This window comes from Typopeltis vanoorti, chromosome 11 (genome assembly GCF_054136105.1).
Source record: "Typopeltis vanoorti isolate ZY-2024b chromosome 11, IOZ_Tvanoo_1.0, whole genome shotgun sequence".
Taxonomy (NCBI): Eukaryota; Metazoa; Arthropoda; class Arachnida; order Uropygi; family Thelyphonidae; genus Typopeltis; species Typopeltis vanoorti.
In genome coordinates this window covers 63,685,128-63,973,485 of record NC_143559.1, presented here as the reverse complement: position 1 = coordinate 63,973,485, position 288,358 = coordinate 63,685,128, and the positions used below count along the sequence as shown (strand labels likewise).

General features: G+C 35.5%; 1 long non-coding RNA gene and 1 pseudogene across 1 annotated transcript; one reads left to right on the top strand and one right to left on the bottom strand.

Moving 5' to 3' along the window:
- Positions 1-149,989: 149,989 nt before the first annotated feature.
- Positions 149,990-276,480, bottom strand: LOC150101670 (uncharacterized). Its single transcript, XR_016549033.1, has 3 exons — positions 276,083-276,480; positions 216,614-216,822; positions 149,990-152,316 (listed from the first exon to the last, which is right to left on the bottom strand). It is a non-coding gene; the product is annotated as an uncharacterized LOC150101670 (long non-coding RNA).
- LOC150101671 (GTP-binding nuclear protein Ran pseudogene) lies at positions 192,452-193,362 on the top strand (annotated as a pseudogene).
- Positions 276,481-288,358: the final 11,878 nt, after the last annotated feature.

Below are 288,358 nucleotides of genomic sequence, written 5' to 3'. Positions count from 1 at the left end.
ATGGTAATATGAGGGTGCTATTCTCAGGAAACTGAGAATCCCTACAAAGCTAACAACAAAAGACCAAAAAGTGATAGGGAAATGTCGACAGTCTCGTATAATCAACCAAGAATTTAAAGGGTTCTGAATAGTCGTAGGATACAAAATGAAGAGTTACACAGTTGAATATTTTATGGAGAAAGATTCTCCCAAGCTTAACATCAATCATGGCAATTAATTAGCAGCAACATGGAGCAATGGATCATCCTTCACACTTCTCTCAATAGATGGAAGAATGCTTGGCCGCCATATGCTTAAGATAATGGACATGTAATAATCTGGAACTTTTCTTCCTGGTAAGGACTTAAGCCTTTGATCGTAATATGGGGAAGGATGCAAGCTGACGGATATGCAACATTTTTGAAGAGTGCAATGCTTCCAATATGGTTTTCGTTTAACACATTGTCATGTCTCGTTAGACATGACAGTGCACCACGTCATATCGAATATACTATTGCAAAACGGTTTGAGGAAAATGTAGTAAAAACTTAGCTAGCCTGTACAAATTCCGGATCTCGTCCAACGGAACACCTCTGAAAGAATTGGAACGTCAGTTGCGAGCCAGACCAGTATGCCTAACAACGGTACATAGATTGGGTGATCATCACATAGGAGTACTTGTTAAAATATGTCTGGTGGGTTGGATAATGCAATTAGAACAAAAGTAAAGCCCATAAGCCCTTGAGACTCGCGCGCGCTCGCGTGTGTGCGTGCAGTTTAGATTTTCCTGAAATAAGGAGCTGTCCAAACATTTATTTCCACATAGCTTATATGGATGGAAGAAGATTCAGATAATTAAAAATGTCCATGATATTTTGTTTAAATTTCTCATCTCTTATGTCTCGGCACCTCTTTTTTACTTATATCTATAAAAAGACAAAAATGGGGGGCACGATTTTTATTAAGCAGATAAGAATTATGCTTTATATCTTTCTTTCCAGGCCGTCCAACTAAACATACTCCTTATTATATTATTAACACACTACCAGCCAGCTAGACAGGTCTGTCCCACTTGTTGTTGGGCACAGTCTAGCTTAGTGTTTTTCTCAACCTTTTTAACTCGCGCTTCCCATCGGACTAGAGTCTTCTCGGAAAACTTTATTTTCAATCTCAAACTGAATGAATATTTAATGGGATGACGAAAATAAAATAAAACCAGAAGTAAAGAAAAACACAATATTTTTCTTAGTAGAGCTCAATGCTGTGATTATATGAGGAAGTGAATAAGCAATTTTCTTCTACAGTAAGGAAATAACGTATATAATTGTTTATTTTTTAAATTTTTCCCTAATAAATATTATAACAGTGAATATGTTTTAAAACTATACCAACTCTTTTCACCAAGATCCTAACAGCCCCCTACTGATCGAGAAACACTAGTCTAGTCGCATTAATGAATGAGTACTTAAAGTTTCTACTTTGCTATCAAATGCTATGAGTTCTGGGGTCACAAATTCCTATAGTCATAAATATCACAAAGGTATCACCTTTGTGACTGTAGAAATTGAAGTGACACGAAAGAAAAAAAAAATGTTCTTTAGCACAAAATTTTCGGTTTATTTAACTTCTGACAAATCGCTGCGGACGCCTTAGTGTACACACACACATTAGAAATAAGTTAGGCATATACCAGTGAACTAACGCTAATGTTGAGAATTTAAACTTATTCATAGAAAGTAACCGTACGAAACATATAAAAGTTATAAAAAAAAGTTGGGATTTGCAAAGTGCACTATTTCTGAGATTTTTAATCAAGTTTTTTTTTTATCGTTTTGTTAACCTAGACTATCAACATAAGTAATTAATCAATATCAGTAAATGCTAGAAACTAGTAACAAAAATTCAGTACAATGAAGTGATTAGCCAAAATAAATATTAGAAAAGTGGTAATTTTTGGTGTGGACGTATTCTCTATCCTATGTAAGTGACAGAGTTCAGATTCTGTATGTATGTATGTATATATATACAGACTATATATCGAGAATGAAAAAGAATAAGGTTTAACGTAAGATACTACTAGTTTCGTTGAATAAATCGACTTCTTCGGGTATCACATGCAAAGAATTATATAAAATAACAGAGACATGATAAAATTACACCAATAGATCTAGTATAAAAGACAATAGTACATTTTAAAACAGGAATGCGTGCTGGAGTTCCCATTGAAGTTGACTACATGCGTGAGCTGTCACGAGTGCGCCAATACTGGACAGTGGCAATGTGTGCGTCAGAAAGATTGTAGCTAAGGCTGTTGTTAATATGGGATGAATAGAGGGATATTTCTCTAGATCTGATAATCTTTCTTTCGAGTTCATCATAACACATGGATATTAGAAGTTTGCGGCCAGTCTACGAGGTGTTCGCGGCCTTCATCCGAGTTAATAGAGAAGAGAACGTGGCTAGAGAGAGCGCTGGCCCTGGTCCTATTGTAGGATATGTCTCTTTGGTGTTCTTCCAAAGATATATATATATATATATATATAGTATGTTGCAAAAATTATATAGGCATCCCGAGATCCTCCATTTTTTTCGAATACAGTATTACGCTCCATTGACAAACCGCTTGGCACAACAAAAGGCAAATAAACGTCGTAATGTACAACACTAAACGGATTACATTTTGCTGACAAAGGTATTACTATTAAGTAGTCATATAGAACAAGTGATGAGAGCAAATAACATCAATTGCGGCTGACATTAGCAAAAGATGGAAAACATAAAGGTGAAGGAAAAAAAAAGCCCCATGAAAATCACACTGACGAACAGAAAGGAATAGGAGAGTACTGAAAACGGTTGTGAGTTCCTCTCATCCTGTATCAGTAGATTATCTCAGTCAGAAATCCACGAAGTTGTAGAGATTTGTGCCATAATCTTTATGTACCGGATTCCATAAGTTCAGTTTCCAGAGAAGGACAGCTGTGCCCAAACCAAACGATACTCAGACGATACTCTGATTCAACATGTGGCATGGAGTGATCAGCGTATGTTCTATACGGAAACTTCCATTTCCGTATAGGACCGGCTAACTCATCTTCAGCTGAAAATCCTTTATACAGGTTTCTTCAGTGCTAGCGGGATTCGAACCCAAGTCTTTCCAACCAGGAGCGAATGTTGGTCTTGAAATTCACGCTTACTCTTGTTATCATTCAGGGAGTGAGAGGTGTGATTGAAGTCTGATTAGCGAAATAATGAATTACTGACCATTTAAAACTATATACAGTATTTAGAAATTTATATACATTTTATCATACAAATACAACATTTATTTTACAAATGATATTTTATCTTTTTCGATTTAGCTACTTGAATACAAATTCTACCCTACGGTTCTTTATGAACTGGTCAATAATATTGTCATAAAAAGTTGGTTGTAACTTAATTTTCCCAAGCAACACGCACACTTATAAAGACTGGCTGAAACTCACTGGCTAGAGCTACTTTCACTGCGTATGGCCTGTGTTTAAGACGACGTGAAGGGAGCGGAAATGGCTATGCGCGCGCATGAAATCACAGTGCTGTAGCGAGGACCTGAAAGCTCACACAACCGAGCAAGCCAAGGTAGCTTTGACTAGACGAACAAGCATCGGCCTTCGATACACAACGCAAAGCTACAAAAATAAAAGCCTAAATGAAATGCTTATAAATGCATGCATTTCATTAACAAATAAATATTACTTCTTTCTCAAGTATGAGCTTGCGCAGCAAGCATAGCAAGCATGGAGAATTGGTTTTCTCTGTTTTCCAACCAAAAAGCACAGCTATTACCCAAGCTAAGGAGGAGAAAGAGGAAGATCCACTAGTAAGGTTTGGTGTGGGGATGCTTCTCCGAATTCTGGCTAAGATTCCCTCGTCCCTTGTCTTAACATAATCGCATCCTGGATGCGTAACATAATCGCCACCCAGTTAATTATCAACATGATAATGGAGACAGTTATCTGGGTTGAGAAGATAACGTACCCGACCTTGCTATGAAGACTGGAGTGAAACCATTATATTTGCCAACCTAGACTATCAACATCTGATTCTTACAAGACATCGTCGGAAAAAATTTAGAATATCCGTTGAGAATGAAAACATATAGTGATATACGTTACAAGATCACTCGTTTTTTTAACTACTATTAAGATATGAGAGATTAATGATGATGCGTGCATTTTTAAATGGAATTCAATTGAAACTCTTCAAATTCATTTGCGTTCCAATTTTTTATGCTCATTGTGATCGATATATCATCATCGTATTCATCTGTCTATTCCTGGGTAAAGGTCTCCTCAAATTCTTTGCACAGCACTCGTATTTTCCCCATCCAATGTTCCCCAGAAGACTTCTTCACCAGCCCAGGAATTTTTTCTTTTATATATATATATATATATATATATATATATATATATATATATATATATATATATATATATATATATATATATATATATATATATATATATATGCACATGTCCAGCCAAGTTCCATTTTAATCTTTTTAAATGTTGAATATTATAGCCTATCTTCGTTTTGTTCCTAATCTAATTATTCGTCTTTCGATCTAGTCTGGTATTAAGTATTATTTTTCATAGCTTCTTTGAGCGAAATGTAGCTTGTTTGACATATCTTTAGTTCAAGCTTCTCCATAAGTAGAGAATGAGATAGAGGCATTAACCAAACAAGTTCTTTCTAAAGCATCGATAAAGTCTACTTTCATCATTTAATTAAGTCTTCGTAAAATGGTGCATCAAGATTTTATTCTTTTGATTGAGATTCTTTGTTAAAAATCCGTTGTTTACTAATCTTGGAGATTTTATTTGATTCTACTCTTTATACAGTCTCACATATGAGGGTGTTGCAAAACCAATAGAATATCAATTTTGTATGCAGACTAATTTTGGTTCTATTGCAGTTGATTTATCTCCCCCTTTCATCTTAGTTATTTGACTGTCCTCTTTCTCGTAGAAGGTTATTCATAAGTTAAGTTTTATGTATATCGTTTGATTTAGGTGAGTAGTTATTCTCATTCTTTGCATTGCACTCTTATTTTCTCCATCCAATGTTTCACAGAAGACTTCTTCACCAGCCCAGGTTTTTTCCTTTTTTTTATATTTCCCGTCCTCCTGTCTAACCACAGATCCAGCCAAGTTCCATTTTAATGTTTTTAAATGTTGAATATTATGGACTATTAACATGCTTCACAAAAACAAAAATAATAAAAATATTAGCATTTGGATTTAAAAGTGTGCAGTTCCTTTTGTGAAGCAATACTTCTAAATAACTGATATAAATGAGTTTAATTATAAGTTTAATATAATGAGTTTAATTAAACTAATTAAATATAATGAGTTTAATTTTTAAGCGACCACTCGGCTCCAAGAGGAATATGCATTTCGGTTACCCTCTCTCTCTCTCTCTCTCTCTCTCTCTCTATATATATATATATATATATATATATATATATATATAGAGAGAGAGAGAGAGAGAGAGAGATTATATCTATATATATAGAGAGAATTAATCCTATATATATATATATATATATATATATATATATAACACTTGTATCGAACTAACCGCGCACTTATCGAAGACTTAAAGAAATAATAGCGCTAAGAGAATGAAACAAACTACAAAAATTGACCATATTCAGCTTTTTCTCTGCCTTTCTTCATGAACTCCATTATTACGATGAAATAAAAACAGTAACAGTACGCGAAAACGAGATGAAATTATATTACGTCTTTGTACATAACGAAAGCATATACTGTAGAACATCTAAAGATGTCATCTTTCGGAGACTAAGAAAGGAGATGTTACAGAGAAGTTGCTACAAATAATGAGGGCAATGTAAGAAAGCGCAATGAAAGCGGTAACGAACAAGGATGAAATTACAAGGGTGGTTTAGCATCGCAGTGGTAAAATATATAGAGATAAAGATAAAATGAAGATGAAGAAAATGAAGTGGTCTATTCAACAAACAGCATTAGATACAATTTTTATTCCTTTATGATAACTGATGCACACACACACACACACACACACACACACGTGTGTGTGTGTGTGTGTGTGTGTGTGTGTGTGTGTGTGTGCGTGTGTTGAAAAGAATGAAGTAAACACTTAGAGAATGTCTATGAATTAGAAAAAGAACTAAATCAAAGAGAGAAGAATAAAGAACAAAGAAGTAAATAAAGTAACTTCTGGACGGAAGCATAATTGCTGATATAATCTTTTTTTTTTTTTTTTTTACATATTAAGATTACATACTGAGATCAAAAGAAAACAGAAAGTCATATTCATCATCACCTCATCTCCAAATAAAACTCTTGATATTAATATGGGGATGGAAAATGATTATGTTAGAAAGTCCATATTCAAGATTACGGAAGACAGAAAATTAATTCGTAAAAGAAAATTATGTTGGTTACGTTGAAAAAATGGAAGAAACAGAAACTAGTAATCATGTGAAAGTGGAGACTATCATAAATAAAATAAAATTTGAATAAGACAATTGGAGATACTAGGTAACAGGAAAAGAAGCAATCAATCACAAATAGTATCGAAATTAAAAGGAAAGACAAATGAAAGAAATACCACACAGGATGTAATGCGAAATAAATAGATGACACATATTTGAGAGGATGGGGTTACTGGATAATACGCCAAGAGCAGAAACCTGCGTTCACGTATATTTCGAATTGATCACCATCATCAATGATGAAAATGAAGATAATTTGTGCCGGTCTTAAACAGAGGGGGGGGGGGGGTTCCTCCAAACAAACCAAACTTAGAGCAGTCTTCAAGATTTGCAGCCAAGAGATGGATCCACATATTTTACGAGCTTTTGTTTAGAATGCTGCAGTGTCTCAAGTTCAGTTGACAAATAAGTTTTTTCAGGTGTGCCACACGTCCTTCACAACAGAGATGACATCGCGACCGTTAGCGTAATGAGCATCAACAAATTTCTTGTTATTACTATTTCCCCTCCTCCCCCAAGTTATGAACAGGTGATAATAATACAACACCGTAATAACTAAAGAACAAAATGGGTATTTAGTTAGTTCGAAGTCGTTCATGCGTTGCGCATATGGCTAACACAGAACTGCGAAGTGTGTGTGTGTGTGTGTGGTTGTTGTAAGGGTAGAAATGCCTAGGAAAGTTCTGGAAAAAAAAATTTTATTTTGGAGAATAAGAAGTATTCACGAACATAAATAAAAACAGTATTTAAGGCAGTATTATTCGATGTGAATGGAAACAATTTTATGTTATAGTCTATGTGAATATTCACATCTTTCACGTTAATTCTTAAAGGATTAAAATACTTTGTCATCCAGAGTATTTCTTCTTCTTCTTCTTCTTCTTCTTCCCCACCTCCCTCTTCGAGAGATATCAAGGTATACACTTGCAGTACAATAAAGTATATTTACTTATAAAAAGGACTTGAAAAAAAAAACTGGCAATTAAACAAACTGTTAATGCTGATCAAAAGGTGGAATGATTTTGGACCGTTTCTAAATATAAATATTTTTGAATTTTCATTTATGAAATTAGCACTCGGGCAGCATACTAGACGTTAATGAATTAGTAAGAGGCTTGGAGGACTCGGCTACCAAACAGTAAACTATACTGCAAAAAAGATTATCAGAGGTTTGCATTTTTCAATTGACTCTTCAGTTCCCCTGGATTTGGAGGCTGTTTTTTTTTTCTTCCTCGTATGACTGATAACCGTGTGTGTGTGTGTCCTGATTTTACTCGTGTTCTTAATATAAAGTGTTATAAACAATTGATAAGGATGCAAAAAACCGAACCTGAGAGGGAAAAAAAATGTTGTAGCATAGTTCATCCTCGCTTCAGCTAGCAAGTTTCAAACAATCTCTTTTATACGCCACATACAGCTGATGTTTAGCAGTATTTCTGGTTACTTTTTTCTGTTCATTATTATTATTATGGAAATAGCAAACTTCGATCATAAGATTTTGTACCATATTAAGCTATTTTAAGGTTTCTTTATAAAAAATCAGAATAAAGGAAATGTTTATTTTCAAAATATTTTCGCATGTAAACACTATATTCAGGACTCTGCACTTTCAATGAATGTTGTTTGCAATAAATTCTATTCGATAATCACTTTTCTTTTAAATTCAATAGTTAAACAGCATCTATTAGAACAGAATTTGAATTATTTCTGAATTCATTTAAATTCAGAAATAATTCACATTTTTTCGGAATTCAAATCGGAAAAACAAAATGAGCATGACCCATTGCTAAATATTAGAACAATTTCTGTACAAGGTTCGAGAACTTCGTTGCAAGAGTTTCTTTCTTTTTTTTTTATTATTATAAACACCATTCACCGTTTACTAGCCCGACTGGATTTCTCTCAACATGTCCTTTTCTAATATCTCAAAACAATACAAAGTAGCCAGCCTTGTGAAATTGCACAGTTCGTTGATAGCAACTTGAGGTTAGGCGAGCGGAGCTACATCCAAATACTTGTTCTAGCCTCGTAGAGACGAAAGGGATCCAGGTAGCTTGTCATTATTATTTTTCTAGTTATCAAGCTATCATTTATATGAGAACGAAGCCTGTAGTCTGGCTACAGTGAATGACTGCCAAGACTACGTAGCTCCACAAAAGAATATAAAAATAAAATATTTGTTATGAAATATACTCTGATAAACGATATGGAAAAAACAATGTCTGGAATAGGAAAGGACAGGGCCATATCGAGACTAATTTCATAAATTTGAACTATCTGTCAGTAACATTCAGGATATTCCGAAGGTCTTCTCAAGTTCTTTTGTAGTGCTTTTGCCTGAGGTACATATACCCATATGGAAACTACTAAATTAACATAAAAATAATCCACTGATTTTTTGAAGCATTATTCGTGGTCAATAAAATTAGGCCAAAAATTGTATTGCTGTACCATTCGTCTGTTCATTCAACTCAAAGAATCTTTCACACTTTGTTATCAATGAATTCACAAAATAATGCTTTAAAAAAAATCAGTCGTTAAGCAAACGAGGATGCCTTTATTGTGTGCACGTATGCAAAGGAGTGTAGACTTTTTCAATATCGAAATTTTGTTGAATGTAACACATTACCAATATACTTTCAGCGTTTCCGTTCATTGTAAAGATGAGACTCTACAGAATTATCGAGAATTCTGAACCAACTAACGACATCATATCTATTTGTTGTTTTAAGGATACTTGCGACATAAGACTGAATGATTATATTACGTGATTATATCATTCAGACATCATATCTAATAATGACTTTCTGGTAGGTCACAGTTTTCAAAAGTGTTGCTTAAAGACATTATTTTGGCTAATGCACTCTACAACTGAAGCATTATAAACATCGCATCGTTATCATGCGAAATACGATGCAAATATTTCTAAGACCAAAGCATTACTGACAGGTATGAGCACTTATAAAACTGCTGTATTGTGCTATCTTTTTTGATTTGCCTTTTTTTTGTGTGTGTGCATATTGCAAAGTATACAAGATATCTATTTATTATAAGTCTCCGGAAGAAACACCATGATGTGTTTTGGTGTAGTCGAAAAATGTTTTCCATTTAAGGAATATTTCTTTTAATTACTTCTTCCGTAAACATCTCCTGGAGTAATAACGTCAAGATCCATTGTTTTAATACTATTTTTTTTTCATACTAAAAACTCCGTCGAGTATCGTATTAAAAGGACTCTTCAGGAAAATGCTGTCAGAATTTTAAATACCAGTTTTCCAAATAAAGATGCAAATCCGTAGTTTGCCTTTCTTTTTTATAAGGTAATGCAAAGAAAATTATGACATACATATATACTTCGGAAAAGTTGAAACTTATGGTACATTTAGTACAATACATGATCTAACAGGTTTTTGAGGTTATGGAGAGCCAGCATTCAAAACTATGATTGGCGATGCAGTACGAGTACTATAGATTATTCTGAAATACTAAGTTTTAGCAGCGATTTTAGTAATTTATAATATTAACGGTATCATTAATATTATTCTTGATAATCAAACAACATACAGAATAGAGGATTTAAAGACAGGAAGAGCTATGATTTTATTTCAATAAGGACATTGGACACGAAAAGCAACAAAAATAGTCCCCTGCTTCTTGAAACCTAACAATATTTTAAACGAATAGAGAGTTAGGTTTAATTTATTAAATATTCCACTGACACTACCTTGTACTTTTAAATATTTCAAAGAGCTCATCAGTAGCTTGATGTTTAAAAACTTGGCTCAAGTTTTTCCTAAACCTTCCAAGCTGAATTAAGAGTGTGGAAACCTCACTAATGCTCGTTGAGTTGAAGTTAGAGTTTCACATAATGAAGGAATTGAATGATATCGGATATTCACTGTTTTAGAAAGAGTCCAAACAACAACGAGATGATAGTCTCACTGTTCACAGATCGTCGATGAGTGACTGAAGAACTGTTTCCCTTTTAACCAATAGTCTTCATATGTGTTGATTTCTTAGCTATATCTATAGCTAAGGTAGATACCAGTAAAATTAGGCGATAAAAAAGAGAAGTCTTGAGGGCTGCATAATCAGAAGACGTTCTAATATCCAGACTGGTTGCATCTCTCGATTCACTGGGATAACGCTTAAGTGGCCTATCTCTTGACAAGCGCTGAGCAGAGAAGCGAAAAATAAAAAAAAAACAGTTTCTGGCCAAGTAGTCAGTTTCTTTGATGGATGCCGACTTCCTATCGAGGTGAACAAATCTTTATTTCAGATTTATTGAATAACAAGCCTCTACTTCAGTAAGCGCCCCCCCCCCACTGTCCGTTTTCCTTCAGTACATTTAATGATTGTCTCATTGATTTTATCATGGTTTTTTGATGATTTCAATTTTTTTTTTTTTTTTATTATCATCCGACAAACCTTGGCGCATAAAGGTTAAAGTCGCAAAATCATTTATCACCAATTACTTAAATGCTGATCCAAATATCATCATTTCCTGAGACAGGAGAAAAAAGAAGTAATCCTCAATTTCAATACATTCAAAACTCAGTTCTTACCCCATGAACGTTTGGCTTTCCAGTCTAAGCTAGGAGCTAGTTCTCCTCTTAACAATTGCCTAGTGTGGCATTTCGAGAAGTTCACTAGTTGAATACGGTAATAGATATACAATATTTCGCCTGCAGGTGACTCTTTAAATACCTATCCTTAATTCTTTTATACGAGACTCGCATTTAAAGGGTATTTTAACACGAGGAGTATAAAAATTGCTAGAGAGAGAGAGAGAGAGAGAGAGAGAGAGAGAGAGAGAGAAACAAACAGATCTTCTATAGGAATAGAGAAACCAAAATTTATATTAAATGCCCCCTTGTACGATAGAAAAATATGCACATTTATCAGAACTGATTTTCTAGCGGGCAAAGAGACGAAACATTCAAATGAACCTGGCTCGTATGGGACTCCAAAAAGCATGAAGCTGTATTTTATTAAATGATATTTATAATTCAAATTTATTATATCAAGACACCTTTTTTTAAAATTCCGATGACTTAACCTCAGATATTTTGGCTAATTTCGTTCACTACCTGGTACGTTCAATACCTCATCATATTAAACCCTCAAATTGAAGTTCACAGCGGTTTTTTTTTTTTTTTTTTTATAAATGATTCATAACAGTGATTTTTTCTATGTTCGAGGAAACACTTTTTTATTTCTATTAAAAAACATTTTCCTTAACATATGATTCGGGCATTTTTATTTATTTATTTCAGATTACGTTAAGTGATGAATGACATATATGTCCCAAAAGGGTTTCTTATTTACACACACACATATATGGCGAATGTGCTAAATAAGAAACAGTATAATAACCTCAGAGTAGAAAACAACATCGGAATCTCTATTTATGGTGCTAGATATTACGCTTATGAATTTGGTATACATCAATCTCCTCATAAACATTCCATATGCAATAAAAGTGAACTTAAGCATTAGAGAAGCAAGTGGTTGGCTGCAATTTAAAAGAGAATAGCTGGCATTATTTGTATTAATGTTTTTATTAGAGTATTTTTTGTTGTAAATGTTATTATGAGGCTAAAATTTCAGGGGGGAATTTACATTCTCAACACTTCAAAAAAAAAAAGCTTCTAAATTACAGTGGACCTTCCTGTTTTCTCAGAACATGGTTCACTTTTTATACTTATGATGTTTCAGGAGATATTACTTTTTTTTTTACTAAGAAAACTCGAAGAATGCTAGCTGAAATCAGTTTAGAAGAACCTGTAGTATTTTAATTTTTATTCCTTCTATAACTTCTTCAATTTTAGTCCAGTTCTGCTGAATAAGTAAGAAATGACTCAATTCCATATTTGATGGACATAAGCTGAAAGATACGATCAAGTGGAAATGTCTGTGGAATACTATCCCCCCCCCCCGCTTTACAGCGTCCCTCCAGTCAAATTTACAATCACGGGGGACGGGGTACTAAGCAATGCAAGAAAAGGAAATATTTCATATTTGGTTGACATCGGATGAACGATAAAACCAGTTATGATATCTGCATAGGTGAAAGGAGAGAGAGAGAGAGAGGGGTTGGTGATATCTTCAAGTACGGCAAAACATCGAAGGTTATGAGGCTAGTATTACGTCTGGCAATTGCGCGAAAAACTCCGATGTAAAATCGAAGATTCCGTGAAGGAAATTGTTGTTACTCCCATGCAAAGCTAGCTAAAGGAAAAGCATATGAAAAACGCGGCTTTTGTGGATGGGTGGGAGGTATTTTAAAGTTTTCTGGTTTTATCCATTAATTACAGATTTATAGTAAGAATATAGACATTTAGCAAACTGTATCCTGTTGAATATACCTACTGAATAAATGCAGCAGGTAATGCAGCAGTAGCGTCCTGTTTCAGAACGAATAAATACATTTGTTCTGGAACAGAAGTTGCATCATATCAAATTTGGATTCCAAATATATTCTTATGGTAATGAAGCTACTCGCTATATTATGTGATTATTTTATTAAATTATCAAGAGTTAACATACTGATTTGAGTGTTAATCAAAAGTCATGGAAGTGGCTCATGATTAACAGTTAGATACCGAAACACAAGGTTGAGGAGAAGAGATTCGAAGAACACTAACTATAAGCTCGAATGGTGAATAAAAGGTGATAAATATTTAATCAAATAGCATTTGATTAAATAGCATTTAATCAAATGCTATTTCATTAAATTGCAGAGTCTGCCGATGAGTAATAGTGAAAGCTGAGTTGGTTAAAGGGAATGACTACACGATGATACTGCTGGATTTTGCATTTGATAGGATATCACATGAAACTCTATTAGACCAACTGCAACAAATAATGGATATGAAACTGGTGACATGGATACTCGAGTGGCTGACGGGTGCTGATGTGCTACAAGGTTTCTGATTGGGAAAAATTAGGTAGGCGTAATACAGCAATCCCTCAATTAGTGCGCCTAATGTGTCCCTTGAAACAGGCGCATTCATCGAAAACGCACTAATCGAATATAATAACCTATGGTAAAAAGTATAATTCGTTCCTCAAATTTCTTTTTTGACCCTTAATTTTTTTTATAAAAGAATTAAAGTATGTCTCAGGGCCTAGTTAAAGGAAAACCATGAAGCTAAACAATAAAACATATTCAGAATATAAATTTTATTATTCTATTTCTTAACAAAGAATTGAGCTAACGTGGTTTGGCGGGCATTTTGTTTCTTTTTTTCACACAACCGACGTATGGCCCTATTGCCGCTTCTACTCTTCTGCAAATTTTACTGCTTCTCTCGTCATCAGGGTCAGCCTCTAAGCATTGCTGCTTAAAAACTTCGACTGTACGAAAAATATTTTCAAATTGTTTCTGTGAAATCTCCTTTAGCTGACTATCAGTAGGCAAATTTTCTTCATATTATTCGGGATCTTCCCGCTGTGCACATCTAAATTTAGCAGGTCGGAATCACTCAATTCTTCAGAATGAGATTTAATTAACTCTTCGACGTTATCATTGAAGGGGAGAAAGAAATGAAGGACGTAAGAATTGGTCGCCAACACGGCAAATCACATGCTTTATAGATAAAATTTCCCAACTGTTATACAAGCAAAATAGTTACCACTTTAAAAACTACAACGTTCATAAAAGATAAATTAATTTTCTGACGTGTAATAATAAACAACTCATCCCAGAAGACGGATTGATTACCTTATTATCGGAATGGATTCTCCTTTTTGTGACATGCGCAGAAGTGTCGAAGGGTCTCGAATCTGTGGGCGTACTATAGCAGACGATATAAATTTTGGAACATACTTGGTACATAGTCTACATGAAAGTAGTGTAGTATGCCATTAAAAATAACTTTGTAAAATGTTTTAAATCGGTAACTAAATTATTTCATTCTGGTGAGAGATTTTTTAAAATAGTTAGCCATAAAATGTATAGATATTAAATTTTTAAAATCTGTAACATTTATTTTTAAGATGTATATAGGCGCACTAATCGAATTTCGGTATAAAAAAAATGACGCACTAATCGGGGGCGCATTAATCGAGGGATTACCGTTGTTAATGAAGGTATGTCGAAAGCTTGCAGGATGACTCAAATAGACGATATGGGCAAAAGATAACTTGGAGCCAGTTTAATGTGGAAAAGTGTGCATTTTGAAATGAAAAGATTATAAGCTGTGTACCACATTGATAGAACTATACTTCAAGAAATTGATGAATCTATAAACTTGAGGATGTTGGTAGATAGATAGCTGAAGTTCAGAGGGTGTATTGTTAAGGCGCTCAAGCTCATACGATTACTTGGTTATTCAAATACCTTAACATGCAGAGGTACCATTCTTCTTTATAAGGTATTAATACGTTCACATCTGGAGCACTGTGCTCAGGTCTGGTCACCCGAATTTCTTTTGGATGAGGAAGTGGTGGAGAAGATCCAGAGTCGAGTGACCAAAATGGTGGATGATCTGTGGAATGTTGGTTACTAAAGTTGGCTGATAGGAGGAAAAGACAGGATGTGATAGAAATATTTAACATACTACAAGGATTTTATAGGATTGATGCAAGGGAAATATTTCAGTAATGGGCTAGAGGTGGCAAAACAAGAGGTCATCCTTGGATTAACAATGTAGTTAACAAGGGTATGAGAACTTGACTTTTTGGTTGGAGAGCGACGAATGAGTGGAATGGATTGCCACAATCAGTTGTGAGTGCTTCGCCTGTCACTGAATTCAAGGAGAGATACGGTAGATTGTGTAGATAGCTTGGTTCTCTCACGATGAATCTTCGGACTTCACGAAGGTGCACGTATAACAATAATAATAAAATAATAATAAAATAGTAACATGATTATATTAATATTAACTTTAATATTAATATAATCATGTAATATTAATATATTAATATAATATATTAATAAAATTAATATTAATATTAATTTTAATATTAACATATTAAAACTGGACATGATTATCACTGTAATACTAACATTAATATTATCTCATTCTTAGAGCGAATACACAGGATAGAGCGATATCCAGTAATAATATAAAACTGATAAGCATAACTCTTTCCCGCAAATTTTATTTATTCACTCTTTTTTTTTTCCCTTTTCAATTATGTATGTTATTACTGCAGCATGCAAAAGGATTCTAAAATTCAGGAAAAAAAAGTTGCACTTAATTATGAAGTCATTTTGTTTATGAAATAACACGAACATTTGTCATAATCTGTCGAGTTCATAATCTGAATAATAATACCAGATTTCTAAACTTTGTTTTTAAATTCGCAAGCATAAAACCTTTATGAAATGAATGAATAGGTGTGATATGTCAGTAACTGTGTTAGCTATCAACAGTAATAACTACTAATTTATCCATCTATATATTATTATGCAAGCAGAATTTCCATTAAATGTCGTGTATACTGCAAAGCCAGAGCATATAACTCAGCGTGAGTGCTTTCCTGTTAACCTGAACATTTAACGGTTCTGCCAAAGAAAAATATATATGATCGTTTAGCGCCATTTTGCTTTGGTATTATCGTATGCAATTTGTAGCGGCATTGCTGTGAAGTACAGTTGAACTGGGTGTGTTATTAATAAAAATACAACAAAATTATCCTAATGAAATACTATACCCTACCCTATAGCAGGGGTGTTGAACCCGTCGATCGCGGAGCAATTTTTGGTCGATCTCTTGCGTATTCCTCCTTACAAATGTAATTAAAACTGAAAACATAATATTTTATTTATTATTATTTTGTATTATTTTTAATTCGCTTTAAGTGTATTGCTATTTATTTTTCGTTAAACTCAGTAATTTTCTTATAAGTCCGGGTAAATGAATTAATTTGGATCAGTGGAAGTCAAACAGCGAGCCGAGTGAATACGATTATAAGCAAAGTGTAAAAACTCGATTGTAGCTTAAATATTAAATATTCCAAAGCACATTACATCGATTTTTTACTTAGGTTAAGTCCCATGTGAATACTGTAAAAAATAAACTTTATTTGTCTCGGTATAGTTTGTATTAGATGTTTTTGTAAATAACTCTTTTGAAGCTAATTATAAATACTGCTTTAATATGTTAGGGTGTTAAAAACAAAGGAAAGGTTTTTGTTGCCAAAGCTGTACATGGCGGCTTTATGAAAGATTGTTATTGAAACTTGCATGTATGAGAAAGGCTTGCAGGCTCTAAGTGTAAACATCTCCGAAGTCAGTCAGAAAGAGTTCAAACAACTTTCCGATGGCCGGCAACTTACAATCAAAAGAAAGCGGAGGAGAACAAAAGGCGTGCCGAACTTGAAACTTAAGATGAAAGACTCATACCGATTCTATGGGGGATTGCCAAACTTCATGCGAGGTCTCAGACGAGGCCTAATAAAAAGGGACTGAAACAAGCAGAAGGGATCCCGCTTCCAGAATTGTCGTCAGAGAGGAGGTCGCCCGGTCCAGAGTCGCCGTTAGAGAGACTGCCCGGATCCACGTTGCTTGAGAGAGGAGTTTCCCGCTTCCAGAAAGGAGCTTCTCGGTTCGAGACGTCGCTAGAGAGAGAGAGAGAGAGAGAGACTACTTCTAGGCCGCAGACAAGGTTTCAAATTGCCGAAAGGAAGAGTTCCAATTGCCGGAGAAAAGTTTCCAGGCCAGGTTAATGTTAAACATTCACCAGTGTGTTGCGTTTTCATTACAATTTGATGAATCAAACGATTTCACTGATATTGCTCAGTTAATGGTATTTATTCGCATGGTATTTCAAGATTATTCAAGTAAAGAAGAACTTTTGAAAATTATACCATTATTAGGAAGGACTAGGGGAGAAGACATTTTTTCGGCATTTGATGAATTTGTGAAACAACACAAACTTCCGCTTTTTAAACTTGTGTCTATTACTACTGATAGTGCTCCTGCAATGATAGGTAATAAATCAGGCTTCATTTCATTATGTAAAAACGAGACAAATATCCAGATTTTTTAACGTAGCACTTTATTATTCACCAACAAGTACTGTGTAGTAAAAGATTAAACACAAAAGATGTTTTGGATATTACATTTAAAATTGTAAATTCTGTTCGAGGAAAGGCCCTGCAAAGGCGGTTATTTAAATTACAGGCAAATGATGATAGGGAACTTCTGTTGTACAATAATGTTCGCTGGCTCAGCAGAAGTCAATTTTTAGAAAGATTTCTTGTATTAATTAACGATATAAAATTTTTCTTGATGAAAAAGGAGATATTTATCCACAATTTAGTGATAAAAGATGGTTGTTACATTTATCATTTTTAGTACTTATCATTTTTAGTAGATTTTTGTACGAAATTAAGCAATTTAAATTTAGAGTTACAAGATAGAGATAAAAATTTAATTGACATGTTATGTTCAATAAAAACTTTCCAACAATACTTACTTTTATTAAAGAAAATATAAATGACCGCGAATTTAGACATCTCCCATATTTATTAAAATTTTTTTAACAAAATCAAGAAATGCTTCGCTATGATTTAAAAGAATTTATTCGTGAAATAGAATTAGTTGAGCAAGAAATAAATTCAAGATTTAAAGATTTTAATAAAACTGAAATGATTGTATCTTTTATCAATAATCCATTTCAAGAAAACTTGAACGTCATAGAAATTTCAAATAAAATTAGTGGGCTGTTTGATATAAACCAAGCTGAAGTAGAACTTGAGATAATAAACATTCAGAATAGTTTACATTTAAAATCAATAAACAATGAAGTCATTTGGAAGTATGCAACATGAAAAATTCCCTGTATTAACTGATATTGCACGAAAAATTCTGTCGTGTTTCGGATCGACATACTTGTCAGAATCCGCTTTTTCAATTATGACCGTCATAAAAAAATTAAGAAACCAAATTACAAATGATCATTTGGATGATTGTCTGCGATTGGCCACTTCTTCATATCAACTTGACTATGAAAATATTGCGAGGTCCAAACAATGCCAAATTTCACATTAACTTTTTTTTTTTTTAATCAACCAGCATTTCCTGTAACTTGTGAGTTTGTAATCAATCTGTTGTTTTTTCTAACTTTGGTTTTCCAAAATAGAGAAATAAATATTTTATTCCAATATATATATATATATATATATATATATATATATATATATATATATATATATATATATATATATATACATATATATATATATATATATATATATATATATATATATATATATATATATATATATATACATATATATATATATATATATATATATATATATATATATATTTGTTGTATTAAAATAATTAAAAGTGATAAATAAATTTTTAAATACACAAATAAAGTTTTTAGTTGTGTATTTTTTTTAGCTGTTTATTTGTGCATAATCAGATATTAGGTTGGGGGAACGTGATCTATATATATGAGAGTAGATCGCCGAATAACTTATATATAAGAGAGTAGATCGCCGAATAACTTTTTATAGAAAAGTAGCTAGCGTAGTAAAAAATATTGAACACCACTGCCCTATAGGATTGTTTTTAAGTGAATTAAGCATTTTAGAGAAGCCAGGAAAACTTCAATCTGATACCAGGATGATGACATCAATTGTTATCATTATTTCTGATTCAGAAGACATTGTCCCGTCATCAGTATATTCAAGAAGATATTACAGTAAATGAGAACCGGTGGTAAAGTCCTTCATAAAGTAGAAGAAATTCCGATCTGATAAAGGAGAACAGCTCTACGGAAGTCAAATAACTGGTTGTCGCAGTCGAATAATGTTCCAGCAAATGTTTATCATCGTAACTGGTCAAACACTGTTGTATATTTGCAACATTCGTCATAGTAAGAAGATCTTTCCCTCCCACACCTATTACCCTCCTCTCAAAAAATGAAGTCTGAAGTCATACTTCTGGGATTGACGATTTTAATCGGAAAATGAGGCTATTCGAGAGGTCTCAGATAAATATCATCATCATCATCAAATTCCTGCCATGTACCCACAAGGGGTGTACAGGATATGATAGTACTACATGAAAAAATTATATCATTACTAACTTCCTATCTACAATTTTCCTCCAAATCAGTCTGTTACTTGTCAAGACTCCAACATTATCAGATCTTATATTTCTATCGTCTAAGGCACTTTGTATCGTATTGATCCACCTATATCTTGGTCTTCCTCTGGGTCGTTTTGCTGCCAACCTGGCAGAGAACACTTGTTTTGCTAATCTTTCCTCGCCCATTCTGTTTAGGTGACGATACCACCTGAGATTAGCTCTGCTAACACATTCCTGGATGCAGACAATGTCAAGTTCTTTCCTAATATCCTCGTTTTTAATATGATACTGCCATTGATGCCATCTGTTCACGCTTATAATCTTTCTCAGGACTCTCATATCTGCAGTCTCTAGTCTTTGGTCAAGTGTTTTACTTCTGACCCAGCTCTCAGATCCATAAGTTAAAACTGGTTTGAACACTGTCTTGTATACAGCTAATTTAGTGTTCCGACTAATTTCTCTTCTATTCCACATGAATTTATTCAATTGACTTCCTACCATACCAGCTTTGTTGATTCTGTTGTGTATTTCCATATTTAATTTACCATCTTCAGTAAAAATCGTGCCTAAGTAGCTGAAATGTTTTACTTGTTCCACAGGTTCTCTGTTCACAACACAGTTGATATTTTCAATGTTTCTGCCTATTTTCATTATCTTTGTATTGTTATTGCTGACCTTCATGCCATATCTATCACAACAGTTATTCAATTTAGTCAGAGAATCTTGCAGACTTGTAGCGGATTTATTTAGAAGTATAACATCATCTGCATAATGCAAGGAGCTGAGATTAACATCTCCAATTTTGATATCAGGTTTAATACCACTTTCCTACATAATGTAATCCATATAGATAATGAATAACAGAGGTGATAATGTACATCCTTGTCTGACACTAGATTTAACATTCAACCATCTCCCTGTACTTCCTTCAATTCTAACTGCTGACTTACAACTCAAATAAAGACTAAGTATTGCTTGATATAATGCCCCATTAACACCATATAACTGCAGCGTATTGAATAGCTTCTCTCTTGGCACCTTATCATATGCCTTTTCCAAATCGACAAAACTTAAATACAGATCTTTGTTATATTTCCATGCTTTCTCGACTATTTGTCGTAAAGTGAAGATCTGATCCTGACAGCCTCTGTTTGGCCTGAATCCAGCTTGTTCTTCACCAAACTTTTCTTCCACAATTCTTCTCAACCGTTTCTCAAGTATACTTGCATAGATCTTGCCAGGAACACTCAGTAGGGAAATACCTCTGTAATTCTCACATTCAGTTTTATTTCCCTTTTTATATATGGGTACTATGAAAGCTTTACTTCAATCATCGGGAATTCGTCCCTCTGTCCAGGCTTTCTGAACTATGCAGTGTGGCCACTATAAGACTCTTATACCACCATACTTCAGCATTTCTGGTCGAATATCATCTACCCCAGCTGCCTTTCCACATTTCAAGCCTTTGATGGCTTTTTCTACTTCAAGTATGGATATGTATTCCTGACTGCATGCCTGGTCAGTGTTTTTTACCACTGTGCTATCATCACTGCTTGTTTCATTTAGCAGTTTTTCAAAGTAATTACTCCATACTTCAAGGATATCTTTTTCTGCAGTTTTCATGTCACCTTTATCATCTCTAACTCCTTTTACAGCACTCTTTCCTCCATTCCTAAGCTTCTTCAACAACCTCCAGAATATTTTGCCACCTTCTTGATATTTATTTTCTATATTCTTGCCAAAGTCCTCCCATGACTTTTGTTTAGCTAGTTTTACACAGTGTTTAGCATTCTTGCATTTGTCTCTATATTCTCTAAGAGCACAAGCTGACTTATTTGACAGGAACTTTTGATATGCATTCTTCTTTTCCTTCACTGCCTCTTTAACTTCCTGTGTCCACCAGGGAGTTCTGATTTTTTTATCCTTGCACACAACCTCACCACATGACTCTCTGGCAGAATCAATCAATGTTTTCTTCAGAGTTTGCCCACTGAATCTCCAATGTTTGATTCCTGTTCTCAAACTTCACATCTGAGAGCTGCTCAACTTTTATTCGCTTTAAAATTTTCTCACATGTTATTCTTTTCAATATGAAATTCAGTTTTATCCTGCTCAAGACTAAATAGTGATCACTTCCAATTTCAAATCCTCTGTACACTCTGGTGTCCTGCACCATGGAGAAAACATCACTATCAACAATAACATCGTCAATGAGACTTTTCTTATTCCTAGCCTCTTCTCTCCATGTGAATTTGTGCACATTTTTATCTTGGAACATGGTGTTAGTAATAACCAGTCCATGTCCCGAGCAGAAATCCAACAGATAGTTGCCATTATTATTAGCTTTGCTCTTTTCTCCAAATTTTCCCAAAATATTTTTGTATGTCTCACAATCATTTCCTACTCTGCTATTTAGATCCCCAACAAGGACCAACTTTTCATTTTTCATTGTGTCAGTTGCTTTTTCTAAAGCCTCAAAAAATTCCTCCACTTCTACCTTAGTAGAACCTTCTGTGGGACCATAGGCACAAATAAGTCTCATTGTCCAGTTCCCCATTCTCATATTTGCCCACATTACTCTACTTGAGACTGACTGCTATTCAAGAAGATTAGCCTCGTATTTAGTGTTGAATACTATGGCTACTCCTTCTTTTCCTTGATTGTCATTGCCTGAATATAACATTTTGTATTTATTGCTCAGAAAGATCTCACCAGTTTTGGTCTTTTTTGTTTCAGTCACCCCTATTATGTCGATCTGGTACTTATCTAATTCCTCAGCTAGCTCCATTTCTTTGCCATTCAGGCTTCATTTAAATTCATCCAGATAAATATAGGGTACAAAATTGATTTTTAATCTTCTGCATGAACTAAAAAAAAGTTCTTTAAAACGACTAGCACAGAATTATTTATTCGATCGATACATCAGGATCTCCCTGAAGAAATACAGTTAGCCATTAAAGTTTCGGTTTTCTTTAGACCGAGAGTTATTGCAAAGACTTATGCCAAAGCTCTGGAGAAAGTCATTGACTACACTTACTACAAAAATTATTGCGATCCAGATTCAACCAATTATCATTCCAGTTCTAGGCTTGGTATTACAAATCTGCCAAGCTGGAAGAATTTAAAAGCGTCGGATTCAATTAAGGAGAGAACTAGAGCACTCTGAAAATAGCAAAAAGTAAATCATCCGTTTTCTTCTTCTTCTTGAACATACTGTCGGAACTTTGGTTGGAAGGATCTGGGTTTGAATGTCGTTGAGGATATGAGGAAAAACTTTTGCAGGATGACTTTCTGCTAAAAGCGAGTTTGTGGATCTCATAGGAAGTGGAGTTTACTACTCTTTCTTTCGGGAAAATCAGAGTTAAGTTAGATCACGTAGAATGCGGACCAGTTCTTCTTACAATAAGAGTATCCAAGTGAACTTTTTCTACTTCATGACGCTTTCTCCACTATATATATATATATATATATATATATATATATAAAGAGAGAGAGACATTTACCGGTGCATTCTGGCAACCGGTTTATTCCAGTATAATAGTATTGATCAACCATTTACTTTTGATTTCAGGTAATTTTAGCGAGTTTGATTGTCTAGTCCCTTCTTAAAACTTGTCAGACTAGCTACGCACAATAATATTTTCTAGAACAATTTTCTTTCCTTACACGTTCCGAAGTCCCGTATGTGGAACACAGATGTTTACGGAAATTTGAATTTACATCATTTGGCCTATGACATATTGATATTCTATTGTGCAGCTGCACAATTCATGGCGAACTATGAATTTGTTTCTTTTTGTTTCCATTAATATAACCAGTTGGACCAATAATATAAATAACAATCTATGTGTCACCTAGAAAAAAAAAAAAAAAAAAGATGCTCAGCTACCAGCTGTACGAAATAAATTTAAAAATAAATAAAAATAATACATTTTAGTGTTTAGATAAACTATTAATCAGAAGAATCCAATAAATATTTCCTACTCTTGCGCTTCAGGAAATATTTTCTGAAATAATGAAATTTGAATTTCATAATTCCAATACACAAATTTCATTAGATTATTGCCACTTCTACAAATTATACAGTAGCCTAAGGGGGACATATGAAAACGACATTTTGACATATGTGAATATGTTGTCAAATTGAAAACAGCAGTCAGCACTTTGAAATCAAGTTGCATTATATTTGGCTGAATGTTCTGTTGTAATTATTAAAGACAGACGATTATTTTGCAAACTTGCTTGTTGGAATTGTCAAATTTTAGATTTGACAATTCCAACTGGCGATATATGATCAATAAAGGGAAAAAAAAACAGTAAAATACTGGAAGAACATGAGACACCTAAAGAATCTAAGAGGGGAGGGATTAATACTGCATAGCAGAACTGAAAAAGTCTACTGATTTTATTTAATCTCATTGGCAGAGAGCACATTACCAGAAGCACCGCATGAATCTTGCAATAAATTGTTTCTATTACTTACTAAATTTTTAGGTTCACATTTTCACATTCTACGAAAGAAAACAAAAAGTTAGAAAGAAACAAACAAAAATTAACAGAAAGGATAAACGTTTCCTTGTACTTCGGCATCAGCGAGCTATTATATTTCTTTAAGTTGAAATATGTATATTTTTCTTTAATTTTTTGAAAGAATTTTCCAAACTAAAATCTAATTTTGAACGCATCCATATCGTGAACTCAAAGTTAATATTAGAAAATTAACCCATTTTGAAAAAAAAAAAAAAAAATTAAAGTCTAGTTGAAATAATTTTCATTACAAGCAGTTCGACTATATTTGCTGTTGGCTTAATTACATAACACTAATAAATATTATTTGTACATAATATGGAAATGAATTCATAATGTAATGATATCTTCAAAATATTTCTTTATTGAATTAATTTATAATGCAAAAATTAGTCTTTATTACTGCCTACAACTGGAAGAGGCACAACCATATGACAGTGGGGTCTACAATATACTACTAGCAGAGGCCCCTCTTGGCTACGGCTGAGGAAGATCCTTAAGCTACTCATCGTCGACGGGAATCGAACCTAGGAGACTCATTTCCCAGGCATATGGTTTTGAAACGCAAAGCCACTAGTCTAACCGCGGGAAATTTATTTCTTCAAAACTATCCTAATTGCTATTTTGGCTACTTTAATGGCTGTATCACTCTCCTTATTCAGAAAATTAATATTAAATATTTGTTTATTTTTCCCCCTTAAATCTCGAAATTTTTTTACTACTACTACTACATGTAATAATAATAAATCACTATTACTTGATGGATCTCTCATTACCGATATTCATTAATGTGGATGAATATGCTGGTATCGTGAACTCCGATTCCGATCATCAGTACAGAACTCCCATTATCAAAAAAAAAAAAAAATTTTTTTTTTTCATTAATCGGTCTGCTCATCTATACTTGGAGCTCATCATAAGCATCCACAACTCCACTAGTTTTCTGTATTCCTTTGTTTCCGTGTTTATTGCTCGTTGTAGCTTAGGAGATATGTAAAAATATTTTCCGTATTGAACTCTTAATGATATATTTGTATATTATACTGAGCGAAATGATCTCTTTCTATTGAAGAAATTTGCATTTCTGCTGTGCGCTTATTCTACAAAATATCGGTTAATCCAGAGATGAATTCATTGTTTGGAGAAACAATAATTTCAGGATTCTGAAAATTACATTTTCTAGTCATTAACTTCTGTGAAAGTGTCGTCTCCTGAACTGAAAACAAAAATCTTCTATTTCTGCAAGTTTTTCCTCCAGCCTTTAATTATGTTCTCTCTTTAGTACTTTAATTATTACCGGCTAGTTTTAAACTGTTCATCTTCATCATATTCCAAAGCTTTTAATTTATTATTAGCCATAAACAGCTATCCATATTATTATCCATAAACTAACTGCAAAGTTCACAAAACGATGTATAAATGGCTGTCTAAAACAGAAAATCCACTCACTATTCACATTAGCAACAGGGAGGCTCCTTTAATCTGCCTTCAATTTCGGCTGTTCAACGGGAATGCCATGCAGTTAATTTCGAAAATTTATTAACTTACTAACTTAAATTAGCTTAATGTGTACATTCCCAAATAAAGCTAATTAAGCAGACACTGGATAGATAGAGTTCAACGGAATTCTTTGCAAGACGTTGGCTGTATGGATACCGTGCTCCCAGGACATGCGGTAATGTTCACTTCAGTTCGTAAGTCTTTGAATATGATAGCAGAATATCAAGAACGTATCCATCTCAACCAATGCTGTTGAAATTTCTCTCGGTTGAATTCCTACTAGAAGATTAGCAGCTATGAAAAAAAGGCTGTTTAATCTTACGGTATTTTAATTACATATTCTGTTAATATATATAGGAACACTGTTTCTGGATAATAGTAAATAAAAGAAAAGAAAAAAAGAAACAGGAGGACGTATATGTTTTTTTTATTATTATTATTTTTTATACGTCCTTACGAGTGAAAGTCATTACGAAAAGCTTTTCTTGCCTTTGAAATTAATTTTTTAAGCAGTTTTATATAATGCACAGCAATTCTTTGATTTTGGGTTGATTATACAAGAAATGAAGGGGAAAAAACCTGAAAAGTTCATGTTCACACTGTGCGGCTGAATGGCCATGTGCCGGATGTATGCAGTCGCATTTAAGGCAGTGGAACGCGTGGTTAAGCCAAATAATCAATATCTCGGAACGCAGCATCTTAAGATATGATCATGGAATTGGAATCGCGCGTCTCTGGATCAAAATTAACAATAATACGTTGTCGAAAATATGTTGCGAAAGATTTTCGCTAGTATCCAGACGCTACAGATGAGGAGAATCCATTCGTGAGATAACGAGATGCTTGTCCTAGATGATCCACCATCTCCAACAAGCAAGTGCAGCTCAAGTAAAATCACTACTAGATGTGGACAGGCAGTGGACAACGCACCAGTTGATTCTGGATGTCGGATCAACCAATTCTCAGTTACACCATTTAAAGTATCGTCGGTGATGAGCAAAAGTGGCACAGGTACGGCGTTGCAAATCCTAATCTTGAATACTACCACAACAAAGGGCAAGCATCTATACACTGTATTACAGCACTTGATGAAACAAAAATCAACGTAATGGTGCCATCCATGCGCTTCGTAATGTCCGAAGAAGCTCAGCAACATTCAAGTGATGATGATAATGACTGTGGCTTGCGATATCGATGGCGTTATATTCCGCAATGCTTCTCCAGAAGGCTGTTCTCCTGAAATGCTCCGAATACTATGGATCATTTCTGGAGATCTCCTGTATTTCATTATTGGTACTTCACTAGTGCTTCATGATATTTCCGCTGCCATATGCCAAGACCAGTGAAAGATCTTTTTTGGATACAATTTAACAGAGAGAAGTTCTAGAACATCCATTCTATTCTTCAGACGTGAATCCACATGACTTTGATCTGACAGAAGTAATTTAGGTTCTGGTTACAAGCGAACGGTTGTTAAGGAAAAAATCTGTCAGCATAATTCCAAAGGATACCAGATTATACGTTTTTACGAACGACAAAAAACTGTTTATGATAGTTAGCTGAAAACAGCTCTACGTTCAACTGCTGTTATAATGAATGACGTCATCAAAACAACGCTAATGAGAAACGTACCTACAGTTATTTGATCGTTCGTCTCAGATCATTTCTATCGTCGTATTTGATTTATATTTATTTCATTATTCTAGAGAAAAAAAAATGTGTATTGCTTTGCATAATTCATGGGCGAACGTTTGATATATTCATAGTTTACATGATGTGCACTTGGGAATTTTCCATTTTCCGTCTGTTAAATTGAGCGCTTCTCCTCCGTCACTTTTTCAAATCTTTGTAGAAATTTTCATTACTGGTGTTATTTTTGAGTTTCAATATTTATTTTAAAAGAAAAAAATCACATACACTTTTGCATTTAATATTTTCCATATTTTTTTAATATTCTTTCTTTCTTTCAATATTCTGATTTGGTACTGTAATTTCACAACTTTGAAGTTAAAAAATAGTTAGCCTTTATTTATTTATTTTTTTCACTTCTTGCAGCTTCGTCTGAGTTAATGTTCTACTTCTCTGCTCCCATCCCTTTTATTTCATGTATTTTTCTACATCTGTTTTAGGGTTTTGGTTGCAGTATTAAATATTTCTATTTACATTCACGTAGGTTTAAGCATATCTATCGCTCATAAAATGTAGATGAATTTTCTGCTTTTCACTGTAGGTCTTCATTGCAGTCTTAGATAGCTTTTCTTTTCTTTTTCTTTTTTTTTTTTTTAAAGCTTAAATCAAAATGGAAGAAGGGAAAACTAATCCTTTTTCATATACTCTCCTAATGGAATAATGTAATTATTTTAATTTCTATTTTCATAACTGTGATATCGAAATTATCCTGCTCCTAATAAAAATCATATTACTAATAATTTCTAACGAGAATGGACGTTTTTATACCTCATTCCACTCTCAATTTTTCCTTCACCTAAACCTCATTCCCCCCCCCCCCACACACACACCCAATAAATGTATTTAAACTATTTGAATGGGGAAAACGGGCTTGTGTTAAAATGAGCTGCGAGTGATTCGCTCATTGCGGTGAACATGGCCGTATTTTTAAGCCATAGCTAGTATTTTAAAAAAAAAACGAAAAAGCAGGCTAAAGCAAACCCAAGTTCGGACATGATACTAAGTTCGTGAAATACGTTCATACTAAGAGATAATGCAAATCCTCATTCTAAGTGTTTTACTATACTGCTTGAAGGACACGCCTCCCTCTGTTGATTTATAGAATTTAGCATGCAACGATGTCCTGAATTACTGGGTTACCGCATATTATCATCAAGAATCCTGTTTGTTGGCTGACGAGATCTTAAAGGATCGAAACGAATGCCTACGAAGTATCTCAGCCATTTAAAAGTGATTCCTTGCAAGATATCATCCCTTCTTAACATAGAAGCAATGTAAAATTAAGAATTATAAACACGTTAACACAAGAATATTTTAATGTTTGCCAAATATTTCAGTCTGAAACTAACAGACTATCCTCAGTGGCTTGATAGGAACAGTTTTTACAAGATGGAATACAAACAATTGATCATTCAAAAGTAGAACGAGCCGCGTGATGTTACATTGCTAAGCATTAAAGAGAGGTAAATTTCATCAGAGTGATGAATAAATTATAGGTATTAATTCACAATTTCATATAACAATCTTAATTTATAAATTCAATTAAAGATAACATTAGACTAATATAAGAATTAAAGGTCTCAATTAAAAAAAAATTAGTAAGTTATCCGGATTAAACTTTCCCATATTTTTTGACAAGGAAATACAATCATTTCGATTCAAGTTAGCGCGTTGAAGTTAGGCCTCAGCACTCTCTTTAAATAGGCGTTCGAATTTATAGCGACATCTGTGTAGAAGGCGAGTCTTGGACCAGAGAATGTTGTGGCTTGTTTCTATCCCGTGCTGCGGCAATCCAGACTTATCGGATTTGTTGTGAAGAATGTAAGATTGATGTTCTTGTATTCTTTTTTCTATAGAGCGTCCGGTTTGTCCAAAGTACGACAGATTGCAGTTACAAGGAACTTGATATTCACCAGGCAGAGCCATAGTTGAGCGTTTATCTTTAGAAGAGGGGGGAGGATAGGTGGATATTTTGTTAATAGGGATATAAGTGGCTGTTAAATCGTATTTCTTCAGAATTCTTGAAATTGCTTCTGAAATCCGGGAAATATATGGAATTGGAACTCGATGTATTGATTCTTTGTTGTTCTGGATTGGATTGTAGGAATCGAACAGATGTTGTGTAGTTTTTTCGGAGAAGCCATTTAATTCATCCCAGATGAGTCTTTGACTCCATGAGGTCTTGGGTAATAATAATAATAATAATAATAATTTCATGTGATGTTTAATAGTTGAAAGTTCTTTCTGTAATTCGTGGGGAGTTGAGCAATTAGTTCTAGCTCGTCGAATTATACATTTTATGATTCCTGTTTTTTGATAAGGATGATGAGCAGATTGTTTGAATGTAACGTCCAGTAAAAATGGGTTTTCTGTAAACTGTTGCTGTCAGAATACCTGAAAGTGAGCGGATGAAGAGGATGTCTAAAAAAGGATAACTTGTTGTCTTTTTCAATCTCCATGGTAAACTTAATACGAGGCTCGTTCTACTTTTGAATGATCAATTGCTTGTATTCCACCTTGTAAAAACTGTTCCTATCAAACCACTGAGGATAGTCTGTTAGCTTCAGACTGAAATATTTGCAAACATTAAATTATTCTTGTGTTAACGTGTTTCTAATTCTTAATTTAACGTCAAAAGTATCTCTCAAGAATAGACTAAAAGCAATGTTGCAAATGTACCATAAGTTCCCCCATTAAAATCACCATGTTTCTTCGTTATCATAGTATAACATCATTAAAGCAAAGCCAAAACTCATTCTGAAAATCCCAGAAGTAACTCATGTCTATTTAGGAGCATGAGGAAGTAGTTGCAAATATCATTGCAACTTCTGTCCATTCTAATTTCATTTTGTTAGCGTTCAGATAAGTCTACTTCAAATCTCTGAAAGCAGTTAACCTTAAATAATTAAATGAAACTTTTATGTATTAGCAGGTCTTCATTTTATTTCTGCACTAACAATCTTCACAAATCTCTTTTCATAGCAAATGCATCTTAATTTCAACTTGGATAATTCTTTGGTTTTGACGGTATTTCAATGGCTATTCTTAAAATCTTGCTCCATGACACTTTTTTTTTGTATTCTCTTCTATTTCTGTTGTCTAATGCCTTTACCAACTTACCAATACCTGGCCAACTGCTAAAAAAAAGTGAAATAATTCTCTGTAATCTAATTATAGTCTCCATTAATTTCAATTCTTGTTAGGTATCAGGATAAGGATAGGGAATTATGCCTATGACTGACACCTATAGATAACATGAGAAGTTTGGCAAAACTGATACTTATGTCGAGCAGATTTCATATAAACTCCATCTTATCTTTGCCTTTTGCGATACAATAAGATAATTTTCTGTCTGATTATTGAATATGAAGTTAAGATACAAAATCGACTACCGGTACCACATTTAACTTTACTTGGACTCGAATATTGAAGAAACACATTCCAGCAACGAAATATAGCTTAAAAGAATATGTTCCACACCTCTATATGAAGACAGGCAAGCTGTGTTTTCATTTCCGTTGATTTTTAACTGTGAAATTAACTCTACTATGTTGTGTGTCAACTTAAAGTAATAAATAGGTTACGCTCTTTAATGAATACAGGTCAACATTTAGTTTATAATGGAAATGTTTTATCATAATTTAATTATTATAAGATATAATTTAATTATAAAAAAAATAAAGAAGAAGAAACGGGTTGATATTATTACTAAAATTCGAATTAAAATTATAATTAACATTTAGCAAAAATTATAATAAAAATTGATGTTAATAAATGTAACATATCGATAGATTACAATTTCACAATTATAACTATATTAAAATATACTTAAATCTTTTAATTAGTTGCTGTGATTTATATAGGACTTTACATGCCTGAAGACAAATAAACATTTCCTGTCCTATTTAAGAGTAGGTCGGAAATATGATATGACAGTGATGTACCAATAACATTCAATTCCCTGATTACGACATTCACTTTTAAATAGATTTGCATGCGAGAGTTATATCTAAATATATCGAACATGTTGACGATATCTTTCGGAAGACGGTAAAACATAACTACTTTACTAGCATCCCAAGACGCGAGCAGAACTACCTACTATTGCCATGGAAATATGGATGCATTGTTTTAGTCTCACGGAAACTATTTTATTATACAATAGATAAAATGTCGCGTGTTTCGCTTTTTTTTTTCTCTATAGAATATACGAATATAATTGTTATGTAGAAAAATATGGTTAGTCATAAGAAAAAATATACTAGATTGAGAAAAAATTGGAATATACTAAATCCACAAAAATCAGACATGGTATGATACGCATGTCTCGTTGTAGTTTATTTATTTTAGACACCAGTTGAAACTGAGATATGCAATTCAGGACGCAGATAAAAGAATGTGAAACATTGTTCAACAATTTTTAAATTCCGGAAAACGATATGAATTCGAACGATCGAAAACATACTTTCTTCGCGTGGATGCAAAACTATGCACTATCTGCTGCGCAACATTTTTATACATAATCTAGATTCGAAAGTTTCCAGAGAAATGCCAACGGATTCGATAGTACTCGTATATACAAAAATAGATTACAAAACTGGTTATATTAGAAAGCGTCTTTTAATATTGACAATTAGCAAAAACCTTTTTAGGTGGGAACGATAGAAACACCGAAATATTTGAGTGGCCTTAATACAGATTTGAATGCGTCGGGTACCATTTATTTATCACACAATACGGTTATATCAGCGCCAAATAAAAACAAAACAGTCCAAAGAAAACCATACTGTTTCTGAAGTTAATATAACTTTGTGCAAATTTCGCGATATCATGATCCTCCTATCTATCGGAGTAGTGCAAAGGTCGCTATTTGACTACATGAGTACGCTCTACTTTGGTAATTTTTTATTGTTAAATCAGTCCTCCTAGATTTAAGAAATGCTTCATGAAAACTGTCCCCTCTTTTTTTTTTTTTTTTCAATATCACTTATTTTTTTACGGTAACCTTAAGCTAAAATTAGACCATTTATACTGGCAAAACGATTGTCAAAAACAATGACGATAACAATAATAATAATTCTTTCAGCTCAATGGAATGTAAAGATATTTTCTCTTCAGGATCACTTACTGACATTTGTACGGTTGTTTCAAATTTAACCATTTTAATGTGATAATTAGACAAAACAAAATCATAACTACAGTATATATATCTCAAGGGTTTTCTACAAAAGTGCTATTACTATCTTCTATATGAATACTTGCAATAATTTCTTTACTTTTTTTTTTTCATTCATTTCAAACTCCATAGCTCAGAAATATTTGAAACTTGAAACAGCACTCCCCTTCCACTTCCTAATGTGCTCTTTTGAGGAAATGATTAAACGCTTTACATGAGGGATGGAAAAACTAGAAAGAATTTTTTTTTATATAAGCAACCTTTTTTGTCGCAGACACATACAATGACACACTTCCGAGTATTTCTGGATGCAACGCAAACGGTAGACATTTCACTAGAAGATGGAAAGGGGAAAGAAACGAGAAAAATTATAATTTGGATTGCTGTTAAGGTAGGCGATAAATTTTAAAACAAATCATGACAGGAAATCACGGGAAAAGAGACAATAGCAAACAGTAGTAGGAAAATTCGATGTTATTAAAGCAAATTGACCAAAGAAATAAATTAGCATACTGATACATTCCGAAACAAAAATACTAATAAATATATAAATTTTTAAATATTAAAAACTAGATCCTTTTTTGAGGAACGTTTTTTTTTTGGGGGGGGGGAAGAAGAAACAGTAAATAATAGTTTACTCTACAGGATTATCTGATAACAGTTTATGGTATAAGTACCTCCAATGATGATATATAAACTTGACTGGTGACACTTAATGGGATTGTTTTGATTTTTAGGTTACCATCGAAAGGCAATACAAGTAGATGGTTGGGGCCTATTTAAATAAATAAGTGTATAATAATTTTGATTTTAGAAAAGGCAGAAGTTATGCTTCGACCTTTTTTTTTTCCTCACAAACTTCTTATGTTAAACAATCTTGAGACATCCTGACCAAATGTTAACATATCATTATTCAATAATCTCATAGCATGGATCTTACTGAATCAATAGTGAAGCCTCAGTGATAACTTAAAGTTCCATGAGTACTAACTATTCTTGCTAGCACTAACTAGTAATAATGCCTGGTTAACCGAGTGGACAACGTCACAACTAAGCTGTGTATTCGAATCTTATTATGGGCATGTGAATGCATTTATTGGAGACTTCAAATGACCTAAAAAAAAGTTCTGTACTTGGTCTCTAGAGTAAGGTTTTTCCAGATTATCTAATCCTCAGTCTATCCAAGATATTCATACATTAGAACATTATAATTAATGTTTTAATCAGTGGCGGCTGGTGAAAATTTTAAGTGGGGGGGGGGGGTTGCTGCATATACAAAATAAGAAAAATAACTCATTTTTTCATAATCAGTAACCAATTTATTAATAAATACATTTACATATTAAAAAATTGCTTTATTAAAAATATTTCACCTCCTACGAACACACACCAATAATAAAAGTTTCGTACACAGAAACGCGAAAGCATACAATATATCTGTAGCGACACTGCTCAACGAGCAGTGTCGGTTTCGACTTTCCGACACTGAGTTAGATCGAAGTGCATTTGTTTCGTTAATTGAGAAAATATAATTCTTGTCATATTTTCAACAGTGATACTCGTGATAATGCAGCTTTTTATTTATAATAAATAAATAAATAAATGTTATTTTAACAGCATAAACTAAGATTTATCAAAAATATTTCACCCTCACCACGAATAAGAAAAGTTTCGTATCTCACAGAAATAAGGCGCGCAAGCATACAATTTGTCTGTAGCGACACTATTCAACGAGCAGTATCAGATTCACACAGTGACAAGCGCAAACAAATATCTGCGAGTCTAGCAAAATGACCGAACATTATAATTCCGACACTGCATTAGATCGCAGTGTATTTGTTTGCGCGCGTTATTCTGTGTACGAAACTTTTATTATTGATGTGTGTTCGTAGTGAGGTGAAATATTTTTAATAAAGCAATTTTTAATATGTAAATTTATTTATTAATAAATTGGTTACTGATTAGGAAAAACTAAGTTATTTTTCTTATTCTTAATCTAAAGCGTTAATCAAACAATTCCAATTCCAATCGAACAATTTCTATTCAATCAAGGTCGAAACATAAGCTGTAACCTTTAACATGTTGTATTGCATTTATATAATGTTGTAAGCATTGCTATTATTCATAAACACAAACAAAATTTAATTGTTTCGTTTTTTTCTTGGGGGTGCTGCAGTGTCTCAGTGCTTATGTACAAGCCGCCACTGGTTTAAATGTATGAATTTGGGAACAGTATATATATATATATATATAGAATCGAACATATAAATAATCAACAATCCCAAATCCATAGATTAGAACATTAATATATGAATTTGGGATTGTTGATTATTTATAGCCAAATCACACCGATCCATATTTTGATCCATTGAGCCAAATCATCATGATTATTTATAACCAAATCACAACAAGCGACACCAAACCGAACAGAATTGTTCGGACTCTCCTGGGACAGACAGAAGTGGAAAAAGTTCATTCGGCCTGATCATCATCCACATAGATGATGGAAGAGAGAAGAAGAAGAAAAAGAAGATTATTTATAGAGTTGAGTACATGATGTTTGTTAGCTGACAATGTTCCTTGGATTGCACTGCAAGTACCAAAAATACTTTCTATTACTAGTCATCAATTGAAAGGTCTCTCGCAGTATGAGAGGTATATTCTCATAGTAAGGCGGCAGGTATTTCTCCTGGAAACCGGTTTCTTCCGAAGACAGCTGTGTCCTTTCGTTACAGAGACCTAGGTTTGAACCGCATCTAGGTTGGTTGTTAAGATTACGTTAAAACTGCAAACCGGACTAAGAGCACACATAGCTTACAGACATAAATAATGCTCGCTTTAGAGCTTTAACGTAATCTTAACAACCAACCTAGATGCGGTTCAAACCTAGGTCTCTCTAACGAAAGGACACAGCTGTCTTCCAACTATTACGGAAGTACTCTGGTGTAGGATGTATTAATGATCCACCTACACTGGAAGGTTAATTTACTAAAAATCTTCGTTTTTCTACTCTGCCAACACGGACGACTCGGTGTGCAACCGCTGTGATGATGACCGACATCATTCTTGCTAAGCATCATTTAGACCTTGTTCACGGAAGTTAGTATAAGCGAATAGGAGGACGGCTTATGAGCGAGCTTCATCTATTGGCCACTTGTTGGAAGCAAAATTGCTTTAAAATTTATTGGTCAATCAATGGCACTCCTCTCGTATTCTCACTCTTGTATACCAACTCGTGTATGCAGGGGATCATTTATCATCAAATTGCACTTTCAAACATTCACCAAACATATCAGAAGTTTCCTGCAATACTCCAGCGAATAACACACACACACACACACACACACACACAAACACACACACACACACGCACGCACGCACGCACGCACGCACACACACACACACGCTCGTATATATGAATTCAGTCATAAAAAATTTGAAATCTCCAGTGTTTTCTGGAGGGATGGTACGCAATGGTACGACGTATCAGCACCTTAATTAATAGTGAAGCGTGACATGAATGTGGTATCGTTTTTGATTTTTAAAGTTTCCTGCCAGCAAAAAAATACGTACCAGCGCCTACTATATGACAAAAAAAAAAAAAAAAAAAAAAAACGCTGTTTAAATCTATCGTACTTTAGCACCATAGGTGGGCTTACGATTATATAATCCAGAAATCCTGTTCTCGAAACCAAACAGGGAAGTTTTTCAAGTTACTTCAATGTTCCAATAAGCATCGTGGTGATCTCACACCATGCGATTTAATTCATCTAGCACTTAAAAATATCTATGCCCAGCTATCCACTTGGAAAACTAGGCATTTGGAAGGAATGACCTAACGACAAAATCATTTCATAAAAATTAATAAAATGCCAATAAAGAGGTGTTTCAGTTAGAGCTGAACTGCGACTGTATTACAAATGATCTGCTGTGAAATTTTGTCTTTTTTTATAGGTGCTGTTCTGCTGAATTCATATCCATTATTCTTCCCTTTCTACAAAGACCAAGTAACATCTACCATGTCCATTTCCAGTTCGATTGCTAACCCATGGAACTTGCTTTTTCCACTGCGGTTTTTTTTTTCTTCTCCCCCATCTACGTAGCTCAATTCTTTGGAGCAACCTGCCGGTAGTCCTCGGAGAATAAATGCTTCGTGTTATCCCACGGACTAAGGGACTACAACCTCCAGCTGTTCAAAAAAATATTAACAGATTTCTTCTTACTTAACTGCTAACCACACATGGCTGATTTGGTACAGGTTCTGAAGCCTCTCATATGTGGAGTTGGAAAAAAAATAGAAACAAAATCTTGCAAATACGAACACTACCAGTATCATCAATTAGCATAGCAGTTCTTTCGATTCTATGGTTCATTTATGAAAAAAAAAAAAAAAAAAAAAACTCCATTTAGATATTTCTTGCCCATAATATCCATACATAAATTCTCTTTGCGATTTGAGTTTTTTTTTTTTTTTTTTTTTTTTGGCAAAACGTTAATGTAAATTGCGTTGGTAATATCTCGGGGAGATCAAAAATCAAAATAAGCATTCTCTTTTCATGAAATTTATGCTAAAACATACTGCATTTAAGTCACTGATTCTTAACTATAAAAATGTTCTACGATTGAGTCTGAATATAATACAAGAATGTACGTCAGAAAGTGTGGAATTTATAGTTCATCACTAGAAGAATTAAAAAATAATAACAATAATAAATAGCTATAAACGAAAACGCCGATAGCAGTTTTGGTCATTATTATTACTCCTACTCCTACTACTACTGCTATATGGCAGCTTCATAGGGTTTAAGGACTCATTGAGAGGGCCATTCCACAGTGCACTAATTTATCTCGTAAATATATAAATATATTTTTGTCTGTTGTTAGCAACTGAGTTTCTTCTGGCTGGTTTGGCGTGAGAAAAATCCAAGCTTCCGGAAGAGAGAGAGAGAGAGAGAAATACTTCAATTCTCTTATGAGAATGACTAATGCACTTTATAGAAGTTAATACAGGTTATTTAAATATACGCATGAAATTTCTATGAATACTGGAACACCCACCAATCTTTAGTCATTCCTCTAATTTTCTAATAAAATTAAACTTAAAAAAAAAAAAGGAAATATATAGCACAAATGAACTCAAAGTTTAATAACATTTTCACATACAACAAGATAACTTAAATAATCTATAAATATCTGAAGAGTAGTCATTTGTTTCATTTTATTTATTTTGTAAGATTAATATAATAAAAAGCACTTCATTAACAAAAAAGTAAATACGCAGTAGTTTACGAAGTCTCATTCTAAGTTGAATAAATCATCAAAATAATATTGGCTGTTACCATTTTATTTAAAATTCTTGTATACATTATTTTCTCTCCTAATGTTCTAAAATTATTAAATGTTATCAAACATGATAAAATTATTTGTTTGTTTGTTTAAAACTATTTAATTTAAAACTTACCTGCTGCCGTTCTATTGAAATCAGTGCTCGCTTTTCGTGTTTACACATGCTTTGGGTGTTGGTTTTATCAAACGATGATTAATACGTAATACATGAATTCCAAACTGATACTGCGTCGTTGCTTCAGCTAATGCAATTCTGGTATACAGTAACTGTATCGTTGATAAGAGAAAGAGGAGAAATGAGAAGAAAAAAAAATAACGCACTTAATGATCTATGTACAACAAGTCAGATTCAAAATATAAAAAATAATAATTGTTTATTTTTAAAATACCGTTACACAGACAATAATTTTTTAAATGTACGAAACTATAAAAAAGAGGAATAAAAACAAAATGAAATTTTCATTCTTTCAGTTTTGATTTTGGTTTATAATGAAGGTAAGTAAACGTAATATTATAAGACAGTTTCCAGCAACATTAAAAAAAATATATATTTCTACAAATAAGAAATATATATTTCTACAAATAAGAAATATACACCTATCTTATGCAAATTACTGGCAGATTTATGCTGTGAATATGCGACCATAATTAAAAACCTATAAAAGCACGCAAATTTGTAGCAGTCGTAACTAAATATACATTCTTAATTTCAAGTATAGGAATGTAAAATGTTATTCAAAAATACAATAGTGTACTACTAAAAGTTGCTTATCAATGGCGATTATCCTGTCTACAAACTGCGCAACGGGCGCTAAGCCTACACTAGAGGGCGTCCGCATCGGAACTTAAAAATAACAATTGATGAGTTAATTAAAAATAATATTAAAATATATTAAATACAGGAAACAATCAGACAAAAAAATATAGCAGAATTTCTTAATATAATTAGCAGAGTTTCGTTAGGGTTAACAGATTTTTTTGATTCTGAGAAAACGTTACCGCCCTTCGTTTTTTTTTTTTTTCCTGGGTACGCAGGGAATTAGCAACTTGTAGAATGCCTACATTCCTAATTGGGAAAAGTAAAGACGTGAAATCAATTTTGGACAATTACCTCATCAACTTTTGAGAATGCAACGCATTCTTAAGCCGTAAAAAAATACAATTCTTCACTTCTTGCATCCAGTTATAGCATAGAGCTCACCTTTCAATCAGATCGCTTTCGATAAAAGAGAATAAAATACTGTGTTTTGTTAAATCATGCAAGCATTTTAAAACAAGATTAGTATTGAAATTTCTTTACCCACTGGTTATCTGTTCAGTATTGACATCAATACTGAAGCAGTTTTGATGTAATTTTCACGTATTGAGTTCGCATAAAGATCTTAATATTATATTAATCATTAGTTCCACATGGACATCTTTTCCACCTGATTTCCAGTATCCTACCTACATTTTTAGAAAAGTTTGCAATTGATGCTTAATAGCATTGAAATAATAAACAGAATAAATGTCATTGGATGTTAGTAAATCAGAAATCTTTTTAAAATCAGAAATAGAAGTTCATGTATATTGAACTTATGAATTAATAAGCACGCTTATTATAGTAAAACAGTAAGTAAAATGGTTATAGTAAAATATTATAGTAAAAGTCCTTTAGAATCGGTTTTCTAAAGGACTTTAAAATGTGACGGTCATAATATTAGACTTCGTTCAGATATATTAAATTCATTTCAGCAACAGTGAAAATTTATTTGCTGTTTAAGCTACAAATAAGATTTTTTAGACAATTTTTAATCAAATATACGAAATATTAAAAGTATAACACATTAGTATTAGTTGGGCCCATAGGCTAAATATGATAATTTTTAAACCATATCAGAGTGGCGTACTGACATAAAGTGGCTAATAATAGAGTACTAACATCACGTGGCTAATAAAAAAGTGGTTGCGTTACTCAAGGTTATAAAAATGAACTATTACACCACCTAAACAAATTTACAAATACCCGTGCGATTCAGACCCACAACCTGTTGGTAGAAAACCAGAGATATTGTTCACTCGACCACCTAGGATGGCATTGGTGTTTAATTACCAATAAACATGCAACAGTGGAATGATCAAATCAAGAAAACTATTCTCGTCTAATACTTAATAACAGTCAGATAGTGTGTCTAATTAACAATTATAATGCATGTAAAAGTCATTGCGTCATTTACATGCTGCATACGCCCACATATCGCATGATTGATATTGAATCCACAATTCTTTTAGCTTGTGGGTGGAGGCTAGAGGTACTGTTTCGTTTACGACGAACATCGATGCTTCAGATCTCTCTCTCTCTCTCTCTCTCTCTCTTCCTTCCTTCAGTCACTTGCTCTTAGAAGAAGGTCCCCAACAACATTAAGCTTTTCTTGTTGCAGTGGCATACGGCCATCTACAGTATTAATGTCGGAAGCCAGAAGATATTCCTGAGTCACTGTATTGAAATGTATCTCTGACAAACTGATTTATGTCTGTTGCACTCCTACAGTTTTTTAGAAGCAGCGTTTTTCGAAATGCTTAAGCCTATCAGATTCATTTTATACTCCAAGTCTGTGGGTATAAAATTTTCTTCCGTCCTCAGGTATTTTTGTATAAATTTATTTATTTATTTATTTTTAATCTATACTAAAAATTATCAAGTCATGTCTAGGTTTAAAGAAATAACCCATCTACAGTGCGAGTGCTTAAAACGTCAGTGTATTCAATTGCTGTACGACGAATGACATCATAATAATTACAAGAATTTCATTAGGAAACACAGTTTTTATTATTATTTCCGATCATTTCTGTATATATTTGGTGCTGAATCAAAAATTGGCCCCTTTTGCAAACGAAGGGATTAAAAAAATGACATCAAGATATCCCATTTTATGGTCAATATCCAATCTCTTGTTAAATGTTTCTACTGACATCTCTCTCTCTCTCTCTCTCTCTCTCTCTCTCTCTCTCTCTCTCTCTCTCTCTCTCTCTCTCTCTCTCTCTCTCTCTCTCTCTCTCTAAAGGTATGGTATTTAGTTTGACTTTAAATTTGAAATAAATGTCAAAATTAATCATTAACCTGAAAACATGTGTTTCTAAGGTCAGTATATTTTAAATTGACAGATGGACGTCGTCATGTGCTTTATACAACAATGACCCTCTTTGGCTAATCTCAAATGTTATCGCCATTTTATTCACATTTGTTGAGCAGCTCAGATAAAATCGGTAGGAAGAAAGAAAAAAAACACGAATTTCCTCCACGAAAAGATTTTACTTCTAGTAACCATAACCACAAGACAAACCTTCTGAAGAACACGCACGCACACACACACACACACACACACACACACACACACACACACACACACACACACACACACACACACACACACACACAATATAATGGCTTCATGGACTTACTTCAGCGCGCACTTTTAACCAATCTCTGTCAGGATTTTCATCATTTCGTAAACTTTCAGCTAGTCTAAACTTCAAGATTGTTAGCACCCAGCACCTTAACCATATCATTATCCAACGAGGGAAAGACGTCAGTATCAACTTATCTAATACGCATCTGATCATGTCTAGTTTTTTAAAATAATGGTCTCGCTGTATTGATAATACCCATATCTTCTGACAAGGACCCCTTTCTCTCCTCTTCTCGGATTGATATGTACCTCCAGCATTCCTGGCATAAACGATCATATCTATAAGTTTCCCCTGTTGTAGATATTACTTCTTTCCTTACTTTTTCCTTACATATTTTCCTTGCTTTGTCTCAAATTCAGTTTTACTTCAGAATACTGTTTCCATATTTTCAGTGGCTTATCAAAACCTTCCTAATAATCGCTGTTACAATGAGTAATATGAGCGATATTTTTTTTGGATTGCTTCAGTTAGAAGGACGCCATCTCCCCGAATGGAAAGTTACTCTTACCATACGCCCTTTTCATTCGAACGCTCCCGCTTTTGGGTACGAACAATCACTTTGTTTGCACGAGAAAACTTATAATTTTATATTTCCCCCCCCTACATTAACGTTATTGGGACGTAATTGCATATATTCATTTTAAATGAATACATCCAATGACATAGTCACTAGACATAGTTTTGGATGGTTGAAAAATAAAATTAAATAAAACTAAAAATAACGGTACAATGAATTTCCTAAAACTATTATTTTTGTGAATTTTCAGGGACACGAACACTTCACTAGGAATTGATGTATTACTAGGAATTAGTTGATGTCAGTCAGGAGAAATTTGTTGGTTGAGGTCAGAAGAAATCATATTGCTATACCTAGGAAATGGAAAAGTTGCTGATTTTAACATGATTTTATTTACAAAAAAAAACACTTCCGAAACAGTCTCTTACCCACTGTTTACTTATTTGATTCAATTTAATAATTTTGCGAACAGAGAGAGCACTTCAGTTATTTTTCTTCTAATTATTATTGAATTTATCATTTGTTTCTTAGCCTGTGTTTCTGATCTACTCGTCTACATCTTGAAGTCTTTCATAACTCTTTCGTATCATCGCATGAAGAAAAAGAGTGTTTCTGCCCCTTCTTGGCTGTAAAGTAACTATCGTTTGTATTTGTCATGTCTGACAATTTATGAAATAGTTAAAGAGAATACTAAATTTTTAAAATAAATAGATAGATAAAGAAGAATGGAAGTTTTAAAAACCAGGTAATTTATTTTTGCAGAAAGTATAGTTTAGCTTCCGTAGCTCCACTAGAGACGATAAAGTATATTTTCTAGGACATATCCCATCTAGGAAGCGAAGATTCTTCATCAGTGCTTTTCAGTGAAAGTGATTATCTCAAAGAAAGGTGTAAGGAACTTTCTCCAACAAACCGGCAGGCTATTGGATATTTGGCATATTGGCCAAATCAACTATGAATACGTAGCCAACCTGTCAGGAGAATATACACTATTTACACACAAAATATATACAATATCTACCAATAATTGTCCGGACACAACTGTTATTTGAAGTTATGGAACATTCAACGTTTGTAAATAACAAAAACCGGTGTACAGATAGTTGGAAGCAGTATTTTATCATAGCAGTTAAAGACAGGTGGAATGGCAAAACGTGAACTCAGTGACTTTGAGAGCGGTGTCATCGTGGGCTATCATATTGGTGGCATGTCCATACATGCCATTGCCGCTCAACTGGAGCATTCAAATCAGTGATACAAATAGAGACGTTCTGGCATCAATAGTGCTGGAAAACACCCAAGAAAATGACTGACAGGAACAAGAGGTTTTTAAAACGGGTGGCACGCAACAATCGGCTACAATCAACACAGACCATCCGCGATGAGTTCCAAAGCGCCAGACCATGGTGGACACTAATGCTGTACGAAAAGAAATCCATTTACTGTGTTTCCACAGAAAAACAACAGCATATAAGCTGAACATCACAACAACGAACAAGGTGGCTCATCTAGCCTGGTGCAAAAAGCATGTGAACTAAATAATTGACCAGTGGAAAACGATACTCTGAAGCGATGAATCAAGGTTCACCGCCACATCCACACCCTGCCATCAAGTCTGATGGTAGAGTGTGGGTGTGGAGGCAGCCTGGGGAACGATTGTTACCATAGTGTGTTGTACCCACAGTAAAGTTTGGTGGTGGAATAATGGTGGGGTGCATTCAGCTGGTTTGGAGTGCGAACATTGGTCGTTGTCCATGGCTCCATGAAGGCAGCTCAATACCTTAATACTCTGGATAATCAGGTGCTGCCTACACTGTGGAGTTTTTACGGAACGGGCCCGTGTTACCATCAAGACGACAATGCTCCATTCCACAAAGCTGCAACTGTTATGGAATAGTATGGAGAAATGGGTGTTGAACGACTGCCCTGACTTGTGCAGAGTCCTGACGCCATCGAACACCTGTGTGACGAATTGGTGGAAATCATCTTTCAAATGGTGCAGGAGGTGATCAAAACCAAATGTGGACATTCCGATATTAGGATTCGCCTGCTGGTATCAATTGTCAATTGCTAAAGTGTCCAGACAATTATTGGTAGATAGTGTATTTAGGCATAGGACTAACCGTCTTATCTTGAAATTATGGTTGGGAAGCCAATCTGGGTAGGTCGTGAGCATTAAAGGGCAAAGAGTATTGCGGATTATCCACTAGCGCTTTTGTTCCCTTATATGAAATAGATGAGGCCATTTTAGCCATATCTAGCTTTCGGAGACTGAAGGGCAGTTCAATCTCCATCAGTAACCAATCGGCGATAGCTGGCCCTAGACTATCAATAATTTTTAAACGGCATACGGTGAACAGAACAGCAAACACATGTAACACCCGCGTCGTCTATAACCCTAATACAATATGTTGTTGTCTGAAATAGTATGAGTTCTACGGTTCGATTTTCTTGAGTTTACGAGACAAAAAATCCGAGTTTCCGGGAGAAAAGACCCATTGCCAATGTTAGAGATCGACTGACTCGGGAACCGGTTACGGAAAGCCTTTGAAAAAGTTCCTCTAGTCGGCGACTAGAATTTAACTTGTCTTTCTTCGTGTGGCCTAGCGCTGGGTATGTAAACGCCGCTTCCAGTAAGCTATACAGGATTATTATTATTATTATTATTATTATTATTATTATTATTATTATTATTATTATTATTATTATTATTAAAGTATACAGTTATGAAATACATAGTCATTTTGGCTGTCTATATTTAATGCTTCTATCCTCCCCTTTCAAGTTTCGTTAAATTTGTCTTGGAATGTTCAAGAAGATTTTCAAGAAACTTCTCCTGCATCTCTGTTTCCTTAGGGTTTCTATTGTAACACAGATTATTCAACTATTTTTCGTGTGTTAGAATAATATAAAAATTCTATTTTTTATATTATTCTAACATTTTAGGTGTCAGGTGTGGATAATGCTACTTTACACGCATGATAATGTAGTGAATGTTAATTTTAACTCATATTCCATCCAGGTAAAAACTGTGAAAAACACAAAGGTCAACAAAACAGAGAAACTGTTACGTTGCGTATGTTTATTTGAAATTAAATGAACCAATGATTTTAAAAAAATCGTTTCTTTTTTTCTTTCTTTTCTTCTTTTTATTAATTCAGAGAAGTAGTAAAAATAGTTATCTTTTGCCAGAACGTGAAATCTGGTATGGAACTGTCAAATTCAGGGACATCGATTGCTGCTAAAAATTTTTCTGTGAAAATATTTTCAATATAGTAAGTGAATCAGTTCATATTATTATTATTATTATTATTATTATTATTATTATTATTATTATTATTATTATTATTATTATTATTATTATACAATTGATAACTAGTAACGTTCTTTCTTATTAGTCCACATTGGAACAATCCTTCTCAACAGCTCTGCATAACTATATAGATTTATTTTTTATTCTTTTTAAAATATGAATTCCACTAGATATTCTATTTATCTAGCGATTAGTTTTGATAATTAATACGATGCATATTGAAATACATTACGTAATCTTTTCATTTCATTATGCTCTCTCTCAGTCGCATTGCGTTAAACTCGTATAGCATATTGAGCAACAGCTTTTTTGTAAGCGTGCAAAATAATGAACTCAAAAGAAGAGGAAATTACTTTTGTTTTTCTTAAAGAACTTGAAGCTTCTAACCAATGCAAGATGTACGTAGGAGTAAACAAGGAAAAAATACCAGTTAGAACGAGTAAAACTTAACGGTATAAAAACATTCTAGTGGTCATGCAAGTTGGAGAAGGAAAAACATGCTTGGCTAAGACTCTCTCTACGTATATTTTGTAGCACTTTTAATTACATTATAACCAGATCGCACTAATTGAAAGACTACTTTAAAAATCAAACTTAAACTTTGCGGACCTTGAATGATTTCATAAAAAAATGGATGAAAATTAATTAAAAAATACGAATTTTTAGCTAAAGTAAATTTGACTGTTTACTTTGCAATTAAAGTTTAATTAATGGCATTATTTTCCATTCCGAAAATTACAAAGCTTTGCCTAGGCAGAGCAACGATAGCCAAGCAAGTACACGCGGTGACATCTGCACGTCTGTTCCCTTAAGTCGTTTGGTTAAAGAAATTAGGTTTATATCAAAACGCCTAATTAACGAAATGAAATCGGTTTATATTAAATTGCTTGTTTGCTATTAAATCGGGTTAAGTATTTTTTTGGTAAGTTATTATTATTGTTACAAATAATTAGAGATTAGATAAAGAAATTAAATCCGTTTAGTTACCCTTGGTAAGTAATAAATTAGAAATAATGTGTGAAGCTTTCAAAGCTTATTTTAAAATGTGTTTATTAGAATGGTAGTCAAAACAAATATGCAAAATATTCCAAAATATCCAAAATTGTTGTACACTAGCTTTTTAGAATAATGCATAATGATGGTTAGCTTTTGTTATTTGCATTTTTTTTAAATTAGACTTATTTACATATGAAAAATAAATTATCTGTGTGAACAGATTGTTTGTGTGTTTTAAACAGATGAATTCACCAGAGGAGACACACTATAAAAGAGACAAAAATACAATGCGAAGTATATGAATGTTATGTAGCCACATGAGGTAGATAAGTGTAGTATAAAGTGGAGTGGCCTTTCTTGTTATTATTATTATTATTATTATTATTATTTATACACTGTCAGAGACTCATCGAGGGATATCCCAGAAGGTGTAATTCCATTCTACCTATCATATCTCTCCTCAAAAACATTCACTGAAGACGCACTCACAATAATCCCCCCCCCCTTCTCCAAGCACACCGACCACAAGCTGCAAAATTTCCTCTGCATCTATACAGATACACTCCTTACTAATTTGCATATATCATATCTGCTCATCATATTTCTCAAATTTCGACGGCCATACTGTTTCAGTCTACCCTCATAGTCTAGGTTCCACAAACTATACATATGACTGGCGTAATGATTTTTGTGTAGTAATCAGTGATTAACACAGTGAAGCAATTGTTTATTGTACGCTTCTTTTTTACTAAGTGAGTACCTTTTCGGATTGTCGTGCAGTATAATAGCATAAATCAAAGTCTTTGGCAATTTTTTTTTCTTTTAAATTTGACATGTGATAATTTTTTATAAAATTTGTCTACGTAGCCTTCTGAGAAAACTTCCATAATAAAATCATCTATTCTAGTTCTAGTCGCTCACTGGAGAAACTTTTCTGGGCCTTATTATTATTATTATTATTATTATTATTATTATTATTATTATTATTATTATTTGTGTGTGTGTGTGTGTGTAAACTACACAAAAAAATTATTTTATTTTATTTTTTTTCAGTCGGTTCTTGACGAAAGTAAATATTCCCCCCCCCCGAAACTCGGAAAAAATTGTTATACTTAAATTTAACGGAATAGAGAACAGAGAAATAATTAAACAACAGGTTTAATCTTTCCGATATTTCATCTCATGGAAACATCTTGAAGAATACAATATTAAAATTATAATAAAATCAACACAAAACAACAAATGGAATAAATTAAAATATTTTGAGCCTAAATTCCTATGAGGGGGCTCCCTCCAAGGAAAGGGGTTGACTAGCTCTTAGCTGTTGGTCAGGAGGAGGAGGAAGGCTAAGAATTAAAGTCCACTTTTCTTTCCTCATTCAAAATATCCATCGTGTCGTTTATAAGATTTCAAAATCGAAACTCTTAAAAGAAAACAACCGGTTAATGTCCACCCAATAATCATTAACGAAAACCATCATTTTTGAACAGAAAAATACATGGCAGGAAACAGTTATATAGAAAGATGGCCTTGTTCTTGGTCGAATTAGATAAAAACATCGCATAAGTTTTTATTGTTTACATTTTATTATCAGATGAAGCTAAAATTATATGTAAAATAGTATAAATATAGTAAATAGAAATACATAAGTATTAAATATCAAATATTAATTTATTAAAATACGAATTAATCTTTAACATTTTTTAAAGAATGGAATCTTTTGTACATTGAAACGGCTTGTTTATTAAATAGCAGTACGTAACCATTAATCTGTAGGATCACTGCGAGCCTTCAGAACTGTGTCGATAGGCATAAGCATCGTTCTGGAAATGCTCTACAGATATCCCATTCCACCAAATTTGCTGACAGTGGTTCGATATCATGAACATCATTCATTACATCCCAAAGCTTCTCATTGAGACAGATCCTGAGCACAGTCTATTAAGACGACGCATTTTCATGTAACCTGTTCCTGTAACAATTTCTGGTTGACAGGTACCCTTTAACCTGACTCGTTATCTTGAGGAAAGTGTCCATCACATGCAGAGTAAATAATCAACGTGAAGGGAAGTGTACTTCATCGGCAAAAATGTTCACTTTGACCGAACAGTTCTGTCTTTTGCTGTACTCGTAGCAGGAGTGACGATCAAGCATGTCTTAGATCATCTCTCCATAGCCGCCGCCTTAACCTATTGTGACCACGTATCATCAGTCTCTGGCTATGCGTTACCATCAGATCCTGTGTTCTATCTACATAAGTAACTGGAAGCAGGATTCATCATACTTGCGATGTTTTTTCTAGCAGTCCTGTGTGGTTTAGTGCTTGCGCTCCTTCACCCTCCTACCGGCCGAGGAGGATGAAATAGACAGACCACCCCCAGAATTTTTCATGGATCAAACCTTCATCGGCATACTACCTTTCATCAGGTATTTACCCTCCTAGAATGCATTGTACATTCAGATACACCTCCTTAGAGGCTCTGATTGTACCACTCTGTCATATGACCTATGAACCAATAGACGTCGCTTGGACTTTACAACTGTCGATTCTTCGTCTGTCTCATGCATCAATCAGCCTTTACCGGCTATATTTTAGGGGCATTGATATGATGTTTTGTGATAATTACACCATATTTGATATATACGAGCAATTCTGGTTCCATCTTAAGACTGTAGTGGTTTCCGGCCATCGAGCTTCCAATATCAAACCTCTTGAGAATTCTCACCTTCTCGCCTTGCCCATTTTCTCACGTACACTTGAACAGACATACTCCCTTCTGTTTATAGCTGGTGACTGTCATTTGTCATTTGTTTCTGGTAGGTTCCATTTAGAACGGGGTTATCTTGCCGTCGAGTTCGCTATAATTTTATTTTATTACTGAAACAGATATAATATTATACAATTTTAATGCAGTGAATAGATGATACATAACAGTAGCTATGAATGTATCACATTTACTTTTGTGCGAAACGAATATTAATCGTAGGTCACAATGAAAATTGCATGATAAAATCGTAAAGTTGCGTGTCTAGGCAAGAGAGATCTCCGAGCAGTGAGAAACTGAACATCTGGTTTGTGCCTAACCATGGTATAATTATTGTTACATTTACGTGATTGTTATCGGGGTTTATCAATTTTTCATGTGAAATGTAAACTAACACTGGAATTATTGAGAAATATTTATTAATGGAACAAGTTAAACAAAAAGTATATATGCCTCTTATCGGCATGTTTCCTAGCAGAATATTGCGATTTTTATTTGAACTTCTGTGATTTTTGCAGATCAATTTTTGATTGCATCGATTTTTCCCTTAATTTAAAGGCATTTAAGTAAAGAAATCATAGATATGAGAGAACAACGCAGATTTATTGTGACATTTTTAAATCTCCTTTCGCTTGTAATGTTTTCATTATCAGTACTGTTCTAGGGATTGTTATCGCATTCACCAAAATCGATCAGATTAATTTAGAGCGACAAATGGAGATCCCCGTTTTTATCAGTTTACACGATATGTTAAAAGTTATCGTGCATAATAATCAACTTATTTTAAAATATTGCATATTAAATGTATATGCCGAAATCATCCACAGGTGATTGTTTGAAATGATCTTTAAAATTTTTCAATAAAATAGTTCTTCACACACGCACACACACACACAGATATATAAGTTGGTGTTTAGTATAAGCCTTTATGTGAAACAATTATTGTATTGAGATCGCGATGAATACAATCGTTTCTCTCTTCCACTGTTATAACGTGATTGTCACAACATTCGAAGTGATTGTTGCGACGCCTTCCTATCTCCGTAATTCAACCTCAGATTTTACCTATTAGACCCAGAGAAGTTATCGAACACACAGAAATGAAACCTCTAAAATGCAATAGTTTGCGCATATAAATATTCGGGCATAGTCGAAGCCTTAGTACCTGACCAGGAGTCCCTTTGAGTCTGTTGTGTTTTGTTTGGGCATTTATTTGAACTTTTTTTTTGTGGATACCATGGATAAAAAAGGGGGAGGAAACAAGTAGACGCAGTAGTGCTAACATAGCTCATATAAATGACGGCTACCATTTAAAATTAGACGTAATTTAAGCAAGAGATTTTGTACATAATGTAAACTAGCCGAATAGCCACTTTTCTTGAAACAGCTAAAATGTTCTCTCTCCACAATTGATAATTCAGGTCCGCTAAAGAAAGTCGAGTATCTAGGATACTCCTTTGTTAATTTAAAACATTGTTAATTTAATTTTGGATGTTTGAGTGTATTAATTTTTATTATTATTATTATTATTATTAATGGGTCATTTAACGCATTGTCTCCGGACTTTATCAGTGCCCCTCCCTCCTTTTTTTTAATGAAAAGTCTAACGGGCTTCTCCCATTCCTCTTCATAAAATAATGAATGCAAATATTTATTTGTAATACATATTTTATAGATAGTAGCACAAGTAATGTTAAAAATCCAGATATTTAAATGAATTTACTTTTGTTGTACAGATAGTATTTTTCTTGAAAATGTCATCTGAACGCATTTTTTAGATATTTAATTCTTCTTTTTTTTAGTAGATTATTACTATTATTTAAGCCTTGTTTTGCGTCTTCCTAAGATCCGAATCCTCCAAAGGGGGAGGAGGTAGGTAGGTAGGTAGGGAGGGAGGGAGCCCACACATTGGAAACCTACGATTTAACCTAATAAGAAGAATACTCAATAATATTTTTATGAATGATTTGAATATGCATCCTCTTTTTAAAACCTGTGGGAAAATGATCGATTAAATTCGGCTCTATCTTTACAAAAGCCGACTTCCAGATATTTCTATAATATCCCTCGATCGATTTAGAATATTCTATCAATAATAGGTAATTTAATTTGTGCCCAAGCTTTTGCTGCTAAATTGGATAAAATCAAAACCATTTTTTTACATGAAAGATAAAAGTAATCAGTCTGAAAATGAAACGTAAAGACAAAATAAACGAAAGGACTCTTATCTACTGCGAAAATCTCCTCCGAACTTCTAAGGTTTGAATAACAGAAGAGACAATTATTGCTGTTGTTCTTAGGCTGGTGTAACTAAGAACTGATTGGTGTATGGGATGAAGTAAAGTTAAATGAGCAAACACATAATATTAAAAATGACTGAGCGAAGACCTTTTCTTTTCTTGAAAAAATGCACAAAAATGTGCATGTTTTCAAATTATTTTGAAATCAAGTCCATTAAGGGAAGAGAGAGGAGTGGGAGGAGCAGTGGAGATTCAGGAACCCTTTTTTTTTTTTTAATTTTATAGCCTGATAGGGGTATGCTTTGTATGCGTGGAGAAACTGAACAAATTTTGCCTTATTATTATTATTATTATTATTATTATACAGGCGCCTCAATAATAATACAGGCTTATCGCGGGAGATTCACTTCAAAAACATTAATCAGCAATTATCAATACCTGTACAATATTTGTCATAATTTTCCTTAAAATCATTCACCGACAAAGCACACAACTTACTCTGTCAATCTATTTCACTCGTTCACCACTCTCCAAGCAAAAAAATATAGTCCTCATTCCCTTACACTCTTACTCAATTTCCATGGATGACCTGACATTATTCCTCACATTATTTACGTAGTGAAGTGTTTTTGTCCACATTAATCCTATAATCCCTCCTAAACAACTTATGTGTCTTTCATATCCTTATCCGCCTATCAACCAGCTTCTATAACTCACAAACTTCAATCTCTCCTCATATTGATCATCACGCAGTCCTGTAATCATCTTAGTTACTCTCCTCTGACTCCGCTCCTCCTCATCTACATCTCCACGAAACCCAGACAAACAGATCTGTACGTAATAATCCAGTGAGGCCTTACCATAAATCTTATAAGAATAATAACTTTCTTACCTGTGCACATCAGGGTGTTCTTCAATAACCAGGTAACCCTATGAGCTATTTTAGCCACTTTTGCAATATGCTCTCTGAATTACAACTCCCTATCCACCAACACTCCCCAATCCCTCACTTCATCAAGTTCATGGAGTACAGTCCCGAAAGTGCATCAATATGGTACACTGCTAATATTTTCACTTCAAAATGCGTAACCTTACACTCTGCCACATTAAATCGCCATTCATTTTTCTTTGTCCATACTGCCAGTCTATTTAAATCATCCTGTAAAATATCAACATCATCTTTATTGACTATTGCTCTACTTAATTTTGCATGATTTCTAGACAACTGACTGTTTTCCCTCAGATCATTTCCTATATCATTAGTAAACAAATTAAATAGTAGTGGCCCAAGTACAGGGTCCTGCTAGTCACAGGCTTTTTACAGGACTGTGCACATGTATATCCTATATAATATTCTATAATATCCTATGTAACTTGACTTACTCCATCCATGCTTCCACAATCCCTGTCATATCTATTACTGTAATATCATCACTTGGATGATACACTTTTCAAAATGATTACTCAAGAATTCAACTAGTTCGTCTGCTTCAGCCACTTCCCTGCCGTCTGCGTTCTTCAAAATCGTTCTACTGTGATCATTCTTTCTTTTGCTTGCTTCATATTGAAAGAACCCTTTCGGATTAGTCTTGGCTCGTTCGGCTGATCTTCCCCTCACACTCCGATTTTACCTTCCTTACATACAGTCACTCTTTTGGCCTGTGCTTTTTACTGAGAGATTGCTGGACACCTCTGTCTATGAATCTCTTCCACATGCTTCTCTTTCTTTTTAACTCCTGCTTAATACTGTAACTCATCCATTTAATTCCTAGTTTATTAATTTTCTTAATTCTTGGTATGCAGTTAGCTATTTGTTCCTTGAAATATCCCTTTACCACTTCCCACACACTACTAACATCTCTTTTCCGTGAAGTATATCCTCCCATGGTATCGTTCCAAGCAAATTTCTAAGTTTCTCGTAGTTCCCAGCTTTGTAATTCCACATCAAACCCTTCTTTACTGAAAATTCCGCATGCTTAACCACTTCCCAGGTCAAAACTGTATGATTGCTCTCGCCGATTCGCGGCAAAATATCCATCTTAATTATACACAAATCCTCAGATGTCATCACAAGGTCCAACACTCTCGATCCCCTTGTACTTTCTATTACATGCTGCTTAAGTAATTATTCCGAAGTAGCTGCACAAATTCCATTTCCTTCGCATATATGACCTTTCCTCCTTCCAATTTCCTATAATTAAAGTCACTCATAATAATTTCTCTTCTTCTTCTACTTATTGAATTTATTTACTAATACATATCGTCCACATTATCCTTTTTATATCCCGGCCCATTACAGCATCTGCCAACCAAATAGTTTGTCATGTTAACTGGTATCTCACACCAGACAACATCAAAAACACTGTTTTCCATTTTACTGATTTCCTGTTATACTAGCACGCGTCTAGGCTGCTATCTCATCTGATATCATCAGCAATACCCTTCCCTCCCTATCCTATTTGCTCTATCCACTCTAAAAATACTATAACTACCACTTTCTGTGCCTATAATTACATCATCCTTAATCAGCCAGGTCTCACTGATACCAATAAATTTTGGTCAATAGGAACTAACAGTGCTAAAAACCCCTCTTTCTTGGCATTTTCTCGCCATTCATTTGGTTTTTAGAATACATTTATAGAATACAGATATTTGGTTTCTGCAATATCTGTATTCTATAAATATTTCCATGGAAAATGTTTATCTGAAATAGCATCAATAATTCCCCCACTCAGTACTAAGTGCCCATTGGAACACGTGCGGCTGCCGACCAACATCCCTTCACGGTACACCTTGAAACCCATAGAGCAAGTTTTTCCCCCCTCCTCCTTCATCCCTGCTACTGCTGTATTGTGAACAATCTTCATTCTTATTTTCCCAAGGAATACAATATACAGGCTTTTAAATTAAATGTAATCAAGTTTATCCTTTCCCAACTTATACACAGTACTATAGGTTGATTAACCAACTAACCTCTTGTGTATGAGCTCAACATTAAAAAAAAATCATACTCTAATTTGCTTTTATCGGTACTTGCATACACTCTCACCTTCTTTCTCCCTAACAACTATAGTTTCCCTGATTTTGAACATCTAACTCTATTGCAGTCAGCAGCACTTTTTCTAGACTCTTAACACTAAATATATTTAAGCGCAAACCAATAATATATACTCATTCCACACATCCAGAAATTGCACTCCATTCCTCTTACTCAATCTAAGCATGGAATCATTTGCGATGATGGCCCTTCTTCGCAACTGACCTCTATCATACCGCGGCAACAGATTCACTATCTTTCTTTACACTTTCACTCTTCTCTTTTGCTACAGTCAGTAACTCTTACCCTCTCTCATACCATACCTTTCTCCTTTCAGATCATTTGTACCTGCCAAAGCAATCAAATCTTTCACTTTACCCTTTTGCACGCTATTAGCATCACCAATCATTAATCTTTGCACCTGGAAAACATGATTTCGTCATTCCCTCACAAAGCACTCCTTTTATCGTAGAATCGCCATACAAAATTCTCATTATACTCTATTTTTCTTTGACGAGCATTCCTTTCTCTTCGTTGGTACCGCTTTTTTCTTTCTTTTCTCAGCCGTACCACATGCCAAATTATTTAATCTCTCAAGCTTACATTTCGTCCTATGAAAAACTACACGTAAACAAGCTATCTCTCTCATCACATCCAACTCTTCATTCTCTACACCATCCATGCTTTTATTTGCACTTACACTAGCGTGCTTCCTTCTCTCATCACTAGCACTCTCACGCCATTATGTCTTCCATTCACACCCCCCCTTCACATTTTCTTGAAACCTTCTCATTTCGTCTCTAACCATTATACTTCTCCGGCCCAAGCTTTCATTTGTTTTCTCATTCTCTTGACTCTGTCTCACATTTCATATTGAAGTTTTTATATTAGCTAATGTTTTCTAAGGAGTCCTAATGTCTCCATTCACACTCTTGGTCCGAGTCCTCAAATCTTTTGTTTCCTTTCTGAATATTTCTTTTTCCATGATAATGCAGGGCTAGAAAGAAATGATATACAATCCTCAAGGGTCTTAGAATGCACAGTAAAAATTTGTAGATTAGTACTGCCGATACAGAATGAACCGTTAACCACTGCGGATTTCTTCAAATACTCTTCCGTAGGTAAGGATTCTGTCTCTCAACTTTTCCGATTGTGTTGAATGTAATCTTAGAGGTGAAGTAAGTGGAAATCCCAACAATGAAGGAGTTGTCTTGCAATGTAGGTTTATAGAAGAAATATCCATTTCAGATATCTGATTGTTACTTGGTCCAGTGTTAGCAATATCTCTGAAATATCCTTACTGCTACTATACTATTATCAACAAAAAGCGCAAGAGGAGGCTTTTCAGATAAAGTGGAGGCCATGGACTCGAAGTCTTGGATTATATGATAAGCAGTCTTAGTGGATGAAAGTCCCAGGGAGTATAGAATAATGAACCAATGTTTGACCATCTTCACATCCTTCTGATAATTTAAGATGAGGTTGAGTGTCAGGTAAATCTAACAGTGGCAAAGTACGTTCTGCTTGTTATCTGGAATTAACGTATCCCGTTCATACTGTGTATCAGAAGACACTATTTGTTGTTCAACGACTGTGTTAATGGTGGTAATCCTATTTCGATTACTGTATCATTTCCAAGTGGTGATCCATTCACGATTACAGAACACCGACAATTAGAAAATGATTTCTGAGTCACACTAGTGTTTATATTTGAATGAGAAAGAGAAAGTCGAGTTGATAGATGGTTAAGCGGTGAGAACTCAGGTCTTCGTTCTCTTATGATCAAAATTGCCATATCATTAATATCTTCAAGCTCTTCTGTTGATACCAACTCTCTCCTTGATTTCACCTGTTCCTTTATACATTTATTTGAATCACTCAGAGGTCTTCCACTTTTCCGCCTTTTCATATTTCATGCATTTTTTCCTCCGTGACGCAGAAGAGGAAACACTTCTGTTATCGCTTAAACGAAAACTTATAAGTCAGATTTCATTAAAAAAGGATTAAAATTAAAAAACTATCAGTGATACTATTAATAAATTTAGCAGTTAATCAAGTATTAGTTCCTTATGACCCAAATAAAGAATGCATTGCCAGTGTAATTGCAAACTCAAATTTGCACTGATATTCGGACTATACTTGAAGGTCATGTTAAAACAGTTGACTTGCAGCCATTACCTTAAACTGTCAATTGTGACCGTTTACAAAATAGAAAATTATCCAATTACAAATTTAACAAGACCATATTCGGGATTGAATCACCAAATTCTTTTAAATATAGTTTGAAAATCTCTAAAGAAGACATAAGTCTATAAAACAATACTCGATTTTGAATGCCATTGATGAAAAAAAAACCACATAAATAAATAAAAGAGTAACAATTTTTGTGAATGACAGTTTCCACTACAAAGTTTTTAATTGTGTTATTATTTAGGGCGAATGAATTTAATTGCGATCCCCGTTGGAAGCCTTTCTATATATTAAACATGTAATTCAGCATTTGTCGTGTGTTCTCCAACATCTCTAATTTTGGTCTCCTAGTGAAGTCACTTTGAGGTGTGCACTTTTTTTTTACGTAATCCTATAGAAGAAATAAACCTAAGTGGGTACAGTTGGGACTAACGACTTGGCCAGAAAATTGGCCATTTTCTAATGAGAGATTTGCATTTCTCAACGTGATATCCCCACCTGATAAGTTTGTCATCAGGTGGATTAACCTGATAGATATTTTTTTTTTTAATTCTCGTTGCACACGATTCACCGATTCAAATTTTCTTACCATAAACCTCTGACGTATTGACCTATCGCTATCTTGACAACCACTGATTAGATTATAGGATGGGCTTGCATTTGTACAAAACTTTTCAGAACAGGTGACCAACTATCTTTGGTTATGTTAAGATAAATTTCATCATCTGTGCGAGTCCACAACTTTCGCTTTTTGGGTACCTGATGCACTACTTCAAAAAAAAAAGTTCCACATTTGGTTTCTAGAGTAGAATTCTCGGATTATCTTGCCCTTAAGTACGATAAGTTTGCAACTGTCAACAGTTTCGTTTAAAAAATATTTGCATTTAAAATATCAGCAATTCTTTCAGTGATTTTTAGATGATTTTAATGATTTTTGTTGATTTATATTTTCACAACTATGTAATACGAAATTTTAGTCAAATTTAGTTTGTTTTTTTTATGAAAACAAATAAAAAAATTCTATGCGAAATATTTAATAGTAAAAATCATTTTATTACTTTCAATGACTAATGGCTTAAAAACCTGAATTAATTTTATGGTTTGTACTTACTTTCACTTAGTACTTATTATGTTCTAAAGTTTTTGGCGGGCTTCATTAAAATAATTTCCGCCTCTTAATTATTGCAAAATAATATTCGCTATATTCGATATCAGTGCCTAATGCACAGCTCCATAAAATAAACTAAAAAACCCCATAAATCTGTGTGCATATGTAACAAAAATTTGTTACATATGTAACATATGTGGACAATAATTGTTTTCAGTTTCAACGCAAATATTTATTAAATGCATCGAGTATTTACATATGTTCAATGAATATCATGAGTAAAATTCTGACACATTTCTTTTTGCAACATTTAGACTACAGACAACATTTAAACTGCACATATCAACCAGTTTATAGAAATCAGTATTTTTTTATTAATAGGAATTTTATAATTTTTATTTAATGAAATTATTAAGATAAATTAATCAAGGCCTAATTAACTTTTTTCTGATTCCTGCCGTGCGGAGACCGTTCTCTCTCTCTCTCTCTCTTTTTTTTTTTTTCCAACTCAGAGTATGCTCTGGTTTGCTATGCAGGAGAAATGCACTCCTCGAACCACATGCGCACGTATGTGAATGAAAAAAAAAAAAAAAAAAAAAAAAATATATATATATATATATATATATTGCGCATATATGAATATTTGAACCAACTGTATAACATCTGCATTGTGCTGTTTTCGGTCACAAGGTCTGACGTTATGTGATAATTTATTGACCATGTCGGATAGCTTTTCTTCTATTTATATATGTGTTAGTCTATTGATTTATTATTATTATTATTATTATTATTATTATTATTATTATTATTATTATTATTATTATTATTATCATCTCATGTGCAGTTATGAAGTTGTAGTTATTTCAAATAGGGTTAAAGTGCTGTTTCAGCATAACTTATTAACAATAAAACACTTATGTCTCTGTTCTTTCATTAGTATGCATAAGCATTCTTAGTTCTCGTAATATCAGTTTGGCATTTTATGTTGTAACGATTGTAATCAGTTTAGTTTGGTTTGCACAGAATGACATGTTGTTTTTAAATAACGCATTGACATTAGTTTTTTATTTTTTATTTTTATGTATCTATCATTCTTTCTTACTATTCTAATTCAGATTTACATCGATACGAGGTCAGATTTTTAGGTTTGATGAGCTGCGCACTTGGGCTTCTGAATTCCGTTAACTTTTTTTTTTTTTTGAATTTAGGTATATAGTTTTCCGTAAGTTGGCTAGTTGGTAACAAGATTAATGTTACTCTGCATGTTTGAGAAGGTCTTGTTTACATCGTTGTGATAAGACACCGTGGCTATGTTGTTCTTTTATATTGAAGGATTCTGCTTAATGGTAGCTGTTTAGTGTTATGCATGTGTTATCTTACAGTAAATTATTCCCTATTAGAGATTATTGGTTACTTCCTGGTGTGCTTTTATCTTAAACGTGTGATGTGGTTTCTGTTTCTATAGGTAGGGTGTAAATCGCATGTGCTGAGGCACACTTATTTCAATATGCATTAACTTTTCAAGTGGTATTTAGTGTAAAGGATTGTCGGATGCTTCTGATAAGTCTGTAAAAAAAACAATCACTATAATTTTATTTTTATCTCTGGCCACACTGATTAAGTTGGTAAAATCTAACCTGCAGCAGCTTCATTATCCCGTTTTGAAGAGAGTTGTGACTAGCACTAAATAGTTTGGATGATCATTGACGATTCAGAGTGCCTTTTCCTCCCACATTATGTGTGTGTGTGTATGTGTGTGTGCGCGCTCATACGCACACACATGGGATCGACGAAATACTAAATTGGATGGATTTTGGAGAGAGCCTTAGCAGATGCATAATTTGTAAATTATTTGTTGTATTTTTATTTTTATTTCATATCATTATTGCATTGTTTTACAGCATATTTATGCGGATTTAATATACAAGGGGGTGGAAAGTTCTGATAAACACCTAGAACAAAAATTAATCAATTTTATGTCTTCTTATATATCCTAAAAGAAAAAGAACAAAACAAATTATGATAATTTGATGAAATATCAAATTCAAAGGGTTTTAAGATATGCTCTTTCTTGTGATTATATCAGTTGCTTTCTTTCTTTCCAGCCTCCACCCCCCCCCCCACCCCCGGTGCTGGAAATCATCCCTTCTGGTAAATATTATTCACTGTTTTACCAAGAATAAATGAGAATATTAGAAATTGTTTGCTGTTTTTTTTTTTTTTTTTTTTTTCCCCAGTGCACAACCTATATCGGTGTTCTGCTGGAATGTTACCAAAATAATTTTATTAAGATTTTTTTATTATTTGCATTATTTAATTACATCTGCTGCTATTAAAATCAAATTACTTTAATAATAATAATAACAACATTAACAAAATGACTTGCATTATATTTTAGGTGTATATTTTGCGTTTCCCATCAATTATAATTGTTGGGAAACGCAAATTTGAACTGTACAGTATTCATTAACATGAAAATAGTGCGTATGTATGCGCACATATACATGAGGAAAGACGATGTTTTAAGCTGATGCATGACAAGCTTTATACTATAAAAGGATTTATGAACACGTGATATCCTCAGGTGAAATATCTCTTGGGCGTTGAAGTTTTCTTGACATTTCTACGGTCAAGCTGAAATTCTTTGAGAGTTCGGGTACCATATAACTCTTTTTGTACACATCTTCGGAAGAGTTTGTTAGATAGTTAAACGACTAATTAGGGATCTTTACTATATCAACGCCGAATTGGAATCAAATTGAAAAAAAAATGGTATAACAATAGATGAGTGCCAGCATAAGTACTTATCACGTTTCAAAACATAGTCTGATTCATATCCAAGGTCGATGTGCATGAGATATTGAAGAACGACTGCTTTGATTTTTATTGCATTGAGTAAGTGATGTGTCTAACATTTCTGAATTTTTTTTTTTTTCCTTTTTGATGTCGAAGCATTTGTCATTGTATTACATTTCTGTTTTTTTTTTTTTTTTTTTCTTTTCCGAAGCAAAGGATGACCGCCCTCGTTGGTTGTATAATAGGTTAATCCGTATTTATGTTTTCTCTTCTTTTTCACGTCATTAATGTGTTTTGACATTCGGATCTATCCAGATCGCCCTGTTTGTCCTACAAAACTTATGCCCCAATGAATTTTCATCCTACCAAATCTTGGTAGGATGAAAATGACTTCCATGTCATGTTATCGAAGTATTTCAGAAATTTTGTCTGTTATATGTTAGATATAAGGATGGGTTACCATTTTTACCATTGTTACCATTTACCACTTTTATATTGTTTATTTGTTGTCGGGACCAGGTTACAAAATGCTTTAATATCATAAAATTGGTATAGGGACATGACGATCTTGTCTTGCCCATATCCCTTTTTAAGATATGTATGGTTCGGGTACTTAAGTTCTCGATTCTTTTTCTCTTTCTCCAGAGTTCTGTCTCTTACCTTTTTAATTGCTTTTTTTTTCTTTTTTTCCCTTTTTTTTCTTCTTTTTTTTTTTTTTTTTTTTTGCGCTCGCGGAGTGGTGGTGATGATGAGATAAAGTAGGCATCCTCTGGAATGGGTAGGTTTTCTATACACCGAAGAACTAAGTTTGTTCTCTTCGGGGACTTGTAGGAGTATGTCTATAAATCACAGAGTTGTTTTATTTTAATTTTAAAGAGTGGAATGTTTATAGGGATGTAAGATCTACTTATGTAGTCTTTGAATTCTTTTAATTGAACATTACCACATAACGAGGAATATATCCACATGACGTAATCATATTTTAGGTTTTGACGGTAGTTTTCTATGGCTTTCTTTTCTTTTCTTTTCTTTCTTTCTTTTTGAATGATTCTGTAATGATGTATTCATCGTAACGTAACACCATATTTTGTAGTTTTGATGATAGTTTTTTTTTTTTAATTCAAATGATTTCATGGATGTTAAGCAGTATTTATTTTGGAAACTCACAGCGTTTTTTAATACCATCTTAAAACTTACTCTTAAGTTTCTGAAAATCAATTATTTTCAGAAATGCACAGAAATAGAACTCTTAGAACAGTTGTTGAAAATGCTTGCTGCTTTCCACTCTTTAATCTAATCTTCGGGTTCCAAAATTCTGCACCGTATTGTATCACTATCGTTAATCCTTCATGTATGTTCTAACGCTCTCTTGCGATTCCAGATGCAATAGCTTAAATGATAAAGTCTAGAGATTTACTTAGATAAGAATCTCCTCGACGAATCAACTGGTCTGATACGTAGGTTATCATCATCCGCCTTCTAAAATGGCGCACTTCTTCGAAATAGTAAGGGATGAACGCCCTATACATAGCGCACACCAATTAGTTTGTTTTATAAACTGCTAAGTGTGCGTTTGTTTAACGAGCATTGCTTCATGACCGCTCATCTGAGATCTTTGTTTAAATTCACGTTCAGAAACATCAAATGATCCAGTTTTTCCTGTCGGCAAGTTGTCAGTAAAATCTCGCCAATTATAGATAGTATTGTTGGTCAATTTTTGTTGATAACTTTTTCACGATACAAAAATTACAATTTTTCACCGTGTGATTTTCATTAACAGCACACAGTTGATAATGGTCAATATAATAATAGGGACAGTGGAACACTGTTAAAAATTCCTAAAACGCTTTCGAAAACTAGGTTACATAACTTGACCACGATTCGTGCAATCCGACAGCGTTCGAATCATGAAATGACCGTATCCATCTACTCTTCCGGATTTGATCCGTCTTGATGTAAACTGTTTGCTTAAATTACCCACAAAATCAACCTCTAAAGTTTGGTGCATTCCCGTTAGATTGTTCTGTATACTAAAAATATTGAAATGCCCCTGAACATAAGCGGTATTATGCGTGCTTCTATCAGAGGTATTGCCAGTGATGGGCGTATATGAACTTTTCATCATGAAGAAATAGTTTTTTATATAATTTTGCTTTTAGTAGTACATAATGAACATATAATTAATTGGCAATTACTAAAAATAATCAACTCAAACAATGCACATAATATTTGTAGTGAGTGTGTTAAAATCGTTACTCATTATGGACAATATGCGTGTGTATGATGTGATGTGATGTTCCTCGCTCTCTCTCTCTCTCTCTCTCCCGTTTACTGTCGTTAAAAATTCTTTACTCATGTCTGTTACGTACATGCTGTTCACAGATCAGTTTGCTTGTGCTGCTGACGCTCTCGACTTTCTGGGGGAGAAAACGCTTGCTAAACTGTCATTGAATACTGATTAACTCAGTTTTGCTTAAGACTAGAAAATTCCTCTCTTCTCGGATAATATTTGATCCGGTCTCTTTTCCAAACAAGTGGCGCATGACAAAAGCCACTTCACCACGGAGGCGACGAAAGTTAAAACAATAATAATTATTTAATTTCTTGTACGCATGACGAACTTGCTCTTCTGTCTCGTCATTAAAATATCAAATAATTGAGCCGATACGTGTCATGCAAGCAAATGATCACGTCTCCAGCGTTTAATCATAAATAAGCACTTTAATTGCTATAATATGTAATAATATTTTCTTCACAAATGCTGCCATGGATAATTTTAGAAAATGTTTCATATATTATCATATATCTAGATACTTTATATTATAAGAACTGTAATATATAACAGTTATCATGCTATTAGTATTTGTGTTTGTGCAACATTTTTAGACAGTTATTCTGCATTCTATCTTCTGATAGTTTCATATTTTCTATAGTAACTATCTTTTTTTTTTCTTGCTAATTAGATATTTATTAGCCATTTTATATTCGTAGAAGTCTGATGTTAAAAATCTTGGAAGGTATAAACAGCAAATGAAGTTGAAATGCAATTTTAGCTGAAAAAAGTTTTTTTTTTTTCTCTCTCTCACTCTTTTCCTTGTGTAGGATGAACATGCTTTGGAAACTGTATCTTTACGGACTACGTTCTCTCTTTTAAAAAAGTGTGATTTCGGTACTAGTTAAATAAGAACGATCTTATTGCAGTATATGCTTGAAAACGAAAAAATCTTGTTTTTAAGGATATAAACTTTTACAACAGAATGTTAAGGAGGGGGGGGGGGAACTACATCATCCATTTGTAAAGGTCCATTTCGAAGAATAGTACTCTACATACACTTATCAGATCAAAAGGATGTAATGATATAGTAGTAAAAAATAGTAGAGCTGCCTTATCTGGCTTTGAATATACTGATTTTTTGCCTGTTAATCGTTTCTCCTGCTCTAAGCATCTTGCAGGGTTTTTTTTTTTCCCTTCTTTTGTTTTTTCCTTCTGCGATCTGTGTTTTAAAAACACTTATTTTTCTCTCTTGCATTAGACAGTACTGTAGAGCCTATAAAACATCAGCTGCGCGCGCCGGCCCACGAGCGCGTGTTTACGGGGGAGGGGGAGAGCAACTGATTAAGAAAAAACATGTTTGTTTCTTAGCAGTCCTGCTGATATGCTTTTTGAACAGCTGGGGATTGTAGTCCTTGAAAAAAACAGTTCCAAAGAAGAGAGACAGATAAAGAGAACGAAGACGATATGTTGGGTCAGTAGATTGGAAGCTCGATAGTAATCTTATTCCATTCTGATCTTCTTATTACTGTTGTTTTAATGTTACATTGCCCCTTGTCTTCATTCTATACTTTATCTATAATTGTGCCAGTTAGTTTCCATAAGGTGTTCATCGAACGTCTGCATACTTGGTTATTCACATGTGACGTCGTTTTGACGCTGTATGGTAACTCCCGTAACTCGTTGGATTTTGGGAGCGGAGCGCTAGAAGTGGGAGGGTCGCAGATGCCCTTTCCACACGGGGTTAGTGGGACATTCACAAGCAACCATGCCCCTGGCGGGATCCGAACCCGCAGCCTCTTGGCTGGAGAGCGGATAAGCTAACCATCTGGGCGAACCATGCCGATGCAGCCATCTTCTACTTGATACCGATATTTCGTGAAATGTTTTTTTTTAAAATTTTTTTCATTGCTTTAATTTATAAAATTATTAATTGTTATTTATAAAAAATAATAAAGATTAACAGTTATCATGAAAGTGTTTGAGCCGTCTTGTTGGTTATGGCGTTGTATTGAATTACTTCTGCGGCCATTTTTTTTTTTTTTTTTTTTTTTTTTTTAGAGAATAAAGTACTTGCAATGCACATATATAGTTGTTTACAATCAGGTGAGCTGTATTGATATAGGAAAGCCTGCCTTTTTGACCGAGTGGTCAGCGTATCCGTTCTCCATCCAAAAGGCTGTGGGTTCGAATCACTCCTAGGGCATGGATGTTTGTGATTGTCTTTCACCTTCATCCATTCATTCATGCAAATATACATGCACTCTCCCATTATGGACGAGGATCACCATGGGGAAAGTAGACCCAACCCTCCAGCAGTGGGAGAGGCTTTCACCCGACAATGGGGAGATACAGGCTGAATAGGAAAAGCGTACAGCAATCATTTAAGTTCACGAGAAAGACTTGACATTAATGACTATTAAATATTCAGCATTCTCACTTTCGTGATGTTGACGGTGTTCGTATGACGAATATGTGTAAACAAGTATATGTAATGTACCTTTGACATTTTCTTTCAGATAAGCTGGTTTGATTCTGAATTGTCTTTCTAAATTTAATGAAATTTCATACTAAGTCTGAGTAAGAGCAGACTCTTTTTGGTTGGCTTTTTTTATTTATTTATTTTTTTGCAACTACCTGTTCAGATAGTTATAAAAAACAGTACTATTAGAGGACCGTTAGAACACGGTACTGATATAACAAACTGCATTGACTTAAAATTATGATTTTTTTGTCGGATTTTAATCAGTGGAGCGGCATAGCTGAAGAGTCGCCGGATCCATGGTGTGTGTGTGTGTGTGTGTGTGTGTGTGTGTGTGTGTGTGTGTGTGTGTGTGTGTGTGTGTGTGTGTGTGTGTGTGTGTGTGTGTGTGTGTGGAGGTGGGGAAGAGATGGGACTCCATTGGAGAGCATATGACGAAAATATTTCATGAATTTCGCTACAGTGAATTTTTTTTTTCTGTATTTGTATTTTTGGACCTTTACGATCTATGAACACGAACGAATCCAGGCTAGATATAAAGAAATAACAACGATGTGTACGGATTTAGATGTATTTTGTCCATCAAACATCCATTATATTTCTTTGAGTTTAAATTTTTCTTCAGTTTTCCAAACTCTTAAAACTGTCCTAAACTCTTTTCATTAACTCAAAGTTAGAAATATTAGTAAACGAACGATCCCATTTAATATAACTGAAGAGCGAAAAGGTGAAGATTGTGTCTCCTACCACGCTATGGTAGAGTAGAGGCGAACTGAGTAGGCGAATAGCAAATGAATGAATACTTAGATTGTGCAGAAGAAATGAATATAGGATTTGTGGATTTGTGAACGGAAAGAAGGATTTATATAATGCTGATGGACTGCATCTAAATGGTTGTGATGTAGGTGCATATAGAGAGCTTTGTTCACAGAGCATGCTGAAGCGCAAATTCAGGAACACTTAAGCAGTTAGGGTGCATGCAGGTTTGTGCGAAGGCACCCATGAGGCGAAAATGACCAAGTGGGGAATCTAGTCTCTCAAGCAAAAGTATCGAATAGGGTAGTCAATTCAGGAAGTAAGGATGTTTTTTTGGGGGGTCCTAAGGGGATGATGCTTTAGTTCCTATATAGTAATGCCAAGTATCAGGAACAATAGGGAGGAGTTTTTGGCATTGGTTAGTGCAACCTCGACAAAAGTTATACGATTAGTGAGACTTGGCTAACAGCAGATGATGTAGTTACAGGGATTGAATGTGAAGGGTTTTAGGGAAGATAGAGAAGATAGGATGGGGGAGGGTATTGCTGATGATAGCGAATGAAATGCAGCCAAAAAGAATAGGAGATAGGCGGGAGGGTGGCAGTTCATTCGAAAGAAGTCTGGTGTAAGATCAAGGCCAATAAGACAAAATATATAGTTGGTTATTGCTATAAGTCAGGGGATTCCACAGACGATCTGGGAGATATGCGTTGCCAAATTAGGACAGTGAGTACAGGTTGAGTAATTATTATGGGGGACTTAAACTATGTACATATAGAATGGAAGGAAGAAAGATCACATGGTAGGAAGGAAATGGAATTTATACACCTACTGAGAGATAAATTACTTGATGTAGGGGACTAAGGGTGTGAGAGTACCGGACCTGGTCATAGGATCAAAAGAGCTATTCATAACCACATTTCCTTCGATTGGGAAAGTGACCATGCAGTCACTTGAATTAGAACATTGTAAAATATGAGGAATATTCTGCCAAGAAGGAGTATATGTGGAACTACAAGGCAGGTGATTTTAACAAGCTTAAGAGGAAGCTTGAATCTGTGCCATGGCATAAAATATTGCAAGGGAAGAATGTTAATAATGCATGGAAGATAGTTAAGGGGCATCGAGAGAAAGCAATATTAAATTATATACCTAAGGTAAGGAGGGTTAAGCAGGTAGGAGATGAATGAGTAATATCACTAAGCATGAGCTGCAGAAGAAGAAAATGCTGTGGATGGTATATAAAGAGAAAGATGACCAGCATTACAAGGAAGGCAAAATCAGGTTACGAGAAGAATCTAGTCGAGCATGCCAAAGGAAATACCAGAGTTCTTTCGTTACGTGGCAAGTAAGAGGAAGAATGACTATAGAAGATTAACCTTAATGAGTGATGATGGTCACAAGGATACAGAAGTGGATAAAATAATGGAGTTACTGAGTTACCACTTTACAAGGGAATATCATCCAAGTGAGGTTACTGTTTTAACCTATGTGGCAGACACTAATGTGGGAAAAAAAGGTGGATGAATTGGATGTTCTTAGGATATTGCCAAATCTCAATGTAAATACAGTTGCGGGATAAAATGGGATATCAGCTAGAGTTTTGCGAGAATGTGCAAATTAGTACAATGGACAAATTGTACTAATTTGTCCATTGTATTAACTGGCAGTGTCTTTGGCAAATGTTCAAGGATTATTTGGTATACTATTATTTATAATACACCAAAGTATATATAGCTCGAATACCCACCATGGAATTTGAATCCTGAAAGTACGACTCAACTAGGCCGGCTTATAGCATCGAAGTAAAAATAACTAAATAAAAACTATAAAAATTCCAAAAAAATGAAAACAATATCCAATAGTATTTCATAGTGATATATTAGATAGTTTTTATTTTTATTTAAAATTTAAAAATTTTTAAGGTATCGTTTTTTAAAAAAATACATTCTTAATATCACTTTCAAGTAAGCTCGCAAGCGTCAACCATATATATCTATATCTGGAGGGTTCCTGCAAGCTATTAATCTTAATATCTTATTCTGTTATCTAGGAGATATATGAAATTTCGTTTCCAACTTTCTGTGTAGGTTACATTTTTGTAAAAAGTCTTCATGTGACATCTAAGTTAATTTCAGGATGAAGGGAACAAACAGGCTTGGAAATTTATATTTCGATTTAAACTTGTGAAAGTTTACACAAGGCAGGAGGATATTGTGTCATTTTGCCACGCGAACGTTCTTTTTTAGTTCGTGAACATATTTAAGTTTATTCATTATTCTTATGGCAATTCTTTCCCTGAAAAGTTGATAACTCATAGATCTTTATGACCGAAGGTGGGTCCTGGGAACTCCGGCTTTAGACACCAAACAAGGTACTTTTAAAAGTACACTTCAAACCTGTTGGCTGATTAGATTCCTTTTCCACCTAAAAATATTCATAATATCTATGAATATTTTTATTCATAGATATTATGGGTTAAATTAGGGTTAAAATTCATAATATATTATGAATTTTAACCCTACGTGTTCACTATATATATTTAATATATATAGTGACTATATATATATAGTTCACTATATATATATATATATATATATATATATATATATATATATATATATATATATATATATATATATATATATATATATATATATATATATATATATATATATATATATATATATATATAATAAAACGTTTATTTTTATTTAAAAATAAATGTGTTAATATCAGTTTAAAGTAGGCTAGCATACATCATTGTGTATATAACTTGCTAATATTATAAAAAAAAATACAGGAATAAATGAGTCTGTTGTTAATATGGGATAACTTTTTCAGTTATCAAAAGTCCATCTGGTTGAATTTGAAGCATTTTTCTGTTATAACTGAAATCAAAAACAATACATTTGCCAAAAAACAGAACGAAAGGTAAGGTAAGGGCGTAATTACTATTCTTATATTTTTTTTAATATTTAGATTACCATACTATATATATATATATATATATATATTTTTTTTTTTTTTTTTTTGGTAGGCTTATTTTGTTTCCTATATTGTTTTTTTTTTTATTATTCATATAGATTTATCCACACCTTCCATAAGTTTCACTGTTTATCATTAATCAACAAATTGGGTGAATTGTCTTTTATTTGTGTGTATGTGTAGCCTTTCATTGGCTTTCGGTAGCTGACATTTTATCTCTCCTTCCCTCTGTACAGCCGATTTCTTGTTATCTTAACAGTGGATAACGGTAATGAACTCAAAGGCTGAAGTTCGATTCTTGTCTACCATGTTGCATACGAGAATATTTGCGTCCCTGTCTTACCAATAGCTTGAGTTCACTGACAAGTGTGTCTTTGCATTTTTCATAGAAAAACAGGGTTTTATTATCAGTACGCTGCTTAAATGTTTTGAAATAAATTGCTTCATCTTCCAGCAGTAATTTCTCTCTCCCTCATCATATGAATAGAATTAAATGAGAATAAAGAGAATTAAGTTAGCAGGAAATGACCGAAGTACCGTGTTGAGTATTTAGCATTTATATAAACATCATTAGATAATTATGAAAGTTCATATATGTGCTGAGGTAACTTGCTCTGAGGAATTAGTATTGTCAAACGTGAAGGACCAGTGTATTGCCTAGCATTTCGTTTAGGAAGGAGTAAAATATCTGTCGTCACATGTCCTCTCGTACATATACCCCCCCCCTGCCTCAGGGAGGGTATATGTACGAGAAAAAGTAAAATATCTGTCGTCACATGTCCTCTCGTACATATCCCCCCCCTGCCTCAGGGGGGGTATATGCACACTGACTTGATGAACTGTTTGTCGAAAGAAAATATTAAATTTTATTGATAATTTATACTGATAACTTATGGTTTAAAAAAGGCATGAAAATTGTGTTGATTTCTCTCCCACCAGAGTAGGTTTCCAGGCGTATTTAACCATTGGTCTGTCCACAATATGAAATGTAATATCAGTTCTTATTTTTTTTCCCAGATTGTATGTCCATAAGAACGTTTGAGTGGACGTTTCTGATCAGAAGCGTTGCATATCCGTCAGCATTCCCCTTTCCAGGACAAACAGCTCCAGATCATTACATCTCCTCAATTGAGATGATACACTTGAGCATAAAGCGTTTAGCAAGTGTTTCCCATACCCACACTTGCAAGAGAGTATAGCGTTATTCGTTGCTTCATATTGCAGACTTCTAATGCTCCACAACCAGTACGTCAAAAAATGTACTCTTGTAGATTCTTTAAGATACTGCTTGTAGATCAATTGGACTACCGAGATTTCCATATCACTCTTCCGGTTCCTTTGTATTGGGTTCTTGGCTGATAACGAGATTGCCTATAGTTGATATTGAACAATGAAGTCTATTCATTTGTTACTGACTAGTTGTAACAAATGGATAGGCCGCTAACTGATATGAGATAGAACTCTATCAAAGTCTCTAAGTATTTTCTTCCATGTGCCGTGACAATACAGTTGACTTTTCGAGTAGATCTGTTTGTTTTTATAGCTGTTATAGGCTGTGTATGACGACACGAATATGTAATAATTTATATTGATGGAATTATTATTATTATTATTATTATTATTATTATTATTAAAGCCTGCATGGAGTCAAAAGACTCATCGCGGGATGTCCCACTGTTACACACACAGTTTATCATACCGCGCCTTAAATATGTTCATTGTCTCCCCGCTCACCACACACTCTCAGGGAGTGCATTCCAATCTCTTACCACCCTCCATGCAAAAAAACCTGTTCCTCACCCCCTTGCTCACCTTCTGCTTATTCAGCTTTCAGGGATGACCTATTGTTCTCTCTTCCTATCTTAACCCATTCTTATGCAAAACCTCCTCGATATTAATCTGGTACCTTTTAACAGCTTAGATCTCTCGATCATATCCCCTCTCCTCCTTCCATCCACCAATTTCTGCAAATTGCATTTTCCTAGTATGTCTTCATACTCAACATGCCAGAAACCAGAAAGAAACCACCTTAATGAATTGTTACTAGACCTTTTCCAATACATCTTCATCTGTTTGAAAACCAGGTGACCAAATCTGTGTACAGTAATCCGTATGTGTACTAATCAAAGCCTTATACAAGGGAACCGTAACATCCTTACTTCTACAAGTCAGTGCCCTTCGCATCATTCCCATTATCCGCTGTGCTGTCTTTATAATTTTAACAATATGTCCCGAAATTTTAAGTCCTTGTTTACAATCACTCCTGGATCTCTCATCCCCTCTATCTCTTCCAAAATATTTCCACCGATTGTGCACTCTACATCCCGTCTCTGCTTACCAAATTTTAAATCGTACACTTCGCCATATTGAATTGAAATCCCCACTCATTCACCCATTCAGCCAGTGTATATTCAATGCCTCTTGCAAAGCCACAGCATCCGTTCTACTCCTGATAGCTCTCCGCAACTTTGAATCATCTACAAACAACTACATATCACCATTCAGAGCTCTCCCAATATCATTTACATAAAAATTAAGCATCAATTGACCCAAAACAGACCCTGCGGATATACCACTAGTAACTTTTCTCTTCTGGGATATCCTCCTCCATATACAAGTCACTGATACCTATCAGACAGCCAATCCAGCGGACTAATCTACTGGTCAGCCCTCATCAGTTGCAATTTAATTACCAGCTTGTCATGTAGCAATTTATCAAAGGCCTTTGCAAAATTTAAATATCCCACTGTGTATGACTCACTCTTATCCAATGCATTTGTCACCTTATTATAATATATTGCTAAAACACGATCTTCCTTTAACAAACTCATGCTGGCCATCAAAGAGTATTTTCTCTTGTCAACCCAATTCTGAATCTTGGTCCTAACTTACCTCTCTAATTCAAACTGGCCTATAATTCAAATCCCCTACTCTTATGAATCGGAACAATTTTAGCCTCCTTCCACTCCTTTGGAACATGGCCCAGTGCAAGACTCACGTTATAAAGATAAGTAAAAGCTGTTGTTAACGCCCCGGAACATTCCCTCGATCAAAACACGTGGTGAAATATCATCAAGTCGACTATACAGCTTTATTTACATCAAGTTTATTCCTCATATACCTCCTGCTCACTTGCCAATCAGGGCCATCCTTCCATAATCATTCTTTCTTGTACTGGCCAGGTATCGAAAAAAAATTCACTAGGATTTTTTTAGCCGCATTAGCTAACTGTTGTTCACACTGGATTTTGCTACCCTTATCAAGCAAGTCACCTTTTTCCTTTGCTCTTTGTACTTCTCATGCAACTGGTTATAACTACTCATTTTGCGCTTTATCCATAATACCTTCTTCTTCTAGATTGCATACCTTACCTCTTGATTCATCAATTTCACACCTGCTCTATTTCTCCTGTTGACTTTTGGAATGCATTCTGATATTGCCTCCACCAAATAGTTCTTGAGTAGAGCCCAAGCAGCATTGATATACTTTCCACCCAGTTCCTCTTTTCAAGTTATTGCCGCAAGCTGTTTCCTGGGCTTTTCATAATTACCAGCCTTATAATTTCACATATATCCCTATCTAACAGACGTCCTCAAATGACTGGTCACCCTGCAAGTGATCACCTCATGGTCACCTACTCTGTCGGATTTGGTTTCGAATGCCTGCACGGTAAAGTGTGTCTACGCGTGAGCATATATGCGAAAGAAAGGATTCCCTATCATTAGATTCACATCCATCATTTTTCTGATGATACATGCGTTATAATTAACATTTTAATATTATATTGAATATAGACGTTTCATAGTATAAGATCTTTCCTAATTAATAACAATGTACGGAAGCAAAGTTTTACTCACAGTAGGTTTGACTCACAGTCAAACTCACAGTCATAGTTTGACTCATTCACTTCACGAGATTTCAAATGCTTTTGGTATAGTTTTTCGATTTTTTTTTAAATTGCAGAAACAGAAGGATGTTTTACTGAAATAATAAATAAAAGAAATAAATTAAGAAATAAAAAAAATAATTTCATTTTCTGTGAACGGGAATGTTCAGAAATTACCTGTATAAACGTTGTCCATGTGAATTGCAGCAGAAAATGAATATTTGTGTGATAGCGAATGAAATGAATCTGTAAGAATAGAGAGTCACTAATTAATTACTAGCTTGCTTTTTAAAAGAAGAGCCTTGGATTTTTAGTGAGGTTTAGAGATAACTGGGATGCAATTTAAAATACAAGAACATTATTCTGTAGCAGATCAGATTTGGAATTTGCGAACAATGTATGCAGGATAATGACAAAGTCTATCTGTTTCAAACCTCAATTCATTTAGGTTAATTAATGGAATTGCTATACTCATTAATATCAGTTCATTGAAATATTTATAAAATTAATCTCAAATTTGTTCTCCTTGACGTGTTATGTTCACGTGGTCCGTCATTGTAAAGTAATTTATTTTTAAAATAAAAACCTAATTAGTGCTGCAATATGGCTAGTAATCCTGTCTACTTAGACCTTTATGTCTACGTTAATTGCGTAGTTTTTATGGCTGGTTTGTCTGTTTTCCGAGAACGGAAAAGATCTTGTGTGGCAGAAAGGGATTCCGATGAGCCCAGCTAACTCACCTTCAGTTGGAATGCATTTAGTTTTTCGCATTCTAGACGGAATAGAAACCAGATCTTTCAAGGGTATCGTCGATACTGAGTGATCTACAGTTTTGTTTTTATTTAATATCAAAAGCGCGTTTAAATAATACCAAAAGTATTATAACTTCTAGTAATATTTATCACTTCATAATGATGTAATTTCAGTATTACAGTAACACAGTAATGACAGAAAAAAATTTAAAAAAATAATAATGAAACGAAAAGAAAGAAAATATTAAAACAAAAAGTAAAAACTAAAAGAACCGAAAATATTAAAACAAAAAGTAAAAACTAAAAGAAACAAAAAAAATTGCTCCACTAAAACAATAAATGAAAAGTTATTATTTTTATTAAATATATTAAAATAATTTTTATAGACCCTGAAGTGATAATCACTTTAAGGAAAGTTTGGACTGTATGGGGGGAAGGGATGAGTTTCATATTGAAGTTTTGGAATTATTTCGATGCTTGTATCCTGTGAATGAATAAAGTCGAGCATTGTAATGGTGCAAACTCATTTTGCTAGCAATGTTTTGCGTTTAACACTTTTTTCTCCACTTTTGAACTTTTCGAGCCATTCGTGCACTTGACTAAACTAACTTTGACTTGCACTTAATATCATACTCTTCTATCATTTTTATGTAACTGTTGGATTATTTGACCCTTTCTTCCTACCACAAAAATCCGATGAGTGCATAATTTGTAACATACAACAGGAAAGCGGAGTTGTATAGCTGGTTGAAAGTATGCTTTCGATCTGTACGAGACGCAGTGAATATGACAACTGGAAATTTTATCTTATTTAACTAAATTCCAACTACGATAACCTAGAAACGTATGGATAATACACTGCATTATTCTTACAAGTAAATTTCCTTTATTTTTTTATTTCTCCTCATAGCTTTTTTGTAGGGAGAGGACCTTTCAGCTGATGTTGAAAGACTTGATATACTCGTACTTAAACTTATACTGTTGATATACTTAAACCACGGAAGGGTAGAACTTAATGTTATTTCAAATTTTGGCTAGAGTTTTTTTTTTCTAGGAAATGCATAGTATATTTGTTTTAGGAGAGCATGTCACTTCAGTACTCAGGATGGTAGTGTTTCACCGGGTGATGTAATCTACTATCTACATTCTGAAGATTTTCAAAAACATCCATGTGATGGTGGGATTCCAAACCGGAGTCTGTTGAACAAGAAGACTTGCATTCTACTGGCGCACATGAACAAATAAATGCTTTATATTTATGTATGTTATAAATCTCTTGCAATGCAATTCAATCATTTCTTAAGTGCTTTATTATATGTAGCATTCCTTATACTATGTAGAACTTGCTCTATTCTCAACTGAGGTGACCTCGGCCATGAGTATATTATATCTGCGAGATTCGAATCCCTTCAACAGAAATACACCTGTCACTTAGCCCTCCTGACTACTTTAAGGGGAAGAGAATAATTTCCTCCTAGAAAGGGATTTAATACATTCATATGAAATTATAGATTTCTAAAGGATTGCATTCCGAAATTTATCCAAGTAAGCTTTAGCGAATCAACAAGATAAATACTTAATCCTCAAAATTTTTGAGAGTTAAGTATGATATACAAAATATGTATTTAAACTTTTTTTTTTTTTGCATGGTAGCGCACTAAGCGAGCTGTTTTCTCTTCTCATACCAGAGGTTAATGTTCTGTTTTGATATCCAATATTTCTTTATATGAGGAAAGTCAATTTACTCACCCTGTAAACGTGGTGAGTTTGAAGTAACTGAATAATACAAGCACGCAATTACTTTTCAGATCAAAATATGACATGTATCCTATCATTTTTTTGTTAAAATACTTAAATTAATCTAATGCTAATTAATGTATGTTTTTTGTTTGTTATTGTTGTTAATACAAAATCGAACTCAGGTTTAGAGAAGTATAGTTCTTGGTACTGATTTCGCTTTCGCATTTTAGAAACGTTTGTAAACTATTTTATGATCAAATCAATGCTTTTTTTTTCAGTTGTGATTTATCAAATATATATATATATATATATATATATATATATATATCAATCGAGACATTGGCCTAATATAGTTAAAACGGTTCCCTTTTCTTAAAGAAAATGTTATAAATAAAGAACTTTTTAGTTGTAGCAGTTTCCTATTTTCACATTGCAGGAATCTGATAATGTTATAATCGAAAATTCATAATCGACAATGGTAACTTTAGTTCATAGTTGAATTAATTATCTCTAAACTACTAAACATATTTTCCAGTTGTAATCCTGTGCTTCCGTCATGTTTCACTTTTGTTGAAATCATCTACATAAATATTGAAAGTTATAAGATTTCGAAAGGCTGTTGTACTTCACAAATTTGAAAGTTAATTGCCAGAAGTTTATGCTTTCAGAATATTAATTAATGTTAGAAACGCATTATAATTTCATCTGATAAAGTAACAAGAAAAACGTGTTGTTGCATCACTAGCAGTTATCTGGAAGAAAAAAATAAAAACTACAAACTTTTATTTCATTTTAGAGAGTTAGTCTTAAAGTAAGGTGACTATTTAACAGCTTTGGATTGGCTTATAAATCGCTGGTTGAAGATGGCAGCAGAAATCTTTAAATTACAACTACAAGTTAGGTGTTCCCTACAACACAATTTGTAGTGTTTGGCTCTCACCAGGATCAGCTTTTAAAGATCGCAGGTGCGGCATTCCTCCACGTCCACCCTCATAAAACATTGTGAAAAATATGAGATTTTCATAGAAAAAAGAGTGAAAATGATCTAATTTTCAAAATGATGACTATTATTTACCCTTTTCAGTCATTATTATTTTTGCTTTGTTTTAGTTTTCGAATTAGCTTCCCCTTTATTTAGTGTCTTAAATTTTCTTTTTTTCTCTGGAATAAATATATATTAAAACTAATTAAATTTATTATTAAATCAAGATTTTAATTAATTTTGGTATAAAATATTTAACAAGAGTTTTGAGGAATATTAGAGGGATGAAGAGATGGTAATGGCCGATTATAAATGAAAATATCGGAAAAATTGAACCGCCATTGTTAATATTCAGAATGTATAAATACGGCTAATCTGAAATGATATCATTATCATTGTGAATAGCAGTATTCACAATAGATATTCATTTTCTCGCTGTCTTTCATGTAATTCATATAGTGCACTTTTTTTACATTATTTTTATTAATAACTTCGTCATTCATTAGTTTCGTAATGAATCAACGTCAGAATTCGAGTTGTTACACAGTTCGAGCCAGAGAGTCGTCTTAAATGTGCTCGTACCCCATTAAGACAAATAATCTTTGGTTTATGAACTAAATGTGGTAAAATTCCCTCTGTTGAATATCTTTTGACCAGATTGATATTTAGTAAGCGCAAAGTTTTAATAACAATGAAAATTAATACCATTAAAAAGAAAACCTGCTAAATCTTTTGATTTTCGACTTTCGATGTTTAACCTGTTCTTCTCATTAATACAGTTTTTCCATGCGCCTGTTCGTAAATTTTCGATTTTTCACAACTTGTTCTCGTTGTCAAAGTCTCTGTAAAGCTTATGCAAACCTCGGCTCGCGACATGCCGAGATACGTCACCCCAGGCTTTGGCGGTACTCCTCTAGTTTTGTGACGCAGTGTAAAATTTTACTCAGTACTAAAATAAAATAAATAAATAAATGGAGCGTGTTTTTTAATGAATATCCGAATACGTTCTATAGATTAATCTAAAGATTATAACGAAACATGACCGTAATTTTAATGTGCTAATATTACTGATATTAATAATATTAGCAGATCAAAGGATTGAGGTGGTTGGAATGATGGTCGAAGTGACTAAGGCAGTACATAATGGCGGTACATAAGTCCATTAATTGTATGTGTTCTTTGGTTGGTTTGCTGCTTTATGAGATGTAAAACCGACTTTATGGAAGGAAAAAAAAAAAAACTTGCAATCCATTATGAGAGCGGCCAACTCAGCTAGCAGGAAAGCACTTTTAAAAGTTCCTAGTCCCATACAAGATTCAAACTTAGGTCTCTCCAACCAAAAGGCCAATGTTGTCCTCCTCGCAGTTGTGCTTCTGAGTCGCTCGAAAGTCCCAACGATTGTGATATCATTTATGGATGACTCGTTTCATCCAGGGTGTAGAATTCTTGCAGGACTGGGTAAATATCGGGAAGACTTAGCTACAAGAACCTGTGGCACACGATAAACAATAGTTTTTAACTAATTAAACAACAGTAAAGAACGTATGCTGAAGTCAAGCAGACACATCTTTTAGCTTATTACAGTATAATATTAACATATAAAGTAATAACTTAATAAAAAGTATATTAATCAACCAACGATGAATATAATATACGATTCATTGCATTATGAAATAGGAATCTCCTATATTATAGGAAAGGTTGTCGTCACTTTATTAAAGTAAGCACAGTCCTTCTTGTGTTCCCTTTCTTTCTTCAGTAGAGCTACAAATTAGCTCTGACAAGCCACCTGTCCTGTGAATTTAGATTCCTAGTAACTATTCAAATATTCATTGCACAATATGGATAAATATCTCTTCCTACTAACACTGTTCTACAAATAAATATGTAATAAATACCAAATTTCGTTAAAAGCTTATGTAGGGTTTCAGAAAATTATTTTTAAATTAACTGTACAAAAGTTATCCACTATCGTTACACACAAGCTGCCATTTAAATTCATATTCTGATAACAATAAGGAAGTACACAAGTTCGCTTATAATGAGATTTTTTTTTATCATGAAGTGAAGTGAATAAAAAGATTGAACCAGTTCTTATTTGTAATGCATGCTAAAGAAAGAACGTCCATTTCAGTCTCATCTTAGAATATGAAAATATTCGTTTTTTTAAAATATTAGAAAGGCTGGTAAAAGAGTGACTGTGAAATTTTATTATTTCTGAAAGGGAGTAGATTCCAAGTTGATTAGATTTAGAAATCTTTTAATGATGAAAAAGTAATAAAATAATTTTTTGTGTGTTTTTTATACATTCGCGAGGTTTTTAAGTCATTACGCTTACGTGAATACTTGTGATGTATCATCGAAGAAAGCTTCGGGCAGCATTCATTCTTCTTTCCTTTATTTTCATGTGCAAAATAATCCACATCTTCCATCACTGATTCTTGATAAGAAAAATTGAAATAAAAAAACTCATTTGCTGTTGTCATACATGACAACAATAGCGCAATTCAAATTCTATTACGTCAGAGTATCGGTATTGGTTGAGTGCTTTACAGATGATCGTATTTGAACTTTATACTCATAACTAGATTTGGGTAATATTTTTAAGCTTTTTCAATTACTCCATATGATTCTAATAATCAGAATCATACAATCTTGCACCCTTATTGAGAACATCGTGTCTTCAACACTTTAATATTCAAAACTAAGACTATAAATTTTGTCTTTTAATTGATTGTGTTCTTGCCGTTTTATGTGTTATGGGGGATAAAAAAACGGAGTTTGTTTTTTCATCCCCGTAACACCATTAACGGATTTTATAGTGACTAAGATGTTGGAATCTTTTATTACTTCAACTAATTATGATATGTTGTGCATTGGGAATTTTTAATGTATTTGTTGGAAAATTATGATCTAAAAATTGAAAGGATTTTTGAAATATCATTTAATTTCTAATCAGAATTTTTTTAGACTTCCCTTATGTGGCACTTCTTCCGAAGTCTGCATTGCAGTTATGTAATGCAAACTTACAGTTATGTAATTCTGCATTACATATCTGTATACAGACTTGCAGTTATGCAAGTCTGAATTACAATCTAGCCAACGTTGAATTTACAGTATTCCGTTAGCCAAATTTAGTCTCCTTGGATAGGAATGCTAAACTCACTGGCCATACTTCCGATTAATTGATTTTCAGTTGGTTTCATAAACTATCATTTGAAAATTTTAAGTACATTTTTATAACCATCGTTCTTTTTTTAGAGATCTTTTCTAGCAGATCACTTTACAAATCTCTTATCTCAAAAATTTTTTTGAGATAAGATCTTATTTCAAAAAAGTTGTTGAAATTTGAAAATAAATTCTTTTTCAAGAAACACTATTCACATAATTTATGAATCGGTGAAATTTTTGTGGGATATGCTTCTAATTCATTGGTTGTCTGTGGACTGGATTAGAATTTTGAAATTGCTCTAGAAAGAATTTAAATAATTGAAGTTATTAATCGATGCAATTTGCAGTTAAATTAATAATTTAATCTTGTAAAATTGTCAACAGAGCTCATATATGTAATAGTGATAAAATCTATATTTTATATCAATAAATTCTTAGTTGTATCACTATTACATATATGGGTTCTGTACATAATAAACTAAATTATTATTCAGTTTTTTTCTTTTTTCATTAACTACATTAAAAATGTCAGAAACGAATATGAGATATTTATACATTTTTGCAATACACAAAGAAATAATTATTTTGTTTTTCATATGCTGCAGAAATAAATAACTTATTCTGAATGCATATGCAAATATTAATTTCCATTAACCCCTTAACGTACCTATTAAAAATCAGAAAGCGGTCGTTTTTCTGGCAATTTTTTGGGCGAGGGTGATTTGCTGGATCAAATTCATCATCATTTGAAAAATAATGATGAATTTGTGCAAACGCAAACGAAATAGCCGATACACGTCGTTGGCAACTTTTCTCGGCTGAAAGGAAATAGGCACAAGATTATCTAGCGTCTATATTCGGTTGTATTTATATGTGAAACCAAAATTCAAAATCAGTTTTGGTGCAATAAACAAAAGACGTGTCACAGACGTCTTTGTATGTTAAGGGATTAAATTAAAAATTTTCTTTTTTTTTTTTTAAATTTAAATTAAATAAAAAAATTTAAGTTAAAAATTTTAAACTATCTATTGATTATCTTTCCTCTCCCATTTTATTAAAAAAATTATAAAGATATTGATGTCTTGATTATGTCTCATTGTATAATACAGTATTTCATTCTCTATGTTTCGGTATTATTTACGATCAGAAAGTACAAAAGAAAAATTTCGAGATAATTTCTTAACTGATAAATCCAAAATACAAAACTGTATTTTGATCTGTTATCATCTAACTTCTTAATTGATCATATGTTGTATTTTTCAATTAACATAAAATGTTTTTTTTAATGCTAATTGAATCGTGTTTTTTTTTGCCGCATTTATACACGCAAATCATTACTCCTAACAACGAATGCGGTGTTTGCATTTACTCGGCACTTGAAATTTGGTATTTATTACTATTATTATTATTATTACTATTATTATTACCGGCGACTGCAGGGAGTCTTTAGACTCATCGAGGGAGGCCCTAAACACTATGTCCACACAACTACGACATTCTCACAGTATCTATCATATCTTGCCATGAACTCACTCACCGTCATAGCACCCACAACAGACTCTGGCAGCTTATTCCACTCATTTACCACTCTAAAAGTAAAGAACCCAGCTCTAACACCCTTGCTAATCACACTATTGCCCAGCTTCCATAGGTGTCCCCTAGTTCTTCCACCACCAGTCCTGATCTCAAAAATATCCTCTGAATTTATCCTGTAGAAACCCTTTAGCAATTTGAATGTCTCAATCATATCTCCCCTTTTCCGCTTATCAACTCATTTCTGTAACCCACAAATCTTCAACCTGTTCTCATAGGGCTCATTCCATAGACCTGCTATCATCTTGGTCACTCGCCTCTGGATCCTCTCCACCTCCTCCCCATCAAGAAGAAATCTATGTGACCAAAGCTGGGCACAATAGTCGAGATGAGGTCTTATCAAGGCTCGATACAGAGATACAATAACTTGCTTCTCTCTGCTCGTCAAAGTATTTTTCAACAACCAAGTGAGTTGATGAGCTGATTTAGCCACTTTTGCGATGTGCCCCCTAAACTTCATCTCCCTATCCACCAACACTCCCAATCTCCTGGAGTACAGTTCCACCAAAGTGGTATACTGCTGCTAATCTTTTCACCCCAAAATGCATAACCTTACATTTTGTCACATTAAATTGACATCCATTCTCCTTAGCCCAGAACGCTAATCTATCCAAGTCTTCCTGCAATATTTTAACATCTTCCGCATTCACTATTGCCCTACCTAACTTTGCATCATCAGCGAACAAATGAACTGTTCCTCTTATATCCTTCCCTATATCGTTGATGAACAAATTAAAAAGCAGTGGTCCAAGAACAGAACCCTGCGGCACACCACTAGTCACAGGCCGTCTTTTGGACTCTACTCCTGAATAAACTACTCTCTGATATTTCTCCATCAACCAACCACCTATCCATCTCACCAACCCTATATCCATCCCCATAGGCTGCAGTTTACTGATTCGAATTCCATGTGGTATCCTGTCAAATGCCTTAGGCAGGTCCAGCAGTATCACTGTAAACCCATTACCCTTATCCAGTTCAGCCGTCACTGTGTTATAAAACTTGATCAAGTTACTGAGGCATGATCTACCCTTCACAAAGCCATGCAGTCCCCATACAGTATCTCATTTTCATCAATCCATTCCTGTATTTTTCCCTTGACTACTTTCTCCAAGACCTTGACAACGACTCCTGATATGCTGATCGGCCGGTAATTTGCAATAGTAGTCTTGGAACCTCCTTTATGCAGTGGAACTATTTTCCCCTCTTTCCACACCTTCGGGACTAAACCAGACCCGAGACTCAGATTAAACAACATGGTCAAGGGCACTGATAATTCTTTAGCCGTTTCACGTAAGACCTGTGCCGCTATACCATCCAATCCTACAGATGTATTCACATTAAGGTTCTATAATAGACTATTCACCTCCACTTCATTCATCACAATTCCCGTATAAACTAATGGTTCCTTCATTTTTTTAATGTTTGAAAAAATGAAATATACCACCTGGATGATATACTCTTGCAAAGTGCTCGCTCAGTAATTCCACTATATCGACTGATTCAGTGACCTCCTTACCATCGTCATTCCTTAAAATCATTCTGCCGTGTACAGTTTTTTTTTTTTTTTGCTTGCAGCATATTGAAAGAACTGTTTGGGATGCTCTTTAGCTTGCATAGCTAGTTTCCTTTCATAATCCGCTTTTGCTTTTTTTACCACACTCGTTACCCTTCTGGCCTGCGCTTTATACCGTTCGTGTGGCTGCATGTCACCTTTCTCTTTAAATTCCCTCCACAGTTGTTACTTTTTTTGCAGCTCAAGCTTAATTTTGTTATTCATCCATTTAACCCCTACCTGTTTTACTATTCGGACCCTAGGTATACAATCAGCCATAACTTCCTGTAAATGCTCCTTAACCGCTTCCCATGCTCTACCGACATCCAGCCCTTGCAGTTTTACATGCCATGGCACTGATCCAAACAATCTCCTAAGCTTGTCATACTTGTCAGCACGGTAATTCCACATATACCCTGTCTTAATAGAAAATTCCACACCTTTAGCCACCTCCCAGGTCAAGACCTTATGATCACTCTCACTGTAATGAATATGACTATGGCAACATAGTCATATTCATTACAGTCAAATTCTCAGATACTATTACCAGGTGAAGCACTCTCAAACCCCTAGTATTTTCAATTACATGCTGTCTCAGATAGTTATCCCTTAATAATTGAATAAAATCCATTTCCTTCCTCACATGTGTCCTCTCCTCCTTCCAATCAATGTTACCATAGTTGAAATCCCCCATAATAATTACCCTCCTTCCACTCATTTCATCAATTTGTTTATGCATACTATCTCCACCATCTATTCCATCACCTGATCTATAGCAGCACCCAACTGTATATTTTGTTCTGCCAGTCTCAATCTCACACCAAATAGCCTCAAATGAGCTATTTTCACTATCCTGCAATACAACTTCAATTTTCCTTGGCTGCAGTTCATCAGCTATCATCAATAACACTCTCCCCCCATTTTATTCTCTCTGTCGCTCCTAAACACACTATAACCTGCACATTCTATCCCACTAACTATATCATCTTCCGTCAGCCATGTTTCACTAATGCCAATAACCTGTGGCCAGGAAGCGCCATTCAAGGCCAAAAATTCTTCCTTCTTGTTCCTAATACTCCTGGCATTTGTATACATGAAATGCAGAGGTCCGTTTGTCCCACCCCTATCTTGATGCGTTATTCTAACTATCCCATTCCGATTTCTTGTCCTTGGTACTGGCTCGGGTACATTATATACATTCTTACACTCAACTGTCTCACTGATGTCCGTATATCCACTTTCCCCCTTACTTGGTAGTTCTAGTTTCCCTGGTTCTGCACATCCATTTTCACTTCATTCAGCAACACGTTTTCCAGTCTCCGCACACCAAATCCATTCAAATGCAGGCCATCCATCTTGTATAAATCCTTTCGCCCATCAAACTCATTCCACACAAAGTCATTTGCGATTATGGCCCGCCTTCTAAATGCCTCTCTGTCGTACCGCGGCAACAGACTCACCATCCTAACTCTGTCACACTTTTCTTTCGCTACCTTTAACAATACTTTAAAGTCCTCTCTCATAAAAAATTTATCTCCTTTCAATTCCTTCGTACCCACTACAACTATCAATTCTTTCAATTCTGTTTTTCCGCTGTAATACTCTCACTTACATCCTGAAATTTCGCTCCCGGTAAGTACGATTTAGTTAAACTCCCATCTATCAGCCCTCTTAATAACGAGTCATTGGGTCATTATCACCGCTCTTAACAAAGAGTATTTGGGATCTTCACTCAAAATTCGTTGAAACATATCGATTTTTGTTTTCATTTGGACTATATAGCGGCAAACTGACAGAAATATTTGAAATGATACAAAAATCATATCCTAGAAATGGCAATAAAGACTCTTTACAATACATAAGGCAACAAATTTAAACTAATTCCCTGGGGAGGGGAAGGAGGGTAAGATGGTGCCACTACATAAGAGTGGTAGGAGAATGGAGTCATCAAATTATAGACCAGTTTTTGTTACTTCTGTAATTGTTAAGGTATTAGAAAAATTCAGGATCGTCGCCAGATTAGATCGCGCCCTGAGGCAAACAATTAAATATCGCCCATGATAGGTTACAAGACAAAATATAAGAAAATGTCCAATTGCTATTTTCTTTTTATTATAAGAGAAACATTAATGCAAAACGATTACATAATAATATTAATTAAATGTTTGCTCTGCGGGGATATCGCAACATCTGTTTATAAGATCTTCTAAACCTAAATTATAAGCTATGTCCACCTCTATCGATATAGTTACTAGACCAAATAATCTTTCTTGGGTCATTGCTGTTTGCAAATAATTTTTAATCAGTTTAAGTTTGGAAAACTTCTTTCCGCACTTGCTAAGCTCACTGGAATTGTTAGCATAGCGACGGCGCCTACCGCAATATGGCTGAATGAGCGCCCTTATTAAGCCGCGCCGTGAGGCAGGCTGCCTCTATGCTACACTCTGTCAACGGTACTGGAAAAATTGGTAAGAGTTCGTATACAGCTGGGCAGATGAAACTAATATCATCTGTGAAGGTTAGCATGAATTCGTTAAAGGACGTTCTTGTTTCAGTAATCTCGTGAACTTTTATCATAAACTAACAGTAGTAGTTGATGAGGGAAATGCATACACTGTAATTTTTTTTTTTTTTAGATTTTGCAAAGGCATTTGATAGGATACCACATGATAGACTGATATTTAAGCTGCAACATATGGGTTTGGATATAAGTTGGTGGAGTGGATTGGCAGTTACTTGTGTGATAGATATCAAAGAGTCATATATGGAGGGGCACCATCGCTGAAAAGGAATGTTACCAGTGGAGGTCTATAGGGCTCTGTACTGGGACCACTACTTTTCAATCTTTATATCAATGATATTGTCACTAAAATTCAAGGAGATATTCAGATGTTTGTGGATGACGTGCAGCTGGGGAACATTATTGAGAGTAGTGATGATGTAGTGGCTCTTCAGTAGGATAAATGAGCTGGAAGTGTTGGTAGATGAATGGGAGATGAAGTTTTGAATTTTGGAATCTGCAGATGTGGAAGTATACTGGAGGAAGTTGAGGGAGTATGGAATTTGAGGTTATGGTGAATTGAAATTTGAAATTTAAGGGGCATGTTGCAAAGATGATTAAGACAACTCAGAGGATTGTTGCAATATTAAGACGAACATTAATCAGTAGTGATTCCGCTGTGTAAGGCTATGATCAGGTCACATCTGGATTATTGTGATCAAATCTGATCACCGGGTTTTAGAGGGGGAATGAAGAACTCATCACGAGACAGTGCAGAGGTGGTTGGCAAAAATTATTTGATGACTGTGGAATGTTTGCTATAAGGATAGATTGAAGTCATGTATTTTGAAAGTTTGACAGATAGAAGACGAAGGGAGTGATATGATTTAGACGTTTATGCCCTTGAGAGGCATTTATCAGATAGATAAGAGAAAGATTTTTTAGATAGTGGAAAAAAAAGGAGGGGAAAGTACTAGAGGAGGCCATCGCTGGTAATTGCGCAAGGAAGTGGTGCATAAGAGGTTTAGAAGTTTTTTTCTTTCTTTCGTGGAGAGTGGTGGGTGAGTGGAATGCATTGACTGAGTATGTTGTGAATGCTAAGAGTATGAATGAGTTTAAACTTCAGTATGATATATATGTTGCTTGCAGGAGAGATTTTCTGTAAGTCTATGGACTTTTCTAATAATATTATTGTTATTATGTGACACCTCCAAGAAGTGCAAGGACTCATCGAGGCAGGGCACTATACAACTCTCTCTCTCTCTCTCCCTCGACGAATCTTTGATTCCAGGATAGTTCCTGGAGTCAAAGACTCATCACGAAACATCCCTTTTTGTGATAATTGTCTTTTTGTCATAATAATCCCTAGTTGGCCTTAAGCGATTATACCAATCTGTCCTCAAAGCAAGAAATTTAAAATTTAATAAAATTTTGGAAGATTTTGCTGAACAGTCTGCTGAAACCAAGAAAAATTTCTTCATAATTAGTTTATGTTTTTATTTTTATGAAAGTATAATCAGTAAATATATTATTTAATTTTTAATATTGTTTAAATAGTATATACTCTGGATAAATAATTATATTAAATTAGTGGCTCCAGCAAAATGATTAGAACTGGGCCCGTATTTGCTACGGCCGAGGACTGAGAAAACAAATGCAAAAGGAAGAGTGTTTTGAAAAATCTCGCATACATTATTTTAAGTTCATCATCTTCAACTGCATTCATAATGAATTCATAATTTATAATTAGAAATTCACTTAACATACTTGAGTATAAATTCTGTGCTAAAAGTACAGAAATTTCTTTTGGTCAAATGGAATTATAAATTATGGACACGTGTGTATCAAACCGTTACAAATTTCTCTTTCTATTCTGAATAAACTGCTTCTCTAAGAAGAGATAGGAGATGGGTAGCTTCAAATGTGAAGCTGAAATTAAAATGGCGAAAGCATTATTATTTTGCTCGGCTGTCTGGAACATTATTCACTTCCTTTTCTTCTCTGTGTATTTTAGCTGTGTGTTTCTGAATCTACATTCCAAAGTTAAAATCCTAAACCCAGTTCAGCTAAACTTAAGTCTTGCGAAACGTATTACATTTTGAATTGCAAAAAATTGTCTGGGAGAGTTATTACGAAAGTGTTACATTGGAAATAAGTTGAAACAGCTGTAATTTGACAGCAGCTTACCAAACAGCGAACAAAACGACAGAACACACAAATATCGATTCTCTTGTTTGTTTGGATATATCATATACATAATACCTCTTTCCAGAATGTTATTTGGTTTGAGTTGTTGTTGTTGTTGTTTCATATGGACTTCATTATGAGAGAAAGGCAAGTAAAGTGTGTGTTATGACTTTTATAATTCTGAACTGCATCCTTATTTTAGTGTGTGCTTTTTTTTTTTTTTGTAATTTTTTACCCCGCGGGGAAATTTTTGTTAAACTCAGCTTTTGATAGTATTCAATGCTATATATACAGCTATAACCACGAAATTGTAAGAATATCTTTGCGTCAAAAACTTTTTTCCTCTAACTTATTAAGGTATTAAGAAAAGTTGAATCAATAACTGTTTGTTTTTAGATACGTTTTGCATGATACCTAATCACCTATCTAGATTGGCTTTGTTTTCCTCCATAAACCAAGTTATTTGTCATGAACTCGGGTTGGACGGATTTTTATTGACCTTATAAAATTTGTTGAGTCGTTTTGTTTCAGTCGGACCAAATACACGGCAAAAAGTTTCGGAAATGTATAACGCAGTGACTCCTAGTATGTAATAAAATTTGGTATTTTGGACTATGTAGTTCAATTTTCGTATTAATCGAATAATTTTTACTGATAATATCTGGCTAAATTATTCGAACTGATAATAATTCTCACCGGCTACATGGAATTTAAGGAAATTTGACAGTAAAATTCTCTGTTAAAATGTGTCTATTGGCAAAATTGTGCAAAGACTGTTAGCCTATAGTACATTTATATTACGCTATGGATTGGTTAAAGATTAGGTGATACGTTAATCGTGCTCTAGAGACCAGAGACCAAACACGAAACTTTTTCAAGCCACTTCAGGCATCTAATAAGCAGATCTCGCACTTCGTAATGAATTTCATTTATCACCTAAAGACATTCACAAAATATCCATGTCAAGAATGAGATTCAAATCCACAGTCCGTTGATCGTAGAGTAGAAGTGCTATCCACCCAGCCAGTCAATGTCAGCGATTTAGGATCGTTGTTGAAATTTGTCTCATCCTATCAATTGATACTTTAATCATACCATACCATACCATTTTCATACCATAGTTACGCGCGGTTAGCCTAGTGGCTATTCGCTTCGCAACCATATGCCCGGGGAAGGAGTGTCCTAGGTTCGATTCCCGTCGACGACCTGAAGAGCTTAAGGATCTTCCTCAGCCATAGCCAAGTTAGCCATTCTTGGGCGTGGACAGCAGGTTTTTTCCGCCAGTTTATCTGGGGGTTTTCATCCCACAAGCAGGCAAACCGGCCCCGTGAACATACGGGCTACAGTCATCAGATATAGTACGCAAGAAAGGCAACGAGAAACCGCCTTGCTCATAATCATTTCCCTAGTATGGTAGCATATAGCAACCCCCACCAGCCGTATGGCTGAGGGAAGTGCTATCCATAGTGATTTTTTTCATCACAATTGACGTTCTTCTTAGACGCCGTGTGATCCCTTCCATACCTTATATGGTTTTGAGAGCGGTGTCTCTGCACCAGTAGAAAACGTGATAGTTTCATAAATGCTACTCTTTCTACACAGAATTAGCGAGATCATCACTAACATCCATGTCCCCGGTGGGATTCGAACCTACAGCCTTTTGGGTGGAGAGCAGTTCGCTGTTCACTTGGCTAATTTCACCTGCTTCAATTGTGATATTGAATGCTACACACATACCAGCCATTGGGAACCTTCATGCAGATGTATGTAAACGTCACTTACACAGTGTATATGAAAACACTTGGTCACTTGCGTCACCACGTGTTCTAGACAACTATTGAAGAATGTTGCTGGTCAGTACAATGGGAAAAACAAAGGATCTTTTCGGAGTTCGATAAAGAGCTTATTGTGGATGCCTGTCTTGTTTTAGCCACGATTTCGAAAACGGCAGAGTTGACTGTTTTCTCAAAACGTGAGATATGCAGGGTGTTTAATCAGTGGAAAAATAACCTCAATGCTTGTCTAAGAGGCGTAACTGTGGTCTTAAGAGAGTCTGTCAGGATTGAGATCGCCGTCTTCTGAGAAGATTTGTACAGACAAACAGAACTTCCTATGTGCAACAATTGGCCAAAGCATTTAATGAAAGCTGTTCCCGACCCACATCTCACCGAACTATGCGCAGGGAATCGAAGGGGGATCGGTACTGGCAGTTGCATACCTATACGGAAACCACTGATATCTGCGAAGTTTCTAATTCAGTGGCGAGTATTATGTATTACGAACTGCATCTTTTTTAAGCTCATTTCTTTATTTGTAGGTTTATATACTGTAGACATAATGCAATGTAATTTTTCGTAAGTTAATGCGAAGAACCTTTATCCTTTATAAGAGATTTTCAGCTGATGATGAGTAAGTCACTATCTTACGATAGTGACAGTTTTTTTCCTTCCGGAAACTTGAATTTTTCATCTTATAAAATAAGCACACACACACAATTAACAGATATAACACACTGGCTTCATCGCCTTAATTGCTTTGGTTGTAATTCAAAACCAAACCAGTCTATTTTTAACACCACAGTTGTTACAAATTCTGATTGCAACTACAATCGAAAAGGACTCTCCAAATTTTAGTGAAGATCCTAAATATCAAATTTCAGTAAATTCTATTCATCCATCCAAAGGAATATTACTATCATTTCGAATCATTTTGCCATTAAAGTGGTATAATTATATCGAAAACCAGAAAAAGGAAATAAAAATAATATTATCAACAGACCATGTATACAGCATAATACTTTGATACTTGTTTACATACTGTAAGTTTTGAAATTATTCAAAGTTCGTTTATTATCGATATTTCCATCATTTTCGCGAGACCTTCCATGATGCCTGAGATATCTTTATGGGATTCAGTGAACTTTGTCGAATGTTAGCAGTTCTGTAAAAATCTGAACGAATGTATCAGAAGTTACGGCACATTTATGGAAACAGCGAATTATGTTTGGTTTATGTAACCTAGACACTTCCTGTACTCATGAGTCATAGCGGGAGATAACTAAAAAAGGAAGTAATATATTATCCTTTCTACCTTGTTTTAATTGAATCACCATTGCGCACTTCATCATCTTGCATTGCATTACGTTCACTCACTCTTTTTCATGGAAAAAAATTATGCCTCACTTTTACTGACTCCACTTTTAAACAATATCCAGGAATAGTTTTATTCTCTTCATTCACTTTCTCTTCTTCAATCCTTTGAAAAATATCGCGGTTATCTATCTGGTAAATCCTCTCAACAGTTTGTTTTACTTGCATCCCCCCCCCCACACACACACCTCCCACTTACCAGTCTGTGCAAATTACATTCTCTCAATCCATCCTCATGGCCAATACCAAACATGCGAAAGACTCGATATTGTCTTTGATAGCGTATCTAAATCTTTTTCGATGTTTTCTTCTGCTCAAAATCCAGCCTAACAAAGAAACCACATCGGGATGGTCACAGCAACCCATCCAGATATGGTCTATTCAAAGCTTAACACAACACAACACAACACCCCTTAGATATATATCATTGCATTTCCAAGTTTCAAACCTTACGTTTGCTATAATGCTTACTCTTCTACCCATATAACCAGCCTATTCAAATTGTTCTGAAGCAGTACACTGCAGCATACTTTATAGACTTGCTCAACTTTTCATCATCTGAAACCAAAAGAATATCTTCCTGAAAACCACTCGCAGTGTTATCAATAGACAGTCAAATAGAAACTGCCAATTGCAGAGTGCGTAGGACATCTGTCAGAGAACCTCCATCCAGTCCATTAATCCAGTATCCAAACCGATTTATCGAGCTTTTGATATTAATCTGTGATGTCGTATTGTGAAATGTCTTTACAAATTCCAGAAATCTCGCAATTTATGCAGTTTCCCCTTGTTCATCGTGTCATATTATTATAAATATAACTACATTACTGAAACAAGATTTCTCATTAACAAACCGTTTAGAAGCTTTCTCTCATTTAGCCAAACTAATTGCTCCAATCTTAATCGCCATTTCCGAAATGCAAAATTTCTCTAATTTGATATCTCTGTTTTATTCCACACCTCTTACGCTGTGGTACGAAACTGTCTCTTTTTCCACGCCTTTCGCAACCTTCTTATCATAAGACTATGCTGAAAGTGGATTCACGGTGTTCTTATCTACGCTTATTTATTTATTTATTTTGCTTCTGTGTGTTAAAACACGCTCAGTCGCTGGTCATTTTTTAATCGTATATAAAGTCAAACTCACCGTACTAAATACGGTCTTCAATCATCTTTGCCGAGAGTGCCCTCACAGACTTACTTCTTCTCCTTCTTTGGTCTTTTTTCAACACGTTCCAAATTCTATGACCATCCAAGCTGCTGACTTTGCAACTCTTATTTATCAGGATAAGGCAGTTTTCAGTACCTGGTGTCTGGTTATATATGTTCTCGTGTGTGTGTTCACAAAATATATATATTACGTTACGTATGATGTTCTGCGAACATTATTTTGCCAGTCTTTTCTTACCAACGATGAAATTCATTTACCACCTAAAGACATTCACAATCCATGTCTCCTGTAGGGTTCGAACCCACGACTCTCTCTCTATATATTTTTTCTTTCCCCCTATCATGTATATTTTGCGATTCTCTTTTAATTAAAATATATCTGTATAATTTTTGGATTGGATTTCCGGCCATTTCTGATTTTTTAAGGAGGAAGTGCAGATATGAATAAAAAGGCAATAATATAAAATAAAACAAAAATGTGAATATAAGTAAAATCTTCCGGAATATTTTTCTAACAGATTGTATACTGTCATTTCGTTTTATTGTATTTTTATTATGTTCATTGTGTCTGTTATTTTTATTTTATTTATTTTTTTGTTCTATTTTATTTTATTGTTCTATTAAAAATTCCTATAGAATAATCTAATGTTAAATTTCTGGAGTTGGTTTAACTCTTCCTGTTTGTACTGAAACTTATATTATGACAGGGTCGGGACACAGGATAATTAAGGTCAAGTCCAGAAATCCTGAGCATAACCTGATGTTCAACACCTAATAATTATCGAATTTCTCCCGATTATTAACCGGAGAAAACAAAAATTTCAGATTTGTCAGAATTTTTTCAAATTCTAAACAAAATAAAAGTTACCAATTGTTAAAGATGATTTAAATGGTTATGCGGCGACATTTGTTTTCAAAAAGATTATTAATAAGGTTACTATAAAAAGTGGTGGGGGGGGGGGGGGGTGGGGGGGGGGGGGGGTGGGGGGGGGGGGGGGTGGGGGGGGGGGGGGGTGGGGGGGGGGGGGGGTGGGGGGGGGGGGGGGTGGGGGGGGGGGGGGGTGGGGGGGGGGGGGGGTGGGGGGGGGGGGGGGTGGGGGGGGGGGGGGGTGGGGGGGGGGGGGGGTGGGGGGGGGGGGGGGTGGGGGGGGGGGGGGGTGGGGGGGGGGGGGGGTGGGGGGGGGGGGGGGTGGGGGGGGGGGGGGGTGGGGGGGGGGGGGGGTGGGGGGGGGGGGGGGTGGGGGGGGGGGGGGGTGGGGGGGGGGGGGGGTGGGGGGGGGGGGGGGTGGGGGGGGGGGGGGGTGGGGGGGGGGGGGGGTGGGGGGGGGGGGGGGTGGGGGGGGGGGGGGGTGGGGGGGGGGGGGGGTGGGGGGGGGGGGGGGTGGGGGGGGGGGGGGGTGGGGGGGGGGGGGGGTGGGGGGGGGGGGGGGTGGGGGGGGGGGGGGGTAGGGCCGTACCAGAAAACACTTTCCCCGGAGACTCAAATTGCTCCCTTAAGGCAAAAACTTTAAGAGAGTGAACTCATATTAGCAATCTCATCGGTTTCAACCTTATGAATAAGTAAAGCCGTCTCTAAAAATTCGGACGATCCCTAGACCACTCAATAGTGGACGAAAGACCGTCCATCTCAGCGTTGGCTCCACTCAGTGATGGCCTTTCACCCACCACCACCACCGAGCAGAACCGCTCATATTCCGAAGAAAAGCATTCACTGACAAAGCTCCTCACCGGGCCGGGCCGGAAAACACTTTCCCCGGAGATTCAAATTGCTCCCTTAAGGCAAAAACCTTAAGAGAATGAACTCATATTAGCAATCTCACCGGTTTCAACCTTTTTTGAATGTAAAAGTGAAACGGGCTCTAAAAATAAGACGATCCCGAAAGATCGCCCACCTCTGCGTTGTTCCACTCAATGACAGGCTCACCCCTTCACCGAGAACTTCTCAGTATTGGCTCTACCCAGTGGCAGGCTCACCCCACCACCAAGCAAAGTCATAATCTCAACGGTGGCCCCACTCAGAGACAGGCAAAATCCTATCCCCAAGCAGAGCCTCACGGAGCCCCTCACCGGTTTCAACCTTTTTGGAGGTCTCCTCAGTGAGTAGCTAGACTCTAAATACCAAGGTTACCATTAACATTACTAAAAGGATGGGTGAAGCACTAGTGCTTTTCATATTCCCATTTATCTGTGACGAGAGTTGTTTGGGAATGGGAGGTTTGTGAGCAGTTAAGCTCGCCCTCAGAGGGCAGTTGTGTTAGCTATGATCGGTTGAGAGAAGAATAGCCTTCGGTCTTTTGTGTTTGTAGTAATCAGTCTCATTGTAATTGACAGCTTGTACGATTAGTGAGTTTGAATGTGAACTTGACTTCACGAAGAATTTTTCTGCAAGATCACGAAGAAGGGAGGAGATGTATGGAGTGCCGGTTTCTCGGTGAATCTGTGAATTTCTGATGAACCACGGTGCATCCAGGATCATCCTAAGGCATTTGTTTTGGATTCTCTGTAATTCCGAAATGTTTGATCTTGAAGTGTGACTCCATGCCGGTGAGGCATGGGTAATGACTGGACGTATTACCATCCGGTAAAGAAGCAATTTATTATATAGGTTCAATTTGCTCTTGCAGTTGATCAATGGGTAGAGCTGTGCTATTATTTTGGAAGATTTGGAGCAAATGAGATTGATGTGTTTATTAAAAAGGAGTTTCTTATCCATTAATACCCCTAGATATTTGGTCTCTGATTGCCATGGGATCTTATGACCAGAGAGCAGGATGTCTTCTTTGTTGCAGATCTTTCTTCTTGAAAACACCATGGCTGAGCTTTTGAGGGGGTTCACTTGAATCCTCCAGTTGGTGAACCAGTTTGCTAGCTCGTTTATACTTCCTTGGAGTCTTGTGATTGCTAGTCGAGGGCTGAGTGATCTAGCTAGAATAGCGGTGTCATCGGCATAAAGGGCCGTAGTAGTTGTTCTTGAATTGAGAGGAATATCTGCCATGTAAGTTGTGAAAAGTATTGGGGCCAGAAGAGAACCTTGAGGTACTCCCGCCAGGATTTTGCGCCTTGATGACACAATTCCGTTGAGTTTTACTTGCCTGTATCTTTCATTAATATATGAATATATGAGTTTCACTAGTTTAATTGGGATATTGTTTTCAATTAGTTTGAAGATAAGGCCTTGATGCCAGACCTTATAAAAGGCCTTGGCAACATCCAAAAATACAGCAGCAGTGTGAAGGTGCCAGTTAAAACCATGAGTGATATGTTCTGTTAGTCGGTGAATTTGTTTCACCGTGTTGTGAGCTTGCGACCCAATTTGCTCATTTGGGATTATTTTCTGTTGGTCCACTACTGATTGTAGTCTTGATAGGATGACCTTTTCTATTACTTTGCCAAGACACAGGAAAAAAGACTGATTGGCCTGTAGCTTTGGGGAAGTTGTGGGTTATTACCAGGCTTTTTCAGAGGTATAATGTCCGCGATTTTCCAATCTGTGGGAAAGTACTGGAATCTTAAAATGGAATTGGTGATATTAACTAGATGAATTATGGCTTTCCGTGGGAGTAGCTTTATTATTCTATTGGTAATGCCGTCAGGGCAGGGGGCGTTTTTATTCTTCAGATGGAAAATGATATTTATTATTTCTGTTGGAGATGTGGGGGTGATGGCTTCTGAATCATCCTTAGGCTGATTTAGCGCATTTCTAACTTTACGATGAACTTTGTAAATAAGATTGAAATTTAAGTTTGCATAAGATGGGCTGCATTGATTTTCCAGATTGTCATTTAGGGCTTCTACTTTTTCTTCATCTGAGTGTGACATTCCAAGATTGGTCTTTAAAGGGGGAAGTGGTTGTCTTTTGGTACGAAGAGATTTTACAAACTTCCACATGGAGTTATCCTCTGGGTTGATTTCCTTGAGTTTGGATTCCCATTTGGAATTCCTGTGGATCTGGAGGGCTTCTCGAACCTGTCTGTTCAAGGTGTTTAAGGTTTCTTTGTCCTGCGGGGCTCTGGTGTTGTGATATCGCTTTCTGGCTTTATTTTTGGCCCTAATCAGGTTTATTAACTCTTCTGGGATCCAATTAGGAGCGTGGAAGACAGTGGTTTGAGTGACTGATGCTATTGCTGTGTTGATTTGCCTAGTTAAATTGCTTACAGCTTGATCTATTTCTTCTTTTTATGAATGACAGGGGGTGGACCGATGCGGACTGGGAGAACCTTAGAGAGCTTGTCCCATGGTATGAAAGAATGATGGGGAGAGAGCTGATCTTGAAGTCCTAACCTGAGCAGGATGGGATTATGATCTGAGTTAATCTCTTCTACTGTCTCCAGCTGGTATTGATATTTGATGTTTCTGAGGATAACTATGTCTAATACATCAGAACTTCCTGATGGGCTGTAGTGGGTGGGCTCAGTGGGTCCGGCTACTATTGATGAGTTGAGTAACGTGCAGTTGAATAAGGTACGGCCTTTGGAGTTGATTGACGAACTGAACCAGGCCGTATGTTTGGAGTTTAGGTCCAAATAAGCTCCTGCTATAATTATGGAATCCGTGGAGCCGAGGATGGAGTCTAAGTCTGCTGTCAATAGTGTAATGCTGGGAGGATTGTATGCTGTGTAGATTTTGAATTTGCCTGCGTTATTAGTGTGAACCTCCACACCCGTCACCTCAAGGTTTAGAGTTTGGGGGTTGGTCAGCGAGTTGTGGCTTAAATAATTTTTGATGAAAATAGCTGTGCGACCTCCACTAGAGTTAAGTCTGTCTGTCCTGTATAAAATATAACCTCTTAGTTTTGGGTTGTTTGATGGTCTGAGGTGGGATTCACTGATCAAGATTATGTCTGGATTGTATCTTTTTGCAAATTCTTGCAGCTCGAGAATTTTATATGTTAAGCCATTGGCATTCCATGCTGTTATCATGAGAGGATTTGGTTTAAATTTTTTAAACATTATAGAGAGCTGTTAATATGGATTGGGTTTCTAGGTAGAATCTTTTTCTGGAGGATGGTGAGGTGCTTGCTTTGCTGAATTCATGCAGCATTGTTGCAAGTGACGAGGTTAAAGCTGATGTAAGATTAGAGCTTGTTCGCTCTTGCGATGAAAAAGTCTGGGTTCTTACCGCTTCCGCATATGATTTGGACATGGATGAGGGTCGAGTGCCTTCCTGTGTTGTCGAATGTGAGGTATTATGATCTGGAGGGCGAACTGCTTGGTTGTGTATTGTGTCATTGCTTGGAGGAGCGTGGTTAGATCTTGTTGATCCACGGTTTTTTGGATGGAAAAGGCAACCCTTGTAATTAGAGGGATGTGGTCCTCTACAATTGGCACAACAGGTAGGTGTGGATCTGGGTTTGGTGCAGGAGTTAGTTTGATGACCCTCACCGCATTTTAGGCATCTGTATGCAGCTCTGCACAGTTTTTGGGCATGCCCGAACATCTAGCATCTGTGGCACTGCCCTGCCAATGCCTTCTTCCTTAGAGGTTCGGTTGTAATTTTAAGCTTACAAGTGTCCATAACTTCATAGATGCTTTTTTGTGTGTTGGAGATTTCGACCAACACCATTGGCATTGGTGTTTTATCTGACCTCAACATTCTACTGACTTTGGTTGGAGTCAATCCTTGATTGATGAGGTCAGCTGTGATCTCATCAGTTTTGATGCCCTCAGCCACTCCTCTTAGAACTACTTTTAAGTTCTTCTCGCTTGCTAGCGCAAAGGTGTGGAATGGCAATTTGGAGTTGTCCAGCATTTTCGTCATCATGAGATAATCTGTGACAGTGGTAGGGTGAATCTTTACACCCTCTTCAGTATTTCTTGCCCAGGAAAAATTGATATTTTGTTCTCCTTAGGGATCTTGAGACTGAGGTCCATTTGTCTTTATCTCGAAGGATAACTGGAGGGACATTTTCTTTTCTATCTTGGGTGATCTGATTTTGTTGAGTTGTTACATCATCTTCCATTCCACCTTCCGATGTTCTGCGTCTTTTATTAGATTGTTCCTCGTGTGAACAATCGAACTGTCGGGGAGACATTGTAGGAGGAACAGGTGAAATGTCCTCTTCGATGTTCAAATCATCATCTTCAGTGTCATTTACTTGAGTGAAGAGATTCAAGCAACCAGGATAGTCTGTATCAAATTTCTTAAGGATGAATTTGAGAATGTCAAGTGACATATCTTTGTTTAACTGTTGAATAACGTCCTTGATATCGTTTACATTCTCCATGCTTGTTGTACAATGAGGTATGAAATATTTACAATGTCGAAGAGAACGGGCTAGGGCCAGAAAATTGTATCAAAAGTCAAAGTCTTACCTTGTATTCCGCAAACAAAAAAGATTCACAATATCTAAAACTCACTAATCACCACTGAAATCAAAAACATTCTTCGCAACAACAACCATCATGCGAGACTACTATGCGAGCCGCCATCTTTTTCCAGAATTCACTGCCAAATACAAAGGTTTTAGTAATACAGAGCCTTATCAACTTTACCTATACAAGTTGCTACAAGGTGTTATTTTAAATAAGAATCTCTGGAGGAGAAATAGATGTAAATAAGTTTTTTTACCTTGGGATAATGTATATTATGGTTACCAAGTAATTTTATAAATTTGGTTATTTTACTCCTAATCCCAAGTAAGCAAATTCCCAAAAACTTATTTACATCTATTTCTCCTGCAGAGATTCTTATTTAAAATAACACCTTGTAGCAACTTTTATAGGTAAAGTTGATAAGGCTCTGTATTACTAAAACCTTGGTATTTAGGGTCTAGCTACTCACTGAGGAGACCTCAAAAAAGGTTGAAACCGGTCTGGGTAGTGACTCCACCCATAATGTATTGCAGTATACATCTCTTAGTGAGATGTGCTTTACATTATGGAAAATACTAAGAATAGTGATCGGAGCTTTACCCACCTTTACAATGAGTTGCCTTGGTGTTGCACCACCTTTAGACTTCAACTACGTTCAGGCGCAAACTTAATTGTTTGCTTACTTGGGATTAGGAGTAAAATAACCAAGTTTATAAAATTACTTGGTAACCCTAATATACATACATTATTCCCAAGGTATATATATATATATATATCTATACAATTTTTTTATGTGTGTGTATTTAAAACATAATAAAATAATACAATACGTATTATAATACAGTGCGTATTATAATAATACAATATATTATTTACAATCTTACAGAATATTTACTCTTGTGGTTGAAACACTTCATAGTCTTATTAAATTTTATGCATTAAACAACAACTTCCGTATTGAATACACGAAGCAGGTTTTTCACAGAGGTAGATAATGAGAAGATTTTGATAATGTATATAATATTATCATTAAATAATGATAATAATAAACGAAGGAAGTGATCTGAAACAATAATTTCTTTATTATATATGTGGAAAGAATCATTTTGTAATTGCTGTTTTGTAATGTTAATTTCGCAACGTAAGCACCTATTAGAAATGTGTTGTACGTCTGCAAGTGATTTGGCTGGATGGATTTTAATTTTAAATTCAGTAAGTGGAGTACAGTACATGCAAAAATTTGCAGAGCCGTCTCACTTAATTCGATAGGACCGTTGGGAGGAACAACACATTTCGAAATTCTATTAAAAAACATCTTTTTATCTTTTTAAATGATTGCCTATGATAGTTTCTACATATTTTAAAGCACATATTTGTGTCATTTGTTGTGGGTTTTGTTTAACTTTGTCACTAGTAATCCATTTAAAACTAAAATTGAAACGACTCAACAAATTTGAGCTGAGATCCCAAATACCAAATTTTATTAAATGTAACACACCTTAGAATTGTAGCCGAATTACTACTATTATTTCCAATATACAAAGCAGAGAAAAAAAAGAAAGCAAAGAAATCCAATAATATACAAAGCACTATGCCAAAATATACTAAGATAAGCTATAACAACGTATGCTTTCTGTGCACCCTACAAATTAAATAGATTAATGTCGGTACAATGCAAACTGACAAAACTGATCTTTTGGGAACAAAGAGAAAATCACGACCTTATAAACATTGCAATGTCAGAACACAAAATACTGACAGCAAAACATTTATGTCACTATGCAGCTTTGCTAAAACATTATTTCGATGCCAACTACAGTACAGTCAGAAATACTTACCGTATAACAAGACCCCAGACTACTAATTATATCACATATAAATACAATAATCACTACGGAAAGGCCACGCGAAACTTCTACATCCCAGACATGATAAACAAATTACCTTTTGAATACAGAAACCTTACAAATTACAATAGCCTGAAAAGAGCTCTAAGGATATACTATGAACAAGAAACACGCACCCAAAATACCATACAAACTTAATGAAACACAATATATTCATTCAGGCTTCCAGTTCAGCGATGCATCAATGCATTCCAAGTTATTGCGTGCGTGTGTGTATGTGTGAGTGTGCGCGCACGAATTTCTCAATCACAGATTTCGCAGCTTCCCAACACAGCAAAAAAAAAAAAAAATTCATAATAACCAACTGGTGTCATCCTCAGATAAGCTTACATATAAGCTTCGAGGATGAAAGCAAAGAAATTAGTTCTCATCCAAGATGTATCATATGTAACCAAATGCATGTAATGTACATATCACATGAAAACCATTGTATGTAATGTATGTATTATATGTAAACCAATGTATAATGTAAGTAACACATGTAAACAAATGTAAGTAATGTATCATATGTAATCAAATGTATGTAATGTATATAATAACTGTAACAAATGTATGCAATGTAATAAAAAAAAATCATTTTGTCAAATTTGATTTGACAAAATGACATAAACATATCTACGAATTACGTAGATATCTTTATGGATTGACTAAGTAAAAGATAGGCGGTTACTCATTTTAAGCAACTTTCCTAAGAATAATACGAGATTCACAGGGAAGTCCATCTCCAGTAGCATGTAACACATCGAAATAATTATATTTTTTTTATGTCCGTCCCATCCAAGAAAAGCTGTAAATCTATCGTACGTGCAGCACTGTCAGTGAGTGAGTTATTGGGGTGATCAATCCGGGAACTCTGCTCGGGAAATCAAACACTGCACCTTCTTTTGAAGCCACTTCAGTAACCAATGGTAGTTTCACTCCTACCAATGAAAATCATCCGCCACATAAAGACTGATAAACAGTCATGCTAAAGGAAGATTCGAACCTGCAATTTGGTTGGAGAAATCGGAAACGTTATCCACTCGACCAAGCAAATTAGCTTTTCAATTATTTCACAATAATCCATAATTTTTTAAAAAATTTATTTATATTTTATTTTTTAGTCTCACACAGGAGAGGTGGAAGTCAGTGAGTTTGTAGTTGTATTATGTACGGATTCTGGCAAGTTGGCACGCATAGTTTCATAAATTTGGAGGATTATGAAAAGATTGTGGATACCAATTTGGTTGAATAGTATCTGTGGAACTTGTAGAAAAGTTGTAAAGCTATACCATACCACACACACACACACACACACACACACACACACACACACACACACACACACACACACACACACACACACACACACACACACACACACACACACACACCCACCCACACACACACACACACACACACACACACACAGCGAGAGAGGGTCGTCACTGGACTTTTCTGCTTCAGTGGCCATCTGACTGATGGCCTTTCTCAGGCCAATCCAGTTCTGTATCTTATACACGGAATATTCTTGTGTTCTTTTGAACTGGACTTCATTTATCCAGTACGACTCAAATCTAGAAATATGAAATAGTATCATAAACAAGATTTCGTTCAATCAGACAATGCATGTTGCACAGTGTGATATGATGGCGGGTGAGGAACTCATAAGTTTGTTTGTTTATTTTAAGTTGAGAGTGAGTAGTGAGAGGATTTTTTCATTCAGAAATTCCTGACGGAAAAAAAAAATGAAAGATATACTAGATGATGAAAAATAATGATTAGATATCTTATTTCGTCAGCTTTAGCTTCGGCAATCCACATAGTTTCGTGTGAATCTGCATGTGACGTGACTAAACATATTAGACTATAAACCATGTTTTAATTAGTACTCAGGATTTCTTTATTATTTTTTTTTATATTTTAACCTTTTTTTAGAATGTAAATTTAATATAATAATAATAATAATAATAACGGATGTAATAGCCCACGGTTAGCATGAAACTCAAAATAAGGCTCTTCATTTATTTGATACTACTGAATACGTCCGGACATTTTTTATGTTAATTCTACCCATGAAGTGTTGTAAACCTATCGCACATTTTAGCACAGTAGGTGGGCTAAGATTTAGGTAGTTCGGAAACTGCTTCTTATACCAAAGGTAATTTTTCAATCCACTTCAGGCTTCCAGTAAGCTGGACGGTAATGTCGCTGACATCTGAAACCTTAAAACTTTCGCAGATATTCATGGCACAGTAGGGTTGCGCTTCTAGCCATGCATCAAATACTGTTTCAGCGGTTTCTTTATATGCAGAATGTTCTCCTTTCCTGTTTTCATTCATTTATTCGCTTTATTTAAACTTGATATAAATGAGTATTTTTTTTTTGTTTGTTTGTAAGCTGATGTGCATGACATTCTGAAATAAAACGGAGTTTTTTTTTAACAGTTATTTTTAAACCCATTATTTAGTTCATTAACATTGGCTTCAATAAGCTAGTGGTTCTCAAACTCCTGTTGGCTACATACCAGTTGTCAGCATGTCAAAATTCCTCCCACCACCTACTGTCACCGCCAGCCAATCTGACATACCATAACCGCTTAACAAAAATTTAGGGGGAAGGCGGGGTTGCTCCCAATTTGTGGCATTTCGTGTACCTATGTCCGTTAAGATTTCCACTGTGCGAATTTCATTAAATACTTTTTGAAAACGAAACGAGTGTTTGATGCAAACAGAATTTAAATTTATTATTACTTTTAAAAAATCGAATTGCTTTGGTATTATTTAGGAAATCGCGTTGCGGTACACGAATATCGTTATTGACACAGTATTCCAAATCATTGCAATGATAATTTATTTTCACCATTTTATTTTTTAGTTTTTCATTTTCATTGTATTTCCCATATAGCAGAGCGATAAAGTTTACAAGAAAATATACCGTTTTTTATTTGTTTGCTTTGTTTGTTATATTAGCATTATTGACAGAAACAAAAAAAAAGTGGAATTAATATCTCACACTTCTCATTTATGTAAAAATGATTTATGTCGAATTGTCCAAGAATTTTCAGTATTTTTTCGACTAAGCGAAGAATTATGGATATAATTAAAATTACATCTCACTTGCTAATATTATTATAAAAAGTAATAATAATAAATGTATTCTGATGTTACAGTTACATTGTTCTCATTAGTATTCACAGATAATTATTGTACAGTGCTGTTTTTCACACTTATGAGAAGCGCGTACCACAAAACTTTACCTCAGACAATAATCATAAAAGTATAAAAGGTACATAAACAATAAATGTTTCAGGCAGGAAGAAACACATTTTTTCATATGTAGCCAACTTAGGCAAATAAACGAGGAAGCTTTTGGTTCTGTACCCTAAACAATCAAGCCTCGATTGTTTATTGTTGTCAGTGTTCTTTGCCGTACCTTAACTAGATGGTAGATTCTGGTCTGTATATCTTTAACTGTACCATAACCAGGTATATTTGCGTCCCAGGCTAAATATACGCGCAAAATGCTGAATATGCCTTGGAAAATTTTCCCCTTGGCGAAATACTAAATCATAGTTTTTAATGTTTATTTAGAGATATTTTCTTCAAAAACAGTGCATTAATAAGCATTAATATACTAGCAACAAAATATTTAGTTGTTTATTAGGTCATTCAACAAAATGCATAAGCACCCATTTGATTCGTTTTGTCCGACGCTCTTCCTCCGTACGCAATATAATATTGCGTACGGAGCAAGCAAGCAAGATCCTTGCAAGAATTTGTTCAGTATTTTCAGTTTGGGTTCAAATTGGATCATTTGCACGGACAAAGTTAACCACAATTCTGGTTGAATGAAATTTATACTGCAGCGGAATATTTTCTTCATCAAGTATTTGTTTGTTTCTTTCGCAGATTTCTATCTCAAATTATCTCTTCATCCCTCCCGAATAATCTTCGTTTGGAGATTATCCGAACATTCGCAAATCAGACTATTTGCAAGAGCAAAATTGGGCAAAACGATATTCAGTTTTATATGTTGTGAATGGCATTGATATATAAACTTTGTACATTGTATAATATGACAGAAACATATCTAAGTTCAATTCACTGCATGCATCGCTTGCTTTTCCTTAAGCATAAATTTACTGTTCTGCATTTTCGAAGAGTAACCTGCTCTAGCCTCCCTAATTATAGTGCTGATTTATAATAAATGAAAATAACTGAATCCAACTTAATCATTCCATGATACCATACACACTTCTATAATTTAGCTACGTGTACGTAACCAAACTACGCACGCGAATATCACCTTTCGATTGAAAGACCTGGGTTCGAATCCCATAGATGAACTTTAATCAATGCTTTTTTTATATGAACGTACGTTAGCCAGTCTCATGTCGAGATAGTAGGGGTTTTTCCTCCTGCATAGCACGCATAAACTAGAGAACGTATGCAGTTTGCAGACATAGCAGGGATTACGTAGGAGACACGTCACCATATAGTACCCCCTGATTGATGACACGTGTATCCATGGTCCCGCTATGACGATATTTGTGACTATAGTTCGAGAAAGCCAACTGGGGTAAGCCAAAAGAAGAATGTCAAAATATACATGAAAAGTGAAATGCATCATTACTTAATATTAAATGTGAGTTAAGTGATTTTGCTTATATGTAGTTTCGCATGATTTAAACAACGTTATTATTATTATTTTATGAGGGGATGGGGGATGATTATATTTAATCATAACTAACTCTAGACTATTTTTTACGCCGAAAACTATAAATATGTCGTTTAAAGCAAATTAAACACAGTTTAAATACTGGAATGTTTGAGCTAATAGGTATTTCGAAAACGATGTCACTGTCTCGCGTGCTGACAAAAGTATAAACTGTTGGTTTCTTTTAAGGAAATAATTATTTAATAATATGTACGTACATATTCAGCAGCATAAATCTACATAAAATTTTGCCGCTTAGTTATATGTTACTTAACTCGACAAAGAATAAAATTAAATACAAAAGAAATATATCTGATTTTAGAAATTATTTATTGATCGTTAAAGGGAAATTTTAGATTCATATACGGAAATAATTAGTTAATAATACTTACGTATTATTAACTACTAACGACAGCATAAATCTGCATAAAGTTTTCATACTTGGTTACATGTTACTTAACTGAACAAAAAAAAAAAAAAAAAGGAAAAAGGGAAAAAAAAAAAAAAGAGCAACTGCAGAAGAATCCATTTTAGAAATTATTTATTAAAAGAGAAAATTTGCTTTCTGCTACCTCAGGCAAGTTCCCTTACCTCGCCTGTCTGGTGTCAGTACCACGTTTAATAACATAATAAATAACTAAAATGCGCAAATTAAAGTTACGTTGTATAACTGCAATAGTCGTGATAAAAACTAGAACCGAACAAAAATAAAAAATAAAAAAAGCAAAAAATTATTTTTGTTCGACTCCTAACGCACACAACGCGTTATGTGTAATACTACTTTTAATCAGAAATGAAGTATCTTCATAAACACTGCGAATAAACTAAGAAAATCTCACTCCTGTACCGGATTAATCTTCGCTAAAAATCATTAATGGAATTGACTTGGAAATTGGAAGGATGCAAAGTTGCGGGACGTAGCAGAGTAAAAAAAGTGGTGAAAGAGACGCGACTAGCTCTTTCCGTTTTTTAATTTGAGAAATGGCCACTAGGGTGACGTTTGTTTAACTTCGCTGTGTGCTCAGAGTTATTATTCCCGTCTATATAATCGATAAACACGTATAACTTCCGTTTTATTAATGGTTTTGGAGAAATCGCCATTCCGATATATGCACAATGTTTCATTACATAAAACAATATAGATTTTTTTTTGTCGTGAATTCACACAGGAAAAAAATAAATAAATGTCTACATAATCAGAATTATTTACGAGAACATTCGACCATTTATTAACATTTAATCCAGTATAGATTTCTGGCGAACGACCACAGAGCATTGTCTAGCAGATCTCTCCGGTTACTCCTCACATATCTTTAAAAAAAAAAAAAAAAAAAAAAAAAAAAAAATATATATATATATATATATATATATATATATATATATATATATATATATATATATATATATATATATATATTAAGGCCTGTTAATCCTTTTATAATCTGTTTATTTATGTATTTTTTTCGCAACTCAAATAGTGAAATTCAAAAAGTTTTTTTTTTTTTGGTTGCGAATCGAGCTTTGTGTAGCACAAAACTCGACATATATTATAGTAACTATAATATTTAGTTACTCAAATAAGTTTAAACTATGAAGTGCCTAGAGAGAGAGAAGAAAAACAACAATAAAAAAAACCCGCTGTTTTATTTTTCATTACTTTTCAGCAGTGTCACAATAGAGACAATTTATTACACATTTTTAATATTTGTACTTTTTAAATGATCAAGATATTTAAATTTCTTTATTAATAATGCACATTAAAAAGAGGAAGAGGGGGAAATAACACTGAAATACAACTAGGCATGTAAATACATCAATATAAAAGAACTTTAAATACTAGGGTCTCTGCTTTCCCGGGAATCCAAGCGTCAGTTCCGAGCAAGTCTCGGTAATAAAACTAACAACAGACATGCGCAGTGGCCTTATGTATGGGCAGCAGTAGTAACGACGACGGCCGCGTAGCACTGTGGTGCCGAAGCGATTGCCTAAGCCTAAGCGGGAAACGCGCACGTAGGCTCGTGGACCTTGGAATAAAGGCTAGGCCCATTTTGTATGGAAGGGTGTTGGCGGTCACAATAGTTGAGACTGGATGTGGCGCTGTCGGCGTTTAGCGTCTGACTGACAACGTTTGACGACTTTGTAAGAAAGTGGCTAATTAGTGCAACAGATAGTACCACTTGAGTGCATTGTTATCTAGTAAAACATTCAATATATTCCAAGTAAATTACACTTTTACATTTTCGAAATATTTAATTTAATATATAAATGAAATAGAGGATTTGACAGGTGGCGTTTTCAAAATATTTCAGTTTGCTTATAAATATTATTTCCCCCATATCTTGGTTATTGAACTGTAAATGAACCCTGACTAAGCTTCTGCATCGCTGTGATGCACATTTACAATCAGGTAAATAGCGAAAATAAGTAATCTATATAGTGATAGCAGTGGGGAATTGAAGAATGTATTATGAAATAGTGAAAGGTTTTTTTTTTCATTTTCAAAATATATTTTTCTTTTTTTTCTTTTTTTTTGTTTTGTTTACGATACTACATACGAAAACGATATAAATCTGCAAGGTAACAACTAGCCTATACCTACAAATGGATCTGTAGGGGCTTTTTTTTTTTTTTAAATAAATATAAATGTGCATTGTTAAATAAACATTCCTTAATCGTTTAATCGTCTTGGAAATTCAGCTAACATAGGAAATAAATAGAACATATTTCACCTCACCTATACTGTTTAAAATACTACATTCATTTTTCTAAAAATCAATCCTCAGAAATTAAGCCCAAGTAATGAATGGTAATTATTACTCATGAGAAAAATGAAGCTGTAGAATAATTATCAGAATAAATTTGTAGTTTGGATGAAGTGCACAGTAATAATTATTTAATAAATCAATAATTCATACAATAGTTTAAATTAAACACGCATTTTGATTCGCAATATGAAAATTATTATTAATTGTATAAAAACAACTCAAATATGTTAATAATGTAATACATAAATATGCATAAAATTAACACAGTTCTAATTATTGTACTTGTCAGACGACAAGATCTTCAGTAAATCTGGGTGGTCATTTGAAAATGTATGAAATTCCAATAATGAAAAATGGAAATTAGATTTGACTAGATTTTTTTTTTTTTCGGTAACTCAGTCTTAAAAGCACACTTCCATTTTTGTCTATTCATTTCTATAATAAAAATATAAAAATATAATACATTAAATTGTTAATTTAAAAAACAACGTTCGACGAAGAGAAAATCCAGAAAACATGTCAACGTTCGTCGTCAACAAGCGTTAATATATTACTACGTACGTGAGTAGATTCGTGCATATTAGTATAGCCATGCGCATGCGCGCCCCATGTGCTGGCGATCAAGTAATGATGACTGAGTGAGTAAGCGTAAAAGCGGGACATTTTGGTGTCCCGATAGCATTTCTGAGAAAAGCGGGACATAGGCCTAAAAATCGGGACGTTTGGTCACTTATGTATGATGAACTTGATGCTTCCATATATTGTATTCCTTGGACGACCATTTCAACTTTCGACGTGTAGGTCAACGTCCTAAATAACTAAATCTCGAAATGAAGAATTATTATAAATTATAATACCGTATCAGTATATTTATATATTATTACGATTTTTCTAGATGGCAATTGTAATTTTATATTTAATATTTTATTATGAAATAATTAATATAATTACAGAATCGAGATACTGAAACATGTTTACTTTTTAGTAAGCTTGTAGTGCATGGGGAGGAGGATGCCAATTTGTTTCTTGCCTTTTGAGTAAGGCCTATAATTCGCGATGATAATGGGGAAAATCGGGACTTTTAAAAATCTGAAAAATAGTGTTATGTAATATGGGTTATGGGTTAGTCCCGAGGGGGTGGAAAGAGAGGAAAATAGTTCCACTGCATAAAGGAGGTTCCAAGACTGCTGTTGTAAATTACCGACCGATCAGCATATCAGGAATCGTTGTCACGGTCTTGGAGAAATTAGTCAAGAGAAAAATACAGGATTGGATAGATGAAAATGGGATACTGTACGGGGGACAGCATGGTTTTGTGAAGGGTGGATCATGCCTCAGTAACTTACTCACGTTTTATAACACAGTGACGGCTGAACTGGATAAGGGTAATGGGTTTACAGTGATTCTACTGGATCTTGCTAAGACCTTTGACAGTATACCAGTGGAATTCGAATCAGTAAACTGCAGCCTATGGGGATGGATATAGAGTTGGTGAGATGGATAGGAGGCTGGTTGATGGAGAGATATCAGAGAGTGGTTTATTCAGGAGTAGAGTCCAAAAGACGGCCTGTGACTAGTGATGTGCCGCAGGGTTCTGTTCTTGGACCACTACTTTTTAATTTGTTCATTAATGATATAGGAAAGGATCTTAGAGGAAGTGTTCATTTGTTTGCTGATGATGCAAAGTTGGGTAGAGCAATAGTGAGTGCACAGGATGTCAGAATTTTGCAAGATGATTTGGATAGTTTGGAGGACTGGGCTAAGGAGAATGGCTGTCAATTTAATGTGACAAAGTGTAAGGTTATGGGGTGAAAAGATTAGCAGCAGTATATCACATTGGTGGAACCGTACTCCAGGAGATTGTCGAGGCCAGGGATTTGGGAGTGTTGGTGGATAGGGAGTTGAAGTTTAGGGGGGCACATTGCAAAAGTGGCTAAATCAGCTCATCAAATCACTTGGTTGCTGAAAAATACTTTAACAAGCGGAGACAAACAGGTTATTGTTTCGCTGTATTCCGCTTGATAAGACCCCCATCTAGACTACTGTGCCCAGATATGGGCGCCAGGGTTTCTTCTTGATGGAGAGGAGGTAGAGAGGATCCAGAGACGAGTGACCAAGGTGATAGCAGGTCTATGGAATGAACCTTATGAGAACAGGTTGAAGATTTGTGGGTTGCAGAAATTGGTTGTTAGGGGGAAAAGAGGTGATATGATTGAGACATTCAAATTACTGAAGGGTTTCTATAAGATTAATTCAGAAGATATTTTTGAGAATAGGACTGGTGGCGGGAGGGCTAGGGGCCATACATGGCAGCTGGGCAAGAGTGTGGTTAGCAAGGGTGTTAGAGCTAGGTTTTTTATTTGGAGAGTGGTGAATGAGTGGAATAAGCTGCCAGAGTCTGTTGTGGGTGCCATGACTGTGAATGAGTTCAAGGCGAGGTATAATAGATACTGTGTGAATGTCGAATAGTTGTTCTTGACATGATGTTAGGGCCTCCCTCGATGAGTCTATGGACTCCTTGGAGTTGCCCGTAATAATAATAATAATAATAATAATAATATATGAATGAGCAATAGTATGATAACAAGATTGTTGATAGATTATAATATAACTTTAAATGCTTCGTCAGTTAGGAAGGGTTTGGATTTTTTTTTTTTTTTTTTTTTATCCCGTTGTGTTTGAATTTGTACCTCAACGTACATTTTAAAAATTATTATGTTTGTTCTTGATATAAAAAACAATAAAGTACTGGAAAAATTGCTTTATAATCATATCATAGAGAAATAATAATAATAATAATAATAATAATAACAATAATAATAATAATAATAATGAAAAAGCACGATGAAAAGAATTTGTCCAGAAGGACATCTTTTTCACATTCTTTTGTTTTTTCCAGTCATTTTTAAAGGAAATAGATTATTTCTTTGATTATTTTCTGAATAATAACAGTAATAATAAAACTGCCGAATATAAACATCTCATCTTTTATTGTTTCATTGAAATAATAAAATTTGAGAATATTTTGTATCTGGCATGCAAAAATATACTGCAAGTACTCCTAGGTGGAGGTAACTGTGAATATTACACTTTACTTATTGGAGATCTGAAGGAGACCGTCATCTTTGGTTTCAACAGTAGGTTTTCGGTGTTTGTTTCCCCCCCCCCTTCTCTTAACACATATTGTGCAGGTGACATACTTCGCGGACAACATATGGTATTTAAGTCGGGAGTGAGTATCTTCTCCATTTAAAGAGTGTGCAGCAGTAAAGCGGCTCCACATACCGGCCGCTAGATATTACACAATAACAAGCCATCAAGTTTGGTTTACACCCTCTGTCCAAAAAGAAACCGAACTTTTCGAAAAATAGAAGAAACTAGTGGCGCCACTTGTTGTATCTTTTTGTTGTCGAAAGCGGCTACCTTCATTAGTGTTGTGTCAACTGTTTATGACATTTGTTTCATTAGAAGTCGAGTTATAGTGCCAAGAGTGACAGTGTGTTTTGACGAACGGTCAGTCGTCACGATATTCATGCCGTACGGTACGCGACGAATTCTCTCTATCAATCGCTTCAAAACTTCGAGATAAAACTCACCATTGACCGTTTGTCCAGCCGGAACGAATTCTTTGTGGATAATGCCCTTGGAATCGTAGACAAATCGGCATTGTCTTTACTTTTGACTTCTCCAAGCGATTTTGTTGCGGATGCCCCTCTTCTGGTGGTCTCCACTCAGCACCCTGGTGCTTTGTTTCGAGCTCATACTCAAAACAACACGTTTCACCAGTAACGATCGTTTCAAGGAAGTTTGAGTCCTTACGATCGGTTTTAACGAGGTCCTTGCAGTGCTCAATTTGATATATTTCTGGTCATCGGTCAACTTGTGGGGAACAAATCGCGAATTCAATTTACGAAGTCCCAAACTCTCGTTCAAAATGTTGTGCACAGTTGATTTTGGAATCCCTAATTCATATTCAATCAATCTCACGGACGATTTCGGGTTTTCTTTGATGAAATCATGCACTTTTTTGATGTTAACTTCGCTTAGTCCAGTATTTGGACGGCCTGGATTTTCGTCCTCCTCAAGCGTCTCACAACCACTTTGAAATCGCTTAAACCACTCGTAAACTTGAGTACGGGATAAGCATTCATCACCGTATGCTTTTTGAAGCATTTGATGCGTTTCGGTAAAACGTTTACCAAGTTTAACACAAAAGTCAATCGCAGCTCTCTGTTTGAAACTCATTTTCCGACCGTTCGTCAAAACACACTGTTACTCTTGGAATTATAACTCGGCTTCTAATGAAACAAATGTCATAAACAGTTGACACAACACTAATGAAGGTTGCCGCTTTCGACAACAAAAAGATGCAACAGGTAGCTCCACTAGTTTCTTCTATTATCTAAAAGTTCGGTTTCGTTTTAGACAGAGGGTGTATATAGTTGACTATAAAAAAAGTGGTCAAGTTCACGAGTCTTTTATCCTCATATTGTAATGTCCCTACTATCAATTTTTCCAAATTACTAACAAAAATAACTGTCACGGTAGATCCCCCCCCCCCGAAAAAAAACCCCATAAAAATCACAAAACAGCAATAAAAAGCTATACAAAAATACAAATAGTAATATTAATAATAAAAATAAACACTCTCGCATCGATTCACTAATATTGGTGGTTTTCTTTGAGACTTCAATGACGTACATCTCAATGAGCATTCAATCAAAATGTAATCTATTATTTCTCACAGAATCTCAACTGGCAGTCTCAGCGGCCGCTGTTCTTTTAGCTATCCGAGTTATATTCTGCACGATTCATTTTGTAAGAAAAACGGTACGTATGTATTTGTCAGACCCGATGTTCCATACCAGAGGTAGTGAGCCACCTTAGCTAAACTGGTATTGAATGATGCCCTTTGATTTGAAATAACTAGTTCGAATGTTGTCTACGACTCGAAGAACTTTTATAAAGACTTTTCAGCTTACCGAGAGTGGGCCAGTCTCATACTCTGGAGGAAGGATTCTTCCCTCCCGGAAACTTGGATCTAACTCAAAATTTCTTGCCACACTTCGTTGTTTTCATTTGTTGTCTTTGCCGATTATCCTAATTACGATCATTATCTGAACTTATTTTATTATTATTTGCGGGTTGATCTTTGCGGGTTGATTTTTCAATACTTTATTTACCCAAACAAGTGATATCGTCTTTCTTTAGGACTTCAGGTATTCGGACTGGCTTCCCGCTCTAATCAGTCCGGAAGAAATGATAAAGTATTTGCTATTAGTAATTGGTACTCTCTTTCGAAACGGTAAAACAGCTATCCCTCAAAATAAACTGTACTTTTTTTTTTTGACTTCAGAAACATCTTTACCAGCGTTATCCAGAAATTTTTCTTCATGAAAAGAGCGTTTCTTCACACAGACGATCTCAGTCCTCTTCTTGCACTTTAACAGTATCAAAGGGCTCTGTGCCTCTTTTTTTATGGTCTGATTACTATTTCTTCTGCCCTGATTCAAACACCCCTGACTGAATAATCCTTGCTGAACTGAGGACATTCATCCTTACACCACGCAAAACCCATGGCTGCCATCCAAGCCATTATTCTCCAACAAATGTACAAAAAAAGCAGTCCATGATAAAAATCCAGCATATGAAATAGCTCAAGTCGAAAATCCCTATTTGCAAACAGCCTAGTCTATGCCCACGCATTATCTAAAATAATAATAATAATAATTCTACGAAATCCAAATCACACTCTGAAAGAACCAAATGTGCACTCCTTGAGTGGGAGTTATGTGCACAAGCCCTCATCTCACCTGTATACCACTATTGTTTAAGTTTTCTGCACCAACTCTGCCATAAAAAATAACCAAACAAATACGTTAGTGGTAGTTGTAGATGTAAAATAATCTCCCCCAAAATAAAAAAAATCATAAAATATGAAAAATGCAAGAAAAGTTGTAACACATAACAGAAATGTAACCCCCCCCCAACACACACGCAAAATGCCAAATTAACTCCAAAATTCCATCTAATAAAAACACTTCCATGTTCATGGATGTTGGTGAAATTTATGTAAAACACTACCACATCAACTTCACCAATATTCGGGCATCAGTACAAACATTAATGATGAACACCATCACTTACAGTGTCTTACAGGAATCAAACGCTATTTGGTGTTCTTAACCGAACTCCAATTGGACTCCTGCATAACTACAGTCTACCTTATCTCAGAATATCTTTCATGATGCCTGTCTTAAAAAAAAGGGAGGAAAGTGCATTTTTTTTTCAGACATTCTTTCTTTCTATCAAACCTGTATCTCGTTTTTCGATGTACTCTGGCTTAAAATTTTCTTTCTGCGCTCTTTCACTACTTATCTTTAAACGTTTATTTGATACCTTCTGATTATTCAAACTGTGACATTATCTTCTAGGTGACTAATTTCACAACACAAACAGCTCCCCTTTTCTTAATTCAGGATTAAGCTGGAAGGGAAGCCAAATTGGTAACCATCAGTCCTAATTTAACAAAAATATTAAATATATGTTCTTCCAACACTCTATACCGTTTGTATTCTCTCTCTCTCTCTCTCTCTTCCAAATACAGTGTATATGTCTACTCTCCTCTTGGCAACTCCGACCATAATCTTAACCACGTATCCCTTTCTACAGACCGATCTCCTTCCAGCTGGTTTCAATCATGAAACTCTATGGCACTACAAATGCAACTATATGCCAATGGAATGAACTGTCGGAGCCATGCCAATGGAATGACCTATCAGGGGGCCATTCCATTGGCATGTAGTTTCGGGTTTCAATGTCTCTTTTCAATGGTCAGATCACTATTTAAGCTCTTCTTATCCAAACACTGCTCTGACCAAATAATTGAAACATGAGACAGATCCAAGACCTATATCCGAGCCACGAGTCTTTCTAAAAATATGCATTTGCAGTCCATGATAAAAACAGAGCATATGTTCAATGGATCTAGTCAAAAACTCCATCTTCTTCCTTTCCAGTTGCTTGTACCTGGGAAGGAGAGAGAAATAACGCCTTAAGACGAAAAAGTATGCTGCCAAGTTTTTTGAAAGCTAAAGATGCTATAGGAGTGATGTGATTATTCCAGGAAAGAAGGAGTAAAAGTCAGTCCAAGAAGAGAGATCTGGTTTGTTGCTAAGTTGAGTATTTAAGTAGAGAAGAAGTACATTCCATTTTTGCGAGAAAACAAGGTGAGTGGATTGTTGTTATTCCATTGCAGGATGGTGTTGAAGATCAGTGTTCAGAGTACTTATTGTAAATGATCTTGAAGCTTGAGATGTCTTGAGAAGCACTGCAAGGTTTACCATATGAATAGAATGAGTGGAGACTGCTGTTATCAGAAAAACTGTAAATAGGGCTTGAGGTCATTGAGAGCAGATCGTTTATATAAGGAGGGTTGGTGAAATAACAATGTCCTGAGGAACACTTGCATTAAAAAAAAAGCTGAAGAGAGAGAACATCTCCATCATTACACGCAATGAACGACCTGAGAGAAAACTTGCAAAACGGTTGGACAAAACAGATAAGAGCAATAGGTCGAATAGTTGGATAGACACTTATCGCCTTTTTTGGAATTGGTTGTATGTGGGATTGTTTTCATGCTGGAAGGTGGATGTCAATTGCGTATAATATAGGTATAGATGATAAACAACATCTTGTTGTTTATCGTCTATACCTGAGCGCATCTCATGAGCACAACTGGTTTGATTTCACCAAAACCTGAAACCTTTATGATATGTAGATTGTTCAAGATTCGTTTGATGTCCTTCTGACAGAAGACATACGATGCGATGTTCCAGGTAAAGAAGGAAGTGAGTTGCCTTTATCATCTGTGTAGGAGTTGGATGAGAAGAATGACGTTAGGAGATCGGCGTTATCTTTTGGGTGATGTTGCAATGATGTCATTTTTTGGATGAGAAAGAATAGGAGCACAAATGGACAAAAGTTACTTCCAACGGCCTTTGAGAAAGACTAGAAGGCATGACTATCATTGACACAGTCATGCCTTCGACACCATGACACAATCATGGCGAGTTTTCTACATTTAACCCCATCAAAATCAGATTTAGCTTTTTTTTTTTTTTTTTTTATAATGATGATTTCGCTAGTATTGTGGTCTTCAATGTCGGCTGTGAATGAAGCCGGCCACTCCCGATAAGGAGGTTTTTTTTTTTTTTTTTTACCCCTTGGACCGACCTGGCACACACTTTTTTTTTTGAAAAACCACTGCTTGGACATTGGATGGGAATTTTGAATAGAGTGAGGAATGAAGGTTCTGTTCCAATGTGGATAATTTCTGTAACAAGATCACAACAAGTATTTGGATCTGTCGAACGGAAATAAGCGTCCAACCATAGAAAGGAGAAGTACAAGCAACGGATATTTTCCCACTTGGGAAGTGGGCAGGTTGAAAACTACACGAGGTTGTGAATAGCTGAGAGAAGGACGTTCCATAAGAGACAAGATTGTGCTCTGAATTACCAAGAGGAGCAGTCACCTCGACAGTGTACCTAGAAGGAGAATTGGTTAAGAACATATCCGGAGTGTTTGAAGGTGTGTGAAGAGGATTCAGTGATCCCTGTGGGATGAAAGATTTGATTTAAATCATTACAGCAAATATCTCTGCTTCCCTTCATTAGTAGAAGTGGAAAAAGTGTTGGAATTGTGGTCATTAAAGTTGCCAAAGAAGTTGTCTTCGTAATTCGGAAATTTGGATTGTACACGTACCGGCCACTGAATTGGATACTTTTATCTTAACTGTGGGCATGTGTCTGCCAATATCGATCCTCTTCAATTCCCTGCGCATAATTCAGTGAGATATGGGTCAGAAACAGCCTTCACTAAATGTTTCGGTCAATTGTGCACACAGGAAGTTCTGTTTGTCCGTATAAATCTTATCAGAAGATGGCGATCTACTTCTTGACAGACTCTCTTAGGACCTCAGTTACGCCTCTTAGACAAGCAACGTGTTATTTTTCCACTGATTAAACACCCGGAATATCTCACCTTTTAAGAAGCCAGTCAGCTCTGCTGTTTTCAAAATCCTGGCTACAGCCAGACGGGCATCGACAATAAGCCCTTAATTGAACTCCGAAAGATCATTTTTTTTAAACATTGTGATCAACACTATTGACGATTACTGACTAGAAATCTTAAATATTTGCCTAGAACACGTGGTAAGGCACTTGACCAAGTATTTTGCATAAACGCTGCGTAAATGACGTTATGCACATCTGCATAAAGATTCCTAATTCAGTGGGGGGGGGGGGGTATGTGTACTTTACTGCGTAGTTATTAGTTTTTTTAAAGTTAACGTCGAGACTGAGACATAAGACGAGTGTGTTATTTTTCACTCATGAACAAACACTATGACCACCTACCAAAATGGGTGCAAGATTATCTTGCACCCATTTTGACAATGACTCCGCTAGATCACCTGAATTTTTGTGGTACAACTGGACAGAATAACTTCTCCGAGGTCAGCGACTGAGCAAGGCACTGGCGTGAACCGGGGGATTCTGCATTTCACATGATCCCAGAAATGTTCGATGGGATTCAAATCAGGAGAATTAGGCGGGCAGGGTGAGCAAACAGAATGCTTTGTTATGCTCTACGAACATTGCTTGCATAATGCGAGGCTTGTGACACGGGTCCTTTTGTCCTGCTGGACGAGTCAAGATCCATCGAGCCACATTGTCACCATTTGGGATAATACCTTGTCCGAAACAATCCTCGGCCAAGAATTAGTGGTCAAGGTATATTCACTGGGGAAGGGGGATCAGAAGATCCAGATTTTCACCAGAACAATCCACTGCTAACTGTGCAGTCTGGTTGGCCGAAAACAGGCTAGGTGATCCTAATGTTTTAGCTTATGAGTGTATATCAGAGACGTGTACTACCTATGTTAGCATTATTTGACAATTACAGATCATAATCTCCTAATCAGTCACGTTAGGGTTTTAAATAAGGTGATAGCGAAGAACCATAAAAATATAATTAGAGTTCTATAAGAAATGAATTAGATGTGCAGAAAGCATCACTCTTTGCAATCTAAATACCTACCGAGATAGTTATTTTGAATGTTTCACTTAATTATATTTCAGAAATGTGTTTGCGCAGTTATAAATACTTCTTCGCTATAAAACTTTGCACCATCGGACATACCATCTCAAAATTTTGTTTAACTTGCAATTTGTCCATGAGAAGACCGTAAACTATGTTGAACACGTTTTGAAATTTCTGTTTACCTTTTCTTGCAATTGCAACCCGAGCGCAGTTTTGCTTAAAACTACTCCTTTAATAAAGTTGATAAAAATTAAAATATTTTTCAACATAAAATCGAGAGTCTCTCTCTCTCCTGTACTTATGGATGCGGCTGAGTATCTCACCACCGATTACTTCCATGAGAATGAGATCTGAATTTAAATATCGTACATTTTTAGGCGCAGCTATTTTAACAGACGTAAACGGCAAGTTTGTTATCCCTTCCTCAAATAGGCCTGTGAACATAGCAGATCGGGCATAGAAAAATGAGGACGAATGTCATTAAACTCTCAAACTACCTTACAGGTATTAAAAGTGTTCTTGACTAACAAATATATTTATACTTTTCAAGATTGGGCTCAATGTTTAGGTGACTGATGGATGCTTCGCAGGATTAGAACGATTGTAGTTGAACCAGCAAGAAAATTTATTAATTTAAGTTCATCGTGATACTGAAACTAAATTAATTAATTTTCTTGCTAATCATAAGTGGTAATATGTCATTTATATGTTATGATATCGTCAAGGCATGACAAATATGAAAGAATACATAAGCAGATGAAGATTCATCGTGTTGAAGGAGGGAATGGTCTAAGTGGGAGTGGTTGACTTAGAACATTGCCTTCAAGGTAATCACTACGATAAGCAATTCAAGTGTGCGCTTGGCAATGGTAACACGTGATCGACCGAAGAGTATCCGGAGGCATCCGATGTTTATGTATACTTTTCAATATTGCAGCTGAGCCTTATGTTCATCGTAATACTAGAAATAGTACGTTGATTCTAGTGGAACAGATCTCAAAGACAAAAAATACTGTACCTCTCTCTTTGCGCGCGCGCGTGTGTGTGTTTTGCGAAAAACAACAGTTTTGAAAATATTGAGTCATGAAGAAATTGATTTTTCTCGACTTAGTTTGGAAAACAGGGAAAAAAAAAAAAAGAAGCCAAATCTTATTCTTACTCCAGTACATGTTACTTTTATCTCCCTGTCAAACACTTCAGTATTATCATCACCGCAAAGCGGTAAACTAGAATCCGCTCTGACGAATGTATAAGTAATCATAGCAAAATTTTGTAAACATTAAAAGACAATGCAGTCGGTCAGAAAATACTAAAACCTTCGGAATTGAAGTAACAGATTCTGCGATTGTGAGAAAACTGAAGTAGGAGCTAATCAATATCACTACTACTGAAACCATAAAATATTCCACTAGAGGAGAACAACCTTTAGAAACGATTGGAATAGAATATAAAAACAAACTTCTGCGGAAAGGTAACGTAGATGATGCGGTTTCTCGATTACTCACTACTTGATAATACTTTTGATCATTATATGTAAAATCCGAATAAATTCGAATAGTAATCGAGTACTCGAGGTTTGAATATCCACAGTGAAACTTTAAGAAAATGCTTAAGAACGTAGATTTTTGTAAAAGCTAGAAGTGGAGAGACAGTCAAGACGAAGTAAAATTAAAGAGACGTTTGCTTTCTGAACGCAGAAAGTGAAGTGTCTTTGACACAGTGAACAAGGAGGGTGGGGAGAAGGGATGTTCGTTAATCTTATTCCGAGTAGAATTGAGATCTTTTAGGAAGTTTTAAAAGAAACCATGCGAGATGATGTAAAGGAAGAAGCATGCATAAGAGAAGAGTTGGAATTTGTAAAGAATTAATAGTTGTGGGTTATTTTTTGTTGTTGTTGTTTCGAAATAAATAACGCGCGTAGCACGAAAGAGAGGTTTAGTTGTGATATATTTACCCCAAAAGATGAACGGTTTAAAATTACTCAGATAACTCATATTTTCTCGTTTAAAGACTTGGTATTTTTTTCGAGGCGGGGGGGGGGATAGTAAGAACATCCTTTTTAGGAAGAAAGAATATAGGACGGAGTTTTATTCTTTCTTCAGAACCACACAATTTGGATTAATACCGATTTTATTATCTACGAATAGTAGTTGTACACTCTTGATTCGAAAAGCAGGGTAATAATTGCTCTTTGAATGTAATTTGTTTCCAAGGATTTTTCTAAGTGCTGTAATCATTAAAGAGGGTCAAGTGTATTGGAAGATAGTTTATTATTATTATTATTCGTCTTTCAAACATTGGATTGCCTGAAATTTACCTTTTGACAAATGCAAATGATTGACTAAAATCTATAGCGCAAAGCAGAACAGCTTTGAAAGTTCGTGTGTTGTCGTCTTTAATTTTGAACCAGTGTCTGGAAAAAGCAGCCATCAGTATGGCATCAACCTCCTAAAAGTTAAAGTATTCTTTTAGACCGAATAGCCTTGGGTCAAATCACACTTCGTTTGTGCGATCATATAGATTCGAATCTAAAACATGCGAACTCTGCTTGCATGTTACGATAATCGTGGCTGTGTTTGTCTTACTTTTTTTTTAAAATAGATAATAGTTTATGTGTTGATTACTTCTTTAAACCGTTTTTTAAACGTGTTCGCAGAACCCGAAAACGTATCCATTCGGTATCGGCGGTAAAAACAAATGCTATGTCTCCGAATGAAGAAGATAGGACGGTTGATCTTTTCTCTCAGACATGACTTTGAAGAAAGTTTTTTACGGATCTTTAAGTGAAACAGCATTAGGATCCTACTCCGTTGAAATGACTTTTGAGAATTGAAAAGAGAATGATCCAATCTTGACTTGTTCACTTCGCCCGTTGCTGTTTGAGAAATTTGGATATGTGATGTACTTGTCGTAACGCCATGCTTGCTCTGTCTTCTGGCGAGCCATAAGGCTACTTTTGTGTGTGGGGGGGGGAATAGATATACGTAGTATATCTGTTTCGCAAAGGCACTATTTAGCGAATCTTAAAATGTTTTGCTGAAAGTGGAGAGTGCTTCCGCTATCGTGAGGTCTTAGGTGGTAGATGAATTTCACCTCATTGTGTGAAACCATCTTGGTTATTTGGACTGAAATAACCGAGAAATAACCTGAAAAAGTACGATGTTTACGTTTTAAAGTGAGGTTTATCCTACCCCTTAACTATCTCATGGTGCTAAAACACTACAGGTTTATAACCTCTTGTTTTTTAGCAAATTGTCTGCTTAAATGTAAAATATATTTATTTAGTTTATAAGGGTCGAATTTTAATAATCATTAGCTTATTGTGGTTGCAAACAACAAAAACGGATTTTTATTTGATTATTATTATTATTTTTTTTTAGAAACGAACATTTAGAGAGATAATTAAAAGATGTTTTACATCCCACCGACAGGAAGGCTGTGTATAAGCTGATTATATGAGCTCCGTTATAAAATTAATGATACCTGAATGGAAACCAGAATCGCCTTTCAGTTGTCTAATGATACTGTCTTTGGGTGATGCTGTTAATTGAAGGTTAGGATCTAAAAAAGAAAAAAAAGAAACAAAAAACTTAGCTCGATTTTATTACATATTATTATATTTACATTAGTGTCATATGAAACTAATGTCAATATAATATACAGGGAGTAATTGCTTGTTTGCTTTTGTTCGTGTAAACGTTTCGCTGCAGGTTACCTTCCCGTAAGCATAATGTAGGCTGCATCAGAGTTCATTTGCAGATATTGTTATGGAAGGAGAAATAAATGTTTCCTTTTTTTATTATTAACGGCAGGCAGATCTCCTTTACTGCACTATTTAAGAAAGTTTATATAAATAAAATATTTAATGTATGAGATATTTATTAAGAATTTTGTCCTGCTTGGATATTAAAGCTTTAAATAAAGGGAAAGAGAAATAAAGAAACTTTAAATGTGCCATGTTGCTTCCTCGACCACTCTGTATTCTTTATCGTGAGGAATCATATGACAGAACTCTCTGCAAGTTACATATAACGGAGGGTTTGGTTAGGGACAAAGTCTTTGTTGTTTAGATCTCCCTCTAAATAAGTGTTGTGATATGTTGCTTTTCGTTACCCATCCCCATGAAAATTTCTTCTTGTCCGGCTTTAGTAATATATCCCGCAATGTAAATATTAAATATCAAATAATTAAAAACTAACACATACAATTTTTGATCCAAATTTCATCAAAATCCATCTGCTGTAGTGGTTCTTTAATATGCCACAATGTTTTAAAATCATACACGAATTGGCTCAATTATTAATGGCAAGTTAGGGAAGAATAATTCGGCAATTACGAACTAAGGATTTTTCCCTTTATTAAATATCTACACATTTAGATATGTCGATATTTAATAAAGTTATGACAGAAATATCCGATTTGGGTAGCAGACAACCTCAACGCACGGAATGCAACTCGACAGCCGTTTGAGTCCTCCAGGACTTTGCACCTGCTAAATGCGCCAGCGACTTTATTGGTAGCAACGGTGAGAATGATCGATGGCGTCACCGATGCCGCGAGTTGCCTTAGTACTATACTTGGCGGATTTCATTCTTGGTGGGAATTCTATGTTTCACAATGAAACAGCTCGGCGCACTACAAGGAATAGAACCGCGCATTACCTATCTTTGCTACATGATTTAGCTCTTTCCTCTCTCTCAAAGGTAGTGTTAAGTAAATTTTCCAAACTTTTGTTATTTATTTACTTTTTTTTTTTACTTTTTATACTTCTGTTCTATTTTTATGTCAGTAAAACTTATGCATCTTCAAGACAATTAAGACTTAAAGTAAAAAAAAAAAAAAAAAACACTAATTACAGTTACATAATTATTAGATTTGTGTTATCGATGGGTCTCCAAAATGAAATCTGCACAAGGTGCCAAAATATGGTATTTAGAACCGATTCTAGTTAGAGCTACCGAAAGTTCCTTTTACTCTCTCTCTCTCTTTCTCTCTCGACTCTATAATAATATTTTCAAGGATATACTGTCATTTCTTGGCTACTTCCATGGATGATTCCATCACTATAAGACCTGTGTGTGTGTATGTGTGTGTGTGTGTGTGTGTACGCGTAATCTGGCAGGCTTGTCTGTTTTTAAGAATGAAAATTTTCTAATAGAAAAACTCCCACCTCGGTTTGACACCGGCTAACTCAGCTTCGGTTGTAAAGCTCTTAGAAATATTCTCGCGGGATTCAAACCCAGGCCTTTCTAACTATAGGGCATCGTGAATACCGACTGAGCCAGCAAGTTTTATAAAAATATCATCATGATAGATGCGTTAACATATCAGCGTCGTTTTAGTTTGTCCATATTTCTGTCCATCAGTATGTTTATATACAAGAGTTTCTGGAATGGATGGATTCTGAAGCATGGTATTTGAATAAATATCAACCATAAATACTCATTTGCGCCACATCAAATTTTGGTAAGTTAAATCCAATTCAGGACAAAAATAATTATATTTTTTGGCGATTTCCCAGAATCATGTTTATACCAGTGAGTATTAAACGTAATATTTTTGTCTTATAAAATTATGGTTTTATAAGATAAGAATCGTTCTGTAAAATTAAATAAAATTCAAAAGGTTTTATTTAAATTACACAAAATTAAGGAAAATCTTTATTTAATTGCACGAATTGAACAACGCATTGAGTTAAAATTGTAAAGATACAACACGATTATAAGGCAGGTGTGTATGTGTGTGTGTGTGTGGTAAATATTTACTTTTGTTGTTTTTATGCTATTCATTGTATCGCCAACATGTGTGTTCACTGAGAGTTTTTTTTTTTTTTTTTGTATCCATTCAGTGTCATTTATCAACTATGCTTAAAGCACTGCTATTGAGACGATTAGAAATGCATTACAGACACGCAACGGGGAAAAAAAAAAAAGAAAAGAAAAGAAACCTTGAAGTGTGTTATCGTTTGTAAACATAACATTGAATTTATTTACGGTTCTCTGTCTGCATGAACGAAAGAAGCCTACTTATTGTACTCCACACCATTTAAAGAATAGGTCATTTATCTTCTTTGGAAGCCATATTTGTTTCGTCGTGTTGGCATTTTATTTCTGAATGACTACGATATTTTCGTGCCATTAAATGAAGTACAAATGACAAACCGAAGAAACATGAGGTGATCCTTGCACGATTTTTAAATTAGACTACTCTTTTATATCACGAAACGGTGTTACGGAGTGGGAAGGCGTTGCGGTGAATAAATTTGCGATTCATTAAAAAGGAAACAGTTAATGGTGCCTACTCCATAGGGTTTTCGATACTATTTACAATTTCTGTAGACATCTGAATGAGACTGAATTTATCGATGCTTCGAATCGTAACTTGGACACTTACATTCTTACTGTTTCTGACTGCCTGTTGAAAGCCAATACTTGTAGAAAATTTCTGCGGGAATTCTTTTTCTCTCTTAACCTCATGATCGATCTCGATTGCAATATTGATATACCTATATGAAAAATTTCTCGTAATGCGCAATAATTATATTGGTTTCATCTCAGTGTTAGGAAAGGTAAGTAATTTTTTGGCGTTCATATGGACAGAGATATGGAAAGGAAATTATTGAGTCATATTGTAAGCATCCACGATTATGGAAAATAAAACAGGCTACTGAATAAACACGTGGCTCTCGGAAACCCCAGATATAGGCAAATAATCCGATTTGTCTCCCTGAGCTGCACTGTGCAGTAGCGAGGTCATCACGCCATTTATTTTTCAGTTGAAAAAAGACCAGGGTTTGGAATAGTAAGACTTGAAGAATCTCTATAAAGCTGCCTTTCAAAGTGGGTTGGCCGGACTCATACCAATTCGATAGAGTTTCCCTCCGTAATATAGATTTTTCACTCCGCAAAACTGGCGTAACAGTTGAAGATACATCCAACTTATTAGACGTAATACTTTCGACTCATAGCCTCAATTTTCTCCAACTAACCCAAACCAACTTGTCTCCATCCTTCTACACTCACTCTTCTCCTCTTTCCTGCATGTGGATACTAATTGACAGGGAGTTTGATATTCAGAGCAATGCACAAAAAAGATATTGAAGCATGATATCTTATATTATAGTCTAAAAAAAGCAATAAACAGAGTGAGAATCTGAATGCCCGCTTGCAAATTCAGAAAAAAAATAATCCAAATGTACGAGATCATTATGCCCGATTTCCCATGATTTACATTGGAAGATGTTGCTACCTCTGAGAAATGATAAGACATGATCAGTGGGAGCGATACCTTGGCATAAGATTTATGTCCCAAATTATGAATTCCAAAGTATCAAAAATAAGATACATTAAACATTAGTCATTTATTGATTCATTATAATTATTCACGGAGAGTTCTTGTCTTTGTCAAATAAATAAATATTTCGTAGTACTCTATTCATTTTAAGTTTTTTTTTTAAATAATAAATTTTCTCTAGAATAGCTTTTGCAATAAAAATATCATTTTGGACCGTTCATTGTTTTTAATCAAATAATATTACCATAATGCAAACAGGTTTAGTAATCTCACTCCCTCGGTAATAGTGAGCATTTTCTCCGTTGTCCTAATCATTTTGTTATACTGTATAACGAGTCTTGATTTGTAACGGATTTTTAATGGTTTTGGTGAAAAAATTTACTGCATTGCTCATGATATCGTCCTTTATATGAACTACATACTATTTTATTGAAACTGTTCATTACATTTAATTATGTAAATATGGACTTCAGTCTGAGATTAATCACAGTTGATCTCAACGTGGATCTACGTATGGCAGAGTGCCGATACCTCGATGACTGCCAGTTGAGCTAGCTATATATATTTTTTTTTCTGTCTTTCTTTCTGAGAATATATATTATGCTGTCGGCTGTTTGTTTGCTTTGGTACTGGAATTAAAATAAGTGTTAGCGACAGATAATTTTGAAATCAAATTTGAGTAACGTGTTGCGTGCGGTAATGAAATTAGTTAGCCATTTTAAATGAGTTGATTACGATTTAATACTATGCTATTTTAGAAAATTTTGTAATCGTTTTAATAATTGGTTGGTTGAAGATATAACTATTACATTTTCTACGACTTTGAGGAGTTGGTAAAGGAGAAATATGAGCTGTTGTATATTGCATATTCTATATTGAAATCCTTGCTTAATTATAGTAAGTAGAGCAAGTTTTCGCACCATGATTCGAACTTCAGTGTTTGTTTCTTAACTACTTTGCAAGTTGGGTGGGTTTCCCTTTGTCTTGACAATGAACACCATACTCTTACAGAGATTGATACCCACTTACTCCATGGTCAGCCATGTTTGTCAATGGGTTTTTTGTTTGTTTTTGCTTGCAACATACATTGATAAACATCCTACACGGGATTCGAACTCAGATCTTTCCAGCCAAAGGGATAATCACGACTTTTGTTTATTTGATTGTACTACAGAGCGTAATAGTCGTTTGTGGTAATCATTTGCGAACCTTTGGAATTTATTAATTTATATCCTAATGGAATTTGATGGTAAACCACGTTATTGAAGTTAAATAAGTATCTTAAAGAAATCTTTACACCAGCACTTCCTGAGAAAGCTGGTAGTTTCTCAGAAAGACATGAATGAAGAACTACCATATCTCCGAAATGAACTTCCTTGAAAAAGCTGTCGAACTCGGAATGGTTTGAATTATTTTTAAATAGAATGTTTCAATCGTGACAAGAGATGTGGGATCTCTGCCAAGTTAAAGGTTCATGTGTAGATTTATTGTTGCAAATATCTTCAAGATAAAACATACCAGAACAGGTTTACTAGATGTGAATGGGTTGATGACACAACGGCAAATACATTACAGCAATAACAATAATGACAGATTATAATAACATCTTTTAGTTTTAAATGATCATTGCGTGATTACACATCTGTTAACCGCTTTGTTTTGTCGTTATCTGGTTGGACGTATTTTAATGCTATTCGGAATATTTATTAAAATTTGTCTAGCTGTTTTAGTTTTTTTTTATGAGGATATAGTTATGGTAATTTAAATGATACTGACAGTGCCCTAACTAGGCAGGTGCAACGGATGCACAGGCACAGGGCCCAGGATGAAGGGAACCTGAAATGGGATATCAAAAAATAATCAGCTTTATATTTTCATTTTCAAATTTTAAATTTTGCTGCCGTGGTGGCCGATTCCGTAACGTTTTTGGTTAAAGTTAAAAATTAACCAATCTATTTCTATCGTAGTTTGATTTTATTATTATTTTTTCAAACAAGGGGGGGGGTCAAAAATAAAATCTTGCACAGGATCCATGAAAAGCTAGTTACGACACTGGATAGTGAAGTAGCTAAGGCCATTAAGCGAGTATACTGTCTGCTAATCGCGTATGTTTAGCGGCCAGCTTGTCATTGTTTTTTTCCGGAGTAGTGAACTCCAGTTTTCTGAAGAAAACCCTTCACCATCTGACATACACTCGCTCAGCTTCAGTTGAAGGAATCGAAAACTTTCATCCTTGATGGGATTCGAGCCTAGAATGTATCAACCAAGGAACGAATTGTATTTCAGATTGCGCCACGAAGTCGTCTTTTTTCTTTGGGAAAGCGGGGGTTAAAAACAACCGCATTTATTATTTTTTTTTTTAATATCGCATCCCTTTCATGCCTATTATTCATTAAGAACAAAAATATGTTCAGTCTTTTATTATACTGTTCTTTTTTTTTTATTTTTTTGTACAGTCGACATGCAAAAATGTATCGAGACTTTGCTTCTCTAATAAATGCACTGCCTAGTGATGTAGCGCTTGCAGTGATATGTCAGGACAAGTTACTTCTTATGTACACATCTCAGTACATTATTTCGTTTGTCGAAAGTTGATGTATTGTTATCCCGAGCCCTATTTTAATTCTGATAGCATTTTGTGTTAACGCAATAAGCCGTGTATAGCCCTGGAGTGATTCTGTCGTAAAGGCGAATGGAGACTATTGGATTTATTTAGACTAGTGCGACATGCGACATTTTCGTATCCTTTGCCATTGAAGTTGGGTTATCCAATCTCAGATGGCGCGTTTTTTTGTTTTTTTTTTTAACCTGGAAACTCCGGTTTTTCCTTCTACAAATCAAACAAAACAGCTTCATTCACACAAACACAGTTGCAATATAGCAGAGAGACAATATACTCGTTTACGTAATATACAGGGTGTTCGGGATAAATTTGACAGTTTCGTAAGGAAAAAGAAAATCTTCTTTGTATCTATTAAATTTAATGAATTGACAAAAAACATTACAGGCAGAGTTAATTACAATACTATCAACAAGATTTACTCAAAATAACCACCATTAGCATCGATCCAGCTTCAATTCTGCTTCGGAACCTCGAACAAGCTGATGCTACAGTCTCCCTGGGAAGGGCCGCAAAAACTGTTTTAATTTTATCCATTAACTGGGCTTTTGTATTACTGGAAGTGCGATTGGTGTCTTTTTCAACTGCGCCCCATACAAAATAATCCATGGGGTTAAGGTCTGGGGAGTTTGGAGGCCAAACATTTGGACTGGTGAAGTCGTAGAAATTTTCAGACAACCATTTTTGACTTTTCCCAGAGGTGTGGCAAGGGGCCGAATCCTGCTGCCATACATACGGCCTACCATTGCCTACCCTTGTTATCCAGGGCTTGACTACAGTTAGCAACTCCACGAACAAAGCCCGAATTCCAATGCCAGGGTTCTTCAACACCTGTTCCTGCAGATTTGCGAGGAATTCTGCTGTACGAACGCAATCAGATCGTCTGCTAGGGATCTTTCTTCTTGCTACATCCTCGTAGTCACCATTTCAAGTCTCTAGTTCATGCCTGATTGTTTTTACTGTATTCAGCGAGCATTGGGCAGCAGTCGTAATATCCTTATTTTGATGGCGGGCACGAATCATCATGATACAAGTTATTCTCTTCCATGATTCAGGTGGGTTCCAGCTATCCATCCTTTCTGACATCTTGTATATGAATGAAGAAGGGTCCAAACTTTTAAATGAAGAGAAGTGTGTGTTAATACATGTAACTTACGGAAAAATATAATTAATTATAAATATGTCAAATTTATCCCGAACACCCTGTACATAGCCTTAGTTACCGCCTTGGAGCTAACTTTTGGTATGTGCTGCACCAATCGTTATATCCCTTTCACTTTGCAATTTATATATATTTAAAAAAAAGGTGTTTTTGAAAAAGGAATATACTTTTTTTTGCGGACGAATACGTTTCCTATTTATTTTGTTGTTAGTATAAACAATAGTGACAAAGCGAAACCATCGCATGTTAAGAGATAAGGATGAAATCGCTTGGGTTAAGCATTCTGATGCTAGTACGAAGTAATTATACAAATGTGTACTGCGGGGTTCTTCATTCAGCATGTCGACAATGATGTGATGAACTTGCCTTACTGAACATTCTTTACATTAACTCTCGATGGAGATGAGGTACGTGAGAAAGTGAAATAAGAATTACGACATTTCTGCTGCTGTAATAGTAGAACAACGTTCAGTAATTTTTAGGACACGTTTAGTACTTGCGAGTTATCAATTTAACTGGCGTCAGTGGAGTCACGCTTATAAAATGGCCACGGGATCCATTTTATAAGCGTTGAAAAGTAAGATTTGAGTAATTAAAAAAAAAAATAATAAATAAATAAAATAAAACGTTCCCTTTCAGGAAAGTTTCATACAGCTCTTTTTTTTTCTGTGTGTTTTCTATGTGAGATAACATTTTAATATTTGAACTAATAGACACGACAATTGCACATAGCAAGGAACACACCAAAAATCTGGTTGTGGGAAGACAAGAAGCGCAATTAAGTGATCTCTTAATTATAGAATACTAGAGCGTGAATTCGATATAATTTTTCATTATATGGAATTGAATATCGTTTATGGAAAGAAATAAAGAAATTTATACTTAATTTTCAACCTCGCTTGCTTGACGTCTTCGGTACGTCTAGTCTGGAATGTGTTAGAATACTTCATATCATTCCAGAAGCTCATTTCTACTTTTAGCTCTGAAAAGACTGCCATCATCGTTGGCTCAGGCATCACTGCGAAATGCGCAAGACTGAAGTTTTTCATAATTTCTATGAGTTACACTTAGGGTTGACACTTGAATGTATGAAATTCCAAAAGATCTCGAGGGACTGATTTAAAAAAAATCAAAAAGACTCCATCAGTTATATAAATATTATTTTTTGGCATTTGGAAATGCAAACTTTTTTTCCTTGAAATGAATGATGCACGGAGAAATACACGGACTAGTTTTCATGCAAAATAAAAAGGTAATAAATGACCTATACAACCTTCGTCCTCCGACGAAATATTCGTCGGAGTATGAAGAACAGATAATTCTGGGATTACGAGACAGTGAAAGGTGGGCAACAGAACCATTTGTGTATTAGTTTAACTGAATGAAAGGGTAATGTAAAATGAAATCGCTCATTTATTTTTAGAGATAATAACCTTGATGATGTGTTTACATTTTAGTATAATTATATTGTTTAATTTAATTTTTGCCGATATGCTTAAAGTAGTGACTAGAAAAGAACTGAAAAAAAAAATGCATAATTGAGTATATCAAGTAGTCAAAATTAGAACGAAAGCTAAAATTATCTTTGCAGTAGTAATCATGATTAAGGATTTTTATACATGAGAAAAGCTGTTTGTGCAGACGCCGGAATGAAGATCAGTGTGGCTAAAACTGAAACATTTGTGGTCTCAACCATCCCAGTGCACTCTACATGTAAGTGGAGTCCCAATGAGACAGGTGGAGAAGTTTAAATACCTTGGATCCATATTCACGAATGATGGAAAATGGGACGTAGAGCTAGATACTCGAATTGGCTTAGCAAGCTCGATATTGCGGGAGCTTGGCCGTTCGGTAGTATTGAAGCGTGAGTTAAGCCAGAGGGCAAAGCTGGCTGTCTTCAATACAGTCCATGTCCCCATCCTCACCTATGGTCATGAGAGTTGGGTAATGACCGAAAGAATGCGGACACGAATCCAAGCAGCTGAAATGAGGTTCCTTCGAGGGGTTGCGGGGCTGACAAAACTCGACAGAGTCAGAAGCTCTGCAATTCGGGAAACCCTCAATACTCAACCGCTGCTTCTCCGTGTTGAGAGATCACAGTTACGCTGGTACGGGCACCTGGTCAGAATGCCACAAGAGAGGCTCCCTCAGCAGGCTCTCTTTGCCACCCAGAGGGTGGACACGTCTGGGAATCCCACCAGAACACCTGAGCTTGGTGGCAGAGGATCGTGACCATTGGAAGTTCCTCTTGCAGCTGTTGCCCCCACAACCCAATTAGGAAGAGTGGGCCTTGAAGATGTATGTACGTATGTATACATGAGAAACAGTAGCAGTTGAAATTGTTGATTGCAGTTGAATACAGAATGTCAGCATATGATACTCGTCGTCGAAATTTGTGATTCATATAATGTGAAGGCAGTCTTCCCTTTGCCTGAGATGATCAGGAGTGTAGAGAAACCAATTTTACTCGCCATTCGTACTAATTTGGTTATATAAGATTTAGCTTCAAATTTTCCACACAAGAGGGCCTGCAAGAGTGTTAGTAATTTGTAGAAAGAGGGAATATTATAAATCCATATCTATTTCATAGCCAAATGAACAGAAAGTTTATAAAAAATAGGCAAGATAGCTTATGAGAAGAATGCAACCTTCGGCATCGGAGTTGCATTCGACTTTCACTACTTAAAAGAAACGAACTCTGTCCCGTATATTCGCCTTTTATTACTGCTTTGAGGCTTCAATGGCCTGACAGCTGTTTCGAACTTTTGGTTCTCGTCAGAGACCAGGTAGAAACCATAAAAGAGCAAAACCCTTCTGTTCAATACCATGGAAGTCCCATGTCAGAGAGTTACATTAATCGTAAGTGAAATTTCGGTCAATATTGAAAGTTCACATATGACGAATATGACTCTCTGACATGGGACTTCCATGGTATTGAATAGAGAAGTTTTGCTCTTTTATGGTTTCTACCTGGTCTCTGACGAGAACCAAAAGTTCGAAACAGCTGTCAGGCCATTGAAGCCTCAAAGCAGTAATAAAAGAGGAAGAGCTCGTGTCTTTTAAGTACAGTAGTGCAAGTCCAATGCACTACTGTACTTATGAATATGAGAATATTATGAGTATGAGAAGGTTGCATTCTTCTCATAAGTTGTCTGATCTATTTTTAGAAACTTTCTGTTTCTGTTTATTTGGCTATGAAATAGAGATGAATTTATAATATTCCCTCTTTCTATTAATTTACTTGACCAACAAGAAGCCTTTTAGACTCTCATTTTCACTAATTGTAATTATTATTATTTTTTGTATGTTTAAATTTTATTATTAACGTTGCAAAGCAAATGACTTCTCTTTCTATCCATCATTCTCTTTCTTCTTTCTCCTAAATATTTGCATGGGAAGGGAACACAAACTTATTACCAAGAGCATCATGCAAAGATTAAATCATTGTACCGTACAACACGGCATTACACGAATAGAAGTATTTTGCATACGACTGTATTATAAGAACATTATTTTGTGAATTTTATTTTTATTTCGTCACCTTCCAGTTGGATCGTTTCCTTTATGGATGGGTGTATGTATAGAAAACAGTGCTAAAGCCAGCATGTACGTGTAGCCCATAATGAGAGAGTATCACCATTGATTTATTGTTCCTCGTGTATCCTATGGTAATGCTTTTAAAATAACAGTGGCTTAAGCTTTGGTTCTCATTGACACCACGTTGACAGGTTAATCAAACTAAAGCCTTTGTTTGCAAGAAATGGTTGACACTTTCTTCAAACCAATAAATGGGAGAATAGAAAGCAGTGCCGTTGATAAAACTATGTTCAAAAGATTGCAAAGATTCGGTGTTGGTTCAGAATATCACGTCCACCAACATGAAAACTGTTCACAGATGCCTGGTAAACTGCTTCAATACAAGATTTCCAACTTTTGTTTTTTAATTATGTCACTGGTATTAAATATATTGTCTTCGATTCCATTTATTTTAACCTCTCGTTTCGTTAACAGTTGAGTGATTACCATATTATCCTAATATAAGGCTTGCAATAATTTTTCTTTGGTGTCCTAATTATTTCCAAATATGGAAATGATATGAAACAATTATTTAAAAAAGATGCGATTTGCAATAGTGCAGTTATTCTAATAAGGGCTTACGCATTTTGTGAAAATGCGTTGGTACCAGTTGGATTTGTATGCCATCTGTCCGTCTGTACGCCTATAATAACCTTGTCATGACTTTAAAGATTTTAGTAAAATTTTGATACCGTTTTATTCATATTATATAAACAGTTGTCGGAATGTTCAAGTTGAATTTAAATCCGGCCATTTATATGAAAAAATGAATCAAAATATTTGAAAGGAAAAATTCTCCTCTTTGGATGATCTTCAATGATTGTTGCTTAGTTTGAATTAGGACCAAAATAATGGTTTTGAGGCCACTGTATTATGTCTATTAATTGTATATTTCTCACGTCTGTTTTGTGGAAATCTAGTTACTGTGAAAAGAAACCTTACCGCCTTCACGTATGAGGCTGCCTAACTTACTTTCAGTTTAAAGTCCCTTATAAAGAGATTCGAACTGAGGTCTTTCCAACTGAAGAGAAAATGTCGCTGAGGTGCTGGAATTTAATACAATCTGATACTTAGAATTTTTATTAACACATGCTTCGTCATTTCAATTTTTTGGCAATTAAATTTGAACCATTTTATGACAAAATTACGCAAAACAAAAACAGCACGAAAAGATTCAAGATGTTAAACTATTTCCTTGGTTCGTTTCCACAATTACTGGAACCAGAAAACGTTTTATTTATTGTCATTTTGTATCTTTCTCATAAGTTCTCAGAAGGAAGACGAACACCGGAAAGATTTAAATGAACATCGCAACACCGTCTCTCTCCAAAACCGTGTGTCATTAGAACTGTGAGGTACGGAGCTTGTGTCATCTTGATCGATGTCGAAATGCAGCAACAGAATCATCCTATATGAGCCCCTCGATGAAGTCGTGTAATCCGAGATCAGTACGCAAGTTGGTAAGTCATGCGCAAATATATGAAAATAATGCACAAGAAAGCCGCAGTGACAAATGTGCAAGCGTTCTGCTATGCGTAAAGAAAATTGCAGATAGAATAAGGTCATCTTAAAAACTGACAAACATCTCAGTCCATTATATAAGATTACTTATTTCCATTCTTAGTTGCCAAAGCCAAAAACCAGTGCATGGGGAATTAACTCTGGTGGACGAACGGATCGATCAGGCAAAATCAGATGACATGAATACTTCAAAGATACTAAGAAAAGTCCTCTCTCCTCAAAGTCGGTGACTAACTTTGCGTACTACAACAAGAGAATTCGAATCAATTAACGTTATTTGATTTCGTGCAACTGCTTATGCAAGAAAATTCAAGGAAGAGAGTGAGATGGCCCACTTTTCACCCGATGCAATAAAACTGTGCAGTTATGATTCCTCACTGTCGCTGTAATGAATTAAAACTTCCACCTGAAAGGATATAAAATATTACCAAGTCAGCATTACTTGAATTTATATAAATAGTTAAGGGGTGGGTAAGAATAGCCAAAGGCTAAGAATTGCTGCCTTGCAATAAATCTATTTTATTTCATTTTTTCAATTTTTAAATCTTTCTTAACCAATTAAAAAAATAAAATACGTTGCTTTTGTATACTTCTTTAAGAAAAGCTTTGCTAGAAGTCATTGATAATTCGTTTTTCTCCAAAAAACTTCCAATTTTCTTTCAATCATCAATGGAACATGTAATCGTGAAATTTAATTAACAAGATCATTCTTTTAAAAAAATCTAAGCTGTTAAAAAAAAAACCTTTGTGTGAACACGATGCCCGGTCTTTCTTTCTTCGGCACTTAGGATTATATTCAGATATTGGTCAATACTGACAGACTTGTCAGCACCTCATATTTTCGTATAATAATATGCCATCCAGTCCTACTGCTGTGTTTACGTTCATATTTTTAATATGCTGAACACCTCCTATTCATCTACCTCGATGTTTATATGTGTTTCTGTAACATCAGCAACTGTAAAATCACCACCTGGATGATACACTTTTACAAAATGATCACTCAGCAACTCAACTATTTCTTTTGGTTTTCAGTCACCTTCCTACCATGGGCACTGTTTAAAGTCATCCTACCATAGTCATTTTATATCTTACTTGCTACATAACGAAAAACTCTTCTGGGTTTACTTTGGCCTGTTTGGCTAATTCTCTCACATTGTCTGATTTGTCCTTCCTTACTATACTAATCAACTTTCTTGCTTGCACTTTGTACTGCTCATATAAGTATGCTGATCACTCTTTTCTTTATATTTCCTTAACAGTGTTTCTTTCTTTCTTTCTTTCTTTCTTTTGCAGCTCTTGCTTTATATCCCTACTCATCCACTTAATTCCAACTTGGTTTACCCTCCTGACCTTGGGTATGCAGTCTGATACTGCTACTCTGAAGCAATCTCTGACCACTTGCCATGCACTACTGACATTCTTTCCTTGTAGCTTCTCAAGCCATGGCACTGTTCCAAGATGACTCTTTAGTCTTTCATAATCACCAGCCTTGTAGTTGAACATAAAGCCTCTTTTTTCACAGAGAACTCCATGTGTTTGGCAACTTCCCACAAGACCGCATGGTCATTCTTCCCAATTCCAACACTCTCAAACCCCTTGTCCCCTCTATTACATGTTGCTTCATGTAATTATCTCTTAGCAACTGTATAAATCTCACTTCCATCTTGCAATGCCACCTTTTCTCCCTCCAGTCGATGTCCCCCATAGTGAAAGTCTGCATAATAATTGTTTGGCCTGCACTCATTGTGCTAATCTGCAGCTTCATGGCATCTGCGCCTTCCTGGGGATTCCCTGGTCTATAGCAGCACCCAGCAACGTATTTTGTCGTATTTGCCTCTATCCCATACCAGACAGCCTCAAACGAACCATCTCCATCAGACCTAATATCCTCTTTAACTTCTAATTTTGTTGGTTGCAATTCTGAAGCTATCATCAACAATACCCCACCCCCTGTCCTGTTCCTTCTATCTTCCCTGAAAATACCATACCATTTACATTCTATCCTTTTAACTATATCATTTTCAGTCAACCAGGTCTCACTGAATCCTATAATTATTGGCCAAGTTGAGCTTACCAATGCTAACCCCCCCTCGCCATTATTCCTGATACGTCTTGCATTCGTGTACATGCATTTCAACGTCCCTTTGTATCCATAGTTACTCTTGTGTAATGTCATTACCAATTCATTTAAGTTGGAGACCTGTGAAATTCCGTTTGGCACTGCATAATCATTACTGTACCCATGCTCATTTATCACAAGGGTGGCCAGACACATGCTTGATTTCATCCTCTCTAAAATCTTTAGTTTCCCAGGTTTTGCACTACCACACTCTCTCTCTCTCTCTCTCTCACTAAATAACATTTTCTCCAAACATCTAGCTCTAAAACTATTCAGATGCAGTCCATCAGGTAGTATATAAAAGTCCTTTCGTAGATCAAACTCACTCCATATATCAATAAACTGCGCACTATTCCTCCTTCACAATCTTTTCATTGACTCTTTGGCAATGAATGAGTCAATTGATAACCATTCTTCTCAGTGCTATCCTATCATACCAAGGCAGAAGACTCACAATCTTTACTTTTTTGCTCTTCATTTTCGCTTCCACTAACAACTCTTTCATATCTTCTCTAACTGCATCTTTGTCATCACCTTTCAAATCATTCGTGCCAGAGAAATTAAACAGATTTATTAATCAATAAGAAATATGTCTTCTCACCTGGAAAACATACTTTAGTCACTTTCTCATTAAGTACACCTCTTATCATCGAATCGAATCCCGATACAACACTATATCTTTTCTCCCAGGCTCTGGCACTTTTATGCTTTTCCCAAATTGCCATAGGACCATTATTCTCTTATTCCGTAGCAGTCAATTATTTGAGTTTACGCATATTTTTTCCCTAGAAGTTGTTATATTGTAACAACTACTTCTCTGAATGAATAACAACGGGGCATTCTGATTTTTGAAAAAAATAAAAAATAAATAAAAAGTCGTTTACACATCAGTAGCTGGCAAGGAACCAATCATGTATTCGTGTTAGTAACATCAAATGAATGCCAGCGACATATATGTACTTGGGTGTTTCTGCTAATTACGAATTAGTACTAGCAGTTGTAAAGGGGAAATCAGTTGAGTGACAAGCTTTTTATTAATGTTTTCATAGTCAATAACTATCGGCGAAAATGCACCCAATCAAATATTTTAGTCATCCATCCAACTGGACAGCTTCGTCTGTATTATCCATCTCTCATGTCCTCCTGATCCTGTTTCAAGATTAGACACATTACAGTATTCAGCTGATCAACCTCCACTTACCTCAATATCCTGCTGGATATTGCGGTAAGTGGAGGTTGACTTCCGTGGAAAGCCTTGTTTGAATAAGCCGTTATTAACTAAATAATTACATCGTTTTGAGATATAAGTTGTCTATAATTAGCATATGCTTGAATAATAAATTTCATAGAAGGAATTTACTTTTTCCACGCATATTATTTATTTCTACTGAAGCATTAGAGGAAGGAAAACATTTCTCACAAACACTTGCTATGATTGATTAGCTTTTCATATCTCATCACGAATGATTTATTGTGCTGAAGAACAGGTTTTACATTACGATCAGTGCACAATTCTGTTAATCGGTTTTGTAATTCTTTTCTTATAGTATCTGGATAATATATGGAAGCTGAGTGAAGCTATCTAGTAATTGCGGGGTGGGGGGGGGGGGGAATTACCAGCCGCCGAAGTGACTGTAATATTATAAATTAATTTTGTTGAGAACAAATAATTACATTGCTGAACAAGGAGTTTATAACCTGGATGAAAATAGATTCTGTGTATTTTAATAGTTACAATTTTAAAATGGAAACCTGTTTTTAATTATCTCCCTATTTTTGGTTACAAATATGCCAAAACTTAAGTTTAATTTTCATGCACTAGTTAAAAAAAAAACATAAATGTCAATTAGAAAAAAAAATGTTAATTGAATATAATCAATCAAAATTCAAGTTGCATCTTTCATTTACAATGAATTAAAAAAAAAATTAAAGAATGTTAAAAATATACATATCTTTACGTATTATGACTTGGTTTATTTTTGAAGTACCTTCACACGAAGTTAGTTACCTATTAAAGAAACCAACAGAATCTACCATTATATTAGTATTCCATTTTTCCTGGTATCATTGTTTCATTACTGTTATATCCTTGGCGGAACCGTTTACCCTGTTTGTTACTCACATCGCCAAGATTTTCAGGAAAGAAATCCAAGTGGGAATGTAGCGCGTGAATTTCAGCGACATGAATTTCAGGTCCTCATCATATGGTATTATAAGTAAATGAATTAGTCTTTATAATTTTGGTTATATTTCGTTCTCTTTTTTGTCCAAATGCTTTAGCACAGTCCTTCGTTCAATTTAATATGAAGTGTTGACAGAAATGTTTTCTTGAGACGAAAGAAGTGAAATGTTCATGCTCTCTCTCTCTCTCCCTGGTGTAATATATTTTCAGAAAGTCAGTTTTTTAACTAATGTTCCGTCTTTGTTCTGTAGGCCTATAAGTACAAAAAGGCAACAGCATTTTGTAAATTCTGCTTCCATACTCACTAGTAATAATACTTTTAAATTACTCTAAATATTCCAATAGTAATCATCGTGCTGTATTAATACCATTAGGCTATATTTGTATAAAAGTGTTTGTCATACTCATTGTATGTATGAGAGAGATATTTATGGCTTCTTCTTAAAATTATGCAGCGCAATTGTCCTCTAAGCTTATTTTAAAATTCCCAAACAAGCTCCAATCTTTCAGCTTAATTTCTTCCATTTCTCTAAAAAAAACTCTCACTTACGTCATCACAGCAATAAATTTCAATTTCATCCTTTGTATCAAAATATGAAGACGATTTTCTTTCTATTTGGTATCTCGAAATTTGTGTTCTAAAATAAAAAATTTTCATTCCTGGAGCTTGTAAGTTCCATTGTCAAACGCGAGACAGTTCGGATTTGTCAAACTTGCTTTCTTCCAGTAATTTGGTTGAACGTTCTCTAGCACTGCTGATCCAACTAGAGAATGCCACCTGTGTTTCCCCGAATATACTGATGTAGCCTTTATACCTAGGATGGTCCTGCTAAAAATATACACTTCAGATACGGTACATCAATATGGTAATATGCCTCGTCTGCGTCTATGGTTAACCTCCACACCACAGGTGTGGAGGTTAACCACACCACAGCTACAGGTAGTGTGAGAATTTGGTTCATTATTTAGATAAATTGAAATTTTTAATAAGATCGTTTAATTCCTGCTCATGAAATTTGTTGACAACTTCATAAATGCTTTCATTTGATGACAGTAGCTTCCTATTCACACCTGCGTCAGGTGTGAATAGAAAGTCATTATTCTTACAATGTTTTGTAGTAATGGTGAAGCAGGTGCTGGAAAATCTAGCGCAGGAATTCTCAACCGGAATTCCTCCTAGGAACCCTGTTGCTAGGGTGTTTCGCGAGAGACCGTGATATACCCGTCTACAACGTGAGGAACCTTTATGAGGTTTTTTCAATCAAATAGCCGGTCTCATACGGGGATAGAAGTTTTTTTCTACCGGAAACTAGGGGTTTTTTTGTATCTCAGAACAGGCAAACCGACCCCGTTAACACAATTCTAAAGACATAAAATATTTAACCCTCTTAGAGGAAATGGCAAGCCGGTTGCATTAAATTGCGTAAAGCCCTAATCAGGGAACTCAATGGATGGATGGAATATAAATAAACATAAAGATATATAATACTTTTTATGAAGAGATTCCCTGAGAACAAGAAAATTATTTCAAGGATACCTCTAAGGTAACAAAAAAAATTATTTATTTCGTCAACGAACTACAGAAAATGTAAGAGCATACATATAAATGATTAAAAGCATACATTTAAAGAAATAGACATTAAAAGAATAGGGATTGAAAGCATACTTTAAAAGACAAAAATGCCACTTGCATAAAATATTACGCAAAAACATAAAATGTCAAATTTCACTCATCCAGTGACTAATATACTTTAAAGCTGTTTCATTATACTGCATTAAATCTTCTCGGGTACATATATTATTAATGTCTATTAAGCAGCATTGCAGATGATCCATGGTTTGTGCTTCACCACATGAGCAACTGTTATTGTCTGTGTAGTCTCATCTAGCCATATTCTGCTTTGTTCTGCCCATTTCGGAACGAAATCTATTTCATGTCTTCCATCTTTACTAGTCTAGATGTAATCCGGAAGGAAGATATTCGTTTAAGTTCAGAGCCTCTGGAGATTGTTCTTGCCACATTGTTTACCTTGTAGCTTTTATGGAATTTCACCGAGTGAATAAAAGTTTTCCTTCATCTTAGCCTCTTATGTACTGCAATATGTCCATACAAAGGATGCCGTTCATCATTTAGTTGTTGTTTCTGCTCATATCTACTCTGTGTAGTCCTGATGCGAGGAGGTGCAATACCATACAGTGAGTATAGATAGATGGCAAATTTTTGTAGGCTCAAGGCAGCCGGTAATGTGTTTCATTAAGAATCTTGTCAATAATTTTGACATGTGATGATCTTTCCCAACCAAGGCTAGCATACTCGGCTGTCGAAAAGCAAAGTGCTAGTGCAGAGGTGCGCAGTACTTTGGACTTGCACCCCCACCGAGATGGTGGTAATCGGCGCAGAATATTATTACGTGTTTGAGTTTTCCTTATAGTAAACTGTATGGGTTTCTAATTTTTGTGTGAGCTGCTTCTCAACGTTATCAAAGGATTTTGCTTGATAAGCTATTGTTCGGTCTACATATAAGACAGTTCTTGACGGCGAATTTATAGGTTGGTCATTAGTATATATATATATATATTGAAGAGGAAGGAAGATAGCACACTTCCCTGAGGTCGACCATTTTTCAGGATACGAAATCGAATCTTTTTTCCTTGAAAATCAACAAAGAATCTCAAAATCAACAGAATCAACAAAACCGATAGTTGTTTCTAATGCTGTAAATTTTGACTATAAACTTTCTAAGATTTAGTGTGTCATATGCTGCTGTCAAATCTATAAATACAACTCCTGTTGCTAACCCCCCCCCCCTTTCAAAGCCGTCCTTAATAAACTGTGTTAAGTTTAATACTTGTCTGCATGGTCTAAATCCTGCCTGTGCTTTTATCAGCACTTTCTCTATTTCTGGACTTAGTCTGTTCAAGATTAACCTCTCATACAGCTTCAGCGTTGTGCATTGAAGAGTTATAGGCCTGTAGCTCCTTGGATCCTCAGCAAGTTTACGCGGTTTCAGGATAAATATGCTGGGTATTAGCATATTTCCAACAAAAGTTGAAAAATTCTAACAACCACTCTATTGCCTTTTCTCCTAGATTCCTTAGTATCTTGTTTCTGATATCATCTATACCGGCAGTTTTTTCCTGGTTTTTAAGGCATTTTCTAGATTATCTTTAGTAGAAAATGCCCTAAAAATCTTAAAACCAGAAAAAAGCTGCCGGTATAGATGATATCAGAAAAAATTGGTGCTTCGAAGAGATTATTTTCTGAATCCCTAACTTTTTAAATCTAATCTTTAGGTATTTTTCCTTCGGTACTCGGTTTACCATTTAGAGATAACTGAGTTGCAATTTGGTTTACATTTGTATTAACTTCAGTTGCTACTGTTGTGGGGTCACCAGATAATTTTTTTGAGCAAGAGACTTTCCTGCTACTATGTTTCATATCTAAGCTTTTAATTTTTTCTGCCCATTGTCGACTTCTTTCAGACAGTGCTGCTATAAGTTCCTCTCGTGCGTCAATTGTTTCTGATGAAAATGGATCTTTATCATATAGGTCACAATATCTTTCATATATGTCCACGTTCTGTTCTGTAAAACCTAGAATATAACATGATCTACAACCTCTTGGGATGTGCCTGGTAGCAGACCGTCTAATAGCTTTGATGAACTTTCCATAATTTTCTAGTCTGGGTGAAATGTTGGACAAGTTTATATCTAATTTTCTTGAGAACTGTTTCCAATTAGCTTTTTTTAAAATTAAAGCGTCTTCTAAGTGGAATCTCCTTAAGTCGGACTGGTAGGAAAATTTGCAGCATTATTGGTCTGTGCTGATCTGTTTAGTGCACAGATTAACTATTCTATTACTAACAAATCCAAGGTCTGGGTTATATCCTCTTTTCCATCTTTCATGGTTAAATGATGATGGCTGTTTAGGATCGTGTATAAGATTCATTTGATTACTTTCGGCCCATATTCAACTAACTCTCCATTCTGATTTGTTTCACTATAACCACATTGTGTGCTATGACTATTAAAGTCGCCTATAATAATAATAGATTTCCATTGTGCAAATACTGGGACATTTTAAAAACAAAGTTTATACTAGGCGGTTTATATATTGAGAAAACACTGATGTTACCCAGATCTATTCCAAGGATTTCTATGTTACTTTGGTTTGTGGTTCGGCATCCTGAAACCTGGAGCTCCTGCCGAGTGAAAATAGCACTTTCATATTTTTCATGTGGTATTTCTTTTATGAGCTTCATTCCAGGAATTTTAGGTCTGGCTTGTGTGTCTCCTGTAGACATAAAATATCACAATTTTGTTCTTTAGAAACTGTAAAAAACTATAACAAGACTGTACTGTACTATACTATACTGAACACCGTTGGCAGCATAATTCGTAAAAAGATTGAAAAAGACTGATAGAGTTAGGCACTGGTCTTATGGCAGATTATAAGTTTAGGTATACGAAATCAAATATTTATTTATTTTTATAGAAAACACAAATGCTAATTACACACAATAAATATTGTATAAGTATTTATTGTATGTAATTAGCAGTTAATTTTTTTAACTTTATTTTTATCGTGAGGTGGTGGTAATATTGTGGTTAATACTTGGTTAAAGTTGGTTGGTAAATACTTGGTTAAACGAACCACAGAAAAAAAGCAGGTACTGAGCTTGTTTTTCTTCCAGATTCTAACTTTCAAATTTGATATAATAATAATAAATGAACGATTCAAAGACGCTTGAACGTAAGTAATGACCATGATAGCGTAACTATAGTTGTGTTTCTAGACATAAGGCAGGCTCAGACGTGTTCAAATCGCTTCTTGTTTCATTTCTTCGAAAGTCATAACAGTAACAAAAGGGCAGTTATATGATATCATCATCATCATCATCAAATGTCTTATGTGTATTCTCAAGGGATACAGGATGACAGTAGTAAAAGATTAAGTTTGCATTATTACCAATCTCCTATAAATAGTAAATTGGATAGTAAAGGTGGATAATCCTATCCAACTATCCTGTCACTTATAAGCATTCTAATATTGTGAGACCTAATCTTTCTGTCTTTGTGGGCAACTTCTCACCGCATCATTCCGTCTGTATTTTAGTTTTCCTCTTGACTAATGCAGGTGAGACAGGAAAACAATAACATGTTTTGCTAACCCTTTTGTTTAAGTAACCATACACCTGACACTTAGCTAATACCTTCGTTTTTAATATAATAATGTCATCTGTTTACTCTAATTTTTCTTGGAACTCTCATATCTGTGGTATCCAGTCTTTGATCAAGTGCTTTATTCTAACTCAACACTCGGATTCACAAGTTAAAATTGGTTTGGTCTTGTATGCTGCTAGTTCAGTGTGTTGGCTAATTTCTCTCTTGTTCCATAAGAAATTTATTCAATTGGATCCCCACCATACCAGCTTTATTTACTCTGTTGCCTATTTTCATGTTTAATTTGCCATCTTCACTAAAAACTACACCTAACTAGCTGAAATATTTTATGGACTCTTTTTATTGCTGATTTCCATACCAGATATGATAGTTGTTTTAGTTAAAGAATCATGGAAACTTCCACTAGATTCGTCTAGGCGTATAACATCTGCATGAAGAAAAGGACCAAGTTTCCGAATATAAAATTAAGTTGATTGGTTGGTTGTTTTTGTATTTACGGTGAAGCAACTCAACCGATATGGCCAGTATATTATGATTGATTGTTAAATGCATTTTTATGACTGCTTTGTCTGTTTTGCAGGATGAAAAATCCGAGTCTCTGGAGGAAAAAACCCGTCGCCTTCTGAGACCGGCTAACTCACCTTCAGTTGAAAATTCCATTTAAAGATTCCTCCTGTGTTCTAGACGAGATTCTACTGCCCTGCCAGCAAAAGGGCATCCTCGATACTGACTGAGCTACGGAGGCTCTTTAAATCAGATTTAATGCCACACTATATTTCATAATGTGATCGCTACAGATGATGAACAAGAGTGGACTGTATCCTTTCTTGTATGGCACCCAATTTCCAATCAAACCATCTTCCTTTCCTTCAGTTCTAACTGCTAACTTACTGCTTAAGTACAGATGCTGTGTAATGTTCCATTTACTCCATATAATAGTAACTTTAAACATCTTTTGTCTTTGGCATCTTGTCATATCTTTTTCCAGATATATAAAACCTAGATTCAGATCTACATTATATTCTTAGAATTTCTCAACTATTTGTCGTAAAGTGAAAATCTAATCTTGATATTCCTATTTGTCCTGAATCCTCAGCTTTTTCTTTCCCAAGTTTCTCTTTCACAATTTCTTATCCTTTTCTCAAGTATGCTTGCATACATGTTACCTGACACATTGAGTAGGGAAATTCCTCTGTAATTCTCACATTCCGCTTTATTTCCTTTTTTTTTTATATGGATGGTATCTATGAGGGCTATACTCCAAACATCCGGTGTTCCAACTTTCTGACCATGCCTTCTGAATTATGCCGGTCGGCCACTGTAAACCTATTCTATATCGTATTCCAGCATCTGTGGTTTGAATATCATCTACTGCAACTGCCTTTCCGCATTTCAGGTTTATGATAGATGTTTTTTGCTTACTGGCGATTGCATTCTGCCTGAACATTTTATACCGCTGTATTCGTTGTTGAATTTAACAATCCAGCTTTCAAAGTGATTATTCCAGACATTCAGAATATCTTTCTTTTCAGTTTTTATCACCTCTATCATCTGTGATTCCTTTTACAGTACTCTTTCCCCTTTTTCGAAGCTTTTTTTAATAGCCTCTATTCCATTTTGTGGCCTTCGTGATATTTGTTTGCTGTATTCTTCACATGACTTTTCTAGTTAGTTACGCTTACCGTAGCTCTCTTCCATTTCCCTCTGTATTCCCTCAGAGCACGTGCTGACTCTTACTTGCTTCGAACTTTCGATATGCTTTCTTCATTTCGAGGACTACCTCTTTAGTTCTTGCATCCACTGTGAGTTCGGACTTTTTTATGCTTGCAAACAACTTCATCACATATTTTCCCTCATTGAATCACTGGTTTCGTGAGTTTACCTCGGAGACCACAAGGTTTAGTTCTTATTTTCAAACCGTCTTATTTATTAAAAATTATATTTGTAATAGCTGCATCTACAGTTCACCTCTAAAAGCTGTTCTACTTTAAAACTTTCTTATATATTTTCTTTTTCTATGTGATATTCGTTTTATCCTGCTTAAAACTAAATTATTGTCGCTTCCTTTCCAATCCCTGTATCCTTTTGTATCTTGAACCAGCATGAAGATATCGCTATCGACGATAGTCGTGATTTTTATTTTCACTTTTTTTTTCAAGGTTTTTGACATTTGCCTTCTTGACTCAAAAACTTCCTCCACTTTTACCCTTTAAATGTGTCCACTTAACACTAATTGAAATTGCCTACCAATCAAGTCAAACTTCTTGATGGGTAGGCAGTACAGTTGGATTCTAATTCCTAAATTTGCCAGCCCTCTCCATTTGTATAGTACCCAGTGGATATCTACTAACTGGGCACACGACGTGGAGATAAGGTTTGGACAGAAGCACAGTGGATTCTTCGCATTCTGCTTTAGCTTTGTGATCCATACAATAATTTAAAATGTTAGTATTATTACTTGCTAGTATTTTTAATTAAGATGGAAGACGAATTTCATGGAGATGAATTAGATGGAAGATGAGTTTCATCACCCAGTGTGAGACCACTGCCTGCTTATTGGAAGCCTGAATCACTGAATGGCTTGAAAAAAAGTTCCATGTTTGGTTTATAGTAGAGTGTTTCCGGATTATGTCTTGTCAGATGTCATTTCCTTCCAGGAGGTTGACTACCATGAGTTCCACCACGTACGGTTTTGTGCTTCTCTTTTGCATACTTCATAGGACAAAAAGGTCCAATCCTTAATATTTCTCATCCAATCTGTTCTTTGTTTTCCTCTTTTTATTTTTCCTTGTATCATTCCTTCTAGAAATGTTTTTTGTAGGGATTCATGCCTTAGTATGTGACCAAGGTAGGTGGTTTTCCTTTTCTTAATGCTTTTCAACAGAGTCCTATCTCCTCCAATCATCTCTAATATTTCTAAATTAGTTTTTTTGGCAGTCCATGGGACTCTAAAAATTCTTCTCAGGATCCACATCTCAAAGGCTTTTAGTTTATTTTCGCAATATTTAGACACTGTCCAGGTTTCTGCTCCATATAGCAGTGCTGACCATACGTAGCATTTAGACAGCCTAATTCTTGTTTTTGTGTGAATTTCCCTTGAGGTCAGAATGTTTTTCATGCTAATGAAGGTTGAACTAGCAATTTCCATTCTTAGTATTTCCTTATCACACTTTCTATTCTCTGTAATTAGTTTACCCAAATATATATAACTCTCTCCTTGATCTAAAGTATTTCCTCTGATCTTAATATTTTTATCGGATATTTTCCCTTTTTCTCTTGTTACCAGCATGGTTTTAGTTTTTTTTTTTTTGAAGTTGAAATTAAGTCCATATTTTTCACTTAGCTTCAGCGTCTCTTCTAGTAGGTTTTGAAGATCTTTTGTTTTTTATTTTATTTTCAGCTAGCAGTACTGCATCATCTGCATATCTTAAGTAGTTTATATTTCTGCCTCCTATGCTGACTCCTTTAAATTCTTCTAATTGCTGGAAGATATCTTCAGTACAGAGATTAAACAATATAGGAAAAAGAATACAGCCTTGTCTGACACCCTTCTTTACTGGGAATTCCTCCGAGATATCTTTCGATATTTTTATTGAGGCAGTTTGCTCCCAATATAGATTTATCAGTAATCTAGTATCTTTACCATCTACTCCTAAATTTTTGATGCATTTGAATTATGTAAACAATAAATAATAAATATTATCATTATTATTGTTATTACATATGGACACCTCCATGGAATCCATAGACTCATAGCGAGAGGTCCACTACATTATCATCAATACCTGTCATATTGTGCTTTGAAATCATTCGCCGAAAAAACACTCAACTAACTCTAGCAATCCATTCCACTCATTCACCACTCGTCATGTGTGGTCAGCAAGTCTGCACTCCCTTGCTAACTACACTTGTTTAATTTCCATGGATGATCTCTAGTTTTTCTCACAGTATGTATGCAGTAGTAATATTTCCTCCACATCAATTCTATAAAACTCGCTAATGAACTTATCACATCCTCCTTATCCACTTATCTACCAGCCTCTGTAACCCATCTCTTCGTTCTGGCACTTCCACATCTCGAAGAAATCCAGGCGATCAGATCTGTGCGCAGTAATCCAGATGTGCCTTATCAAAGCCTTATAAAGAGGAGCAACAACATTATCTTTACTTGTCAGAATCCTCAATTACCAGGCAACGCATATGTTATTTTATCCACTTTTGTAATATGTCCTCTGAACTTCAACTTCCCATCCACCAACACCCACCAAATTCCTAGCTTCATCAGTTTCCTGGAGTACAGTTCCATCAATATGGTAATATTTTCACTCCAAAATGATAATTTTGCACTTGGCTAAATAACTTTACAATTAAAGTTACTTTAAATTAAATTAAATTGGCATCCGTTCTCCTTTGCCCATACTGCCAGTCTGTTTAAATCATCCTGTAAAATTTCAACATCAACTTTATTGACTATCTACTTAATTTTGCATCATCTGCAAACACCTGAATATTTTCCTGAGTATTTTCCTATATCATTTAATGTAAACATACTAAATTACGAACTTTTATGCGGATGTACGAAATGCTACGTACCCAACGTATATGCAAAATACTTGGGCAATGTGCATCACCACGTGTTCTAGGCAATCATTTAAGGAATGCTGCTGATCAGTAATCGTCAATGGTGTTGATCACAGTGGAAAAACAAAGAATCTTTCGGAGTTCAATAAAGGGCTTATTGTGGGTGCCCATTTGGCTGGAGCCACGATTTTGAAAACAATAGAGGCTACACATAATGTTCGTACACAAGCCTCTATAGCTGTTGATGTTTTGAACTCCTCATTGAGGGAATTCGCTAATCCACGGGGAAGGAAAAAAAAACGCTATTTAATGATTTGTTTTGTTGTTTTATTTGTTCTCGCCGACACTTTTCTGTCTTTTGGTGACGTCAGCCATTACAAGATGGAAACGGTTGCAAAATACTGACAATTCCATTTCCCTGGACCACTGTGTACGGTAAAAACCCTTAGTTGTGTATGGTAGCGGAAAATATGGAGAAAATGTCAAATTCCAAAGAAGTGTTATTGTACGATGCCTTATTGGTAATCGATCAGTTCTTATGATTGCTGCACAGTAAGAATATCCAAAATCAACTCACTGTACAGCAATCGCAAGAAGTTGATTAACATGGCAATGTTTAATAACACCATACTGGAATTTGACCACTCACCCATTTCCAGTACTGTGCACAACTACAGTCACATGATTTGCCTCAGGTACGTACTATTCGAGAAAAATGGAGCCATCATCAGTATAAATTTGTAATCAAATTTATATGCATAATCGTAGTTTATAATATACACATTTAGAGATATAAATTATTATTTTGAGTCGAAAAATTATAAAAAGAATAGTTTATTTGTGAAAAGGGGAAAATAACTGTTCTAAATATAGGACAGTCGTCGTCAGTCCTGTTACTCGCCAACAGTTATAAACAAACATATGACATATTGAACTCCGACAGTGCGAAATGATTCCCAAAACTATTGCCAAATAATCACGAAGGTATACCAGACCACATCAGTTTTGTAATATAAAATGTCTGACAAAGATGTTCATCCGGTTAATGGCATGAGTTGTGACTATTATTCACACGTTTTTAAAAATATATGTTGTTATTAATTATTATTATTATTATTATTATTATAAGTACTATGGACAGCGAATAGTGTGCGCAGTGCATCACGTAATAATAATAATAATAATAATAATAATAATAATAAATGTTTTGTAAATATAGAATATTAACTGAGCAAAGACTTGACTGGAGTACACAAACCCAGTTTCCGTTTCTTCTGTAAAGATATATTAACAAACAATGGAGATTAAAATAAAAATTATGCAACAAAAAATAAGAACAAACTCATGTTCAAATATATCGATAAGCTGTCACCTATTTATATCTTTAAAAATATCTACACTTTAATTATAACAGACATCTCAAAATTTAATCTGCACAGCTCGACAGAATCTTCACAGTCTCTCCCCCACACCTCTTTAGAATTAAAGTCATTCCCTTCACTGAAGCTGAACTTAACGAATGCATTATTAAAAATTAACTAAAATTTATGTGCAAGAAACAGCCAATTTTAGCAACGTTATCAACATGTTCTGTAATAAGTGCTATATTTATTTAATAAGTGTCAGTCTAATACTACGGAGACATGCAAATCATTCTTTCTCACATACGTCAAGTTGCAAATATTTAAAAATAAACCCATAACTAGAACCAAGACTGTTGTGTAACAGACTACAAAAATTTAATGAAGAATGATATAAACATGTAGTAAATAAGTACGATATTTATTTAACTAAAGCGCGAATATTGTATTTCATCTTAATATTTTTTTTTCTCCCTCCTCGCTCGGTGTTGAAATCACTAACTTCTATACCGGCCAGATCTCCAACACGCCTCAGACATAACAATTGCTCAATTATACATGTGTGTAACTTCAGTAACTTTGCGCCGATCCTTCTAATACGCTGTCATTTGTCATTTCTTTACTAATATTTATATCTGTACAAAATATTATTGTTTATTAATAAAACAATAAAACCATAATAAAATGGAGACGTATATAAGCAAAAATATGTAGTACTTAAGAGGACCTCTTTATGTCCGTTGCTATGATACATTTCTAGCAGGATGTTATCCTGTCCCTGGCACGCGGCTCTCGTACGACTACAGTTTTCTGTTGTGGCAGTTTGTTTTATTTATCTGCCGTCTGAGGGCAGCGTTAGCGTGCACGTTAGCGTTACAGGCCTGATTGGAAGGAATGCATATTCTTTTTTTGATAGAATGGCATATTTTAATTATTGCTTGAAGTTTCTAGTGAACTTTGAAAATTACATGTGAAAATTGTCTATTTTAAATTTGAGAATAATATAAAATAAACAATAAAACCATTATAAGAAACACTGTTTTAATTTTGATAATTATTGTTAATATTAATTTTCAAAATAAATTATCATAAGAATATTTCATACAATATTTTTAAATTGATTAATAGTAAAATATTTTCTAAATAATTCTTGCAACATATAATTTCTTATAGAATCAGAAAACCGTGCTTAAAAAATGAAGAATATCTTTGGCTATTTTTTACAATTAATATAATTAATTGTTGAAAAATGACCAACTTGTAAACATAAAAAATAAATAAAATAAAACTAATGGCATTATTAAATTAAGACTAAATTAAATGCATATAATTCCATAGGAATTATATAAAAAAATAAATATTGTAAACATTTATTTATATCGAGACTATAAAGTGTTGAATAAATAAATGCTTAAAATAACCGCTTGAAATGAGCAATTTCAATCTTCCCTCATGGAATGAAGGAAGATTGAAAAGGATACCACAGAAAAGTTGAAGAGGGCAGATAAGAGAAGGTTTTTTTGGGGGAGGACTTACGTTTACTTACGTTATAAATTTGAATTTTTATCAAAATTCAGCCAAATAACTACATTTCATCTATAAAATACTGATGAAATAATTTTTATAAATAATTATTTTCTGCATTCTCAAGTAGAAGGGCCTTACATTTTCTGGTTAAAATATAAATTTAAAATTTCTAGTTACCAGTATAAAATGGAATGAAGTATAGAGAGTAAAGCTAAAAAGTAATCCCATACTTCCTTCCCTAAAAGCGCTTTAAATTATGATGAATTGCATTTATTTCTATTTTCATAATTTAATGACAAATAGTAAATAGTAATATACATTAATAAACTGTAAGCCATATTAAATTTGATTAATATATTTATATATTAATATGTGGATGGTATGTTAGCAAAGAACCAAAAACATATTTATTGAAAGGAAACATTAGATCAATTAATTCCAACTTCTGAAGCATCCGTTATATAAAAATTAATAAATACATTTAGAAAATTCAGAGGAAAGTGGTTCGTAATTTAAATGATAAAATCATTACATAATGCAGCTGGAACTTAAAAGACAATTTCCAACAATTAATATTCATTCCTATTTTCTTTGTTTATTAGTAAATAATTTGAATGATTTAGTTGGTAATTCCCACACTTAATGAACCCGCAAGTCAGTTTTCCATGGTTACTACTCAGTGGACTCGGAAGAAAGCTTAAACTTTATGATTGAAATGTTGTATTGAGTGAAAACATGGGAAGTTTTGACGTGGATAAGTGGGTGCTTGTCAAACAGGCATCAGGAGGACCGGAGCATGGTGCATGGCGGACGACCGGAGTCAAAGGTCATAAAAGTGACCAGTGGTGTTCCAGAAAACTCTTTTCTTGGTCCATTGCTGTTTAATCTGTTATATTAATGATATTGGAGACAATTTAAAGAGTGATATTCAGTTGTTTGCTGATGATGCTAAGTTGGGAAACGTTATAGTACATAAAGATGATGTAGCGATCCTGCAGAATAATTCGAATCGGCTGTCATTGTGATCAAAGGATAATGGTTTTTCTTTTAGTGTGGTAAAATGTAAAGTTATGCACATTTGATTGAAAAAATTTCATTCTGTGTGTTCTGTTGATGGGATTTCGCTTGCTAGAAATTGATGAGGTCAAGGATCTGGGAGCTATGGTTGATAGGAAACTAAATTTCAGAGGTCATATTGCAAAAATTGGCAAAACAGATCTGAAGATCACTTGGATGCTCAAAAATAAGCTGATTAGTAAGGACAAAAAAAAAAGTCATTATTCCTCTTTATACGACTCTGATATGTTCACATCTAGACCATTGTGCTCAGATTTGGTCACCTGGATTTCTTGGAGATGTGAAGATAGCTGAGGAGGATTCAGAGGCAAGTAACCAAGGTTGTGGGCCTGTGGCATGTTCTGTAAGAGGACAGATTGAAGATTTGTGAGTTACAAAAAATTGACAGATAGAAGGAAGACATGTGACATGATCGAATCATTGAAGCTGCTAAAAGGATTTTATAGAATTTATGTCCGGGAGCTTTTTCAGTACATGGCAGATGGTGACAGAACAAGAGGTCATCATTGGAAGTTGATCTCACAAGAATGTGAGATCTAGATTTTTTTCTACAAGGGTAGTAAATGAGTGGAATGGGTTGCCTGAGGTGGTTGTCAGTTCGTCGGTGAATCCGTTTAAGGAGAGATGTGATAGGCATTGTGTCAATAATAGTTAGTTTCTTACTCCCATGGTGAAATTTTGGTTGCATTTTGGGAGGTATGATGGGTATGTTGTGAACGATGTTTCTGCGCCTCCATAATGAGTCTTTGGACTCCATGGAGATACCCGTTAACAACAACAATAATAAAGTTCCACCCTCTCTCTCTCTCTCTCTCTTTTTCTCTCGATTCGGCATTGCCAAACCACTCTTTAGTTCGATGTCAGCTTCTGCTGTCTTCTATTTTATTAAATTCTTGCTGCTAATTCCATTCAAAATGTCCAGAATCCATATGCACCCTATTAATAGAAAATATATTTTAAAAATATATAAAGCATATGCTGACGATTATATAGATTCACATCCACACATGAAATAAGTATATATGCTATACGTGAGACTACCACTTTGTTTATTGGAGGACTGAAATGACAAGTGTTTCCGAATTATTTAACACCCCATAATCCATCACGGTATCGATGTACCATAAGTTTATGACCTATCGTGGATGAGCCTGTCATAAAAATAAATAAATTCCTTTCGTTAGAGATCATCCTGTAATCTGCACCCAGGAAAGGTTTTAAAACTATATTACAAAGTACATTTACAACCTAGGTGGACTAAGGATTTTTTCTTCTTATATATTTTGTATTTTTATTAATTTTTACCTGGTCTAGAAACTGTTATGGAAACTAAATATTGATTTTTTAAAGCCACTTTAGGGGTCTCCACTAAGCGGTGAGTTGGTTTCATACCTGGCGATGAGATTCATCTCTCATCTAAAGATGATCCCAAACATTCATGCTCCAACGGGATTCGAACCCGCAACCTCTTTTTATTTGAGGGATGAATTTTCAAGAAAACTCAAAGAGATTAAGTGTTCATCAGTCGTTTAGTTTTACGGATTTATTCAGTGGCAAAATTATTCTAATAAGAAGCTTTTCAGCTGTATAAAAACTATCCAAGTGTTCTATGCATAACATTATAATAAACACATTTTTGACAAAAGAAATCGGTGTTTATTTTTACTTATAGAAACCACAATTTTTCATTGGAACAAGTAAAGCTTGACTTTATCAGCTTATTATTTCATGCGCAAAATCATGAAAATGAATGATCCGTTTGGGAATGGAATGAGCTGAACTCTGTTTGTCCTAAGTTTTGAAAATAGGTTGGCAGTTTGTTTTCCATTTTTCTTTTACTAGTGATGAAGAGAGGTATGAATTTTTGAAGGTATGAAGTCTCCAGAAGAAATAAAGTCGAACAAATTATTACAGTATGTTGCATATTCTTATCCCTGGTCTTACAGCTTGGTTGACTGAGTGACCAGCTTCCACTCACTGCAACCAAAGATTATTGTGTTGAATGTGTTAAGTGGGGCTGAATTTCATCTCTCTGTGTGAGACCTTGCTTGTTGGAGGTCCGAAAGGACTAAAAAAAAGTTCGATGTGCAGTCTATAGAGTAAGGTTTCTGGATTTTCTAACCTTTCGTCCACCTATTATATATAAGTTTACAGTTTCAGTGGGTGGGATCACAAAAGCAAATTTAAAAAAATGTGTTTCAGCCATAAGAGGGAAGAGTTCATAAGCGTTATCCACCGGTTTCTAGTTATTCATCTTTTGAAGAGATCCTCCCAGCATAATATTTGGACATCTCTCTGATCCATCCATGCACTCAGTCTCTCCTTATCCAAACTACTTTTTTTTTTTCTCTTTCTCTCACTCATTAAAAGTTGTAAACCTATAGAAGATTAGTACCTTCAGCGGGATAAGGATTTTTTTATCCTTTATATTTATGTATATATGTATGAATTGTTTATTTATTTTTACATGGTTTGGAAAGCTTGCTCTGGAGACCACATTTGAAACTTTTTGAAGCCATTTCAGTGACCTCGAATAAGCTGAGCGGTGGTAATATATCAAATATATTTTCAAACATTTCCTGTGACACTTGATTTCAAAAATACAATAATCGTTTTTCATTCTCAGCAAGCGTAGCACTGAAGTCCCCACAAGTCTCAATCTTATTTTCGTCTTGGAGGCGACTGCAATTTTCTAGTTACTTTTTGCGATGTTTCTGTGTGTATTTAATTGCTTAGAATAATAATATTATGTGTATTTGTTTTTTTTTTCTGAGAAAAGGTTTACTATTATTTAAAATTTTAATATTTAAGTACGAGTAATTACTATTCTTTACTTTTTTTATATTATTATATAGATGATATTTTTCCATCAATCCTCATATCTCACTTGTTGATTCATTAATTTATCGAATTACGCTTCGATATTCAAATTTTTAAACTATTTATACTAAAACCGTAAAAGTTATAACCTCGACAATAATTGAATAAAAGAAAAGTTATTTCTTACGCGCAAACTAAATTAAAACAAATTTACTTATTAAACAAAATTTAGTCCTGTATTAAACATACTCTTGCCGTTGTTATCGATCCAGTGTTGCCACAGGCTCCGTAATAAATTCAGCCTCATTACTTAATTATCAGACTCTGTACTGACATTACTATCACTGATGCCTAATTTCGGATGCTCCCAATGCATATGCTAGCCTAGTTGGTAATTTCGTCTTTCAGTTTCGATTTCGCGTACATTTAATTCAAATTTCAGCTGCAGTGAACAAAATGTCAAATAACTGTCGGAAGAGGGAAGGGAGAAACTTCAGTGACTAAAATAATAATAAGAATGAATAACAAAGCCCAATCTCCATTAGTGTAGCAATTGTCCGATAACTGCTTATGCTCCTTCAATCTTCTGGCAGACGCGACCAGCAAGTTTTTGTCTGCTTTTATTCATGTATTGATTTTGGAAATTTTGCAGTCACATTCCAAAGTAATGTGAGCGAAAATCGGAAGATTACCATTTTCGAACTCACTAATCAAAATGGCGAAGAATTTGTTGTTGTTTTTATGACAGTGAGTTAAAATAAATGTGCATTCATTAAAAAAGTAGACTTTCTAAAATACTAATATTAGAATTTCACCTTATACAGCAACGGTATCAAAATTAAAAAAAAAAAAATCAACACCTGTTTGACAATAAACAAACGAAACAGTTTCGTTTATTTATTGTCAACTAAACAGGTTGGAATGTCACGATTTCATGAAATATACAAACAAAATCATCTTTCCAAGAAATATACAAAAAAGCATGTATAAAGAAAGTCAAGAACAAAATAAGCAAAATCCTAAAAGGCGCTAATGCACTCTGAACACACATACAATAAGCACATCGAAAAACATTCAAATTTGAGTTTTTGTTACTATACTTGACCTCCAGGATATACAGCAATCACTCGATTAGTGCGCCTAATGGAAATTTAATCAGGCGCATTAATCGAAAACGCACTAATCGAATACAATAACCTAAAGGAAAAAGTATAATTCGTTCCTCAAATTTCTTTTTTTAACCTTAATTTTTTTATAAAAGAATTAAGGTATGTCTCAGGGCCTAGTTAAAGGAAAACCATGAGGCTGAAAGACAATAAAACATATTCAGAATATAAATTTTATTAATTTTATTATTCTGCTTCTTAACAAAGAATTGAGTTAACGTAGTTTGGCGGGCATTTTGTTTCTTTTTTTCACACAACCGACGTATGGCCCTATTGCCGCTTCTACTCTTCTGCAAATTTTACTGCTTCTCTCTTCATCAGGGTCAGCCTCTAAGCATTGCTGCTTATAAACTTGGATTGTACGAAAAATATTTTCAAATTGTTTGTGTGAAATCTCTTTGGGCTGACTATCAGTGGTTAAATTTTCTTCATATTCTTTGGGATCTTCCCGCTGTGTATCTAAATTTAGCAGGTCGGAATCACTCAATTCTTCAGAATGAGATTTAATTAACTCTTGGACGTTATCATTGAAGGGGAGAAAGAAATGAAGGACGTATGAATTGGTCGCCAACACGCGAAATCACGTGTTTTATAGATAAAATTTCCCAACTGTTATACACGCAAAATAGTTACCACTATAAAAACTATAATGATGATGATCATAAAAGAGAAGTTAATTTTCCGACGTGTAATAATAAACAACTCGTCCCAGAAGACGGATTGATCACCCTATTATCGGAATGGATTCTGCTTTTTGTGACATGCGCAGAAGTGTCGAAGGGTCTCGAATCTGTGGGCGTACTCTAGCAGACGACATAAATTTTGACGGTAAAAATTTGGTACATGGAAGTAGTGTAGTATGCCATTAAAAATAATTTTGTAAAATGTTTTAAATCAGTAACTAAATTATTTCATTCTGGTGAGTGATTTTTTAATATAGTTAGCCATAAAATGTAGATAGAAAATTTTTAAAATCTGTAACATTTATTTTTAAGATGTATATAGGCGCACCAATCAAATTTTAGAGGCGCACTAATCGAATTTGGGTATCGAAAAAAAATGATGCACTAATCGGGGGCACATTAATCGAGGGATTACTGTACACACACACACACACACACACACACACACACACACACACACACACACACACACACACACACACACACACACACACACACACACTATACATGTTCTCTTGTTTGAACAGTGTGTATGTAGTCCTTGTGTTCCACACGATTATGGCGAATAGTGGCCATCACCGGACCGCGTTGGTATACCGGCAAAACTGTCGTCTATTAAATGTAATAGTTGTCATGCAGGGTGATGCACCTCCCTATATCATGTTACTGAGCACCTTCAGTGGTTGGTTGATTATCAGGTACTTCCCGCCTCTCTAGGCACTACACTCACCGGATGACTCCATTCGACTACTTGTAGGGATTTCTAGACAGGTGCACAAGTGACAATTTCTCAACGGTATTTGCCTTCATGTAAATCAGATACCATTTTGACTCATAAAATCTTCGATCAGATGGCCATTAGAATATTTCTAACATGCAAACAGTGCTTGGTGTGATGAAAAGGAAGGTTGGGGAAAATCTGATCTAGCGATGAGGATTTTGGTATGCTTACAAAATTTCAATCTTTACTTCATGCTTTTCATTATAAGCATTTCAATGTTAGAGAAAACTACCTGATTACCAAATATTAAAGAAATGAATGAATTCTGAATTAGAAAACTGCTCTCTGATGATAGTAAGATAAATTTAGACTAAATAAAAAAGCAATTATTTGTTTTAATGTTCTAATCCTAATTAGAAGATTAGGATTAGAATCAATTACTGTCATTATATCGAAACTAAGAGACGATACTTCTTTCTTAAATAAACTGAATCTTGGAATGTTTTATTCTTTCAGCAAGTTTTCTGAAGTATGCACAGATGCCTAATTTCCATGTTGTCTCGGTTTCGACAACTTTCATTTGAACCGGTGATCATTCTGGTAACAACAAGAGCGTAGCAGTATTCAGGTAAGTTTTTCTAAACAGAATTTACAGAGAAAGGAGATGTAATAACGAACTGAGCAGGATGGCGGGAAAATATCAATCACAAAATTGTGGTGCGCAATAGTTTTTCAATAGATACAGCATTCTGCAGCTGGAAATTCACTCGAGTATAGATTTTAAGCAGAGTAAAGATAGGCGTTGTGTTCTGGAGACTCCACCTGTTCCTCTTCACTAATACAAGCATGCTCACGTGTAGCGATGTCGACTCCGTTTGCACAAACACGCAAACGGTTGACAGCCGTGCGACGCAAATTGGATGGAGTCACGTGCTTGAGAAGCATCTGTGGCTGAATAAAATTTAAGAACAGGTGTGCTTTTTCACATTGACAAAACGAGTGTCACCTGTCACATAATACTACAGTGCAGCATTTCAGTTTCCCCACATGCACAGTTATGCACAATTGTCATTAGGCGCGATCAGTGTTAGAGATTTTTTACTTGAAATCAATCCAGTTGACGGTTCATTCATAAAGTTTACTACAGGGTGAAGATGCAGGTGTAGTACTCGATGTCATCACCCTCTCACATGCAAATAATGCAGGCTAATTAATGTACGTAGGGAGTTTTTTGTTGTTTTCGCAAAATGCAAGTTCGAGCTTTCACTACACTAAAAATACTCTCCCGATTCCATTAGATGGTTTAGTATTGCTGGCTTGCTATAATATTAATTATGTAAGAGATTTATTACTAAAACCCTAAGATTCGTTGTGATCCGTCGACACGAATAATCACAACCTCTGATGAAAGAATTAAGAACTGCAACTCTGGAGACTCAGTGATAAATCTCTCGAATGCCTGAAAATTCATCAACAGGGGAAGGGAGGAGTCTCAAAACACCTGTAAATTACTTTTTTTTTTTTATTCTCATTTGAGATTTTTTTTTGTAACACTAAGGTGTTCCTCCCCCTCACGGCACCAACACCCTTGCGTTTGCGTGTTCCATCTTATACATCTATTAAAATAATTCTATAGCTCTTAATCCTTCTGTCATTCAACTTTAAACCTTCATATATATCCCGCGCTACAAGATCTTCCGTAAGCAGTGCCTTAAACACTAGTCTTCGTGCTATATTTTAGCGAAGTGAGGAAAATCTTGTTAACTCCAGTGCCACTGAAACACAATGCTGTCTTCTTTCACTCATGAAGTCCACACTTCACTTCTCTGATAATACCAAGATCTCTGCGGGATATCAGATTGCTCTTCTCGGACTAACTTATACCTTTATCACCTCCTCTGGCACCTTGTTTTTGTTACTTTATACTTAATAAATCCCAAATCAGCCCTATCTTGTTCTCGTATGCGGGAGTGATGCATCAAAAGCCTTTCTGAAAATGCAATTTGGTTAATTGATAGCTCTCTCTCTCTCTCTCTCTATTGCTCCCTGCCCCAATCGCTCACTCAGACTCTCGCTCCAGTCACTTTGCCATAGATGTTCTGTTTCCACCGAAAGTGTAAGAATGGTGGTAACTGTTCCACTGAATTGGCTACCACCATTCTTACACGTTTCCTCAAGTCAGTAAACACATGGGCAACTGCTGGTTAACATTCGTTTACAGTCAACTCCAAACATATGGAACCAATTCCTCATCCACCTTTTTTTTTTCATTCCTTCTACCTCTGTTTTTTGGATACACCCTTCCTCACACATTTTCCCCAAGGGACTACAGTCGTCGACCATACAAAAAAGACATATCAATTGATTCATTCTTTCTTTCTTCTTGACTACTTGTTCACACAGACCACTGATAAGCTATACGTTTTACAGCCTCTCTTGTTAGGATCGATTTAAAAAAAAACAAACTATCTTCTTACTTCGGGATTTTTGCACTGTCCCATATTACGAGTCGGTGAATAACTGTACATTGTTTAGTTATTTCATGGAAGCATTAGATCACATCTGTCTATATCTCCCATCCCATTCATGGCTATAAATCCGTGTGTTCACGGGACCGGTTTCCCTGTTCTGAGGGACGAAAAACCCGACATCATGAGACCGGCTAACTCACCTTTCGTCGAAAGAGACCAGATAAAGGTTCCTCACATCATGGACGAGAATCGAGCCCAGATCTTTGAAACCAAAGGGTTTCGTCTATACCGAGTGAGCTACAGAGGCTCTCACGTCTACATCTAGCGTCTTAAAATCATTCATGTGTGTGTGTGTGTGTGTGTAATAAGAGAAAGAGAGAGAGAGAGAGGGGGAGGGAGGGAGATTATATAACAAGTTATAGCGTACTTATTATATGAATTTAAATTAAAATAATAACCATCAAGATTGTTTCGTAATCTAAAATATTTATTTTAAATATTTCAGAATACAAAACTTTTTATAATACGAAATACAAAATATTTTAGAAAATAAATGCTTCCTTGTGTTTTGTACACTGCAAAATGGGAACGTTGCATATATAATGAAAACACTAAACCTACAAGAGGCCTACTGAAAGCTTGTTGCGGGGTGGAGTAAAAGGTTTGTGTGTGTGTGTGCGCGCGCGCTACTTCACCCACGGAGGGTTGTAAACTTATAAGGACTTTTTTTTTTATCATTAGTTTTAATTTTTTTTTTTTTACATAATTTAGAGACCAAACATGGAACTTTATCAAGCCACTTCAGGCCTGCAATAAACAGGACGGTAGTCTCACACCAGGCGATGAAATTCATCTCTCACCTAAAGACAATCACAAACATCCAATCCCATGACGAGATGCCAATCCGAAGCCTGTTAGTTGAAGAGCGGGTACTTTAATTACTCAGCCAACCAGCTATGCCACTGTTCTGCATTCGGAAATACTATTCTTTCATTAATCACAAAATACCTGTCATTTATAATTAATTTATATAATTTATAATTACAAAGATATCTTCTAGATATCTTTGTAATTATCTCTTCGTAAGCACACTAAAGTATTATAACACCCAATTGCTAGAGTGGGCTGTTTTCACCATATCTTAATGTTATAGTGCACCTTTTCTTATATGAGAAAAGTATTAATAAATGATTGCTTTTACTTTAGGCACCATGTTTCTGGTATTATGGTGTCTATAAAACTCCCGAATCCAGTCAGCTTGTTGCACCATAACTCTGAGACTGCACTGCGCCACAACTCACGGTCTTGCGCTTTTAATGATATGCAAGTTATAAACGTGAGCAGGCATCCTCCACTGATGGGATTACAAAGAAATGCGTATCTGATAGTTCGCGGTTGCTACTGTTGTTCGTGAAATGGTCTCAAATTAAGGACTACAAACTGAGCCCTTTCAAGTGTGATCGGACACTTTAGTCGTTGAATATCATAAGAATGTTGTCAGTTTGCCACTCATTTTATTATTACTGTAGAACAGATTATCATATTAATATAATGTGCAAATCGAGCCATAGCACATGAGAGTATCTACTCATATAAACACTCTCATATGCATATTACATAAAATTATTCGACTCAGATCTCCTGAAATCTTAAATTAAGTGATATGAACTACAGCGGTATAAACCAGCAGTCAAATGACCTTTAACTTTACAATAGGTCACTGAGACGCCACTGTTCGTGGCTAGAGAACGCTACCAACACGCAACTTCCGAGACCACGTTAGCTTTCCTAGCGTAACAACGCCCTCTGGAATATAGCTGCCGATGTTTTAAAATTTAGTTTTAACAACAACAAAAAAGACGAGAGTCGATCCAATGAAGACGTTTAATTGCTCGTTTGTTATTCGACGTCGTTCGTGTTCTTCCAAATAAAAACATCTTATTGTCAGTAATTTTATGTCGTTAGAATTATGATTACAGTGGAAGAGATAATACTAGGTTTCAAGTATTTCATATATCGTCGGGATACTGTGATCGGCCTAAAGGCTATGAATCGAAACACCCCAACGTTTGTGCATACCATTTTTTTTTCTTATTATTTAAACCAAACGATCAGTTTTAACTTTTTAAGCATTTTATGCCATAGTAAATTACCGACTAGATGACATTATGCCGTCTCCTGAAAGAAACCTTTCGCTACTGTACATCGACTACATTTTTATAACTTTAAGAGAAACTATCTTTGAGAGGCAAAACAAGCTTGCAGTTAGACATACTGCAGGGTAACAGGGTAGTTGTTCCTACTGGAATTTGAAAAATTAATAAATAAATAAATAAATAAAAATAGAAAATCTACAAAATAATTTTTATAACATTGTACTTTTTGTGGTAGTATTGATGTATACGAATGTTTTATATATATATTTAAAACTTTCTTTAGATTTTTAAAATTACACCGAAAAATTTGTCTTGATCCCTGATTTGATTATTTAAAGATGTTCCTGTCTTCTGTGCCTTAACTAAGGCTGCGCGCTCTGCTTAATGTCAAATACGCTTCCTTGACTAAAGTAATCTTCAAAACGCTTTAGAAGGCAAAGAAAATAAAACACTTATAAAATAAATTGTGCAACTCATAAATAAATAATCTCAAAGAAATGGTGTGTCAGATGATTCTAGTTTCTATTGGTAAAATACAAATTTTTCAGACGAAAATTATCTCATAAAACTCGAACTATTTCGAACTCGAAGTAGTTATTTACTTCGACAGAATTCAGCTTGGTAACTGTATCGAGGGAATAAATACCTAACTCCTAAGCTGTTACATTACACTTCAATATTTTCTTGAGCGCCATTTGATACACTTTTAAGACTTATTTTTCACTTGAACATTTTTAGACGCATTTTGCAAAATTCATATTCGTTTTATCCGCCCATATACATGTTATTAATCGGCTTCAAATGGGCGAACTTGATTGGCCATCTTAGTTTTCGTTCAAATTTACTGGCCTCGTTGATTGGGTAGTTAATTTATCCGCTCTCCATCTAGAAGACCGTGGGTTAGAATTTCATCCTCAGAATGGATTTATGTGAATGTCTTTAGGCGGAGATGAATTTCATTATTGGTACAAGACCACACTACACTCATTGGAGGTCTAATGTGGCTTGGAAAACGTCTATTTGGTTTCCAGAAAATACTTGATGCCTACCAGAAAAGGGCAAGCCAGTTTATAGATCATCTCTCTCTCTCTCACACACACATTTTAATTCCAATCACTTTCTCATACACGTTATGTTTCTACTTTATGCTCTATAGATATTTCTGTGGAAGTTGTTCCACTGAACTGGCCGTCACCACCATTCCTTCACTTTTCTTCTAAGTATGGGAAAACGAACATTTGAAGGTCAACATCCATAGTTCAGTTTCTAACTTACCGAATCAATTCCTTATTCTCCTCTTTCGTTACATCTAACCCTATTGTTTGGAAGAGCGTAACTTAATGTGTTTTCCCTCAGGATTGTAATCTCCAGCTATTCAAATGAATTAAATTAAATTTGTTAAGTTTTTCTCATATTTGTGAACTCAGGGAAAATGATTTCTTTTTTCGAAATATAACTTAATAGAGATATTCTGAAAATATTCCTTATTAAAGTAATTACACTTGTAATCGAGACTTTTATATCATCTGGGGTATTATTTAAAATAAGGACATTTAAATGACATTTTGTAACAAGTTTTTAGCTTTTTTTTTTCAATATTGACTTGGAGTTTGTACACTAATGCTATGGATGACAATTAAGTGTAAAGTGTATACTAAGATTTTTAAATTAGCACTGTTTGTAAGTTTTGATATTACCAAACTTATTGTTTATTATATAGTCTACTGATAAACAATAAACAAGTAGTGATTTTAGTAAAATATAGGAAATGTGCTCTGGACAAACTCTTTTTTGGACCTTGATGAAAATCGAGTTGCTGATGACGTCCGTTTTCTCTAAAATGATACCTGCGAGCTTGCCGTAATACTTGGAAGCTAAATATGTTGGATTTTTCTTTAGTAAAAGTCTGAGAATATATTGCGTGACCACTTTATCAGCGCACCAAATAGCCAACAACTTTTCTTTAGTCTTCAGAAAACAGCCTCAACTCTTTAGATAACGACTCTACAAGGTACCGGAGGCGACCTTCAGGGATGCTGCGTCATACAGTCTTGATTATACCATACAGTTGCCTATGATTAGGGTGGGTTGATCCCAGTAAAATATGGTAAAGTCAATCTCATGCTCCTTCCTGGAACAATCATTCCGAACAATGCACCGTGTCTTGTGACATGGTGTCTCATTCTGCTGGAAGTAACCTTTACAAGATAGATCTAGTCAGCATCATTATTCAAGTAGACGTTATTCTTCCGCTATTAAGGAGACCACACATATAATAAGAAAATGCTTCTCTCCCTCACACCTTCACATCCCACTGACATCAGAGCGTGACAATTACAAACTAAGATTTCTGATTTAACCTTTTTTGACTCATCAAATGTTCAGTGTTGAAGTTCGTGTGCTTGTATTCGGCAACTGCTTGTTTTTGGCTGACAGAAATGCCTTCATAAAATCTTTTGCTTCTGTACTTATCCTTGACTAGGTCCAATGTATTGCGTATTTCAATATGCTCCTTTGTAGACAACATTGTACTGAGTTACTCTTTGGCCAATATACGATTCTGTTAACTGATTTTGGGACAATTTCTGATCCAGACCATTCACTGACGTTTTGTCAGGTTGTTAGACTATTCTCAATACACCTCTAGACCACTGAAGGGGACTTTTTTCTTTATTAGAATGCCAGAAGCTGTTGCAAGGAGTCCTCGGCTCAAAACCTGTGAAGAATGAAAATTATATGCGCGATTAAAAATAATAATAAAAAAAAACTTTGTGTCTGGTTTGTACTCCATAAACTTCACACGTATAGAAAGGATCAAAAAGTCTTTCATTCTGTCACATTTATCAATTTTTTAATAAACGATATTAAAAAAAGATATAAAATATTATAGTAAAACATGACATAATTTAATGATTTTTTTATATAAAAAGCAATTAAAAGTTTATTTTCCCCCCTAAGGAATTTGATAATAAATTTTCTTACTAAGATTGGAATAGGCCTAAGTTCGATTCTCGTCGCGACGGGAGGAATCTTTATCTGGTCGATTTCAATCGATGGTGAGTTAGCCGATCTCATACGGAGGTAGCAGGGTTTTTTCTCCCGGAAACTCGGGTTTTTCATCCCGCATACATACAAATCGGCCCTTCAGAACACACGCAATTTACAGACAAAAATTACTAGTTGTGGTGGTGTTGGAGGTGGGCGGTAGATGGCGTTGATTCGTAGTAGAGGTAAGGTGTAGAGAGAGTTGAAGATGTCCTCCCGCGATGAGTCTTCGGACTCCTTGGAGGTATCAGGAATAATAATAATAATAATAATAATAAATTAACAATTTTTGTATGCCTGTGTAGCTCAGTGGATGTGGCGTTTGCACACCATCGCGCTAGGCCGCACGAAGGAAGTCTTGGTTTCGAGTCTAGTCGGCGACTAGAGGAAATTTTTCTAAGCCTTTTTTCGACCGGTTCCCGAGTTAGTCGATCTCTGGCACGGGCAAGCAGGTTTTTCCTCCCGGAAACTCGGGTTTTTCGTCCTGTAAACTCAAGAAAATCGACCGTAGAACCCACATTATTTCAGACATTAAATATATTGTGTTAGGGTTAGAGACCACGAGATGGCGGCACATTTGAGCCGTCTCTCTTCACTGCGTACCGCTTAATTAGTGATAGCCTTGGGCCATCTGTCTCTGATTGGGTACCAGTGGAGATTGAACTGCCCACTCAGTCTCCGAAAGTTAGCTAGGGCTAAATGGCCTCGCCTACTCCCGTATATACGGGAATAAAAAGGCGTTAGCTGATTTTTTTTTTTTTTTTTTTTTTTATAACTTTCAAATTATAAAATATTACAAGTTACCATAATCGTATCCACATTTAGGTTTCTTTACAACGAGCATGCCAACTGATGACTGGGGGTTGAGTCTGCTAGTTCCTCACTTGACACTATTACGCTGAACACTCCAACAGGCAGTGGCGTAGCTAGGGCTGTTGCCACCTGGGGCGGTCCCTGAGTTTGCCGCCCCTCTCAATACACACCAAAAATATTACAAAAAGTCAAAACGACGTATAGGGAAATAAATTAAAACACTATATTTATTTTTGAAGTAAAACTTTAATTTCAGCATTCTAAAATGTTATTTTTCTTGCTTTTCTGTTAGCAAAATCGTCGATTACATTGGCGTAGTCTATTTCATAGTAATGTTGGTAATTCTTAATCAAATTTTATTTAGAAAAACTCCTCTCACAACTAGCAACACTTACGCTAATTGTGAGGAAAATTCGCAGTAGCATTACAATATTTGGAACTGAGTTCTCGAGACTGTATTTTAGAATTAACTGCAAAAGTTCAAAAAGATTCAAAGTGCCGCCCGGGGCACACTCCCCCCCCTCAGCAACTCCCCCCCCCCCAGCTACGCCACTGCCAACAGGGCGACAGTGTCTGTGATGCTTGTACTGGAGAGTCAAACTCCGATTATCAACACAACAGTAAAATTCAAGTAGATGGCGCTATTGATCTATTATTGCACTGCATTACACGCACACCTTCAGTATCTGAGAACACGAGATCCGTTCATCAAGTAATGAAACTGGTTTTATTACGGAGTGTTAGTAGCGAAATTGGTTGCAGTTAGAGTGAAAGCAACTGGCCTCATACGGGTTATGAGGCCAGTATCTTACGTCTGGTAATTTCGTGTGTTCTGCCATATGAAACAGGTAACTCACACTCCTGTTGAAATTTCAACATAAAGGTTTCTCTTGCATCCTAGATGAGATTCGAATTCAGGTCTTTCTACAGGGTGACCATAAATTAACTGTCCCTCTTTGAAGCTATCTGTAGCTAAAACTAATACACGGAATGAGACCACGTTTTATACTGAGACTTTCGAAGGAGATGAATTCCGCGAAAAAAATATTTAGTACCAAAAATCGCCCAAAGGGGAAATTTGGCGCTGGCGGAGCCGAAAGCAGTCAAATATTTGCAGTAAACGCAGGTAAAAAGGATTATGCAAATTTTACTGTGCGTACGTGACAGCAGCGCCACCAGTTCCACTTAAAAAGGGATTGGGAACGTTCAGGCAGTTATTCGAACGACTGACGAATTGTGCTACATATGCGTCTTACCTTGCCTCAGCATGTTAAGTTGTTTTACCTTAAACAGTGCAATGCCATAGCGGCCCTTCGGGAATTTAAAAGACTTCATAACCTGCGTACAGGTCCTATGTCAGCTGTAGCACTGAGAGCTATGATTAAGAAGTTTGAAGAAACTGGATCACTGCTTTCCGTCCTCTACCAGATCACTAGACCTGCAGAGGACGGAAAGCAGTGCAAGAAGAGACAGCAACAGACTTGCTACTGCGGTGTTCGACGACACAGGGACCAGTACTGGTCCAAGCGCTCATGCCATAGCTCACAAACTTGATATGGCTTATGGTACAGTCTGGAAAATCTTACGGAAAATGCTTCACTTCTATCCGTATAAGTTCAGTCGTGTGCAAGCACTAACTACCGCAGATTATGATAAGCGCATGACCTTCGCGCTAACGTCTCTTGCCCGAATTGGGGTCGACAATGACTGGCCTTGGAGAATATTGTGGGATGATGAAGCTCATTTTCATCCGAATGGGTCGGTCTACACTCACAACTGCAGAATTTGGGCATCTGAACATCCCCACACGATCCAGCAAGTACCACTGCATTCTCCAAAAGTAATTGTGTGGTGTAATAGGACCATAATTTTTTGAGCGTATTACCCCTACAGGTCCTGTAACCTGCTCAATTACTGGAGAGATTTATCGACGAATGATGGAAAATTTTGTCATTCCTGCATTGCAGCAAAGACAATGTTTGGACTCCATAATTTTTATGCGGGATGGAGCACGGCCACACATTGAACGTTCAGTACAGCGCCTTTTACGCCAGCATTTCAGTAATGAGAGGGTTATCAGTCAGTTCTTTCGACGGCATCGCCGCCTCGATCCCCGGACATCACTCCATGTGACTTTTGGCTGTGGGGGTATTTGAAATCCGTTGTGTATGTTGGTGGCGTTCCCAACTTGCATGTCTTGAAAGAGAACATATAAACGGGCTGTTATGAACACCCAATCCGACTCCTTACGCTCAGCGGTAGAGCATGTCGCACACCGGATGCAATTTGTTGTACACAAGAAAGGTCAGCACATTGAAAATTGTGTATGTGGTCCAGGGGACCCTGATTCTGATGAATAAAACATTATTTCATGTGAGTTCAATCACTACATTAATTTCTGTGTCTTTCGTAAGTTGTTGTTTTAGCTTAATTATTATTATGATTATTATCATTGTAACGCGCCACATATCCAACTGGAATGAGTGACGCGGCTGTCGCTTACGCCGTCGAAATGTTATTATTCCATTTTATCTGCCTTTAATGTAATTATCCTCTTGTTTTCGGCTCCGCCAGCGCCAAAATTCTCCTATCGGCGACTTTTGGGTACTAAATCTTTTTTCGCGGAAATCATTTCCCCATGCCTTCAAAAGTCTCAATATAAAATTTGGTCTCATTCCGTTTATTGGTTTTAGATACAGATGCCTCCAAAGAGGGAAAGTTATTTTATGGCCACCCTGTATTTAAAGGAAATGTTACGAAGTCATCGAGAGTGTGTACTCTCGATGTTTGAGGAACTGTCCAGAAATAAAGATATTTGAACGAAAGCATTACTTTTTCGGAAACGGCTTTACTTAAAATGCTGAAATATTGCACTATATTTTCAATGATGATGATGATAGTGGTTGTTTGGAATTACGGCCGAAATAACTGAGGCTATGAGGCCAGTGTCTTGTGACCGGTATAATTCTTCTGGCTGGTTTGCCTGCTTTTCTGGATGAAAAACCGTAGTTTTTGGGAAGAAAACTTGTCACCACCGTATGAGATAACTCACTTTCAGAATCAAAAGCCTTTATAAAAGTTCTTTACGTCCTAGATGGGGATCGAACCGTGGTCTTATACTGTGATGAAAATACTGAAGGTAAGATGTTTCGATGTTTGTTTCACTGTTAAGACAATGTTAAAATAAACTAAATATCAACAGATTATATATATATATATATAAAGATTGGAAAGTTAGGCATAAAAATGTCTATGCGAAAATGGATCCAAAAAGCTCAGTCAAGAGTAAAGAAAACTGTGAAGAAAAATATTTATATTCATATTTTCCACAAATACACGTGGATGGTATCGAACACATTCACCAGCGGTTTCCCGTGAAACTTCTTTTTATTCTCAAAATTAAAATTATTTTATAAAGAAATCCTAAAAGAGAATATGCTGATAAAAAACATTTCAGTTTTTGTTTCCATAGGTGGAATCCATGTGTAGTTGCTTACTAAGACTGGATTAAATGATATTTCTCACGTAAAGCTTTCTCCTATATGTTCTGGTTATTTAATTGTCAAAACTCATGTGAATAGATTTGCGAAAAATAGGCTTTTGTGTATGGATTTTACCTGCGATTTCTAGATCCTGTCAGGGCGTCAACTTTTAACACTTTCATTGCCAAGCTGAAAATTGGAATTTCGTGTGGTGGCCAAATTTTTTTTATTTAGATAGCGACGTCCACGCGATAACGCGTGATCGGCCGTTTGGTGAGAACTCGCATCACGCGATATCGCTTGATTGGCAATGAACATGTTAATTTACACTATTATATATTATATTAGAATCTCTTGAAAACTTTATATAGAAATCTCTGTAATGCTAGATTATTCGTCGTTCAAGTTGACTATAATCTAATTGTACATTAATGTACAATAAAGTACATTACTACTTTATTGGATCAATAAAGTAGTAATGTACCTACGTAGCTGGGTCGTTAACGACGTTACTCTTTGATCGGAGAGACCTGCATTCGAACCACGTCTCGGGCGCAAAGAATCTTCATAAGGTCTTTTTGACTAAAGACGAGTTAGCTGATTTCATACAGAGGGATGGAAATTTTTCACTCCTGAAAACTTAATTTTCATCCCTCGAAATCTGAAGTTATGTGCAAACACTTCTTATCCATTATGCGCATCCGTAAATTTTGGATAAGATCGTAAAGTCATTTCGGCGATCATAGGATTTTCCATCACTAGGTAGTGCGGGGTTATGCGAAGCTAATGTTACCCGCAGAAAAAATAATAATGTTCATATTACACAGATTGTTATTTGGGTAGTCTAGGAACATTTAAAAGGGTAAACATTACTGTCTTGCAAACTGGAGGTGAGTTAGCCAGTGTCATAAGGAATTTGCAATTTTTCTCCCTGCAAAAGAGAAGTCGGATGGATATCACATATACAGTAAGCACATAATATAAACTGGCCTGATGGCTTTAGAATTCTATACCAGAGTTATATTTTTTTTTAAAAAAAGGAAGCGGGAAGAACACGGACTACCCAAATTCGCGTTTTGTTTTGCTATAGAATTACATTTGCAGCTGCAAACTTTACACGACTGCACCTTTCCAAGTTTAAAAATTGTTCTAGAGGTGAGTTAGCAGTAAGCCTTCCTAAAAATGGCTGATGCTATCTAGAAGAGAATAAAACAGTTAACAGAAGGCTTCACTTTTAAAAACTTGCTCCAATCGCTTACTCACTAAACGCTCTGTTTCTTCATTTTCTATAGTCATTTTCATGGACATTGTTCTGTTCAGCTAACTTCCATTATTCCACCACCTTCCTCTAAGCATGTAAATACACGAACAGCTGCTGGCCAATATCAATTTGCAATCTAGCTTCAGAACCTACTGAACCAATTATTCGTCTTCCTCTTTCATTTTTACCACTTGCCTTCTGGTCCTCATCCTCACGCTGTGTTTTCCTGAGGACCACAACTTCTAGTTGTTCAAGAAACACATCAAACAACGTTTCCCATAGTGTTATTTTGACCTGAAGTAATAATGAGGGTTTTCTTCATGTGAGGGAATCTTTGCAACAAAATTAAAACACCAGCGTCATGGGAATGTCTCTTGAAGCAATCTGTTTGCCACAATCCGTTTTACAAATAAAAACATTTCTAGAGATGACAGTTCAACATATATTTGTGAAACATGCTAAAAAAGCAATGCCTCGTAATTACTAATCCGATTGGAAGTAGATTGAAACAATGAAAATGAAATGTTGTTTCATTGAAACAATAATGTGTGCCTACTTTGAACTAGTTTTGAAGTTTTACACAGTTTCTTTGTGTTAGCTGACCTTCAGCTAGTCTCATAAATCCCATGATATGAAACCATTTAAAATTTAAAAAAATTAATAATTTTTAAACACTCAACGACTGAAGTTTTCTTTTCTCTTCGTATGATATCAAACAAGATGAGTTTTCTTTAATTCAGTTGCACTCAGCTTTTCTTATTATTCAGAGATAAATTTGTGGGAGGGGGGGGGGGAGAGAAGAAGATAAGACGTGGTCGTTAGTCTTATTCAGAACTTTAATAAGAATGGCACTGACGTTAATTCGAAGACATCACAAACCGTCAAATGGTATTCAGGGTTCATATATGAGCGCATTTCATGGCGGAAAAAAAATAGCACAATATTGTTCGAGGAAATTTTATGGGTTACGTCAACAAAACAGGTTGAACCCGCAGTAACTACAACATTAACGTCCTAGAAAAGCAGTGAGCATGACTGTACGAGTAGACGGTCTTGAACTTCTTCGGTGCCGAAACTTTACGACGTCATCTGCCAACGATCACTGTTGCATAAGAATTCAATCTTCTCGCTCATACTACTTCAAAATTGGCGGCAAATATCCACGCTTCTGTTTCATTTTCTTAGTGAGCAATTGAAGAATCTATGGTGGGCTTTATTTCATTATAAAGACAAAACACACGATAGTTAACACACAATCCATTGGCCTCATAGCCTTAGATACTTCGCCTATAATTTCTAGTCAACTCACTCATTCACTAAGTGAAATTGCCGATTTCGTTTGTTATTGTATGATGCGCAACGGAACAAAATTCTTTGATCATTACACGCGACTGCGGAGAGCGGTTACTGTTCATATCCTCCCACTGCGCTGCCTGTCATCCGGGTTCGCAACTGGCATGTAGTTGACAAGTATGGCACAACGTGAAACAGTGTTGATGTGGATCCACTTCTCACTGTAAGGAATGTGTTCCTGCAGTCAGAAACTCGCTCAACGCTGACATTGTCTCCTCGCTATTTTTTATTGATATCATTCAAATAATTCTGCTGGCACAACTGCAATGTTTCCCAAACGTGAAACAATCGCTTTTCCTTTAAGTATGTAGGCTTTTTTTTACTTTCTTTTACGGTGTCGTAACCATATCTAAAAGATCTTTTTTTTTTTTTCGTTCAAAATTTTAAAATGTGATTCCTATATACATCCACACATAGCGTGCAAAAAATAAATATACAGAAACTCATCAACTTTATTAATGGTGTTCGGTAAAATATAAAGTAATAATCATTAAATTCATTTTTCAAATTTTTAAAAGAAATGAACCAATTATTATTGCCACACCTGTAAATTACAACAAACCAGTTGGATTTTGTTTCGAATTACAGCGGGAGCAAATAAGGCTAAGACCAGCGTATTGTGTTTGCTAATTTATTGCGTGTGTTCTTCTGGCCGGTTTGCGGTATGAAAAACCTAAGTTTCCGGAGGAAACATCCTTTCCGTCTCCCTATAAAACAAACTAACTCACCTTTAGTTAAAAAGCTCAGCCCATCATAACAGACTCGATACTGGTGAGCTAAGACCAACATGTGATTTTGTTGGTGTTGTGATATCAAGCGATGCTGAGAAGTGCAACTTACTCATGTACGAGGTAAGGAAGGACAGATTGCTGCGATCATTTGGCTACTACTACTACTACTAGCAGTAGATATGAATTACTAATACTGGTAGCAGTAGTAATAATTCATATCGCTCACTGCCGTGTATGTTCATCTGCCAGAAAGACAACCGTGCTCATTCGAGGTCTCAACCTAACTTTGAAAAGCAACTTCGTTTCATTATATATGAGTTACGTTCAAACCATGTTAATGTTCACTTCATATATAACATCGGAGAATATATGTAATCAGAGGGTTTCTTTCTATGTGATCTGGACATATATGTTATAGACGCGCAGTTTATATGCGGTTCGTGTGTTTGACACTCCCCCCCCCCCCCTTCTTATCTTTTAAATGGTTTTATTATTATTACGTGACACTTCCAAGGAGTCTAAGGGCTAATCAAGGGAGGCCAGTCTGCTCGATTACTGCCCATCTCTCCACCACCTAATCCCAATTACACAGAAAGTCATTACCATTATCTACACATAACGCCATCGTCCACTACCACTACTAGTTTTTTTTTTCTTTTGTTTGAGATGAGATCTGCTAACTCACCTTCAACTGAAAAAGTCCATAACGATTCCTCTCGTCACGACGAGAATCGAACTCAAGTCTTTTCCAATCTCTAGGTGCAATGTACCGTCGTTGTTTCAATTGCCCTGCGGAGATGCACTCGATTTGCATTCGATTTTTAATAATGCAGGCCTTGTTAATTTTTCTGCCGCAGTTCCTTGAAATCATTACCGTACTTTGGCAAGGACTGGTCGTAATGAATGATTGCAGTTTAGTTTGCACGCCAGTATGGGTTTATCCATTAAATGAAATTCACTAGTCAGAGATACATACGAGCGAACATTCACATGGAAGTTCTCTTTGCAGGGACCTACATTTCCAAAGGGTTAGGTACTTTCTTCACTCCTTCACGAAACTATCTGGGGGAAACTGAGAGAGAGAGAGAGAGAGAACATCTTCTCTCCAATCAATAGGCTATGTCTGTTGGACCCACTGTAGAATGGATTTTTGTTTATATTTATAGGTGGAGGATTATTTTTATCATCCTGCTTGCTCATTGAAAACACCAAGTGGCTTGAAAAGCCTATAGAGTTCTAGGATTATGTCATCTTAATCCAACTGTGGTAATCTAGATTTATACAGCCTGCCAGGCGATTATCATATAAAACTATTAAACACTCGTAGTAAATAAAGCGTAATGCTTAGCTTTACTGCCAATTTTGAATTATTATTAAGCAATGAGAAACTTTTACTTCGTATCAAAAGAGTCAGAAAAGAAGTGTAACGCATGGGATAAGCGAATTTACAACTAACAGACCGCTTAGTCACACATTCAGTAAATAAAATCTTCGCCTATTAAAAAGTACTCTGTTTTGATGCACACCCTTTCGATCAGATAAGAAGCTGAACGTAGAGGAATAAATAGTTCGCACTTGCAGTGCTTCGGTGGTACTCACCGACCGTGACAAAAATATCGCGATTCACATTAAAACATTTTTCAGTAGTCAAGAAGCAACAGTGACATTTATACCTACGGGGCTTCGAAATTGACAATACCAAACCCTATGATTTCATGTTTGCGAGTTGCTGACCTCCGCACAGGTAGCGTAATGGCAGTGGTAAGCTAACGCCATGACTGACAATCATGCCGCGGCCAAAAGCGCTATTCAGTAGCGAAATCTGACTAAACCTGACGTTCCGCGCACGCTAGTAAATCATAGGTTGGACCATTCGAATGTTTACATAACTTCGCGTGCCGCCTGTGATGGACTGTCACGTGTAATACCATTATTAGACTTAGATCCGAATAGCGGCAAGCGCTCGTTTTTCAACGTGGGTTTCTTTATTGATTTGTCTTCTCTCTCTCTCAACGTTTTTGTATACTGTTTGCAGCCAGGACTCTTAGAATAGTAAAGGAATGAAGAGTGCTCTTGGCTATCGTTTTACGTGGCGCGGTTTGATTAGCACCGAGACCAAGTGACGTTTTTTTTTTTTTTTTTTTTTTTTAAAGCGATTCCGTAATGAAAGTTCAAACGAAAATGTATGAAAACATGGCAACTAAAATGTAAATACAGTAACTTTAAAAAAAAAAAAAAAAGGGCTAAAGTTGATTGAATAAATGGTCTCACTGGGACACAGAGCATTTAATATCAATTTCTTCCCCAAGAAAAAAGAGGAAATTATTTGAATATGCAAATAAACAAATAAAATATAATTTTCTTTATGCTATTACAAGCTTCGAGAAAAGTCAAATGGCTATGTCCAGCAGGTTTTAATATCTGCAACTGAGTACATTTCTACGTGTAACGGCTACGTAAGCTTGTAAGCAGAAACCATTTTAAAAACGTGAGAGAGTTTTTTTCTTTTTTTAAAGACGAAAACTGGATTCGCAAATGAATACATCACAGGACCGAGCAGCCCTCCTCCATACTACCAGTCTTTTCCCTCAACGTTTTGATTGGAAAGCCTTGGGTTCATATCTCCTCTAGCAAGCGAAGAACCTTTCGCAGGGCTTTTCAACTGAAGGTGAGTTAGCCAGTCTCATGCGGATGGATGGAAAGGTTTTCTTCCCTGAAACTTTAGTTTTTCATCCTTCAAAACAGACAAACCGGAGAAAACACAACTTCAGGGATTAACTTTTACAGAGCGCGATGACTTACCATCGTCAGAACTACAATCTAATTAAGAAGGTCCATGCTTTTAAAAGATGTGGACTGTAGCAATGTCATTATCGATTTGTTAAACGGGGTGGAAAGCAAAAGAAAAAAATTCTCCCCTTTTCATTAAAAAAAAAAAGGATATTCTTTATGGTCCAAACTTTTCTGATATGGGCAGGTAGTCACTACATCTTGACTGTTGCATTCCCAGAGGTTGCGTACATTCTCATGTGCTTCATAAGAGGCGATGTTTTCTAAATTCTAAGTATATTTATTTGTATGAACATATGAATTATAATGTTCAACATTCGTACACTGATTACCATAGATTCTCACCAGCAAACTCATGAGACCACAGGACTAGTTTGTTATTGTGTGCAGTTTGCCGTAGTCAGGTTTTCTGAAACAGCTTTGTACCTATGGAACTTTGGTTAGGACTTTTTTTTTTTTTTTTTTTGTAGTTTGTTATAGTGAGTGGTTGTTAACAGTGTCTGCTATAGTGAGAGTCGCCTTTTCCTTAAGAATACACCAGCAAATTCTTGTTTTACTCTAATCACTTGCCCACAAACGGCACGTTCTATTATACTGTAGATTTTAGGACCTCTTGTGTGGAGTTTATTTAAAATTAATAAAAAGTTGTTGCTGGACTTGATCGAATGGATAGCATTGCCTTTATCCCACCAACAGTAGTACCATCTGGATGGGAAAGGTGAACAGAAAAAATCGAATAACAGAAATAATTCTTACTGGAATGAAAGTATTTGTTCCCCATTCCACCCAAAATTCCCAACCACTGTCCAAGTCCTCGCTCTGGAACAAGTGTGCCAAGGCGATCCGAGATAGAGAGAGAGAGAAAATCAGTATATATTACAAGTGATGGCTCGAGTCCAAAACTCTAGCTTCGTACCCAGTAATATTACAATCTGCAAAAAAAAAAAAAAAAAATTCCAAATCTGATTTTAAAAGGGCTGAATGCAGAATTCTAATTTACCGCATTTTCAAATGGCAGTTGAGCTTTCAGGTTTCTGAAGACCAACAAATGCAGTTCTCACCCATCCATGTTTTCACTTCTCCTATCCAAATGATACAATTGTAATATCACCAAAGACAAATACTATAATCATTTTTCTACTCCAATTCTTACACTGATCACCAACAATTGTTGGTGATCAGTAAACGATTAAATAAAAAATATTTAATAAAATAGTTTTATTAAATATTTCTTTTCATTCGTAACATGTAGTTTTTTTTTTGTTTTTTGTTTCCAGAAGCTTCAAAATGAATCGATTGATTGATGGCATTTTTTCACAGATGCAGTCCAGTCACTCTCTCTCATACACGTTATCTTACTGCCTTATGTCTTCTATAAGTATTTTAATGGAAAATGTTCTATTAACAAGCCACTATCATTCCTCCACTTTGAAAGAAAGTGAAAGATTGTAAGAATACAAGCAGCTTCTGGTCAACATACTGCCCAGCTTTCTTTTCTTTTTTCTTTCACTCCATTCTTTGGAAGAAACATTCCGCTTTTCTCCCCCTTTTGAAAAGAGTCATTTTGTTATTTATTATCACTAAATGACAATAAATAACAAAACGACATATTTCGTAAATTAATCGTGATATAATTCCATGGTTTTCAGTCACAGATGGATCACTTGTCTATGAGCCACGGAAATATGGCGAGTTTCTATGTGTGCAAATGAAATCCACGGGATGCTGTCGTGGTTAATTTACGAAACATTTTGTTGTCAGTACTTTTGCCAGTCAAGTTTGGTAAAAATCTGAACTGCATACGTTGGCAAAATTTGTTTGAAATCATTACCAAAATTTAATGAAGTAAATGATTCTGGAATCATTTTCATACTTTTTTTTTACCGCACTTTTCAAGAAAAGACCATTTGCTTTTTTTACGGGAAAAGAGAGAGAGAGAGAGAGAGACTGCGCGCGCCTGTTGCAAGCAACAACACAACAATAGCAAGCGAAGGTCATAGGGCTAATTACGAAGTTGCTACTGTGTTGTGCGGATATATGAGGCATACGTGTGCGTGCACGACAGCGTAGTGGCTGCGATAAGGGAGAAATTCTAATACTAAGTTTGCTGAAAACGACAGATACCGAAATGCAACTCCTATCAGTCTTCTTATCACGTGGCCTAGGCGGTGACGATACAATCGCTTTCCATAAACACCGCTACAGAGTCCTAAGATTTTCGCAACCTTTATGCTTCCTGTGCTCGCTCTGTTGATTGAGGCTAGTAATTAATTTATCCCATGATATAACACTTCGGTGTGAATTTTTGAAGCTCAAAATAGTAATTAAAGCGACTGTTTTAATTACAAAATAGTAATTAAAACAAACTGTATTTCCATACTAATTGCATACTCTGCCATTGCTCCAGAATCAACTAATCTCCATAATATTGGCATTTATCCCGTCTTGAAGTCTTTTAGACTAAAATAACTCCTCAACCAGCAATTTATAGGTTCATAAATCAACTGTCCAGTAGCGGTGCCGCTTCTTACACAAATTTGCAATTTCCTCTCATAATAGGACGTTCATAAAATCCTTTGTATTCCTTACACGCAATGTTCATAACACTCTGTAGTTATAATACTTTACAATAGAAAAGTCTGAAATACACTTGCATTTAAATCAAATATATTTCTCTTTAGTTGCTAAATGCTTGACTTGAAATTGTTCATTATCTTCGGGGATAAGATAATGATCTTATCTCCGAAGATAATTCGGTTCTATTCAAGTGATATTCCATTAATTACATTGTACAACACTCATTTGCCTTTAGACAAAAAAGTAGGCGATTTTAACATTTGATGCTCTGAATACAAAATGGCATTCATATTGTGCCATTATTTATTTTTGCTCAGCAGATATCAGCAGTTTACTTGGATCAGTCGAAGGCCGATCTCTACGGACATGTAATTGTGCAAGAATTACATCATGTGTCACATGTATGAGTGGTTATCACTGTCCATTGTATTACTTTGTTCATATGCTATAATACCATTACCACGAAGTGCAAGAGTAGGCAGATGTACGGCTGTTGCTCTGAGCGCCATGTCTGATTTACAGTCCATGCGATTTAAAATGTATATTTCGTGAACAAGATGAATAATTTTATATGAATAACAAAAGCAATTGTAAAGTCATATAACAAACAATCGAAGACAACTGTAGTCTCTAAAAAGCCAAACAACTGACAACCAGAAATAAACAGATGGTTGCAGTCAAATACGAAATGGAATCATAACCAGAGATAGATATGCTATAGCAAAAAGAATTGAAGAGTTTTACTCAGTATTATATCAGATAATGAATCAAATGAAGAGGAAGAAGAAGAAACTACGAAATAACTGAAGTAGCATAGATTCTACCAGAAGAAGTTATGTGGAGCATCCAAAGCTTTCAAAATGGAAAAGCTCAGGTGAGGATGAAGTTATAACTGAACTTCTAAAAGCAGGGGTGGAAATGATCTACAAAATCTTGGCAAAATTATTTTCCCTATATCTGAAGAAAAATCTTGTACTAAGAACATGGAAAAAGGCTACTCTGACACACACACACACACACACAAAGGTGAAGTAGATGACTTGACGAACTATCGACCCATGAGTCTTTCAGTGGTTTACAAAAGTTTTAGCTCATAGGCTTTGCACGACTCTAGACCTAGCACGACCAAGAGAACAAGCAGGCTTTCGAAGTGGTTTTAGTACAATGGACCATATTCAAGTTGTACAGCAGATTATTGAAAGGTGTAATGAGTATCAGTTACCATTATGTATTGGTTTTATTGATTATGAAAAAGCCTTTGATTAGTAAAATTTGTGCAATACTTAAAGCATTACGAAACCAACAAGTGGAGGAGTCATACATCAGCATACACCAGTACAACAGAAGCCTTTCATTTCATTTGAAACATCACTAATGTGGAAATACTTGCCTGGGTTTCCCTTTAGTCGTTTCCGACCGTAGGTGACTTTGTAGGCATTACCCACAAGGTATTCACAATACCTTGTGGGTATTATGGTGAGATTTTTACAGGGTAGTTCATCATTGCTTTCCCCAATCCCCCCAATTTTATCGGGGCTCGGGACTGGCATATGGCTGGGACGTATTCATGACTGTAATCCATGTGTGTTCACGGGACCGGTTTGCCTGTTCTGGGGGACTAAAACCCCGAGTTTCTGAGTGAAACCCCCCTACCTCCGTATGAGACCGGCTAACTCACCTTTACTCGAAAGAGACCAGATAAAGGTTCCTCATATCTCTGACGTGAATCGAACCCAGGTCTTTCTGACCAAAGGGCTTCGTCTATACTGACTGAGCTACAGAGGCTCTACTGTGGAAATACAGAAAGGTATAAGACAAGGTGAACAATATCTCCAAAACTATTCACAGCATGCCTAGAAGTATTCAAACTTCTTGATTAAGAAGAGAAAGGTATGAAGATTAACGGAAGATATTTAAGGCATTTACACTTTGCAGATGACATAATTATATTTATTTTAACTGCGCATGAATTACAGACTTGTATCTATGAACTCCAAATTGCTAGAAAAGCAGCCGGCCTAAAGATAAACCTAAAGAAGAATCAAGTTATGTTCAATAGCTTTGTCTAACCAGAAATAATAAAAATCAATAACGATGAAACCGAACAAGTAGATCATTACATATACTTAGGAAAGCGGATATCAATGGAACAAAACATCATGGACGAAATTAAAAGACGCATGATGCTTGGGTGGAAATCATTTGGAAAATTACATTCAATATTCAAAAGCCAACTACCATTATACCTGAAAAGAAAAGTTTTTAACCGATGTATTCTTCCTGTATTGATATATGGCTGTGAAACATGGACATTAAATGCAAAGAAAATTCGAAAATTAAGAACAGCACAATATAACATGGAAAGAAGTATGCTTCGTATCAAAAGACTGGATCACAAAAGGAATACGTGGATAAGAAACCAAACCAAAGTCTCTGATATCATAAGAAAAGTGAAACATCTGAAGTGGCAATGGGCTGGGCATATTGCTCGAAGACAAGATCGACGATGGACAAAAGTGCTGGATTGGAAAAGACGACCACGACGCTGACCTAAATCACGGTGGATTGATGATATCATCAGATTTGCAGGAGTGACGTGGAAAAGGAAAGCCATTGACAGACAGTGTTGGAGCAATCTTGGAAAGGACTTCATCCAGCAGTGGATTGATAATGGCAGATAATGATGATGAATAATTTTAATGTTTTTTTTTTGCATTTTAAAGCTAAAACACATACAGTTATTAACATGAATCTGATATTTTTTCTTCAAATACCAACAGAAAGCACTGTTTTCCATCCTGAATTTTCTGAACAATGGACAGGTCGCTGAGGGAGTGCTTTTTGAATATCTTCCAAAGTCTCTGAACCTCATGCTTTTGGATTTTTTTCCCCTTTCACAGGGACACTTGAAAAATCAAATTTAAATCTGCTAACTGCGAACATTGGAGAAAATGTAGAGGACAATACAGCAGGAATCAAAAAACATTTTACCTGACTTGTGCCTTTAGAGTTTGTACAAGTGGTGAAAAAAGATGTTACTCGAATCCGTGTTGACGGCGAACACTCCACTAAGTTTGATTTATAGTAAAAAATTATGCATGTTTTAGTTTTAAAATACAAGAAAAAAAATCATATTGTTCACGGAATATACATATTTAAATTGTGTATACATAATTTTGAAAACAGCCTATATACTGATTACAATTAATAGCGATGGAACATCTGTGATAATCGAAAACTGCTTGGTAGTGTTTTTATAGGCGTTGCAGCTAGGCTTCACTAAGTGTTGCTTTTTCTGCTATTGGTATAAAATACTGGAGATAAAGTCCGCAAGGATGTTAAGAAATGGTCATTTCGACACCATTCGATGCTAGAACTAAAAAGCATTTCGATTACCATTGCTACGTATTAAATTCGTGTTCATGAAACATTTCGTTAAGGACTAAATTTTTATGTGGAATGCAATTTTCGACGCCCGGTTGAGACCACCATTGTGCTTACTGGTTTAGGAGGGAACCAGGTTATCTTGGCCTTAGCCTGCCCTCCCCCCCTTGTTAATGCTAAGATACTATACGCTAAGATGAGCTTTTTGTGGCTGATTCACATAAAAATATAATAAAGAACTATGGTGTTTAAAGGACAAGTTCCCAAAAATTGATTAAGAAAATTAAAGACGACTTTTATTGTATTTTATTTTTTGATTAGTATAATGAAATATAATGAAATAATGGAGTATAATGAAAAACTGCATGGAAGGCATTTAAACTTACTGCCAATATTTTAAGGTCCGTTAAAAGTGATAATTAATTATCGCTTTTAACGATGAGCATGCTACAGGCACGCGAAGTAGTCGGTTGCAACATACCGTTAAAGATCCACTTATTCAAATTTGGATTCCTTTCCTGCTAACTTGGGTGTTGTCAGTGATGAGCGAGGCGGGCGATTCCATCAGGACGTTTCACGTATGGAACAACGATGCTCACGCTAGTGGAATCCCACTATGCTTGCTGATTTTTGATGGTTCTTAATCGGGAAGTCACTGATGTGAAGTATAAACAGAAGACTTCAAGGGGCAACTTTTTAAACTATAATAAATTCGCTTATATCTGCTATAGGTTTATGTGAAATACAATTAGGATGCTAGCGAGTAATTTTGATTATTGAAAAACTGGAGGATGGTATGAAAATATTAAGCTCATATTTGAATTGAGTAGTTCAAAATTAATGGGACTCATTAGTTTCGTTCCGTGTTATTTATGGATTGGTTTCGACTTTTATTATTGATGGAGAACTCAGTTACATAGTATGATTAAGTATGATTACGAGTCAAATGAAAAAATATTTTTGTAAGTTTTCGCAGTGTAGGTTTTCATATAAGACTTACTCGCCGTTTTAAAGGCGATCCAGTATTTCTGAATCACCGTTCAGTACAGTAAACGGAAGCTTTCTTCGCTCCACTCGAGAAATACATTACTCACATTCATCTGTGTGCATCAAGTTATTTTGAAGATCTTATGGGAAAATTGGAGTCAGTTATTATTGTGAACATTTATGAGGAAAGCATAAACTTGTTTTCACAATCGATTTAAAAATTACCTTTAAAAGATCTATACTGGGTAACGGTTTTAAGGTAAGGGGAAGATACTTTACGTTCATATTTATGGAATGTTGGTTGCGAGTGAACGAAATTTTGTAAAGGGAGAAGTTTGTATCTAGAATAGGAGTTGAGAACCGGCAAATCCAAGCAAACCTTAGAGATGTGATTTTTTACATCTGTAATTAATGTACTTGAGTTAAACAAAACAAAATAATACCAAATATTTTCTCTAAATATAAATTAAATTAAAGAAATAATATTCATGCATGAATCGGCTTTTATTTTTAAGAATGTGTTTCGCTACCTTAAAATCATAGCCAAGAAAGCAAGATACAAAAAAGTAGAATCATGCCCACGTTCGACCCCATTACCTTATGAAACTGGCCCACCGAACTCTTCTACGGGAAAGAGTTGCTAGCGTAAAGTAACGTTGTATAATGATATTTATTAGTTTATCTGTGTAAGAACTTTATGTCTTGGAAGATTTCATTTCGATAATTCTTTTTGTCACATAACTGTTTGTCAGATTATCTATGTTGAGTCTGAAGTTGTCATAATTGAAATAAATCACTGACGAAAACAGTTTTATTGTTCAAAATTAAACGTGACATTTTAAAATTTCAGTGTTATGGTTTCCATGTTCTTCAAGGATCACCATTCGCTCAGACGAATGTATCACAGTATTTTCTTCGAAAACTGAATTTTTTACATTAGAAACCCAACACAACCATCATTTATATATATAATTACTGAAGTTGAAAAAAAATATATTATCTGAATATTTTAAAGGCATAATTGTGCGTGTTGTTATTATTATTATTATTTAATTTGTGACATAGCATAGAAAATCTTTGAGGAAGACAGAAGAGGTGAAAGGTGATGTCAAGACTCCTCAAAAAAAAAAGAAAAAAAAAGCGATCTCTTATTGTTTTGTAATAATATTATGCAGTATCACTGTTCAGTCTCTAAGACTGTGGGGAGTAGTAGTAATAATATATTATAATAATTCGTACATTCTTTATAATGTATCGTAAAAATACGCATTTTCCCATCAAATTATCAATAAATGAAGTAGAAATAGTTAGTAATAAAAATTAATTGCTAAATTAAGTACTAAAATACTGCACTAAAGTGTACGGAAAAAATGTTGTTTCAACTAAAAACGATCCATTCAAATCCTTTATCCAGTAAAATGAAATTATAACGCGACAAAAGAAAAACGCTTATCAAGCACTCTTGAACCTGATTGAATAACAAGAAAATCACTGTACATCTATGTATACCATTACTAAAGCTGAATGTATCAGTTGAAATATGGACAATCTCGATGTGTATTGCATATAACTGTTTTATATACATCCGTGATCAGTTCAGTTTGTATCCAGAGGTCATTAAATCGAATAAACATTCTGTCGAGTTTTCATTCAAAGAACTCCAGTGAATAGCGGTACTGTTAATATGCCTAACGGTATTATGCACTGTTAGATATTGTTATAACTCAAACTGAAATAACTCATGAGGCAAATTCGGTATGGAATTATTACTATCATTTTAATTATTAATAATGTTTTATGAAACGTTTTGCCAATAAAAACACGCCGGATGAAACTAAATTTCGAACTTCGTGGATAATACCATTTTGTGTGTGCGCGTGCATCTTAAATTCAAAATTTTATTACATGCCATATAATTTCGACACGTGTGTTCTCATAAAATGCTTCGCGCTTGAAATTGGATTCATCGCGGAAGGGCACTATATTTCGCTAAATGCATCTCACCCTCTCCACTACTACTTAATTTCTACTAAGACACTACTAGCATCAATGTCATCTACCGCCCATCATCACCAACAACAGTAATTTTTTGTCTGTAAATTGTGTGTGTTCTGAAGGTCGATTGGTCTGGAAGCAGGATGAAAAAACCGAGTTTCCGAGAGAAAAAAACCCATGCTACACCCGTATGAGATCGGCTAACTCACTTTTAATTGAAAAAGCCCATATAAGGATTCCCCTCGTCATGACGAGAATCTAACCCATGTCTTTTCCAATCAAAGGGGCAATGTTCCGCTGTTCTTCCAATTGCAGTATAGGTGCATTAAAGAATGATGGATGCAGACTAACTTTCAATACAAAAGAAAGATTCCGGTATTGTGACCACATGTTTATTAAGATAAATAAATCTTAATGCGGCCTCACACCACCACCCCAGGCAAAAAATAAGTTTAATAAAAATCTTGAGGGATAGAGCTTATAATATTTCCAGCACAGAAAAAAAGATAAATTAAGAATTACATTATTTAACACAGATCCTCAGAAAAAATGGTTTTGAACATAAGAAATCAAGAAAATCATCAACACACCTCTTACAAGCATCTCACGAAAGCAAGATTTCAAGAACGCAATCACGCTACCATACATCAAGAATGTTACAGACAACTTAGCTAAATTACCAAGCAAACAACATTAAAGCTGCTTTTCTTCCGCAAGAAAAAATATCAAGATTTCTACATCCTCTAAAACCTCCACATCACCCTTTAAAAAAACCAGGTGTATATAAAATTCATTGTTCCTGTGGCATCTGCTACGTAGGCCAAACGGGAAGATCAGGGGAAATTCGTATGAACGAACACCAAAAAAGACGTGCAAAAAAAAAAGGAGAGAACACAAATCAGGCCTAGCATCCCACACAATTTCCACCGACCATAATGTACTCTGGCATAAAACGAACATGTCTTATATTGAAAAAAAAAAAACTGTTTCACAAGGAAATTTAAAGAAGCCACAAATATGCTTAGAATTCCAATGCAATGCAACAAAAACCAGGGCTTAATTCTACACCAAGTTTATTCAGCTTTGAAAAAATATATATCTAAGTCAGACCTCGGACAGTGTGAACGTGAATAACAGAACGTGACAACATCTGGCATTGTTCAAACTTAGTATGCACAGATTCTGAATTCGGATTTTTCAATTTAATGAACAGTTAGACGGCCATAACATCATAGAATGGACTATTTTGAGTAATTTCTCATTTCTTGTGTTAATTAAACTTTGCGACCACATGTTTATCTTAATAAACATGTGGTCGCAATAATCTTTCTTTCTTTTGAACTGCTAAACTACAGAAACCTACGCCTACAATAACTTTCAATATGTTTAAATACAACAGCAGAATTGTAAGAATGCGTTCTGTAGAAAATACACAAGAATAGAAAATACAAAATAATAACAGAACTGACATTAATTGTCATCTTAGGAGTCCCAATCTGGAGCGTATTTTAATTAAAAACTATAAAAAAAAGGCATTTTAAATAAGATTAACAGAGTTATGATTATATCAAAATCAACCGAGTATTTTCATTAGAGGCTTAGCCGAAATTTTTTGCATATATTTTTACCTGGCATGCTTTCCAGGAGATACACTTGATGTTGACTTTGGAATTCTAATATCCCTGAAAATTATCAGTTATGCGCGCAGAACACTAATTGGGGTAAAATCGTTGAATTGGTGCCTCCATTGTACCACAGTTTCTATTTATTATATTTTATTTTAAATATCATTCCGGTACACTACAAGTCGGGGAACCTATTAGCAAATAAAAGGCATGTGTTGGCAGGGGTTAAGAGAGAGAGAGAGAGAGAATCTATTTAAGATTCTCTCTCTCTCTCTCTAAAAGCTCTTTAAAAAGAAAAGTTCTTTTTAAAGAGCTTATAGTTGGGCGGAGGGGGGGATGCTTATGGCAAGGGTGTTTTGGAAAACAGGTAAATGGAATGAAAAATGAGTGAGCAAATGGTATGCTAGCGTTTGAAATGTAAATAGATGTCTGGCAACTGTTGCTCATGCTACTGTAGGTGTTAGCAGAATAGGGGAAAGGATGGATATTATTTATATTGAACAGTACCCATACCTCTAGAAAAGTCAAGACAGAAATCGACTGTTTGTTGCGAGATAGCGGCTGGAAAGATTCTGAGGGAGAGGGGGGGGGGGATCGTTAAGGAGCGGAAATGTCCTCTTCTGGATAGCATCAAGAATTTTTAGATGTGTTTGGTGTACCACTACAAATATGATAGCAGTATTTTAAGGTTGTGTGCATTTGGGATTTGTACGGAATTAATAGCTGGACAGGTGAAAAGTAACATCTTAGCGAAGTTAATAGGAATGTCAAGAATTTCGGAGGCTGAGTATACTTACAGAAGCTAGAAGTAAGTGTCAGTCCAAGAGCTAAGTGTTATCAAAGGCAAGGGGCTGGTAAGAAGAACCAAGGTCGTTTTGTATTTTGGACTAGGCCGTCATGATTCCACTGAATGATGGTATGGAGATATCAGTGTCCTAAACATTCATATCTCCATACCATCATAGTGGAGGTCAGCGAAAGGTCTTTTATATATATGAGGAAGATAGTATATACGGTGTATATATATATATATATGATGAGTCCTCAGTAACACTTGCATTAGAACACCTTCTCCTATTATACACAGTGAAAACGATTCGAGAGAAAACTGGCGATTCGGTCAGAAATGGTGAAAGGCAAATCACAAAATGCCAGAGCTTTGGAAATGTCAAGTGCAACGGCACAGGTTTTTTCGAGCCTTTCAGCGTACCTGTCTAGAGGTGCGTGATGAAGATCTGCTTGTGGATCTTGGATGGTGGAATCCTTATCCGTAGTCACTAATTAGCTGGAAGTTCTTCAGATGATGATATTCGCTCTTTGATAACACTCTCCATTACTTTAGATAACAGTGACTGAGGTGAGAGAGAGAGAAATAGAGCGATAGCTTCAGGGCAAACATTTATCACCCCCCCCCTCCGCCCATTGAGCTGAATATATACTTTCTTCCACGCTGTTGGGTGGATGCCATCTGAGATAGAGGAATGGTATTAGCTTAGGAGAATAACTGTTAAGTACAGATGGGGAAATACCATCAGAACCAGAATGTTTTTTTAGTAATTAGGCTGTTCGAGATTTTTCAGGTGTGTTTCTCCTAGCATATCGGGATAAAATAAAATCATTTCATCGTTGACGTTTTCTCTGTCTGATTTTTGCATGTGTGACATTTTTCTATCCAACATTAAATAAGGATCCACCAAGTGACATACGCTGACATTTTCTGTACTGTTTTGGATTTAGACGCGCCCTTTAAATGATGGAGAGAAACAGACTCTTCTGTATTTTCAATAACCCAATTTAAAGAAGTCGACAGTTATAGTTGTTCTTCGTTCAACCCAGGTGTAAGTATGGTAATCTTGAACGGGTTAGACTCAGCGTTATCTGCGTCGCAGATACCTGATAATCAATTAGACATGCGTGTAGTTCTAAAATAGGAAGATTAAATGCAAAACAGCAGCTAAGAGTATGATTGAGTAAAATAATTAGATACTAATTATCATCTTTGCTAAAGGACGCTATATATATATCTAGTACCAAACGATTGTTCTAACAACAGTCCACGAGGAATTACAGAATTGTACACAATGGCAATATTAAATAGCTTCAAAAGGCATTAAAAAAACCTTACGTCACATCGCATCGCTGTGACACGTGCGAATAAAAGTTTTTCCCGCTATTGTTTTTTTAATTTTCTATCCCACACTGAATTAAGTGACACCTTTCTGCTTGAAATCTCCTGATACAAACATCCATTAATAATAGTCAGCGCGGGACAACTACCTCTAGCTGACGTCACTATGACGACAGCAATTCATGACAACACGTTACCACAAACCGATGAAAACACGTGTCGGTGACAACGACTTGTAGCTATAAGCGATCTCCCAGTAATAAAGAGAGCAAATGAAAATTTTCTTTCTTTAAAAATATTGACGTATTTATTACAGTATGTATTTATAATGACCCACTAGTTATATTTTAATTTGTAGCTTCTGACATGCCGAAAGGTGAAGAGATTTACAGAAGTTACAGTTTAGAGAAAAGCCACTGTATAATATATATTGTATAACTTGATTTTTTTTAAGAGGAAAGACGAAGGAAAATTCAAATTAAATAAAAACGATTTTGTAAATAGTTTATGATATTATCGAAATTAATGAAAACTATAATATAAAATTATTTAATCCGAATTTTTCTTTTACATTTTTGAAAAGAATTTTTATTATTATTTTCTTTCCTTGTAAAAACTGATGTTATGCTAATCTGGTTGGCCTAATGGTTAATATACCCGCTCTTCCACCAACCGGGTGCAGGTTCGAATCTCGCAGGGATTCAGGGATATTTGTGACTCAGGTGTGAGATGAATTTCATCACCTGAAAATACTAGTTATCACTGCCGTCCTGCTTAGAGGTCTGAAGTGGCTTAAAAAAAAAAATTTAATATTTAGTCTCTAGAGCAGGTTTTCCTGTCTATGTAAAAATTAAATAAAATTTATAAAATAAGAAAAAATCCATATCCTACCCATTGGTTTGCAACCTTTCGTGATGGAGAGGGGAGTAATATAAAAAAAATATATACCACCGGTAGCTTTGACACGTGCAGAGTTAAAACTGTTTCATTGCTTTCTTCCTTATGTTTATTTATTTATTTATTATTTTAATTTCTTCGGTTTAAAAGAATTGCTTGAAATAAAAATAGATCCTAACGTAAAAGATTTGGATGTAGTGCAAACATTTTACCATCAGCTACTCCTGCTTACGTCATGTACAAGAAGCAAGCAGAACTTACTGTTACCATGGAAACATTACGTCTGTTCGTTTGGACGAATGAAACTATTATTACACATATGATATTAATATCATTCTCATTAAAAAATACTAGCCAGGATCAAAACTTGATTTCGCCGTGAATCCAAAAGAGTAGTATTTTCTCTGAACTATAAGTATTCAGATCAATGCAAGGAAACACAACTTATTACAGACAGATATCAAAGCATAATCCTCCAATAGACGATATACCAACAATCCAGAATGAATATATCTAAGTGTGTCAGACTTCAAAAGCCAGTCGTAATAGCAAAAGGCCTCACAATCTCCGCGTAAGATAAGAGCAGGAAAATTTGAAGCGCACGTGGCAAAAAAGTATTGCAAAAATGTTGCTGTAATAAGGTTTCCTATATTTGTATGGTTCATATTTTTAGGTTTCAAGAGAAAGAAACAGAAAAAATATAGATCACGAATAAAGGAATAGCAGAAGGTATATAGGCATTCTATATATATATATATATATGGATATGAAAAATATAAATTTAATCTAAGGCAACAACAAATCAATCTCTTTCGAAATAAGAATATAATTAAATCGACGGGATATTCCAAAAGTAACGCTTGTGCGTGCAAAAGGCACTTAGAGTTTAAATGATTTGTTTCGTTCCTTCATCTCTCCGCTAGTTTAGTATAGCAAAGAGTAATGTATACGATCCAAGTTGTATTTCTCGTGTTATCGTGTGCACAATGGAATGAGTCTTACAATTTTTAACAAAGCGTGTAAAGCAGTATGCAGTATTTGAATTTTTGATGCACGAAATATGAGTGGCATTGAAATTTACCGCCGGTTAAAAGATTTTTAAGGTTAAGCAACCGGAATGTTAGTTTCGCACATCGTTGGGCATGAACGACAAGAGACAGCGATGGCACAATTGACATTAATAGTCGAATACGAAGTGGATAGCCAGAAACTGAAACGGATGAAGAAAGCTGAGGAGTTCAGAGAAATCTGGCGAATAAAGAAGTCGCTAGCACCGAAATTGAACACTGGATTAGCACGAGTCAACCAAATCGTTACAGAACTGAACTACAATAAAGTGTGCGTTGGCTGCTGAATACAGCGAAATAAAATAGACGAAAGAAGTCTGTCGCCAGTTGCTTCAACGTCACCAAAGGACAGACAATGTTTTGATTCACAACATTCTTGACGAGAAACGAAAGTTGGGTCCATCGTAAAACAAAAACTATCATCCTCGACTACACGTTTACATCTAGAGGGGTGCCCCGACACACTATATGCAGGGTTCGTATGTTTCTTGAATAGCTGAAGGTCATAGCCCTTGGGGAAAATTGTATGAGAAAGGCTGTTCCAAAGAACAAAGGTAGATGGAGTGAAATGGGTGGATGTAAAGTTTGGTCAGTAAGTTTTAACAGTGTATGAATGCTGCCTGGCAGCTGTTTTGTATTTTTTTAGATGTTCAACAGAAAAATGGATGACTTTTGAGAATATGAGCAGGGAGATCTGTATGCATATATGAGAATATGAGTGAACGGAGGTCTGTGAGAATGGGTTATATGTTACGCATACTGTATAGTGACCTGATTATCCAAGGACCAATGCTGGACACGTTCCACTGGTTGCATAACTTTTGTTTCCTGCTTTGCAGGTTTGCCTTCCCTCCAGGCGTATATTCTAAAATTGCTGTATTTCTTTTTATCCCAACAGAAACTGCCTTTTCAATAAAATATTCTGCTTTCTTTCTTGTTATTATTACTAATTAATAATATTGTTACTGATAAACTATCAAGAAACTTTTATTTAAATTCTCAATAATGGATGCAAAAGTAAATATCCCAAAAAAACTTATTTTATATTATACAATGAATTAATATTTATTAAAAGCAACTTTTAATTAAATTCTTAATAATATATGCAAAAGTAAATATCACACAAAACTTATCTTGTACAATGAATATCTATTAAAACTCGCCAAATTAACAATTTAAACATATTTTTCGGAAGAATGAATTCTTTTCAATAATTCATCATCCTCTGATATTTCACCCATGAAATCTTCACAGGAATCAACCATATTATATTTTCATATATTCCATGATTTTTTCCAAAATTAAAATTTATATATTGTACACCAACGATGCCTCAAAATCATGCATAATATCCTATTTTTAAGGTTCACCTATTTAAATGTCTCAATTTCCAGGAACTGGGATGACTACATGTCGAAATATTCCAAACAGTTACTGTAAAAAGTTTTAACATGAGAAATAAACATTTTTTTTAATGCTTCCATCATCTTCTAAAATTCTTAAATCTCTTCTTATGCAAATAGGAATATAGTTTGATTCGAGACGTTCTCTGTATTTTGCTTTTAGCATATCAAATTCCTCTGAGACTTCCATTATTGTACAATCATTTCCTTCAATGTTTCTTACTACCCCAAAGACTGATGCCTGACTATGAAAAAATGTTAACCATAACCGAGAGGTATTATCATTGAAAAAGAGTTCAATTATTCGTGGACACTTATCAAGGGATAAGAAATATGACTTCCATGGACTATATAATTTCAGAATCCTCTCAATCACAGACATTAAAGCTAGCCATCTAGTTTCACCGTAGCCTAGTATTTTGTGATATTCAACTTCTGCTTCTTCATAGAGTTCTTTCAAAGAGTCTGACAGTGTAAATGTAAAAATGTTACAATAGACTATGTCTAGTGGTAAAAGATCAGCAGCAGTTTGAATGGCATTGTGAACTATATGAGCTGCACAACCTACTCCAATAATATTTTGCTCTAAACTTCTGTTCAATATAGCGAAGGCATTATTAATACCCTTTCTAGCTACACCATCAAAATTGGTATTTGCATTATCAGCACAATATGCAACAACATTCTCAGATAAATAGTTTTTTTCAAGAACAGGTTAAGATAGAATTGCTGATAAGCTCTGCAGTTTCCCCAGGTAGGAACACAAAAATCAATAATCTTATTCTTCACACCACTTTTTGAATCAAAATAACGAATGATAGTAGGAAAACGTTTTACATCTTTATGGGTTGATGCATCAAAAAAAAAAAAAAAAAAAAAAAAAAAACAGATATAAAGTTTATATTTTATAATCCCTTACCAAGCCCTTTCAATGCATGCGGTGCTAATACATTCTTGATGATTGCTTCTGCTTTTGTCCTTGCACATGTGAATTTGCTGTCAAATAATTTGCAGATCAATTTGGATGTACAGTCCATGGATCCAAAAGTTCGATTGTGATAAATGGTATGGAAAGCTAACACAGCCGCTGCAATCACTAATTCTCTTTCTTTCATCCCAAATTCAGTTTGACGGTGAAAATGGGTCATCTTTACAGATGAAGAAGCTACCTGTAGAGCTTTCTTATGCTTATCAGAAGCTAAATATGTTGTGATATCTCGCTTTCTTCCAGAGGTCACAGAAAATTTTTCCAAACAGATTGTACATGAAACATATCCCTCCTGTTCATACTCCTTAATAAACAGATACTCTTTTTTCAAATTATCTGTCAGTTTGCAATCCCTTCATTTTCTTTTTACTGACATGGTTTAAACCTGATTATTAAAAAATAATTAAATATTTTAAAATAATTATAAACTTTCCAATTTTTAAACATATAAAAAAAGATATAATAAAGTATCATTTCTGCGAATACCTGGGATCTATGATATCATAAACAACAATCAATTGTAATACTATGTCTACAGGTAAAACTTTGATTTTGAAACATACAACAAAATATCATTCTTTAAATTACCATTACTATAACCATGGTCGATATATATAGTTTCGTGGTTTTCTTTGCTCCACAATCGATTTTGTATCTACATGAGTGAGGTACTGAAAGACCTCAAACCAGCAATAACTTAAATTACCTTTATTATTAAAAAAAAAGGGATAATACAGCTTTTGCTGTCACACGTAACTGTTTATTTTATGAATGAAATTTAAAAGCAACAGATATCATATTTAAACTCTGTTTTATGATAAGCGGCTCCGTAGCACAATTGAGATGGTGGGACAGGAAAGACTACATTTGTTAAAAGACATTTAACAGGAGAGTTTGAAAAAAAGTATGTAGCAACCTTGGGTGTTGAGGTGTATCCTCTAGTGTTTCACACAAATCGTGGACCAATTAGGTTTAATGTCTAGGATACAGCAGGTCAAGAAAAATTTGGAGGTCTTAGAGATGGGTATTATATTCAGGGCCAATGTGCAATTATCATGTTTGATGTGACATCACGAGTAACATACAAAAATGTTCCAAACTGGCATAGAGATTTAGTTAGAGTATGTGAAAATATACCCATTGTGTTATGTGGAAATAAGGTTGATATCAAAGACAAAAAAGTCAAAGCAAAGTCTATTGTTTTTCACAGGAAAAAAAATTTGCAGTACTATGATATTAGTGCCAAGAACAACTACAATTTTGAAAAGCCTTTCTTATGGCTGGCCAGAAAATTAATAGGTGATCCTAACTTAGAGTTTGTAGCAATGCCTGCTTTAGTACCTCCTGAAGTTACAATGGATCCAGAATGGCAGGCAAAACTGGAAAATGATATGAAGGAAGCTCAGAACATATCTCTTCCAGATGAAGATGATCTTTAAAGTTGCCCAATTGCTCTTCACTGATTTTGTACGGCAGACTTTTTTCTTTTGCATTATCATAAAACATAAATGTACATTAAAAAAAAAAAAAGTAGTGCGATTGGAAGAACGACGGTATGTTGCACCCTTCGATTGGAAAAGGCCTAAGTTCAATTCTCATCATGACGGGAGGAATCTTTATATGGACTTTTTCAATTGAAGGTAAGTTAGCCAATCTCATACGGTGGTAGCAGGGTTTTTCTCCCGGAAACTCATGTTTTTCATCCGCATACAGACAAATTGGCCTTTCAGAACACATGCAATTTACAGACAAAAAAAAAATTCTAGCGGTGGTGATGGTGATTGTGGGCAGTAGATGGCGTTGATGTAGGTGATTGGTAGTATAGGTTCTGTGTAGTAGTGGAGACGAAAAGTTGTACAGTAGGTGTTCTCCCGTGATGAGTCTTCAGCCTCCTTGGAGGTGTCACTAATAATAATAACGTTTATTAGCCCAATTACAATTTGTTACAAATAGTTGTGAATTGCACAGTAAAAATAGGTAATTTTTACAAAAAAGAATACAAATTACATGCATTAAACATACATTATGTAAATTATAGTAGTAAAAACAAAACAAAACAAAACGTTGGTATTACATAAATTTAGATTACATTGATTATAATTTTGTCGAACTTTAACATAAAAGTTTGGCATATAATCAAAAAATAATTTTACACGAAAAAGTTCCTCAGAATAAACAACTAATGTATGCTTGTAGTTTACTCTTTCTCTTAAGGTGAATAAAATATTTTAAATGCTGTACAATACAGCATAATACTGTGCATCTGGTCACTAAGCATACTACCCTCTTCTGGATAGCATCTAGAATTTTAGGTGGCCATTCCAAATGTAAGAACAGTATTCTAAGGTCGAGGATATTTGGCATTTATATTGTGTTAGGAATCATGCAGGCAAAACGTAGTCTTGAATGAAAGAGGAGATCAACTTCGTCGGAAGCTGAGGAGACTATGGATATGATGTTCCAGAAAAGGATAGGTGTGAAAGTTAACCCAAGAAGAGATATGTGATCTTTGCTGGAGATATAAAGGTTATCAAAAGTAAGGAGAAATGAAGTAAGATCTTTCTTATGGATTTTGATAGTGCTGAAAAGTTTAGAAAACTAGTAATGGAAACAGGAGTGCCAAATAAAGAAAAGGAATAAGGTGTACTGCCATCAGCAGACTATGTATAGGATTTGAGGTTACTAAGAGGAAGTCATTAATATATAGGAGGAAGAATGGGGGGTAAAAGCAAAGAGTTCTATCAATGCAAAATAAAACTACAATAACATTACAATCACAGAACAATTCCAAAGAGAGGAAACTGGTGACCAGGAGATGGTAATCTCGTTAGAAGGTCTCCCTTCCAGATCCAAATGAACGATTTTCTCCAAATCTTGTTATGATTTGTGTCCAAAGGCAGGTAAGGTTGGCTAGTAGATCTGCTGTGGAATGAGTGTGACAAAATCCATACTAATATATGTGGTAATTGCCAATTAACTAGTGGACTTGATGGCAAGCAAAGAACTTGAATGTTGATAACTTTCTTCCATTGTCTTCAAGAGGGCTGCATTGAAGACAATGGGATTGATAGTTTACCTGTATCTCAAAATAGGATGGGTGTTAATTCCAGAACACAGATTTTAAATGCAATTTGTATACCACAGGAGTGGAAACACACACACACAGGTATGTATATGTATATATATATATATATATATATATATATATGTTAAACAGGCAGTAAATACCATGAATTACTACTAGAACACACATCTTGAAACACCAGTTAAATATAAATAATAATTATTGCAGTAAGAATATATATATATATATATATATATATACACACACACACACACACACTCTCTATGTGTGTGTGTGTGTGTCTCAGGGTAATTGCTGAACTCTGGAAATACTTGTGATGAATCCATGAACCCAAGAAGGCCTAATGACAATAAGAATTTAGAAGTTGAGATTGGGAGGACAAACACAGCAACAGCTGCAACTAGACTTATTGGTTATATACAAAAAGCAAGTTTTGCATTTTATGTGCACATGGTCAGTCCGAATGGAATTATAGTTTGGTCTAGCGTATAGAATTATTGCAAGTCAGCTGAAGCACTAAGACATTAGTCTAATATATGTGTCAAATAAATATATGCTCAGCTAACTCTACATGTCCATGCATTTGGAGGGATCCCTCCACCCCTTAATGAATGTTGCAAGCTGATTGCAAAAAGGTGGAGGTTTTTTGACTCGAGTCATATGGGATATGCTGAATTTTTATCTTGGACTATTTTGGTATACTTGGAGAACCAAACCTGGATAGTGATCAGGAGTTTTGGATGGAATGTTGATCAAGTTCCATATTCTAGCAAGGATTATTTTAGTTATTTTGTCAGAGCAAATTTGAATTAGGAAAGAACAAACAGTAATTACCAGAGAAAGCCACTGTAGAAATCATGGAAGTCATCCTATTTTGTATCATTGTGGTGCCAAATGACATGAGAATGGCTGAACTTTTAAAGGCCATTCCATAGAAAAGGAAACATGAACAATGTTAGGATCTGAGTTTCTGAGAGGAGGGATGATATCTGTATTTGTAGTATATTTGGAAGGAAAGAAAGCTGGTTAAGGATAATGGAAGTAGTTTAGGTAAATTCCACAAAGTTAGATTTGTAAATTCTGCTTTACAGACCAAACATGAAACTTTTTTTTCAAGCCATTTCAGGCTTCTCAGGAAGCAAGGTGGTGGTCCTATACCAGGCAACCAAAATTATCCATCACCTGATGACTTAAAACCATCAATGCTACAGCAGAATTAAACCCCACTGTTTACTGAATGAATAGCATACCTTCTCTCTCTCTACTCTGATGGTGATGAATATTATCTGGTTGTGTTTATTCATTGTGAACAGCAAATAATTTAGCATCTCTTCCAACTTGATCAGTGGAGTTAGAGAAAGGAACCTAGTTTTAGTTACAGACAATGAAGTTAACAAGGAGAATAAGCCTCAATATTTGTGCACTTGATAGCTACAAACAAACTAAAGAGAACAAACTGATTAATGGTTTCTTTCAGTTTTCAAAGAGGTTAAAAGTGATTATCAGAATTTGGAGAGTGATAAAGACAGCAAATGAATGCAACAAATTTACATCTAGAAAATTTTAAGCTAGAGTAGATCATAATGAGGAAATTCTAATTTTCTAGCCTTTTTTTTTTTTAATGGAACTATGTAAAATATAGTTTGGATAGCTGGGTGGATAGTTCTTGAGGCTTCCAGTTGAGGTTCTCTGAAAAATAGTAGGTCAGGAATTCTATAAAGAAGTATTTTCTTTATGGAATTTATGATTTTTTGGTTGTATTTTGGATGTTCTTCTGTATTTTTAACAGTCTCTTTCATAGCTGTTGTCAAAAAGTTAGTTATATACAGCAGGTATGCAGTGCCCCATATTCAGACTTTCTCCAAGCATGATCTAACAAAATAAACAGAAACAGGATTGTTAGATAGTCCTATCCATGCATGTCCTCAACAGTGCCTCCTGCATACTGCTATATTCAGCTTCCTCCAGGCATGATCTAGCAGAATAAACAAAAGCAGGATTGTTAGCTAGCTGACTGCAAACTCTCCAGTTACATTACTATTAGCTTCAGTCCCATGTACACCTGGCCTACAAAACTACTGGACCTCAGATGGAGGAGTTGCTTACTTCCTCATTAATTATAGTATTGGTCATGCCCATGTGAGATATCACCCACACTATATGTAAAAAAGAAGAGGTATGGAACAGAAACCAGAGACCCTGTTTGAAGAACCAAACGGCATTCACTTCAGGCCTCCAGTAAGCAAGGCAGTAGTATTGCAACAGACAATTAAATTATCTACCACTTATGTATGGCTGATAACTGATAGATTCACTCCAACTACTTTCTCACAAACATTCTCTTTTATTCCTTTTCATGGGTACTGTTTTCCTCAACTAACTTCTATTCCTCCCTTTTTCTCTAAGGTTATAAAGATATAAGAAGCTGTTTGTCATCCATTCACAGTCCCATTCACTTTTGTTGCAACTTTCTTCCCCAACTCACTAAGTATGACAACGTTCAGCTTTTCAACAAAAATCAGCAGGTGCCTTCTCTCTTTTAAAGCTCTTGCTCATGTCATTAATGTGCTATAGATTCTGAAATCCCTCAAAGATGTACCACAACAGTCTAATATAATTAACGTTTCATGACTAGTTTCTTAACAACTTTCTTCCAAATTGTTCTATTATTTATCAGGTATCTAGATCAGCTTTATTTACTCAGACTGTCCTAAGTGATCAACTAATCTATATATCTCATCTTCTCTGGGTCATTTTTTCCTGCCACTTTGTTTTTTAGATACTTGTCGTGCTAATCTTTTACCCTCCATGTAATTGATTACACCATATTAGATTAATTCTACTCACATTCTTGAATAATAGTAATAATGTTTTTTTTCCCCCTGACATCCATATAGGTACAGGGGTGTAGTTGGGCCAAGACAACGCCCTGGTACTTTTTTAAAACTATCAAAATTTTTAAATTCATTATAATAAATTATAAGAATTATAATAATAAGACTTATAATGCAGTTCCAGCTTTCAGTCAAAAAATAGCAGCTTACCGCTATTATTATATTATCTAATATATAATGTTAATTGAAATATATAATAATATAATTAAAATTAATATAATAATAATAATAATAAATGCCACACTTTGCTCTGGATTTTTGTTTCCAAGGTAGAGGACTACACCCCTGTATATGTAATACAGTTCTGAAAGTGATATCACTATTTGCATATATGAAAAACTGACTGAACACTAAATACTGCTTGCCTGGTTTTTTTTTTTTTTTTTCTTTTTCTGATTCCTTTCTTGTTCAATGTAAATTTGGTAGCAGGAATAGGGTAATATGGTGGAAGAGGTCAAGGTCATCTCATTACTGGAAACTGTACAAGTCCCATGAATTTTCTTTTTCTTTATAGTGCTTTTATCCTGCTTGGTGCAGGGTCTGCTAAGATTATGTGACTGCAGGAAACCCCAACTGGCTCATTGCAGAGTCTGGCATTGGAAGGGAGGGGGAGGGCACTTTTTTATGTCTGTAGATGCGTGTGTTCACAGGGCCGGTTTGCCTGTTCTGGGGAGATGAACCTTTATCCGGTCAAAACAGACCGGATAAAGGTTCCTCGCATCTTGGATGGGAATTGAACCCAGGTTTTTCCAAATGAGGGGCTATACTAACTGAGCCTGCAGAGGTTTGTACAAGTTCCATCAATAAGAAGTGAAAATGAGACTTTTTTCCATGGCAAATAGTGAAAGAGTGAAATGTGTTAAGAGTAGGTGGTGAATGCTCCAACTCTGAATATTTTCAAGATATTGTGATCTGAGAGCCTAGCCTTCTGCAGTGAGTCTTCTGACTCTGTCAAGGTCTAGAAATAACACTAATGCTAAATTTATTCAATCAACTCTACAAATGCCAGCCTGCCAGCCTTATAATAAAAATCATTTCTAAATAGCTAAAATGAAATCTGTTCTAGGTTCACTATTGAGAATGTAGTTGTTTATTGTGCCTATTTGCATGTTTTAGTATTTTTACTGCTGACACTGATACCAAGTTTGCAACAGCAAATATTTAATTTAGCTAAAAGGCTAAGAATTATAGCAAATTTATGTAAGGGGATGTTATATGCACTAAGTACAGAATATCACTTTTCTTAATAATGTGACTAATAACATAATTATAAATAACAGGAGATATTATAAAATCCTGACTTGCATGTGATTTCACATCAAACCACCTTGTTTTTGCAATTTTCAATTTAAGCTGCCAATTTGCAACTTATAAGCTTTGCACTATTAGGTGTAATGATCCATTTACACCATGTAGATTTATTAGTGCTTTCAGAAGTTCTTTATCATACATTTTTCAAGATCAACAATGCTTAAATAGAGATCTGTATCATATTCTCATGATTTCAACTATGTGTTACAAGATACAAATTAATCCCCTCTTTGGTTGAATTCAACTTGTTCAACAAATTCTTCCTTTGATTTTCTTTAGCATTTTCTGAAGTATGCTTACATAAATCATTTTAATGTACTCAATAAGGATAAGGATATTCTTCTATAATTCTCATATTATTTTATTTCATCATCATCAAATTCCTGCCATGTACCCTCAAGGGGTGTACAGGATATGATAGTACTACATGAAAAAAATTACATCATTATTAATTTCCTATCTACAATTCTCCTCCAAATCAGTCTGTTACTTGTCAAGACTTCAACATTATCAGATCTTATATTTCTATCATCTAAAGCACTTTGTACCGTATCAATCCACTTATATATTGGTCTTCCTCTGGGTCGTTTTGCTGTTAACCTGGCAGAGAACACTTGTTTTGCTAATCTTTCCTCGCCCATTCTGTTTAAGTGACCATACCACCTGAGATTAGCTCTGCTAACACATTCCTGGATGCAGACAATGTCAAGTTCTTTCCTAATATCCTCGTTTTTAATATGATACTGCCATTGATGCCATCTGTTCATGCCTATAATTTTTCTAAGGACTCTCATATCTGTGGTCTCTAGTCTTTGGTCAAGTGTTTTACTTCTGACCCAGCTCTCAGATCCATAAGTTAAAACTGGTTTGAACACTGTCTTGTATACAGATAATTTAGTGTTCCGACTAATTTCTCTCTTATTCCATATGAATTTATTCAATTGACTTCCCACCATACCAGCTTTGCTGATTCTGTTGTCTATTTCTATATTTAATTTACCATCCTCACTAAAAATCGTGCCTATATAGCTGAAATGTTTTACTTGTTCCACAGGTTCTCCATTCACAACACAGTTGACATTTTCAATGATTCTGCCTATTTTCATTGTTTTTGTCTTTTTATTGCTTACCTTCATACCATATCTATTACAACAGCTACTCAATTTAGTCAGAGAATCTTGCAGACTTGTAACGGATTTATTTAGAAGTATAACATCATCCGCATAAAGCAAAGAGCTGACATTAACATCTCCAATTTTGATATCATGTTTAATACCACTTTCCTTCATAATGTGATCCATATAGATAATGAATAACAGAGGGGATAATGTACATCCTTGTCTCACACCAGATTTAACATTAAACCATCTTCCTGTACTTCCTTCAATTCTAACTGCTGACTTACAACTCAAATAAAGACTAAGTATTGCTTGATATAATTTCCCATTGACACCATATAACTGCAGCATATTGAATAGTTTCTCTCTTGGCAACTTGTCATTCCTTTTCCAAATCGACAAAACTTAAATACAAATCTTTGTTATATTCCCATGATTTCTCCACTATTTGTTGTAAAATGAAGATCTGATCCCGATAACCTCTATTTGACCTGAATTCAACTTGTTCTTCACCAAGCTTTTCTTCCACAATTCTTCTCAACCGTTTCTCAAGTATACTACCATATATCTTAGCAGGAACACTCAGTAGGGAAATACCTCTGTAATTCTCACATTCAGTTTTATTTCCCTTTTTATAAATGGGTACTATGAGAGCTCTACTCCAATCATCGGGAATTCGTCCCTCTGTCCAGGCATTCTGAACTATGCAGTGCAGCCACTGTAAGACTTTTATACCACCATACTCCAGCATTTCTGGTCGAATATCATCTACTCCTGCTACCTTTCCACATTTCAAGCCTTTGATGGCTTTTTCTACTTCAAGTATGGATATGTATTCCTGACTGCATGCCTGGTCAGTGTTTTTTACCACTGTGCTGTCATCACTGCTTGTTTCATTTAGCAGTTTTTCAAAGTAATTACTCCATACTTCAAGGATATCTTTTTCTCCCATTTTCATGTCACCTTTATCATCTCTAATTCCTTTTACAGCACTCTTTCCTCCATTCTTAAGCTTCTTCAACAACCTCCAGAATATTTTGCCATCTTCTTGATATTTATTTTCTATATTCTTGCCAAAGTCCTCCCATGACTTTTATTTAGCTAGTTTTACACAGTGTTTAGCATTCTTGCATTTGTTTCTATATTCTCTAAGAGCACAAGCTGACTTATTTGCCAGGAACTTTGATATGCTTTCTTCTTTTCCTTCACTGCCTCTTTAACTTCCTGTGTCCACCAGGGAGTTCTGATTTTTTTATCCTTGCACACAACCTAACCACATGCTTCTATGGCAGAATCAATCAATGTTTTCTTCAGAGTTTGCCACTGAATCTCCAAGGTTTGATTCCTGTTCTCAAACTCTTTCATTTTTTCTTCAATAATCTTTGTGTATTTGTGCCGTGGAATGCATTGCCTGATGGAGTGGTGGGAGCGAGAATGGTCAGTGAGTTTAAAGAGTGGTATGATGGACTTTGTGTTTCTCAGGGGGGGACCTCCCCTCAGTGAGTCTTGACAGACTTTATGTCTTAGGAAGGACCTCCCTCGACGAGTCTTTTGACTCCTTGGAGGCCTGAATAATAATAATAATAATAATAATAATAATAATTTTAGTCTAGATTTCAGATCTGAGAGCTGCTCAACTTTTATTCGCTTTAAAACTTTCTTATATGTTATTCTTTTCAATATGAAATTCAGTTTTATCCTGCTCAAGACTAAATAGTGATCACTTCCAATTTCAAATCCTCTGTACACTCTGGTGTCCTGCACCAGGGAGAAAACATCACTATCAACAATAACATAGTCAATGAGACTTTTCTTATTCCTAGCCTCTTCTCTCCATGTGAATTTGTGCACATTTTTATGTTGGAACATGGTGTTAGTAATAACCAGTCCATGTCCTGAGCAGAAATCCAACAGATATTTGAAATTATTATTAGCTTTGCTCTTTTCTTCAAATTTTCCCAAAATATTTTTGTATGTCTCACAATCATTTCCTACTCTGCTATTTAGATCCCCAACAAGGACCAACTTTTCATTTTTCATTGTGTCAGTTGCTTTTTCTAAAGCCTCAAAAAATTCCTCCACTTCTACCTTAGTAGAACCTTCTGTGGGACCATAGGCACAAATAAGTCTCATTGTCCAGTTCCCCATTCTCATATTTGCCCACATTACTCTACTTGAGACTGACTGCCATTCAAGAAGATTAGCCTCGTATTTTGTGTTGAATATTATGGCTACTCCTTTTCTTGATTGTCATTGCCTGAATATAACATTTTGTATTTATTGCTCAGAAAGATCTCACCAGTTTTGGTCTTTTTTGTTTCAGTGACCTCTATTATGTCGATCTATTACTTATCTAATTCCTCAGCTAGCTCCATTTCTTTGCCATTCAGGCTTCTTACATTGATAGTACCGATCTTTAACTCTGGTGATGTTGAGTCGGGGTTTGTTTTCAGATTTGTTCCAGTAGCTGACTTTTCGCTGTTCGTCCTGGTTCTCTGGCGAAAACAACGGGGGGGCCTTGTTTAACCGGGCGACGCCCCAGCCGGCATGAAATTTTGTCATGTTGTACCATCATTTTTTATTTTGGTTTAACCAATAAGAATACAATTTGGCCGGCTAAATCCCAAATTGCCAGCCCATCCTCATTCGTTCACTATCAAAGTAGATACCCAACAGGGTGCACCACGAGAAGGTGAGGATTGGACATTAGGTCAGAAGCCCTGGTCGGTTCTCCACATTCCTTTAAAGGCTATGTGGAGGTCTCCTCTCAGTTATACAGCTTTGACCCTTAAGCACCCCCATTTTATTTCCCTTATTATAAATGGGTATATGATAGCTCAACTCCAGTCATCAGGGATTCAACCTTGTTACTGTCTTTAGATGTAGCTTCTGTCAAATTTTATACCACTGTATTTCAGGTTGAATATTATTATTATTATTATTATTATTATTATTATTCAAGCCTTCATGGAGTCAAGAGACTCATCATAGGAGGTCCTTCCTAGGAAACACAAAGTCTATCATATCACTCCTTGAACTCATTGACCATTCTTGCTCTCATCACTATCAGGCATTTTGAAGTTGAAAGTTTATTTTTCACTTGGTCAGACTATAATAAATTTAGTTTAATCCTTTATCCAAGTGTGTGCAAACAAAGTTTGCGCCTGAAAGTATCTTCAAGACTGGGGTAAAGTGGTACAACACCGGGCAATCCTTGCAAAGGTGGAGCAAGCTACCAACACTTCTATCTCAGTATCTCCCATAATGCAAAACACATCTTCTTGCAGATATGTATAATGTTATGCATTAAGGGAAGGGCCACTACCCAGACTAGTTTCAACCTTTATTGCGGTCTCTTTGGTGGGAGCCAGGCCCAAGTGGAGATACCAAGGGAGAAGCATTAGCAAGGTCATCTCCTCCTATAGGAGTTGCCAAATAGTGTGCCACCTTTTTACCTCAATAAAGGTCGAAACTAGTCTGGGTAATGGCCCTTCCCTTAATGCATAACATTATACATATCCGCAAGGAGATGTGTTTTGCATTATTTGAGATACTGAAATAGAAGTGTTAGTAGCTTGCTCCACCTTTGTAAGGAGTCGCCCGGTGTTGTACCACTTTACCCCAGTCCTGAAGATACTTTTAGGGGCAAACTTTGTTTGCACACGCTTGGAAAAAGGATTAAACTAAATTTATTATACACTATCAGGCAATGCATTCCATGGTTCCACCACCCTCCACACAAAGAAACCACTCCTCAACCTCTTGCTCACAGCTTCCTTTCATACTTTCCAGGGATGGCCCCTTGTCATTGCTACTTCCCACTGCTCCACCAAATGAAAGAACTCCACAGTGTTCATATTACCTCTCCTTCTATCCACCAAACTCTGCAATCCACATTCCCTCAGCCGATCCTCATAATTAACATTGTACAGCTGAAACCATCTTTGTTATCTGCCTCTGCACCCTCTCCACAGAGGGTGCGGAGGGACCAAATTTGAGAACAATAGTCTAAGTGTGATCTGATCATGGTCTTATACAACAGAATGATAATTCTTCTATCTCTGCAGGTCAGCATCCTTCTCAGTATTGCAGCAAGCAATCATCTGGGTTACCTTCACCACCTTTGCAATATGCCCCCTGAATATCAATTTTCTATCGATCATCACGCCCCAGATCTCGTCTCCCCCCTACTTCCTCCAGTACAGCTCCTGTAATCGAGTATGCAGCCTTCCATCGATGTATCCCAAACTTCGAGATTTTACATTTTGCTGCATTAAACTGACACTCCATTCATTTGTCCATCTGTCTAGTTTATTCAGATCCTCTTGCAGGCACTGCCACATCTGTACTATTACTAATAAAAGGTTGATATTGCCCCACCATACACAACTCTCTGATACCTATCAGACAGCCAATCTTGAATCCAGTTGACTAACTCAACATCTAAACCCATGTGCTGCAACTTAAATATCAGCTTATCATGTGGCACCCATCAAATGCCTTTGCAAAATCCAAAAAAATGGCAGTCTATGCCTTTCCCTCATCGACTTCTCTTGTCACTTTATTATAAAAGGCAATCGTATTACATAAGAGCGCCCCTTAACAAATCTATGTTGATTCTCACAGATAACATTACCCTCATCTGCCCAATGCTGTATATAGTCCCTCACTAATTTCTCCAAAACCTTAACTACTGATGACACATAAACTGGCCTATAATTAGACACTTCCAGCTGCTACCACCCTTATGCAATGGCACTATCTTACCTTCCTTCCATTCCTTGGGTACCTTTCCCATAGCTAGACTTTCATTGAAAAACCCAAATCAAAGGAGCTGTCAGTTCTTTAGCACATTCTCTCAAAACCTGTGGTAAAATACCATCCAGTTCCACTGCTTTACTGACATCCAGAGTACTCAGTATTTGGAAAACAATCTCCTCTTGCACCTCTAAACCTCAAACCTGCCCTACCCCTCTAGTATTAAAACTTCTTCTCCAGGATGAAATACTCCAATAAAGTGCTCATTGAACAACTCCACAATGTCATTCTTCCACAATCATTTCTCTTCCTACTGGCCACATAGCTAGTATTATGTACTTCAGGTTTCTCATAGCATTTTTACCTAAAGAAGGCAGGCAGGTGAATAGTATGCCACAGGTTGTATACTTGCTATTTAGTTTACACTTAAAGATACAGGAAATGATTTGAAGGGAAATATTCAGTTTTTGCTGATGAAAAATTGGATAGAGTAAAAATTAATCAAGGTCATGTATGATATCCTACAAAATGGTAGTATGCTAGGGCAGTATTTAAGTAGCTGAAGAAATAACATTTAGGTTGCTCATATAGAAATATTTAACATGCAACTTACAAGATCTTTTAACAGAGATATCACCAATTTTAAGAATATCAAATTAAGAGTTTGTGACCTACTGTAAGCACAAGCCATTGTACATTGAGTGTGAGACTGGAAAGTTGCACACGAAACGTTTTCCATGTGCACATGGCTAGCAAAAATTAGAGGTAATGTTTATTCATTGGCAAGTGACCAAAATGATGGTCTGTGGAATACTGCATATGAGGAGGCTGAGGGGTTTATGGGTTACATAAGTTGACTGATAGGCAGAAAAGAGGATATATGATAGAAATGTGTATGTTACTAAAGGAGTGTTTTATAAGACTGACATAGAGCAATTTTTTATTATATGACTGGAGGGGGGGGGGGAATTCATGGAAAAATGAGTAAGACCGTGCTTAATAAAGGTGTCAGGGACACTTTTAACTTTGAAAGTGGTAAATGAGTGGAATGAATTTACCAGACTGTTGTGAGTGCTTTATTGGTGAGCAAGTTCATGATGAGGCATGATAAGTATCGTGTGAATGTGAATAGTTGGTGTGGGCCTCACACGATGAGTCTTCAGACTCCATGTTAATGCCCACACAACACTAATAATTGATATGTACTCTTGACTAGATATTATCATCCTGGATATTTTCTGTGATTGTTCTTATTGTATTTAAATAATATTATCTTATTTAAAAAAGTTTTTGAAAATAGTTATTCCAGACATCCAGAATAACCTTATCTTCTTATTTTGTGGTATTCTTTTCTCCATTTCTAAGCTTTACTAGTAGTCTCCAAAACATTTTGCTGCCTTAATGATATATATATATATATATATATATATATCTTCTATTGCTTTACCAAATCTTCACGACTTTTGTTAACTATTTTTATGGACAATTTTCTAGCCTTTTTCTCTATATTTTATATAAGCATATTCTAACTGAATAGATAGAATTTTAAATATAATTTATTCTTTCATGGATTGCTTCTTAAACTTGTGTCTTTCATGGAGTTCATATTTTTCTATGTGGATAACATCACCATGTGCCCCTGGCTCTAATAATTAATATTTTCTTCATAAGATGGTAATTTTCAAATTTATTTCTCTCCACCAACATTTGTGTAGTTAATTCTATAGTCCAAACATGAGTTATTCAAGTTGTTTTCAAAACTTTAGTACACATTTTCATCCCACTACAGTAGGTGGACATTATTTATCACTACAAATACCTATACATTTCTACACATTATTAATATTATTCTGGAACTTCCATGCAGTCGTACAGCTCATCACAAAAGGTTCATACTAAATATTATTCACATGATATTATCATATCACTTCTTAAATTCATTTATAGAATTCATTCTATTTGTTCATAACTCTCCAAGCAAAAAGATGCAGTCCTCAGTCCTTACTCACCACACTAATTGAATTTCATTGATGAACCACTGTTTTCTCTTTCCTGCCTTTTATTGAAAAATTTCATATACATCTATCGTATAAAATTTCTTTGATAACTTGTTTCTATTATACTCCCTCTTTATTGCTAGCAACCCAATTTTACAGTTCACCATGTATCCTCACAGTGAGGATACATAGTGAACTCTGTATCGTCACAGTGAACATTCCACAGGCATCCCATTATATCTGAATCTTATTACTACTTCTTCATTTCTATAAAACTTAGATGACCAAATGTAAGCACAGGTGTCCATATAATGTCATATAGAGGCTTATAAAAAAATTAGAAAATAACATTCTTATCCATGTTTGATTTTAGCAATCAAGTGATTATTTGTACTATTTTGTCCATTTCTGCATTGTATTTGCTCTCCCAGAACTCACCCATCTCTTGATGTGCAATCAATCAATGTAAACAGTCAGCTTTTTTCAAGCCTATTCACATCCTCTTAAAGAATCTCTTATTTACCATTTCCTTCCAGTGCAGCAGAAAAACAGATACTCTACTCTAAATATTTAATGTATGAGTACAATTAAACAGCAGTCCCAGCACATCCCAAGCTGTTCATACTGACCTAGATTCTGCTTCACCATATACACTCTGATACTCATTCATTAGCCACCCTCTTATCCTTCATTATTTGTTTTATGTAATAGATTTCCATGCAGTATCCTATTCAAATACCTTCGTATCTTTGGACTAATACAAAAGATATCACACTATCAACAATTATTAATCAATAAGAATTTTCTTGTATCATGTTCATTCCCTGCATGTGAATTTATGCATATTTTTATGCAATTTTTTAAATTGTGTTGGTAATGACTAGTTTTAATATACAGTGTATATGTATATATATATATAATTAGTATCCACCTAAAATTTATATATGACTAACTAATATCAACAGTCACTGAATATTACTTGTCCAAATATAAAAGTTTATATGCATATACACAGAGATATAGACAAATGAAGTGTCTTACTGCAGGTGAACTGGCTAAAAATCAGTAAGTTACACTGCCTTCTGAAATTTCAAGACACAAGATTTCTAATTTTGAATTGTGCTTATTTAATATCAGTTATCATTTGTGTCTTGTTTAGTCACAGGTGATAATTACTTATAAAAGAAGTCAAGCAAATTTTTATAAGACCTTTCCACTGTGGGATTCATAAACTTAATTTTAAGGAAGGAGAGAGAGAGATTTATAACATTATTCTTTTATGTAATGATAACATTAAATTCTATTCAATACATTAGTGATTTCAACGTTATTAGTTACTAGTGGTTTTAGATGCATATTATTACTATTATTTTCCTGACCTTCATTGAGTCACAAGACTCATCATGGGAAGTCAACACAAAGTATATCAAACCACTCCTTAAAATCATACACAGTCTGCACATTCACCACCCTCTCAGGCAATGCATTCCATTCTCCTACCACTCTCCATACAAAAAACTTACTTTTTACCCTTTTTACTCACCACCTCCCTTTTGCAACTTCCTGCATTCTACCATATGAAAAATCTCCTCAGTGTTAGTACGATAATAACCTTTCAACAGTTTAAATGTCTCTATCATATCACCCCCCCCCCCCATTACCTTTCTATTCACCAAACTCTGCAGTCCACATGCCATAAGTCTATCCTCATAATACTGTACAGTCCTGATATAATTTTTGTTATCCCTCTCCAAGGTTACTTCATCCCTTTCAAATCCCAGTGACCTGATCTGAGCACAGAGATCCAGATGTGGGCTGATCAAAGCTTTATAGAATGGGACTTTTATCTCTCATGGTCAATGTTCTACTCAACATTGCTGCAGTTCTCTGAGATGTCTTCACAAACTTTGCAATATATCCTTGGAACTTTGAATCTCTATATAGAATCACTTCAAGATCCATTGTTTCCTCTACTACTACTACTACTTCTTCCACTATAACTATCAAGTGAGTATGAAGCATTCCATCTGTGGATCCCAAACTTTAAAATCTTATATTTAGATGCTTTAAATTGACTTCCCCATTCATTTGCCCATCTTTCCAGCTTATTCAAATCCTCTTGATGAGCCAAAATTAGCACTATTACTAATAACTCTCCCAAACTTCACATCACTGCAAATAACTGAACATCTCCCCATATTCCTGTGACAATATCATTGACATAAATATTAAACAGCACTGGTCCCAGGACTGAACCCTGTAGAACTCCACATGTAACATTCCTACTTCCTGATACTGCTGCCCATATACAACTCTGATATCTATCAAAGAGCTAATCACCAATTCACTAACCTGATATCTAAACTAATATGATTCAACTTAAAAATCAATTTGTCATGTGGCACCCTGTCAATGCCTTGGAAAAATCTGGAAAAAAAAAATTACTGTTATGCCTTACCCTCATCCACTGCTGTTGTTACTCTACTGTAAAAGGTAACCAGATTACTAAAAATATCCTTAAATAAATTCATGCTGGCCTGCATAAATAATATTACCCTTCTGCCCAATTCTGCATATGAGGTCTTACCAATTTCTCCAAAATCTTAACAACTACAGAAGAAATACAAACAGGCCTATAATTTGATACCTCTATTCTACCACCACCACCACCACCACTCCTTATGCAATGGTACTATTTTACCCTTTCTTCCACTCTCCAGAAATCTGCCCCATTGCAAGACTTTCATTAAATAGGCAATGTTCTATGTTAATGGCACAGTCAGTTCCATAGCACATTCCCTTTAATCTTGGGAAATTTCATCTAGTCCCCCCCCACTGCCTTATCGACATTCAGCATACTCAGTATTTGGAATACATCCTCTTCATTCACTTCTAACACTTCACCATTCATTATTCTTATAGGAATAAAGCCTGTACTACCAGGATGGAACATTCTAATAAAATGATTAATAAACAGCTAAATTTTGTCATCTGCTTTGATCATCTGATTCCCCATTTCCACCCAACAAGATAATCTGTCCACTATCATTTTCCTTCCTACTTGACACATAGTGAAAAAAAACTCATTTGGATTATCCTTGAATTGCAGTGCCAGTCTCCTCTCATATTCTATTTTTTCTCTCCTTACAATACTAGTGACTTTCCTAGCCTGAGCCTTATATTCCTCATGCAACTACTCTCCACCCCTCTCTCTTTATGTGCCTTCCATAATATTTTTTTCTTCTGCAGTTCCCCTTTTATTCCTTTTGTCATCTATTTGAATTCAAATTACTTTATCTTCTTCTTCACTCGAGGTATACAATCTGTCAGTGCAGTCAACAATTTTTTCTTAGTATCTCCCATACAATAATGACTCCTTTTCCTTCAAATTCTTTCATCCATTGTACTGTTGCTAGCTGGTTTCTCCACCACATGCTGCTTAAGGCAGTTGTCCCTCAAGAAATCTAAAAATTCAATTCCATGCTTGTTTTGTGCTTGCCAAACTAATTTGCCTAAACATTTCCTGCTAATCACCATCTATATTCCCTGGTCTGTAGCAACATCTCACTAAATATCTTGTTTTATAAGCATCTTATTATTTGTAATAAATAATAATTGTCCATAGTGAAAGTAATCTCTAGTTGGTGGATTAAATGGTGGAGACAGAGAGTTGTACAGTAGGTGCCTTCCCTCGATGGGTCTTTGGACTCCCTGGAGGTGTCACGTAATAATAATAATATTTATTCTAAATATATCTAGTAATAGCATTATTATTATCTAGGCATATGCACAGAGCTGCAGTACTAATCACAGAAAGTTTATGTTAACCATTATTCAGAGTGTGATTATACCTCTCCATAAGCTCATTCATCCTATTCCATTTTTTTAAGCAAAAAAAAGTGGTCCTCGCATCCTTGCTAACCACACTTATACTCAAGGCAAACTCTAGTCTCTTTGCTCCTTCCATATGAAAACTTCCTTCTGTATCTATCCACTAAACCTGCATTTGTATATCATATTCTCTTTTACAGTGTATTTCTACCTATCAACCAAATTTTACAACCCACACTTTTCATTTATCTAACCTAGCAAGCATAACAGTAAATTCCCATGAATATGCCGGCCTGGTTGGCTGAGTGGTTAGCGTATCCATTCTCCAGCCAAAAGGCTGCGGGTTTGAATCCCGCCATGGACATGGATGTTTGTGATTGTCTGTGAAAGCACTAGTGGTGGTAGATGGCATTGGTGTTAGATGATGAAGGTTGGTGGAGTAGTGATATGAAGAGTTGTAGAGTTGATGCCCTCCCTCTATGAGTCTTTGGACTCCCTGGAGGTGTGATATAATAATAATATACTATTCCAGATGTGGTTATATTAAAGTCTTATAAAGAGAGAATAACTTTCTTATCCTACTCATCAGTATGTTTTTTTCTTCATTATGACTACCCAATTTTGCAACATGTCCACCAATTCAACTCTCAGACCCCCCCCCCTTCCACAAAAAAAATCCCTAGCCTCCTCAATCATTGCAGCCCCATCAGTATAAATACACAGCTTATAACCTTTTCAGCCCAAAGTGCAAATATAAACTTACACTTTTTTATTTCACTGAACTGTCAACCATTGCATTTTGTCCATACCAGTTAGTCTATTGAGTCCTCTAAGAGCACTAATCTATGATACTAATCTAGGAACATAGTAAACAAATGAATATTCTCCCTGAAATCATCCCTAATACTATTAACATAAAAATAAACAGCAGTAGTTTAAACACAGAGCCTGATAGCATACTGAATCATCTGCCTTCCATTCTTTCATCCATCCACATTTGTTCCATGTGATATCCTTGTCACATGCCTTCATAAAGTCCAGAAGCACCAAGTTATAGTCATTTCCCTTATCCAGCTGAATTGTGAATTGTTATTATTGAAAGTGAGTAAAGTAGTACCTAAAACCAAGACTTCCCCTTCACAAAGTATGCTGCCCTCGATATATATTCCTGTCTTTGGCATTAACCACCACTTTGAGATAGTGACCAGTGTAATTTGATGACTATTTTGAAGTCTCCTTTATATAACAAAACCATCTTACCTTCTTTCCACTATCACTGGAACTCTGACAATGCTATAGCTTAAACGATATAAGCTATAGCATTGTCATAATATAATACACATGCCTTGGTTTTTTTAAAATATGCAATATATACAGAAATCACCAAGCAGGTATCTTCACAGAATGCAGATATTTCAGATTAATTTACAATTAAATTTTAATTTCATGATAATAATTTTTATTACATGGAGCGTTCAGACTGTGGAGATGCCATTACTAACCACAATGCTTATCATACCTCTCTTAAATTTGTTTACTGGCAGAGCACTCATGACTACCTTCAACAACCCATTTAACTCATTTACTTTTTTTTTTTTTAGCATTTGGCTAAGAAGAATACACAAAAAAAAACCACATACAAGACAACAAAATGCATAAAAGAATACAATAGTGTGAAGTGACACTGTAGTCATATATACATATAAAAATATACAAAGCATAAAATTAAAATTGAATGTCTAAGTTCGACAACCAGTCAACAGCATCAGTGGAAACTGTTATAAAGTTTATCAGATACTGATCCCATGAAGGCTCTGTGAGGACGGTCAAATGTGATATGTTGTATAGTTTGGTTATCCTCACCACAGTCACAAGATGAGTTTGGTCTTATTCCCCAAGTAAATATCTTTTTCATTCCTACATGTAATTGTGCTATTTTTTTTAATGATAATCCTGTCCACCTTCTAATCCAGTGTTTTTCGATTACTCATTTACTATTCTGCAAGCAAAAATTCTAACCTCCCATGCCCTTACTAAGTAGGTCTTTATACAACCTCTCGGTGAAAATATTTTCTCCCATCCAGTTGTATATTGACTTCTTTAAACATTTTTTAGCATCTACTCCATAAAACCTTTTTAGTAACATGTTTCTATCACATCTATTTTCCATCTAAACTTTTAGTCTGTCTTCATAGGAACATTCCACAGACCTCACCATTTGGTCACTCACCTCTAAAGCATTTTTACCACTTCCACATCATCTGCCACCACCATTCCCTAAATCCCTAGTCTCGGTTTCTTAAAGTGCAGTCTCATCAGCATAATATGATGGGTCTGCTGACTTCATGGAGGATGGTGTAATAATAACATATAGCTTGCAATATTTTCATCCCAAGGTGCATAACCTTAAGCTTTGCTACTTTATCAGTATCTTTGTTCACAGTGTATGTCTATTCAAATCATCCCGTAGGACTTCTGTACTTATTAGATATTGCCTTCTCCAGTTTAGCATTATCAGTAAACAACTGAATATTCTCCTTTCTCCAGATAATTCCCAATATCATTAATGTACAAACTGAACAGCAGCAGCAGCCCAAGTATAGGGCCTACTGACATATCAATGGTCACTCACTTGCTTTCTCTTTGATTCATCTCCACCATATGCTTACTACTATCTAATCAAAGTTTTTTTTCAAACTTTTGACTGCAACTCACAATAAGAAATACATTTTACATCACGATCTAGCACACACACAATTAAAACAAAGTTTCATGAAACAACATGTACCCTTGCTACATATAATAAAATAATAATAAAAAAAATTAATATCAAATACAATTTGATTAACATTTAAATACACGTTTTGTTTACATCTATATTAGCAAGTATAAAAATTTTCATAAGTATAGTATCCATTTGTGTTTTATAGTTAGATTTTTGGATACTTGTAAAAAAATTAAATCAGTGTTTTAAAAGCTATGAAATCTAAAATCCACTCTGATAATTTCAATTCTGTGTCATTAAAAAATGTGGGTCAGAACCCACTAAAGTGTTTTAACTACCTGCAGTTTGAAAAACAGTGCTCTCATCCATTTCCATCAACTTACATAAGAGTATTCAAACCAGTATCCTGCCAAATGTTGTTGATAAGTCTAGCAATATATGGTGTAGCCATTTCCCTTATCCAAATGCAACTATTCTTTTAACATAGAAAGTGAGTAAATTACTGAGACAAGACTTCACCATATTCCTATCTATTCATTCCTGGATTTTGCCCTTAGCTAGCTTTTTTCCAGTACCTTAACTACCACTTGAGATACTAAGCAGTCTATAATTTGTTGAAAAGCCAAAAGGCTTTTAAACAAATTTTAACTTCTTACTTTGATTTGTTTGATCCTGTGCGAAATTTTAACTTCAACAACTTTAACAGTCTATAATTTGCTACATTTAGCTCCAAGAATGTAGCAAAGATTCGTTTATGCAACAGGAATATCTTGCCCTCTCTCTCTCTCTCTCTACTCCCTTGGATCTTTGCTAGTGCTGAGACTAGAATTAAACAGCTTAGTTTGGGTGCTGCCTTTTTTCTTGCACTTTCGTGTAACACATAAGCTAATATCTTGTCCGATTCTGTGAATGTATTCACACTGAGATTTCTTAACATTCTAAACACCTCTAGTTCAGCTCCTCTATTCTTACATCAATTCTCTGTAACATCAGCTGCTCCATTTGGATGCTGCACACTCATGAATTGATAAACTTAGTAATTCAATTGTTTCCTGTACTTCTGCCACTACTCTACCACATCAGCATTCATTAAAGTTCTCAACCGTGTGGAAAGGCTTATGTGTTCGTTGCACATGTTGGTTGGATTTTAACTGTATAGATCGAACACAGATTGATATGAAAATAACTATTTATTGACTTAATTGCTAATATTTTGCTGGTATTCTGTCCAGCATCTTCAGTAGCACACAAAAAAAGTTTTTTACAGTAGCGAGATAACCGTAATCTCCAGTGTAACAGTGGAACTAGTATGAGTAATTGTAGCCTGCAACACAAAGACTAAAGTCCTAATTAGGCGCCATCTAAGTTGGGAAAAAAAAAAAAACACGAGAGAGAAAGCAGGTATTAATTTGGCCTTAGGATTACTTCTCCCAAATCTCTGATAAATTTATACAGCCATACTTGTTGAGGTTTAGATTATGTTTCAAGGCTTCTTCTGTGCAGCTTTTGTTTTTTTTTCCAATTGATCCTGTGTGCAGAGGTATCCAAAGCATGGTCTGCTAGACCCAACTTGCCATAACAAAAGTGCCGGATATATTTTTTGTGTTCACTGAGGCAGACGTCCACAGTTTTTCCTGTCTGTCCATAGTAGGCTCGATGACATGAACAGGTCACTTCATAGACTCGTGGATGTGATAACAGACAGAATCTGTCCTTAGGTGAATGGATAAGAGTTGCCAATTTCACATAAGGTTTAACCTTATGTGAAATTGGCAACTTCACAATTTCACCTTAAGTGAAATTGGCAACTCTCATCCATTCACCTAAGGACAGATTCTCTCCATTATCACATTCAGGAGTCTATGAAGTGCCCTATTCATGTCATCGAGCCTACTATGGACAGATAGGAAGAACTGTGGACACTTGCCTCAGTCAACACAAAAAATATATCTGGCACTTTCACTATGGCAAGGCGGATCTAGCAGACCATGCTTTGGATACCTCCCCCTGCACACAGGATCAATTAGAAAAAAACAAAAGTGCTGCACAGAAGCTTTTACAAGTCAGAGAGGTTGTTCCTGGAATCCACAGAAGCCTTGAAACATACTCCAAACCTCAACAAGTATGGCTGTATAAATCTACCAAAGATTTGGGAGACAGTCATCCTAAGGCCAAATTAATAACTGCTTTCTCTCTCGTGTTTTTTTTTTTTTTTTCCAACTTAGATTGTGCCTAATTAGGACTTTAGTCTGTGTTGCATGTTACAATTACTCATACTAGTCCCACTGTTATACCAGAGACTGCGGTTGTCTCGTTACTGTAACAAACTTTGTGTGCTCTGAAGATGCTGGATAGAATACTAGCAAAATATTAGCAATTAAGTCAATAAATAGTTATTTTCTTATCAATCTGTGTTCGCATCTATATTATAAAAATCTAATCAACATTCATTCAAGTTATTTTTCATAATCATTGCTCCTTTTACTTTCAGTATAGTAAAAAAAATACTTTGGTCCCTGTTGACTAATTTTTTCTCATAATCTGATATTGCCTTTCTTACTATGCCAGTCACTCTTCTTGCTTGCACTTTCTGCTCACAAGCCTACTGATCACTTTCTTCCATATATATCCTCCACAACTTTTTTTTTTTTTTTTTGCAGTTCCTGCTTAATGATTCTATTCACTAAGCATCATTTAACAGTCACTAAATTTATTCTTATGACTGTGGGGTATGCAGTCTGATAAAACTCTCAAATTCCTCTCAACCATTTCCCATATAGTTTCTTATGCCACAGCACTGCTCATGAAGATCTCTGACTGTAAGTGAAAGTTCAGGGAAAAGAAAAAGTTTTTGCCAATTAACAGTAGATGTTGGGTGGAAAAAATTAAAATAGTTTGATTAAAAAAATACAATTGAAAATATAAATTTAACTATTGTAATATTTATTACAATAGTTAAGAGACAACTCACCAGCCATGCAAGAAACCGAGACTCCTGGAGGTTAACCTCCCTGCCAGCCATGATGCGTGTATCTGATGACCAAGCATAGATGCAAACTACATCATGGACGTAACATGGATATAAAGTAAGATGGTTGATATATTTTATCCACTATGGTCAGGAGGGTAGTTAATGAGACTCCTGGAGGTTGCTGTGGAAACATAGGACTCAACCTATTCCTGATGGAAGAGGACAGTAAGTAAGTAATATTTATTAGTGTAGGTTGAGAAGAAATGTTCAAACTCAGAATTACAAAAGCAGATTATAAAATATATTAACAAGTTTTAGTAAGATTAAGAAAGAGAGAGACTTGATTTTATTAAAATTTCTCTACATAGTAATATCATAGTATTCAGGTATATGCTCTTAAAGGTACATATGGGTGTCGGGGGGGGTGTCGGTTTAATGCAGCAAAATGTAAGGTCTTGAGATTTGGGAAACATCGATGGGACACTGCATACTCTATGGGAGGAGTTATACTGGAGGAAGTAGGAGAGACAAGAGATCTGGGGTTGATGATTGATAGAAACCTGAAATTTAGGGGACATATTGCAAAGGTGGTGAAGGTAACACAGAGGATTGCTGCAATAATGAGAACAATGACCTGCAGAGATAAAACAGTTATCATTCCATTGTATACACCCCTGATCAGACCACACTTTGGCTATTGTTCTCAGATTTGGTCCCCAGGATTTGAAGGGGATAAATTAACTGTGGAAAGGGTACAAAGACAGATAACAAAGATGGTTTCAGGACTGTACAATGATATTGAAAGTTTATTTTTCACTTGGTTAGAGTATAATAAAATTAATTTAATCCTTTATCCAAGTGTGAGCAAACAAAGTTTGCGCCTGAAAGTATCTTCAGGACTGGGGTAAGGTGGTACAACACCAGGGCAACTCGTTGCAAAGTTGGAGCAAGCTACCAACACTCCTATCTCAGTATCTCTTATAATGCACAACACATCTCCTTGCGGATATGTCTAATGTTATGCATTAAGGGAAGGGCCACTACCCAGACTAGTTTCGACCTTTATTGATTTCTCTTCAGTGGGAGCCAGGCCCAAGTGGAGATACAAGGCAGAAGCATTAGCAGGTCATCTCTACCTATAGGAGTTGCCAAATGGTGTGCCACCCTTTTTTAATAAATTACTCTGGATTTAGAGAAAGATGTTGAAAGTTTATTTTTCACTTGGTTAGAGTATAATAAAATTAATTTAATCCTTTATCCAAGTGTGAGCAAACAAAGTTTGCACCTGAAAGTATCTTCAGGACTGGGGTAAGGTGGTACAACACCAGGGAAACTCCACCTTACCCCAGTCCTGAAGATACTTTCAGGCGCAAACTTTGTTTGCTCACACTTGGATAAAGGATTAAATTAATTTTATTGTACAATGATAGTTATGAGGATCGGCTGAGGGAATGTGGACTGCAGAGTTTGGTGGATAGAAGAAGGAGAGGTGATATGATTGAGACTTTTAAACTGTTGAAAGGTGGTTACAGGGTTGACACTGAGGAGTTCTTTTGCTTGGTTGAACAGCGGGAAGGAGTGATGACAAGAGGCCATCTCTGGAAGTTACGAAAGGAAACTGTGAGCAAGAGGGCGAGTTGTGGTTTCTTTGCATGGAGGGTGGTTGAACCATGGAATGCATTGCCTGATGGAGTGGTGAGAGCGAGAACGGTCAATGAGTTCAAGGAGTGATATGATAGACTTTGTGTTTCTTAGGGGAGGGGGACCTCCCCTCGATGAGTCTTGATAGACCTTGTGTTTCTTAGGAAGGACCTCCCACGATGAGTCTTGACTCCATGGAGGCCTGAATAATAATAATAATATCAGGATTCTTTCAACTAAGTTGAAATATCTGTTACAAATATACGTGAGTTAACTATCTCCAACATGGTGGCAGGGTTATTTCTCCTGGAAATTATGTTGTTTTTTGTCCTATAAAACAAACCGGTCAGTGGGCATGTATTGATAGACACAGACTATGTTAGACAGGATTAACCTCCTTGCCAGCCACGATGTGTGTATCTGTTGACCAAGCATAGATGCAAACTGCATCATGAACATAACATGGATATGGAGTAAGATGGTTGATATATTTCATCCACTATGGTCAGCAGGGTAGTTAATGAGGTCAGCATACTTAGGTTTACATTAAGTAACTTAACTGTACCAGGCTGTTGAACCTAGCAATTTAAGTGGTAGATTGTTATTAACAGACTTCCACAAAATTAATAAACTCAATGTGGGAGGTCACACTTGTCATATTCTCCTGTAATGCATTTCATGCTTACTCATTCAACACTACATGTTTAAAAAATCCCCTTGATATATATATATATATTCTTAGAAAGCCATATATTAGATAGATTATAAGAATTGGATATTTACAACAAATTTTATGGGTCATATAAATTTCAATGCTCAGTGTGAGACTATCATCCTGCTTATTACAGCCTGAATTGACTTATAAAACACAATGTTTGGTCTCTATTGCAAGCAGAGCCTCTGTCCTTTGGTCCATCATTGATACTAATGTGGTTTAGGTTTAAAACCTCTGTTGGGCAGGATTATCATTAAAAAATAACATAATTACATGTAGGAATGAAAAAGGTAATTAAGAGAGGGGGTGCTTAAGGGTCAAAGCTGTATAACTGAGAGGAGACCTACACATAGCCTTTAAAGGAATGCAGAGAACCGACCAGGGCTTCTGACCTAATGTTCAATCCTCACCTTCTCGTGGTGCACCCTGTTGGGTATCTACTTTGATAGTGAACGAATGAGGATGGGCTGGCAATTTGGGATTTAGCCGGCCAAATTGTATTCTTATTGGTTAAACCAAAATAAAAAATGATGGTACAACATGACAAAATTTCATGCCGGCTGGGGCGTCGCCCGGTTAAACAAGGCCCCCCGTTGTTTTCGCCAGAGAACCAGGACGAACAGCGAAAAGTCAGCTACTGGAACAAATCTGAAAACAAACCCCGACTCAACATCACCAGAGTTAAAGATCGGTACTATCAATGTAAGAAGCCTGAATGGCAAAGAAATGGAGCTAGTTGAAAAATTAGATAAGTACCAGATCGACATAATAGGGGTGACAGAAACAAAAAAGACCAAAATTGGTGAGATCTTTCTGAGCAATAAATACAAAATGTTATATTCAGGCAATGACAATCAAGGAAAAGAAGGAGTAGCCATAGTATTCAACACAAAATACGAGGCTAATCTTCTTGAATGGCAGTCAGTCTCAAGTAGAGTAATGTGGGCAAATATGAGAATGAGGAACTGGACAATGAGACTTATTTGTGCCTATGGTCCCACAGAAGGTTCTACTAAGGTAGAAGTGGAGGAATTTTTTGAGGCTTTGGAAAAAGCAACTGACACAATGAAAAAGGAAAAGTTGGTCCTTGTTGGGGATCTAAATAGCAGAGTAGGAAATGATTGTGAGACATACAAAAATATTTTGGGAAAATTTGAAGAAAAGAGCAAAGCTAATAATAATGGCAAATATCTGTTGGATTTCTGCTCAGGACGTGGACTGGTTATTACTAACACCCTGTTCCAACATAAAAATGTGCACAAATTCACATGGAGAGAAGAGGCTAGGAATAAGAAAAGTCTCATTGACTATGTTATTGTTGATAGTGATGTTTTCTCCCTGGTGCAGGACAACAGAGTGTACAGAGGATTTGAAATTGGAAGTGATCACTATTTAGTCTTGAGCAGGATAAAACTGAATTTCATATTGAAAAGAATAACATGTAAGAAAGTTTTAAAGCGAATAAAAGTTGAGCAGCTCTCAGATGTGAAATGTAGAATAAAATACACAAAGATTATTGAAGAAAAAATGAAAGAGTTTGAGAACAGAAACCAAACCATGGAGATTCAGTGGCAAGCCTTGAAGAAAACCCTGATTGATTCAGCTAGAGAGGCATGTGGTGAAGTTATCTGCAAGGATCGAAAAATTAGAACTCCATGGTGGACACAGGGAGTTAAAGAGGCAGTGAAGGAAAAGAAGAAAGCATATCAAAAGTTCCTGGAAAATAAGTCAGCTTATGCTCTTAGAGAATACAGAGACAAATATAAGAAAGTTAAACACTGTGTAACACTAGCTAAACAAAAGTCATGGGAGGATTTTGGTAAGAACATAGAAAATAAATATCAAGAAGGTGGCAAAATATTCTGGAGGTTGTTGAAGAAGCTTAGGAATAGAGGAAAGAGTGCTGTAAAAGGAATTATAGATGATAAAGGTGACATGAAAATGGGAGAAAAAGATATCCTTGAAGTATGGAGTAATTACTTTGAAAAACTGCTAAATGAAACAAGCAGTGAGGACAACACAGTAGTAAAAAACACTGACCAGGCATGCAGTCAGGAATACATATCCATACTTGAAGTAGAAAAAGCCATCAAAGGCTTGAAATGTGGAAAGGTAGCAGGAGTAGATGATATTCGACCAGAAATGCTGGAGTATGGTGGTATAAAAGTCTTACAGTGGCTGCACTGCATAGTTCAGAATGCCTGGACAGAGGGACGAATTCCCGATGATTGGAGTAGAGCTCTCATAGTACCCATTTATAAAAAGGGAAATAAAACTGAATGTGAGAATTACAGAGGTATTTCCCTACTGAGTGTTCCTGCTAAGATATATGGTAGTATACTTGAGAAACGGTTGAGAAGAATTGTGGAAGAAAAGCTTGGTGAAGAACAAGCTGAATTCAGGTCAAATAGAGGTTATCGGGATCAGATCTTCACTTTACAACAAATAGTGGAGAAATCATGGGAATATAACAAAGATTTGTATTTAAGTTTTGTTGATTTGGAAAAGGCATATGACAAGTTGCCAAGAGAGAAACTATTAAATATGCTACAGTTATATGGTGTCAATGGGAAATTATATCAAGCAATACTTTGTCTTTATTTGAGTTGTAAGTCAGCAGTTAGAATTGAAGGAAGTACAGGAAGATGGTTTAATGTTAAATCTGGTGTGAGACAAGGATGTACATTATCCCCTCTGTTATTCATTATCTATATGGATCACATTATGAAGGAAAGTGGTATTAAACATGATATCAAAATTGGAGATGTTAATGTCAGCTCTTTGCTTTATGCGGGCGATGTTATACTTCTAAATAAATCCACTACTAGTCTGCAAGATTCACTGACTAAATTGAATAACTGTTGTAATAGATATGGTATGAAGGTCAGCAATAAAAAGACAAAGACAATGAAAATAGGCAGAATCATTGAAAATATCAACTGTGTTGTGAATGGAGAACTTGTGGAACAAGTAAAACATTTCAGCTACTTAGGCACGATTTTTAGTGAAGATGGTAAATTAAATATACAAATAGACAACAGAATCAACAAAGCTGGTATGGTAGGAAGTCAACTGAATAAATTCATATGGAATAAGAGAGAAATTAGTCGAAACACTAAATTAGCTGTATACAAGACAATGTTCAAACCAGTTTTAACTTATGGATCTGAGAGCTGGGTCAGAAGTAAAACACTTGACCAAAGACTAGAGACTGCAGATATGAGAGTTCTGAGAAAAAGTAGAGGTGGTATGGTCACTTGAACAGAATGGGAGAGGAAAGATTAGCAAAACAAATGTTCTCTGCCAACCTGGCAGAGAAAACTTGTTTTATTTCAGAGAACACTTGTTTCTGGAAAACGACCCAGAGGAAGACCAAGATATAGGTGGATTGATACGGTATAAAGTGCATTAGACGACAGAAATGTAAGATCTGACAATGTTGGAGTCTTGACAAGTAACAGACTGATTTGGAGGAAAATTGTAGAGAGGAAGTTAGTAAAGATGTAAATTTTTCATGTAGTACTATCATATCCTGTACATCCCCTTGAGGGTACATGGCAGGAATTTGATGATGATGAGTCATAAGGTCATATTTGTTTTCTGCTAGAACAGTGTCATCTGCATATCTTGGGTTATTAATATTTCTGCCCCCTACAGTGATTCCTTTGAGGTTACTAATTTTATTAAATGTTTCTTCTGTGTACAGGTTAAAGAGAATCGGAGAAAAGACACAGCCTTGTCTCACACCTTTCTGAACTGGGAATTCTTCTGCAGTCTCTCTACTTATTCTCAAAGATGCAGTCTGTTCCAAGTAAACATTAGTTATTAGCATAATGTCTTTTCCATTCATGCCTGTTTTTGAAAGAATTTCAATTAATTGCTCATGTTGAACATTGTCGAATGCCTTTTTGTAATCTATGAAGCAGAGGTATATATCTTTTTGTTTTTCTAGATATCTTTCTATGATGGTTCTGACAAAAATACCTTCTCTTTGTGTATAAATGATTCTCAAAGCCACATTGTGGATCATTTATTTCCATGTTTATTTTTCTTTTATTTCTTTCAAGAATAACATATAGGAGGACTTTTGATACTTGACTGATGAGGCTAACTGTCCTGAACTCTTCACATCTTGTAGCTTTTGTTTTCTTGGGAATTGGAACGAAAATTGAGTGATTAATATCTTTGGGTAGAAATCCAATCTCACATATCTTATTGCATAAATCTCATCTTCCTTTCCCCTCTTTTACCTTGCAGTGTCGAAGGTTTATTAATCATCGGACCTCAAACTGTTCACAGGATAAGGTGGTCAGCCCTATGCCCCGGTGTATCCTATGTCTGTAGTGGTTAGTCCTCAAGGCTGGTTTGCCTGCTTTGCAGGATGAAAACCCCTGGGGGAAAAACCCTTCTGTCCATGCCCAAGACCGGCTAACTTGGCTATGGCTGAGGAAGATTCTTCAGCTCCTCACGTCACCGATGGGAATCGAACCTAGGACACTCTTCTCCAAGCATATGGTTGCGAAGCTGACAGCCACCAGGCTAACAGCACAGACTAAATTTCTAACAAATTTATGCAATAACTTTGTTAGCATTGTTCAGGTATTCAGTGATCAATTTATAAGCATATTTGAAATTTGAAAACTTTGTCGAGGTGTTCAGTGATCAATTTTTTAAGCATATTTCATCCCTGATCAGGATGAAATACGTTTATAAATTGATACCTCAACAATGTTTTCTGCAGAAGTTACCATTCTACCATTTTTATCCATTAACATCATCTTACCATGATCATTCTTCCTTCTACTTGCCACAAACCTAAAAAAACTCTAGGATTTTTCTTTACCTGATTTGCCAATTGCTGTTCATATTGCACTTTTCTTTTCCTTACTGAGTCTGATACTATACATTATTCTGAATGTCTTATAATGAAAATTATATTTCACCCTGTAAACTGATTTCTTCACCCTTATTGTATCTATAAGCATATGCTTTATGTTTTTCAAATTCTTAGGTCTTTTAAATTTTTTCTCTCATGTTTACAGATTTGTTATGCTTTTAATGTACCTTTTTTAATTTGAACCACTTTATTCCATTTTTTTTTCAGTTTATATCCTTGCTTTTTTACTTATCAATATCATGCTTATTCATTATTAATTTGATCAGTATCGTACTTATTCATTATCATCACACTCAGTTACTATTGATTTATTTTATTCCATTGCCTTTAATATCAGTTTTGATAAATCTCAACCTCTAGGAAACTACCTAAAGATTTTACTGCCAGTACAAAAAAAGATAGGCAGTGTTACCAATTTATGATAGCTTTCATTAATGTTTTTATTACTTACTTAAAAACCAAAAGTTGTAGCAATCATATTGTATGGCACTCCAAGCTTTATTATAAGCTTTACTTATTACTTTATATTAAAAGTCAGAGTAAGGAACTATATGAACCATAGGTTCAGAGATACTATAAGTTAAATATTATACTTTTTAACCACACTACCATTCAGGTAAAATAAACTGTAAATTTACTAAATGTAAGCTGACAACATAATAACTAAGACAGCTCAGTTTGAATTTATTATTAGATTCAAATAGATAGCAGCATATAGGCTGATTGATGGCCTGGTTGTGTCAGTTGAATAGCATTGCGAGCACCACACCTCTTATCTCTACACATCAATGCACTTCTTATGATAGTGGCAATACGACGTGCAGTTTTTGTAATACTTGGAATGTACGGTTGAAACTTTAGTCTGCTATCACCCCAAGATCCATAATCTCATCCATCTCCTGATGCACAGTGCTCCACCAATACAGTATGCAGCCATATATCTCTGCATCCCCAAGTGTAACACTTTGCATTTATTAATATTAAAACTACAATCCCACTCATCTGTCCAAACTAAAAGTCTATTCAAATCTTCCTAAGAGAATTAACATTGGCAATGCTTCTCATAATTCTACCTAACTTTGCATCACCAGAAACATTTGAAGATCCACAAGCAATCCACATGAAGCCAGATGAAACCAACATTCACCAGCCTTTTTGGCCAAGTGGTTAGTGTATCTGCTCTCAGCCAAAAGGCTGCAGGTTCGAATCCCACCATGGGCATGGATGTTAGTGATTGTGAAATACTAGTGGTAGTGGTGGGCATTAAATGGTGTTGGTGTAGATGATGCGGTTTCAATGTAGTTGATAGACTAACTGATGGAGATGGAGAGTTGTAGAGCAGGTGCCCTCCCTTGATGTGTCTTTGGACTCCTTGGAGGTGTCACATAATAATAATAAATGCACAACAGCACGGTAACAATGCATTTCACTCACTCACCACTCTCCGAATAAAAAAATCAACTCCTCAACCATAACATTACACAATTTCAAGGCAGGCATCTCTCATTCCCACACTCTGCTGTATATATGATCCCTTCTATATTAAAATCCCCTCTACAGTATCACATCTTTTCCAGCTATCCATTAAATTCACAATTTACATTTCCTCAATCTCTCTCCATACTCAACATTTCAGAGTCCTGATATTGCCTTAGTTACCTGCTGCTGAATGCTCTACAGTTTCCACACCACAATGGAAACTAAGTGAGCAACTTTGTATACAGTTTTCCATATGTGGTTTGACCACTGTCTTGTACAGTGGTATACCACCTGTCGTCAGTTTGCTTGCAGTAGGCCTCTGTCAGTCATTATCCTGCAGATCTTATTCACTTCCAAAATTTTTCAAAAGCTATTTTAATCTTCTTTAAAGGAATTGGACATCATCATCACTTCACATAACTCTCTCTCAGCTTTGCAGAAATTCTATATCTATTCCTAACCAATCTCTCTCTAATACCTTGATGATAACTGCAGGTCAATGGATTGGTATATAATCTGAAAATATATGTCCTAGCAAGCACTATTTTGCCTTCTTTCCATTCCTCAAGGACTCACATTAAACAACCAACCAACCAAAATACACAGCCAACTCTTTTGCATATTTCCTAAAAATATGTGGTGATATGTCATCCATTCCCACAGCTTTATTAACATTTAGCCTATAGAGCATTTCACACACTTGTTCTTTTCTTTCGCTTGTTCCTCTAACATTTGCTTTCTCCTTCTGAGTGCTATATGCCATCATTCACACCAGTATGATATACACTGGCCACTTGGTTGACTGAGTGGTTAGCGCATCTGCTCTCCAGCCAAGAGGCTGCAGGTTCAAATCCTATCAAGAGCATGGATGTTTGCGATTGTCCTACTAACCATTGACCATATGTACTGCTGTAAACTGTGTTCTGGTGCAGTATGACCTTTGATGTCTTTGGACCATAAAAATCAAATCAAAATCCAAAAAAATCAAACTTACAAAGTGGCTGTTAATCAATTCCACCACATCTTTTGCCGGAGCCATCTTATCAACGTAACCATCCACCACAGTCATCTTGATTACTCTTCCTTCCACGTAGCAGAATTCCTTTGAGTGGCCAATCTTCTCTTTTACTGCACTTACCTGCTTATTGGTTTAGTAGCCTACATTTTATATTTCTCATGCATCTGATCAATACCAACTATTTTATATCTCCTCCATAAGACCTTTCCTTTACTGTTTGCTAATTTCACTGTTCATCCATTTCACTTCTGCTCCGTTTTACTCTTGATACTTTATACTCTTATACACTGCTTTCTGTGTCAGATGTGTCCTAACTAATTCTCCATATAAGTTAAGTGTTTAGTCTTGTAACTCCCACAATACTAAATCAGCAGAAGACCATTATTGGTGTGATTCTAGTTGCTGACTACAGGCGTTTTCTGGGCTTTTTTTTCCCCAGCTAGTTCCTGAATTAGTTGATGTTTGGCTGATCTTTGGTGAAGCAAGCAAAGTCCCCACCCTCTCAAAGAGTCTTGTGTTCAGTTAGAAGATTAAAACCATTCTAACTCAACACAACTGATTGTAGACCTCAAACTATTTCAGACAGTACTGTCAATTAGGATTAGTAAGAAGATGGCAGCAACTGTCTGGCAGTATACTGTCATCATCCATAAGTTGGTAGATTGTTAATAGAAATGGATCAAATGCTAGTGACAACTAAGGATGGAGACTGATGACTGACTTCTAAAATTCTTTACTTAAAATTGTTTACCGATTTCTAAAATTCAGAGCTTAAAAATTTATTCCTACTTCCTTTTGGGAATAAAAAAGGCATTACAGTATTTATTTTTATTATTATTTTTAGAAGAAAAAATTGCTCATTTAAATTAGCAGTTACTGAGTTCTTCAAGCAAGAAAATGTAGGTCAGACTGGTAATTTTTTTAAAATTATGCATGGACTAATTTAAATTAATACTATTTAGTTATTTAAACAATGTACTAACAAGACAGTAACACCATCAAACTTCTATGCAGCAGGACAGAACACAAGAAAAAAATAGTTTGCCATTCATAGACTAAGAGAATATTTTAGATTCTAGCATTTTTCCTCAATGGACTTTATATTATACTTGAAAAGTAATCATATTCTTGTTTTCATTCATATTTGAATGAAGCATAAAGATACTTTACAAACTTTTGTTTGTGAAGCATCTTTGCAACCAAGATCTAGATGCTTATGTATTATTATTATTCCTGGAAACTCCACTCGCATCTTTATCCCACCCATGAAATGCTGTTAGTCTAATCTACAGTACACTAGTATTAGTGGGCAAAGCATTAGATAATCTGGAAATCTTACTCAACAGACCAGACATGAAACTTTTTCAGGCCCCAACAAGCAAGATGGTTGTGTCATAACAAAGGTAATGGTCCATCTACCACTTAAAGACCTTTACAAAACATCAATGCACATGGTGGGATTCAATCTATACAAAATATAGGTTGGAGAGTGGGTATGCTAACCACTAAGCCAACCAGGCTGGTACCTGATTGGCAGAATATATATATTTGTATTCCATAGCTTTACAGGGGCATGTAAAATGCTATTTCAACATAATAGTTTCCAACCAGTGGGAGAGGTAAAAATCTGCTGTTACCACAGTATCTCAAATCCAGAGCAGAGTAGCAATATTGTAATACATACTTCAGATACTGCCATTGAAATAGCTCCATATCCCTAAGGGTAGAGTTCCCACTGATAAGATGTAATGGTCAAAACCAGTCTAAGCAGTGACTCTCACGTGTATGGCATTATATAGATACAAATAAGTTGATGTAAAGTTAACTACTAGCTCTATAAAAAAGTAACTTTGTTTTATATTTCACATTTTATTGTTTGCAATACTATAATTAGTCAAAACTCACGAGTAAAAAATCATCATAACCCTGTAGATTTTTTTTTTTTTACAGATGAACCTGTAGTCAAATTTAATGAAAGATGAGAAGAATTTCCATTTTCACATTCATGTTGCACTGCATACATTAATATAAAACAAGCATACAGAATGTTTTTCTTTTTGCTTTTTATTTTCTTTCGTGTAGAGCAAGATGCTTGATACAGTTATGTAGGGACAAAGATTGCTTATAATTTAAGGAGTGTTGATCTAGTCTATATTTAAAAGTGTTTGATTTAGAGATAACACTATTAACATCTGGAATTCTTTACTCCTTAAAATGCTGGCACAATATATATATATATATATATATATATATATGTCTCCTCCAGGAGATGTGCTTTGAATTAAGGGTAAATATTAAGATTAGTGATCAGAGCTTATGCTACTTTTACCAAGAGTTGCCTTGGTCTTGCACTACTTTGAGGGTCAGCTAGACTTCCAATACGTGCAGGTGCAAACTTGACTTGTTTGTCTGTTTGCTTACTTGGGAAATGGAGTAAAACCAGGTTTAAAATAACTTGGTATTTTTAACATTTATTATACCCAAGGTAAAATACTTTCTACATATATATATATATGTCACATTTATATATGTGCAAACTCTTCCAGCCTTGGAATCACTATCAACATTGTGTCCTCAAATAATATTTTGAGAAAATAAACACACAATTAATAAAAAGCAATCACATTTAATCAACCAATGTAATTAAATTTGATTGGCTAAGATCTCCATAATGGAATTTGTTGAAATCATTGCAAAAACATTTATGGATTTCAAAACATATACATAAATTTTACAGATAAAGGGTTTCCTGGAAAAGTATTAAACATAAACATTGTAATTATAAATTAAAGATGCCTAGAAATCATATTATTGGTTAATCCTTTATCCAAGTGTAAGGAAACAAAGTTTGCACATGATATTATCTTCACAATTCGGCCACTTGCATATAGAAGGTACTTCAGGTCAAACCTTGCTTCTTTAGACATAAAGGATTAAACAAGAATATAATTTGTTGGCATCTTAAATTTATAATATAACCAAGTGAAAAAAAAAACTTCAACAACATTGTAATTATAATAAAGTTACAAGAACATTAGATGAGGGAAAGGCATATACTGCAATTTTCTTATACTTAGCAAAGGCATTTGACAGGGTGCCACATGATAAGCTGATATTCAAGTTGCAGCACATGGGTCTGGATGTCAGATTGGTCAATTGGATTCAGGATTGGCTGTCTGATAGGTATCAGAGAGTTGTGTATGGTGGAGCAGTTTCAAGGAGGCAGAGGGTTGCAAGTGGGGTCCCACAGGGCTCAGTACTAGGACCTATATTGTTTAACCTTTATAACAATGACATTGCCAGTGGATTGCAAGCGGATATTCAGTTGTTTGCAGATGATGCGAAACTGGGAAGGATTATTAGTAATAGTGCAGATGTGGTATTCCTGCAAGAGGATTTGAATAAGCTAGATAGATGGGCAAATGAATGGGGATATCAGTTTAATGCAGCAAAATGTAAGGTCTTGAGGTTTGGGAAACATCGATGGGATGCTGCATACTCTATGGGAGGAGTTATACTGGAGGAAGTAGGGGAGACAAGAGATCTGGGGTTGATGATTTGATAGAAACCTGAAATTTAGGGGACATATTGCAAAGGTGGTGAAGATAACACAGAGGATTGCTGCAATTATGAGAAGGACACTGACCTGAAGAGATAAAAGTTCATTCAATTATTATTATGATTTGACACCTCCAGAGAGTCCAAAGACTCATCGAGGGAGAGTGTGCCAACAGCATCGAATGATTGGCTCCTTCCAACTACTAACTGCACTCAAACTTACTTAATTTAGCCATTAGTAGCAGAGGCTCTGCCAATCGACCAATTTTCCATTATATAAGTCTCTGATCAGACCACACTTTGACTATTGTTCTCAGATTTGGTCCCCAGGATTTGAAGGGGATAAATTAACTGTGGAAAGGGTACAAAGACAGATGACAAAGATGGTTTCAGGACTGTACAATTTTGGTTATGACGATTGGCTGAGGGAATGTGGACTGCAGAGTTTGGTGGATAGAAGGAGAGGTGATATGATTGAGACTTTTAAACTGTTGAGAAGTGGTTACAGGGTTGACACTTGGAAGTTCTTTCGCTTGGTTGAACAGCGGGAAGGAGTGATGACAAGAGGCTATCCCTGGAAATTACGAAAGGAAACTGTGAGAAAGAGGGTGAGGAGTGGTTTCTTTGCATGGAGGGTGGTTGAACCGTGGAATGCATTGCCTGATGGAGTGGTGAGAGCCAGAACGGTCAATGAGTTTAAGGAGTGGTATGATAGCCTTTGTGTTTCTTAGGGGGGACCTCCCATGATGAGTCTTTTGACTCTATGGAGGCCTGAATAATAATAATAATAATAATAATAATAAAATATGATAAGTTTAATTCTGAAGTAATTCATTTATCAATTTCTTGACAAACTGCTACTTCACTTGAAACTCTCTTCCCCTCTATAATGGTTATTACAGTATACACATTTCCCTTTGGCTTTTCTCAAGGCAAAAAAACCACATAGATTTATCGCCAGTAACTTAGATTTGTGGCTTTTTTTTTTCCCTTCTTACATGCATACATTTACTGAGATAATCTGATAAGTATACCTGCTCACATGTTGGTTCTCCACCTACAAGTTTTAAACTTATTTATTAAAAAAATATAAAAAGGAGAGGGAAAATGGTATAGTATAAGGAATATCTAGCTATTCCCATAGTTGCTAGTTACAATAAATTTACAAAGTTTGGTAGATAAGTATAAGAGGATATGATTGAGTCATAAGGATGAGAAGTGATTACTAAATAGATGGTCCAAGGTAGAACAAAGGGAAAGAATGTGAAAAGAGGTCATCCCTGAAAGCTATGCAAGGGAATGGTGAGCAAGAAAAAGTTTTTTTGAAGATGATCGGTGCATGAAATGGACTGCCTGAGAAGATGAAGAGTATGCAGTTGAAAATACTAAGCATAGCATTTTCAACTTCGTGGGACCTATAGATCTCTCAGAATGAATTTATTGATTTCATGGAGATCATGTAAAAATATAATTGGCAAATCTTCAAGTGGAGCAAAAAGTTCAACTTGCATACATAAAATATAGTGTAATAATAAAATTTTATATTTCTGCTATGGTTTAATATCGTTGAACACTCATTTCTGTTAGATATGCAAGAATTCCACAATTTTTTGTTTTAAAAAACACTGAAATATTTTGATAAATATTACTACTTTTGCCAGTTGATTGTTATGAATTTTAAACCTTTATTGCATTAAATCTTAATTCATTTACATGATTTCAATTAATTAAAATCACTATTAATTATTAGACTAAATGAATATATAACATTTGTAAGAAGTGAAAATTTTATTATTAATATGTGGGAACAAATGTTTTTTGACAAAATGGTTGGTGGGACACACACCTGACCTATTTTTTTTTTGTCAAGTAAGCATCCAGATGTTTTCTCTTTGCTGCTTCATATTTAACTTTCTCTGCTTTCTCAATCCACCCACATCACACTTTACATAAGCTGAAACAAATTATATGTTACATAAAATATTTCTTATAAGCAGGAGAAAACATTTGCAAACACATGCATTCACAAGGACTGGCTGTTGCAGAACTATTTGGATGGGGGGGGGAAGACATCTTTTAACAGAAATTTTCTATGTCATTTCTACTTTGAAAGTTTGGAAACCTATAATACATTTTTAGTGCCATGGATAGGTTAAGGGCAAAGAAGATCTGGAAATTTTGTTCCAGAGATCAAACTAAAGACTTCCTCAAAACATTCATAAGCCACAGTGAAATTCAAATCTAAACCTGGTTTGAAAACAGATATTACCCACCTGACTAACCAGGCTAGCAAACTGACAACTTGTGTGTGCGACTTTACTGTTTCCAGAAAATGCAAAAAACATTTTGCAACTTGTCTAACAAAATACAAGAGTATTTTGTTTACATTTTCTTTCATTAATAGGCAAAGCCATGAGAAAAGAAAGAAATGAAACTATATAATTACTATTGTATCATAATCTGTAGTAATAAAATCTGAATCATGGATTAATATTAAAGGAAGCATGCAAAGTCCGTGCAGTTAGCTGAGTGGCTATGAGCTTCGCAACCATATGCCTGGGAAAGGAGTGTAGTGGGTTCGATTCACATCACTGACGTGAGGAGCTTAGGATCTTTCTCAGACATAGCCAAGTTAGCTGGTCTTGGACGTGGACTGCAGGGTTTTCTCCCCAGTTTATCTGGGGTTTTTCATCCTGCAAGAAAGCACACCGGACTTGAGAACTCAACGAGTCTACAGAAATAAGATACACTGGGAGTCATAGGGCTAACCACCTTATCCTTGTGTAGGGTTGCTGTTAAATGAATAGAAAACCCTTGACACCACAAAGTAAAAGAAGAGAAAAGGAAGAAGAAGGACGCATGCAAACAAACTTTTAATAAGCTAAACAAATTTAATGAAAAATACAATTCCAAATTTTTTGTTATTCATAACTGCAGCATTTTTCAATATCAATCTTGATTTTTTTTATTATTATTTTTTTAACTTTCATCACTGACAAGAAAATCTTCATTATTCTGCTTCATCATCAGTAATTCTGCTGTTGCTGTAGTAATATTCCTCACTTTAACATGCTCCTCAAATTCTCCAACATAATCCATATGCTCATTCAGTTTCTCTTTCCTCAATGTTTGTAACATTCATATGCAGAAATATCCTCTTTACAAAGCTTTATAATAACTGTACAATATAACAATTTATTTCTAAAGTGATGAAAATGAAGTCTGTATTAACTGAATTTTGTAATACACATATGCTTACACAGAAAAGCCAATCTTGTAGCAAGAAAATGTGCTTCATTTATATGAAGCACATTTTCCTGCATAATCCAGAAGGCTGCTTTGAATTCACTTAGTTCTTTTTTGTTTCAGATTCCATAGGGGTGTGATACTCAATAATTATTGTTATTAGTGTCACCAATTCAGTGTTTCAAATATAGCATTCACAAGATACAAGGTAACATATTCTTGTTCTATCTCCGAAAATACACTATGACACATCAGATGTATAAATACATTCACATATGGTGACATGACATATTTCCTGCATAATCCAGAAGGCTGCTTTGAATTCACTTAGTTCTTTTTTGTTTCAGATTCCATAGGGGTGTGATACTCAATAATTATTGTTATTAGTGTCACCAATTCAGTGTTTCAAATATAGCATTCACAAGATACAAGGTAACATATTCTTGTTCTATCTCCGAAAATACACTATGACACATCACATGTATAAATACATTCACATATGGTGACATGACATATTTCAGAGATGGGACAAGAATGTTGCCTTATGTATCACGAATGTTATAGTTTAGAGAAACGCTACATTAATAAATTGATAATAATAATTATCATTCTAATTATATATTGGGTTTTATCCTTTATCCAAGTGTTAGCAAACAAAGTTTGCACCTGAAGTACTTTCAGGACTAAGGCGACTCATGGTAAAGGTGGTATAAGTTCTCATCACTTGTCTTAGTATATCCCATAATGCAAAACACATCTCCTTGCAGACATGTATAATGCTATGCATTAAGGGAAGGGTCACTACCCAGACTGGTTTCGATCTTTATTGAGGTGCTGTTTAAGTAAAGACCTCTCTAATAATTAGGCAGCCCCAGACCACTCCCTACGAGTGACCGAAGGACCATCCAATTCAGCAGTGGCCCCACTCAGAGACAGGCAAAAACTTACCACCCCCTAGCAGAGCCATAATCTCAGCAGTGGCCCCACTCAAAGACAGGCAAAAACTTACCACCCCCTAGCAGAGCCATAATCTCAGCAGTGGCCCCACTCAAAGACAGGCAAAAACCTACTTCCAAGCAGAGAAAGCAACCACTTCTGCACAAAAGCACATCAGTGGGAGCCAGACCCAGAGGTGGTGATACTAAAGTGGAAAAATGGAGAAGTCATATATACCTATACAAGTTTCCAAAGGGTGTCATACCCTATTATTAAAATTCTCTGGATTAAGATAAGTTTATGGAAGTTTTTTCACTTGGCTATGCTACTAATTATATATTGGGTTTTATCCTTTATCCAAGTGTTAGCAAACAAAGTTTGCACCTGAAGTACTTTCATGACTGGGGCAACTCATGGTAAAGGTGGTATAAGTTCTCATCACTAGCAAACTTTGTTTGCTAACACTTGGATAAAACCCAATATATAATTAGTAGCATAGCCAAGTGAAAAAACTTCCATAAACTTATCTCTAATCCAGAGAATTTTAATAATAGGGTATGACACCCTTTGGCAACTCATATAGGTAAATATGACTTCTCCATTAATTCCACCTTAGTATCATCACCACAGGATCTGGCTCCCACTGATGAGACCTCAATAGAGGTCAAAATTTGTCTGGGTAGTGGCTTTTCTTTTAATGCATAGTGTTATACATGTCTGCAAGGAGATGTGCTTTGCATTATCGGAGATACTAAGGCAAATGATGAGAATTTATACCACCTTTACCACGAGTTGCCCCAGTTCTGAAAGTACTTCAGGTTCAAACTTTGTTTGCTAACACTTGGATAAAGGATAAAACCCAATATATAATTAGTAGCATAGCCAAGTGAATAAACTTCTATAAATAATTATTATTAGTAGTATCAGACTCAACATGGTAGTACTCACTATCCCATACACAATGCTCATCTATGTTCCTTAAAATTGTTCATCATTTCCACATTCCGGCAGTACATTCTAACCAGCCACTCTATGTGCAAAGAAACTTGCTACTCACACCCAATTTATACAAAAATTTCCAGAGCTGGCTTCTTGTTCTGTCCTATCCTTCAATACTTAATGAAAAGTTTCTTCCACATTAATCTGGTAAAAACCCTTCACCAATTTACGTCTTCCATAACTTATTTTAATGATATTAACACCACCAAATAAAGTATTTTATATTAAAAAAAAAAAGATGTTGACTAACTGGCTTCTATTTCACTGGATTTCAAACCAGCATATTATTGTTTACACGTGACAATGAGCAAGTGAAACAATTCAAATTGTAACAGACAAAAAGATCTAAAGTCCTAATTTGGTACCCTCTAATGTTGTAAAAAAAAAAAAAAAGAAGTATTACAGCTATGTAGGAGTTGATCTTAAGATAATAGTTTCCCAAATGTTGGGCAAATTAATGAATCCATACTTGTTCAGTTTAGGAGAATTCTTCATAACACTGGCTGACTAAAATAATCTTTCTGACCTGTAATGACTTCTAAATAGCACAATGGTTTTCTTCCATCTCATCTTATGTGAAGGGGTGTCCAAAGTGTAGACAGGAACTTCATACATTTGCAGGATATGCTAGAGGAATGTCTGCTTTGGAGAATGTAAAAAATACAGTCACGGCTATTCTTATGGCACGGCAGGAGTGGCAGACCATGCTGTGGACACCCCTTCACACAGGATGAGATGAAAGAAAACCAATGTGCCATTTAGACGTCATCACAGATCAGGAACTTATTTTTAGTCAGCTACATCTATGAAGAATTCTCCTAATCTGAACAAATATGGTTGCATTAATTTACTAAAAAATATGGGAGACTGTTATCTTAAGATCAACTCCTACATAGCTGTATTACTTCTTTTTTTTTAGAACATTAGAGAGTGCCAAATTAATACTTTAGATCTTTTGTCTGTTACAATTTGAATTGTTCCACTTACTCATTGTCACTTGTAAACTATAACATGCTGCTTTGTGCACTGAAGATGCTGGTTTAAAATCCAGCAAAATATAAGCCAGTTAGTAAACATCTTTTTTTTTAATAAAATAGTTTGTTTGGTGTTGTTATCTAAGCTTGTCTATTAGAAGTTTTAATCATATCACCACTCCTTTTTTTTTTTTTCTATTCTCCAGGCTCTGTAAACAGCACTTCTTTCCAAATTATCATCCCCCCCCCCCGCCTCTCTTACTCCTCCATTATGTTGTACTGGCTATCTTAAAAACAATATATTGATTAACTACTGATGTTTTTTCTGCATGGTTATTACTACTAATTGTAGCTTATAGCCTATAACTATAAAAATGATGAGAAAAGTGTTAAAATGCTATAGTTAAGAGGTACAATTTTTTTGGCTAAAAAAATTTCATACAACTAATGATTAACTGAAAATTTTTAAAACTTGGTGAGCAGAATGCATTGCCTAAGAGTAAAAGAACAATGAATCAATAAAGGCATGGTTTGATGAGTACTACGTGCATAACAGTGACAATCCCTTCACATCAGACTACTATCCCTTGATAGTAGTCTGATGATGATAATTTTCTGCTAGTTATTTCCGAAGATTGTGATGGGGGTTTAATGATCAAGTAATTTCAGAGCAAAGCATTTGCTAAAAGGAAAACACACAGCATAAACTAGTAGCCAGGCAGAGTAAGTGCTGGAGAAACATTCTATCCAATGCAGAACCACTGCTTTTAATTGCATAATTATTTATTTTTACCTCTGTGGAGATCATACAGCTCAGCATATATCCACTCTAATCACCAATACTTGTCTCATTTTCATTATTATCACCTGTATAAAGTTCCACAACACATTTGCTGGAGGTAATTTTACCCACTATACTGTATCCATTAACTGAATCAACTGTCCTCCACTCATTAAATGCACTTTTGTTTGTTTGTTTTTACATTTGATCTCTCTGCTTGAAAGATTATTATTATTATTATGTGACACCTCCAGGAAGTCCAAAGACTCATCGATGGAGAGTGTGCTAACAGCATCGAACGATTGATCCCCTTCCAACTACTGACTACGCTCAAACTTGTCTAACTTTTTGCATGAGCCATTAGTAGCAGAGGCTCTACCAATCGACCAACCTTTGGCTGGCATGAAAAAAAAAAAAAAAACATGTCTTCATAGGGAGACAAGCTAAATCACCTTAAGTTATAAAGCTGTAGAGTTCCTTTGCTTCTTAGGGTATTTCAATATGCTTTCCAAATCTTTGCTGTTGCCAGCTGAGCCTACAGAGGCTCTAGTAAACAGTCAGATACATGAATTTTTATGGCATAAGTCAGAAATTAGCCAAAGCACTAAATTAGCTGTGTACAAGATTATGCTTAAAATGATTTTACTTTATGACCTAATTAAAGTTGAGTTAGAAATAAAGCAGTTGATTGAAGACCACATCAAAATTCAAAAGAATATTAGGGAAGTGAATATATGGTATCAATTGCAGAATCATAATATAATAACATGATTCTGCAGTTGATACCATATATTCACTTCCCCAATTGAATATGTGGTATCAATTGCAGAATCATATTAAACATAAAAGTATCAGAAAGGAACTTGATATTGGAATTTGCCAAGCTGCATTGGCCAAATGGACAGCGTACCTACTCTTCAACCAGCAAGCTGCAGTGGTTTGGTCTTTAGGAGGGAGATTAATTTCACTGCCTGATACAAGCCCACCACCATCCCACTTGTTGGAGACCTGAAAGAGCTTGAAAAAGTTCACAGAGGTTCTTCAGGTTATGTAAAAAATAAAAATAACTTATTCCATGTAGTACCAATCTCCTATAGATTTACCTATAGGTTCACCTATTACCATAACAATCGTCTATGAAAGGTTGGAATTAAATCATATAAAATAAAAAAATCAAGAATGTATGAATAGAACTAATCTAAGCTGGTATGGTACTTGGAACAGAATAGGAGATGAAAGTTAATCATAACAGGCATTTAATGCCAGGAGGGCACAGAAAGATTAATATCTAAGTTGATAGATGAAGTTTGCCTTAGAAGACCAAAGTCTGTACAATCTTTGGTCAAATTGTATTGTACAAATAGTGGAGACCTGACAAATATCAGATAAATTTGGTATACATGTTCATGATGAAGGCATATTTGGTATACATGTTCATGATAATAATATAAATGCAATTATGTAGTACTAACATGCCCCTTGAGGGATCCATCTCAAGATACCACATAATCAGTATAACCTAATCCCTGGCTAGTTTGGTATGCATAAATTGCATATACCCTCTGGAAGGTATGCATGTTCTGTGGGATTAAAAGTTTCCAGAAGGAAAAACCACATTATCACTACATGAACTCATCTTATTGCAAAACCCTTAAGTTTCTTTGCATCATTAACAGGATTGAAATCCAAGTCTCTCTGACTGAAAGGCAAACAATGATGGAATTGGAAATTAGCAACGCCAGGGATTTCAGGCATGATTGTAGACATGAGTTGAAGTTTAGAGAGCAGTGGAAAGGTGGCCAAAACAGCTCATCAGGTTACTTGGATGTTGAAGAACACACTTGACAGGCCGGTTCAGAGAAATTATTATTATTCTTTATAAGACTTTAATAAGGTCACTTCTGGATTACTGCATACAGATCAGGTCACCTAGATTCTTTGAGGATGAGGAGATGACAGAAAGTATCAGATGAGTGACAAATTGTCATAGGTCTATGACAATTTGTCACTCATCTGATGTTACCTATGAGGACAAACTGAAGGCCTATGGTTTACAAAGGCTAACTGATGGAAACATATAAGTTATTAAAGTAGATTTACAGGATTGACACAGAAGACCTTTTTTTCAATAAATGCAAAAAGTCAGGGTACAAGAGGGTCCCTTGGAAATTAAGAGTGTGGTTGACAAGGATCTTTTTTTGCTTGGAATATAGTGAATAGGCTGCGAGAGGCAGTTGCAAGTGCATTATCATTGAACAAGTTTAATATTCTTTTTTTATATTTGGTGTGTGAATAATGGCTTCCCACAATGAGGAATCTCAGATTCCAAGAAAATAATAATAGTTACACAAATCTATAAAAATTTCTACCCTTATAATAAAAAATTAACTTTATTCTTGCGCTTCTCTTTACTTTTATTATTATGCCCTCTAGTCAGTGGCGCACCCAGGGAGGGGGCCAAGGGGCCCTGGCTCCCCAAAAGAAAAAAAACACTAGAAAAGTTTTCAAAAATCTTTTCCTAATTAAAATTCATTTTTTTATTTATGTTATGTCTTCTATTTCTATACTACTTGTCGTGTATTGGCGATCACTGCAGATGCTCAGTCATAGGTCGTATGAAATGTATATTGTGTATTCGTAAATCGTCTACTCAACTTGGGCCCCCCCCCCCCACACACACACCAAGATTAAATCCTGAGTGCACCACTGCCTCCAGTAGTCTGATTCAGCCAGACAGCAAACTCTTCCTACCTCTTACATATGCTGTGAACTAACAAACTTCAGTTAAATATCCTCTCCATCATTTGTTAGACAAATTCAGATTACAATTAAGCAACTGATGTTTATGACCACTCAATACACCTGCTCTCTACATTTAATCCATCTTCTTTGAATTTTGACTAAAAAAAAGCATTGTTACAATATTTCTTTGTTGACAAGATTATTGGTACAAGTTCTTGTTGGGTATGGCTTTTATTTTTAAGATATCAAAATTCTGTAGAAAGTTATTCTGCTTGGTTATAGCGTATATCAAACTTGACAAGAAATTATATCTTTGTTTTTTATCCTACATCCAAGTGTAAGCGTAAAGTAACTTCATAACTTGGTGACTTGTATACTGAGGCTGTTAACTTTACATCATTTGCTTTGTCTTGTCTTAAGCTTTTCATGAACCATTGAGGTTTTTTAGCTGTCGACTTCACAACTGTAACTGCCTCTAGGATAAGGTGGTTGGCCCTATTCCTCCCAGTGTGTCCTATGCCTGTAGATAAATGTGCTCGTGGGGCCAGTTTGCCTGTTCTGATGGGGTGGGGGGCAAAAAACAGAGTTTGCTGGTGAAAAAACTCCTACCTCCATTTGAGACTGGCTTATTTGCCTTTAGTCGAAAGAGGTGATCAGATAAAGGTTCCTCACATCTTGGATGGGAATCAAACCCATGTCTTTCTGACCAAAGGGCTTCGTCTATACTGACTGAGCTACAGAGGCTCTGCATCAGTTGCTTTAGTATCCCATAATGCAAAAACATTATGAAAATGGTCACTACAGACTGCTTTCAATCCTTATTGAGGTCTCATCTTCTCAGGATCTGGCTCCCACTGATGAGACTTCAATAAACATCACAACTGGTCTGAGTAGCAATCCCTCCTATGCTACTGCATGATGGGATACTAAGACAATTGATGTGAAGTTAGCAGTTCCTATGTACAAGTAGATGAGCTGTGAAGTTACTTCATACTTATGTATGGAATTAAAATGAATATAATTTCCTTTCAAGAATAATATATATATCAAAGCTTGGAACATACCACAATAACATTGCAATTACCCATATTTGAAAAACTGGAGAAGATAAGGAGCTATAAATGCCAATGTTTGTCTCCCTCATTTGCTAATACGGTTACTGGAAAGGTGGATATGAATTTCATTCTCCAATACCAAAAGCTGGTGTTGTCATTCTCCCAAGTTACCAAATAATTATAAGATAAAACTATTATTTTCACACTTCTCTACTAGTTTCGTATGCTTTTTTGTAGATATCAGCTAAATTATAAGAGACCTATATTTTATCTGTGATTGAAAACTGGTTATTAGCAATAGATCCATGGTATACATATTAACTGGAACTATCATGTTTCAAACAATGCTGACACATCTAAGGTCCATATGAAAGATTCATTCTTTCTAGAAGCAGCAACAGTAACCTGCAAATCCATGCAGGCATCACACATTTAAATTTTCCTGTACCTGGTGCCATTCATTACATTATAATAAATTTCTCCATTTGAAATCACTTATAGCAAATTCTTGCAGATTAGAAATTCTACTGAACGCTATTATAAAAGACTTGTAAACACAAAGTAAATGACAATCATTGTAGAAGACTTGCAATGACATTACATGTAATATGAATGATCATACAGTATTTTCCAGGTTTACCAAAATTTAAAAAACATAATTCCAATGAGTGTAAAATTAGCTACACCATGAATCACTATGTCAATTAGAAATAAGTTCACCTCTAGTGGAATCTAAAGACAATGCTAGTACTTTCAAGTATTAGCACTGTCCCCATTGTCCCTATCATATCCCTTTTCCTCCTCCTATTCATGAAGTTTTGCAAATTACATTCCCTCAATCTATATTTATATCCAACATTCTCGCAACAGTCAGTTTTCTTTTGAATTGTTAGTTAATTGGACAGATTATATAGATAGGCAGAAACAAACAGCAAAAAAGAAAAATTCATCTTCCCTCTAATACGTGAGGTTCAGTGGCCTGTCAGATCTAAGTAACTCAGATTTGCAAGAAACCTAATTAATGACATGATAGGATGGTTAATCATGTTATAATGATTACTTGTGTGTATCCTCTGGCTGGTTTGTCTGTCTTGCAGGATGAAAAACCCTGCCATCTTCAATAATGAGACCAACTAAAACTTTATTTAACTGAAAATTCACCATACAGTTCTTCCAGTGGTATATTATTATCCTAAGGCCTCATGGAGTCAAAGACTCATCTGGGAAGAGCTAAGCATAACTAAACACATTACATAATATCACCATATAGAAATGCCAAAAACTTACATAAGCCTAACAAATTATGCAGCGATTTCCCAGAGACAAATAGGTGATTGCTACTTGCTAAAGATAAGTGACTTTACTATGCATTTTGCAGACATGGCAAAGAGCTGTAGCCTTGGTGAATTATCTACATAAGCTGCAAAAGAGACTCATCTAAAGCTCTGCAAGCTTGTCATGGGGGATAGAAAAATCATATGACCTCAATGGAACTATACAATAATATAAGAAATTATATACTTTATTTAATCCAAGTGGAAAAACTTCAACTATATAATAATACAGTTCAAGTAGAATAAACGTTCTTTAATATAAAAATTAATTTTACTGAACATGTTAAAACCTGCGACCACATTTAAAAAATGCTCCATATTTATTTGATGAGTTGTGTGTGTATATTACACGCACACATTAATGATGGCCATGCTCAATTTCTGATTACATTTGTGCGATGTGCTTTATGATAGTCATTTTACTCAAATGATAATTTCATCTGGATTCAAACCTCATAGTAAGTCATCTACTTCACACATAACGAAATGTATATTTGCAACCAGCTGAGATAATTGGGTTTCTCTCATTTTTAACCTGTAATTTGCGAATACCCACATACTACTAAAATATTTCAAGTATTAGTATTCTACAATCATCCCACTTAAGTGTTAAGAAGAAAAACATATTTTTGATGAATATATTAATTGTATCATCTATTTTTTTGGTCGACATGCATGTTATTTAGAATATTAGTCGATATTGTTGGACGCTTTGTTTAAATTCTCGTTTTCATTAAAAAAATATCGTTCCATGCCGCCACCTCGTCACTTCGCAAATCAAAAAAAGCACGTGCACTCTGAACTACATTTCAACAAGAATTCTGATAAAAAAAAAATTAACTGTTGTTTAAGATGAAACAATCGGAACAACATGTAATCGAATTCGGTTACAACCATACAAAAAACTAAAATAAATTTTCCCTCCAGATGTAACTCGTGGACAGCAGCACACAATTGCCCATTTCGAAATGTGCCCCACTCCCCCTGCTCTTCCCATGGTCCTCGTTTCCTCCAAAGAGCGGAAACAAGCCTTCAACTGCCAATAGATATGATTTATGAACATGTAGAGGTATGCTACTGATACAAGCACAGCACCAGAACGCGGCGGTTGGCTACCGTGGAGTACAGGTAGTCTGTACATGTGTCTGCAACCAGCCAATAGCAGTCATAGGCCTTGGCTGTGTGCTGTACATGTTGATATCTTGGAGAGACTACAATTACCTCTGAACAATGCAATTTCGTAAGTTTTATGAGACAGCTTTGACCACATTTAAGAAATAGTTAAAAATTAACCGTTAATTTGTGATAATTTATCAAATGATTAAATTTTTCATTAAATAAATATGTGAAACGAGTTTCACAGCTAAACTTTGTTCTTATCTCTATTACGAATTTTGTGTTGCCAAACTGTTCCAATTTTTATAAAGTCTCAAATGAATTACCAAATGCTATATCTCATGAGTTTGTGAGGGCCCTAAGTTTGATGATTATTATGGAAAGAATAAATAAACAAATTGAAAATATACACGTAATTATCATAAAAATTAAACTACAAACTATTCTGCCGACTCACAGGCATCTTAAGCAATTTCCGTTATTGTCTTTTAAAATATTGAAATTTCATGTACCTTGCCCTACCTCTCGACTCCATTTTCCTTTGATGAGTAAACCATGTTGATCTGAAAATTGTATTTTGAATGGTGAAGGTAGGAAATATACACACGCATTGAAAACCTTACGACAGCTTTACGTGATCTCTTAAACACCCCAGTAATAGTGTAGTTTCGAAATTATTTTTTGCTTCTATTTTCTATGTGAGTGAATTATGGTATAGTATTATATATATAACATAATTTGACAGAGTATCTGGGTTAAATTTGAAGAATTTAACGGAAATACTCGGGCAAACTACTTGCTCTTCAAAAGTTTATTTTTATTATGTGAAAGTCGGGAATGAATTCGGACTTTTTTTTGGGGGGGGGGGTCTAAGAAATATTTAGTCTTAACATTTCGTTAATATAATTATTATTATTGCTACAAAAACATAGAGTCAGACTCATCTTGGAAGGTAAGTAAAGAAAGGAAGTATCTAAGAATGAGCACAATCTGTAATAGCGTTTTCTTTCAAAATTTGTAACTTTACCTTTTCATTACAAATGCACAGATGGTTCTCCCGCCCCCCTTAAATGAAAATTCAGAATTTTTTTTTTCTCTTTCTCTCTCATTGGGAAGTGATCACAGACACCGCTGTCATATTTTGCGTTATTTGTTGCTTTCTGTATAAACAAATTACAAAAACAACGAAAAAAAAACCAAGATGAGTTAGTTGGAGGATTTGTGACACTATTATACTAATATCATTATATAAAGGTAGTTGACATTACTGCGAGTTTAATAGTTCATTTTAATTACCGACAGTATTAGCTCTTCTGCATGCGTCCCAAAAATCTTTTTTTTTTTTTTTTCCCCCAGTAGAGTATAATTTCTAAATAGTTTACAGTTGCAAGTGAAACGTATTCATTTTCTGCTGTTATGCAGTTTATACGTGAGATACAACTGAAACAATTACTGCCAACAAGTTGTTAAAATGCCTGTGCAATAATTGGAAACCGACATTTCTTTCCTGTTAACTCGTCAGATGGCGCAGGCCACATGCAAAGAAAAATAAGTAATCCTGCTTACTACACGTCTCTGGCGGCGACGAGATGCCCGGAGGCGAGGGTAAGGAGCCGTCCCATCCAAACAGCAGTTCGTCGGTTACAGGTGCCTTTGGAAATTCCTACTGACGCGCAGGAAAAGTGAGTCTTCTTGCGTAGGATGAAAGCGAAAAAATGACTAATGGTTAAAAAGTATGCAAGACCCTTTTCTGGGAACCCATAAAATGAAAAGGTTATGAAAATTTCAAATTATCATGTAACTGTAAAATATTACCAAGGATATGTGTTTTTGTTGGAAATTGCATTGGTGTTAGATTAAAATTTTTAAGTTTACTAGGGAAAAAAAAAGTCATGGGAAAACATATAATAAGAGTGTGTTTCAACTTAATGGTTCACACTACTGAGTAAAGGGGAGGGTTAACAACACAACTTAATTATTTACGCAATTGTTTTATATATTTTTTTAATTAAACGAATAACTGATTTAAGGCTTCAAGATACGTTTTCATATTTCTATCCCCGCTCCGTATCCATTTGTTTCTATCTATAAAATAACTATTAGAATTGTTAGCATTCCCGAGACGAGGTCTGACTCCAGAAGGCGTTTTAATTCATAATTATTATAAAGCGAAAAGTAAGCAAACATTTTTTGAACTCAAGTTATCCTTAGGAATTCAAAATTCCAATCTTACATAATTATAGGAAATCTGTTTTTAATAATTATAAAAGTAAATACTTTATGAAAGTTTCATTTCAATTATAAATATTTTATATTTGAATATGTAATTAAAAATAAAATTGGCTTTAATTATATGACACTAAACAGCTTTAAACCAAAGCAAAAAAAGGCTTAAAACTGCAAAAAAAAAAAAAAAAGTATGACATTTTGCTAACTTAAGATTTAGAATGACGATTATAAGTCGCCTATAAGGGAATCAAATGTGAAACAAGTTTGGGGAACTCTATTGTAATAATTATTTTATAATATTACCGATTCATGAAAACAACCCTTCTTAATTAAATCATTCAAAAATATTTAAATTAAGGGGATATTAAATCCCACATTATTTCAAAGCCAAATAAGAAACTGAAAGATAGAAATCAAAGAGTTTCATGCCGAATATATAGCAAACTATGAAAGTTTCAGCGAATCCCAGCGTAAGCTAAACACATGGTTCAATACTAGGGCAACTCGTAGCAAAGGAGATAAGGAGATAAAGTTCTGATCACTATCGTTAGTATTTCCCATAATGTAAAACACATCTCCTAGGAGATGTATGATGTTATACATTATGGGTTATACATTAATGTTATACATTAAAATTATTTAAATAATTTTACATCGCCGAAGTGAAGCCTTGTGGCTATTTATTTCAGCATTCAAAAACATTTTATTAAAAATTGTAATAAATTTTATTAATTTGTTATTGTTGCTGCAGTTTAAATACAAAAACAGGACATTTTTTTTTTGCTATTACCATATATATGTACACGGATGAATATACATTTTTTTTTTTATCGAATATAAAATTATTTATGCTTTATCAATACATGACGCCATGATTTGGAGATTTCGAATTAAGAAATCTGTGGACCCATAAATATCATTTACCATATTATACTGTTATTTACATATAAAGTGAAGCTACATTTTTCATAAACTTCTAAACTGAATTTTATGTAAAGGTCATGAATAATAAGTCAAATAATTGGTACCCCCCCCCCCCCGGGAAAAAAAAGGAATCCCAACATTCATTGACCTGACTGCTTCTCATCTGTTTAACCATTCCTATGGTTGGCTCTGAAATTGCTTATTTTAACTTGTTGGATCTCATGCCATTCGCTCGTCTATCAAGTCATATATGAGTGGTTCATAGTGATCATCATCAGTCATTAAATTTACGAGATTGACCTTTTTTATGGTACATTAGTACCATGGGTGGGCAAGAGATTTTTCTATTTTTTATTTATATAATTTTCTAATTTATATAAAGAATCATCCTGAAATCGTGCTCTAAAGACCAAAAGTGAACTTTTTTCAAGCTACTTCAGTCCTCCAATAAGCATGACGATAGTCTCACGTGAAATTCATCTCCCACCTAAATACAAACAAACTTCTATGATTTGAGCCCATAACCTGAAGAGAAATTTAACCAACAGGGTGCCTGAAGTTCATCTCTCACCTAAAGACAATCATAAACATCCATGATACGAACCAGCAGTCTGTTGATTGAGGAACAGATACGGTAATGACTCGGCCAACCAAGCCGGTCATTAAATATGATTTATCATATTGTCTTGGTTTTGTTTTCCACTATTTAATATCAGAGCTTTTCAACCTTTGGTAAACCTCTCCTTTACTGTTATAATAAAAAATCTCCTTTAGTTGAAAAGTCCTTCCTTATCAAAATTCCTCCAGTCCTTTTGTCGAAAAAATAAATAAATAAACGATAAGTACTGCAGTTTACATCATAAGAGCATACCTGCAGCAACTTTTTAAATAAAAATTCTCAAAGTCGCAAATGAGTTAAAATCGTTTGCTCATTACACTGTGGTTAAAAAAAATCTGAAAAGAAAGTAATATATCATAAGTAGTGCTGCCATACCATTTCTCGAAATATTAAATGAAAGTAAAGCGGTATGCGATTTTTATCGTACATGTACCACACTGCTTGGAAAGAAGTCAGCAGACACCATAGTGTGAGAAACAAACGATAGCGATCAATGGGAATTATGGAGCATTCTTCCTGTAGGCATGTGATGAGGTCCTGGACTGTTGGGAAAGATGACCCTTGACCTCACCCGACGCTCCAGTTCATCCCACAGATGTTCAACAGGAATGAGATCAGCACTCTGTGGAGGCCAATCAAGTGCGGTGACCTTCATGTCCATAAACCACGCAGTTATAGCAGCAGCCTTATGACGCAGTGCATTGTCTTGCTGAAAGACAAAATGGTTAGTTCTGTAGAAACGCCACACAATAGGAAGCATTGTATTGTCCAGAATATTCAAATACCTCGCAGAGTTAAATGTTAGTGGCACCACAGACACAGGTCCAAACCAGAAAAAACAGAACCATACCGCCTAATCTGAATTACATAATTGGGGTTACCCACTCTGGTCAAGACGTTCACTGGGCGTGAGCTACACCCACAACCGTCCATCTACTAGGTAGAGGGTGTAGAATGATTCGTCGCTCCATAACACAGCCTTTCCAACCTTGAACGTCACATTGTACATGCTCTTTGCACCACTGAAGACGACGCTGCATGTTGGTTCGGGTAATGTGGAGTTTGCATATTGCAGTCCTTCCATAGAATCTCATGTTACGAGCCTGTGTTCTGAATGCTCTTGTGCAGATTCTCCCTTCTCGCAGCCATTTCACCCAGACACAGTTGCACTAATTTGGAAGTATCATATTCCTCCAATGTATGCCAGCTACAAATATGTGACTCGTTACATTGCACGATGCACCTTGCCCATGGGGGGGGGGGGGTGTCTGTTGACTTCTTCCCAAGAAGAGAAGAGATGAAAAATTGGTTCGGTGATTTAGGAGCTGACCTGTATATGGCTATTGGCTGCTCATGATTGTACATAATAAGAAAGTGGAGGATTGGTAGTGACTAGTTTGGTGGAGCAGTACTCATAGAAATACCTATAGAAAAGATGTAATACCGCACCAAAGCATCTGTGCTTTGGTGTCATCAATTAAGCAGTTGTTCGCTTCTGAATAGAATCAGGTATCCTGAGAAAGGTCTAAGGAGCACCACTCCAAATGTGGGAACAGTAATCCACTGTCAGACGAATTTGAACTTTATAAAGTGTCAGGAACTGTGCCGAAAAGAGTTTATGCTTGGAATGAAAGAGAATAACAAGGTTTTTTGGAGGTGCATGGGCTATGAACCTAATATTCTTATATCAGGATAGGTTATATGTGAAATTTAATCTAAAACTGATTCTGGTTAGCAAGCAGAATATTGTCAAAAGTGAGGGAGAGTAAGATGTGATTTTCCTTCATGGATATGAAATAGGGTTTTGTTTTGGTAACATTGAAATTCATCCTCCACCCGTTCGAGAATGATGATGATGATTGTGTAAATGGCATTGGTTGGGGAAGATCTTGAAGTGTTCATTACTTGCACACTACAAGGTTCTGGAGTGAAAACGGAGAGTTCAGACTGTTATCAGCAAAACTATGAATAGGATTACATGTCAAGGAGACCAGATCATTGTAAAGGAGAAAGAGTGTAGGTGCCCAGAACCCGAGTTTCCAGCACTGATTGCCAAAATTTGATGAAAGAAAACTTTCTATCATAACCAGCAATGAACGGCTGGAGGAAGCTAACAATCCATTCACAAAAGGAATTAGGAATACCATAACATGGTACCTTGGTAAGAAGGGCACGACGCCGGACTCAAATGCCTTGGAAATATCGAGCAACTACTTTAATTTCTCCACACTTTTCCATGGCCTACGTCTAGAGGTGGGTCTAGGCTGGCTACGAGATGTGGAACGTGAATGAAGGAATCAATATTGGCGACCATTCAGTAATTGGTAAGTCTGCAAGAAGTGAAGAAGTTGGCTATTGATGAATTTTCCCATTTATTTTGAGAGTATTATGGTCAGGGCAATAGGGTATACTTTGATAGTTGACTTATTTTATCGGGAAGCCTGAATAAAAGCTTGCTTCCTGGTTGTTGAATGAATGCCAGATGAGTATGAGAGTTTGAAGAGATGATATAAGATGCAAGTTCTGGAGAGCAAGCGTTCAATACAACGGAAGGAATAAATCTGGACCAAGAGATATATTGGTATGAAGGTTACTGAGCAATTTTCTGTCTTGTTGAAATTTCAGAAGAGGCATGCATACTGGGGACAGTTGTGAAATAGCAGATGTCTTAATCGTTTATACGAGAGTTGGAAGAAAAACTGATCCTAAGAGGTCTGCCTTGTCTTTTGGAGATGTCACCATTATACCATCAGGATATGAGAGATGTGGAAGGACAGAATTTGGCCAATGGCCTTGGTAAAGGATAAAGGTTCAGAAGGCTGGAATACCATTTGGAAAGGAAAGAAGCTTAGTGCATTTGGCTCTTACAAAATCAGCTTTGGATTTGATTTTTTTTTTTTTTTTTCAGTTAAGTGCTATAGCATATGCTGAGTGAGCAGCTGGTTTTTTGACTTAAGCCACTGGATATGCTGAATATTTGGTTTGGACGCAATTATTGGACAACCAGGTTTTGAACAGGGTCAAGGGCTTTGAATGGAATGGAGAATAAAAGCAAAGAATAATTTCAATTATTAGATCAAAGCAGGCGCAAGGATCCCAGGAGCAGAAGGCAGTAATCAGTCCATGGGAACAAGGCACACAGTCCCGAAGGTCATCTCAATTAGTTCCATATTAGTGCCACAACATGTGTGACTGGGAGAAGGACAATCTGTAGAAAATGATATATCGACAAGGTGATCGCCAGACTTGCTAACATCAGTGGTGTATTTGGAGGGGGAGCTAGTTATGAAAAGGTCTGAGGAGTTGGAGAATGATGTTGGAGTTGGACATAGCTGGAATTCTGGCAGATTGGCGAACAATTTGTGCAAAATCATAACTAATAGCAAACAGTTCAACTTCTTTTCCGGAAATGTCTTGCAAGTTGGAGAAGGGAAGCCAGTCTCTGTGGACAATGAAATCACCAAGGATGATTATCTAACTTTAAAGTCATTGGATTGTATGTGATCTTTAGGCTTTAGTCGTCGGCGTTAGAACAGTAGGGATAGCAAATTAATGCAACAAAGAGAGGCAAGGAAATCTTGAGCCAGAGCAGATCATATAAAAGGGATTTCAGGTACGATAGTCTTTGGCCTAGGATATCTTCTTATTCTTTACCTATTTGAACTTTTAACATTTTTAGCTGCATACACCAGCTTTTTCCATTCCTTTCTGTCTTGAGCTTTTTCATTCCAGTTCTGAATTCCCATCTCATTCTGGCTTAGGATATCAGATCTGAAAAATATACGGGGTCCCGCTCTTTTTGTGAAAGACATGTCACGAGGAAAGTTGAGGTGAGATGTTGCAGAGGATGTCAGCTGTGGTTTGATGATGAATAGCATACCAGGTTTGGATGCCTGTAAGTGGTGCACATCGTTTATGTTGGAATTAAGGCTTTGGATGTTGGAGATAATGAGTTCTTTTAGTTATGTTGAGTTTTTGTTTTTTTGTGATTTTTTAGGTTTTTTTTTTGCTATTTTTAGATTTTTATGGGAGATTTTTTAATCGCAATAACTCTAGATTTTTTTCATGATGCCAATCATAGTTACAAGTTTAATAATGAGAAAATTTAAAAGGATAGGCATGCAGTAGAAAGAAGGACTTGGGATCACTCCCACACAGGATGTTTTCAGGCACCCTCTGAATGTGCCACGTCCAATGGCACCTTCAGAGGGTGCCATCGGATGTGTTCCCCCACCCGATGGCACCCTCTGCAAGCTGTTGTACTCAGACTCCCTTCAGGCTCAATGCGGCAAGATAAGCAGCAGCAAAATTATTCACAACTTGACAACTTGATTGGGAAGCCCCTGAAGAGTGATGAACACATTTAGTCTCACTAGCATGCGGGAATTGGTTTGCTGCTGACACCTCGAATGGGAAAAGTTGCTCCCTGGATAAATAAATATGGCGTAGAGAGAGATAGAGATTCATCACTCACAGTATATAGGAAGAAACCCCCTACTCTAGAGACAAAACATGACAACGGTCATACCTCCAATAAGCAAAGCGGTTATGTTTCACCAGGTAGAGAGAGACATACGACCTAGAAGTCTAGATGGGATTTCCTTCAACTATGAAGGTATACTTTTAAGGCTACAATACTTGCCTCGATAGAGCCCCTATATGAAACAGGCCACACCACAGAAAGTCACAATGCTGATGACTTGGCTGGAAGAGGCTATTATATTGTGTGATAACCAGCTCTCAATAGTCCATCTAATAACAATAAGCGAGATTCTGGTTCTGAATGTAATACGTTACGCAGTAATGTTTCTCTTTCTCTCGCTCTCTTTTTATATATACAGGGTGTTCGGGATAAATTTGACATATTTATAATTAATTATATTTTTCCGTAAGTTACATGTATTAACACACACACTTCTCTTCATTTAAAAGTTTGGACCCTTCTTCATTCATATACAAGATGTCAGAAAGGATGGATAGCTGGAACCCACCTGAATCATGGAAGAGAATAACTTGTATCATGATGATTCGTGCCCGCCATCAAAATAAGGATATTACAACTGCTGCCCAATGCTCCCTGAATACAGTAAAAACAATCAGGCATGAACTAGAGACTTGCAATGGTGACTACGAGGATGTAGCAAGAAGAAAGATCCCTAGCAGACGATCTGATTGCGTTCGTACAGCAGAATTCCTCGCAAATCTGCAGGAACAGGTGTTGAAGAACCCTGGCATTGGAATTCGGGCTTTGTTCGTGGAGTTGCTAACTGTAGTCAAGCCCTGGATAACAAGGGTAGCCAATGGTAGGCCGTATGTATGGCAGCAGGATTCGGCCCCTTGCCACACCTCTGGGAAAAGTCAAAAATGGTTGTCTGAAAATTTCTACGACTTCACCAGTCCAAATGTTTGGCCTCCAAACTCCCCAGACCTTAACCCCATGGATTATTTTGTATGGGGCGCAGTTGAAAAAGACACCAATCGCACTTCCAGTAACACAAAAGCCCAGTTAATGGATAAAATTAAAACAGTTTTTGCGGCCCTTCCCAGGGAGACTGTAGCATCAGCTTGTTCGAGGTTCCGAAGCAGAATTGAAGCTGTGATCGATGCTAATGGTGGTTATTTTGAGTAAATCTTGTTGATAGTATTGTAATTAACTCTGCCTGTAATGTTTTTTTGTCAATTCATTAAATTTAATAGATACAAAAAAGATTTTCTTTTTCCTTACGAAACTGTCAAATTTATCCCGAACACCCTGTATATATATATATACATATATGTTTGTCTTCCCTCTCCCCAATCAATGCTGAATAGGATAAAGATGGTTTATCTTGCCCCTAAACACCTAATGATGATGATGTGATATATAGCTTCTTCCAGTAAAATCAATCCAATGGAGGGTTACTTTGGATTATTCTGGCGGTGGTTCTCGTGAAAGCTCTAAAAGTGTAGTAGAAAAAGCATACCAACTTAAGGGCAGTACGCGTTTCTTCGAAGTAGGGAAGAAATGCTATTTCTCTTTAGGTCTGTAGATGAATTTCATACCTACGTGAAAAGCCACCATCTTGATAACTGAAGGCTAGAAGTAGCTGTTTAAATCCATGTTTTATCCTGAGCAAAGTCAATGATCTTCCCCCACCCCTTTTACATGCATTACAGGTGACACCCTTCAAGGGCATTCCAAAAGACACTATTGGCACTCAGAAACTAATGGTAACCAATCAGAAGGCTTCCTGACAGACTAGCGAATAATCCTGCTGCCTTACTTTGATATCTTGCTAGGTGGCATTTTGTACGCTGCAAGGGGAGATTATCTCTGGTGACACGCAGGAAGGAGATTGGATTCGCTGCATGGGCACCATTTGCGAGTACTTCGCACTGTATTTATTATTATTATATGACACCTCCAGGGAGTCTCAGGACTCATCGAAGGAGGGCACCTGCTCAACAACTCCGTCTACACCATTCAATCACCAACTGATCGCAAATACACCAATGCCATCTACCGTCGACTACCACTGGTATTTCCACAGACAAATCATAAACATCTATGCCCAGGGAGGGATTCGAAGATGCAGCCTTTAGGCTGGAGAGTAGATACACAATCCACTCGGCCAACTAGGCAGGCCTGGTTATGATAGTACTAGATGAAGAGCTTACATCATTACTAACTTCGTATCAACATTTCCTCCAAATCAATCTATTATCTGTCAAGACTCCAACATCATCAGATCTTATATTTCTAAGGCACTTTTTACTGTATCAATTGCCATATATCTTGGTCTTCCTCTCGGTCTTTCCTGCCAACCTGGCAGAGAACACTCATTTTGCTAATCTTTCCTCTCCCATTATGTTTAAGTGACCATATCACCTGAGATTAGTTCTACTAACACAGTTCTACTACTACTAATTCCCTTGCATATTCTCGTAATACATGGGCCGACATGCCATCTAATCCCATGGCTGCTGTGTTCGTAATGAGGTTTGTAATATTTTAAGCACTCCCATTTCTTCAACCTCCATTCTCCTAGCAGTCAATGTCACATCTGGCATTGCAATATCACCACCTAGATGGTAAATCCCTGAAAAATGCTCACTCAATAATTCAACTGTTTGTTTGGCTCTGTTACCTCCTCATCATCAGCAATTTTTAAAAACTCATTCTTCCGTAGTCATTCCTCCTGTTTGTTACTTGCCACACAAAAATTCTTCAGGGGTTTTCTTTTGGCTTTATCAGCTAGCTTTCTCTCATAATTAGCTTCAGCCTTCCTTACCATACTGGTCACCCTTCTTACCTGCACCTTATACTGTTCATAGACATGCTGATCACCTTTTTCTTCATTATCCCGCCACAACCTTTGTGTGTGTGTGCAACTCCTGCTTAATGAAGTTGTTCATCCATTTAACTCCTACCTGATTTATCCTTCTGATTCTAGGTATACATTCAGATACTGCTTTCTTCAAATACCCCTTGACCACCTCCCACGCACCACCAACATCTCTCGCTCTCTCTCTCTTTCCTCCAAATTCTTATGCTATGGCTGTGCTGAAAGCTGACTCCTCAGCTTGTCACAATCACATGCTTTGTAATTCCACATATATCCCTACTTAATAGAAAATTCCTCATGTCTGTCAATCTCCCAGGTCAAGACTGAAGCGTAGTTAGATTGGTTTATGTTACGTTCTCTGATGCAATAATCAGATCCAGCACTCTTGAATCTCGTGTCCCCTTCATTACATGTTGCCTCAGATGATTTTGGGAGCTGAGGAATTCCTGTGACCACTCCTCCTCCCAATCTATGTCTCCATGGTTGAAATCCCCCATAATAATTACTCAACGTGTAACCATTGTGCTAATTTGCGAGTGCTTGTCATCTCCATTCTCTCGTATACCGCCAGGATTATAACAGCAACCGATTACATATTTAGTCCTATGGGCCTCTATCTCGCACCAGATAGCCTCAAATGAACTGCCCTCTGAATCCCTGTCCCTGTGATGTCGTACCTTCTACCCTTTTTGGCTTTAATTCCTCTGCTATCATTAGCAAAATCCTTACCCCCCCTGTTCTGTTCCTTCTGTCCTCCTTAAAGATACTACATCCCTTGCATTCTCTTCCTATGACCATATCATCCTCAGTCACCCACGTCTCACTAATGCCTATAATTTTTCAGGAAGTTGTGCTAACCAATGCGAAAAACTCAACCTTATTTCGAATACTTCTGGCATTAGTATACATAAATTGTAATAACCCTCTCCCCCTCATCCCACAACCTTCCTTCCGAACTTTCACTGAACACTTTCTTCAGTGTTTAGTGAAAGATTTCTGACACCAAATCCATTTAGATGCGAGCCATCTACCTTATTATAAGTCCTTCCTTCCCACCAAACTCACTTCACAAGCATTATACGATCCCTTCGGTCGGTGGAATATATGCATTCATCAATCTGACATTGTATTTTCTCTTAGATAAGCTCGTGTCTCTTCCCCTTTTCCAACATCTGTTTCTCAGTGCAGTGCCCACTTTCCAATAATTATTCCAAGTCTTACCCCGCCCCTTCACTCGATTAAGCAATTTAGTCAGTGATATCTCAGTTTCTTTTTTTGAGAGCAAAGGTGTTTCGCTTTTGATTGGCCTTCATCTTGGAATGTCCAATAAAAGAAAAACGCGTCATGATTAAAATAAAAAGTTGCAGTTAGTAACGATAATAGCAAGCCTCTTCATCCCAAAATTTCCTTCGTGGGGATATGACGGTCGTGTCAGCAACTATATTTACTGTAATGATTATAATATATGCGGATTGACCATATTTAAATACTGTGTTCATCTATGTATAAACGCACTACATTCTTATTCTCTCGTTTATACATAGATGAATACTGTAGTTAACTGAGACGAGTTATAAAATGGGATGTGTAGTATCCATTGATATATAATGCACAAAATCTTAAAAGTATAAGATTACATTACATTAAAAACGCACCGGAAGTAAATGAAAGTCAATTTTTAACCATCGCTATGGAATGTTATTCAGACTTCGCCACCTAGTGAACATATAGTGAACTAGAGGTTGTTTACCAGGCGGGAAAATTTAATTGTTTATACTGCAGGTGTAGTATACAGCAAGTGTAGTTCCCGGGTGTTCCAGTGTATGACGTCACATTCGCCAGATACTACTCGCGAGATATCTCGTCAGCCGGTCAAAGCGGAGGTGCTGAACATTCCGCACATGCTGTTAGCAAACAAAACGACACGAGACGTTTAAAATTACTGTGCGAGACACTTGAAATTTCAAACTATCCGTATTGATTTTACTGTCTGTCTGCACAATACACACTGCCAATACTTAAAATAGTCACTTGAAAACCTGTAACTTACGTCGCGTTTTTTTTTTTTTTTGATGTTTTCAGGGCTTATTGTTATAATAATAATTATTTTCTCAAGATTCGAATTAAGGATACGTATTATACATAGGGGAGCCTGCATAGCTCAGTCGGTATAACCGATGCCCTTTGGCCGAAAAGACCTGGATTCGATTCCCGTTCATGACGTGAGGAACCTTTATTTGGTCTTTTTTGACTAAAGGTGAGTTAACCGGTCTCATACGGAGATGGAGATTTTTTTTCTCTTGGTAACTCGGGAACACGCATGGCTACAGTCATAAATATACTTACGGCAAGGAAGGTAACGAGAAACCACCTTGTTTCATATCTCCCTGATATTGTAACTAAATCAGCTGCAACTCTCTCAAAAGAGGAGGCCACAGGATTAGGAATAGTATTATACATAGGCAACGATGATAAAAAGCCCCACACTCGCGCGCAACAGATGATTGACCTATCATCCGTTGAACTTTCCGATAACCTACCGAGGCTATCCTTGGTATTAGTTGAAAAGTTCTATCCAAGGATGTGCTGACATTATCGGAGAGTGGTACTTGAATGTTTAAAATTTTGAATAGTATTTATTAAGTAATGTAAAATTTTCCCATTCTTTTTGAATCCTTCGACTTTAAAATAAGCTTAAACTTATTTGAAAAGGCTATTTATAGTGTAAATGTTACTTATTTGAAATTATTCCATGTTAAAAAATGCTGCCATAGAATATGGGAATTCAAGTTAGTGAAAATAAACTTATACTAAATTACACAAATGACGAAACGAATGAATACTTTCAACCCCACTCACGTGATCGCTTTGTCTTTAAACGATATACTGTATGTACTGCTGGTTGGTTATTCCATTGTAGTGGTTTTCCTGATCGGATTTCCTCGTATATGCTCCTTATCTAAGGTACATATTAAGATCCTTAATCCAGGATTACACTTTTCTTCTGCTCCTGATCGATCCTGGGACAGAAGAAAGGTGGGAATTTTATTTTAGAAATAAAAACGAGGTCAGATATTTCATCTAATTTTTATTCTAAAAATTAAATACTTAGATTCAAGATACCGAAATCTCCTCAAACTCATAGGATGCATGCGCGTGTTTGTATAGATATTAATTATGAATTTAGTGGTAATCAGTTGCCGTGAAAGACTTTCTACTAATTTCTGGTTACAAAAAGGTTTACGAAACTAGTAGATGATGGTATCCGATGCTATATTCGCAAAAAGCACGTGTTCAGGACGTATGACGTTATCATGTTAAAGGTCGTTTAAAGGATTTTAGGCCTGTACCATAATAAAAACCCATACCACGAGAATCAATCCTACATCATTACAATGTCACAACATAGAAAGTATCGACGAGACACCACACTCAAAAAGCGGCTCTCCAATATCAAACCGAAAGAGAGTGACTCCTTCCTCCACTGACTGATTGCCATTATTTCACGGTCCGGGTTCTCTTACCCTGATCTATGCAATTTGCGACGTATGTTCACTGTTGTTAACAAAGCTTTCTGCAACTCTTCCATGGATATTCAAGGCATGCAAGTCTGTCTGTACTGAAAACACTTAAGGAAAATATTTGTCTTTAGAAATGCGAAAAGCCACAAGCAGCTTTTCGCATTTCTAAAGACAAATATTTTCTAGGATCTGACGGGACAAGATGAGGAAACCAGTCTTCTCGAGGAACATCGGCTTATGGACTCAGGGAAGATGCTTAACTGTTAGTCTCCTTTATAGGACATATTGCATAGCTGCATCTATTTTCATTTCCATTGACTTTTGAAGATCGAGAAAGAGAATATTTGGTTACAATAGCCTGCAGTAGTACCAAGGAAAGAGGAACTTTGATGAGAAGTCGAGATAGTTGAGTTGTCCTGGAATTACGACCGAAGCAGCTAAAGCTATGAGGGCAAGATATTATGTCTTAATTGTGTTATCTTCTTCTAGTCGGTTTGCTTGTTTTTTCGAGGTGTCGCGGTAAACAGATCTAAAACGAGATCTAAAACGATTAAACAGAAGAAATGGACGAATAAAGAAAATTAAGCAAGCATCTGAGAAGAAAAGACTATGGAAAAAGTATCGTAATGGAAGTAGTAAACAGGACATGTATTATGTGCTGTTTACCACTATTATTATACTGCTATATATATTTAGGAATCCAAAGAATAGCTTCCTAAATATATACGAATATTTAAGAGTATAAGTACAACATTTACGAGTACACATTATTAAGTAATCCTGATGTGTACTAAGAAATGTCAATAACCTTGTTTATTTCAAGAGAGGTCGGGAAGGATCCCGAAATGAGTGAAATGAGGACAGGGATCCATCTTTACATAAAGGTGAGGCAAAAATGAGCCATCAAATTACAGACCTTTTCCTTTCTGGGAAGAGGTCACAGTATTGGCTACTACATGGAAAAAGATTCCACACAGAGCTCAATACTGGGTTAAAGGGGATGTCTCCTTTCAGTAATCTAACTACATTGCAAAAGTAACTAAATCAGCTCATCAACTCACTTGGTTGTTGAAAAATACCTTGACGAGCAGAGACAAGCAAGTTATTGTACCTCTGTACCGAGCCTTGATAAGACCTCATCTCGACTATTGTTCCCAGCTTTGGTCACATAGATTTCTTCTTGATGGGGAGGAGGTGGAGAGGATCCAGAGGCGAGTGACCAAGATGATAGCAGGTCTATGGAATGAGCCCTATGAGAACAGGTTGAAGATTTGTGGGTTGCAGAAATTGGTTGATAGGCGGAAAAGAGGAGATATGATTGAGACATTCAAATTGCTGAAGGGTTTCTATAGGATTAATTCAGAGGATATTTTTGAGATCAGGACTGGTGGTGGGAGAACTAGGGGACATCGATGGAAGCTGGGAAAGAGTGTGGTTAGTAAGGGTGTTGGAGCTGGGTTCTTTACTTTTAGAGTGGTGAATGAGTGGAATAAGCTTCCAGAGTCTGTTGTGGGTGCTATGACGGTGAACGAGTTCAAGGCAAGGTATGATAGATACTGTGAGAATGTAATCGCATAGTTGTGTGGACATGATGTTTAGGGCCTCCCTCGATGAGTCTAAGGACTCCTGGAGTCGCCCGAAATAATAATAATAATAATAATAATAATTTTATAATAAGATGCCAACAATGGTGGACAAGGGAAAATACATTTATTGGATATTTCTGAAGTCTGCAAAGACATTTTACAGCTTGCTACATACTAGATTAGTACAGTATATAAATTGCTAGAAATGGATGTGTACAATCAGTTATGTGATCGGATAGGTAACTGGTTACCTAATATATATATCGAAGGGTTGTGCATGGGGGGGGGGTGCTGCATCCGAGAAGTGGAAAATTACCGGTAAAGTTTCACAGCTCTCTCCTTGAAATGCTAATGTCTAACTTAAATGTGTACATACATCGACATTTAAGTCAGACAATTTAAGTAATTATATGTGCCATATTGGCACGGCTTTGTGCTACAGCAAGTAGAAGTCGCAAAGGATCTTGAGAAAATTGTGGATAGGAAGTTGAAATTCCATGGACATAACACAACAACAACAACAAAAAATGGTGAAAGCAGAATACACGAGGAAATACCACTAATCATATTACTATCTTCGCATCAATATTTGCAAATATCCTGGACTAATGGACAATTTTTTTTATTTTTTTTTTATAACCGATTTTTGTAAAAAAAAAAAAAGTTGCTGAAACTTTTCTGGTCTGAAAGTATTTTTTTAGTGATTTATTTTCTTCAAATTGTTGTTTTCATACCGCAAAACAGGAAAAACGGCCAGAATAACATACGTGATTTACCAACACTGACCTCATAGCTTTAGTTGATTCGGCCGTAAATATAAAACAAAGAAATCTAGTTGTTGTTCAACTTCGTACATTTATAATTTTTCTTTGAGATTTTTATACATTTAGAACTTACGTTTTAACTTTTACATTTTACATTAGAACTTATGGGAGCCAGTGCAGGATACTATCATTCTCCGAAGTGTTCAATGACTGTAGATTTGTGTGTGGTTTTGAGGGATGAAAAATTCAAGTTTTCGGGAGCAAAAACTTCGACCACCGTATGAGACCGGTTAACTCACCTTTAGTTGAAAGAGATCAGATAAAGGTTCCCCACGTCATAGACGGTAATCTAACCCAATTCTTTCGAACCAAAGGGCTTCGTCTATACCAGTGATGGCGAACCTTTTTTACCCAGGTGTGTCAAACATCTTCTTTTTTTTTTTTTTAAATATCGACGTTGTTGATGTGCCACTTGCATACATGCATTATAAATTTAACTACATAATCATAGATGGTAACTTATACATATCATATTAGGCTATTTATTTAATAGGGCATTGATATAAAATCTATGAATTCATATTATACAATTAATTTAATAAAGTGAAATTACAAACTTACATTATTACATTTAATGACTTTTCTGTTGCTGAGTATACTGATAGAAAGTTGCTTTATAGAAGGGCTATAGTGTGTACATTTTAATGCTACACAGACAGCGCTCAAATCATTGCTCAATCTATTTCTCCCTTTCGATTTGATATTATTTAAGGCAGAAAATAGAGTTTCACAAGAGTATGTAGAAGAGAAAATTGTTAGAAGAGTTTTAGCAAAGATTTTAAGAGCAAGAAAGTTTTCGGGAAGGCTATTCCACACGCTTAGAATTTCACAGTCTGAATTTTTACACGCGGTATCATGCAGACGTTCCGGCTCAAGTTCTTCTAATTCATTTCTAAGAGCAATAAACTTTCTTTTCCAGATAGGATTACACTGGAAGTCGGCTAGTTGCATTTCTAGATCTTTTAAATCCAACCACTCAAAGCTATCTAATTTAAGATCCATGAATTCTGTTTCATCAGGATACTTTATGAATTGGATTGTTTGTTCCAACATTCGAAATTGCTCAAATATAGAAGAAAACTGCTCAGTTACTGACTTTAGAACTTCGATAGATTGGTTGATATGTTGTTCACGATTTTTGGGGCTGGTTTCGTGAAAAAAAAAGTTTCACTCTTGGGAAATACTTAAAATTGTTACTTTCTAAATCACGTTGAAATACTTTGTGAGTTTATTCTCAAAGCTCTTGATCGTGCCACACATAATATCGACAGATTTTCCGAAACCTTGCAATTGTATATTAAGTTCATTCAGGTGCAATGAAAAATCTGTGAAAAACATCAGCTCTGAGCCAAGCAGAATCGTTCAACTGAGAAAATTCGTGCTCCATGCCCTTCGTATTTAAATATAATTTCATTTAAACATTCAACAAACCGTTCAAGTACTTGGCCACGACTCAACCATCGAATATTATTGTACATTAATAGACCATTGCACACTGATTCAACTTCGCTTAAAAGTGAATTAAATTCTTGTTTGTTTTAAGCCCTGGCAGCAATAAAATTAGTTACCTTTGTCACAATTCTCATCACATCATCCAAATCCTTTAAGCCTGATTTCGCACACAGTGTCTCCTGATGTATAATACAATGGAAACAAACCAGGGGATGACCAACATATTCTGTAAATTGTTTGATAAAACCGACATTACGGCCAACCATATTAACCAGATTTATTACCGGTACGTTCGTAGCAACCTTGTTATGTTTTACTCTCTATCATGCTACTAAATAACAGCTATTTAGTAGGGTTTGTTGCGACGTCATCGTAAGTCGTTACTATTTGCATTATTTAACAACATTTACCGAATTTATTGCAACTAAAAAATGTTTTCATTATTTACTCAGTAAATTCAATATTTAATGCTGCGAATTATATTTTCTGTTAAAGTGGTTTTAAATGTGTTTAAAACTTGTATTACTTAGTCGGGAGACTTGGAATGCATACATGAACGAATGTCACACAGAAGTCAAGTGAAAACTTTGTAAGTTTATAATATATAAAGCGCGTATTTATAAGTTTGTATAGTATAATATTGATAATTTTTATAAGTTTTTATAATATCGTATGACTATGCAGAAATTATAATGATTAAGAAAGAAAACGTAAACTTAAAACGCTTGTTGTTTATAGGCTAGTTACAAAATAAAATAGAAATAAGCTAACTATAAAATATAATTCTTTCAATGAATCGAAACTACCTTCGCCTTAACTGAGAGCGATCTTACACGATTTATCGCAGTTTTTTCATCAGAATACCAATATCTTTCAACATCCAAGGTGTGTCACCTGAAACCCTCAAGTGTGTTAGTGCTGACACGCGTGTCATAGGTTCGCCATCACTGGTCTATACCAACTGAACTACGGAGACGCACTTTCTTGAGTCATGATCTCACGTGCAGACCTGATCTGTCTCTCGCTAACGTGTTTAGTCAGGAAGAGGATTTTTATAATTTCAGACATTCTAATTTTCGACGTATCATAAATAAATGTTCTTAGGTGCGTTTCGCAATAATACGTAAGCACCTATTAGATCATTACACTTAGAATATAGGGTGAGCACTGCATGTTTTGTTTGTAATTTATTTCCTGTTGAACCTTATCAAGACTATTGCCGCAGCATGGGTCATTATACGGAGATGTAACAAAATGTTTGTTTGAAAATGTAATCAGCTTGAAGTAACTAGACGAACAATAAGATACTTGCAGAATGTCAAGTTTCATCCCCTTCAGTCTTTTCTGTTCCTGTTGGAAACATTTTTAGAATGTCCAATGTTTTCGTCGAATTTTCTTATCGGCTTCGATGTCTTGAGATCTACGGACTAGCAACATTTTTGAGCCTCAGTTGTGTTTTATTTTCGGATAAAAATGTTGCTATTGTGCTTAGAATTGCATTTTAGCAAAGTTCTGCACTTTGCTAAAATGCGATTCATATACTCGATCTTCAGTTAAAATTGATTTTTAAGAACCTATGGCAATTCCTACTTCTTGTGCTATTTCGAATTAAACTGTGCGCTTTTTCCCTTCCCCAAGTTTTGTCATTTCTTGATGTTGATAGTCGTCTAAAGTGCAAATTACTTTCGATCGCGATTCTTTTTTCGATCGAACTGCCTGTCAAAAGATTTCTGTCTCATCAGGCATTTTCAACTATTTTTCAGTATATGAAATTTTACAAAACAATAATGTTTTAGTATTAAAATATAAAAAAATAACTCCATTGCAAACTGTCGCTATATAAGCAACCAATGGACCGTGAAGATGCCTCACTCTTGAAGATATATTCTCCATTGTGATAAGAACGAACGCACCTTTATTTATCTATTGATCAGTATTACGAATTTATAAGATGCTTGTTTCCATATGATTTTTCCGTAAAAACATAATGTAGGCTTCATGCTATATTTCACGCTGAACACGTCCGCGCGCACACTCACATCGACACATATTTTGTGAGTTGCCGGTCTTATCAGTGGCTTTTACCTTCGAAAACTCGGTTTTTTACTCAGGAAAAATAGACAAATCATTCGGAAAATACGTGCATTTAAAAACATAATCTACTGCCTCGTGGTGCCTTAGCAATAACAATGCCATATTTCTGTACATCAGGATCGGCAACTATCAAAGCCAAATTAGATTTTTTTTTTTTTTTTTTTGAAAAACTGAGGTCAAAAAGTCATGATCCCGATTAGGATAAAAACAAAACAAAACAAGAGATAGCTCAATATGAAAGCTATATATATATATAATCAAATACATACAAAGTTTTTGAGCTGCAATGCCTTATATACTGCATAGAAGTAGCACTACAGCTCTAAAAAAATTGCGCATTGGGGAAAGCAATGAACACAAATTACACTGAAATAAAAAGGAGAAAGAATGGTGAATGCAATTAGCAAATTAAGGCAAGAAAAGTTCCAGAGACACATTCACAAAATAAAAATACAAGAGAGAGAACGAAAATATGAAAGCTTTACGGACTAAGTTGGAACATATTACTGAGAAAAAGGACTCGCGCAGCAAAGAATACCAATTCCACTAGAAGCTGTATAGTGAAAAGCAAAGTAAAGTAAGCACTCAAGGACATTGGAGAAGAAACAATGTTCTCTCAGTGGCGGTTACCAAGATAAGCAACGCCACTACGCTGCAGTAGTAGGACAGACATCGGGAGACTTCCTACTTTACCCGAACTTTCTTAAGGAACGAGGAAGCAGTGCATTTAAAATATTCACCAAGCCTGTCGGTCTTAACCATCCTTCGGCATGGAATAACACGAGTATAATTCTGATGTACATAAAAAAAAAAAAGAAGCATTTTCTCTATGAGCTAATCCCGATAATTAACACAAGCAAGGCAGACTGTACAATACTGAATACTAAGGGAATACAGATATCATTGCATTATACATTGTCCACAAGTTAAGCATTCCTAAATATAGTTCATTATTAATATTTTAAAATATATATTAAGGTTCCTGTTTTAATACAAGTTGCTCAGCACTAATTTAATTTAGGATTCTTTTTCGCATTGATTTCTAAGCTGATGAGCGTTAAAATCGGTTCAATGGCACAGGTGAGTGAAGTATGGGATCTGCGAAGTGTGGAATCAATTAAGAAATGCTAAGAGGGAGCTCATTAACTACTAAAATTGGAATGCATGCCAAGATAGCAAGTTCTTGTAATTAACGACACACACACACACACACACACACACACACACACTCAAAAGTATCAGCCATTTTTCCGAAAGTTGTTGTGAGCCTGATCCCGATGTGTTAAGAAAAATCAGTTATTAGCAGTAGTGAGTATGGGTCGAGCTAAGAACTTAAATATTTCAAAGAAATTTAATTGTCATACTGCACAGTCACTGTATTAAGTCCTTTCAAAATTAATGGCTTACTGTTGTGAAAATATGGAGTACCAGGAATAATGAACCAGTTTAAAAAGCGATGTGGTAGGCCAAGAAATTAGACGGATAGGGATTGCTGAGTTTTGATGGTTACACCAACCTTGAAGACATCCTGGAAATTGCAAGCGACCCCTACAAAAGCTATCTCAAAGGAAGACTACATGGAATAAGTGTATAAATTCGAAATGAATGTTGATTTATGTTTATGTCCGCCTGTCCCATTTGAGATCAGGTTTCAATATGGTGACAGATTTGAGTTAGTTATTCTTATGCAACGAGAATTTAGGAGAATCCCTTTTTTTATGAAGAAATCTGCTGCTGTTATTGTACGAAAAACGATCCATATCTATTAGGTGGATATCTTTGATTGCATTTTAAGTTAGTTGTATTATTTGTATACAAGATCATGGACAGCCAGTAAAATTTCTGATAAAACGGAGAAGCACCTAGCCATTCAGTAAGTAGGTTAACCAACGTACTCAGCTACACTTCTTCATAAGCGATTTCTTGTTTTAGTACCTTGGGCAGACAATAGTTGCGTGGGGATTCTAGCATTATGTACTGGAAGTTATCAAGGACAGAGTGACCCACTGAATTTACGTATTCAGCATTTTTAGCTGATTCTTGGTGAGATCTCTAACTGTCACAGCGTAGGTTGGCCCATCACAACGTTACACGTTTAGTTCTCGTTTAAATTCTGAAATGTTCACGAGCACTGTGTCATTGCCTTACTCTGATTTCCTGTCCATGTAAAGTGTCCTGTTTTGACCAGACTCGATGCTTGGCTGAAGTCAGAATTAAAGAATGTAAAGACTACATCTAAAATACCGGAGGCCGATAAATAAGGCTTTGCATCCCATGTCATCGACATGGGATGGACGCGGGGTTCATTAGAAAGAAAGATACCGCACGAAAACGGATTCAAATTTGATAGTCTCAATTTAAATAATTCTGATCTATGCGCCTACATCTAATTGAAGTAATTACCTTAAAACTCTTATTACTTTTTTTAATATGTATTACGATATTCATTTATTGGTTCCGTTTGAATTCTAGTAGTGAAACTGTTATTGTAAACGCCTGACAACAAATCATAATTGTAAATGTAACTTTCCCATTCGGTTGAACTAAGTTATTAAATGTTTTATACATCTGTACATGTTTTAACTGGTGTTGCTGGCCTGGTTGTTCGAGTGTTTAGCGAATCCGTTTCCAAGCAAACTGGATGTGGATTCGAATCCCACCATGGACTTGAATGCTTTGTGAATGCCATTAGATGGGCGATCAATTTCATTAACCTGAAACCACCCATCTTTATATTAGAAGCTGGAAGTGGCTTGAAGCGTTCCATTTCATGTAAAGGTTTCCGGATTAACTTACTGTTAGTCCGCTTACGGTACTTACTTTTTCGTGAGTAAGATATACCAAATAAATAAATTAATAAATGATAAATAAAAAGTCATATAAGGAAATAGGCGTGCATATACGTGCATTTTTAATTTTAAAACGAAAAAGGATTATTTATGATTATAATGCTAAATAACGCTCATATACTGTTCACTATCTAAAAAAAAAAAAATCAGACTTCTGAATTAGCATAAAAGTTATCATAGGCACAATAACTAACTAAAGCTAAAGAACCAATGTGATGTATTTCTATATTTAAATATATCTCGATATATTTCTGTGCTCATTTATTGGTACTTCACCCTCAACATTATTTCCAATCTCATATTATTTTTGAGGCTCAGTTATTAAGTACTCTACTAAATATTGTGTCATCCTTACCCCCTCAAAAATATTCAGGTGTCTGATTACTGATTTTTATTAGTAAATAAACTATTAATTTTTACTCTGTAGGTTGAAATACAAGGGAAGTTCCATTACCATAAATGCTTCCCTATTTTCACTAGATGATTTAAAATAGAAAATATTTGGAGCGTTTGTGAATGAATTTTAAGGGAAATGATGAAAATTCACGAAGAAATTGTGACGTATAACCGTAGGGAAAAAATGAATTACTTCCTTGGATTCCCCCCCCCCCCCAAAAGGGAAGCGTGACTACCCTTGTAAATAGATCTCTAGCATGGCTGTGTTAAATTATTTTGAGGAATGGCATTCAGCTTGTGTGCTACCAATATTACAACGGCGAATGAAATTCATATTGCAGAATTAATGGTAGCTAGCAGTAGGCTTGATCTCAGTGTACCAGTGTTTTTCATTTAACGATACGTATAAAGTGTCGTTTACAAAAATGTCAAAGGACGATACAACAGAAACTAGCAGAAGAACCCCCCCCCCCACGCGGAAAACAGATGGATATACCAGGAACTGTTTTTAAACAGATGGAATATCCACCTTAGATAACATACGGCTGTCGAAACAATATACAAATAATATTTTATAAAGAATTATTGATTAGAATTAAAATATAAATAAATAGAAACTAACTACTCCATAAAATGAACGTAACTTTCAAACAGTGTTTTTTCTGCCAGTTGTGAGTTTTATTTAACTTTAGGACTTTATTAACTTAATTAATTGACCCCAAAGCCGACACATATTCACAATAAAGTGAATATGTTTGGCTATAACTTTAACAAAACAATAAAGTCGTTAAAGTTATTCACAGTTAATAAAACACAAATAGAGACACTTGCTCTATTTTAATCACCGATCCTACAATTAGAGGTTTACATTCTCATAATATTTGAACACAAATACCGACAGTTGCAGCTAATTACAATCTTTATATGCTTCACTTGAAAGCGATACAAATTATGCTTTTCACAGTGAAATCTCGTTAATAGTCATAAAATTAAACGAAATGCGTTGTCCTATACATTTTTCACCACTTATAAAACTTTTGCGACCTAATATTTATTCTCAGCTTGTGGAGCTGAATTAAATTAATAAAACAGACATTTTCAAATTGATACAGCAAGCAGTACACCTGTTTTAAAGTCATCTGGTACAAAAACGTTCTTTGTACCAGATATGAGCAAGCGATAAAACAAAATCTCCTGTACTTATTTATTTTTACATCTGCCATCTCGTGTTCCTAATCCTTGCTAGTATTATTTTGTATATTATACTACTATTATTGTATTATGAGTTCTACGTGTGAGTTCTACGGTTTTTCTGAGTTGCGAGTACAGGTAAGTAGGTTTAAAATCGTATTTATCTGAACCAAAAAAAAATAAAAAAATCAACTCGGAAACAGTCCAAATAAAGGCCAAGAACAAATTCTGATAATGGCTAGAATTGATTCTAGCCATTATCAGATTGTTATTATCCACAATAAGTGAAATAAGCCGGTATATCTATAATTAAATATTAATATACAGTAGTGAACAAATGAATCCGAACAAGCCGAATTTTCGTCTAGTTTTTGGGTTGGGTTTTGTTTCAGTCCACAATAATTTTGATTTTTGTTTCTGTTTACTATTTTCGGTGGTTGAGTGCTGAGTGTTTTAATTGCCCTTACGATGTTTATTAATAGTGTTATGCGTTTTCAATAGTGTAAACAAGTTGACATTCGTAGTGTTTTATTCATTTTGTGTAGCTATAAAATGCATACAACTCCAAGAAAGCGTTCAAAAATAGGTACTCTTTTTCAAGCATACATCCATGACTTATAGACAAATTGCCAATGAGTGTGGTGTGTTGGTTTGGGTAGTGTTAATGCGATTTTAAAGAGGTTTACGGAGACAGAAAAGGAAAATGTGGGCAAAAAAAGAAAACTACACTTACTCAAGATTGTTTATTAGTTAGGAAGAACAAAATGAATTCAAGATTGTCTGCGGTAGACTTAAATAGACTTGACAGCTCGTGGGATTAATGTTTCTGACATGACAGTCCGTCGAAGATTGTTGGAAGCAGGAAGGACTGCCCATACACCAAAAATGAAAAGACTGTCGACGAAGGCTATGCAGAAAATGAGGCTCCAGTGGGCAAAAAGTGTATAAAGATTGGACTGTTGAGAAGTGGATGAAGACCATATTCTCAGATGAGAGCCATTTCTTTTGTTCAAGGAGAGCGAGTACCCTATGTTTGAAAATCAGCGGCTGAGAAGCCTTTACCCTACCACCTTGAACAAGATCCTAACACCCAGCTAAAACGATGTTCTGGGATTGTTTTACACATGACCGTCCAGGGTCACTTGTGCCTGTTGACAGTATGATGAAAAGTGACCAATACATAAAAATATTGGAGCAAAGAGATCCAGATCCAGAAAAACAAACAACTCATCTTCCAACACGATCTCTCTCCATGCCACATTACAAAAAAAAAAAAAAAAAAAAAAAAAAAAAAGGGAAAGTGTTCCTCAAAAATCACAATATCCAATTGCTTCAGTGACCAGGTAATTCTCCTGACATTAACCCAATCGAAAATTTGTGGACCATAGTGAAAAAAGAGACTTAGAAAATTAAATTGTGATACAAAGGATAGCTTAATACAGTCCATTCTAAAAGTATGCTTTCGAGATGCAGAAATAAGAATAATTTGTTCTACGTTGGTAGAGTCCATGTCTAAGCGAATTAATGAACTTATTATGACCAGAGGAGAACAAAGAAATTAATAAGTAAAGCAGAAGTTTAATTTTTCTACTTATTTTCTTGTGAAATTAAAATTCTTCTTTAAAATGTAAGTGTTCGGATTAAATTGTTCACTACTGTATTTATACTGATTGGTTTCGCAAGGGTCTAGTCTACTTCTTCAAGATTGAAACTGATATAAAATACATTTAAAATATATTAAATATACAAACTATACCATTCAAAAGTTAAAAAGTTATGATACCTTACGGTAAAAGACAAGAATTATTACTTTTCGTGGGTATGAAAGCAAACATGGTGTTTATTTGATTTCTAATCCCGAGAAAGCAGACCACAGATGCAAAAGTAGTCGATGTAAATAAATAAATATTTGTACTATCCAAATATATATATATATACAGATATCAGTGTCATTGCTTGCCAATTTCGATTGGGTGTGCTGTTGTGTGGCTTAAGCAATCCGCGCTACAAAATTCACTTCAATTTGACCGTATGATTACCTTTTTTTTTTTTTTTTTTTTTTTATATATCAATGTATGAGTTTTAAGAGTGAAGAGCTCATCCTAATTGGTCCAATGCAATTAATTGTAGGATAACTTTTGAATACTTTAATTTATCAATTAACTGTAACCAAATCTGCGTAGAGTGGGGGACACTCTGTTTGTTTTAAGATATATTAGAAAACACTAACCAAGGAGAATGCTATATTTGAATTACTGAAAGGTGTAAATATAATGGAAATTTGGAAGAGGAGGACAAAGCTTATCTCCTTTCACTACAATCATATAATCTGCTAAAACTCTGGCAGAAAACGGGACATCCAGTAGATCGCCAAAAGTGTTTCTCATTGTAAATATGGGCAAACTAGTTATAAATTATTTATATATTAAAACTTGTCTATATCGGCGTACTATACGCACACAAAAACAGATGAAACTCAGAAAACAAAAACAGCCACTCATGACAAATGGCAACGTTCAATTGGATTGGTTGACACAATAACCAATCGTAGCCACTGATTTCCTGGTGCTATTATCTCAGCGCATACCCTGTCTTGCTTTCTGGATGGTTTAAAACCACTGGAATGCTAAGAATTTGACCCGCTGCGTCATCTGTACATCTTTTCAAAAGGGCTCAAAGATGTATGTATTTTGAACGCACACCTAGACTATTATGCAAATGTGATGCAATATTTACAAGTTGAAAAGTGTCCTCTTCGTGAAGCATTGGCATATTGTGTTTAATTTCAGAAATCATGCGAAGCCAGGAAATAATTAGGGAAGTCTTTAAAAGGAATAAATCAACAAATATAATATCGCTGACATTGCTATTCCGTGGGTGTGCACCTCACACCCTGAATATATGCCCCTGATATGAACTGCATATTACCAAACCTGCTAATCTCGTGCAGCTTTCATTAATTCTCTCTCTCTCTCTCTCTCTCTCTCTGTGTGTGTGTGTATGGGTGGGTGGATTTTGATGCATAACGACGGGTTATGCATCAAAGAATTAGGAAGATTATTACAATACAATTAAATTGTTTACAATATTGTTTGAAACTAGATATTTCCAAATTTTGTTCCCTAGGCTTATATTATTTATTTATTTGAAATTTTGTCCTTAGAAGAGCAGGGTGATAACATCTAAAGATTTCGTCACTCTAAATATAGTCCCAGAAGAGTAAGACCATAACCATCTCCAAGGAAACAAAAAAGAAATCACTCCAAAGAAGTCAATACACCATATTGCTCAACTAAATAATTTTTATGATTTATATTTATAACATTGTGGTTAAAATGTAAATAATTTCATTTTAAGTTTCTTCATGTCAAAGGTAACTGAATATATAGTTATGAAAAGTTAATTTAATTGATCAGCAGAACTTCTGACATCGCCAGTTCCGGAGTTCTTTTGTGAACCTCTTCTTAGTATCATTAGCCTAATAGTGGAGATGTCAATTCTGCAAAAGCGATATTTCAAAGTTTTTTTCCCGTTCAGCATTTTTTCTACTAATTTTGGAAAGGCCAAAGAGGTCCATATACAGTAGTTTTAAGTGTATGAAAAATTGCGCTATACCGCAATAATTATTTTATTGTTGATATTCATTGAATATACTACTATGATATGTACGCCGGTTCCTAAATTCCCAACTGCAAGTCCATAACACCCATTCGTATTCCCCAACATTTGCTGGGAGGAAGGGATAAAATGTTAGCATTCCATTTTTACTGGAATTATGCATTTCGCTTCATTTTTTGTATGAATACAAACGACTATGAAGAACAATTGGTTAATAAATTTTATATAAGGTTAGCACTAGCACATAATTTATGAACAGTCACCGATACCAATTTTCGTTCAATAATTTTAGCTTTTTATGCAAAAACCTTCCACTGAAGAAGACTAGTAAAATATCAAACCAGCTGTACTTATAATTGACTGCGTTTATTGCACTTTTGCATCCAAACACGAGATACGAAAAGTATCCTATATGCATAGATCGATTGCAGTAAACTTTGGAAATTAAATTTGATCAAACAGCTACAGCCCAATCGTAATTAACATGTCAATCCTAAGAGTATTCGAAAAAAAAAACATGCTGGCTTATGTAACATTGATATTTACTTTTGAAATATATATAGGATGCTGAAACAGATGCGAAATGAAGATATACAAAATAAATACACGAGTAGAGGACTCAATAAAAAAATAAAAATTCTGAATTGATGAACCATGTGTGTGTGTGTGTGTGTGTTTATACAGAACTTTGCAATAATCTATAGTAGTGATGTGTCTGTTATTTAGCATAAAAATCACGAGAAAATAATTTCAATGAAAAACAATGTCCATCATGAAGCCTTAAAAAAAAAACTTGCCTTACATTGACAACATATTTCGAAGTGTATGTAATCTGTTTGCGCAAGTGTGAAGACTTGGAGGAAATAATCGACCATCACTTTTAAGCAACGCATCGTCGAATGCAGAACGAATTTGGAACCGCATCATCCGAACACCAGAAATTTATCGATGGCATGTAGGATGCTCACTGAGGTATGCGAACATGACGAGCTATTTGTCCGTGGAGAAGTGCCGCCACGGAAGTGAAAACGGAATATGCGAAAACTGCGGAAGAATTTTGAAATTGGCGCGACAATACGGAAACCACACAAGGATCGAGTATTTGCGCGAGCAGTCTCTTTTAGTGGAAAGTTTCCTTCGGGTTTGTTTGTTTTCGGCGGCTTTCATTAGTTCCTGTTTTGTGAACTGCCAAACGAATTCAAGGTGCATTGAATGCCGTTTTTCATTTAGAATTATGATCTTGTTATGCTATTTGTGATATAAAAAAAGGCTATCTATTGCTTTGGCACCATTTACCATTAATGTTTCTTTTACAATGTCATAAGTGCCATTAAAAACTCGTTTTTCTATGGCAGTAAAACAGAGTATGGTAGCATGGTAATAAAACAGAAGATAGAAACAAATACTTAAAAAATGTTTACAATTCTTTTGATTTTATTACACATGCAATGCAAATAGCCATCTAGCTATATAACACTCTCGCGTGCAATGTTTGGGGGACTGGCCTAGTTTTCTGAGGGCTAATTCAGTGTTAGCAGAATTTAAGTTTACTGCGCAAGTTCATCTCACAGTTCGATCGCGATGGTATCAGAAGTTGAATGAAACGAGGAAATAGCTGGTGCTGTAAAACTTGCTGAATAAGTTTTTTGAAAAGTCACAAATGAGGGAAAAAAGTGCATAATATATATATATATATATAGATAGATAGACACACTGAGCGCGTTTAAGAATCATTTTCTTACTATCAGTGCAATTCGTTCATTAAAGATAGCGATTTCATTCATCTCTTCACGATTTAAAATCCAGCATGCATACTTTTCAGTTGCTCAGTCACATCTAAACTTAGATGCGACCATTTAATAAGTATTATTAAAAAATAACTACATATGGACGGACGTGTGGAGAACTATATTCCATAAAAAAAAGATAATTTCAATTCATCATTTTGGTTTATATTTGGTTGGCGAAGCAGTGCTTCATAACTCTCTTTGTAGAAATGTGCTAAGAGAGAACCGCTTTTAGGACCTTAATCTTCTTCCAAAGGACTCGATCTTCTGCAAGTCCAGACTCTTCGTGCTCACAGAATATAATATAATCGATTTCATAACGACGAACACAGCTGCAGATCTACCAGTTTGGATGAATTATAATAACACACGATGACAGGGATAGGCCAATGGTTAAAGTTTTATCCTTTGCTGAGTCTAAAATGCAGCAAATATTGCTCGTAGGCTGAAAGGACATCTGAAGACCAACAGATTGCAGTTTGGCTATTCTTTCAGGAACGCCTTTAGTATAAAGAATGGTATACGATGATCCACTTGTCGGGAGGAAGATAACTAAGAAGCCCTGCAGTTGTTAATTAACCCTATTGACATAAGACTGGACCAGGGAGATGGACTTGATATTTATTTCTGGTGCCAACGCTTCAGTAGAACATAAAGAGTGAGCCTAATGTACAAGTGTTAATGGTCACAGATTTTTGACAAGGACAGTAATGTGAAAGAAAGAATGCAAAGTCAGGTGTGGGTTTTCTTTCTTAAAACGGAGAAGAGTGGACTGCTATCTGGCTGACGAAGGAATAGGAGGTCTAAAAAGGCAATACAATGATCTTTATATATATTTAAGAGTGAGCTGAATGAGATGGTGAAATGTATTATTCTTCAGAAATATATATACACGTTTGGACAAGAATAATGTTTAATTTGTCAAATATTTCGGTCTGAATATTACAGGCCAGCTTCAGTGGCTACATAGGAATAGTTTTAAAAAACAAAGTGGAATACGAACAATTGATCATTCGCACATAGCGATATGACATCACGCGGCTCGTTCTAAGTGTTAGAAGAGTAAGCATTTTTAAAGTCATAATTAAATATATTAATTCAGAAATTCATATAATAATCTTAAATAACATTAAGATATTCGTGACGAAGAATAATACATTTCACCATCTCATTCAGCTCACTCTTAAATATAAGATCACCGTATTGCCTTTTTTTAGACCTCCTGCTTCTTCGTCAGCCAGATAGCAACCCACCATCTATGCAATAATTCACCTGTGTCTGACAGGCTCCTCTCACCAAATTATGTCTCAATCATATTTCCTACGTCTAGTCACTGTCCACCAATACAATACTCATCCCTTGTCTCTTTCACCTTCTGAAGTAAAACTTCGCCAACAGGATATACATCATCCCATCTTTTCCGGCCAAAGAACTTGCCTTCACACATCATCACTAAACTACACCTCATTCACTTGTCCAACGTGTAGTGTAGCAACATCACATTAAAACTCTAAGCCACGCACCCTAATTTAGTATCAACAAGCAATTGCATTCCTCCTCTTAAACTCAGAACTATACCGTCCATATATAAATTAAAGAAAAGCTGCCCAACGCAATGTTCCTTGATTTCTTCGCTTCCTCTCAACCTGCCATGCAATGGAAAATCAGTAATCTGTTTCATAAGTTTATCATAGCTTCCTGCACTCCAGTTCCACTGCATATGGTAATACCTTATTGTAGTAAATTACATTTACCATAATAAGGAGTTTAACATAATCAGTAATGTGGGACATAAAAACAGATCCATGAGTGGTGGGAACATGTGCCAGATTCGGATGAAGATGCATGCTGGATTTTCAGAATTCATTAACTGGTAATGCACTCACAACCATATCTGGCAATCCAATGCACTTTCACTGTCCTCGAAGCATAAAATCTAGACTTCACATTCCTGCTAACCATGTTCTTATTCAAATTCCTAGGGTTATTATTATTATATAGTTCCTCCAAGGTCTCATCGTAGGAGGACAGCAGCGCCACTCCTACCATCAACACAACGCCACTCCTACTATCAGCACAACGCACAACCAATAATATTTTTTTATGGTGTGTAATTGCGCTTGTTTCTTGGCCGATTTGCCTGTATGCCGGATGAAAAAAAAACCTTGCTAACTCCGTACGAGATCTGCTAACTCACCTTCAACTGAAAAAGCTCATATGAAGATCCCTCTGCTCACGACGAGAATCGAACTTAAGTCTTTTGAATTAGTCTTCATTTTTTTCACCTTCTGTCATGCATTGAAAAAAATTATCCCGAATCTGAAACATATGGCTCTATAATATCTCCTTCCTCTCTTCCGTCTATCAGCCAGTTTCTGTAACCAACTCCTGTCTGTCCTCGTACAACGCATTCCATTGGCCTGACACCATACTGGACCATGTTACCAAACATACAAAGCATCATGTTCTGACCAGCTGTTTCTCACTATGAGTCTATGGACTCCATGACAGTGCTTAATAATAATAATAATAATAATAATAATAATAATATGAAAGATCATACCTTCGAAATCTAGTCTTCAGCACAATCATCATCCAGGCACAGGAGACGACGAAACATATATTCCAGCAAAGCACAGCACGCACAAAAAATTATGTGCAACATTTACACACACACACACACACACTTGACGCCATCATTCACGTTTGGAAAAGGCGAAGAGATTTTATGACCAATATTGGATGGTTTTGAATTCATTACACTAGCGGTCAAACATTGTTTGCATAGTAAAGTTGTGGTAGGGGATATTCACACATAAATAATTTTGATGTATAACTATATTGTATCAGCGGTGTCCGCGTTAACATCCAGACAGAAATTCTACAGCTTTCTATCCTTTTCTCAGTAGTAGAAGCACCAGTATTTCACCATTAACATTCCGAATTCCAAACACTAGCCATCTTTCTCGCCTGACTTTACCGCTTTTCTTCTCTCCGCCAATCACAGGCTTTCAACGCGAAAACTGGGACGTCATACCGTTACCTAGGGAAACACGTGCGAGGTCACATGATTTTCCTTATAATGCTCGTGTAGAAATATTACTCAAGTTTCGTTCTCATGTTTGCAACTTTAAGGAAAATGCTATTTTCATTTCTTTTTCTGCATAAACAAGAACAACAACAAAAAAAAAAACGAGACTATCTTTTTTTGATATCATGGACAGAGCTTCAAATTAACTGCTCCAATGGGATGAAAATAAATACGTCACTAGAATATTCACATATAACGTAAACATTATGCTATAATTATTAGTAGTATCAAATAATAATAGTAAAAAACATTAAAACGAATGAGTTTAATCGATCCAAAATCTTTACGCAGCCAAAATTACCCTAAATAATTCTTTCTTAGATTTGACAGTTTCTAAGTAGACATGGAAACGTGCAATGAGATAAATTTTGACGATAATTTACCTGAATATAGTCAAAAGGTTAATTGTGGTTGCAGTGCTGTTATGCAAAGATTACATACTAGGCAGCATAATGAACTGATGCAATGTATACAGAGTGAGTTAGAGCATCAGCCAAAGACACTTCTAACTTTCCCACAATAACTAATTTTCTATTTTATGTGAGACGATGAACCAAGATAGTAGTAGTGTCTATTTATTAACAATTAGCGGAATGTTGACAAAGAAAGCAGGCAAGGTTCAAAAATAAATAAATAAATGATGACAAATTCAGATCAGATTGAACTAAAATTAACAGATAAGCCTACTGAAATTGGGATGACTATATTTACCTCGGACAGCTACCGTTAAGGAAAAGCAAAATAAAAGAATAAATAGAATCACACAAGGAAACAAAGTGTTTTGGCAGTATAAAGATTATCTGTTAGGTGACTTGCCTGTATATTTAAAAAGAAAGATATTTAATATGCATTATTCCAATGTTTACCTATGGAAATGGCACGTTGGCTATGACTAAAAAACCTGAAGAGAAGTTGATTGTGGCCCAAAATGCTTGGAGAGAAGGTTTCACTGGAGTAGAGAATATTGTGAAGCATGTAAATGGAGATGAGTTGGTCATATTAGTAGATTGACAAAAAAAAAAAAAAAAAAAAAGGAAAAACCAAGCATTGGGTGGGTACCAGGAGAAGGAAAGAAGAACGGCCCCAAAAATAAATAAATAAAAATAAATATCTAAAGACATAAAGAACTGAAAAGTTAAGGGGAATGCCTATATCCCCTGTAGCGGATGGAAAAAGGCTAAAGAAGAATGAGAAGTGGAATATTTCTTCATGAAAGGACTATTTTTAATCTTGGCCTCTCTGTAACTCTAGATCTGACCGGAAATGATAAAACAAAGCATCTTATCTATCTGTTAACGCGTTTATATTATATAATTCAGAACGACATAATAATTCAGAACGATATAATAATTATATCATACATGATATAATTCAGAACGACATAAATTGAAGAGTACTTATATGTATAAATATTTTAGATTTATTTATAAATCTAAAATATTTATACATATAAGTTTATTTATACATTTATTTATTTATTTATTTATACATATTTATACATTAATAAAAGGAAAATGAAGTTCCCACATAATCGCATCTTTCAAACAGAGCGGTATCGTCCTGTTCGACGTAAGCAGTCTTTTGATTGCTAAGTACTGTAATTTTTATCAGTTAGTTGCTAACTAATAACATTATTTTATAGGCAACATTAGTTATTGTTCTCACGTTTCAGAGGTGCACCAAAAATCCCACTAAGAATGCTCGATGATAATCAGAAAAGAATAATCCACTTAATAGATGGCCTCTTTCTATCTTTCTTACTCTCTCTCTCTGTTTCAAGTTTCCTTCCAATCGTTTTCTGGTAGATGATCTGATTCTATATTTTTTTAAAAATTTTTTATATATATATATATATATATATATTTTTTTTTTAAATATAGGTATTTTCAGGGACGCTCTCCACCGAAATGGCTAGCACAGTCCCTTCCTTTTCCTCTAATTATGTAATAAGACGATCTGCTACTGGTCAACATCTGTACACAATTTACCTTCAAAGTCATCGCGCCCGCTTCTGATCCTCTTTATCATTCTATCCACTTCGGTTCTTTTGATAGTAACCTTCTCCATTTTTTCCGAGTTTTGGAGGTGCGAGAAAAAAAAAATTCTTTCTGAGATCAGCATACTTGAAAAGTTCCAGAAGCTAACCTTTGCGGCCTCCACTGGATTCCAACTTAGAGCATTCCATTTGATGCTGAGGTAGGTAGTAGAAGGTGCAAATCGATGGACCAGTCGTTGTTGTAAGAACATCTCAAAGATACAGTGGTGTAGGTACGCTATGGCACTGGGTCAGTTGCCAAAGGCGCTGATATCTGAAGGGCGCAAGTGACGGGATACTTTACTGTTTATCGAAATTTCCGCACTAAAAAAAAGACGTGCAGCTACTAATTTTACAGGGGCGCCAAAAACCTCGTAGCTACGCCACTGGAGAAGGTGTTGTAATAGTTTAGAACAGGCGTAGGTCAAAATAGACACGATCTTCTAATGGACTACAAACCACTTTTATGTAGATCACTTTATTTATTTATTTATTTATTTATGCTTATGGATACATGAAACTGGTAAGTTAAGAGTACAATCACAATTGTATGACAAGGCTGCATGTTCTCCCAACACTCCACAACATAAATGTAGCTGTATCCTAGGTTTAATTAGAGAGCAGTTGTGTCTTGTGTGAGAAAACTTGATCCATTAGAGGGGGCCCATTTCACATTACATCATCTTCTAACATGAGGAGGAGTTCTGTTGATACCATGACGAGGACTATGAGAGTGACTACGAGAATAACGTCTTCGTGGTGAGACGGGACCGTGATCTTCTGTTTCCTCCATAACCACCGCCACATCAACTACAGGTCAAGGTGCAGGCTGGAAAGCCATTTAAGGCCTCATCCGTCACTTTGTGGATGTCCTGTAGGCCACCACCGTGAAATTGGCATCTTGGGCAGTCGTACACAATATGAGTAATCGTCTGAACCACGGAAGAACAATCACAATAAGGGTGATCTGACAGCCCCCATTTATGTAGAAGGCAGCCACATCTGCCCTGGTTAGTTCTGATCCTGTTGATTGATCACCAAATCTTCCTAGGAAGATCAAAACCAGGCTGCAGAGCACAGGGATCTTCTACCAGGAAGCCGTTTGTTGATAGATTGTTGGACCAGTGTTCTCTCCATATGTCAGATATTGATGGCAGCGCAGCTGAAAAGAGTTCGTCCATGGACCAGAGAGGTTTTCTAGATTTGATCACTAATGCAAGGAGAAACTATTTTGTAAAATATCCTTATCATGGAGGGAATCTAAATAAATTTAAAAAAAAATGTAAATATTGCAAATGTCATCACAACTACGTGACACTACAGATGTGTAGTTGCACTACTCTCTTTGGACCACACTTTCCTTCGCCGCATTCAGTACCTCTCTCTTAAAATCAATTGTGATAGTTGATTTCTTTATTTTTGAAATTTTAGTTATTACTTTTTAGCTGTAGAATTTTAATTCGAAGAGGTTATCCGCACGGTTAGCCTAGTGGCTATGCGCTTTGCAACCATATGCCTGGGGAAGGAGTGTCTTAGGTTCGATTCTCGTCGCCGACGTGAGGGGCTTAAGGATCTTTCTCAGACATAGCCAAGTTAGTCTGTCTTGGGCGTGGACAGCAGAGTTTTTTCCCCAGTTTATCTGGGGTTTTTTATCCAGCAAGCAGGCAAACCGGCCCCGTGAACACACGTAGCTATAGCCATACAATATACCGGCAGGCATAGGGCTAGTCGCCATATCCTCTGATCAGGTACGACTTAGAAGGGCTTAAGATAGCTCTGTAACAGATCAGCAGGCCTAACTCATAGAAGGGAGAAGAAGAAGGTTATCATGAGCAAGCATAAGCGCCAGATTCTTTGTACGGTATGCCCCCCCCCCCCCAAAAAAGTAAATAAAATAAAGTAACGAATAACTATAAAATAGCGTAAATGGGTTTATTAACAAAGAATTATATGTTTACACATCATGATGATATGTACATCCACAGCTATCGGTGGACTCGTGGCCAAATAAAGCATTAATGGCGGTAGATTATGTGCTCGAAATGGGCACCTTCTCTTTCAAGACAGGTTTCGAAGTGCATGCGAAGGTTCTCTGTCATCTTCAAGAAAAACGGTTGGGACATCTGCTGGACATATCGTGTAATTCGTTTGAAGGCGGGCCATGGAGGAAAACCCCATTCCTTCAAGATACCCCGGAGGCATCAAGTGATGGAGATCAGGAGAACGTGAAGGGTACGGAAATTCTGTGAACCTAGAAAGGAGCTTCCCAGGAAGTATTCTGATAAATAGGCTTTAGAACCACGTGATGTGTGACAGGCTGCTCCGTCCTGTCGCAATACCTGTGCACGAAATGGAATATTTTTTGCACGAGACATCCTATGCAAATCCTGAGTGAAGGAAACCAACACATTTTATGTAGCGTTCGCTATTCAAGATCACGGTCACACCACCCTCTTCAATGAAGTAGATCCAAATTATGCCATGGACGGAAACGGCACATGATGCGGCGACCTTCTCGCTGTGAAGTTTCTCTTGGAAAAATTCAGGTCTTGAGAAACCAAGAAACCTGTAGGTTCGCCTGTTTACATGACCGCTTAGATGTAAATACGCTTCGTCCGAGAACCAGAAATTATGGAGGAAGAACGGATCTTCAAAGACATGGGTCAGCACGCGTGCACAGTATTCCCGCCGTGCATTAATCCGATGCTTAAACACTGACCTACCTGAATGATGTACGAAAAAGCACCCAGCTCCTTAAGGATTCTCTGCAACGACCGCCTCTGTACCCCAAGTTTTACCGCTGTTCGGTGTTGACTTGCTTTTGGAGACTTTCTCCAGCACACCCCCGTGATTCTCATTTGTGTTAAGAGTTTGTGGTCTCCCCGAATGCTCTTTGCATTGCGGCAGAACACTCCCGGTACTTCTCGATTAGGGCAATGATAATACTATTGCTTAGGGCACGCTTACGAAAACGACGAACCCAACAAACTGCTCCTAAACATGGTGAAGGCTTGGGCCATTTGCTCTACCAACTCCGTATGAACGAAAATAATGCTCAACGATCAACGGCTTTTCTTCCAACCTCAACACCATTGCAACAGCTAAATGTAATCTCGTAGACTACGCGTTCTCTTCTATTAATGGGCATTCAGTCGAACGGCATATCAATTGCGTGTGTACTGAAGGGGAGTCGAAGTGCAATACTTTTTTTTTTTTTTTTGCGCCATACCTTACATATTTACGTACTCAGAACAACCTCTGTTGCAAAGCAGTTGTTAGGAGTTATATATACGGTATATTAAAATAAAGCTAATAGCTTATTTTGCAGTGTCACGACAAAGAATGTAGATCGTTTTTCACGAGAATCAGTTTACATAGTTTCGCATTGTACTCCTAGTTTTAAGTTTCGTAATTAAGCGAAACAACAGAAGAACAGCTAAAAACTATCTAAATTAAAATCGCAGTTAACTGCAGTTTAACTGTTTCACCTCCCAGTTTTATGAAGCGATACATAGCACTCGGATTTATTTATATGGAACAGTTGTTTTCTGGAAACTTCAACCAATATGTAACGCTTCATGAATGCTTTCTGGAAACAACATACAGACGCTTGTATATTACAAAGGATTAAATTTATTTCACTAGCGGAAAAAAAAAAAAAAACTAATAAAATAAAAAAATAGCACTTAAAATTCAAAAGTTTCTTGCATGCTTTGGGGGACGCTTTCCTGAATCACACAATTCCCAACATCAGTTGATGCACTAGACCAGTGTTTCTTAACCTGGGATGTGTGCACCCCTGGGGGTGCGAGAAAGCATTTCCAGGGGTGCGAGAGAAATTTCTTAATTTTGACCCAGATTCGATGGACGACAGCTATTTAATAAAAGACGATCTTATTGAAATACGAGCCAATGCACGTATTAAATGGAATTTGAAAAAACTGGACTTAGAACAATTCTGGTGTACACAGTTAGAATCTTATTCCACAGCTGGCAAAAGCAGCATTGCAGACACTTTTACCATTTGCCACCACCTACCTACCTATGTGAAATGGTATTTTCATCACTTTTGCACATAAAAACAAAAGCCAGAAATCGCTTAAATGCAAGTGATGACTTACGCGTGGCTCTTTCAAAAAAGGAGCCTCGCTTCAAAAGTATTATTATGAATAAACAACAACAACAGAGCCATTAAAAATTGAGATATTGTTTTGTATGTATATGTAAATGTATGTGTTTATTTTTCAATAAATAAATTATCTTACAATAGATGTAATTTCCTAAAAAAAAAAAAAAAAAAACAGAAACACATTTTTCAAGGGGATGCGAGAACTTATTTTTAGATTCAAGTGGATGCCGATCACTAAAAAGGTTAAGACCCACTGCTATAGACTGATCTGAACCTAAGTGAACATTTATCAAATAACTTAGAACAAGTAGCCAAATACTCTCGTTTATGAATGAAACAAGATTTACAAGGTAAATTCCTGATTCTTTCATCTTGTGTAATCAGTGCATCGGAATCATTGTAGTTATTCATACGTATCAAGGATTTAGGCCTAGCATAGCCTGTTCCGGCCTTAGAAGTCATCGTTGAATCGTTTAAGAGGACGTCCTGGTTTTCTTTTTCCTAATGGCTTGTACTTTAAGGCTGGTTTTGGTAATCTTTCTGTTTTCATTCTTTGAACGTGTTCTATCCATTTATGTTTATATTTTTTTAATTTTTTTCTATTACTGGTTCTTGGTTTAATTCTTTCATAATATCTTCGTTTCTTTTGTGATCAAATAGGGTATACTTTGCAGTTTTTCTCATAAACTTCATTTCTGCTGTTGTTAATCTTTGTTTGTCTTTTTGTTTTATTGTCCAGATTTCGCTTTCATACATTAAGACCGGTAAGGCTAATGTATTGTATACTTTTAGCCTTTTTGTTTTTGAACTAGGTTTGGTTTAAATATAGAGTTAATTACACCTGTTATTTTTAAATATTTTGCAATTTTTACGTTTATATCTTTTTCATTTTCATATGTGGTCATATTGTAGTTATCATATTATGATATTATCATATCATAATATATTATCATATTATGATCACACTGTAGTTATTAAAACTAATATATGTGCTACACAATATTAAGTGAGTTTCCTAATAAAGTGATTTGTGGTTATACGCAGTATTTTAATGCATATCTAATCTAACTTCGTTTCTAGCTGTCATTACTACTATAATATATTACTAGATGAGAAATATACAAACCTGGGTATAACACGAATGATTTATTAATTATAGCTTCCCAAAATGCATACAAGTTTTCTTAATGCATTATTGTTTAAAATTAAGTTAATTATAAAATTTACAATTAACTTTAAAATTAAGTAATTCCATTCTGAATATTTTTTTGCTATACCTTGTCTTACTTATGTTGAAGCTAAATGACGATATTGTGGTAATTACCCAATTGATTATGATATGTAGTAGGCTAAAAAAAAACTGGTTTACAAACTTTATTTTTTTTTACAAAAGTGTCCCGTTTGTAACGAAAAATTTCGACACGTCCCCATTCCATCTACGTATTTTATTGTAGATGGCAGCGCATGAGTAATGTTAAAAAATCGAAAATTTCAATGCATAATGATAGCATTTTTCAAATTAAAGTAATCTAGCCACATTTTTAGATCTTTAATTTTTAGCAAATTATTATTATTTAATTCTGCGCCCCCCTTCCCTCGAGAAGAGATTTCGAGTCCGGGGTGGGGGGGTGGGGACATCCAACACTTGAAATCTAGGCCGTAATGGCGAAACATAATCAAACCTGTCGCAAAATCATAATGCAGTATTCATAAGCCTGCCATCTTTCATCATAAAACACATTTATAACCCTACAAGTTTATTTATATTTATGACGATACAACAAAGAACTCATACTGAGGTTCGCTAAATAGCGAACGTAAAGTCAACCATTTGGGATAATTGAGCCATTTTTAATACAATATTCAGTTAAGGCGAAGGGGAGGAGGAATGATGAACAAATTATATGACAGAAAACTAGCGATTATTAGCTCAGTAGCTAACGTCGGCTGTGGAATCAAATCAGCAAGATTTCATTCCATTTATCTGTAACTGCTCCTTGAAAGAAAGCATACATAAGTAATTGAGCATGTTCTTGTTAGAGTGTTTACGTTGCCTAATATTACCACGACATCATATCCTATGTGAACACAAATCACTTGGGCAGAGGAAGTTAAAAAGCATGAGAATCAAATGCATAAATTGCCTTCTGCTGCATAAAGAGACGTAAAAAATACATTCGATGAAGTGCAGAATGGAAAAGAGTTCATAAGCGAAGTGTGCAAACACTGGGTAGATAAAGTGGTTTGGATCTTCAGGGACATTTTAAAGATGATATTCACCTTGACAACGAATTCGTGAATGAATTACAAGTTTGAAGAGTAACTTTTGTCCGTGCTAATTTGCATGCTGTAATTAGAGTATGGAATTTTTTAAATAAATATAAACATTTCTAACTCGCAGGTGCGCTTTTTTTATTTAAAAAAATATGACAGCGATTTTATTCCACGGAAAAATATTTCTCTGCTTCACTAATGTATTCGCTTTTTTGTACCTAAACTGCATCTATTTAACAGTTGGTTAACTAAGATTACTCCAAAGGAACTAAATTTCTTTGAGTAATCTGAGTTAACTAAGGGGTGAACAGCGGGGCGTGTTCGGGGCGTGAAGAAGAAGATATAAAAATTAGGAGAACATCGTAATATAAACGTTAAGTTTATGTAGCAATCTATCACAAACATCCATGCCCACGGCGTGAGCATGAATGTTTGAGGTGGTCTTTAGGCGGGAAAGGAATTTATAATCTGGTGAGAGACCACTGCCCGCTTATTGGAGGCTTGCATTGACTTGAAAAAGTTTCAGTTTGGTTTCTAGGGCAAAGTTTCCCAACTATGTAAAAAAAAGAAATAAAAACACAAAAAATATATAAAATTAATATAAATAGAAAAAAAATCCTCAGCCTAACCACTGTATGAATGTACTATAGGTTTACAAAAACTCTTCGTGGTTGAGAGTCGGTTATAAAAAATAAAATAAAATAAAAAGAAGTAAATACGAGTATTGCCTTCATTACATTTTCAAAGCCATTAGAGTATATCATTTCTGAAAATTTCCTGCGTTGTGTGACCAGTTCGCTTATAATAACTGATGAGAAACCTTTGTAAATATTCCTCTCATGTTATAACAGCAAAAATCTTTAGAACTAAAGGGTGTCATCGCTACTGACTGCGCTACTGAAGCCTCTGTAGCTAAAAGGGTATGGCTCTTTGATAGACATGGATTCGCATATCTATGACTCCAGTAACCTCTATCAGGTCTTTTCGACTAAAGGTGAGTTGGCTGGTCTTATACGGTGGAGAAGGTTCCCACTCCGGGAAACTTCGGTTTTTCATCCCTTAAAACAGATAACCCGACCCATGACCACACATATTTACAGATAAAACACTTTGGGGAATGATGGTAACTTGTACTGGCCCCTGGCTAGGAGTATGCACCTTCTTATCAATACCTTATCTCGGATCTAAATGCGCTAATCCTGGATACTCCCATATGCTAACAACAACTGCGCTACTCTGTTCAATAGTAATTAAGCTATAGTTATTGTCTTTTTACTCAAAACTATTTAACAGTCTTCATCTTTGATCTTCATCTACAGTCTTCTGTAGATGAAGATCAAACAAACAAAAACCTTACTTTCGGTATTGTTGTCAAACCTCAGACTTTCAAAGAAAAATTTTCAAATGCCAAAATTTATTTATTCTTAGAGAGCTAGGTAATGCCGTATTCTGACTTGTTACAGTTCTCTTCTCTCCTGCCCCTTTCAAATTACATAGGAAAACCACAAGTCATATTTTGTGGGAATCAGAGTACTGCAAAACCATATTCATCTTACAGTATCGCTTCAGTATTTGAGAACTTAGTTGATGATGAGGAAGAGGATCCTTAATTGAGAGCATATTTCAATCTTGTAAAACTCTGTAGGACAATGGCAAGAAAACTATATAAGAACCTATCCATTTTATTGATTGGCGATACGCAGTTTACAGAGAAAGAGAGAGAAAGAGAAAGTAGTCTGGGCTGAAATTGAGCAAAGAGTAATACAGCCAACATTTACTCTCTTATACACAGTCTTTAACTTACATGCACAGTTGGCACCTGTAACTTTCGCTGTTTCATTTACATTTTTATTTTCGCGTCCTTTTGGTAGCTTGAAGATGTCCAGTAAAATAAACTTAAGCAACATTCAGCCAAGTGAGAAGAAGGGGAAATGACATGTGCCTGATGGAATACAGTAAAATTTAGATGTTTAGAGACTGGCTAAAGTTATGCCTCGGTAGGCTGCATTCTGTAAAAAATGTCTGTGCTTCGCTTCATTAAGAAAAATTAACGCACCGTAAGACTAAGTGCTACTTTCCGGGATACCTTCAAAAGTGAAAATTATATTTTTTGAATTTCTGTGGTTTTTTTCTTTCAAAAATTAAGAAGGGAAAAAAAGAAAAACATCGAGAGTCTATTTACGGTGAGGATCGATTCCAGATGAAACTGCGTATTAGATTATCTGACGACGCACACATTGGAGACTAACGGTATGAAGGGTTAATGAATGGGGACTACCTATAGTGATGTGGAAATGGCATTTCCTTCCACAGCTCTACACGGCCAGAAGAAACAGCGGTATATCTTCGATTCTAGTCACTGAGTAGAGTCACAAGTAGGATTTTCTTTCTCATAAACTCAGGATTTTAACTTACTCCACAGAGCAAGAAAATCAGCAGTAGAACCTAGTTATTCCAGACAATAATACACCCTCTGTCCAAAAAGAAACCGAACTTTTCGTAGAAGCTAGTGGCGCCACCTGTTTATTGTCGAAAGCGGCAACCTTCATTGGTGTTGTGTCAACTGTTTATGACATTTGTTTCATTAGAAGCCGAGTTATAGTGCCAGGAGTGACTGTGTTTTGACGAACGGTCGGAGAATGAGTTTCAAACAGAGAGCTGCGATTGACTTTTGTGTTAAACTTAGTAAAAGTTTTACCCAAACGCATCAAATACTTCAAAAAGCATACGGTGATGAATGCTTATCCCGTATTCAAGTTTAAGCGATTTCAAAGTGGTCGTGAGACACTTGTGGACGATGAAAAGCCGGGCCGTCCAGAAACTGGACTGAGCGAAGTGAACATCCAAAATATGCGCGATGTCATCAAAGAACACCCGAAATCGTCCGTGAGATTGATTGAAGATGAATTGGCGATTCCAAAATCAACTGTGCACAACATTTTGACCGAGAGTTTGGGCCTTCGTAAATTGAATTCGCGATTTGCACCATCTCATCGTTCGAACATTGTGAGACCAAACGCTGTATCGAAGCTTAGGGAGAGTATATTGATTGAAATAAATTATTTGAATAATTATAATTGCCCTGGGTTTTATTTTTTATCAACAGTTCGGTTTCTTTTTGGACAGAGGGTATATAGTGTTAGGGGACACGAAATGGCAGAAGCTGTCTCCGTACTCTCTCTCTCTCTCTTCCCTGATGCCTATGAAATCACTGATAGCCTTGGGCCAGGTATAGTGACGGCTAAGGGTACAGTTTGGTTACCAATCAATCGTCAAAAAAAAGAAAAAAGAGTAGTTAAGACTAAAAAAC